The following is a 288358-nucleotide window of genomic DNA, read 5'->3' on the forward strand; positions in this document are numbered from 1 at the left end:
ATCTCAGCTCACTGCAGCCTCTGCTCCCCAGATTCAAGCGATTCTCCCACCTCAGCCTCTCAAGTAGCTGGGATTACAGGCACCTGCCACAATGCCTGTCTAATTTTTGTATTGTTAGTAGAGATGGGGTTTCACCATGTTGACCAGGCTGGTCTCGAACTCCTGACCTCAGGTGATCTGCCCACCTTGGCTTCCCAAAGTGCTGGGATTACAGGCATGAGCCACTGTGCCCTGCCCACCCTTGTTTTAAGGTTGGAATTAATACATAGATGAAAGAACAGTGGAAACCGGTGTAATAAAACTCTTCGGCCACACACTCATTTCATCCCCTCCATCTTCCTACAACTGCCTTGATTTTGTTGATGTCGATCTCAGAGGAATCTGGCCCCACTGACTGTTTTAATAATGATTCCATTCCCCTTCCTGGTGACTGTCAGTGAGTGGGTGTTGGAAAGTGACTGTATTTGGACAGGGCCTTTGAAGAGGTGATCAAGTTACAACAAGGCCACGAGGGTGCCTAATCCAGTCTAACGATGTCCTTCTACGAAGAGGAGATTTGGACACACAGAGATACTGGGGATTTGTGTGCCTAGAGGGACGACCGCGCGAGGACATAGCCAGCAGCCGCGTCTCAAGACAAAGAGGCGGCCCCTGAGAAACCACCCTGCCTGTACCTCGACCTTCGCCTTCCAACCCCGAGAAAGACAAGGACATAGATGTCTGTGGTTACTACCCGGGCTCTGGTGTTAGGGCAGCTGAACCGGCTGAGACTAGGGGCCCTGGACCTGGGACCCTGTCCCCATCCTCCCTCCCTTGTGGTGACATCTTCTGCATATGCAAAGCGCAGGACCTGGAATGAAGCTGCCGTTTGGGCCACAGGAGATAAGGAATTTCCTTTTGATTTCAGCGTGTTTGGGCCAATTTCTTTCTCCTCCTGCCACCTGAAGCTGAAGCGTCCTGTTAGTATCATCACTAACAGGATATGCCTGTAATCTCAGCACTTTAGGAGGCCAAGGTGGGCAGATCACATGAGGTCAGGAGTTTGAGACCAGCCTGGTCAACATAGCGAAACCCCATCTCTACAAACAATATAAAAATTAGCCGGGCGTGGTGGCAGGTGCCTGTAATCCCAGCTACTCGAGAGGCTGAGGTGGGAGAATCGGTTGAACCTGGAGGCAGAGATTGCAGTGAGCCGAGATGGCACCATTGCACTCCAGCTTGGGCAACAGAGGGCGACTCTGTCTCAAAAAACAAAGCAAAACGAAAGAAACAGGACGTCCTGTTTCTGTGTTTAGTATAGTATCTGTGTTAGTATCCACTCTTGCTGTGCCCCCGCTGGCCGGCCTGTCCTGGTCAAACCCTGGCCCTGGGCCTGATGCTCCTCTAAGAATCGCCGCTCTCCCCAGTCAGAGTCCTCATGGCAGCCCCACGGTCAGCAGAGCCACGGGCCACCCTCACCCCGAGTCCCGCTGGAAGCCACTCGCCAAGCAGCCTCTCAGGTACCGCCCTCTGTGATAAACAGGGCACCATGTCCAGGCCAGGAGCCTCCACGAGAGAAAGGTCAGGGGGACGGAGCGTGGGGGGGACCGCGTGCACGAGGCGGGGACAGAGGGTCGGGGGGACGCGTGCACGAGGCAGGGATGGAGCCTGGGGCGGGGGGACGCGTGCACGAGGCGGGGATGGAGCCTGGGGCGGGGGGACGCGTGCACGAGGCGGGGACGGAGCGTGGGGGGACCGCGAGCACGAGGCGGGGACGCAGCGCGGGGGGACCGCGTGCATGAGGCGGGGACAGAGGGTCGGGGGGACGCGTGCACGAGGCGGGGATGGAGCCTGGGGCGGGGGGACGCGTGCATGAGGCGGGGACGGAGCGCGGGGGGACGCGTGCACGAGGCGGGGACGGAGCGTGGGGGGACCGCGAGCACGAGGGCGTCGGCTGCTGGGATTTGAAGGAAGCTCTATAAAGCGAGGGAGCAGGGACCCCCGTTCCTGCCGGGGGTGCCGGGGTGGGGAAAGCACAGAATCTTCTTGAGGCCCTGGGCTGAGTGAGGGGCGCACAGGAGGCGGGAGCTGCACGGGTGACTGTGGGGTGGCGGCCGTGGCCAGAGCGCAGGGAGGGAGACGGGAGGCCACCCGGCTGCCGGGTTTCCTCCTGGAGGCTCCGTGGCCATTTTCCTGAGCTAGAAAACGGGCCCACGCCATCAAGGTGGGGACAGGCCCGGGCTCCCTTCTTGTTTTGAATAAAGACCATGTTTTCCACGTGGCGTAAGACATGGCGTGATGACACTTAACTTCGCACTACTAAAAATACCTTAAGAGATACTTATCTTGTTTAAATAATTTGGAATTATGGCTCCACATTAAAGAAAACAAACTCCAAGCAACAGCTTTTCTTTCTCTCCTTCCCTTGTGAGGTCCGCCGGCAAACCACCAATGTTTCCGTATTCAAGGCCAAAATACCCTAGGGAGGGACCGGACTCCTTTTATTCTTTACATAGCATTGTCAGTGTTTGGGGACATTGGAAGGAAGCTAAGGAAGCTATAGTGACAAACTCCTGCCACTCTCGCGTTCAGAGGTCTGCAGGACAGCAGGCTCGTGAGCCGGGGAGCGGGCTGCATCCCAAAGATGCCCAGGCTTCCAGGTGCCTGAAACCTGCAGGGATCAGTCTAATTGCCTTTCTCCACGATACCATTGCTCTTAAGAAGTGTTTTGGCAATGACTTTTAACAATAGGACGATGGCTGAGTTCCCAGATCTGCATTACGGAGGCATTTTAAAAGCCCACATCTTCCTCAGCTACACCGAGTCTCTCTCCTGATGTCAGTGCTGTGTGGCTGAAAATCAGCTTTTTTAGAAGGCCGTTTAATGTAGAGATTTATAGGGCCGCATGAACGCTGCATTTAAGAAGAATTTTTTTAAAACTATAAAGTATGACATATTTAATGGGGATGGGGCAATGTGATATGATGGCTAAGGCTTTGTAAAACTTTTAAATAAAATTAACACACATAACTTTTAATGCCCCCATGTCAAAGCATCTTAACATTATAAGAAGTAAACACATAAAATCCCATCCCCTTTCAAAGCCGCACTCAAGTTTGGATTCTTAGCTCAGTTTATCAAACGCTTTTTATAAGCCTGGAATGATCACAGAGATGATACTTTTTAATGATGCTAACGTTCTGGTTTGATGTTTTTAATCCAAAGAGGTTAGGAGGTGAAATCTGTACTAACCCTATTACTTCTGATACGAGCTCAGCCGCTCTGGCTCGGTTATAAGCATTGTTTGCATGGTCTGTCTTTTCATCCTTTTACTCTCAACTTGTTTGTGTCTTTCATCCTAAAGACATCCTGCCTCCTCCCGTTCCATGCTCACATGTGACCAAATGAAGCAGACAAAACCCGAGGCTGCTTATGAGGCTGATTGCAAAGCCACAGTGCAGCCAGGCTCCCTGCCCCGAGCGTCTCTGTGCTGGGACAGGCTCCAGGCCCCTCGAGTCTGCTAAGCCCTTCCCCAAGCTTTAGCCCTGTTTCTTGTATCACTTTAATTCCATTTCTTATCTCGACATCTTCAGCAGGGAAGGCTGATTTACCAGAGAGAGAGGGAGAGAGACAGGACATGAGAACACTGTTGCCTGGGGTTGAAAAAACAGTTTTTTTTTCCTGTGTATTTGTACTCCATTTTTTTGTTTTGACAGATTTTGGGGAGTCTAATTTACATAACATAAAATTCACCTTTTTTAAGTGTGCAATTCAATGATTTTCTTGTAAATGTACCGCATTGTAACCACTACCACAGTACAATTTTGGAACATTTCTACCACCCGAGATGATCTCTCGCACGCAGTTGCAGGCAATCCTCATTTCCACCTAAGGCCTGGCTAACCTCTCCTCTAGGTTTTACCTCCACAAATGTCTTTTCTGGAGATTTCCTATCAACAGGATGCTGTAAATTGTCTTCTATTTTTAGCTTCATTCACTGAGCACAGTGCTTTGAGGTTCAACCCCATTGTAGCACATAGTGCCTTCATCTTTGTTACTGAATGGCATTCCATCGCGTGGATATACCACAGTCATTTATGGAGTCACAGGGGATGAGCATTTGGGTTGCTTCCACTTCTTAGTTATGATGGCTAATGGCACTATGAACACTACTGTGCAAGTCTTTATGTGGACAGAAGGTTTTATTTATTTAATTTTATTTCATAGTGAACTATACTTGACATAACACACGTATACAATTATTATATATGTATATTTTATCAGTATTGATAAAATTAACACCCACACAGCCCATGTCAGCATCTCAAGGTTGAGAAATGAATCATTTTCAGTATACAAAACACCTCTGCATAAGCCATCCATGATTCTATCCTCTTCATTCCCAAACAGAAGTAGCCATTATCCTGCTTCTGGGATCATAATTTCCTTGCTTTTCTTTATGGTTTATTGTACGTGCATCCACAGAAGAATATCTGGTAAGTTTTACTTGTTTTTGTAGTCTGTAAGTAAAATGATATTGTATACATCTTTAGTGGTGTCTTTCTATCCCATCACTGTGCCATTTATCCAGATACATGCATGTAGATAGGATTTGTTCACTTTTACTGTTGTATAGTTTTCAAATATATAAATAAATCACAATTTTAGAACAAACCTGCCCTGTTGTTGATGGACTTAGGGTGGATTTCAGTTTCTGGCTGTGCTGCTGTGGACTTTCTTGTATTTATCTTCTGAATGTCATGTATTTATCATGTGCCTGTCAAAAGCTTCCTGGAGTGTATTCCTAGGAGAATTGCTAGTTCTTAGGATATTTTCATTTTCTACTTTGTAAGTAATGGCAAACATTCCCAAAGTGAAAATAATGATTCACACCCGCACCAACAATGTAAGCATTCCTGTGGTTTCACCTTAACCTTCACTCTGTATTGGTTGATTTTTTACTTTTTTCTATTTGGCCGGAAGGTAAAAATATCTAATTTTGGTTTTATTTACATTTCTTTGATTTCTAATAAGATTGAGCAATTTTTTGTTGTTGTTTTTGGACATTTTGTTTTGCTGTTTAGCAAAATGTCCAGTCAGGACTTCTGCCCATTTTTCTTTTGGAATTTCTCATTTTGCAGAATTGTTCAAGATTTTATTATGCTCAGGAAGCCACGTTGTATGGAGGAGAGTCAATACTAAGATTTGAGTTGGCTCCAAAGATGGGATTTCCTTTCAGCTTGGCGCAGGGGTTTTACTAACACATAATAGATGGACATATTTGGGGGGTACATGTGACAACCTAATGCGTTCGTATAATTTGTAAAGATCAAATCAGTGTACTTGGGATTTCTATCACCTTAAATATTTGTCTTTTTATGATTTTTAAAAATCAATTTTATTGAGGTATACTCACACAAAGAGTACATAATGTATGATTCTGGTTTTTTGAAATGCTAGGAAAGGCAAAACTCTAAGTGACCGAAAGCCCAGCAGTGTTTGCCCACTTGTAGGGATTGGAAGCATTGGCTGCCAAGGGGCATGAAGGAACTTTCAGGGATCATAAAATATCCTGTGTTGTGGACGTGGTTGTGGTTGCATATTTTTATTTCTTTTGGGTAGATAGCTTGGATAAAATTACTGGGTCTACTGGGTAACTTCATAAACTTTTTAAGAAACTCAACTATTTTCCAAAATGGCTAGGCCATTGCACACTCCAGTCAACACTGTGTGAGGGTTCCCACTTTCACCAACATTTGCCATCGTCTGCCTTAGTGTTACAGCTAGTTTCATGAGTGGGAAGTGGCATGCAGTGTTGTTTTAATTAACATTTCCTTAATCATAAATGATATACATCTTTCCATGTATATATTCTTCTCTGACTTCCCTTGATAAAATGTCTATTATATCTTTGTACATTTTTTAAAAAGATTGTCTATCTTAATTGGTTTGTAAGTTCTTTGTATATTATGAATACAATTCTTTGTAAGAAATAAGATTTGCAAGTATTTTTTGTAAATTTATGGCTTGACATTTTATTCTTTTTATGGTGTCTTTTGAAGCACAAAAATTTTAGATTTTGATAAAGTTCAATTTTTTTTATTTTATGGATTTTGCATTTGGTGTTATATCTAAGAATATTTGCATAACCATTTCAAAATTTTCTTCTGTTTTTTTAAATAGCTTTTTATAGCTTTAGCTCTTAAATTTAGACAATGATCCATCCCGAGATACTTTTTATGTGTAATGTAAGACACGGTCTGAATTCAATTTGTTTGAACATTAATAAATAGAAATTATTTAAAAAGAACCAAATAGAAATTCTGGAGTGAGTTGAGAAGTGCGATAGGTGAAATAAAACATCGCTAGAGGATCTTAACAACAGATTCGAGTCAGTAGAAGAAAAAACCGGAGAACTTGCAGGTAAGTCAACACATAGTATCTCATTTTAGGAGCAGAAAGAAAAAAAGAATGGAGAAAAATTAATAGAAAGTCAACTTGTTTGCCTACAGATATCCAATTGTCCCATACGATTTATTGCAAAGTATAGCACTTCATAATTGAATTTTCCTGGCATCTTTGTGGAAAAACAATCGACTGTAAGCCTTAGTGTTTATCTGTTTATCTGTGGGATTTTTCAATTATACTCCATTGATCTATATGTATACATCTATCTCAATATCACAATCTTTTGATTTAGTGGAGCTTCCGAATAAGTTTTAAAAATGGGAAGTGAAATTCCTCCATTTGTTTTTCAGATGTTTTGACTATGTTGGGTCTACGCATTTTCATGTAAATGTTAGGAACAGCTTGTCAGTTGCCACAAAAAGCTTGCTGGAATTTTTACAGGTGTTGAATTGAATATATGTATCAATTTCACATGAATTTTCATCTTTAAAATATTGACTTTTCCAACTCATACACATGGATTGTTTCTCTATTTAATATGATCATCATTCATTGCTTTCAGCATATTCTACAGCAAGCTCGTCCAACCCACGGCCTGAAAGTCACATGCGGCCCAGGACAGCATTGAATGCAGCCCAATGCAAATTTGCAAACTGTCTTAAAACATAGATTTTTTTTTTTTGCGATTTTTTTTTTTTAAAGCTCATCAGCTATTGGTAGTGTTAGTGTATTTTATGTGTAGCCCAAGACAATTCTTTTTCCAGTGTGGCACAGGGAAGTCAAAATATTAGACACCCTTGTTCTATAGGTTTCAATGTAAACATCTTACCTTCTTTCGAAAGTTTATTTCTAAGTATTTTATCCTTTTTAATGTGAATGGAATAGTTTTCTGAATTTCATTTTTGGACCATTCATTGATAGTATGTAGAAGTGAAATTGTCATTGTTATCGCCATCTTCTTTTTTATATTATTTTATTATTTTTTTGAGATGGACTTTCTCTCTTGTCACCCAGGCTGGAGTGCAATGGCTCGATCTCTGGTCACCACAACCCTGCCTGCCTGGTTCAAGTGATTCTCCAGCCTCAGCCTCCCAAGTAGTTGGGATTACAGGTGCGCGCCATCACGCCCAGCTAATTTTTGTATTTTTAGTAGAGACAGGGTTTCACTATGTTGGCCAGACTGGTCTGAAACTCCAGACCTCAAGTGATCCACCCACCATGGCCTCCCAAAGTGCTGGGATTACCGGCGTGAGCCACCGCGCCCATCACCGTCTTCTTCTTGATTGGCCTTGTATGTAAATGAAAGCCTGGGTATCCTCCTGCTCCTGATTTTAGGGGGAACATTCTGCTTTTCTCCGTTAAGCATGCTGTTAACCGTGGGTTTTTCACAGATACGTTTTATCACATTGGGGAAGTTGTCTCCTATTACTAGTTTGTTGAGAATTTATTCCCTGAGTGGATGTTGAATTTTGTCAAATGCTTTTTTTTTGTCATTCATTGAGATAATCATGTATTTTTGTCCTTTATTAAAATGCTGTATTACATTACTTGATATTTGGATGTTGTACCAACCTTGCAGTCCTGATTTAAATCCTACTAAGTTATGATATATCATATTTTTATATGTTGCCAAGTTCAGTTTTCTAGTATTTTGTTGAGAATTTTTTGCATATGGGTTCACAGGAAACATTGGTCTATGGTTTTCTTTTTTCATGATATTTTTCTCTGGCTTTGATATCAGAATAATACTGGCTTTATAGAATGAGTTGGGAAGTATTCTTTTCTCTTCTACATTCTAAAATAATTTTGTGAAGAATTAGTATTAGTTCTTTAAGTCTTTGGTAGAATTTGTCCTGAAGCCATCTGTGCCTCAGATTTCCTTTGTGGGTTGGAAGATTTTTCATTATTAATTCTTTTTATTTCCCATAGAAATATTCTGAGTTTTTTTGTTTTGAGTCATTTTCGGTAATTTGCATGGCCAGAAATTTGTTCATTTTTATCTAAATATCTATTTGTTGGCCTAAATGTGTTCTGTTTTTCCTCATTATTCTTTTGGCTTCTATAAGGTGGGTAGTCATGTTTACTTTTTTATTCCTGATTTTGGTAATTTTTTTCTTTTCTTTTTTTTCTTGATAGTCTAGCTAAAGCTTAGCCAATTTTTTTGATCTCTTTACAGAACCAACTTTTGGTTTCATTTATTTCTGTATTGATTTTATTTTCTATTTCATTGATTTATTATCTAATCTTTGTTATTTCCTTCATTTTGCTTCCCTTGGGCTTACTTGATACATCTTTTCTAGCTTCTGAAGGTGAAAACTCAGGTGATTTTATTGAGATCTTTCTTTTTTCCAATAGAGCCATTTCAAGCTATACTTCTCCAACAGCCACTACTTTTCCTGCATCTTATAAAAGCTATAATGTCTTTTTATTTTCATTGAATTCAAAATTCTACCTTTCATTGAGATTTCTTCCTTGAAATAATATTAGAGTATATTGTTTGTATTTGCGTATTTTCTGAATTTCTTCCTGCTGTTGATTTTTAATTTAATTTCTCTGTGGTTGAAGAACATTTTTTACATGACAATTAATTTTATATTGATTGAGGCTTGTTTTAGAACTTAATATGTGGTCTATTCTGGACCTAAAGATAGATAGTGTTTGAACAAAGGTCAGTTCACCAGGAACTTGTCATAATCCAAATACGTTATATCCTCTGATCTGTTCGGCTCAGAACTGTTTATCAACAAATGCACCGCGTCCCTGCCCTCGGGTCCTGTCTGTGCACAGTGCGCCCAGAGTTCCTTCTCTTTTTATCCGCCCATTACCTTCCCATTCAGTTGTTGTTATTCTTTACCATTTAGACGGCATGTGTGCATGTGTGTGTATCTTTTCTCCAAAGGTGAGATAGTTCACTGTTAATAGTTCATTTGGATAGTTACCTTAAGAATTTGGGACTCAAAGTTAATACTTTGATTTACAGGTCTGTGTATTTCAATAACTGTAAGACAGTGTATAAATAAACACAAAGACACACATACACACTAAGGGAAAGTACACTGGGACATTTATTCCAGGAAGACAACCTCACCAGAGTTCAGTCCACTGACATCTGGCAGCTCCTCTTTGGGGGTTCTGTTACTGAAAGAGGAAGGGGTTAGTTCTCAAGTAAACTCACCCCTAACCTGACTCAAAATCAGTACTCTGGAGGCTAGAAGTATAGCAAGGGGCCAGCCTAACAGGTCAGCAATTTCTACAGCAAGAAAGAGTAAAACATTGGCCACATTACGTAGTGATGTTAAAGCCAACGATATGAAATATATTATAGGAAAAGCAATATGTTATAATTTCTGAACCGAGGATGAAAATATTTCCTCGCATTTAAGCATATTCCCAGCATCCCTGGAGATATAAAAAGCACGATTTGCACAAAATGTGGTATGTGAAATATTTTAACAATTGTAAGTCCATAAACAGAAATAATTGTTCGCATTTTGAATAATAAAGTAATGAACGGCTTCCAGTTGAAGGGCTACGGCCGTCCGTGACATTCTGTTCCCTCCTGCCTCAAGGCCCCTGGCACTCACACTTGGTAACATCCTCCCTTTGAGTTGGGACAAAGTCCCCGCGGCTCACAGCCTTGGCCTCAGAGCCTGCACCTCCTGAGGCTCAAGCTGACAGGTAGTGGTTCAGGTGCCCTGCACATTCAGAGGCCAGTTGGAGAGGAAGAGAGCAGGAAAACCAGATGTAGGAACTGCATGGAGCAGCTCCTCTCCTCCTTCCCCTCCTCTCCCCCATCTTAGGGAAAGTGCTAACCGTGTCTGCTTCACCCTGCCCAGCTGCAGGAGTCCTGATGAGTGGGGCGCACGCCTACCCTCAGCTCTTGGCCCTGGTCCTGACGGTGGTGGAGTTTTAAACAAGCATTTTGGAATAGTTTGTTGTGCACAAATACATTTTTTTTTTTTAAAAAAACTGCCTTACACCTGCCTGTCCCAGGAATTCTGAGGACATCTGTATTTTTTTGTTTGTTTTACGATCCTTAAGAATTAGGAAATTTGTCCTACCCTCAGAAAGTTTTTTTTTCTTTTTCTTTTTCTTTTTTTTTGAAAGTTAATGATTACCTATACAACCACAAAGGATAAAACATGTTTTGAAATTGTTAAGTATAATTGGAAAACATTTAGTCTCTATTTTAGATTATTTTGAGTTTAAATATAGTGATAGTTGTGTGGGGTTTTTTTCAGTGTATGTGAAGCGTGTTTGTATCTGCAGGTTAGCACTTTGGTCTTTCTGGTGTTCCTGGCTTTCAGGTAGCTACAGAAGCATGTGGTGTGTCTCAGTGGGTTTGTATCTGGGAGCAGCGAAGGAATGTAAATATCAGTGATGTTACCACCAATAAAACTCTATGCCATAAAATACCTCCCTTGTTTTTCAGAGGAGATGCACAGACTCCAGCCTTGGGTAAACAACAGAGCACAAGCGTGGTGCCCGTTAGTCAGCTGGGCCAGAGAGTTCAAAGCCAACCCACATACACTAGCAAAGATAGTCCAGGGTGAAACTGGGGATAGAGAGGCTCAGAGAGTCCCAGGAGGGAGGTTGTATGTCTCGTTGTGTAGGAGTCCTCTTTGCAGTGGAGAAAACCTGCTCCTGTTAACCATTCCTTTTCCGCTCCTTTTATGAAAGCCATTGTGTTTATTTAGTTCAGCAATGCTTCACTTCACTGGGTTCTTCCAAGTTTTGCTGATCTGCCCACGCCACCTTCCTGGCACCTGAAAGCACAGTGTTTTATTCCCTTTGGTTAAGTTTTACAATTAAAATTATGAATTAGGAGACGAAATCCTAAGTTCACACCAACTAGTTTGGGATTGAAACCGAATTCAAAGATTGACCAGGTTTAAGAAGCTCCAACCCCTCTCTGAATTCTTTTTTGATGCATTTTTAATTGATCCATAATAATTGTGCATCTTTATGGGGTACAGGGTGACTTCTCATACGTGCGTACAGTGTGTAATGATCGGGTCAGGGCCATCTCAAACACCTCAAACACTTGTCATTTCCTGGTGTTGGTGACATTTCAGAGCTTATCTTCTACCTGTTTTGAAATATAAAGTAAATTATTGTTAGCTATAGTCACCCTACTCTGCTGTCAAATATTAGAGCTTATTCCTTCTATCTAACCGTCTGTCTGTGCCCATTAAGCAGCCTCTCTTCACCTCCCTCCCTCACATCCTTCTCAGCCACTGTAACCAGCATTTGATGCACCACCTCTGTGAGATCCACTTTGTAAACTCCCACGTACGAGTGAGAACACGCGCTGTTTGTCTTTCTCCACCTGGTTTATTTCACTTCACATCGTGACCTCTAGTTCCACTCATGTTGCTGCAAGTGACAGGATTTCATTCTTTTTAGGGCTGAGTAGTATTCCATTGTGTCTACATATACGGCACATTTTCTTTATCCGTCCAGCCTTTGATGGACACTAGCTTGATTCAGTATCTTGGCTACTGTGAGTTGTGCAGCAGTGACCATGGGGGTGCACATACCTCTTCCATGTAACCATTTCCTTTCCTTTGGGTATATGCCTAGCAGCGGGATTGCTGGATCATAGGGGAGTTCTATTTTTAGCTTTTCGAGAAGCCGTCATACTGTTCTCATTAGTGGCTGTGCTAACTTACATTCCCAGCAACAGTATATGAGAGTTCCCTGTTCTCCCCATCTTTGCCAGCATTTGTTATTTTTTTGTCTTTTGGATAACAGGCATTCGAACTGGGGTGAGACGATGTCGCACTGTGGTTTTGATGACATCGAGCATTTCTTTGTAGACTTTTTTGGCCATTTGTATGTCTTCTCTTGAGAAATGTTTATTCAGATACTTTGGTCATTTTTAGATCAATTTTGTGTTTTGTCGTTGTCGTTGTTGCTGCTGTTCAGTGGTTTGAGTTCCTTGTATATTCTGGATATTAGTCCCTCGTCAGAAGAATATTTTCTCTTATTCTAGAAGTTGTCTTTTCACTCTGTTGATAGTTTCCTTTGCTGTGCATATGATTTTAGTTCAATATAACTCCCATTTGTCTATTTTTTGTTTTGTTGCCTGTGCTTTTGAAGTTTTGGCAAATAAATGTTTGCCTCGACAGATATCCTGAAGAATTTCTCCTATGTTTTCTTCTATCAGTTTCCCGTTTTAGGTCTTACATTGAAGTATTTAATCTGCTTTGGCTGTATTTTTGTGGATGGTGAGAGACGGGGTCTAGTTTTGTTCTCTTGCACATGAATATCCAGTTTTCCCAGCACCATTTATTGGAGAGACGGCCCTTTCCCATTGTTCGTTCTTGGTGCCTCTGTTGAAGAAGAGTTGCTATAAACACAGAGATTTACTTTTGGGTTCTCTATTCTATTGGTCTATGTGTCTGTTTTTATATTGATACTATTTGCTGGTAGAATGCATTTTTTTTCTATTTAACTTCATAATAATGCTATAAAGTAGATGCTGTTATCTCTGTATTAAAGATAAGAAATATGAGTCCTGAGAGGTTGTGCCTCGGTCAGTCATGTGGGTTAGGGCCAGACTCTGGCTGGGGCTGTTTCACCCTAAAGCCATGCTTGTCTTTCCCACAATGTGAAGACTGAAGGTTCTGTTGAGAAAATATTGTGAGAATTTTAAACATGTGGAGACACTGATCTAAAAACAATAGGACCAGTAGGAACACTTTCCTCTAGTGGAAGAAGATAAACAACAAATTCAGAAACTCAAGGGTACCATGACGAAAATACGTAAAAGTGACATGAGAGTAACTCAGAGTGCAGTGTGGGGTGAGGGCAGGACCGAGTCATCAAGACTCTTAGAGAAGAGCTCTCTGAAAGGGTGCCTTTGGAATGGAAATCTGATTAATAGAGAAGCGGCTGTGAGAAGGTCTGAAGGCGGATCTTCCCAAGGGGGAGGAATAATTTATGCAACTGCTCTGAGGCAAGCTTGTGTACTGAAAGCCTTCATCAGCTTTCTCTAGTTATGCTCTTTGCAGCTGAAATAATCTGAAAGTATCCCCTGTCCAGAACACAGCCCTGTCTAGAGTCACTCAAGAAAGGGGCCTCAGAACCGTTGTGGCGCTTCAGCCTCCAGTCTCATGGATGCAGTTGATCACCACCATCACCACCAGCCCAGCGGAGGTCAGTCCTTCCCCAGGGCTTTTCAGGTGTTTCTGGCAGCACCTGTCATGTGCTCTGCACACCCTGATGCTGTATGTTTGTGTGTGCGTATCCACACCATGCAATCACGCAATGAACAGGAACACAGTTTACATTAAGATTTCCCTGGAGCTCAGCACTGTGAGGGTTGGGAGCGAGCACCGTGGCTCGATGCCTTATCAGGGTGGTTGCACATCTGCGCTAGAACAGAATTCTGCAGGCCTCAAAGTCTATTAAAAAATCAAAGGAATGGAAACTGTTTACCCAAACACGAAAGGGAGGCTTTTATTCACGTGCACCGGCGGAAGCGGCCGGTTTGTTAAACACCTGCCCCTCAGCTGTGGCTGGCCCTTCAGGCAAAGCTCTGCCACTCAAGGTGTTTGGAAAACACTGTCCAGACGAGGCCGTCATGAAACGGCTGCGCAGATGTTCAGCTGCCTTTTAGCAGAACAGATGGATTTTATGATTTACAAAAGTGAAACCTTTCGCTCTCTTGGTGTTTTTTTGTGTGTCCTCTCTTCATCTGGGTGCACACAGGCCCCGGTGACACAGGCAATCCCAGAGCCCGCCCACGGCACCCAGACCGAACACAGCCAGCGATGCCTCCACACAGCCCAGATTAGAATTCTGGTTTCCTGGAATAAAAATCACACATTTCCCCAGGAGCTTCACTCTTATCTCTTCTTTTTCTCCCAGCATCTTTCCAATTTACTCTAATATGGTTACAGAAATGCGTCCAGTTCAAAAATATTTTTAAAAACCAATCATGAACTCTCTTTAGTGTAAAGTGAAATAAAATTCTGGGTATTAGCTAAACCTTTATTTGACATCTCAAGACATATTAAAGTTGAATTCTTTTTCACTGCTCTAAAATATTGTTTCAATGCAAGCAATAGGGCCCCTACTGTCCTGTTTTAATAAAGTGATTATTCCAAAGGAATGATCTGCTCTTGGATGAGAACATTTACATATGGCACTCTTTCTTCCAGGCAGGTATTTCCAACTCTGCTGTTTCTAAAAGGTCTCGAGAACTAGAGTGTTGGACGTGACTGAGATGGACTGAGAACACATTCTTCCCCTTTAAGTTATTAGATTCTCGGTGGTCCCGGGCAAGGATTGGGAAACGTTTCATTCAACAGGGATTGAGCCTGTCGTGCTGTTGAGAGAAACATCAGGTGCATTTCAACATCTTCTCATGGAATTTCTGGCCATCAATCACTGCAGGACTGTAGGAGGGACCCTGGGGCCCGGGCAGTTCATGACACGGCCTGGAGGGAAGCATACCGGCCATGGCCTGAGTCCCAGAGCAGGACGGAGGCTGCGCCTGTCAGGGGGGCTTGCCAGCCTGCAGAGTGTAGACATCGTGTAAATGTCAAGGAGTGTCACAGGACAAGCGTGTTGCTGAGAGAAGGTGTCCTGTGCGAGGTGTGCAGGGGTGATAGGTGTTGAGGATGCTGAGTCCAGAGGGCAGAGGCCTGGGGCGGTGGGCACGTCACCAGCAGAGAGGCCGCTGGAGACCACAGAGGAAGTCGAACCCAGGGGACAGAGCTGTGTCCCAGAATGAGCTGACGGTCTCCATGGCTGCTTAGGTAGAGATGACAAGGGGGAAAGAGAAAGAGGCTTGGCAGTTTCTGTCCCAGGAAGAGGATGGTTCCACTAAAAGTAGAAGGCCCTGGCCCGCTGGGGCTTTCTCAGGGGCTGGAGGGGAATGCGAGGAGCTTGATGTTAGACACGGCGGCAAAGCTAATGTAGGTGGAGATGCACCTCTCTAGATGGACAGCTGGCAATTTGCTGGGGCGTGGACGTCACGTTGAGTCCATTGAGACGCAGGCCTGCAGGGAAGAGAAGTCGGGTCAGGGCGTTCTGCTCAGAGGCCTGAGGTGGGGAGGAAGGGGCGTGGAAGGAAATGCTGGAGGTTGGAGAGTGAGTCAGGAGGAGGTTGTCTTGGGGAGCAGTCACGGGGCCACAGGCATCTGAGATGGGGAGTGGAGAGCGGAGCACTCACAGGGCCACAGGCATCTGAGATGGGGAGTGGAGAGGGGAGCGGTCACGGGGCCACAGGCGTCTGAGATGGGGAGTGGAGAGGGGAGCGGTCACGGGGCCACAGGCGTCTGAGAGACGGGGGAGCACGAGGCCCAAGAAGGCCGATGGGTTTAGGGTGGGAGGAGCTCCCTCTGGAGATCAGTGTTTCCACAAGGTGGTAGGGGCAGAGGAAGCAGGATGGGTGCTGATGAGGACGCGGTGCTGATGAGGACGCGGTGCTGATGAGGACAGGGTGCTGATGAGGACAGGGTGCTGATGAGGACAGGGTGCTGATGCGGTGCTGATGAGGACAGGGTGCTGATGAGGACAGGGTGCTGATGAGGACGCGGTGCTGATGCGGTGCTGATGAGGACGCGGTGCTGATGAGGACGCGGTGCTGATGAGGACAGGGTGCTGATGACGCGGTGCTGATGAGGACAGGGTGCTGATGACGCGGTGCTGATGAGGACAGGGTGCTGATGAGGACGCGGTGCTGATGAGGACGCGGTGCTGATGAGGACAGGGTGCTGATGAGGACGCGGTGCCGATGAGGACGCGGTGCTGATGAGGACAGGGTGCTGATGAGGACGCGGTGCTGATGAGGACAGGGTGCTGATGAGGACGCGGTGCTGATGAGGACAGGGTGCTGATGAGGACAGGGTGCTGATGAGGACAGGGTGCTGATGACGCGGTGCTGATGAGGACAGGGTGCTGATGAGGACGCGGTGCTGATGAGGACGCGGTGCTGATGAGGACGCGGTGCTGATGAGGACGCGGTGCTGATGAGGACAGGGTGCTGATGAGGACGCGGTGCTGATGAGGACAGGGTGCTGATGAGGACAGGGTGCTGATGAGGACAGGGTGCTGATGAGGACGCGGTGCTGATGAGGACGCGGTGCTGATGAGGACAGGGTGCTGATGAGGACGCGGTGCTGATGAGGACAGGGTGCTGATGAGGACAGGGTGCTGATGAGGACGCGGTGCTGATGAGGACACGGTGCTGATGAGGACGCGGTGCTGATGAGGACAGGGTGCTGATGAGGACGCGGTGCTGATGAGGACAGGGTGCTGATGAGGACAGGGTGCTGATGAGGACAGGGTGCTGATGAGGACGCGGTGCTGATGAGGACGCGGTGCTGATGAGGACAGGGTGCTGATGAGGACGCGGTGCTGATGAGGACAGGGTGCTGATGAGGACAGGGTGCCGATGAGGACAGGGTGCCGATGAGGACGCGGTGCCGATGAGGACGCGGTGCCGATGAGGACGCGGTGCCGATGAGGACGCGGTGCCGATGAGGACGCGGTGCCGATGAGGACGCGGTGCTGATGCGGTGCTGATGAGGACGCGGTGCTGATGAGGACGCGGTGCTGATGCGGTGCTGATGAGGACGCGGTGCTGATGAGGACGCGGTGCTGATGAGGACGCGGTGCTGATGAGGACGGCGAAGGTCAGGAAGTGCTAGTTCCGAGCGAGGAGGGAACAGGAGGTGAGCGGGCTGGGCTTTAGGGTGAGGCGAGGCTCATGAAGACTAAAGAGCCAGGGAGGCGCAGGAACCAGGGAGTCGAGGATCCAGGGCTCTGCCGAGGGGGCCTCAGCGGGGAGGCGTGAAGCCGAACAGAACGACAGGCAGAGGTGGAGGCTGATGCTGACTGTGTGCTGAAGCCGGCCCTGTGAAGTAGGCAGCCCCATCACTTGGTTCACGGACACGCAGTTCTCAAGGGCGTGCAACCTGCCAGGCGCTGCAGAGCGTCCGGGATGAAAACACTAACATGGATCACTCGCAGGTCCCCCTGGAGTCAGGAGGGATAACCCGGAAAGAGGCCCCTGTGGTGTGTGCCGCAGCCCACAGGGCAGTTCAGTGCCCAGCAGCACCAGGTGGCAGGAGGTGCCTAGGGCAGGCGCCCCTGTGCAGGACGCTGGGGGACACAAGGGGTTTGGCTGCAAGACAGGAGGGAGGGATGGGATGGGGACAGGAGAGAGGCACGGGGACAGGAGGGATGCGATGAGGGACCAGAGGGATGAAATGGGATTGGGGACGGGAGGGAGGGATGGGGACAGAAGGGAGGGAAATGGGATGGGAGGGATGGGATGGAGACAGACAGGAGGGAGGGATGGGGTACAGGAGGATCTCAGCTGGGGGACAGGAGGGATGAGACAGGGTAGTTGGGCTTCCAGAAAGGCCAAGGAGAGCTTCTCTGGAGTCTGTACAGAAGCAGGAAGCTCAGTGAGGACACCCCTGGGATCCTGCTGATGAGGGAGAAGAGAGCTTTACACTCAGGCCCAGGCTGTCCCCGCTGGCTGCTGTGGCGCTCGGCTCTGGGAGAGGCCCGTGCTGCTTTTCCTGCGCGACACCAGCAGGAGTGATGTGGAGGAGAGGCTGACAGGCTCAGAAAGTGAGGGACGGGCTCCATCCAAATCGATGGGCAGTGAAGATTGGCATGGTGCTGAGAGCCCAGGACAGCTGCACAGGGACCACACTGACCACGGCACCCACTCAGCATTTTCCCTCGTGGGCCAGGATGCTTATCCTCCTCTGAAGGGAACCCTGTCAGTGCTGACCATCTTTTACCAGGTATTGGAGGATGCTTAGCAAAATCCTTTGACCAAAGGCTCGACATTCACAGATTCTAGACGTTCCTATGAAAATACCTACTTATTTCCACTGGACTGAACTCTGATTAAAATAAAAACAAGGACACCAGGAAAGACTACACAAAGCCTGTATGCCCCATAGTTGCCTCGGAGAACCCAGGAATCATGCAGGTGGGCCTGGGGAAGCCCAATGTGTGTGACACCATGTGGGGCTGGCGCATCCCTGCTCTGACATGTGTGTATCCCTGCCGTGATGTGTGGGGCTGGCACGTCCCTGCTGTGACATGTGTGACACCACGTGGGGCCGGCGTGTCCCTGCTGTGACAAGTGTGACACCACGTGGGGGCCGGCGTGTCCCTGCTGTGATGTGTGTGACACCATGTGGGGCCGGCACGTCCCTGCTGTGACATGTGTGACACCACGTGGGGCCGGCGTGTCCCTGCTGTGACATGTGTGACACCACGTGGGGCCGGCGTGTCCCTGCTGTGACATGTGTGACACCACGTGGGGGCCGGCGTGTCCCTGCTGTGATGTGTGTGACACCACGTGGGGCCGGCGTGTCCCTGCTGTGACATGTGTGTATCCCTGCCGTGATGTGTGACACCATGTGAGGCCGGCGTGTCCCTGCTGTGACGTGTGTATCTCAGCCATGGTGTGCGACCCCACACGGGGGCTGGTGTGTCACTGCTATGACGTGTGTGACACCACGCGGGGGCCAGTGTGTCCCTGCTGTGACCTGTGCGACACCATGCAGGTGCTGGCATGTCCCAGCCATGTGTCAGGCCACTGCTGTCTGTCAGTATCACCCCAGAAGCTCAGCATGAAGACAGCATGGCTGCCTGAATTTATAGATGAGAAAATGAGGCTCAGCGTGGTGATCACCTTATGAAATCATGGGATACGATTTAAATGAGGGTTGGAGGAGGCATTTGAACAGTGTCACTGAGAACGTGGCATGACGCTGTGTCTGACCAGCAAATGCGAAGGTTTTATGTGGCTTGTGGACCCGTTTCAGGCTCTCCTGAGAGACGGTACCTGGGAGCAGTGGCCTGAAGCACCTCCTGGGGCCTCTAAGTCCCGTATCGAGTGGCCGGCGCCATGTCCCATCACTCAGGGTCTCCTTTAAGTGCCGAACTTCACTGAGTCTGCAGCACTGTGGATTCAAAGACAGTCTGTTATTTTATGTTCCACTAAGAAAGAAAATACACTGCCAAGTACACTAAAGCAGAATGCTTCTTTCTGATTTGGAAGTTTTATTTTATATTTATTTAAAGGGTTCTTTCAATGTATTTTGTGGAATATCTACATGTATATCTACATACATCTATCTATTTATACATAGACTTGTATTATATATTATTGTTTTGAAATCACAGGAAGGACAGTGAAAGCGAACAGTCTTGGTGAATTCGGGTTTCTATAACAAGCTACCATTAACCGGGTGGTTTATAAAAATCAGAAATTCATTTCCCATAGTTCTAGGGGCTGGAAGTCCAAGCCCAGGACAGCAGAATTATGGGGTTCTTGTGAGGCCCCTCTGCGAGGTTGCAAATGGCGCCTTCTCACTGTGTCTTTATGTGGTGGAGGGGAGAAGATCTCTGAGGTCCCTTTTGTAAGGGCGCTAACCCCATTCACCAGGGCTTCACTCTCATGACCCCATCACCTCCCCAAGACCCCACCTCCTCGCCCATTGATATGGGGTGAGGATTTTAGTATTGGGATTTGGGGGAACACAAACATGCAGACCATACCGTTGAGTGAATCCATTAGGGTATTACGAACACACATTTACATTCAGAGTACAATAGTGTCATGAATGCCCATGGCTTTCCAGGTAACCATGGCTATGGGCCCTGAAAGAGCGTTTAAGATCCAGTGTTTCTCAGCGGAGGAGCCGCCACTGCAGCTCCAACATCCTCCCCGCCACCGACGCCGGCTCTGTGAGTTTCAATGCTTCGGATTTCTCGTGCTAGAAGCAGGCATCCCTTTCAGCAATAGCGAGGAATCTGATGCCTTCCTGGTTTGGGCCTTGGAAGCTTTGCTGACTGCAACATCTACGGGTTGCACCTGTTCAGCCAGGCCACCAGGAATAACCCCCAAGAGCTGCCTGTCCAGCGAGCTACAGCAGACCTGGCGGAACAGTCTCCATACGGGAAATAAGAGGCCTTGCCTGTGAAGTGCACCCTAACACGTGGGGGACGATAAGAGATGGAAAATTGTGTATCCCAGGACCGAAGACGTATGGTCACTCAGGACCCACTAAAGCTGATATTTTATCAGGAGCAAAAATAGAAAATGAGACATTATTCCAATTGTATTTTATATAATACAAACTGCTGGGAACATGTGGGAACTTGCACATTTGGGATGTCCTCTGCCAGGTCTTTGGCCTTTTGTTTTTGGGGTGTATGTAAAATCTAAGTCATCATCGTTAGGGAACTGGACACCTCAGCCTCTCTCTATCTGGTTCTGTTGTCAAGAAAGCCGTGGAAAAGGTAAAATCTTAGGGCGTGAGGGGCCTGAGGGTTCCGTGAGTGAGGTGTGAATGAGCTGGTGCCTACACACATTGCTGGTGGTGAAGCAACAGCAAACAGTCACCTCGGGGGCTGTTCATCCTCCAGCAGTGACACTGTGACCCGTGACCACTGCACAGGGTTCCATGTAAGAAAAAGCATCCAGGCAGAGGCCCTGGTGAGCCGTTGGATAGTCAACATTCGCTTGGAGAAGTTTGCTACACTCAGGCCAGACCAACTGCTAGAAGCAACTGCCTGGCTACATTTTTGTTTTTATGTTTGGAAAGACAAAGGTAAAGCCGTGGGGAGCGAGATCGGTCTGGATAAGGCCCAGATCCTCAAGAACAGACCCCAGGAGTGTCAGGGGAGAAGGATGTGTGAGTTAACGTCGCTGTGATGCAAGCTGCCGTCTCATTCTGCACAAGGTGAAAAGGGCGGAGTGAATCACTGAAGCCACTTAGGAGCCTTTTGTCTGGGAAAAAACAAAATCGGTCTGTTCAGTAGACTGACCCTTGACAGTCTAGAGAGAAAATGTGTCTGCAGCTGCAGTATTCTGCGTGAGTTCCTCACACAGGGCTTCCCAATTAATGTTGCTGATTGACTGATCAAAAAACCATCTGGCACAGATGCTCTTACTGCACACTCGATGAGCGGCTGCTTCTTCCTCGCCCTTCCTCAGCCTGAGGAACTGCACAGAGCTTTCTTCTAGATTTGTTCTTTCGGAAGACAAGAAACCACCCTGTGGAGAGATGTCTATCCGATCACTGCACATCGTATTAGTCCATTCTCATGCTGCTATAAGGATATATCTAAGACTGGGTAATTTATAAATAAAAGAGGTGTAATTGACTCACAGTGCAGCATGGCTGGGGAAGCCTCAGGAAACTTAACAATCACGGCAGAAGGAGAAGCAAACACATCCTTCTTCACATGGCAGCAGCAAGGAGAAGGGCCAAAGCACTGAGCAAAATGGGAGAAAGCCCCTTATAAAACCATCAGATCTTGTGAGAACTCACTCACTATCATGAGAACAGCATGAGGGTCACCATTCCCATGATTAAATTATCCCCCCCCCACCTTCTCCCTCCCACAACACATGGGGATTATGGGAACTACAATTCAAGATGAGATTCGGGTGGGGACACAGCAAAACCATATCACACATAATAGAAAATATGTCTTAATTTACACTGGGACGTCTGTAGTGATTAAGTGTAGACACTTAACACTCACATATCACAGCAGCCATGAAATCTCATTGCACTGCACTGGCATTCACGGCGCCCTCATCATGTGCACATTTACCTAGGAGATGGCATTCACCTAGGAGATTAAATTTAGACAATCATGTCCGCAAAGGGAATGCCAATCATTTGGATGTGAGAAGGTGGGTTTTGTGCTGGAGATGTCCCTCCAGCCTAATTTTTAAATACAATCTGACAGGAAATTCAATGTATAAGTCTACGTGTGAAGGTCTGGGGCAGATGAAGCATACTTTCCTTTTCTTCAGTTCTCTGTAGCTTCTCCTTCAGGCCCTGCTGGGAGGGTGCAGCAGAGTGAAAACTATTGGTGTCCTGTGAAGAGAGTGGGAAACTTTGTTTCAGGTCCTTTAAGAAAGCACCAAGGATCCCCAGCTCTAGTTTCCCTCCAACTCTAAAATTCTAAGTACGGACTTTTTCGGAAGACAAAGACCAGACATTGGAAAACAAAAGACGTTAGAGATGAGGTGGGTAAAGACGTAATTGTTGTTTCTTATACTTGTTTACTGACAAATACGAAGTAAACAGTTGGTAAGAGGTGATTTCTCTAGACCTCTGCAAATATGGGATTTCACATTTAACAATCTCCTGCGCTCTTCGTATTCATGCAGTCACCCGTCAGCACATCTGCGCTGCTGGAAGAGCCAAAGCTGAAACGCCGGGTCTGCTGATGGTGCCGGGGTCCGGCTGTTTCTCTTGTCTACTGATGGTGCCGGGGGTCCGGCTGTTTCTCTTGTCTACTGATGGTGCCGGGGGTCCGGCTGTTTCTCTTGTCTACTGATGGTGCCGGGGGTCCGGCTGTTTCTCTTGTCTACTGATGGTGCCGGGGGTCCGGCTGTTTCTGTTGTCTACTGATGGTGCCGGGGGTCCGGCTGTTTCTGTTGTCTACTGATGGTGCCGGGGGTCCGGCTGTTTCTCTTGTCTACTGATGGTGCCGGGGGTCCGGCTGTTTCTGTTGTCTACTGATGGTGCCGGGGGTCCGGCTGTTTCTCTTGTCTACTGATGGTGCCGGGGTCCGGCTGTTTCTGTTGTCTATTGATGGTGCCGGGGGTCCGGCTGTTTCTGTTGTCTACTGATGGTGCCGGGGGCCAGCTGTTTCTCTTGTCTACTGATGGTGCCGGGGGTCCGGCTGTTTCTCTTGTCTACTGATGGTGCCGGGGGTCCGGCTGTTTCTCTTGTCTACTGATGGTGCCGGGGGTCTGGCTGTTTCTGTTGTACTACTGATGGTGCCGGGGGTCCGGCTGTTTCTGTTGTCTACTGATGGTGCCGGGGGTCCGGCTGTTTCTCTTGTCTACTGATGGTGCCGGGGGTCCGGCTGTTTCTCTTGTCTACTGATGGTGCCGGGGGTCCGGCTGTTTCTGTTGTCTACTGATGGTGCCGGGGGTCCGGCTGTTTCTGTTGTCTATTGATGGTGCCGGGGGCCAGCTGTTTCTCTTGTCTACTGATGGTGCCGGGGGTCTGGCTCTTTCTGTTGTCTACTGATGGTGCCGGGGGTCCGGCTGTTTCTGTTGTCTACTGATGGTGCCGGGGGTCCGGCTGTTTCTGTTGTCTACTGATGGTGCTGGGGGTCCGGCTGTTTCTGTTGTCTACTGATGGTGCCGGGGGTCCGGCTGTTTCTGTTGTCTACTGATGGTGCCGGGGTCCGGCTGTTTCTGTTGTCTACTGATGGTGCCGGGGGTCCGGCTGTTTCTGTTGTCTACTGATGGTGCCGGGGGTCCGGCTGTTTCTCTTGTCTACTGATGGTGCCGGGGGTCCGGCTGTTTCTGTTGTCTACTGATGGTGCCAGAGGTCTGGCTGTTTCTGTTGACTTCCTGTTTCTTCCCTTTGCAGCTCACCGATTTTCCAAAGTACGGACACCTGGTGTAGTTGCCCTCAGCTGTATTCAGACCTATTCAGAAACAGCTGCCTCTGACATGCTGAAATTTACCTTTTTATCCTAACATTTCAACTGCCGTTTTTAATTTTCAAAATAAACTGTGAGGTTTGATATTGTTCAGAGTTCACACAACAAGTCTTTCATCCTCATTAGAAATATCTCTTCAAGGCCAGAGCCTCTGTGGTTTCTCCTCCCTAACACAGACACTGAATGCCATAACTGTGTGTTTGGGAAAGCATCCTTTATAAGGGTTCCCTGTCTGTCAATTAAGAAAGTGGTTCCATGAAAACACATCCTTTGTTTTATGAGCAGAATCAGAGATTCCGGGGAGAAACAGGACCCAGGGAGATGAGAGCTTTCAGAGATACCGGAGAGCTTGGCTGGTCTGGGTGTGAGGCCAGAGGAGGGGCCTCCCCTTCGGCATCTCAGTAGGACCACGCCAGTCCGGCCCGACCACAGTGACCTTCAGGGGACTGACCTTGGACGGGTGTTAAACCTCCCTATTCCACAGCCCTCCCAGAGGCTCTGACTTAGTATTTAGCAAGGGGCTGAGGGATTCTTCATTCATAGCAATGCTCCCAGGTAATAGTCGGACAGTTTCTGGAAGCACTAAATTATTGAATTGTAAGCACTCATTTGCATCAGATGCTGTATAGGCTGCCACCTCAAAGTGTATAGAATGGGATAAAAACTAAATGAAAGTGGATTAAAACACTCTAAAAAAGTGTTGAGTTTGGGGTTGAGGCCTCAAATCAGTGATTATAAGAACAAAATTTCACTAGGATCTTAGAATAAATCCATGTTTTGACAAAGAACTTGAGAAAAGGCTGATATAAAGTAAATGCTTTGCATTTCTTCAGGATAATAATTTTGAGCAGCAATGAGTTCTGTTGAAGCAGAAGGTCTGTGAGTTTTCCCAGTGAGCTGGGGAGCTGGGCCAGAGCCCAGAGGCAGCACCCGGCCCTAGGGGGGGCCTCTCCCTGGAGACCGGCCGCCCTGCCCAACGTGGGCAGCCCTATTCGGTCACTGTCATGAAGACGTTTGCATAGTTCCTCTTCCTTTGAAGGATTTCCCTCACATGCTCTATGGAGAAATGTTTAGATAAGAAAGAAGATGGGCCAGGTGCAGTGGTTCATGCCTGTAGTCCCAGCACTTTGGGAGGCTGAGGTGGGAGGATCACTTGCGCCTGGGAGGTCAAGGCTGCAGTGAGCTATGATTGCACCACTGCACTCCAGCCTGGGTGACAGAGCGAGACTGTGTCTCAAAAAAGAAAAAGAAAGAAGAAGAAGAAAAGAGGAAGAAGAAGAAGAAGAGGAGTGGAGGAAAGAAAAGATGACAAATGTGAGGATGTTGCTAGGGTTCCAGGACACATCTGAGGCTGCAGTGCCCCTCGATGGGCACTGGAACCCCACACCGGTGCCTGGGGCTGTATTTTAACCCCCATTCCCGTCCCCACTCACTTCCCCAGCTTCTCCTCATCCTGCCAAATGGAGAAGCACAGTGGCCCCACCCCAGTACAGACCCCAAGAGATTGTCAAGAACACAGAGTCTTCACAAAGCATTGCCTCAGGACCCTTGAGGGATGCGCGGCCCCTGAGCCCCTGACACACAGGGTGAGCTGGTAGGAAGCGAAGCCCGCAGGCGAGTCCTCCCCTGTCATTTCCAGGCAGGGCCTGCTCCGTTGGTCATTCCCACTGGTGGCTCAGGTGTAATACGCACTTCCAAAGAATCTCAGCCCATAGAAGAAGCTTGTCTCCCTGGAGGACAGGGTGGGTAACTGTCCAGAAACATGTGCACATGAGGTGTGGAGAGGAGGCTTTCCTGCCCAGCTTGGGATCTGCAGGGGTGGGCAGAGGTGGCACAGGCCTTGTGGGCAGAGGTGGCACGGGCCTTGTGGGCAGAGGTGGCATGGACCTTGTGGGAAGAGGTGGCATGGGCCTTGTGGGCAGAGGTGGCATGGGCCTTGTGGGCAGAGGTGGCACGGGCCTTGTGGGCAGAGGTGGCACGGGCCTTGTGGGAAGAGGTGGCATGGACCTTGTGGGAAGAGGTGGCACGGGCCTTGTGGGCAGAGGTGGCACGGGCCTTGTGCGCAGAGGTGGCACGGACCTTGTGGGCAGAGGTGGCACGGGCCTTGTGCGCAGAGGTGGCATGGGCCTTGTGGGAAGAGGTGGCATGGGCCTTGTGGGCAGAGGTGGCACGGGCCTTGTGGGCAGAGGTGGCACGGACCTTGTGGGAAGAGGTGGCACGGGCCTTGTGGGCAGAGGTGGCACGGACCTTGTGGGCAGAGGTGGCACGGGCCTTGTGGGCAGAGGTGGCACGGACCTTGTGGGAAGAGGTGGCACGGACCTTGTGGGAAGAGGTGGCATGGACCTTGTGGGAAGAGGTGGCACGGGCCTTGTGGGCAGAGGTGGCACGGACCTTGTGGGCAGAGGTGGCACGGGCCTTGTGGGCAGAGGTGGCACGGACCTTGTGGGCAGAGGTGGCATGGGCCTTGTGGGCAGAGGTGGCACGGACTTTGTGGGCAGAGGTGGCACGGGCCTTGTGGGCAGAGGTGGCACGGGCCTTGTGGGCAGAGGTGGCATGGGCCTGCCTTCAGGCCCTGGCAAGCCTCACCTGAAGTGCTCACGGCTCTCGCGCGCAGACATGGCTTCACCCCCACTGTGCACACTGGCGCTGGGCCCTGTAGGACAATGAGGCCACCGGCCTGAGCTTCCCCACTGTCCCCACCTTGGACACCTTGGACCCCCAACTCCACAGAGCAGGCTGCACCTGGAGCCCCAGCCCCACTCGGTGCTAACACGTCCTCAAGGGACTGCGTTTACTTTTGTTTTCCAGTTGAGTTTTTCCTTGTGTAAAACTGAAACATTTTGTTTTGTTTTGCTTTTTTAAAATTTAAGCCAATTTTCTCTTTTTCAAACATCTGTGGATAAAGAAAATTACTTCTTAACACTTCATGAAGAACATTCATACTGTCGAAAACAACAAGTGGATTCCCACCCTAATCTCCGTGTCTTCCTGCTTCCATCCCTTCACCTCTCTTGGTGGGTTAAGCTGATTTACTGAGTCTATTTCTAGCTTAATAATTAACCATAAACAGTGGCATTTTTCCTAAAGAAAGGAGAAGTCAGTGTCTCAAGTAGTTGTTGGGAGCAGGCCTTCATCTGGAGACCCTGAAGGGCACCTGACCTTCCCCACCACCACCTTGAGAGGGGGTGAGGACAATCAGCAGGCGTGGGGAACCCAAAAGCTTTTGCTTTGATTCACAGGTATTTCAGTTTGTTTTTAGAGAAAGCATGTAGATTTTCTTCTTAGAGTCTGCCTTTGTGTGTCAGATTCAATATCCCTAACACCATTGTTTTGGGGAGCAGAAGGAGGGAGCATCATGAACCTGCAGAATGAGGTTATGGTGGGATTATCCCGAGAGATACAGGAGGAGGAACATGCATTTCTGCATTGAAGCAGAGTACACAGGGCTTAGGTTTCCAGAGCCCTTTTTAGGGGTGCCGTGAGAACCATGAGGATGCAGCTGAAGCCCACCTGGCCACGGGTGGCCCCACACCTTGCTCGCGGCCCAGAGCTCTCCCCCACTTGGCTGCACCCAGTGCTAGCCGCTGACCCCTGGGGACGCAGCCAAGATAGGGCTAGTGGTCACCTTAGAATAGGGCAGGGGCTGGGGCTGGGGCTGGGGCTGGAATGGGGCACAGAATAACCATCCTCTTCACAGCTCAACAGGGCCTTTTGTTCTGTTTTTACATTTAATACTGTGATTCCAGTAGACATCTACCTGATCCAAAGTTACAATGTCCCAGAGTAGTCCACAGACTGTGAATCTGAGACCTTTCACATAACCTAGCCAAACGGTTCTGAGCTGTCATGATCCAGAAAAAATATCTTCTGAGAAAGAAAATGAAAGTGAAAGTAATCGGAGGAAAGGCCAGATAAATTTCATTTGCACAAAGCACAAGGATTCTTCCCAAAGGTTCCAGATGGGGGGACTTCTGTTTAGGGTCTGACAGATCACAGCTCACCTGTTTTATTATGAAGCATGACTGCTCACCAGGCTCTACTGCTGAACAGGACCTGTTCCGAATTCAGACTTGGCTAGTAAAAGCTCTATAATAAAAACAATTCTTTGATGTCAAATCCCAGCACATAAAATCCCAAAATATGCTTTTACTAAGGTGAACGAGTGAATGGTTTGGATTAACATGTGAACAGTTACAAATGTCAGAGGCTGGGAGGGATATTAACTCAACTGGAAATTTCACTCAAGCCAGGTGTCTGGTTTAAATTTGAAGAGTTGAATATATTAAATATGCTTTATTGAGCTGTCATGCATGAAATTGCATCCTTATGTATCGGACAAACATCGGATGGATTTCCCAGAAGTTTGTGGGAGACCGACAGTCTTTTGGAGACATGGAGGAGAAGACCTTGTCTCCACCCGCCTCGTGCATAGACCTAGAGCCCGGCCAAGCCTGGGGACACCAAGTCCTAGGCAGATGCTGCCCGTGGGGCTGCTGACACCCTGGGCCAGCGGGCTTTTCCACGGAGAATGGAAACGGCCTGGACTGAAACTGCACAGGGGCAGCAGAGTCAACAGGGCAGCTGCTCTCCCTGTGGGAAGCGAAAGAGCAACTCTTACTCTCTCTGCAGAGGACATTTGGAGGGTTCTCCAGCTGCAGCCATCACTCTTCTCTCTATTCCCGAAACAGGGAGCCCCACTGCTGGGAAGAGACAAACACAGGTGCTGTGTGGAGTGGCATGGCAGATAGAATTGAACCATACACATCGGGATTATGACACTTTTGCCTTTTAAGATTGATATTTTTAAATCAAAATTTAAGCTACAGAATAGACAACAAAATATTTTGAGAAACAGCATTATCGAAGATCTATTTGATGTATTAATTTATGAAATTCCATAGGAATCACCTTTTCTGCAAATACTCTCTCAATATATGGACACACATGCAAGTAAATGGTTGTGAATTCATTAATAGAACACTACCCAGCACACTTACTCATCAACTGGGCTCATTTGATCTTTCTAAGCTTCTGTTTCCATGTCTGCAAATAGGAATGATAATAGCTCTTACCTCACAGCACAGTAGTGATGATTAACTAATATCATCTTTAGAAAACTTAACATTGTTCTGGCCGGGCAGGGTGGATCACACCTGTCATCCCAGCACTTTGGGAGGCCGAGGCAGGTGGGTCATTTGAGGTCAGGAGTTTGAGACCAGCCTGGTCAACATGGTGAAACCCCATCTCTAGTAAAAATACAAACATTAGCCGGGCGTGGTGGCGCTTGCCTGTAGTCCCAACTACTAGGGAGGCCGAGTTAGGAAAATCACTTGAACCTGGGAGGCAGAGGTTGCAGTGAGCTGAGATTGTGCCACTGCACTCCAGCCTGGGTGACAGAGTGAGATTTTGTCTCAAAAAACAAACAAACAAAAACTTTATCATTGTTCTGGTACTGTGTGTGTTGGAAAAATGGCAGAAGGAAGATGGGATTCCAGGGAAGTGTCCTGCAGATGAAGGAGGAGATGCTGATGGTAATTGTATGTTGGGAGGGCACAGGGAGAATCCTTCGCATGTGTGTTTGTGTGTGAGGAATGTTTCTTGCAAGTGGAAGGTAACTGTTGCCATGTGTTTGTGTGCCGGGTAGTCCTTTTTCTCCTATGTCTCACCCAATGCATCCAATTTGACACTAGAGCAGAAAACAGATTCCCTTTTTTTTTTTTTTTTTTTTTTTTTTTTTTGAGATGCAGTCTCGCTCTGTCGCCAGGCTAGAGTGCAGTGGCACAATCTTGGCTCACTGCACCCTCTGCCTCCTAGGTTCGAGCGATTCTCCTGTCTCAGCCTCCTGAGTAGCTGGGACTATAGGCGCGCACCACCACGCCCAGCTAATTTTTGTATTTTTAGTAGAGACGGGGTTTCACCATGTTGGCCAGGATGGTCTCAATCTCCTGACTTCAGGTGATCCACCCGCCTCGGCCTCCCAAAGTGCTGGGATTATAGAAGTGAGCCACCACGCCCGGCCAGATTCACTTTTATGCAGGTATAGCCATGAAACTTTTAGAGGGCTAGCTAAATGGTAGTTCCCAAAGGAACAACCTCTTTCCGGTTAGTTGCACTTGGATGCCTAAGTGCTTCTAACTCCAGGAATGGCTCAAGCGAGACAAACGCCAGCCCTGGAATCCAGGTGCCCCCTTCCCCTCCAGGAGGTCTGCACCTCAGGCTGCCTCTTGGACAGCTAGGAGCAGTGAGAGGGAGGCGTGCACCACACCCAGGCGTGTGGCAGTCCAGAGGGCTGTCTGTGGCAGCTGCAAAGATGGCAACCTTACCGAGAGGCACATGTGCCACTTGAGCTCGAAGCTCGGGGGCACTGTGTGCCTGCTTCGGAGCTCCTGAACACTTAGGCTCTGTGACTCTCAACGGGACTCAAGCATTTCTCCTTCGTAGTGGAGTAGCAAACTCGTGTTAAACTAGGCAATGCCTGTTACTAGCTGAAATTTAGTGAAGAAAACCAATTATACACAAGTTTATATATTCCATTAAATATTGCATGAAATAAAATAATGCTTTTTTGGAAGGATAAAATTTCTATATAAATGAAAAACAGTGGGGATACTTGGGATAAAAAGTGGTCAAAGCCCTAAATATCCATCACCCAGTCCAGTTCAGTGCATGCCCTCTAGAATATTCCAGATTATGATTTATGTAACCTTTTATGTAAACAGTAAGATAGTGTTTCAGGCCTTGCAAGCCATATGGTCTCAGGTTTACCTACTGAATTTTGTCAACGTAAATCACAACAAATCATAGAATTCGTAAATAAATAAGCATAGCTATGCTCCAATCAAACTTTATTTTTATTTTTTTGAGACAAGGTCTCACTCTGTCTCCCAGGTTGGAGTGCAGTGGCCTGATCATGGCTCACAGTAGCTTCAAGCTCCTGGTCTCAAGCAATCCTCCCACCTCAGCTGGGACTACAGGCATGTGTCACCATACCTGGCTAATATTTTTTATTTTTTGTAGAGAAGTTTTCTCATTATCTCACTATGTTGGCCAGGCTAGTCTCAAATTCATGGGCTTAAGCAATCCTTCCACCTCAGCCTCTCAAAGTATTTGGGATTACAAGTGTGAGCTACTGTGCCCAGCTAAAACTTTATTTAAAAACATACAAAAATAAAAAAAATCCACAGGCAGCAGCCCATAGCCTTGCTTTGCTTAAACCTTTCCTAGTTAAGAACTTTTTGACTGAGAAGGCTGTAGCTTCAAAATCCAAAAATTTATTCTCAAAATCTAGATGATTGAGTTTGACCATATGTTTTCCTAAAGCAGATGAGTGGATTTAATAAAATAGCAATCAAGTAAATTGGAAACAATGCACAGAAAATGAAAAGACTAAGGAAAAAGATACAATCTCATGCCAGGTGCAGTGGCTCACACCTGTAATCCCAGTACTTTGGGAGGCCGAGGCAGGAGTACCACTTGAGGTTAGGAGTTCAAGACCAGCCTGGCCAACATGGTGAAACCCCATTTGTACTAAAAAATACAAAAATTAGCCAGGCATGGTGGCTGCATACCTGTAGTCCCAGCTACTCAGGTGGCTGAGGCAGGAGAATAGCTTGAACTCGGGAGGCGGAGGTTGCAGTGAGCCAAGATTGCACCATTGCACTCCAGCCTGTGTGACGAGAGTGAAACTCTTTTTTTATTTTTGAGACGAAGTCTCAGTAACCTGTGGAACAACACCAAGGTGTCACATAATTATACCTGGGATCCCAGAAGGAGTAAAGGAAATGAGAGAACAACATTTGAACAAATAGGGGCCAAAACATTTCTAAATTTGATGAAAACTCTAAGTGAATAGATCTAGGAAGCTCAAGTAATCTCAAGTAAAAAAGCATACACATACACACAGACACACAATAAATACTTACAAGGCCTACCACAATCAAATTGCTGAAAACGGGTGGTAAAGAAAACATTTTAAAAGTAGCTGGAGAGAAAAGACCCATTCCATGCTGAGGTGCAAAGGTGAGAATGACGACTGTGGGCTTCATGACAGATACTATGGAAGTCAGAAGACAGGGAAATGGCAGGCAGGCCACAACACACCCAACAGAATGGCTGTCGTCCCAAAGTCTGAGGTTACCAGGCGTTGAGGAAGAGACTGATGCCTTCCTAACAGAATGGCTGTCGTCTCAAAGTCTGAGGTTACCAGGCGTTGAAGAAGAGACCGATGCCTTCCTAACAGAATGGCTGTCGTCCCAAAGTCTGAGGTTACCAGGCGTTGAGGAAGAGACCGATGCCTTCCTAACAGAATGGCTGTCGTCCCAAAGTCTGAGTTTACCAGGCGTTGAGGAAGAGACCGATGCCTTCCTAACAGAATGGCTGTCGTCCCAAAGTCTGAGGTTACCAGGCGTTGAGGAAGAGACCGATGCCTTCCTAACAGAATGGCTGTCGTCCCAAAGTCTGAGGTTACCAGGCGTTGAGGAAGAGACCGATGCCTTCCTAACAGAATGGCTGTCGTCTCAAAGTCTGAGGTTACCAGGCATTGAAGAAGAGACCGATGCCTTCCTAACAGAATGGCTGTCGTCCCAAAGTCTGAGGTTACCAGGCGTTGAGGAAGAGACCGATGCCTTCCTAACAGAATGGCTGTCGTCTCAAAGTCTGAGTTTACCAGGCATTGAAGAAGAGACCGATGCCTTCCTAACAGAATGGCTGTCGTCCCAAAGTCTGAGGTTACCAGGCGTTGAAGAAGAGACCGGTGCTTTCCTACAGTGCTGGTGGGAATGTTCAATGGTACAAGCATTGGAAAACATTCACTGGAAAGAGATTGGCAGTTTATTAAAAAATATGCATCTACTTACTGTGTAAATCAGCAGTTCGGTCCTATAAATACACCCAAGATAAAGGAAAGCACATGTCCACACAAAGACTTGAATCTGAATGTTCATAGCACCATTACTCATAATAGCTCCAAATTAGAAACGACCTAAGTGTCCATAAGGAGACACGTGAATAAGCACATTGTGGTGACACTTTCATACTGTTGGGTATTATTTACCAATTAGGAAAAAGCAGCTACCCATGCATTCAAAACCCTGAATGAGTCATAAACACATCGTGTAGAATAGAGAGGGCAGACACAGAGGCATGTGTATTGAGTGTTTTACGTTCATGCAATTTCTAGAAAAATCTGTGGAGAAAGAAATCAGTATTCGGGGGGGCTAAGAGACTGGAGGTGAACTCGAGGCATGACGGAAATTTTGGGGGTCATGGGAATGTTTAAAACTGAATTATGGTGTTACATCATAACTCCATAAATTCAATGAAAATCATTCAATTATGCATTTACAATGGGTGAATATTATGACATATAAATTGTACCACAATAAAGCTGTGAAAAAAATGAAGATGACATAAAAATTTGTTTCAAACAAAAACCAGATGGGCAAAATAGAAACCTAAGAGCAAACGTGTGGCTTTAGCCTCAACCATGTTGATCATCATGTTAAATACGAATGGTCTCAAAGGACCACATACTCTATGGCCCATCAGTCTAGACGTCAGGAAAATGCAAGCTCATCTTCTGTGTCAGTGGTTGCCTGGGGATAGAGGGAGGACAAGGTAAAAATGAGAGATCACAAAGGGGCACAGATATATACCTACCGCAAGCCTTTCAAATTGCACACAAAAAAATGTGCAACTTATTAAATATTATACCACAGTAAAGATGCAAAAAATGAAATAAAACTTATCAAATTATATGCTTCCAACATATATAGCTTATTTTATGTTACAGCTAAATATACATACATAATAAAAACTAAAAATAAAATGTGATAAGATCCCTAAAGACTTGCTCTGTGAGCTTAAAAATTCCATTACATCCATATTTTTTTTTATTTTTATTTTTTGAGACAGAGTCTCACTCTGTCACCCAGGCTGGAGTGCAGTGGCACAATCTAGGCTCACTGCAACTTCTGCCTCCCAGGTTCACGCTATTCTCCTGTCACAGCCTCCCGAGTAGCTGGGATTACAGGCATGTGCCACCATGCCTGGCTAATTTTTGTATTTTTAGTAGAGATGGGGTTTTAACACATTGGCCAGGCTGGTCAGGCTGGTCTTGAACTCCTGACCTCAGGTGATCCTCCTGCCTTGGCCTCCCGAAGTGCTGGGATTACAGGCATGCGCCACCACGCCCGGCCTTCATTTATTTTTTGTATTCCCTCAGAATCCTGCATGCTGAATATGTATTTAAAAGATTTTAAAAATGTTATTGTTTTAAACAATCCATTTAAAAAAAAAGATTGTCAGACTGGATAAAATAACAGGACTGAAATATATGCTGCCTACAAGAAACAAACTATAAATATAGGTGAAACGTAAAATAAAAGAAAAAAGCTACTCAGGCAAACATCAGACATAAAATGCAGATGTGTTAACGTGAGACAAGTAGACCTGGGGTTTTCAGGGCTTTGAGGTGCGAGGACAGCGTTATGTTAGTGGTGGAGTTCCTGTCCTAACAGGAGTGCAGTAAGGCCTCCTTTAAGCAGAGACTGCAGAATGAAGGAAGGCTGAGCAATCTCGTGGCCCTGTGGCTCTTGTCCTGCACTGGTAGCTGCTCCAGAGGGCCCGTGAAGTTCCTGCCCCACCATGCATCTTCTGCACATTGGTGCACGATGCGGAAGGGTTTCAGTGCACTTGGAATGCCAAGGTGAAAGTCTCATTTATTACACAGCATGGACACATAAATCAGGAATTTTCAGTCAATACAAACATTTATTTTGATATAAAAAATAATTGTTTCTTGTGTGGCTGACAAAGAGTTAAAAAATCAGGAATGCAGGCAGACTTTGAGAATGATGTATCTTTGCTTACTCTTCTTGACAGGTTTCCTATTATTCATGGAAATCGGGGAATTCTGGCATCTTTTCAGGCCACCTGTAGAACATCTGGCATTCGTTTAGGAAAACGAGTTCATTAAAGAAACTATAATTTATTTGACTACTTTGGCACTCATGGGATACACTTGGTTGTCAATACTCTGGGCAAATTTGTGGGTGGGTAATTCTATGAGTGAGCAAACAACAGGGAAGAAACTCTTTTGGAAGAGCTTGTGCTTTGAATCCAGCCTGGATCAACACTGACAAGGCAGGGCTTGTCTCTTCTCCACAGTGACCACAGATATCCATTCTGAGTTTATAATGATTGTGATTTTTTTTGTTTACCACAGCATTACATTTTTACTAAGCAGGTCACATGTGCCAATGCCTAATCACCAGGCTACTAAAGAATAAAGCAAAACATGTAAAAGAGCCCTGGGGTCCTGAAGACCTGCCTCGAAAATCAATGGTGCTGTTTAACTTTCCATCCTTAGAGACTGACAAAATGATTTTTGAAAATACTATCAGGATCCGATATTTCTGTCCTGTGTAAAAATGGGGTAGGAAGGGAAATAGCCAACAAAATTCCTAATAAAGAAAGGTGAAAACAAGGTGACTTTCCCATTGCTCTTCTAAATTAGATCTTTACTTAGGAAAAATGCTTTTTTTTTTTTTTCTGCCATGGGGATTTAAAAAAAAAACTGCTAATTTCATGACAGGAAATTTCTGAGAGTAAAATGTAGACTACAAGATACATTCACTTTTTTTCAGTGTAGCTCAACAGCACATGGGTCAGGCCCCAAAAGAAACATATTTTACCCACAATGCTTTATGATTGACAAGGAATTATAGACTTCTCTTTTTCATTTCTGATTACATAGATAAAAACAAAATTTGACCGAGATCTTTGATGATAATATCCAACATGTGAGAAGATATTTTCTATAATTGCCATACATGAACTCGAGAATTTTGCCAGAATTTTGAATAATGTACCCAAGAATCTGTTAAAAGTTGCCTTCCTACAACTCTAAGGAAGAGAAGGTTTTCCATATCTGGGTTTCTAAGAACTAAATAATTACCTGGAAATTTTGGTTGAAGATAAGCGCCTTGTCTTACAAATGAGAAGGAAAAGAGATGTTACCTAAATATCTTAAATATAATATATTAAAAAATAGAAGCTGTGTATACAAAAGTTTTAAGTCAAGCAGATATTTGACACTTCTCTTGTGAATTTTTTGCTTTAGGCAACCTAACTGGAAAATTTCTGAAGGAAAACATGAATTTTGGTGAAAAATTATCTGATTATTCCACCCCTATTAATCCAATTAATCAAAACATTGAAGAAGAAAATTGTCCTCACGTTCCACTGGGTTGACAGCCTAGATGGTGGTATTCTGTGTGACGTCAAGTTTAGCCTAAAGCTGCCTCCTTACATATTTTAGGGTCAGCCTGAAGACCTCTCCACACTTAGTGACTGTCACCTAACTGGGCGTGCCAACAGACCTAACCCACCCTTGCCCCAAGCAGCCGCATCTCAGCGGATCACAGCAGCCAGGCGTCACCATGCACCGTGGCCCGGTTCAAACTGTGTTTAAATGAGGCCCACGCCAAGCGGTGCCCGTCTGGCTGTTTCTGTGCCTCCGTCCAGTTTTCTTGGCATCACTGTCCTTTCTCTGTCCACAAATCTAACCGGACCACGCGACAGCGACGGAGCCGCCCTGAGCCTATGCTGGGTCCAGGGCTGCCCCATTCACCAACAGTCATTTGCTCAATGAAGCTCTGTGACATTCAGTTTGTCTGAAGTTTGTCTTTTAACATTGGTGATAGAGTGAGAAGTCTGTGAGGAGAAGGGATATGAGATGTTCCAAAATATTATTACATCACAAGCAAACGGATTTCTGAGTAAGAGGATGGTTGGGGCAGGGTCAGGTGGGCCGCACTGGGTGAGTGTCTGGTGAGGATGGGGGAATAGGTGGGGCGGGGGCAGAGAGGAGGAGGCAGGATGGAGGAGAGGGAGAAAGAGGAAGGGGGAGCCAGCAGCAGGGAGAGGGGAGACAGGATTGTATACAGAAATGGAACAAAGCCACCAGCTTCTGCACTCTCCAGTGTGCCCAGGACCTGCCCGCTCCGAGTGGACCCGACAGCACGGGGGTGGCCTGACGCCGGCTGAGATGCAGAATCAGGCCTCTGAGCTACTGAGCTGGAATCTGCCTTTTGGCCGGACCCGGTTGATTGGAACCGCGTTCATTTGAGGAATGCTCCCTGCGACCAGAGCTCCACCAGGACACTCCTTCCCTCCGCCGGCCACGTTTGCAGGGAGCCCCTGAGAGGCAGCGGCAGCCCGGATGCTGAATCCCATTCGCCCCGGTCATTTCCGGAGCGTCTTCCAGCCCGTTCCCCGCCATGACAGCGACGTGTGCTTTGAGCTCAGTCCACAGCAAAGACCACCTTGGTTCTTGTCCCGCCGCAACCACATCCGAAGAAAGGGGTCAGGTATTCTAGGCGTACGGGGACTGATAAATTCCAAAAATATGTTGCCTAGAAAAGATTGTTAAAAATATAAAGGCAAGTTTTATTCATTAATGTTCCCTTGCGCTGTCTGTGAAGAAAGGTAGGTTAAAGAGGTACTTCGAAGCAAATCTGTACCAGGAAAATAGAATTTGTTTTCACATCTTTTGAAAGATAAGTGAAATTCCTTCAGAGTCCACACCCATGCTTTTATAAACCTCTGATACACTAACAAATCCAAAGAAAAATTGAAAACAAGCGAGAAAAAGGAGACAGAAAATGCACAAGATACACCGCCCTTTTTGTTTGTTTGTGATTCAGGGCTCAGGATTGACTGGGTCCTCGGGAGGGGACTCGAGGGCAGAAGGATCTATTAATCTTACAACTATGTGTTTCATTTTCCAAGTGGTCAGTTTTTTAGGTTACTTTATGAAAAACTGAAATGGAACACAGAATATGAACAATTTCTCAGGGTAAGAGCAGCTAGATGTAAAAATAACATAATGCAATTAAAGAAGAAATCTTCCAGCAAATAGAACCCCATTTCGGGGATTTTCACCGTGGGCGTGAGGGTCACACAAGACTGAAGCCCGCCCAGGAGCAGGCGAGGTCACTGCAGGTGGTCAGTTACAGAGCTCTGCGTCATAGCCCTCTGGCCCCAGACAAAATTCACTCATCTATACATTTGCTTGAAAATGCATTATTTGATATTCATTTTGTATACTTAAATACAAAATGAAATGTAACCTGATATTGAAAATAAAAACTCCAGGCAACGTCTACATTTCTATGTATTTAGTCTTTTCAAGGTCTACATTTTAAAAGCAAGAAATGAACAAAGTTAGGAATACATTATTACTCTGGCAGGAAAATTAGACGGATTGATGAAGTGGGTTCTGTCTATTGTTATTTATCCTACTAGAAATTAAACTAAAAAAACTTAAAATGTTTTTATTCTTTAATTAAAAGCACAATAGTAAATCCATTACATGCCAACATAAATAACGTGTAATGAAAAATAAATGTAATTTTTGAACCAAACCATCTTGACTGACAAGAGTGCTATACTTTCTATTGCAAATCCAGTGTCTGACTTCCCGGAAGGCAGCCAGAGTCTGAGGCCACTCCCGCACTCCATCTGTGTGGGTTTGAAGTGTGCAGTGAATACTCAGTGTCACTCCCAAATGTATTAGGAAAGAGGAGATTATTTTAATAACCTTTCCTAGGTAATTGTGGTGATTCTTTGATACCACCCCCAAGCCCCAAAGGTGGTAGCTTCTTAAAGGTGCGCTGTTGTGTGGGATCTGAGCCCTATTGCCTGGGCATGCACCTGCCCCTGTGTCGGCATCCATGGGCCCGTGGCACCGCAGATGGTCTTCGCTTGCTCGTCACTTTATACCATCCCGCAGTGGAAACAATCAGCTCACTGAGTTCTGCAGATCTTCCAAATGTTGACACTTCTCACTACACAATATAAAAAGCATTTCTGTTGACCTCCCCACAGATGTCCTCAAAACACCCTTTAAGCCAGTGACAGGCTCACAGAGGGAGACACAAGGTCTTTGGGATTGTCACTTTCATAGTGATGCTTGAATTTTTATCATAGGCAACAAAAACTGTCAGCCGTCATCCTTGAAATGACAGACTCCCTCATTTTTGAGAAATGTCTGCCAGTTCTAGTTCCCAAGTCTGAATGACCAGGGCTGGCAGGTCGGTCATGGTCTTAAGTAACCGTGGTGACCCATGGGAGGAACTGCCTGTGATCCCTGAGTTTCCATAGCCCTAAATTATTGTAATGACGATATCCATGGAAGACTTGTGAAATTATACAATTATAAAATGTGCAATAAAGTCAACAGGAGATTGCTCTTGGATAAGCCCAGCACAGGGAAACGTAATTTGACAGTTGATTGGCCCCCCGGTGCTTTTCTGAAAAGAAATCACCAAGGCCAGGAGGGACACGAAACGCTTCTTCGTGTGTCGGCCCGTGTGCAGAATATCTCCAAGATATAAATGACTAAGAAGACTTAATTTGCCACCACAATATGTTTGCTGCAATTAATTTGGGGTGACTTGTATTTTAGCTTGGATCAAAAATGGGATCTGAAATGTAAAGAACACTGTTAGATTTCCCCACAGGCCGCTCTCTCTTTGGGTGATTTGCTAACTTTTAATTTGCATTGATTCTCTGAAGGGATCTTAATTCAGATGTCTCTCCACCTCTTCGCTGTAGTTTTACTTGGCCTTAGTCACGTGATCTTTGGGAGGTTTTAGGGAACGTTATCTAGAAAAAGAAATCACTTTAGATATTAACAAATGCAGAAATGAATCAGTCCATTCATCATTAGGGAAAATGAATTGTTCCAGAACCCAGGATTCTATAAAGTAAAATAACACTTACTTTGGAATTGCTAAGGGGTTTAAAAACACCCACTCCATCAAGCCTGTGAGCTGAACCCCAGGCCTGCACGTATGGCGGAGTGTGTAATGCCTGTGTGTGTTTCAGAGACCACAATTCCCAGTCCCCACTCCAGGTCCTGTGCCTCCCTGGGCGCTGTGGTTGGTGAACCCCAGTGGGCTGTTTAGGTGTTGAACTTGTACATAACTTGTACATGTGCAATCTTTGTATTTGTAATCAGAATTGCTCAATACCTCCCCTTCCCTTAGACTATATTAGATAATTTGCACCATGAGTGACATTTGCAAAACTTTAAGAGGTTTTTCCTAAACCATGAGACTGCACATTTGCTAAGGCCCCTTGTAAGTGGCTGAGTAGGCTCCTAAGCGCCTCCACCCCGAGGCAGGGGCAAAATCACATCTTAAAACTTTAAGTCTCATAATACTTTATGAAATAATGCAGGGTGTGTAACCTGCATTCATTTATATGGTATTTAAAATTAATATTCTGAGTCAAATTTAATTTAACTTGAACCAGCTGTCAGCCCAAACAGCTTTCTTTCATTTTTTGAATTTCAGTACACCAACGATCATTGTAAACATTTCCACCCAAACTTCTTCACATAAGTGATGATTAATTCCCGTGTATCACTTTGTTCCTCGGTGATCACAAATTGCATTACACTCAAATTTCACTTAGTGAAAAAGGATGTTAATTTTTCCAGTTCCTATGATTCTAGAATGGAAACACTTTTGGGAGTATTATTTCAAGATCTTGGGACCAGCAGTGAGGGATTTTAGAGTTAAAGAATGGCTTGGCAGAGATACTTCCCATTGTTTTATCCACTGGAAGTTTGAATAGTGTGATGGGTAATGGGCAGAAGAGAATAAAGCCTATTTCTCTTCTCTCAGAATTTGTGTATTAAAGGGACAATGTACACAACCCCATTCCTCAGGATGCCAGCCCACTGGGTGTTATTCATTTGTCAGGGACGTCATCCAGTTAGAAAAGCTCAGCAACTGACCTTGTGCTGGCTGCTATCTATGGAGAGAGAGAGAGAGAGAGAGAGAGAGAGGGAGGGAAGGAGAGAGAGAGAAAGAGACAGAGAGAGATGGAGAAAGAGACAGAGAGAGGGAGAGAGAGAAAGAGAGAGAGACAGAAAGAGACGGAGAGAGAGGGAGAGAGAGAGAAGGAGAGAGAAAGAGACGGAGAGAGAGAGAGAGGGAGAGAGAGAGAGAGAAAAAGAAAGAGACAGAGAAAGACAGGGAGAGAGAGAGAGACAGAGAGACACACAGAGAGAGAGTGTGTGTGTGTGTGTGTATGTGTGTGCGTGTGATTTTTAAATTTTGGAAAGTCCTACCTAAAAATAAGTTGCATATGCATTGCCAGCTCTTTAAAGCCAATCTGTGGATCTAAAACCATCCATTCACTTATTCCTTCACTGAAGAAGCACTGATTTAGCGCCTGGAATGACCAGGCACTCAGAACATCAACATGCAGACGTGGTTTCTGAGCTCAACATCACAGCAGTGTCTTCTCACCAATATTCACAGAACAGCTAATCATTGAGAGGGGACCCAACTTATTCAGCGTTTTTACATTTTACATTGACATTACATTTTACATTAGATTCCTTTCCAAGGGGAGTACCATGTTGATAATGATGGAAAAATGTATCTGAGAAAAGTAAGTTGCAAATCTATGATTTGTTTCCAGAAGCTTGTTACCACAGCGGGCAAACTGATAACATTAAAGCATGTTGACCATGCTTCAGATAAAGAATCAAGATCCCAATGAAGCTACACACTAGTTACTATTTTTTCCCTCCATCAAGAAACACTGAGTTGTGCTGTGACGGGTCAGGTGTCATGCTTCATGTTTTACATGCTAATTATAACTTTTGTAATGTCATCATCATCACCATTGACTGCTGCTTCTGTATCAGGCAGTCTGTGTACCAAACAGCTAATCTTCCAATAGCATAGTAAGTGGTCTAGTTACCTGTCAGGGAGGCACCAAGCAACAATAGGTTCTTAATAAATACTCACCGAATGAACGATAGAATGGTCATGCATGGCATGATAAGCAGAAAATAGGAGACTGTAATAGAGTCAAAATTAACTAATAGGATATATTAGTCAGGGTTCTCTGGAGAAACAGAACCAACAGGAAGGAGAGAGGGAGAGAGAGGGGATCTGCTGTCAGGAATTGGCTCATGAGATTGCTGGAGTTAAGTCCAAAATCTGCAGAATAGGCTGCAGACTGGAGCCTGGGGAGAGCTGATGTTGCAGCTTGTACCCGCGGGGAGTCTGGAGGCAGAAGTCCTTCCTCAAGGAATCACCAACTTTTTTATCTTAAGTCTCCAACCACATGGATGAGGCCCACCCACGTTACGGAGGTCCCCTGCTTTGCTCAAAGTTTATTGATTTAAATGCTAATCTCATCTAAAAGATACCTTCATGCCAACGTCTAGACTGGGCTTTGACCCATAGCTGGGTACCTGGCCAAGCCCCTGGTTACCTGTGCAAGTAACCAACACAAATCGTGTACTAAGTACTGTGCACACCGCAAGCTTACAATCAGACCTGGCATCACAGCGGGTCTTTGTATGGTGACAGCACAGGCCTAAGGGAAAGGGGATTTACACCACATGGTTTATGTAGGGTGCAGGCCAAGCAAGTTCACAAGAGGCTGGTGCAGGCCCCTCGACTGAGCACTTAGCTTGGTGCAGGCCCCTCGGCTGAGTACTTAGCTTTGTGCAGGCCCATTGGGTGAGCACTGAGCTTAGTGCAGGCCCCTCGGCTGAGTACCTAGCTTGGTGCAGGCCCCTCAGCTGAGCACTGAGCTTGGTGCAGGCCCATTGGGTGAGCACTGAGCTTGGTGCAGGCCCTCGGCTGGGTACTTAGCTTGGTGCAGGCCCGTTGGGTGAGCACTGAGCTGGGTGCAGACCCCTCGGCTGAGCACTGAGCTTGTTGCAGGCCTCTCAGCTGAGCACTTAGCTTGGTGCAGGCCCCTTGGCTGAGTACTTAGCTTGGGGCAGGCCCATTGGGTGAGCAATGAGCTTGGTGCAGGGCTCTCAGCTGAGCACTTAGCTTGGTGCAGGCCCCTTGGCTGAACACTGAGCCTGGTGCAGACCCCTTGGCTGAGTACCTACCGACTGTCAGAGGCACACGAGTGCTCTCATGCAGCTTCTCACTTAATCTTCACAACCTCTCACAGCCAGGGGTGACATCAATGCCATTTTCAGATGGGAAACTGAGCCTCAGGGAACTCAATGAGCCACCCAGGGTTCCACTGTAAAGGGAGAAAGGGAAATGAAGGTTCCCCTGTGTCCTGGGAGGCATCCTCTATCATGTGAGTACCTGGAGGCCAGCGTTCGAGGCTGCTCAGGATCACGAGAATCATCAGCACCTCTCAGTTTTCCAGCCCCTGTTTCAGCACCTGATCTCTCCCCAAACATCAGGCTGGTTATATTCAAAGATACACGATAAGCTGCATTTTCCGTTCCAGATGCCAGGGCTCCCCAGGGGCTCTGTCTGTCCCCTTTCAAGTCCCATCAGGGGCCTGCCCTCAGACACCACAGGACCTGACAAGGTATCCACGGCCTCATGATCCTTCACCCCTGCCCCCGGCTGGGGAAAGGCTCAAGGCTGCACGGCTCTGGGGTTCCTAGGACAAGCTCTGGGTGGGGCAGTCTGCCAGCTCAGAGACAGCAGGAGCAGGAGAGGTGAGGACTGGATATCAGGTGTAGAAAAGAAACCGGCTCATCAGCTTTCATCCTCCATTAGCTCCAGCACGATGGGGGTGGACAGGTGGTCTCGGCTGCAGGGGTAGCATGGGGACGGAGGCGGCCGGCCCGAAGGACCATGGGTCAGAAGCTGAGTGGCAGGCCCTGCAGTGGCCACTGTGAGTGTGGGGTGTGGCTATGCTGTGACCACACGACCAGGCTGAGGGCTGCTTGGAGCCTGCATCCCAGGCTCACGCTGGCCAGGCTCATCACTATCTGTACTCAGAGCTGGGTTGACCGTCCTTCCGGGCCTCCGTGTGTGCCCTGGACTGACCTCCAGCCTGGGGTGTGGACAGCAGCATGCTCCCTCCAGCAGGCTGCCTTGCCCTCCTCTGCAGGCCTTTGGCTGCTGCGGCCCCAGCTCTGGGCCATGAGCCGGGCTGGGTCCTTTGGCAGGCCTCCGCTCGTTCATCCCCCAAGAGATCCACGATGCCAAGAAGGTGGCCGGACAGAGGTGAAAAGCCAGCTCTGGAGGTTTAGATGCTATGTTCCCGACTTCCTCACCATGCTTCTTCCTGACGTCCTTAACTCCTGCCTCTGAGCAAAGTTCCTGTGCATGTTTCAGAAATTAAGAATGATGAACAAGGGAACACTGAGAGGGAGGGAACTTTTGTGAATTGATGATGATATTTAGGAGCCGTTGCTGGAAAGCTGTAACTGCCTGAACTAGCGGTGGGTCAAAACTTGGTCCAGTTATCTCAAATACCCACTTGTATGTTTCTGGGTAGTCTTTTCAAGAATTAAAGGAAAGTGAAAAAAAAGAAAAAAAAGCATCGTTTCTCAGCCTTTCTCATTTACGCTTAGAGTCTCCTCACATCACAGACATGCCGGGCAGAGCACTTGGCAAATGTGCAGCCTTAAAACAAGCAAACGAAATCCATTGCCATAGGCCACTTTTTTTTTTTTTTTTTTTTTTTGAGACGGAGTCTCATTCTTGTCCTCAGGCTGGAGTGCAATAGTGCGATCTCTCTCGGCTCACCGCAACCTCTGCCTCCCGGGTTCAAGTGATTCTCCTGCCTCCGCCTCCCGAGTAGCTGGGATTAAGGCACCCACCACCATGCCCTGCTAATTTTTGTATTTTTTAGTAGAAACGGGGTTTCACCATGTTGGCCAGGCTGGTTTCGAACTCCCGGCCTCACGTGATCCACCCACCTCAGCCTCCCAAAGTGCTGGGATGACAGGCGTGAGCCACCACGCCAGGCCCATATCCTGCTTTTTAAAGAGCAATATACGTCTCCAGTTCTTCTCTCAAATCTTTTACATCAGTTTATCAGGAAGCCACTGAGTATCCCAGACTGGATGGGTAGATCTGTACAATGGCAAACATTCACGAGATGAAGAAAACACGAACACTTCTAAGTAGACAAAGCCGTAAGGAAGTGAGCTATTTACGTAATTATGTATGTACAAAAGTATACATGTAAATAAATGCCTATATCAATGTATGTCTATGTAAATTTGGGCAAATATACACATATGGGTGTAAATATAATGCTGGAGGCAGTGCCTCCTTATTTACATCCATGAAAGTGCTGTCATATAGTATGACGATGCCTCAAGGATACAGAACCAGAAATACCATTTGACCCGGCAATTCCATTACTGGGCATATACCCAAAGGAATCTAAAGCATTCTCCTATAAAGACACATGCACACGTATGCTTATTGCAGCACTGTTTACAATAGCAAAGACATAGAACCTACCCAAAGGCCCATCAATGATAGACTAGATAAAGAAAATGTGGTACATATACACCATGGGATACTATGCAGCCATAAAAAGGGTAAGTTCACGTCCTTTACAGGGACATGGATGGAGCTGGAAGTCATCATCCTCAGCAAACTAACACAGGAACAGAAAACCAAACACCGCATGTTCTCACTCATGAGTGGGAGCTGAACATTGAGAACACATGGACACAGGGAGGGGAACATCACACACCAGGGCCTGTTGGAAGGTGGGGTGAGGAGAGGGAACGGACGGGTCAGTAGGTGCAGCAAACCACCATGGCATACATGTACCTATGTAAGAAACCTGCACGTTCTGCACATGTATCCTGTTTTTTTTTTTTTTAGAAGAAATTTTTTAAAAAAAGAAAGGAAAATGCTGTCATCGATGAGAATAGAAGCCCCAGAGTCTCTGTTTTCCTAACAGAGGGACTGTTTGCACTGTGGGTGCGATAGAACAGCTCCTGCCCTGTAACTCAGTGCTTGGGACTCTTGGCATCATGAGATGCCCTGAATTACTGGGATCATCCAAGTCTCCCTAGAAACTGTGTGGAAACATAGGTCACAGGCGCTTCTGTGTGTCTTATAAAGACAAGGCTGCTCCAGCAGGTAAGCTGAAAGTCACGTCCTAAGCCCCCAACAGTCTGAATGGGCTCCTTGTCTCAGTGAAAGGCATTCTGAAGTTAACCTGAAAATCTAGCTTAGGCCACGATGGGAAGTGGGAGGTGTCAGACGGGCCTCCTTATACCCTCCTCCCTTTGGAGTTCAGACACAACTGACCAGCATTCACATTAAAACAGAGATCTTAAGACTTTTTGTAGGAATGACTGAATTCCGTCCTGAGTCTAGTATAGCATCCCATGACAGCAGGCCCTAAAGCAAATGGAAGTATTTTACCCTAAAATATATTTTGTTGACATATTTTGGAATGTCCCTGCAAAGCTGTCTGTTGTAGGAAAATCTACATTCTGTAGAGAATCCCTCTCCCTTTCCAGGCCTTTTCCCTGATCTAAGAGAGAATTAACTAAAAGTCTGGCACCTTATAAGTCTGATAAGAGACACTTGCTGTGGGTTCTTTCTGAGTCTGCGCCCTGGAGGCTGCGTCTGCATTATAAGAACTTGGTCTCCACAGCCCTTACCTTAACCAGGCTCTGCTTTCTATGGATTCCAGGCCTTTAGGTAAAAACTTAACTCTTTCAACCGACTGCCAATCAGAAAATCTTTGAATACACCTATGACCTGGAAGCCCCCACCACCACTTCCAGTTGTCCTGCCTTCCTGGACCAAACCCCTATGCACCTTACATGTCTTGATGGATGACTTATGTCTCCCCAAAATCTACAAAAAAGCAAGCTGTACCCTGACCACCTGGGACGCTTGTTGTCAGGTACCCCTGAGGCTGTCATGGGCATGTCCTCTATCTTGGCAAAATAAACATCTGAATCCATTGAGACTTGTCTCAGAGGCCTTCTGGTTTATGAACAGGTGGAATGGCACTGCTCTCTGCCTGGGCTACTGGGACCGAGACAGACGGCCGCACCCTTAGCCCCCTTGCAGAGAGCAGCAACATCACCGGGACAATCTTCTCCCAGGCTGTGTCCGTGCTGTTTGTCCTCATGCTCAGCTTTTCTGATTTCCGGAACATTCCTTCATCTGAGCCCCTTTGTTAAGGGCTGCTGGAGGTCGGCGTGTGGCCGGGTGCACTAAGCTGTGATTCTACCAATTCCGGGCTGAGGACTCATCCTGCAAGCCCCAGGCAGAGCTGCCTTGTCCATGAAACACCTGCTGCTCCTGACAAGTGCCCACCGTTTGTGGGTGGCCTCATCTCCCCAGGGGCCCGGCCACTTTGGATGCAGACCTTCATTCTCACAGCTTCTGACCCCACCATCAGCCTGCTGCATCCAGTCAAGCAAACACGGTGTACGGTCACCACCTGCCTGCCCCACGCAGATGCCGGCCAGCCACCCGCGCCAACCGCTCCTCCTGGAAGTGGAGCAAGAGGATGAGGGAGCCAAGCCTGGGCTCCAACTCACTGGGTGCAAATGGGATATTTGCTGCCTTACAGAAAATCTTGCATGTGGAACCAATTGTATAGTGTTATAAAGTAGTGAGACCTGGATTTAAAAAATGACGCATGAACTTTTACATTCCATACACTTCAGTGGGCTGTTCCTCACCTGCACTGTGCTAGCCAGAAGCAGTGATGAGAGTCAGCTTCCTCATGTCTTAACGCCTTTTAAAACTCCAGGTAGGGGCAATTCGAAAGATTAGATGCTTTGTTATCGAAATTGTCTTCCCAAACCTGGAAAGTGAAACCCAATGAGCATTGAGCAAATAGACCCTGGAAGCCGCACACCTGCTCAGGAAAGCGGAGGGGGAGAGAGAGAGAGAGAGAGACCGCTTCTGTGGAGCAGCCAACCCAGTTTTCTTATGGAGTCCCAGAGGATACACAGCCCCTCCCACGGCCATGCAGCCAGCCGGTGGGGAAGCAACAACCAGAACCCGGCTTTCTTGAGATCCGACCGGAGGCCCCCAGGAGAACACCCAGCCAGTTGCTCCGTGCTGACCAGGCTGTGTTCCCGCTGTGGTCAGAGCAGCTCCGCCCAGCACAGCTTTCCGCTTCCCTTTGCAGGGACAGAGCACCTGAGTTGCAGGTGCTTAAGCGAGCAGCCGATTACTTTTTCTTGTAAGAACAGGCGTGGATGCATTTCCACATGGCTGTCCTCCCCACGTCTCTGTGGACTTACAATGCACGGCTGTCATGTTTACTTTCAGCTCATGGGGCACGTTCCACACCGTCATCATACTTGGTTATTTCCATTTGATTATGGAATGTTGTACCAGAGCAATGTTGTACTAAAGTTTTTAAGTGAAGTACTGAGCGGGCAATTCTCCAATAGAAGGAAAATATCCACACTAAGAAGAGAGAGAAAATCTACAGGGACATTGAAGTGGTTGAGACCTCAAAATGGTTTTAACTTTCTTAAAAGCCCATCTGAGACAAGAAAACATTTCTAAGCACTTAAGATGTAATGAGCAGGGCGTTTGTAATTTGTTACACTTATTTTCTAAGTTTAACAAAGTGACTAAATATTGTCTATGTCTTTCTAATTTCCATAAAATAACTGTTATGAAATGGAAATATGTTCTTTTAAAAAAACATCCGAATGTTCGATCCATTTCCCTCACTAATGTGGGGTTGACAGCCGAGTGGTTGGGCGAGGTGTGCCCTGCAAACTAAGGTGGATGGAGACATTCAGCAACATTTAGGAATTTTGCCAGAATTTGACAATCGGTTGAATGTGGTACATTTAAAATAGGCTTCTATTTTGTAGTATTTTAATTTTTGTTACCTTTGATTTTTCTCATATTTTATTTTTATTGTATTTTACGGAAGTATTGCTGTGTCGGATTCTATGTTTACATCGATAGAGTGTAAAGTTATACATCTTAATGTATGTTAATGTATGTAGGCGCCTCTAGAGTTCCTCCGAGATGCAGCCGCAGAGACCTCATCAGTCCATGCCCTTAACTCCGTCCGCCTTCTCTGAACTCCTTGGGAATGCATCGGTCGTGAGATCAGCCTGGGCTCTGCTGAGAGAGGCCCACAGTATCGGGCCTCTCAGTGAATCTTCCACCACGATTCGATGGGACCCAGGGTTTTTCAACACCGCAACACAGAAGGCTACCTGGCTGGAGGGGTGAGTGGGCCCTTGGGCAGGTCTTTTAAACTATGTAGACCTCAGTTTCCTCATTTGAAAAATAAAGGAATGGGATTTAAAATGTTTCCCTCTCAGCTCTAAAACATCTATGATTCAAGTAAGATTCTGAGCAAGGTATTATTATCAGAGGGAAGTTGAGTTTCTTACCAACCTTGTGCTGAGCGGGAAGGACCTCCGTGTCCAGCGCCCCGTAGGTCCGACGCCTGTGCGTGGCTGATCGCTTCACGCCCCCATCCTTTGGTTCTTGTAGCAAATAAAGGGGCTTGAACTAGAAATCTGCTGCAATTACTTCTGAGTCTTGGGAGGTTTTGAAATTTTTAATGAGAAAAATGTGAGCAGAAGAGAAATGAAATCCCTCTCCCTGTGAGCTTGGCGTCCCCTGCCTCGCTGCTGGCCAGCGCTGCCCTGGTGACAGAACCCCGAGCTGGCGGCCGGCCGCTGGCATCAGGTTGCAGTGAGTCGCAGCCTACGTGAATGGGTTTGACATGAAAGGGCCTCGGGTATGGGGCATTGCCAACTCCTGATTGTGCCCACGGGGAGGACCCCATAGTCGTCGCCAAGAAGTGGTGGTCGCCACTCTTCCCAGGGGCGAGGAAAAATGAATGGCCCAGTGCAGGCCCACACGCAGGGATGGCACAGCCGGCTTGTGAGGGGCAGAGGCTGGAGCAATGGGGAGGGGCTGTTTCGAGGAATGGAGATAATGAGCGTCTTCGGAAACCCTTCTGTTTAATTCACTCTTGATTGATTGTTAAGAAAAAGAGAAAAGATTCCATTGCCTACAGCGAAGAGTCAATCTCACGGATACATCGGAGCCCCCGGTTAATCCGCTTCATCTTTCATCTGTGCTGCAGTCGTGGATTTTAATGAGTTGCAGGCGACCCATTCAGACGTAATGGTGTGGAGGTCAACGTGGGTCAAGTTTAAGAAGGGGGGGCTCAGGGGTAGAAGGAAGAAACGGGGACGCTTGTCATGATCACAGCCGGGAGGAGAAATGGATCCGCTGGGCTTGGAGAAAGAGGGAAGGAGAGACAGAGAGTGGGAGACAGAGGGGAGAGAGGGCACTATCTGCCCCACCTTGTCTGGATGGCGCCACCCAGGGCGGAGAGAGGTCGCACTTCTTTAACACTGAGACGGCCAGGATTTTGAGGGACAGCTCTGAACCGGCTGATTTGTAGGGAACTAGAATTGTTATTCTTGTGTTTTTTGCTACCACCAAGGAGTTCTCCACAGAGGCCCATCTCTCAGGTGGGTTCTACGAGGCTTCACACTCCCGCACTGCAGTTTTGTGGCTCCATGGCTGCTATGGGACCGTCATGCTGGGGAGGCTGCAGAAGGGGGTGCGGGGCCCTCTTTAGATGGAAGAGGGAAGAGCCAGCCTCATCCCCCTCAAGGACAAAGGCCTGCCTGCTGCATCCCCCTCCCGCTTCTGGGGGGTCTTTGTGAAGAAAAACTTACAGTGTGGTCTTGTGTGATTTTTACTTTATGTTAGGGCAAATGTATTCAAATTACGGCTCTAAAGGACGTGAGGGTTATTCCAGTCTGAGTTTTAGCTTTTAGCTTTGATTTCCTAAATACAGAGGTAATAAAATATTTTCTATTTCTTTGTATTACAGATTTGCTTTTTCACATTTAGATCTTTGAATCACAGATAACACAGATAATCACAGTAATGGAAGAAATCAAAGTAACTAAACACCACTCTGGAAAGGACAGAGACAACAGACCGAGTAGCTCAACTGCTACCGTGAGCATGTGTGTATACAGGTAAGTTGCTATGTACACACGTGTATATGTCCTAACATGAGCATACAGTATACAGGCTAGTCGTCATGTACACACAGTGCATGTCCTAACGTGAGCATGTGTGTATATAGGCGAGTTGCTATGTACCCATGTGATGTATGTACTAATACGAGCATGCATGTATACAGGCGAGTCACTAGGTACACACATGCATACGTATACTAACGTGAGCATGTGTGTATACAGGGACAGTTGCTATGTACACACATGCACATATGTACCTGTGCATAACCAAAGTCTGCAAATAATGGGATATTGTTAATATTTAAAATGATCCTTGAAAACCCTTTAAATTCATTTAAGGCTCAGTGGCTCTTCAATGAGCAGGGGTAGAGGATGGAGGGCCAGCAGCACAGCCATGGTCCCGAGAGTCACTCCTGAACTAGCCAGTGTGGGGGCCAGCCCTTCTGCTCATGCAGCCAGTGGTCAGCTACAGGCACAGTCAACAGTGGTGACAGCATGTTAGGAGGTGCTGGCGTGTATCAGGGGCAGCTCTGTGAACAATGGTGATGGAGCATGTTAGGAGGTGCTGGGGTGGACCAGGGGCAGCTCTGTGAACAGTGGTGACGGAGTGTGTTAGGAGGTGCTGGGGTGGGCCGGGGCAGCTCTGTGAACAATGGTGATGGAGCGTGTTAGGAGGTGCTGGGGTGTATCGGGCAGCTCTGTGAACAGTGGTGATGGAGCGTGTCAGGAGGTGCTGGGGTGTACCAGGGGCAGCTCTGTGAACAATGGTGATGGAGCGTGTTAGGAGGTGCTGGGGTGTATTGGGGCAGCTCTGTGAACAGTGGTGACGGAGCGTGTTAGGAGGTGCTGGGGTGTATCGGGGCAGCTCTGTGAACAGTGGTGACAGCATGTTAGGAGGTGCTGGGGTGTATCGGGCAGCTCTGTGAACAATGGTGACGGAGCGTGTTAGGAGGTGCTGGGGTGTACCAGGGGCAGCTCTGTGAACAATGGTGATGGAGCGTGTTAGGAGGTGCTGGGGTGTATTGGGGCAGCTCTGTGAACAGTGGTGACGGAGCGTGTTAGGAGGTGCTGGGGTGGGCCAGGGGCAGCTCTGTGAACAGTGGTGACGGAGCGTGTTAGGAGGTGCTGGGGTGGCCTGGGGCAGGCTCTGTGCTGTCGACACTGGATCTTCCATCTGGGCAGGGCTCATTGTCTCTTGAAGAAAGTGACAGCTACAGAGGCTTCAAGGAAGCAGGAGTGGGCCGTGCAGATTGTATGAAAGCGCCCTGGCCATTAACACCTTTCACCGAAGCCCGACGGTGCAGTGCCACAAACCTCACTTCCTCTGAGCAACCCCAGGAGTCACATCGCCTGGGCTTGGATTCCCGGCATCACACCTCCGAATGTCCTGGAATCACCTGTTCTGTCTGTGGTATTCAGGACCCTTCCCTGATGATTAAAGATGAACTCCCCTAGAAGAACACACATCTACTGTGCCTGTTAGACCTCCGTAGAAACCTGCAGCCTTTAGAGCTGTGTGATGTGTTCACACACGTGTGGTTGTGAGGGACATCTCTCTTCACACGTGTGGATTGTACCATGGTCCGTGTTGGAATTCTCACAGGGAACAAACGAACCGTCAATTACCGAGGAAAGGTTTGCTGCGTGGGTAACTCGCCTCTGTGCAGGAAGAACCCAGAAGCCCTGCTCCTGCTGAGGTTGTAACTGGACCTGTAGCTCCCCCGTGGTGCGGTGTGTGTGCGACAGTGTGGGGCGGTAAAGGCTACACGCGTGTGCTCGCGGAACTCGGGACACAAGCTCCATGAGGCTCGCCGTGGATGGGAGCACGGGGCCAGGGCCCAGAGGAAAAATGGGGAGTTAGACAAGGATGGGGTGAATCCTGCAGATGCCAGGAGCTGGTCCTTTAGTGAGACTCTGAGGAAAGCTAAATAGGGCAGAAGCCTAGAAGAGACTCTGCAGGCGTGCCTGGGAGAGGACAGTCATAGACTCTAAGTTACCAGAAGGGGATGCAGAGTTGAGGGAGTTGTGATTGTTGAAGTACCTCAGAGTACATTGAAAGGCAATTTTCATGACATGGTGTGCACTCAATACGGGATGGTTTTAAAGAGGGGAGAACCGTCTGCCAGGGGAGCTAAACGTCTGCTTTTTATAAGGAATCTGGCCGTGAGATGTTGGCCTGGGAACGACAGTGCAAGAGGACAGAGGGAGGCCTGGCGGGTGGAGGGCGCTGCCATCTTGGAGATAGAGGGCAGGTGTGATGAGCACAGCATGAGGCCTGTGGGCTCGAGTCGGGGCCTGAGACGGGGCCTCCTAGACACGGCATCACTGAGCGAGGGGAGTGGCTGGACAGGACAGTGACGAATTTCCTCTCAATGGTTCCGCAGCCTTTGCCTCGCCTCACCAGCGCCAGCCAATAACTGCTCCTCAAGGGGCAGACAGGCTTTGCCATGCTGAACAAGCAGAAACTTCCCCTCCGAGATGCCCAGAAGTTTTCACCTGCCCAGGGTGTTGCCTGGGGATAATGAGTTCACAAAATGCTCTCTTTACAAAAAGCACTGGGCTTGCCTGGAGGGGACAGCTACAGACTGACCCCTGTGGCTGGATAGCCCCTTAAGTGTGAAATAAGTAACTTAAGATAAGATTCTCCATAGTAAGGAAATAATCTACCAACTTTTCTTTCTGAGAAAATATACCTAACTGGGTGGGAACTCGACATCATGCCTTAACTGGAATTTTTTCCCCGTACATCCAAATGTATTCTTGAGAGCTTAGGAACTAAGTCATCTCCAAAGGGACTGACACGGAGCAAACCATGGTGATGATCGCTGCATTCGTTATCTCTGAACGTCTCCACGCACCTCATTCTGCTCAGCCTCTTGCTGGACGTGGAGGGGCTTGGCTTTGCTCTCCAGCACTGCGGGGGTCGTGGGCACTGGGAAGTCTCTGCCAGGCAGCCTGTGGACGTGCAGCTGGCAGAGTCAATTGGATCCGTGAGCTCACAGGAGACCGGCCCCTCCAGGTACATGCCATCTGAAAACAACCTTTTAAGGGCAGGCGGTGGCTGAGTCATTGGTACTCAGCCAAGGAGAATGTGTCCCCACAGCTGTGGCACAGCCTCGCTCTGGGCTCACTCTGTGATATGATGCTGGCTGTGTTCTGTGGAAAGCAACGGTCCCATAAACCATAACTGCTAAGGGCTCTGCCACAGGCCAGCATAAGACATGGGCTGAATGTGCAGTCTGAGAGTGGAGGGAGCAGATGGTGAACTGGGAGGAGCCCTGTCAGGCCGCACAGTGAGCGAAGCACTGCTGAGCTGTGAGTGCCCGACGTAGTAAACCGTAAGGCGAAGCCACCTTGGACTAAAGGAAATGTCCACACCCAGCTTGGGGTGGAGTTGCAAACCTCTCCACTAAGCTGCAAACTCAGCTGTGTGACAAATAAAACTGACACAGCACTTAGACAGTGTTTCTCTTTCAGGAAGGATTTTATTTCCAGTACAATCGAGAAGGAACACTGTATCTCTCAATGGTGAAACTCTCCAGGTGTTGTCCCGAGTAATGTTTCGGGGACAGAAAAGATGAGAGGGTACAGAGCTACCCGGGTCAGAACTGTCCCCTCAGGTCAGAGCTGCTCCCCCAGGTCAGAATGGCCCCCCCAGGTCAAAGCTGCCCCTGAGGACAGAACGGCCCCCCCAGGTCAGAACTGCCCCCGACCCAGGTCAGAACTCCCCAGGTCAGAGCTGCCTCCCCAGGTCAGAACTGCCCCCCGAGGTCAGAAAGGCCCCCCGAGGTGAGAACTGCCTCTCCAGGTCAGAAGTGCCCCCCACCCAAGTCAGAATTCCCCAAGTCAGAGCTGTCCCCCCACCCAGGTAACTGTCCCCCCAGGTCAGAACTGCCTCTTCGGGTCAGAACTGCCCCCCCACCCAGGTCAGAGCTGCCCCCGCCCCAGGTTAGAACTCCCCAGGTCAGAGCTTCCTCCCCAGGTCAAAACTGTACCCCCCACTGGTCAGAACTGCCCCCTGAGGTCAGAAAGGCCCCCCCCCAGGTCAGAACTGCCCCCCCTAGGTCAGAACTGCCCCCCACCCAAGTCAGAACTCCCCAAGTCAGAGCTGTCCCCCCACCCAGTTAACTCTCCCCCCAGGTCAGAACTGCCCCACCATGTCAGAACTGTCCCCCGACCCAGGTCAGAGCTACCCCTCCCCCAGGTCAGAACAGCCCCCCCCAGGTCAGAACGGCCCCCCACCCAGGTCAGAACTCCCCAGGTCAAAGCTGTCCCCCCACCCAGGTGAGAACTGCCTCCCCAGGTCAGAATTGCCCCCACTCCACCTCCAGGACATGGCCCAGCCACTTGTGGATAAGCATCATGGGGACGGAAGAGAGGATGGAAAGTGAGAAGACGGGTGGGAAAGTCAGACAGGCCAGCCTCAGGCCCCTCCCATGGCTTCGAGAACTTGGACCCTGCAGGTTCCCTACCAGGGCTGCTGTGCCTACTGGACACGTTTTGCTTGGCCAGGCCTGCGTGGAGTGGGGACTCCCTGCCCATCCTGCAGCAGGAACGCAGTCATAATTCATCCTGCAGTTACAATTTAGCAAGTAACTGTTTTTCTTTTCTTTTTTTCTTTTTGGAGATGGAGTCTTGCTCTGCTGCCCAGGCTGGAGTGCTATGGGGTGATCTTGGCTCACTGCAACCTCTGCCTCCCGGGTTCAAGTGATTCTCCCACCTCAGCCTCCCGAGTGGCTGGGATTACGGACACGTGCCACCACGCCCAGCTAATTTTTATATTTTTGATAGAGACAAAGTCTCAAACTCCTTACCTCAAGTGATCCACCCACCTCGGCCTCCCAAACTGCTGGGATTACAGGTGTAAGCCACCACACCCAGCCAGCAAGTACTATTTTTCTTAAGCTACTGCATGAAAGTTAAGACAAAGATTAAAATGAAAAATATGCATCTTCTTTAAAACATGCATTTTAATGAACTATAATAAAGAAACAAATGTATATTGGAGATTTTTTTAAGACGGCAATTGTTGCAAAATCTGACAAAGTTCCAAAAACAGTTTCAGAAATCCCTGAGCTGATCAGCACAGTTTTAATTGTTCAAACTACATCTAAATATAGTAAATTGTACCATGATAGCTTACCAATGTCACTTTCAATATTTATAAGCATGAAGTTCAATTTATAATAAATGGAAAATTTAAGAAATATTCTAAATTACTGCTGCATGTCAGTGTCTGTGAATTATTAACAGTTGGGGTAAACTGTGGCATTGAAACATTTTTTGGTAACCCACATATCCAGGAGTTAGAGATATATTTAGCTACGATGTAAACTTCTGGAGCAAATGCAAAAGACATTCATGCTGAATCCAATACTTGAAATTAAGTTTAACAGAAGGCTCCATCCCAGAATAGGTTCCATATCCAGAGCTGCAAATCGGCCTGAGCACCAGCATTCTGGAAGCTAAGCCAGGTGTGTCGCATCGTGCTCTGCAGAGTGGTCCTATAAAGATCTCCAGAAGTGGCCTCCGTGAGCGGACGTGCTGGAAATACTTCCTTGTTCGTGAGCTTACTGGAAGCAAGGTAGCCCAGGGCTTGGGAGAGTGCGCTCCAGGGTGGGGTGGTTGCTGTGAGACCAGATGATGTCACGGAGACGCTCGGGATGTTTTTGCCCTTCCACACTCTTCACGGCCTCCCGTTTTTGCTCCTTCCATTCATAACAGCCGCAGAGATCATCTCGATTGTATCTAAATTGCTACACACTACGTGGCTATCCAGTCCATCTCAGTTTTGTGCAGGTCTGTTGGGTCTCCGCTCCTCAGTGCAGTGTCCCCGAAGCCCCTTCCTTATCAACTGAAATTCTAGAGCCATCGCTAGTTGAACCTTACTGGTTTCTGCCTTGGCAGAGCTGGGTGACCTTAGGCAAGACAATTAATCATCGTATGCTTCAGTTTCTGCAATATTACCTATGTCATAGGTTTATTGTTTTGTCAAAGATTTAAATGAATACATTAAGGATGTATAAAGAAATTAGGATAGTGTCTAGCATTCAAAAGTGCTGGCTGTTGTCAAAGTTACTCTTTTCATTTTTAATATAAAAATGGCGTGCGTGTTATAGGAGACAGATGTGGGGGAGTGCAGGTGAGCAGGGAGCTGTTGTCTTGGGAATTCGTTTCTCATCTCTGCAGTCTTTGAGGAAGAGAAGCTGAGACGTGGAGCCTGGATTTTCCTCTGTGGTCTGCAAACATTCAGCGCTTCTCTAAGCTCCCATAGCTGTTGTATTTGCTATTAAATGACCTAAAATTTGCTGGTAGTTTGTTTTGACTGTTTCCTCGTTTGGGGGCTCATTTTTGCATTTCCAAGGGTATATATGAGCTTCCTTCCTCCCTGAGAGCAAACACTTATTCTTCCGTGAAACATCCACTGTTCATCGCAGCGGTGGGCATGCAGAGCGCAGCTCAGTCTCATTGAGGGGGTTGTTCCAACTGAGTTCAGTGACCACTGAGGGCTTAGCAAGATCTTAGGAACTAGACTCAAGGTCAAAGGGCTTCCCAGCTATCCAGGAGCTCCTTTAGAGAAGAACCTAAAATATTTGTATGCCATTAGTGTTTCCCTAGCTTAGTTTTTGGCTGATTGTCCTGAATAGTCTATAATTGAGCCTGACAATTACTATTGCACCCTAATGTATACACAGCCGTTTATTCATTTATATCTTTGACGATTTCTTAATGGAAGCCATGAACTAAGCTGGGCACTGTGCTCAGAATTAGCATAAAGAAGGCAGAGTCGAAGAACCTCACATTGTAATGAAAAAATTTGATATAAACATGTAATTAAAATAAGATTACTGCACTATATTAGAAAATATATGCAGTTAATGTTGCAAACAGAGAGGCAAGCAATGTAATCCAAGTTTCAAGAACATTTTAACTGAATAATCCTTGGTAGGGAGGCCATTCTAAGCTGAGCCGCAGAACCTTCAGAAGGCAAGGTGTGTCCGATGGCTGATGAAGGGTCTGTTGTAGCTTAAACCTGGAGCTCACAGAGGAAAGGGGGCACAAGATGACAGAGATGGGTGGATTCCATGTAGACTTATGAGCTACGGAGGAGTTCAGGCTCCAGCCTACAGACTTGACCAGATTTGAGTGTTTATAAAGAAAATCCTGGAGACAAGTAGAATGTGCTTTTGGGAACGGAGAGCTGAAATCTGAAACATCAGGTATGCCAGTCTTTGAATGGTCTGTGTGTGAGACCATGATATCCCGTGATGTGACACAGGGGTCAGGGTTGCAAGGTGTGTGAGAAGCAGAAGTCATTACTTGACGAGCCAGTCATTTCCACAGCTCCCAACAAGGAGACGGAAGCTCTGCGTTTCTTAGAGCCCAGTCCTGGGTCCCATGACACACACATTTTGCTTTGGTGTAGAACGCAGAACAGTGGCCTAAAGCAAATAAAATTATTTAATATGGAAATAGTAGAATATAGACAAATTGTAGAAAATGGGGTTGATGGTGTCTGCAGTGCTGACATATTGCGGGAATAGCGAAGATTTCCAGAAGAAGAATTCCAAGTTTCCAATAAGAAACTTATTAGCCCATCTATAACAATCAAATACTTCAGTTTTAATTGTAAAAATATTCACGATGTTGTAATAATGCTTTATTTCATGTAAACATGCAAGAAAAAATCTTTTGTAGGAGCCATGAGTTCTATGTAGCAAAATGTACTGTGAGTCTAATAGGTACAAGCCTAGGCTCCAATGAAAAGTATTTATCACGCTCCTAAAACAATTGATGTTTCCCAGAACATAAACCATAAACTCCACATTTTTATTTTATCATGGCACAGTGGAAAAGGGGGTGGCATATTCCAAATACAATCTATCAAAGTTTTCCTTATTTTGTCCCATACTTACTCTGTTTTCATGTTAAGCCTGTGGAACTGTTTCCCTAGCTTTAAGAACATGGCAACAAAAGACGCAGGAATCAGAGGATTCTGCCCCATAACTGAAGTATGCCCTTGGCTGTGCTGCCAGGTTAAATCCACCTCACAGCATCCGGCCTCCTGTTGGGTGGACATCCACGCTTCCCCTTTTCACTATCCCGACCCCACCCTAAATACTTGTTTTCGGAGTTGGCCGTGTCAAGCCTTGACTTACACTAGAAGGGTTACTCTTCCCTAAATACTTCATTTCGGGTTTGGCCGTGTCAAGACTTACGCTAGACGGGATGCTCTTCCCTAAATACTTGGTTTCGGAGTTGGCCATGTCAAGCCTTGACTTACACTAGAAGGGTTACTCTTCTATTGCACTCGTAGGGCAGAGAGCAGCCTATATAGACTTTGGGTTTTTTTAAAGGTTTTGCTGCAGCACCTAACTTCGAAACTTTGCTTAACTTTTGGAAGCACATGCAGTTCCTCAGAGAGATACTTAATGACTTCTAAAGTAGGTTGCCAATAAGGAAGAAAACCTTTAATCTATAAGGTGAAAAAGGGCCAACTGGGAGCTGGTGCTGTATCATGCCCCTGCTCTGAGATTCTGGGTCTGTTTTCTCATTTGTCAGATAGAGCCACAGGCCAGACAGTGTATGTAAAAGTTCCCTTCAATCTCAAATAACAGTGATTCTATGACTCTAGGTTCATTTATTCTAAATCATTTCAAACTTGTTAGGAGACGGATTTACAGTGCAGTCCATGAAGCTTGAATGTGAGCTCCCTCAGCTGCCGTCTCTTGCAGGGACTCAGGAGGGAAGCTGGACACATGTCTGTCTTCACGGAGTCTGGACAGCTCTCCATCCCCTCCCATGTCCTCTCTGCCGCCATTCCCTGGTGTCTGGTGGCATCGAAGGGATCATGAGGACTTTGAGATCCAATTTGAAAAGAGATGAACTGCAGTAATTTCACTCTGGCATGGTGGGATCCACTCATGGTTCACCATCACGTCTGTGGATAGTTGAATTACTGCTGATCTTCCCAGTGTGGAAGTGGCTTCCAGAACATTCACCCAACCACCGTGTGTCTCACCCGGCCTGTGACAAGAAGGAGCAGGGCCAGAGGTCAGTTCCGACGCAGAAGGGTCCTCCAGGGCCCAGGGGGATGGACAGCCAGGCAGACACAAGGCTCAAAGGCGCCGACCCCGAAGCTGCTCTGCAGGAAATTCTTCCAATCTGTACACCCTAAATTATATGCAGGTTCATCCCCACCTTATCCAAACAAAAGTCCTCGTCTGTCAAGCATCTCCTGTCGAGAATGCAGTACATGCAGCGATAAACACATCACACACAGGAAAAGGCATGTGGCACAAACACAATGGCAATTACTTGTGCAAGGTAGAACTTTTCAGAACCCCAGCGTCGGCAGTGCCGGGCGGGGCTGGCAGTCGGAAAAGCAAGTTCTGCGGCGGACCACGGGTTTAGGCTCACCGCGCAGTCCCAATACAACTCTATTTCCTGCGACTCTGGAAACTGAGTTTTCTTTCTGTTCTCTCTAAGGAAAACAATATTAAAATAGAGATAGCCATTGGCACATGAAAAGGTGGTTGAATAATATGCAGAAAAATTGGGGGAAATGTGTATGTGGGGCCGTTATTCAGTAGAAACATTGTATCACGTTCAGATGGGCCTTGTTGGAGAAGATTTGCTAGGTTTTCAGAACGCGTAGTGTTGTTGAGGTTTCTCTTCTCACTGCAGGCGAGGGCTTCCTGCTGTCCTTCCTGTTTGTAATTCGGTTTTACTTTTCTTACAGGGCTTCCGAAATCATTGAAGTGTCAAAACCTGAATCCACCAGAATGTGTCCATGGAACTGAAAACTATCAGATATTTAGACAGGGTGCGTTAAAGGGCTCACCGTGCGTCCGTTTTATGCCGTAATTATGTGCACAAATAATTGCATGGCCGGCGTCGCGTGAGACGCGGGAAGGACCGGGGAGCGGCAGAACCAGGGCTTCCAATTCCCGTCCGCGTTTAAAGCGCGCCAGCGCCCTCTGGTGCTCAGGCTGCGCAGCGCGCCGGCTCCGCGGGTGCCGCCAAGGGCCGGGGCTGCCTGGGGGCCTGCCCGGGGTTCCAGACCTGCTGGACCGTGCATGGCTCATCAGGCCGGGCCTGTCCAGGGGTTTGAGAACCGCAGACCTGCAGGACTGTGCATGGCTCATTAGGCCGGGTCTGTCCAGGGGGTCCAGACCTGCAGGACCGTGCATGGCTCATCAGGCCGGGCCTGTCCAGGGGTTCCAGACCCGCGGGGACCTTGGCTCCATCAGGCGGGAACCGCCCCGCGGGATTCTGAAAGGATGAATGCATTTTCCTCTTTCTAGCATGGAAGGATTGTTAATTATTTCTTCGTAGTTTTCTGTGCTTCCCTTTCTCCTTTTTGCCTCACCTGCTCTTTCCTCCTGAATCCTGAGTGATTTGGGTAAAGCCAATGGTCGGATTACCTGGGAAGAAGCTGGGAAGCCAAATGTATGAAGAGCGGGGCTTCAGATAGGGGCCACGGAGAGCCCAGGCCCAGGAGGCCTGCAGAGCCTGGGAGGAGGGAGGCTCACCCAGCCCGGGGCCTGGCCCCATGGGGGTCCTGCTGCAGAGGAGGAGGGAGGCTCACCCAGCGCTGGGCCTGGCCCCTGGTGGTCCTCCTGCAGATGTAGCCGTGAGGGCTGCTGACCCCCTCCAACTTCACCGCCTCTCCTGAATCCCAGGCCATCCCAGCCTCGTCTGGCGGTGTGAAGAGTGGATCTGAATTCCAAAGATCTGGGTCTTGCTCTGACTTTCCCCATTTGCTGCAGTTTGAGGAAGTAACGAATTATTTTGGAATCTTCATGTGTGTACATTTTAATTTTTAAAATAAGGGTAAAAAAATTCCACCATTGCAGGTGACTGAAAGTGAGGAGGGAGAGCTTGTGTGGAAGGACATGAAAAATTGCTCTCGGAGCCAACAACTGCTGCTCCCTTCTCCCTGCACCCTCTAGACAGGCGCTGTTCCTGACCCTGTGAAGAGGCAGCGTCATGCGGGGCGATGGGAACACAGAGACTGCAGCATGGACAGACGTTTGTGTTGCAAGCAGACACACACCTCCAGGGTAAATGTTTATTCCAGAGGCACCACCATTCCCACGCCCAGCGAGTGTGCATTCTTTCTGGATTCAGAGCCCCACAGTTGTGTTTGTGAGTCATCAATGGTGAACGGTGGGGCCTTCTGGGGACAGGGGTGTGATCCATGTCTCCGTTTTCAGGTGACAACACCAGTCCCCCACCCACCTCACCCCAAACAAAGAGGCCACTGATCCGGGCCGCACAGACACCGCAGCCAGCAGCCATGCGGCCCCGCCTTTTCATTTATTAAGCAGAGATTAATAATGGTATATTTACGGCCTGTCTGCGGCCGAGCGACACTGCGGCATTGATTCATTTCTGACCCTAGTATTGCGGGAACAACGACGCCGTTGAGTTCGCTGCTAGATTTATCACTTGAGGAGGTGGGAGGAGAAGGGGGTTACTGCAAATAGAAAACGCACCTCTGGAAGCCCTTATTTATGAGCTGCTCAGGAACCGACCCCAAGACATAGCCACGCAGTTTCCAGTAACTGGGCGCTGTCACTGGCGGGGCCTCCCCAGGTGGTGGCCGTCGGAGGCTGTGGCCGGGAGGTGGCCCCGGTGCCGGCCGGGCCACACGGACAGCGTCTGGGGCAGCCGCGCCCCTCCGTCCCCAGGCCGCAGGCTGGCCACCCTGGCCGGGCGCGCACAAGATTTACACACCATCGGCGCCCACAGAGTCGACGGGCCAGCTCAGCTTTTTCATTAGCGTCCCCACATGGCACAGCAGAGAGTTCCTACGTCACCTCCAGAATGTATTATGCAAGGGCTATTTCTGTATTTCTGTATCTACTGAGAGGTTATGTCAGGCAGCCCATCAACGGAAAAATGTGAAAGCAGGTTGTGACAGAACGAATATTCAGCCCAGCCCAGCACTGGACACAGATTAGGAGTTCATAAAATATTAATATTTGTGGGCCGATGGATTTTTGTCAGCTTCTGTGGTTTATTTCTCTTCTTTTTTCTCTTTCTTTTTTCCTTTTCCTCTTAAAAAAAAGAAGTTTAAAATGCATGACATACTATCAGTTGTTAATGAGAAAGTAAAAAGTGTAAGAAGTATTCTAAAAATAACAGATGTTCTTTCTGTATTCCTATTTGTGATTTTTTTTTCTTTATTAAAAAGAACCTTTGTGTTTGCACCCTGGCGGGTTTCACTGCTCTGAAAAAGGGACTGATGTAATTTAAAGTTAGTTAATATTTAAAAAGCGGTTCCTGCCCACACTCAGCATTTGTGGAGTCAAACGGAGGTTGTGCCGGTCCGTCGCTGAGACTTATCTCAGGAAGCGCACAGGCACGGTGCTCGCCCTGAGAGTGAGAATCGCTTGAACCCAGGGAATGAAAAGGTTATTATCCCTGACTTAGGGCCTATTCCCTTCCCCACTTACTGTTACCCTTCCCTCAGAAACATTCACAGTCGAAAATGAGGATTGAGTGTATCTCGTGAGAAGAACCACCTGGTTCTCCCGCAGAATCATAGCCCAGGATGAAAGCATTTCTCCCACTGAAAGTTGAATTTAAGGACCCAACATCTTTTCATCATATGGCACACCTCAGAAAACAAAAACAAAAAGTACAGAGAGAAAAGCAAACCCAGCGTCACCCACCTCGCCCGAGAGCCGTGCTCACTAGAGGCCAGGTGCCTCATTCCTTCGCTTGAACCCGGGAGGCGGAGGTTGCAGTGAGCTGAGATCGCGCCACTGCACTCCAGCCTGGGCAACAGAACAAGACTCCATCTCAAAAAAAAAAAAAAAAAGTTATAATCGTTTGTGAATACACAAGTGAAATTTTTGTAGGTGAATGAGTAAACCTTTATTAAAGTTTGCAGTAACTTTTCCTGTTTGGGAGCCAATAAAATTGTGTTCAGAAACATTTCCGTAGACTCTTGAAGAGCTTGTAGCAGCAAAAGAATCGTGTGTGTAGTGCCTGCACCACTGCCCGGGGCTGACCTCACCTGTGCCTCTGGGCCCCTCCGTAGGAGGATGGACGACGGCCCTTGAAGATCTGCGCGTCTCCACCCACCTAGGAACCTGCGCTTTTCCTTACCTGGCAAAATGGACTCTGCAGTGCAATTAAATTACTGTTTCAAGCTGGGAATCTGCTGGTGAGATGGGGAGGTGACCCTGGCCCATCTGGGGGTGGGGACGCTGACACAGGGTTCTCATAGCGGGGAGGCTGGGGATCCAAGTCAGGAAAAGGAGCTGTGACCCCAAAACCAGAGGCTGAGGTGTGACGATGGGGAAGGGGCCGGGAGCCCAGGATGCAGAGAGCCTCTCGCGCTGGGAAAGGCAGTAAGAGGGATTCTCCCTCAAAGCTCCGACACCTGGATTTTAGACGCCTGGATTTTAGACTTCCGGCCTGCAGAACTGTGAGGGGACCAATCTGTGTTGTTTTAAGCAGTGATTTGCAGTGATTTGTTACAGCAGCAATGGAAACAAATGAGCAGTCCTAGGATCTTCATCCCAGCTGCTCCTGGGGTCTCAGGATGAGACGCGGGGCCCGGTTCCCCTCACACAGGGTCTCTGCTGGCCTCTGAGGGCCCCTGTCCCAGACGAGGGGCTTGGCTCACCTGCCCCCCTAACTTGGCCTCTTTCAACATGATGGACATCGTTCTGCTCTCCAGCTGCTCAGAGGGCAAGGCCTGCACAGAGGCTGTGGTCCATGGATTGGAGTTTGTGGCCCAGCTGTGGGGAGTATGGAGAGAAAGAGCAGGAGATACGCTGGGGTGCTGGGGACAGGGAGATCCCAGGCCAGGCAGGTGCCAACCTGCAGGCTGTTGGGCACAGAGTGGGTTGTTCTCTAGGAGTGAGATGCCAAGGTTTCGAATGTGCCCAGCATTAAGGATTCAGAGATACCTAAATCAGGAAGATGGCCAGCCTAGGACAGATTAGGAATACCAGCAGATCCTTTTTTTAAAAAAGGTAGACTAAACTCGTGTTTCAGCTGTGCAAGATTAATACTGATTATAATCACCCATGCGACTTGCTAATTATTTTTATCAAAACTGACCACAAAGGGTATTTCCAGATGCCAGGGTAAAAACAGAGCCAGGCACTTTTATTCACTGATTATTCATCCTTTTATTCTTGGCTTGTCCAGGAGTCCGGAGCTATTTTAAACAGCATCATTAGAACTGTCTCTGCAAACCCCGTCCGCTGGTGTGCTGACTGTGGATAGGTCTCCGCCAAGCCGTGGCTCCTGTCGTCCTGACATAGACGCCGCCATTTTAACGCTGACCTCCAGGGGCTGGTGGCTGGACCTGCGCGGCCATCACTGCCCAGACCCAGCAGAACCCCATGGTTGCACACATCTCCCACTAACATTCGGCATCAAAAGTCAGGGAATCGACGTTTATTGCGAAGTTCAAGACGGCTCACTGGTCTGGATATTCTGTTTTATGTCTTACTTGACTACACACTTAAACTCTATGAAAATGGTTCTGTGTCTGTTCTCTAAGATTAGGAGCTCCCTTCTTTCACAAATAAGGGAAAAGTACACTGAAAAAAAATGTTTGTAAGTAATTTCTAGGCCAGGCGCAGTGGCTCACGCCTGTAATCCCAGCACTTTGAGAGGCCAAGACAGGTGGATTACCTGAAGTCAGAAGTGCAATACCAGCCTGGTCAATATGGTGAAACCCCGTCTCTACCAAAAATACAAAACGTTAGCCAGGCGTGGTGATGTGTGCCTGTGGTCCCAGCTACTCAGGAGGCTGAGGCAGGAGAATCGCTTGAACCTAGGAGGCAGAGGTTGTAGTGAGCCAAGATCGCGCCACTGCACTCCAGCCTCAGCGACAGAGCAAGACTCCATCTCAAAAAAAAAAAAAAGGAAATCTATTTCTATACTTTGAATGCTCACTTTTTAATAATTCTGTGTTTGTTAGTATCCCAGAAGCTGATTCTATTTATGAAAAATGCACCTGATATCCTGAGAACACTGCCAAGTGTGCACTCTGGATTGGCCTCTGCACACACAATTGTCCAGTTGCTGAGGGCTGCCCCGAGCTGAGCACTGCTTTGCGAATGTTGGATGAGCACTTACCTTAGGCTTAGCTGCACGAGAGCCCTGGAGCAGTGTGGGGTTTGTGAAAGAGCACAGGCTCCCCTGGTGCCCAGCGAACCTGGTGGAGTGAGATGAGTTTCCCCTTATGACAAGGGAAATAAAGATGGGATGAAGCATCCACTGGGACAGCCCAAGGGCCGGGGTCCTAAAGGCCAAGGGCATTCAGATGCTGACGCTGGAGGCCTCCTCAGTGAGGGAAGCCAGTGCCTGCCCTGGTGGGGAGGATGGGAGCACCTGGCCACACAGAGAAGAAGGGAAGAGGACGACTCGGCACGAAGCCGGCTTTGAAACTTGACTGGGAGGGAGTCCAGCAAGAACGGAGCCAGGCAGGTTTATTCACTGATTGTTCATCTTTTCATTCTCGGCTTGTGCAGGAGTCCAGAGCTATTTTAAACAGCACCGTTAGAACCGTCTCTGCAAACAACATCTACTGCTGTGCTGACCGTGGACAGGTCTCCGCCAAGCCGTGGCTCCTGTTGTCCTGACATAGACGCTGCCATTTTAACACAGACCTCAAGGGGCTGGTGGCTGGACCCACGCGGCCGTCACTGCCCCGACCCAGCAGAACCCCGTGGGCGTGGTTGCACACGTCTCCCACTAACGTTCAGCATCAAAAGTCGGGGGATCGACATTTATTGCAAAGTTCAAGACAGCTCACTGGTCTGACCTCGAGGGTGTCCCTTAGGCCCGTCTCTCAGAGTGTGCATTGGCTGTAATGGAGAAAGTGAGTTTTCCTTGGATTCTGCCCTGGTTTGACCTCATCACACTCCAGGACACAGAGAGCCCGGCTGGGTGATCAGAGATCGGTGTCCTCGGGGAGCCTGCAGTGCCCCTGCTGAGGGCTTCAGGGGCTCAGGAGGTGAAGTGGCTGACTCTAGGTAAAATGGGCTCCGGGAGAGGCACCTTTGTTTTAGGGTGGTTTTAGGATCATTAGGTGAATGCAGCGACCTCACCCAACTACGGCCTCAGGGCCTGGCTCCCCTCAGCCCCCCGGGGCTTTGATGGTGGCCTTGGGACCTGTCCCAGAAGTTGCTGGCTGAGTACAACAGACCTTTGCTGACCAAAGGAAGCAAGGAAAAGAGTTTAGCTGCTCAGGACAATGACTGCATTTAATGACCTCTCCTGCTAGAAACAAAAAAACAGTGGCTCAGGCCTGGGGATGAGAATCAAGTTTTACAGATGGTGGCAGGAGTTCATTACACTGAGCACAGCCAGCCAGCGTCCTGCAGCTGCAAGTGCTCCAGGAAAGGCACCTCCACTTCTGGTCTCATCTCGAGGTCGGTCTCAGTCAGCTGGGAGTGAAAGGGACACATTTACAAGTATTCTCTGGAGACAGTGCAAGGTGCTTCCTGCTGCCATCCAGGACAAGAGGCTCCTGTGCTGGGTGCCTGATACTCTGGCTGGGATGCTTGCATCCTCTCCTTTGCTTCTGCCTGGATCCCTCCCTCCCAAACTTGGTGTCAGAAGAGAAGAGGGACCTCTGGGGACGCAAACATCATTACCAAAACTTTAAGGCCACTTTTCAACAAAAAGGGCATCTTTGAAAGACTTTCAGATCAGAAACAACGCTGTCTCTACCCTCCCACCCCTCCAACCTCAGATTTGGGTGCACTACCATGCAGAATATATCAAATCAGACTTTTGCTATGATAATCTGACTTTTATCAAAGAGCACTGAGAGGGGACAGCCTGGCTGAAGACCACCCCAACAGCTGGTTTTTTTTTTTTTTTTTTCAATTTTTGAGACAAGATCTCACTCTGTCACCCAGGCTGGAGTGCAGTGATGCCATCACAGCTCACTGCAGCCTCAAACTCCTGGGCTAAAGCAATCCTCCCACCTCAGCCTCCTGAGTGGCTGGAACCACGTGCCTGCATGTGCCTGCACCACGCCTGGCTTAGTTGTTTTTTTTTTTTTTTTTTTGTAGAGATGGGGTCTTGCCATGTTGCCTAGGCTGGTCTTAAACTCCTGGGCTCAAGCAATCCTTCCTCGGCCTCCCACAGTGCTGGGATTTTAGGCATGAGCCCCCGCACAGCTCTGTGGGAATGCAAGGCCTTATCCCAGGAACACATGCTGCTGGGGGGATAACCAGGAACATTGGCCCCAGTTTTCCACCTGGATCTGGGAAAGAGACATCACACAGCTCAGTGTCCAGGAGTGGGGGCAGCCCAAGACTCAGGCTCAGGTTTTCCACCTGGATCTTGGAAAGAGACATCACACAGCTCAGCCTCTAGGAGGCGGGGCAGCCCGAGACTCAGGCTCAGGTTTTCCACCTGGACCTTGGAAAGAGACATCACACAGCTCAGCGTCCAGGAGGCGGGCAGCCCGAGACTCAGGCTCAGGTTTTCCACCTGGACCTTGGAAAGAGACATCACACAGCTCAATGTCCAGGAGGTGGGGCAGCCCAAGACTCAGGCTCAGGTTTTCCACCTGGATCTGGGAAAGAGACATCACACAGCTCAGCATCCAGGAGGCCGGGCAGCCTGAGACTCAGGCTCAGGTTTTCCACCTGGATCTCGGAAAGAGACATCACACAGCTCAGCATCCAGGAGGCGGGGCAGCCCAAGACTCAGGCTCAGGTTTTCCATCTGGATCTGGGAATGAAGACATCACACAGCTCAGCGTCCAGGAGGTGGGGCAGCCCGAGACTCAGGCTCAGGTTTTCCACCTGGATCTGGGAATGAAGACATCACACAGCTCAGCGTCCAGGAGGTGGGGCAGCCCGAGACTCAGGCTCAGGTTTTCCACCTGGTCCTTGGAAAGAGACATCACACAGCTCAGCGTTCAGGAGGCGGGGCAGCCCAAGACTCAGGCTCAGGTTTTCCACCTGGATCTCAGAAAGAGACATCACACAGCTCAGCTTCTAGGAGGCAGGGCAGCCCGAGACTCAGGCTCAGGTTTTCCACCTGGATCTGGGAATGAAGACATGACACAGCTCAGCGTCCAGGAGGCAGGGCAGCCCGGGACGTGGGCTCAGGTTTTCTGAGCTCATCTACTTGGTCTCTCCTCACTCACTGTATGACCTCAGGTAACTTCCTGAGTGTCTTCATGCCTCAGTTTCTCCGTGTGCAATAGGAGTTTTGTGAAGATTAATTGAATTAATAACTATGTCGGGACAAATGTATCAGCTCCTGGCACTTGGTAATATAAGCCATGACTCTTCACTGTTGTTATCATTTGATATTTGAGCTTAATGCCAAAAGTTTCTCCGGAGGAAGGTGCAGCTCTCTCGAAGGCGCTGAGCTCCAGCAGGGAATGTACATCCCAACTCATAATTTCCTTCAATGTTAAAACATGAGCCAGTTGCCTGTGACTTTATTCCTTTCGTGCATTCGTGAGTTTACTATCAAGGAAATACAGGTAAGCTCTTCACGTTTATGTTTTCACACTCTTAAAGGCAACTCTGATTCTGATGTTTTAGGCTTTAGTCCATGTTTATCCTGTCTTCTAATTGTTCTAATTTTATGCATGTCTATAATAGTTGTCTTATGTTTCTAAATTACTTTTTATCTTTTTATGTTTTATAGCTATACCCTTTTTCATGATTTTTAGTGCATTAATGCCTGGGAGTGACAGCTGTTTACAATTCAAATCCCACATTCTGCTGCGAACTCTCCTCCTCTGTGTCCGGAAGGTTCTATCCACTTTCCTTTTGTGCATTTAGTTATTGGCACTGCTCCTTCTCCCCTAAAAGAATTCTAAGCAATTACACTTGCTCCATTTCCCTTTAAGGACTCGAACTCACTTCTCCCAGCAAGTCACACTGGCTTACTTGGTCATTGATCTTATGTTTTAGTCTCATTTCCGAGAACCTGCTCATCTGCGGTTGCCTTGTGTGTGTTGGAGACCTTCTCAGAGATGGGGTCATTTTGACAAAGTCACAGAGCAAAAGCCATCACACATCAAAGCCAGGGCTCCTCTGATGCTGAGCCAGTGGTGGGGCCAGGGCTTCTCCGATGCTGAGCCGGTCCCTTTATCCCGTACCCCATCCTCCCTGTGTGAAGGGCATGTGAGACAAAGCCCTTCCAAGTGCAGGACCTGACTCATAGCTCTGACACCTCTGCTTCCTGGGCCGTGTGTGGACAGGCACTGTCTTCTTGAGTGTAGACTGTGTGTTTTTCATTCTTCCATCTGCGACCCGTGGACCTGGGCGTGGGCGATATGGCTGCATTGAGCCTCTAACTGGCTTTCTTATGATAATTATTTTTATTTTTATTTTTTTGAGACAGAGTCACGCTCAGTTGCCCAGGCTGGAGTGCAGTGGTGTAATCTCAGCTCACTGCAACCTCCGCCTCCCCAGCTCAAGCCATTCTCCTGCCTCAGCCTCCTGAGTAGCTGGGATTACAGGCACCTGCCACCATGCCCAGCTAATTTTTGTATTTTTAGTAGAGATGGGGTTTCACCATGTTGTCCAGGCTGGTCTTGAGCTCCTGACCTCAGGCGATTCGCCTGCCTCGGCCTCCCAAAGTGCTGGAATTACAGGTGTGAGCCACCGCGCACGGCCTACAATAATATTTTTAAAACGGCTTTCTCCTATTTTCTTTGGCCTGTCTAAACTTAAGTATCCATATTTCTGTTTTCTGTGTTTGGATATATATATATATATATAATATTTTCCCCATTTTCTCTCATTTTCCCTCAATTTCCTAAAATTTGCCTTTTTCCTTTTATTTTCTTATGACATTATTCTTGTCAAGTACAATTGCTTTTGAATACAAAGTATTTTGGTTTATGATGTTCATGATTTGTCCTGAGATCCTAAAATTTTTGAGGAGAAACCCTTGTCTTCACTTCTAAGACTATTTTATTTTAGTTCTTTTCTCTGCATCCCCCTTAACCAGCTAATAACATTTTGTCTTGATTTCATAATATGATAGGTTTTCATCTTTGTGACTACCATGTGGTCACTTTTACTCACTAGGCTTTTGAACTCAATTTAAACAGAATAACTTACCAGTGCAAAATATGAGGTTAGATGAGTAAGTTGGAATCAAAATTCTGCCATGTTGGGCAAATTATTCACCTACATATTGTGAAGTGTTGTGTTATTTCTCCTTATTTATTCTTATGGGGTCTTATTAAAATCTTAGCATTTGTTAAAGAAAATAATATTCATCATTTAAAGACCAGACGGTTCAATCTAATGAATTTTAATAACACAACAAATTAAACCACGTTTGCCCCATTCTGTAAACAGCGCTGCCTGCTTTTCTGTCCTGGCACAGTGTCCAGGCTTGGCCACGAGGGGGCACTTGAAACCTGCCTTTCGGTGCCTGGTCGTCGTCCCCTGAAGTGAAAAGTTGCCCTTCCGGTTATTTCCCTTCCTGTTTGTCTGCCTCCGGGGTGTGTGGCTTCATTATCAGATCTCAGCAGCTTATGAACTTTAAAAAGGGTAATAAGCCCTGTGAAAACCCCCTTTGTGCACGTTTTCAAAAATGTATTTAACATCCAAAAAGAATGTTATGACACTCACTGTCTCCACGAGTGAAAATGTGTGTGCACATTGTGTGTGTGTGCATGTATGTGTGCATCCATACGTGTGTATGTATGTATGCATCTGTGTATGTGTGCATGCATGTGTGTGCGTCTGTGTATGTATCCATATGTGTGTGTATGTGTGTGCATGCATGTGTGTGCATGTGTGTGCACGTGCATCGCTTGCATGTTTTCTTGTGTGTGCATATCTGTGTGTGTGTGTGTGTGTCCCGGATAAATAAGCCATCAACTAAGAAGGAAACAGGCTGGCCTTTGTCTAGGGCCTGCCTTACATCTGCCGGAGTCCAAAGTCCACAATTCTTCCCTTTCGATTTCTGCCTTTTCCATAACTGGCACTGACCAGCAGAAACAGAAATGTGTTGTGAGGTCACCACCATCACCTTTCTGCTCATCCACACGTGTGCTGGGGTCTGCTGCCGGCAGCGGTGTGGCAGGACTCGGCGGTCTCTTGTGCAGGTCTGCGTCTCAGATGAATGAGGATGAAGTTTTGATTAGATGCCCTCTCCGTTCCCTGAAACTCTGGAATTCTAGGCCTGTCTCTTTTTCCTGCTTCCTTCCCTCCCTTCCTGCTTTCTTCTCTTCCTTCTTTCTTTTCTCTCCCCATCCCACCCTCCCTTTTCCCTTTTTCTCCCCCATCCCTTTACTCCCTAAATGAGTGTCTGAGGGGCCGACCACAGTGCCGTGCTGTGTCCTCTGCGAGTGTGTATTCAGAACTACAAGAAATCACTTTGTTCCTTCTCCTGTGTACTCACGGAACTTGATTCTTGCCCTGAGAAGAAGGCAGGAACCGGACACCTCCATCACCCTCTCTTTTTACACTTTCCAACGTCAGGACAGCACCCTTCCCTCCACTCCCACCTTCAGACTCTCAGAGGAACAGGCCATCTTCAGCTTGCGTTAGAACCTCTCCTCTACAGCCAGGACCCAGGTGTTTTCACACATTCCCCAGGGTTTTCTCTCCAATCAGCTTTGCGCCCCATCCCTCATGTTCACATTCCATTTAGAGAGGAAGCTGCACTGGCCCTGAGCCCCGCATTGCCTGGTGTTTCCCATCACTGCTCCACTGACCTTCCTGTCTCCTGCCGGGACGGTGGCTGTGGCCCCCGAAGCTGGGCTCCTGCCTTCCCTTGCCCCCCACACCCTCCTCGAGGCTCCAAGAGTGACAGGCTGTGGGCAGCCTCAGTCCTCTCCCCTCTCCATCTGCTTTCAACCAGGAATTAATTCGAGCAGGAACACCGCAGTGAACCCTTCCTGGCAGAATAGGACTGTGGTGTTGAAGGCAAGGCTCAACCACCCTCCACCAGCCTGGCTGAAGTTTTTGCAGAACCATGCTGCCCTCCGGGTCCCTTCCCCCAGTCCTTCTCCCTCCCCAGGAGCCTGAAGCTCTCCCCAGCTTCTTGTGCTCTCCAACAAGTCCCTTGAAAAAACTGATCCCATATTTCAATTTGTTATGAATCTATGTTTCTTTATGTCTCAGAGCATACTATTAACACTTGCTTTAAAGGAATAGTGTACTAATTACAACATGGAGGTCGGTCTCCACTGACACTTTTCTTCTGGGATTGGGTCCTATTTTTCTGTTTCCTCGGTTGAAGATTGTAAAGGTTTTGCCACTGTCCTGGACACTGAAGGTCACGTGTTCAGATTCTGGGTTCTGTTGTATTCCTCCAAACAGTGCTCAGCTGTGTCATTGCTGTTGTTGGTAGAGCGGACACTCACTTGACTGGAAGCAAACTGCAGGCTCTGTCTTTGGACAGCAGGTCAAATCTCAATTCAGACCTTTCATCTCTAGCTGGGCTGCTGGAGGTGTGTCTTGCATATGCACAGTTCAGGGGTCATCAGGTATTAGGGTAGAATTTATATACAAGATGCGTGGATGCCCCTCTCTGTCTCTTTCTCCACAGATTTCTCCTTAATGTCTTTGTGTCTATGGTTACCCCCAATTTTACCCTGCGGTGTTCTTCAGATGAGAAAGACTGCAGGTTACCTACTGGAGTTTCACTGCCCCACATGGCCTGCTGGAGCCTGGCCTTGGGGTAGAAGCTGTGAAGCTGGTATATTCACTCTGTGCCAACTCCTCTCCTCCAAGTGCTAATTCCAGCCCAGAAACTGCCTGCTTTGGAGCATGATGTAAACTTGGCCTCCCTTCATGCTACATACAGACCACGGAAATGGGACAACCACCCCAGGGTGCTCTGGGACCAGCTTGCATTGATTTGCAAGAGTGATTGTTGAACATTCTGCAATTTCCAAGCTGGCTGTTCCATCATTTGTAGCTTGAAACCAGAAGTTGATTAAACATGGTGGGACCATTTATACCATGGTACTTGACAAACTACAAACCAGGTGTGTCTGTCTGTCTGTCTCTCTCTCTCTCTCTCTCTTTTGTGGGGAGGGCAACTAATGAGTACCCTACTACCCAAGACATTTACCACTTTATTTCCTCAAATGTTAACTCTCACTCAGGACTTGCCAGCTTATGGTTTTTCTCTGTTCCTCCAGATAACTGTTATATGTCTCTCTCTCTCTCTCTCTCTCTCTCTCTCTCTCTCTCTCTCTCTCTCTCTCTGTGTGTGTGTGTGTATGTGTGTTAGGAGTACGGTAGTAGTTCTACAAAAGAACAACTACAAAAGAAAACTCATAGCTGTTATCTCAAACAAGGTGAATAGGCTCTGATGGGAGCCTTTCAGCCATCATTATAAACAAAAACCCTTTCAATGTATCTTCAATAAAAAGATCCTCTCTCTTCTTTCTTAGACATCATGTGATCTCTGTTCGTATGACAGGCTCTTCTGATCCAATCATCTCTACTCATTCCTTAGGTTAATTTTTGGCTTGATCAGTATTAATGTTCATATTAAGGCTTTTCATAATCAATTTGTGACTTAACACAATTAATATATTTAAACATCTATTAAAACTGAAATACATTTGTGCCCATCTATAGAGAGGGAAGTTTCTCACATGTTCTCTACAAACACTGGCTACTTGGTTACAAGAAACACTTTCACATTTTCTAGTCCCACAGGCTATTCACCAACTCTTATGTTTTGTCATGAAGACTAAGCTTAGCTCATAGTGGCAAATGTACCACTTACTCAGTCATTCCTTCAAAATGATTTATTAACTGCTTGGATAATAACCATGTAAACAAGTATATTCATAATTACAAGAACTTGTACGTCATGAAGTAAAGAAACTGTGATACAATTGCCCTAATAATAGAGAAACTCATTAGAGAGTGTGTTTGTAGAATGTCTGGCTGTGCAAGTAATATTTAAGCTAATATTTAAAGGATGAGAAGAAATTGTTCACTAAGGAACTGAAGAATTAAGAAGTAAACATTCCAGAACATTCCAGGTATAAGGAACCTTGTGCCAAATTCCCTAGGATAAGAAAGAATTTTTCAGCATGTCAAAATAACTGAACGAAGCCAGTGTGGATGGATTTTAGTAATCAGGCGACAGTGATATGGAAGGGGTAGGAGTGAAAGCAGGAAAGGGTGCCATGTAGAGTACTGCAGACCAAGTTAAGCCACGAGCCTGGGTTTTATACATTGCAATGGGGAGACGTTGAAACAGCATAGTCAGGAGTGGCTGACATAATTCATAGGTAAAAAGATAACTGTGACCTGAATTACCAGCGGATTAAAGAGGGGAAGAGAGGGCAAAAGAAGAATCCAGGGGGCTCATTGGGAGAAGCTAAGGCTGTGTGGGCGGCAGGTTTTTGTGACTTGGACTCGGGTTAGGGCAGTGGAGATATGGAAGTTCCTGGCTGTTCAAGAACCCAGTCAGGCTCAGTGGGTTGTGTCATAAGAAATACGCTCTGGGGGCCAGGCGCGGTGGCTCACACCTGTAATCCCAGCACTTTGGGAGGCCGAGGCAGGCAGATCACAAGGTCAGGAGTTCAAGACCAGACTGACCAATATGGTGAAACCCTGTCTCTACTGAAAAAAAAAATTAGCTGGGCATGGTGTCACGCACCTGTAGTCCCAGCTACTTGGGAGACTGAGGCAGGAGAATCGCTTGAACCCGGGAGGTGGAGGTTGCAGTAAGCCAAGATCACGCCACTGCACTCCAGCCTGGTGACAGAGCGAGACTCCGTCTCAAAATAGCAAACAAACAAACAAACAAAACATGCTCTGGGAAGGCGTGCCTTGCTGAATCCTTAAAAACATCTGAATGTGAAGATCAGGTAGAAGGCAACACACTTCTGAGCCAGCATAGAAGGAACAGATAGAGAGGTTAGGGAGACAGGTGCTCGGCTTCAGAGTCATCTTCTGTTCCTCATTGCCAGCTGGGTGTCCTGGAGGAAACATTGGTGATCTGATGGTGGGTTGGAGGAGAGCAGAATGCAGAGGACGCCATGAGGATTTCCAGCTCATGTGACTTGCTGCAGGATGGTGAATTGAAATTAGAACTCTTAGAGAAAGTGGTTTCTGAAAAACAACCTGAAGATGTACACTTTTTGTGTATTGAGTTTCAAATGCTGGTAAGATATTTTAGTTGGAAATGACAAATAGGTGATTGAATATATATGATTTGGGAATTCTAATGTATGTTCTGGGCTGGAGGGAGAACTTTTGGAATCAGCACACAGATGAGATTTAAAGCCGTGGGAGTCCATAAAATTACCCTGGTAGTGATCTTCTCAATTTAATGCATATTTCTGGTGATTTCTTTTCCCTTACTTCAATCTGCAGTTCACCAGGTATAATTGGCTAAGTAGTGACCCCAGAGATAACGTGCAGGCCGGCATCCTTGGAACCTGGGAATGTGAGTTTGTTTGGAAAGATGGGATTAAGTTTAGGATCTTGAGATGAGGTCATCCTGGGTCCTTTTATAAGCAGTGTCCTTATAAAAGAGAGGCAGGGATTTAGACACCCAGAGAAGCGGAGGGAATATGAGGACAAAGGCCATGTGCTGAGAAAAACCAGTGCGAGAACGCTGGCTGCTGCAGGGGTGAGAAGAGGAGGGAAGCAGGGGCGAGAAGAGGAGGGAAGCAGGGGTGAGAAGAGGAGGGAAGTAGGGGTGAGAAGAGGGAAGCAGGAGTGAGAAGAGGAGGGAAGGGGCTCTCTCCTGACCCCAGGGGAGTGCGGCCCTGCTGGCAGCCGCAAGGGTGAGAAGAGGAGGGAAGCAGGGGTGAGAAGAGGAGGGAAGGGGCTCCCTCCTGACCCCAGGGGGAGTGCAGCCATGCTGGCAGCCGCAGGAGTGAGAAGAGGGAAGCAGGGGTGAGAAGAGGAAGGAATAGACTCTCTCCCCACCCTGGGGGGAGTGCGGCCCTGCTGGCTGGCACCTCCGTCCCTGGCTTTCCCCCTCCAGAACGGCGAGGCAATGGATTTGTGTTGTTTAAGCCAATAAAGTTGTGTAATTTGTTCTTGGCAATACTAGAAATTCATATACCAGCTACCAAGTAGGGCCTGGAAGTCCTTATTTTAAGCCGGAACCCCAGGTGATCCTGGTTAGTGGATCACCGTTAAGAAACGCTGACCTAGGGCGATACTACATGACTGAGTTTTGAAGGGTATCAGAATTAAACATTTAGTAGGAGAGAAAAAGCGGCTCCAGGACTTGGGAGGCCCGAGATGAGACACAGAGAGAAACAGTACTTGGCTCCTAGGTTGTTTTTGTCTGACTCCAGTCGCATAATTGCACATTGGAAAAACAGTCTGGAAATGACGGGATTTGCATCGTGTTTTCAGTTCGTCAAGCGTCTTGACTCTGTCTGGATTTGTAACTAAACAATACCAGCAGGTGAGAGTGGTCACACGGAATGAATCACAAACGATCTTCAAAGGACAAACGTGGTGAATCCTCGAACTGGCAAAGGAAGAAGTAAACTCTGCCCCCGCAAGCTCGCGCGACGCGACACCGCGGCCTCTCCTTGGCCCACTCACCACTTGGACGCTCTTCTTCAGGCTGGGAACATGCGCTTCCTCACAGCTGGAGCCATTCCTTCCTCTTCTTCAAAGGATTTTCTGAAATTCCAACCCCACTCTGAAATTGTTTAATAAACTATCACAGTTTCACCTTCTCACCCTTCCACATGAGTAGCCTCTCTCCAGTAAGACTTGGCCCTAAAGGTGGGTGCTTTGACCTGAGTGTCTACGCCAGGGCAGCGCCGGGGGCAGACAGAACCACCTGCCCTGAGCTCCCGGCTCACTGGTCTCCATGCCTCGTTGGGGGCGAGACTGCGGACTTTAATCTTCTATCTTTGAATTTTCCCTGGATCCAAGCTGGGCTGCACTGCAATGCTCCTTGCCCTCCTTCCTGAAACAGCTCATCTTTGTCCTGGAAAAATGTCATGCTTGAGGCACTTTGGCCCTTGGGAAGAACAAGAGGGAAGACGGGAACCTCCTTTTTCTGGAGCTCCTACTGCGACTGGACCTTGCTGGCCGGTCAGTTTCACTCTCTGTTAAGCGCTGATCTGCTCCGTCTGTGAACCCCTCGTGGATTTTATACATTGGAGAACAGTCTCCTGTTGCACTACTTCTCTTAATTTTCTTAACTCTGTCCTTCATTTAAAAGAAATCCTTAATTCTGATGTATCAATTATGTTAACTTTTGTTCTTTGGCATATTATTTAAAAAGTCTTTTTATCCCAAACTTACAGATATCCTTACACGTCTTCTTATACCATCTTTAACATTTTTACCTTTCACATTTAGGGCTTTCATGGATCTGGCATTCACCAGGTGTCATGTGGTGGAATCCAATTTATTTTTTACGTTCTAGGATTCAGCCACCTTCAATCTCCCTAACCGTTTCTAATAGTTTTGACATTTGTTCCTTACCAATCAACCTCCTTCTCAGCGATCTGACGTCTCCAGGACTGAACTTGGAGGAACTTCCCTGTAACCTGTGTTAGTTTGCTGTCTTGTTGGAGGCTAGACGCTAATAATACCTGGGCTCATGTTTTTTGAGGGTGTCATTCTTTCTTTTTCTCTTGATGTTTTAAGCCTTTTGTAGAACTCAGGATTCCCAGCACTAAACCTCACCTGTGATGATTGAAAGTGATAAGATCCTTCAGTACCTCTATCCAGTGGTATTCACTGCATTCCCACCCTGTGGTGAGCCTCATGCTTGGTGATGCAGGGTGAGGAGGCGGGGAGGGGACTACCCACGGAGAGCCTGGAGGCTCAGGTGTGCTCAGGGGGGCCTGGTGCACTTGGCCTTTTGGGAATGCAGAAGTCCAGGGAATTGGTTTATTCAGGGACCTGGCTCTGTGCCTACATGCTCTAAGTGAGGAGCCATAGGCCCTACCAGTCCCCATCTCCGAGGGCAGGAAGCCAGACGTGAGCATTGAGGAAATGGAGGCACTGGGGAGGTATCATCCAGGGTTCTTGCTCACCAGGCCTTTGCATAGCAGTGGGGAGAGAACGGGCCCAGGGAGGACTCACCAAAGACCCATGGGAGCTGCATGGAGCATCCCAGGGCCCCAGTGCTCCCTCCTTCCACAATGTGGATGGCAGGAGGGGTATTCTGAGGACCCTCTACGTGGGCCAGCCTTTCATTTTCCTTTGCATCTTTCAATGGAGTTAAAAGTAGAACCTTCCTACCCCCATTGAGGACAGGGGCACCTAACTTCCACACGCCACGGAAACCCCCAGGGCACTTGAGGGCTGATGTCCGGTAGGGGCCAGCACCTGCTCCTGGAATGAATTAATCAGCAAAATCATTGCAGCCCCCACATTATTTTCAACAAATATTAAGGTGTTCTCTAATCTTTCTCCCATTTTGGTTATTCATAGTGTATCACCACTATCTGAAATCACCTTGACTATTTGTCTAGGTGAATTATCTGTCTCCCCACGAGGATGTACACTTTATACTTACAAGGTCCTGTTCATCTCACTAGTCCCTGGTTCTTCCTGTCTAAAACAATACTACGCCTGTAGTAGGAGCTCAGCTGCTATTCAGGTCAATGAAAGGTATGAAGGGGTGACTGAATAATGATTTAATGCAACAAGGTAGGACTTCAGGTGCCCTTGGCGGTCCTGTCATTAGCGGAGTCATTGTGGAAAGAAATGCACCAGTGCTAAGTAGAATTAAGCACGTAAATAAAGCAGTCGATTTGTTAGGTTAATCCCTTGGCAATAGCTCTCAGTTTATTTTATGGGCACATTCTTATTTTATTTCATTATCATTTATTAGATTCAAAATATTATGAGAGCCTTGAGGACCCATTTAAAATAATCTCCACATCCACAGCCATCGCAGATTATGACAACAAATGTGCTTAATTGAATCATGAACTGTCACACTGACTCCGCTGCCCCACGCTGCGACACTGTTGCACCCCCATGCTGGGAGCTCAGTGACAATGCCAACATCGTGCATCTGTAGTGCAGGGAGTGGAGCCTGCCATGTCTTCACTGTCACGCAGATGGCAATGTCACAGGCACGGCCATTGCTGGGAAATGCTACACAGCTAAGAGACAAATCCCAGCAGTGACGTGGCACATCTCAGAAGTGTAGCTTTGAGTGAGAAAATAAAAAGTAGGATATACCTCATAGCAAAAAGTTGTTTACATAAATCAATAAACACACTCACAATAAACAGCACTGCATACCCCACCTGTAAATATGCATCTCCGAGCACACATCTGAAATGCGCCGGGGGGGATAAGTGAATGGGACGAGAAGTGGGGTGGGGGCAGGCACAGAGAGGAGACTAAAGACAGAACAGGAGCTAACCAGGGGCCGTGGTAAGGGAGCAGGGCCAGCGTCACCTCCTGCACCCGGGGCCTACAATGCCCTCACTCACTGGGAGGAACTGCATGTTGCAGGGAAAGTTGAGTTCCTCTGTGAAATAACTCGCTTCCATTAGAAGGTATTAAAGGTCCTCAGACTGGAACCTTCCTCAGCAAGCGGCAGTATACACAGGTAAGCACTTTTGTATTTTCTAAATAAACTAACAAAATGAACTCTAAATGGAGCCATTCCTCTCGGGGGAAAATGCCCCATTCTTAATAGCTTGACTTTTCGGCTGTTTCATTTTGATGGTTTATAATTCAGTTAAACACATGTCCTGTCATACTGGGTTATGGCCGGGGATGTGAAGGTAATTTTCACTGGGTCCTTGAGTTCCTCATGTTTTGAATCTAACAGATGATCATGGAATATGGTTGTGACCATAAAATGAATAGAGAGCTACAGTCAAAGAATTAGCCTGACCATGCCTTTTCTTAGCGGTTAACTGTTGTGCAACAGAAAATGACTATTATTCAGTTAACAAACAAGGCCTAAGTGGGGTGTGAGCTCTGCACATCAGGAAGCTCTGTATGAATTCTAAATGAGGACAAATGTGAATCTTTGTAAAAATTATCATAAACAATTTGGGCTCATAATACAACTACACATTATGAATGAACACTAAGTATTTAAACTTTTGTTAAGAAAATTTTTATTCGTTAAGAAATGAAGGTAATGGACAGTGATCAGTAATACCATCTGATAATGAGGTCAGCCTCATGCTAGCTTCTGTATTCTGGGCTAGCCTAAGGCAGACGTGTGATCACCTCACATTTCTTTCCGTTGCTTTACCCGGCCTCGCCTAGGTTCCCCTCCTTTCCTCCTGTGTGCCTCCCCTGCTGCCTACACCCAGCCTTGACTCTGCTGCTTCTCCCCTCCCAAGGCTGAGGGACCCTGACCACAATCATGCCTCAGACTCTGGGCTACCCTTTTTTCCTCTCTGTCTTGGATTTTATTTTCTGCTTTCTAAAGTGTCATCATCATGCACTTTTTCTGAGGTCATACTTTTCTGGTGTCTAATGGAGAAGATAAAGATACTGAAGAAAACAGTATCTACCAAATTGGGTACTGTAAGTCCATTGCTAAATTAAGAACTTTACATATATTATCTCATGATTACCTCTATGGGAGAAAATATTATTCCTGCTTTACAGGTGAGAAAACTGAGACTCAGAGAAGATAAGTCACTTGGCCAAAGACACACAGTCAGTTAATATAGGAGCCAGGACGAGTGCACACTCATGAGCATTCTGTTAGAACACCAGGCATTTAAAAACATGAATGCAGAAAACCACATCAGTACGTACTCAGTGTGTGTGTGTGTGTGTTTGTCCCTGTGTATATACTTATATACGTACATATTCATATATAGGGATTGGCTATAGGGACTTGGATTACACAACTGTGGGAACTCCTAAAGCAGCCTGTGTCAGGCTGCTGTTATCAGGCTGAACCTGACACCGGGTCCTGAAGTTTAGAAGCCAGGCATTCAGGAAGGAACAATCACAAGCCTGACTGGAATCCCATTGGGATGGGCTGAAACCCATGTCCATTCCTGTTGCCTCTGACTTTGGTGTGAGCTTCCTGCAGAAGCTGCCCTTTTGCTAGCGCATTACACACACATATCTAGCCTGAAGTCAGAAGAGCTGAGAGAGAATCCAGTTTAAAAAAAAAAAAAAAAAAAAAAAGCTGTTGCAGAACCAGCTGCTGCTTCACACCGATGCAGTGAGTCAGCGGATCAGCTGCAAGGGTGTGAGCTACTAAATGGCTGCTGCTTCCTCTCCATCTTCCAAGTCTCAAACAAACATTTTCTTGTGGTCTACCTTAAAAAGACACATACGAAAGGTGGCTTCAGAGGAATGTCATTCTGCCTGGCTATGTCAAGACGTTTCAAAGTCACTACAATCACATGAAACAGAACTATGTCAGAGTAGTGGGGACACTTCTACATCTGGGGACACTCTTGCTGCATCTCAGAATTTTGTCTCATATGAGTTCCCCCAACCGTGCTTGTGCCACATGCCTTTCAACTTAAAAATGATAAGGTCTATAAATTTTGAAAGCCAACTTTATTTCTTACAGAGGGTTACAGCCTACGAGGTGCTCCTTCTGACAGGCTGGGAAGTATAGCCTCTGGCAGGGACCTTTAGCAGGCATTTCAAAGGAGAAAAGGTGAGACAGGAACTTATGCTGAAGGGGTTGGCTCAACATACATATTCAACAGATTATAGGAGGAGCGATGAATATTCATGAAGGTGTCCTGACCCATTGAACAAACATGCATATTACATATGACCCATATTTACTCTGAGGTGGAGACTTAACATTCAAATGCATGACAATTAAGCCTTATATGTCACAGTGTGAAGTAGGGACACAGGCACTCGGTGCACAGCTGCTGTAAACCAGCCAGAACCAGTCCATGGTCGGTGACCTCAACAGGAGACAGGTATTGAAATCAGCCCCTTGTCAATCAAAGCTATAGTTATGGCTGGTGGAGCAGGCGGTCAGTCCACGTTTCATGATTGGTAAGCTGCAGTTCCTTCAACATTGCTTATCTCTTGGCCAGTGCTTGTTTAGCTGCTAGAGAAAAATAAAAGCCTTGTGTCGGTAAGAACATAGTTTACTCTTTTAGCATAGGCTGCATGACTTAACCCTTTCCTGGCATTGCCTTAGGTCCTATTGATAACTTGGCATTTTATTGCCACAAAGAGTCAGTCCTATCAGTCTTATGACCTCTATTTTAACATTAGTGCTGGTCAGCTGTTGTGTCTAAACCGCAAAAAGGAGTGGGTATAAGGAGGCGTGTCTAACCTCCCATCCCATCAGGGCTGAGAACTAACATGTAAAGTTTTCTCTGGGGTCCCCTTGGCCAAGAGGGGGTGGGTTAGTCGCAGGGGGCTGAGGATTTTATTTTTAGTTCTCATGCCATACTTGTTTACTCATTAGCATATTTCAAAATTTTTCTTATCTAAATGTACCTATATTTGAGAATATTTCTATGTCTTCATGTTTATCAGTTTTTTTTTCTTCTGTAACATGTGATCTTCCATAAATCCCACCCAGTACAGTTTTCATCTCAAATTATTGTTTTCACTTCTGGTAATCTGATTTGGGCCTTTTTGAAATCTTCCATCTCTCTTCTTAGCTTTTTGAACACATAGAGCATAGTTACAATAATGATTTTAATCATCTTATCTGCTATTTGTTCATTTTTATCAACTGTGGATGAGTTATGATCTCCTTTTCTCTGCATCATAAAACATGTTTTCTTGCTTCTCTTGATGTCTGGTAATTTTTGTCTCAGAGCTAGACATAGTTATTTTTCTTCTTATGGGACATGTTTGCCATCCTATTCTTGAGCTTTTCTGGGAGAGACAGTAAGTTACTTGAAAGCAGTTTGATTCTGAGCCATTTGAGTTTTGCTTTTTATATATTTTAGGAGAGACCAGAGCAGTGCTTTGTCCAGCCCTTGATATTTCCCCCAGCTGGGCAAACCCCTTGTGCAGCCTCTCCAATGGGCTGTGCTTCTGAGGCCTTTCTGACTAGTGGGAAAAGGCACCATTCCAGGCCTGGGTGAGCTGTGGGCAGTGTTTCTCTCAATCCTTCCAGATGGTTCTCTCCCTGGGAGTAACTACCTTGGCCTCAGATGGTTTTTTCCCGTAGGCACATGCTGATTAATATTCTGTTGAATGCTGCAGGATTACGCTGGGCAGATCAGTGGAGTTCTCATTCTGGCTCTCTCATCTCAGGGACTCACTCCAGTAGCCTGCGTAGCCCCTTCGGTCTTCCTGAGGCCTCAGCTCTGCCTCCTCTGCTCAGGGAGTCACCAGGGTTCTTCTCGGTTTCCTCCTGTCTGGGCTGTGGCCTGGAACCCCCTCAAAGCAGCACCTTTGGGCCATTGTGGGGCTCAGTGTTTTTTACTGCACTCTCTCATGGGTCACTGCCCTTTGTTGCTCCATGTCCAGTGTCTCAAAAGCCATTTTAAATAGATTCCATCCCTCTTTTGGTAGGAGATGGATTAAATCCCTTTCATACACTTGAAGCAGAAGTTATCCACTGGTATATATTTGCATATGTGTTCTTCCTACCGGTTTTATCGAATGTATCCGAATCATGAATGCCGTGTGAGTCACACATTGTGAATCATGAACTTAGTGATGGCCAAGTAATAGGTTCTCACACAGCCAACATGAGGTTGGTGGTAAAGTCAAGGCCTCAGAAGTCTAAAGTTAACACACCACTACTTTTATGACCAGCAGAGACTGCTCAAAACGTTCCTAACAATCACAACCACAACCACAACAACAAGACAAACCTACAAGTAGTCATCTAATTATTTTTCTGGAGTTTTAATACTACGACAACATTTAATGACTTTCTCTGTCTTAAGCAGAGGGTTGGGAAGTGATGCAGAATTTATCATTGGGATATGAGGTTTGTGCAAATCGTATGGAGTGTGATGGAGGTTGTGGAGGCAAGCAGGCCAGATTTGGGCCCGAACTCTGCATTCCATGAAGTGGGACTTTGGTGGAGTCATAAAACATCAATAAGCTTCCACTTCTTTTCTGCAAATATAGCAGTATTGCCTGCCATGCAAGGCTGTTGCAAACACTGAGAAAATATATAAATCTCCTATACAGTAAGATCTCTAACAATGTTAACTACTACTGAATAATATTGCTATTGATTTAATATTTAATACTATCGCTATTTTATTTGTAATATTGCCATTATTTATAATTTTATTACTAATAATCAAACACAACTCAAAATCAGAGAAAATATTTTTCCCAGAAACGTTTTCACTTTGCATACCTATGACCAGCAGAGGCTGCTCAAATCATGAACTTACTAATGCATCCAAAGTCCCACGTCATGGAAATATTCTCAGGATTTGTCATTGTTCATGGTTTTTCCCTCATAGGCCATAACTACTCCTCATTGTTGTCCAAGTGGGACTGAGAGTTCCTTTCCACTTTGTCTGCAGGGTCTTCAAAGGCGTCCTTAGAAAAAGATTAATTCCAGTGTTTCTTATGCATGATCATTTGATTTTATTCCCCTATGCCCAAGCGTTAAGATGTTTTTTATTTTTTTTTCCTATTGGATCAAGTAGGCTATGTCCCAGTGTATAAATCTCACTTATTACACATAAATAAACTTAAAATATGATTGAAATCTCTATATGTGCTTTCCACTGCGTCAGACGGAAGTTTGGAGACAGAAGTGGTTGAACACAGGTCAGACGAATCATACGCCCTTCGCCCTTCGCCCTCCCTACCTCAGAGGTCGGATGTGGTGATCGGGGCTTTCCACATGTCTGAAATGTCTGACATGGATGTGGTTTTTTTAAGCAAACTTCTTAGAACTCTGTTTTATTTTACATTTACAGAAAAACTGAGAAAGCAGTACTGGAATCCCACAAGCCCCACACCACTTTCTGATGCCGTGAACGTTTTTCCTGGTGTGGTGCATCTGCCTCAGTCATAGAAGCAGTGTTGGTAATCAGCATCGTGGAGGCGGCGTCGGTGGTCAGCGTCGTGGAGGCCAGGTCAGTGGTCAGCGTCGTGGAGGTGGCGTCGGTGGTCAGCGTCGTGGAGGCCAGGTCAGTGGTCAGCGTCGTGGAGGTGGCGTCGGTGGTCAGCGTCGTGGAGGCCAGGTCAGTGGTCAGCGTCGTGGAGGTGGCGTCGGTGGTCAGCGTCGTGGAGGCCAGGTCAGTGGTCAGCGTCGTGGAGGTGGCGTCGGTGGTCAGCGTCGTGGAGGCCAGGTCAGTGGTCAGCGTCGTGGAGGTGGCGTCGGTGGTCAGCATCGTGGAGGCCAGGTCAGTGGTCAGCGTCGTGGAGGTGGCATCGGTAGTCAGTGTGGTGGAGGCAGCGTTGGTAATCAGCGTTGTGGAGGCCACGTTGGTAGAGTCATGGAGGCAGTGTCGGTAATCAGCGTTGTGGAGGCAGCGTCGTTAGTCAGCGTCATGGAGGCGGCGTTGGTGGTCACTGTCGTGGAGGCCACGTTGATAGCATCATGGAGGCAGCGTCGGTAGTCAGCGTCGTGGGGGCGGCGTCGGTAGTCAGCGTCGTGGAGGCAGTGTCGGTAGCGTCGTGGAGGCCGCGTCGGTGTTCAGCGTCGTGGAGGCCACATTGGTGGCGTCATGGAGGCGGCATTGGTAGTCAGCGTCGTGGAGGCGGCGTCGGTAGTCAGCGTCGTGGAGGCGGCGTCGGTAGTCAGCGTCATGGAGGCAGTGTTGATAATCAACATCAGCTCAGGGCGTCCTTGATCCGCGTCCCCTCAGTCTTCCCTCCTGCGCAGGATCCCACGTGACACTTAGTCCTCATGTCTCCGCAGCTTCCTCTGCTCTGTGACAGTTTGATGTGCTCTTTTCAAAGAATGTGTTTCAGATTCTTCTTAATTATTCCAAAAGCCCATTATCTAAAGTGGAATTCTAAATTTCCCTTTAAGACATAAATAGCCAGGGCCAGGCGCAGTGGCTCACTCCTGTAGTCCCGGCACTTTGGGAGGCCGAGGTGGGCAGATCACGAGGTCAGGAGATCGAGACCATCCTGGGCTAACACGGTGAAACACTGTCTCTACTAAAAAATACAAAAAATTCGCCGGGCGTGGTGACAGGTACCTGTAGTCCCAGCTACTCGGGAGGCTGAGGCATGAGAATGGTGTGAACCCGGGAGGCAGAGCTTGCAGTGAGCCGAGATTGAGCCACTGCACTCCAGCCTGGATGACAAAGCGAGACTCCATCTCAAAAAAAAAAAAAAAGACAGAAAGAAAGAAATAGCCAGGCACAGTGGCTCATGCCTGTGATCCCAGCACCTTGGGAGGCTGAGGCAGGCTGGGTTCAGTTAAGCCCAGGAGTTCAAGACCAACCTAGGCAACATAGTGAGGCCTTATCTCTACAAAATACAAAGGAAAATTGGCCGAATATGGTGGTGCAGGCTGTCGAGGCTGTGGCCCCAGCTACTCAGGAGGGTGAGGTGGGAGGACGGTTTGAGCCCCAGGAGGTGGAGCCCGCAGTGAGCCAGGATCACACCACTGTACTCCAGCCTGGGTATTAGAGCAAGACCTTGTCTCAGAAATAAATAAATAATAAATAATAAATAAAAACTGAAGTCCCATCCGACTTTGTTTTGTAAAGTAGACATTTATCTAACCCTTGCTGTGGTTGTTTGAGTTACAGAGCAGCGATGATCCTCCCAGGTGAGGAGCCGTGTCCTCTGTCCTCCTAGGTGGGAGGCGGGGTCTTCTCTGTCCTCCCACGTGGGGAGCAGGGTCTTCTCTGTCTTCCCGGGTGGGGAGCAGGGTCTTCTCTGTCCTCCTGGGTGGGGAGCGGGATCCTCTGTCCTCCTGAGTGGGGAGCAGGATCCTCTGTCCTCCTAGGTGGGGACTGGGGTCCTCTCTGCCCTCCCAGGTGGGAAGCGGAATCCTCTCTGTCCTCCCGGGTGGGGAGCGGGGTCCTCTCTGCAGCTCTCCCTGTCTCTGTCTGCCCGCTCTCCACCTCTCCTGCTTTCTTGTGCTCTTCCTCTTCCCTGCTTCTCTCCTCTTCCTTCTTTTCTTCTCCCTGCTTCTCTCTTTGTCTGACTTGCCCCTTCTCAGGAGTGCATATCCTCACACAATCTCCACCACAAGCATGTTCTGGTATTTCAGAATTTTTTTTTTTAGCCAAATCTTCAAAATTCCGTAAACTTTGGTTTCCTTGAGTCAAAAATGTAGAACATTCTAATACTCGTTGTGATAGTACTGAGTGCCAACTTGACTGGATTGAAGGGCACAAAGTATTGTCCTGGCTGTGTCCATGAGGGTGTTGCCAAAGGAGATTACCATTTGAGTCAGTGGGCTGGGAGAGGCAGGCCCACCCTCAATGTGGGTGGCCACCATCTAATCAGCCGCCGGCTTGGCTAGGATAAAAGCAGGCAGAGGAACGTGGAAGGACTGGACTGGCTGAGTCTTCCTGCCTCCATCTTTCTCCCGTGCTGGATGCTTCCTGCCCTCGAACATCAGACTCCAAGTTCTTCAGCTTTTGGACTCTTGGACCTTGGACTTACACTAGTGGTTTGCCAGGGGCTCTCGTGCCTTCGGCCACAGACTGAAGGCTGCACTGTCGGTTTCCCTACTTTTGAGGTTTGGGACTTGGACTGGCTTCCTTGCTCCTCAGCTTGCAGATGGTCTATTGTGGGACTTCACCTTCTGATTGTGTGAGTTAATTCTCCTAATAAACTCCCTTTCATGTATACATCTATCCTACTAGTCCTCTAGAGAACCCTCACTAATACACTCACCTTGGCGAGTTATTGAGAGAATTAAGTCAAATAACAGAATCAAAAGACTGACTCATGTCAGGAGCTGAAAGATCCAGTTCCTTCTCTCATTCACGCTCAGATTCCCTCATCTCCTGCAGCACCAAAGGCATGGGCGGCTCCCCTGTAGCACACAGGTAAATTGCAATTACGTGATCTCACACTGCCCACTGAATCCGGCAAAGGCTTAAACTTAGAACCCACTTTTTCTGTCTTCATTGCCCGCTGCCATGTACGTCCCTCTAGGACACTTCATTTCAGCTTACATCCTGAAACTCTCAGCTAGCAATTCTCTTCCCTGCCTCAGTTCTCCATTGTGATCAGCATGCCCTGGGCCTCCCCCAGGTTCCCTTCCTTCCCATCATTGGGTGCGTTCCTGCTTAGCGCCTTATCCCAGCTGCTCCTCACACCCTCACCTTTTTCCAGATAGATCTTCCTCTTCTGCACAGGCTCCTCCCGGCTTCTCATCTGTTCTGAAAGCCAGCACGATTCCACGATCCTCAGATCACATTGCACACCGAAGACCCCAGTGATCACCTACTGCCTGGAATCTTCGCCTTGCACCCCCACCCTCCTGTTCCTGCCTATCCAACATGGATTTCCTTACAGCACTGGCCTAGAACAAAATCAACCTGCAACTTTCTTCCATTTCTTCTGACTCAATGAAAACATGGATGCAGCTCTGTCTTCATCCAGGACAGGCCCCTCCTGCACTTGAATGACTTTGTGTACTTCTCAATGTCCTGTCCTGTTGAGTTTGCTTCGATTTCTATTTGTCTAATGAAATCAGTTCAACATTTTTGGAAAGGATTCCTACATTCCACACATAGTGCTGAGGGTAGGATCTCTGCTGAAAGCCACACCTGCTCAGGCCTACCTGCTGAAAGCCACACCTGCTCAGGTCACCTGCTGAAAGCCGCACCTGCTCAGGTCACCTGCTGAAAGCCGCACCTGCTCAGGTCACCTGCTGACAGCCGCACCTGCTCAGGTCACCTGCTGACAGCTGCACCTGCTCAGGTCACCTGCTGAAAGCCGCACCTGTACAGGTCACCTGCTGAAAGCCCCACCTGCTCAGGTCACCTGCTGAAAGCCGCACCTGCTCAGGTCACCTGCTGAAAGCCGCACCTGTACAGGTCACCTGCTGAAAGCCCCACCTGCTCAGGTCACCTGCTTCCTGTGCTGCAGGAAGACAGAGGGGGCTTCTACTTTCATCCGCCTTCCACATGCCATGCAGTGCATCTCATTCATGGGTTCTTATTGCCATCCACAATCTGCCGGCAAGGAAATTTGGAAAGTCTCCCCAGGTTTACATCTGTGTGATCTAAGGGGAAGCACGAGTCCTGCCGGAGAACTGAGCCCCAGCTCCCTAAGCCACTTGTGTCTTTCCACTCCCTACCCCAGTTGGTGCAGGGTTGTGTTTGTCAGTTGTGGAATGGGTGTCCTGGGAGGCACAGTGTTGTTTTAGTGCTGAGGGGACTGCCCCCTCTTTCACTAGCAAATGTTTAGGCAACATCGTAAGCGTTTCTCATGCAACAGCCCATTAATGTTCACATGAACCTGATTATGTAATGACTTAGTGACAAGGATTTTCTATTACAAACAGGAAGAGGGGGCTTCAGAGGTGAAGGCCCTGCCTGAGAGCACAGGACTGCTAAGTCTGGGCAGATGGAAGCAGGATGAGCCCACGGGACCTTTGCATCTAACCACTGCACGAAGCCCGGCCCTCCAAGAGTGGTGACTTGGGGAGACACCCCAGTGTGGTAGACCCCATGACAGAACCAGAGGAGAGTGGGAAACACCATGTTTGCCAGCCATGAGGAGCCATCCAGAGAATAATGGCGGCTCCCCAGGACAGAGACGTGCACACTGGAGCCGCCGGGCACCGTGAGCTCTGCTTTCGAGAGTGCTTGACATCTGGTCGCAGGGTGATTGTATTTTCTGTTACTCTTTTTATTCAGTGTAAGGTTTTCTTCTCCTTTTTATAGTCCTCTACTGAGTCCCTGGTTATCCTTGACTTAGAGCAATTCCATATCACATAGATCTCCAAATTCCCCAGACTAGAAAATGTGCTTTTGAACAAATTGTGTGGCTTTACTAGAGCATGATAATTGGCAAAAAGAAAACTTGGAAGACTCAGGGCCCAAAAGCCTGACAATCACAAATCAATCTCCATAGTTTTTGTCCACCCATTGTGGCAAAGGGAGAATCTGAACTGCGGTCTTGAAACCAGTGGCTGATGTGAAGCCCCTTGGGACGCAGTGGTGAGGGGCTCCTGCGTCAGAGTCATCTGGCTGCACTTCCGGTGCTACATGACCTTAGGGGAGTCACCAGGACTCCCCAAATAACGCCAACACCTCCAGCACGGAAGAGGGGGTGTTGGTAGTGACTACAGCATGATGACTAGTGGCACCAAACACTTTGCCACGCGGAATGAGCAGGGCAGTCCGTGGACACCCACGTGGTGTGGTATGTTCTTGAATGAGCCCAGATCATTGGTCCCCCCCCATCCACAGAGCATTCACACATCAGATCTTCTTACACGATTCACCCACACTGGAACAGAGGAGGCTGCTGTATTATTTTTGCTTGAAAGTGATGATAGTGATGGAAGTTGTGAGACCTTGGGTCTGGTCTTAGTTTAAAAGGATTTAAGCAAGAGACACACAGCAAAGGAGACGCAGCGTGAAGTAATTTTTTGCAAAGGAAAAATAATATTTTTACAGTTAGGTGCAGAATAAGACAGGACAGCTTGGGAGAGAGAGGATTCAGGGTGGGTGCTCTCCAAGGTGAGACAGCAGAGAGCAGCAGGAGGGAGGCTCCCTCTGTGGGAGTCTTCCACGATTACCCATGAGGGGGTGGGAGGAGGCGCTGCTTGGGGCATGTTCTGGGTGCTCCTCTGGATGCACGCATGGTAGTTGTCCGTGCTTGCTCACACGTCACATGTCTCAGGGTCTTGTATCTCCACCCATGGTTTGCTTTTTATGATTATAAAGAGCAAAGGGTCAGTTTGAGGACGGTAAAATCAAAGTGCACATGCTCTCTGCAGGGGAAATTCCCTACTGAAGGTAGCTTTGCTTGAGGGAGCTCAGTGACAATGTCAATGCTGAGGCTTGCTGTGTTGATTTTACAGTCACCACGTACACCGTACACCACTGTCCACCAATGTCCACCACCACTGTGGACCACCCAAGGACACGGCGACTTCCTTGACTACCTATCCTGACTCAGTGATTGGTATTTAATTTAAATTTTGGAACATTTTGAATTTAGTTTTTATCAGGGTTCTGCTTCTATCCAGTGCTGACACTTGTGGCAAACCCCGGTGGCATAGAAGCCTTGGTTCTCACATGGATATGTCACTCCCTTCTGACATATTGGCACCTGAGCATGACTTCTGCCTACAGAGGTAGGAGCATTGCAGCAGGCAGAGGCCGGCTGCACTGGTGGCTTCAGCGGGGACAGGAGAGGACTCAGGAGTGGCCCCAGGGATCACCCACAAGCACATATAAAATGGCTTTCAGGACTTCCAGCAACAGTCCAGGGAGGGGATGCTTTATACTGGGAACTAGAACAAGAGAAGTTATCGCTATGTACTGTTTACATACAGCTTTACAACAGGCTCTACTGGCCTGGAGAAAAAGGATAGAAAAGCAAACATACTCATTCATTATTACTTAAGAACAATTCATTCATCGAATCCAAAATATTCACAGAGCAGCAGCTGTGACAAAGCTGATCTGGGTGTCCCTGTTAAACGGAAAATCACATATATAAGAAAGCTTAATTTATGGATATAGAAAAAGAGTGAGGGATTTTGTCAAATTTTAAAACATGACTAACAAGTGAAGAGTTTAAAAATACCATTATTCTTGAACAAAATACTACACACCTAAGTAACAAACACGGGCGGTCATTGCTTGATATATAAGCGTTTCTGTGTTAGCAGATGACTGCGTCATACTTTTTGTTTGATGGTCAGAAGTGTGTGAAACGGGCACGTGCTGATTCTCTATTTTGAGGAGGTTTGTGTAATTTGTGTTGTCATGTTGCTCTGAAGCCCTCTGAGATGAGCCTGGGAGGTGTTGCCTTGGTGCACAGAGACATGTCACAGTGTAGACTGTGGCCCTCCCACGTTGATTCAGGGGTGCTGCGGCAGGCGTGTGGAGGGGACCCCACGCAGGAGCACCTCCTCATCCCTGAGGAGCTGGGGGACTCCTGGCAGATGCAGCCCCACCAAGCTGCCCTGGGGCCCCACAGTGCCCGGTGTCCGGCTTCAGACAGACAAGCAGCTGTCCTATCGCTTCCTCTTATTTTTAAGCCACTGCTTGAATGCTTCGTACTCATATAAAGGATCTCTGACATTGCTTTTCAGAATCGAGGAATTTCTTCATATCCTATGGCTTAGATTTTGCCAGATCAGAGGAAAATTGTGGCCACCCTGGGCAGACCTATTCCTGGAAATGGCCTTTGCCAGTGGCGAGATCTCTAATCCACAGGCATTCCGGCTGCCAAATTCCTGGCCTTTGAAGGCTGCAGCTGGGGAAAAGCCACTCTGCATCAGTTCATGTTTCTTTTTCAAACTTTCCCCTTCTATTATTTCACAACCAAACTCTGCCAGGGCCTGGCTTTTAGTTATTAAAGGGCCAAGCATCATTTTTTTCCAATGCTTTTAAAAAGGAGGGGAAGGGTTTCCCAGAGATACGTGGTGCCTTCCCCGTGCACACAGATGCTCCAGAATCACAGCCGCCTTCTATGAACTCTCGTGCAGGGCCTCATCTTCCATGGTTAATTTAGCAATAGGGATTGTGTGCTTCAAAGCGATACCTCATTCCTAGGTAGAAATTTATTTAACTTCAAAAACCTTTATTGTTGAATATATTAAGAACTACGTCTTAGTGATGATGATATGAGAAATTCATCTATCAAAACATCACTAGAGGGCCGGGCGTGGTGGTTCACGCCTATAATCCCAGCACTTTGGGAGGCCGAGGCAGGTGGATCACTTGAGGTCAGGGGTTCAAGACCAGCCTGACCAACATGATGAAACCCTGCATCTACTAAAAATACAAAAATTAGCCGGGCATGGTGGTGGGCGCCTGTAATCCCAGCTACTTGGGAGGCTGAGCCAGGAGAATTGCTTGAATCTGGGAGGCAGAGGTTGCAGTGAGCCGAGATCACACCACTGCACTCCAGCCTGGGCATCAAGAGTAAAACTCAGTCTGGAAAAAAAAAATCACTAGGCACCCCCATGATTATGTACAATTCTTTCTTGTAAATTAATAAAATACTTTTTTAAAAATGAGGATTATAGTTAAGAGCATTACATTAAAAAAGAAATGTCTATTTAATTATGAAAACTGAGATAATGAGGTAGAGAGTGGTTTTTTTGTTTTGTTTTTTTGTTTTTTTGAGATGGATTCTTGCTCTGTTGCTCAGGCTGAAGTGCAGTGGTGTGGACTCGGCTCACTGCAACCTCTGTCTCCCAGGTTCAAGCATTTCTCCTGCCTCAGCCTCCCAAGTAGCTGGGATTACAGGCACCTGCCACCACACCTGGTTAATTTTTGTATTTTTAGTAGAGACAGGGTTTCACTATGTTGGCCAGGCTGGTCTCGAACTCCTGAAATGAGATAGATTTTAAATGTTGTATATTGCAAGAGAGCAGTGAGAGGCAGTGAGAGACTGGGGGTGGGCAGGAGACAAGTGTGAGTTTGCAGCCGAGCTCCCAGGCGCCACCACTGTAGAGATGCAGGCAGGTCGTGTGTCTCTCTGAACCTCAGTTTTATCATCAGTAAAAATGAGGATGATCCTGCTCCTCCCTGGACTCCTGGTGAGGGCTGTAATGATTATATAAAATGAAGAGGGAGTGTGTCCCTGTATGAGGCATCAGGAGCCAGTGTGGCCTCCCTGGCAGCTTCTCTCTGCCATGGGCCCTGCCTTGCTGTGGCTTCTCAGCCACCCTACGATGGATGGGACAGGGTGGGCCAGACCATCTAGTCATATTTCTCCCAAAAGCTTCTTAGTTGGAGTGGTATTTTGCAACTGTAGAAGAAGTGGAAAAGATAAGTTATGGATTAATTTAGAAACGGCCAGATATGGTCCCATTTTTTGTGTGTTTTGTCATGCATCGAATGAGACATAAGTAGTGATTTGAAGAATACGCTGTTTAAAACTGGCTTCGGGCAGGAGATGGGGGAGGGGGTGTCCTGACAGCCCAGCCTTAAGGGAACTGTTCACTGAAGCTAAATTATCAGTGAGATAACTCACCAGAGGCCCCCACTGTCTGCCCTGGGATGTCTGTTTTAGGATGGACAGACTTGGCCAACATGCAAACAAAACAGGGCACCTCATTAAACTCAAATATCACACAAGCAAGGGATATTCTTTTAGTGTCATTATATGCCATGAAATGTTTGGGACATACTTATGCTAAAAAAAAATTACAGTCTACCCTCAATTGAAATTCAGCTTGTGTCCTGTATTTTATGTGGCAATCCCTGAGCTGACCTGCTGGGTCCATAGAGGGCAGCCTGGCTCATCCTGAAGGCTTGAGGTGTCCCCGTAAGCTGTGCAGAGCTCTGATTTCCTGATAAAGTCACCATTTCTGGTACTGCAGGGGTGACAATGTGTTCTACAAGAAATTTTAAATTCATTTCAAAAATTATCTAACAAAATTAATCTAAGAAATCCCACAATACCTGCATGACCACAGATAACCAAGTAATCCCATTACAATGACATGGCGTCCTTGTTCAGCAGGCGTTTCTTTTTGTGTTTCTCATTAAATGATCAGCAAGTGAGGTGACTTTTAAAAAACAATTACAAAGCTTTTTCCCCCAATTTTCAAATCTAGCTAGATGAATTTAGTTTGTATTTTTAAATGTTAAAAAGCAAGTTCAGATCAGTTCATCCATTTCTTCAAACCATGACTGTAAAGAAAACCGGCAGAAATTAAGCCACAGAAATGTGTTAAAGTACATTGCAGATGGGACTTGAACCCACAGTCCAGGAAACTTGGGTTTGAGGTAAAACCTCGTCTTAGCATATCTTGTACCTTGCTCTCATGCTGTATCTACTTTCATTTGCGTGTTCAAATTACAGTGTTCTAGTACACTCTGAAAGTGTTAATTTTCATGCTACAGTGGTTGCTTTCCACACAGCGACCTGAGGTTTTGGTTGAGTACAGTTAACGTGGTTGTAAAAACGTCTGATTAAACTCTCCTGACAACCGACCTTGCAACAAAAGTCATACAAAGACAGTGTGTTTTCAGCTTTTACGCTGTGTAAACTTACAAGTGAGACCTTTTCTGAAACTATTTTTTTTGATTAACAAATGTTTTGAAAAAGAGTTTTTAGAAACTTCATAAAATTAATCTTCTAGAAACCATAAGGCATTTTTGTTTACTTGAGAAGACCAGAGGTTGATGGTGCAGGTCCCTCCAGTGGCCCGAGGATCTCAGTGTTCTGGGCTATTGACTCTGCACTTTCCCTCGCCTTACCCTGTTGGTGGCAAGACAGCTGCTGGAGCACCAGGCGTCAAGTCCTTCTGCCTGCACTCTGGCAGAAAAGACAAGTCAGAGGAAGACATATTTCCCACAGAATTAAAATGACATGGCAGAAGATCTTTCCCGTAAGCCCAGTAATGAGCCTGGCCTCCGCCCTTCACCCGGTGCTCCGTATTTTGAGTCTACTTGTAATCAGATTTGGAGCTTCCGAGGGCTGCAGATTCAGCCTCAACTCCCTGCTCTCAGATTCTCTTTGATCCCAGCTTCATGAGAATGTTTGTTTTATTTTTGAATGTACTATGATTTGAATAGCTCACTTTCTTTCTTAACATTTTTAATATCGTGAAATATAACATAAAAATAGGCACAAGGCAAAAACATGCTCCTCAATTGTTTATCAAGAAATGTGACCACACCCAGGTCAGTACACAGAACGGCCAGAACTCCCAAAGGCCTGCGCTTTGTATGCCCTTCCCTGCGTTGCAAAGTTCACTATGCTACGGGCTGCAGTGCAATCACAGCTTCGCCTTTCTGCAGAGGCTTAGCTCAACATCACTAAGTACAACGGTGTTGCCTTCCTTTTGAATGTTACAGACATGTAACATCATGCAGTCTACAGTCCTTTGCAGTCTCTCGGTTTTACTTGTGAGGTTCAGCTGCTGCTACCTGTAGCCATGGTTCCTTTGGTGTCACTGCTGTACACCGTCTTATTCTGCCGCATCAATGTACCGAAGTTCATGTATCTATTCTCTGGTTGAGAAAAAAGTAGGTTTGTACAGTTAATACTAATAACATGGCTCTGAATAATCGTATGTGTCTCTCCATGCCCATAAACATAAATTCCCATTCAGGAGTGGAACTGCTAGGACCCCGGTGTAGACACCTTCACCTTTAGTAGACATTGCAAACCATTTCCAAAGTGGTTTCACCAATTTATGTCCCCCCGGCAGTGTGTGAGGATAATTCTCATCCACATGCCCTCTTGCGAATGCCTGGGACCAACAGTCTTCAACTTCAACCATTCCAGGGGTTGTGGAATAGCACCTTCCTCTTGACTTATTTTTCATTCCTTGATAATTATTGAGATTGAGCATATTTTCATATATTAGTTGGCCATTGGATATCTGTATCTCACATAATTTTGTTTTGAACTGATTGTTTTTGTTGTGTTGATTTGCAGAAGTTCTTTATGTATTTTTAATAAGAGTCCTTTGTTAAATGAGTCTCAAATATTTCCTTTTTCTCGGTGGCTTACCTTTTTACTCTCTTAATGGGTCTTTTGTGAAAATAATTTCTTAATGTATATGTGACCCCATTATAATTTTTCCCCCTTCTTGGCTGGCGCTAACTCCAGGATAGGGCTAACTTACTGGCTTATACCTGCATTTTCCTTTCTTCTAGTATACACATTCAAGGCCATAAATGTCCCTTAAGCATGGCTATAGTTGTATTTTGTAAGTTTCCATGTGGAGTATTTTCCTTGTCATTTACTTCATATTAATTTTTAGTTTACATTTTTAATTTGGCACATGCTATTTGGAAGTACATTGTTTAATTTTAAAACATATGAGTATTTTCTAGTCATCTTTTTGTTATTAATTTCTGGTTTATTACACTGTGGTCAGAGAATGTGCTCGGTATGATGCCAATACTTTAAAATGTAGCGGGATTCAGAGTTGGGTCAAGCTTAGCAAATGTTTCAGAAGCGCTTGTGAGACAACAACAAAAACATCTTCACAAGCAGTGTCTTATTTCAGTCGTGCAGAAAGCTAAGGCATTAGCACTACCATTACTTACATTCAGAGGGAAAGACATTAAATGAGGTCATACTTGTTAAAACTTTTGAAGACAGAAATATATTTTCAGTAAATTATTATTACTTTAGATTTTTTATTTCATGCTCTGAGCTAATTATTGACTTCAGGTATTGTGTGGTTAGGGGAAGGTTTGGGTTTGGTAACTGTGGAAACCCAAATCCTCACTACCTGTGTGGGTGGCCAGGAGGCCTGTGTTGCTGTCTCGCCCTGGGAGGGTGGCTCCTCCAGTGTGGGATGTGTTGTAGGTGTAACATACACACCGATTTCAAAGACTCTGTAGGAAAGAAAGAATGTAAAGTATGGAATTAATATTGTTATATTGAGTACATGCTGGAACAGTAACCTTAGGGATAGACTGGGCTAGATCAAACGTATCGTTAAAGCGAATTTCATCCTTTTTTACGTGATTAAGGCCGCTCCGGGAAGATTGAGGTAGTGCTGGCCGTGGTGCTTTCTCTCAAGCAAAGTGCAGGCCTGGGAACGAGCACTAACTAACCACAGCTGCTCACTACGACCTACAGGTGCTCTGGATTTTAACCTGTTTTAACTGCCCAATGTCACGGCCATTTTCCACATCTTTTCTAAATCTACATTTATAAACATAAATACAAATGAATTGTATTTACATAGTTGTGTATTCAACTGTAGATAATCAGAAATTGACAATGGTTTAAGTAATATTTTTCCTGCTACCGTTTGTTAGAAGGAACTTGGAAAGAGGGAATGACGGGCTCTGCGCACTCGGGATGTCTGCCGGGAACATGAGTCTTCCGTTGTCCACCCTTCATTGTCTCTTAGGTTCAGAATGGCTGCCACACCCCCAGGCATCACGTCAGCATCCCAGCAGGAGGAAAAACCTGAGTCAAAAGCATTTGCTTTGTAGGACTCTGTCTTTTCCTTCAGGGAGGGATATCTGCCCCTGTCCACAGCTTACAGCTCACTGTGCAGAAATGAGTATTACTGTCTCCATAGGCCCCAGGGAGGCCAGGAGCTGAGCCCACACTGAAGGCAGGACAATGAAGGGTGGGAAGCTACAGGCCATGCCATCCTCCCGGGGGAAGAAGCCATAGCACCTTGGGTTACCAGGGTTTGACATAGCTCTTCCAACATTCCAAAAAAAAAAAATGAGGCGACAAAGCATAGTTTCTAAAAGTTTGAAAAAAGGGTTTTTATTAAAAGATCAACAATATAGTTTCACTAAAATATGCTTTTTAGAAAAGACTCGTTTATGTTTTTTATCTTTCTCAACCTGAAATCCAGCTCTGATGTTTTATTGTTGCGGGTCCGTGGAGATGAATCTCTGCTGGTCTTCCCTCATCGGCTTTCCTGACCTTGTGAGGGGAAGACCAGGGTGCTTGACACAAAAGACTTCTTTTCACAGGCCCCTCATCCGGAGTCGGGGCTGCTCTCCTTTCATGGTGGGCACAGGTGGTCTCGTGTTTACATCTGAGCCCTGCTGTTGGCGTTCATGCCCCCAGAGGAGTCCTGCCCCAGAATCAGACTCACTGCATCTTCCTTTTTGAAGACAAAGTTGTATTATGTGATTTCCTTTTGCTTTGCACAAAGCAAGATGCTCCCACCGAGGCTGGGAGCCAGTTCTGTATCTTTCAAGTCACAAGCGATCCTTGACCTCAGGGTCTAAATGACTCAGGGAGGCCCCGAGAGACCAAGGTCCTGTCCAAGCCCACAGAGATGTTGCTCAGGGAGCACTTTTCACTTGAAAAGGCAGCCACACCAGTCTCTCCCCATCTGAGGAGCCCCCGACCAGGCCGGGCCCCGTGCTCTTTTCCTGTCAATTAGATCACCTTTATTTGGCCCCTGCTGCACTGAATCATGTCTTCTGGAACATCTGCAATGGATACCTGTATCTTGTACTTAAGCACAGCCTCAAACATGTTCTCACTGGGTTTGCTGCCATTTCCTTCATCTCACTTTTTTTTTTTTTTTCTGAGACGGAGTGATAAGATTTATTTTTTTATTTTTATTTTTCTTGAGACAGAGTCTCGCTCTGTTACCCAGGCTGGAGTGCAGTGGTACGATCTCAGCTCACTGCAACCTCTGCCTCCCAGGTTCAAACGGTTTTGCTGCCTCAGCCTCCTGAGTAGCTGGGATTACAGACATGCACCGCCACACTCATCTAATTTTTGTATTTTTAGTAGAGACAGGGTTTTGCTGTGTTGGCCAGGCTCAGCCTTGAACTCCTGACCTTTAGTGATCTGCCTGCCTTGGCCTCCCAAAGTGCTGGGATTATAGGTGTGAGCCACCATGCCCGGCCAAGACAGGGTGATGAGTTTTAAAGAGTAAGATCTGTGTTTATAGTGAGTGCTGGTAAATAAATTTGATGTCTTTTTATTACATTCATTTTGCAGATACAAAATAACTTACTTGGGTACTAAGCCTCTTGATAAAAAATGACTGAGCCAAAAATCCACGTTTTCCTTCATGACTAAGACGGTATGGATATTTCTCTGCCCAAATTTCATGTTGAATATGGAATGTTGAATGGAATCCCTAATGTTGAAGGGAAGTGACTGGGTTATGGGAGTGGATTTCTCATGAATGGTTTAGCCCCATCCTCTTGACACTGTCCTGTTGAATGGAATCCCTAATGTTGAAGGGAAGTGACTGGGTTACGGGAGTGGATTTCTCATGAATGGTTTAGCCCCATCCTCTTGACACTGTCCTCATGATAGTGGGTGCTCACAAGATCTGGTTGTTAAAGTGTGTGGTGCCTCCCACTCTGCTCCTGCTCTCACCCCCTCAGATGTCCACCCTCTCTTCGCCTTTCATTATAATTAGAAGCTTCCTAAGGCCTCCCCAGAAGCTGAGCAGACATCATCACCACACTTTCTGTACAGCCTGCAGAACCATGAGCCAAATAAACCTCTTTTCTTTATAAATTACCCAGTCTCAGGTATTCCTTTATGGCAACCCAAGGACAAGCTATACAGTGAAGCCACATGAATCCCATTAATGCAGTGCGCACTGTAATCAGATTGCTTTCTAATTCTATCTAATTTTCTTCATTTAACATGGGTTGCAAGAATAGTTATATGTAACTGCAGTCAACCCATAAGATGGAACAGGGTAGTTGCTAAAATAAAGCAACATATCAAGAAGTAAGTTTTGAAATTTTTTTTATTAATTGAAATTGGATGATCACTTTTAACTTTATTCATAAATCTATCAAAACTTTAGACACGTTTTGCTAAGCAAAAAGGTATTTTAATACAATTTTTTTTATTATTATACTTTAAGTTTTAGGGTACATGTGCACAATGTGCAGGTTAGTTACATATGTATACATGTGCCATGCTGGTGTGCTGCACCCATTAACTCATCATTTAGCATTAGGTATATCTCCCAATGCTATCCCTCCTCCCTCCCCCCACCCCACAACAGTCCCCAGAGTGTGATGTTCCCCTTCCTGTGTCCATGTGTTCTCATTGTTCAATTCCCATCTATGAGTGAGAACATGTGGTGTTTGGTTTTTTGTCCTTGTGATAGTTTACTGAGAATGATGATTTCCAATTTCATCCATGTCCCTACAAAGGACATGAACTCATCATTTTTTATGGCTGCATAGTATTCCATGGTGTATATATGCCACATTTTCTTAATCCAGTCTATCATTGTTGGACATTTGGGCTTTTAATACAATTAAACAAATATATATGTACATGTTCACACATGGGTATGGTAAAAAAAAAAAAAAAACTGATCGCTGAATTGCTTTTGTTAAGAAGCCAAACGACTGTACCTCAGTCTCTGGCAGCAGGATCCTGAGCCTGTTCTTGCAGGAGCCTGAGCCTGTTCTTATGATAACAGACAGCTCTGAACACAAATGTGCTGGTCTTCTTCAGCTTCACCCTTTCCAGTTCTCTATCTTCAGTATCTGTCTCGGGACCCACCTGTAACCTCCCTCGTGTCTTCCATTTCCGAAGGCAAGTTCCTTAGGTAGGAACCATCTCTGTGAAAGGGGAGGCTGCAATGGTGCCATGAAGAAAGACTGGGAATGGTTTCCGTGAAAACACAGGCAGGCCGGGCGCCACTTCTGAGTCTGATGTGTTTGACAACATCCTTCCGGTCTCCTTCCATCTTCTGCTCCTTCCTCTTCCCTCTGCCGAATTTTGCTCTTCTGCAGTTCTTGAGGCACATTTTAGGCCCTGACCAATAAAGACGTAAACAAGCACAAGCGGAAAACAAAACTAGCTTAACGAGTTCACTGCTAATTATTGCCTGTTAGCATGAAAAGAATAGCACAATTCTTCACATTTTTGGTTAAGGAAACGTTACCCACACATTCATATGTAAATTGATTCTGACCAAATTGTTTGGAGTGGGAATTTTAGTTTATCTGTGAGCACTGTCTCTCAGGGGCTGAGAATGAGCCCAGCAATGGGAACCATCGCATGCAGGAACACACACCCGCAACACAGACACATGCATGCAAACACAGCAGCACGTACACATGCAACGCTACACACAATGTGCACAATGCACACACACATGCATACAAGCACAGCAACACGTACACATGCGACACCACACACACATACAGTGTGCACAGTGCACACACACGCACACAAGGACAGCAACACAGACACATGTGACACCACACACACATGCACACAAGCACAGCGACACATACACGAGATACAATGCACACACACACATGCGCACACACACATGCACACACACAGCAACACATACACATGTGACACCACACACGCACGCACAGTGTGCATGATGCACACACACGCACGCACAGCAACACGTACACATGTGACACCACGCACAGTGTGCACAGTGCACACACATGCACACACACCCCACACACACTCACATCACAACTAAAAGACTGAAGCATCGTCGAGAGGAAACCTTCCAAAGCCATTGTATCTGCAGTGATATTGCCTATAAATCTCAGTCCATGTATTTAGTATGCAATAACTATCGCTAGCCTTATTATTGAAAATGCTATTTCTTTGTATTTCTGAGCTCAAATTTCACTAAGATTGGGGTAAACCTAACTTTAATTATTCTTCAGATGTATGCCTCAGTTTAGGAGACTTGCACGGGGCCAATAGGTTATTTACCTAGTATTTATATAATGCTCACCCAGTGTCAGGCACTGCTTCAAATGCTTGGTAAATATTAACTCATTTAATCCTTACAATAAATTCAGAGGGATGCGTGGTTTTACAAATGAGGAAGCTTAAGAACAGAGACGTGAAGTAACTTGCCTAAGGCGACATAGCATTAGGAAGGGAGTTGGCATCTGAACTCCTTGCCTGGCTCCAAACCTCATCCTCTCGGTCAGACCTCCTGAGGCCACAACATCTCTCTGCTCGCTTGGCCTTCTAGTTACAACACCCACCAGGCTGGGCCCCAGAACTATTTTGTGAAGGTGTCTGTTGACCCGGTTTTCCTAAACACACCTTATATTCCTGTCTGATGCTTCTTTACTTCACGCCAAGAAGCAAAGGACTGTCTCCAACTGTCTCCAAATGCTTAGACCTCCCCTCCGCACACGGAGGAGGGGTCTCCGTCTGTCATGGTGCTGGCATGCACCGGGGTCCTTTTTCTATCCCAGCCACTTCCAAGATGCCCTTTCCAAGACTTACCTGGTTTACAAACACCGTTCTTTTTTGTCTGAAAACTTCCAAGTTCTCCTGAAAGCCTAGGCTTTGGGAAGACCAATTCTTGATATGCAGCTACTTCTGTGTGAAGAGTGAGAAGAGAAGGAGGCGGTGGCAGGGAGAGGAAAACCCCGTGTGTGTGCACATTCCAAAACACCCACAGCCACAAACGGCAGATCCGATGTTTTATGGTACCTTTTTACTAAATGGTTGTGTTTCTTTCCTTCGTTCTACTGGCCCAAGTCCTAGGTGCTTACCACCATCAGCTGATGAGGAGGGCTCATTGGATGCTGCCGAGATTTGAAACAAGAGTCTTCCAAACCAAGGTTTCAACTGTGAAGTCGTTTCTTGCTTAAAGGGCCAGTGGAATCTCCTTAAAAAGGAATGGAACATCTTAGCACTCTGTATCTTTTGGCTGAGACGTATGCTTCAAAATAAGTGTTTTCCTGTAAACGGGTCCTTACTAAGTGTTGGGGTGAGTGAATATGTGCTCTTGAAATGTGTTATGGTGGAACGAAAGCTTCAGTCACCTGCAGACATTTCCCCGGCGGAGATAAGCTTCTTCCAGTCTGGGCCTGGAGTTTCCCTTACTCCATCGGAAAGGAACCCAGACTGGTGATAATGACAAGTTGGCAGTGTGGCTTTCATGCACCAGGGCCAGTGATGGAAATACTCTCTTACCCGAGGCTCGCAGAATGCTATAAACTTGGGGATGGAGGGGCCACAATGCTGGAGGGAAAAGCATAAAGCAGCCCGGAGACAAGAAACAGACTCGCCAATCAAATGCTGTGCCTTTTCCCTCGGTCCCAGGATGGCTGCCCTCATGATTCTGGTGTAGTCCCTGTCATCCAGCGCCACTGTGCCGGGCTGGCAATGCCAGTGCTCCATATTAGACAGAAGGACAAAGAAAGCTTTTAATTTAGTATCAGAGTAATGAAAACGCCTTCTTCCGCGGATACTGTAACACTGGCAGGGTTTTAAGTAAATGGAATCAGATATTTAAAAAGGATTTGCCGAAAGGAATTAGGAAAGAATGCTTCAAAAACATTTTAAATGCTGCTTAGTAGAGGCTCAGTGTTCACCTAAATCAAAGATGTTTTCCCCATATATTTATTTTAATAATTTAAAATATGTCTACATGTACTAATTACCTATATTTATCTATCTGAATTTTTTCTTCAATGACCAATATACAATGAGTGGTATATACTGCATGTGTACTGTTTTAAAGACATACTGTATATTTAGGAAAAGGGGTTTCACATTTCTGCCACTTTGTGGATCCCTCTGCTTGGCTATCTTTTTAAATTTATAGGCCTTATTTCCCATTAAGACTGGAACACCTTCCAAAATATTTTCTTTTTTTAGACATCTATAATAAGATGAAATAACAGTAGTGGCAAATTCACTGCGCTCTTGAAGCATCTGTTGGAGCTCTCTCTTTGTGGGGGTAAACCAGCCGCCAAACAGATCACCTGCACGGAAAGTCCTTTGCTCATTTTGTGGATCTGAGTTGCTGCCAACTTTTCCGGGTGTTCATGTTCAGAAGGAGAAGCAAGATGGCCCTGTTAAAAAGTCCTACATGGCATTTGTCAAGGATGTTCTGCTCAGGAGAGAGACTGAGGCTTCCGGTGAGAAAACCCTGCAGGCTGGGGAAGTGCACCTCGAGCTGACCCCTTGTTCAGGGAGCTGATGAAGGCACATGCCATGGGAATGAGAAAGCCACTCCTTAAGCATCAGTAACAGAAGGTGCCATGTGGATAATACAGGGGCTGAAAAATCATAAGATTATTTGGGTGTCCCCACCCAAATCTCATCTCGAATTCCCACATGTTGTGGGAGGAATCTGGTGGGAGGTGATTGAATCATGGGGGCAGGTCTCTCCTGGGCTGTTCTTATGATCGTGAGTGGGTCTCATGAGATCTGATGGTTTTAAAAACAGGAGTTTCCCTGCACAAGCTCTCTTCTCTTGTCTGCCACCATGTGAGACATGCCTTTCACATTCCGCCATGATTTTGAGGCCTCCCCAGCCACACAGAACTGGGTCCATTGAACCTCTCTTTTGTAAATTGCCCAGTCTCAGGTATGTCTTTATCAGCAGCATGAAAACACACTAATACAGGTAGGTTCAGACAAAGAGTCATTGGCTCCACATGGTGGCAGCTCCTATGCCTCCTGCCTGAGCTGAGGGTCTGTGGCTGCAGGCCCAGCTCAGGAAAGGAGCTGCTGGAAACTGGAATGATATGAAATAGACCCATCTACAGTTTTTCTGGTCATCTGTTAAAAAAGAATTTAATGCTTACAAGATAACTATCATTGGTAGTAATAGTCTAGGCCCATGACATTCTTTAATATTTGGGAGTATCAGAACTTTAAAGATTAGACTTAGTTATAAATAGAATATTTATTTAGGAACTTAGAGACATCTGGGCATTTCATGTCATGAAAGTAACAAAACCCTCCCTCTTTGCACGGCTCCAGTACAAATCATGACTGCTGTTGGAGAGGCTCTGATACGCTGTGCGTGCAGATGGTGCCCGAGAGCCGGGGAACAGCAGCATCTCACCCGGGCTTTCTCCTTTCCATCTGGCAGGTGCCAGCTTCTAACCACCATCAGCTGCCATGTCCACTGCCATCTGTTTAGCTAATGGACAGGGAGCACCTACTGTGGGCCAAGCCCCCGACAGGCACCAGAGATTGGGTGGAGATAGACAAAACCAAGCACAGACAAATTCAATTAGTTGTTTTCTGGAGGAAAGAAACAAGAACCATGCATGAGAACATCTTGTTCTTGACATCTTCAACCAGACACTGAGGTCGGCTCTCGTCAGCAGCTGGGTCTCCTTGAGGTTCACTGGATGGGGAGGTTGTCTGCATTTCACGTTTTAATTAATTTTTAAAAGTTACTTAGATGAATTATTTCATTGGCTACGTATCATCCTGTGCCAAAAAACAAACTGTGAAGCCCAGCAGCATATATATTTTAAAATGCAGTTACAAAAAAGCATAAATATGAAAACAAAAACAAACAACTAACCATTATTGATTGTGTCATACTAAAACACTGTTTTAATTTTGTGGTATGTTTTGGGGACTTTTTCCAATTTATTCTCTGAAATAATGTTGTATTCAGAGCGTACACCAAGAATAGGAGCCCGTTTTTTATCCATTTAAGATTCTCTCCCGTTTCTATCTATTGCTCATTTGCTGAACCTCTTGTCTCTTTGACTAACAGTATTTAAAGGTCTAATGAAATATTTCAAAGCAGTTATGAATAATGAGGTAATAGATGAGTACAAGCCACTAGCAGAAGACATGAAATGTGGCAAATGCTGCAAAGCAAAGGCTTCACTTCCATCGCTGCCTTCTCCCATTCCTCAAGTTATCACTGACTGCATTGGTGTTTATTCTTCCCAAACATCTATTCGTATTTTACTACAAATGTATGGAGGCTTGTGCAATATTTGATATTGATCTATTTTTTTAATGTGTATAAGGGGAATCTTACATTATACATTTTTCATGACTGGCTTCATATGTTAAACATGTTCCTCATGAGATTAATTCAGGTTGAGGTGTGTAGACACTGTTTATTTATTACCACATCAATGAATGCATTACTATTCACACAGTCCAGTGTTTTCGTAGACGTTTACTTGTTTCCAATATTTCATCCCATTAGACCCTTGTGGAAGGACTTTTTCTACACTGGAAATCTAGGAGTGGAATAGCCGGGCCCCGGAGACACAGGAACACACTAGAAATCTAGGAGTGGAATATTTGGGCCCCGGAGCCACAGGAATGCGCTGGAAATCTAGGAGTGGAATAGCCGGGCCCCGGAGCCACAGGAACACACTGGAAATCTAGGAGTGGAATAGCTGGGCCCCGGAGCCACGGGAACGCACTGGAAATCTAGGAGTGGAATAGCTGGGCCCCGGAGCCACGGGAACGCACTGGAAATCTAGGAGTGGAATATTTGGGCCCCGGAGCCACGGGAACGCACTGGAAATCTAGGAGTGGAATATTTGGGCCCCGGAGCCACGGGAACGCACTGGAAATCTAGGAGTGGAATATTTGGGCCCCGGAGCCACGGGAACCCACTGGAAATCTAGGAGTGGAATAGCCAGGCCCTGGAGCCACGGGAATGCACTGGAAATCTAGGAGTGGAATATTTGGGCCCCGGAGCCACGGGAACCCACTGGAAATCTAGGAGTGGAATAGCCAGGCCCTGGAGCCACGGGAACACACTGGAAATCTAGGAGTGGAATAGCCGGGCCCCGGAGCCACGGGAACGCTCTGGAAATCTAGGAGTGGAATATTTGGGCCCCGGAGCCACGGGAACGCACTGGAAATCTAGGAGTGGAATATTTGGGCCCCGGAGCCACGGGAACGCACTGGAAATCTAGGAGTGGAATATTTGGGCCCCGGAGCCACGGGAACGCACTGGAAATCTAGGAGTGGAATAGCCGGGCCCCGGAGCCACGGGAACGCACTGGAAATCTAGGAGTGGAATAGCTGGGCCCCGGAGCCACGGGAACGCAATGGAAATCTAGGAGTGGAATAGCTGGGCCCCGGAGCCACGGGAACGCACTGGAAATCTAGGAGTGGAATAGCTGGGCCCCGGAGCCACGGGAACGCACTGGAAATCTAGGAGTGGAATAGCTGGGCCCCGGAGCCACGGGAACGCACTGGAAATCTAGGAGTGGAATAGCTGGGCCCCGGAGCCACGGGAACGCACTGGAAATCTAGGAGTGGAATAGCTGGGCCCCGGAGCCACGGGAATGCACTGGAAATCTAGGAGTGGAATATTTGGGCCCCGGAGCCATGGGAACACACTGGAAATCTAGGAGTGGAATAGCCGGGCCCTGGAGCCACGGGAATGCACTGGAAATCTAGGAGTGGAATAGCCGGGCCCCGGAGCCACAGGAACGCACTGGAAATCTAGGAGTGGAATATTTGGGCCCTGGAGCCACAGGAACGCACTGGAAATCTAGGAGTGGAATATTTGGGTCCCGGAGACACAGGAACACACTGGAAATCTAGGAGTGGAATAGCTGGGCCCCGGAGCCACGGGAACGCACTGGAAATCTAGGAGTGGAATATTTGGGCCCCGGAGCCACGGGAACGCACTGGAAATCTAGGAGTGGAATAGCCAGGCCCCGGAGCCACGGGAACGCACTTGAAATCTAGGAGTGGAATAGCTGGGCCCCGGAGCCACGGGAACCCACTGGAAATCTAGGAGTGGAATAGCTGGGCCCCGGAGCCACGGGAATGCACTTGAAATCTAGGAGTGGAATAGCCGGGCCCTGGAGCCACAGAAATGCACTTCTCCAACTTCAGACGCAGCCACGTTGTCTCCCAGTCGTTGCAGGAATCCCACTCCCATGAGTGTGGAACAGTTCCCTTAACCCTCTCCAGGTTTCTATTTTGTTCATAAACTTACTTATTAGTCCAAATTCTCCAGAAAAACAGAACCAATGGGAGGTAGAGAGATATAAGAGCAGATGGATTATGAACATTGGCTCCTGTAACTATAGAAGCTGAAGAGTCCCATGATCTGCTGTCTGCAAGCCGGAAAGATTCTGGTGTTGCTGAGTCTGAATCTGAGGCCTGAAGGCTGGTGAGCTGCTGGTGTTGACTGAGGAGTCCAAGACCAGAGAACCTAGAGCTCCAGTGTCCGAGGGCAGGAAAGGATGGATGTTCCAGCCCACGGAGAGAGAGGGAGGGAGGGAGGGAGAGAGAGAATGTGTATTTCTTTTCCCTGGTAAAGTTGAGTATCCTGTACTCAGTTTACTGATTCAAACATTAATTTCATCCAAAAGGATCCTCACAGAGACATCCATAATAACATCTGAGCATCCCTCAGCCTAGTCAAGTCAACACGTAAGATTAGCCATCATAATTATGTTGCTTTACAAGTACTGACATAACGAATTGTGATATCTTGTAGCATAATTTTCATCATCTTTTTTCTTCTTTCTTTTGTGCCTGTATTTTTGTGACTACTTTATGACCTTTGTTCTTTATTATAAGGCCTAGACAATCTTGCCATATTTTGTAAAAAAAATCCTGCTGAGATTATAATGTGAAGGGCATGAAATCTATAAATTATTTGCAGAGTTTTGAGATCTTCACAATATTGAATCTTTTTATCCATGAACATGGTAAATATTTCCATTTACTTATGTTTTTAATATGCCTCAAAAATTTGTAATTTTCTCTATTTGTATCTCATGAACATTTTGTTAGTTACTTTCTATTTTTGTGGGGTTTTTTTCTGTTACATGTAATGTTTCTAAGTCTTGAGTTATTCTTTTTGATGGTGCAAGGGAGTATAATGGAATTTTAACTGTGATTGATAACTATTTTAATTTTTCCTATTAACCTATTTAGAATAGTGCCTGCTCTATATTGAATACTACATAAATGTTTGTTAAAAAAGTAAGGAAAGCTGCTCGTTCTCTAAGTTAACTCTCGGGTAGCTCGGGAATGATTACAACATCCTCTCTTCCTATCCTGCACTTTGTGTTCCCCGCTCAGTGCTAACATGCACCTCCAGCATAACACTGAATAGAAGCTGGGGTCATGAGCTTCCTTGGTTTCATCTGAAGTCTTCTGGGGAATGTTGCTTCCGTGTCACTGTAAGTTCTGATATTTGACATGGTTACTTTAGTTAGCCATACCTTATTGGAATAAGAGTGTTCCTTTATATTTTTAGTTCGCTAATTTTTTTTAATCTCACCATGTAGGATTTTTTCTCCTTGATTTTGTTGCCATAGTAAATTTTGAAAAGCATTAATAGGTTTTCTAACGTTTTTGTCTTGTTGACTTAGAATGTACTCAACTACATCATGATGTAAATATTTTAGTATATTTTTTCTGGATTTTCTTTCTTAACATTTTGTTTATTACTTTTGCATCTATATTCATCAATAAGATCGACATGTTTTATTTTTATGCTATATTTTGCTGGGCTAAGATTTTGATATCGTATTCAGTGATTTGGGGAGTGTTCCTCATTTCCTGGTCTCTGGAAGAATATGTGTGGTTATACAGTTATTTGCTCATTTAATGATTACTAGAACACATCTCTAAAAAGACTTTGAGCCGGGGAGACATTTCTTTTCTGTGTATACACTTTTAACATTTATTTCCATTAATAGTCATAAAGAATATTTGGTGAGGACTGAAAGGTGCCGAGGATCTGTCTGAAAACTGAATGCAAAGGACAAAGCGACAGCAGACGGGGCAGGCGAGACGTGAGGCGAGACGTGAGGCGAGCCGTGAGGCAAGCCGGCTCATAAACGCTCCTAACGGGGAAAACAGACGAACGAGGAGTTGGTGATAATATCAGCCAGTAACACCTGTTAAGGCTTCCTGGCTCCCAGGCACTTGAGAACTATACTTCTCCAAATTAGGTTGGTTCTGTTATCTTCCTTCTACAGATAGGGAAACTGAGGCATGGCGCATTTAACTAAGAGGTCTTGGATCCCACAGTCCTTAGTGGTGGAGCCGGGATTTAAAACCAGGCAACCTGACACCCCAGCGGGTGCTGTCAACTCTGTCTCACGTTTTTTACTGAGGGTGTCTGTGCCCAGCATGCTTCAGGAGGTCACTCCCTGGTGCTGAAGGAAGGCACAGGCCTTCGGGGATCAGTAAGTGACGGGCAGTATGTACATGTCATAGCACACGCCTGTGTATAGTCTTGTGAATTTCAAAGCATCCAGGATGAAGTTAGGGAGCCAGAGGGAAGGAACAAAATTCCAACTGCTTTCAGAAAGAAAGGCGCTAACTCAAAAAGCAGCAAGCAGCGAGCAGCAGTGATCAGGTTGGCATGAAATTGTATTGGTTGTTGCATCCTGGAGGCAGTGGGGTTAGATGTGTAAAGATCGGAGGAACGGTGACAGGTACCCCTGGCTTGCCAAACTCTTTCACTGTCTGAACTCAAGAACCAAACAGATTTGGATTTCTTGGTATTGCCCAATAGCAAACTGGCTATCAGGTTCCAATTACACTCACATTCTTCATCCACAGACACCAGAAACTCTTGTGTCCAAAAAATTAAATTTATTTAACTTTCTGAGACAAGGAAGAGTGGAATTAAAATGAACCAGGAAACCCTTTCAATAAGGGGGAGTTAAGAGGGGCTTCTGATAGGATAGGGGCTTGTGCTAGGTGATCCCAAGGAGAGATTAAGGAGAGGGGAGCCAATGCTTGATGGGTGAAGATATCTTCATGCATTTCGTCCTGAGAGGGGAGATTCAAGAGGGGCGCGCGTGGCCACGGATGAAGTGTCAGGCGTCCCTGTTAGTCCAAGGGGGCTGCAGGGTGGTGTCTGATGTGTGGTGGGTTTGCCTCCCTCCTGCTCCAGGCCCTGCCGCGGTGTGGTCTCAGCTCAGCATCGCTGCTGCCCTCTGAGCCTGGCTGGTCCTCAATTAGGAACAGCAAGATCTGGCTGTCGGCAGAGCATTTCCTCTTTCTGAAAATCCAGGGTTTTCACAGACTCAGACACCACAGTTTCTGCCTCAAATTCAGGCAAATTGGTTTGGCAGAAAAAACATATAAAATGTAAATTTGCATTCTTTCTTTATAGTATTTTCTCTTTGTTTCAGATAGGAATAGAAGCCCTTTGTGATTTATTGATTTAGAGGGTTTTTTTTGTTTTTTGTTTGTTTTCAAGACAGAAAATAACTTGTGGTTTCAGCCTAAGACTAGGCCTGGTAAAGAGTTTATGCTCATGACTTAGAGGCAGAGGGAAGGGAAGAAGATGGTGCCAAGGAAGGAGAAAGGAAGAGGAAATCTTCCTGTAGATGAAAATGAAGAGAGGTCGGTGATCCTGTGAGTGGGCGACTGGAAATTTCTTGAGGGCAGGGATTATGTCTAATTCATTTTGCCCCCAAATAGCTAAAGAAATAACCAAACAGAGTAAGTGTCCAATGAATATGTATTAATGCAAACATTTATGAAATGAAGAAGGAAAGAAACAGGATATAGATGAACCCAGATTCATTAAAAAGTGTGTGATCCTGTAATGAGGCAGGTCCTGATAAAAACTGAATAACAAAGGAAAAAGTATTCCAACACCAAAGTAAAATCTGCAGTTAGAAGCTAGGAACAGAAACAGGGCCAATGCTTAGCTGCCTTCTTGGGCTTATCTTCTTTAGTGTAGATGGTTTGGAGGTCTTGGACAGGTTCCTGGGAACCACAGTAATCTTGCACCAGCTCTCACACGTGCGATTTGCGAGGGGGTCTGTGCCTGCACTGCTTTTTAATTTCAAGCTCATATTTTTCAAAAGTATCTACTATTATTTATCTGGCTCTGTGTCTCTCCACTTTTTTCAGAGCCTTTGCAGTGTTTATGTCTTAACATGTTTGAACAGTTTTTATCCATGTATTTGACACAGTGGCTGATGCACCCTTCGTTTGATGCAGCAAACGTCACAGTGTTCCAGACGTTTAAAAAGACGTAAGGAATTTCAATCAGGGCATTGCTTTAATAGAAATCATACATGTAGTGATGTTGAGGGATCAGAAGTTTGGGAAGAACGTGATTTCTCTCCGGAAAAGTCATCTCCGGAGTCCTAAGACCTGCAGTATAGCGTGGAGATAGGGTCCAGGCTCTCAGTGTCATTTTCGTTTCTCACCCCCTCAGCCCTTAGAGAGCTGAGCCTGAGCAAGTCGGGAGGGGCTCTTTGGAAGGATTGGGAAACTTCAGTTTAAATAATCCTGTAATTAAATCATGACTCACTGCATGCCTACTGCATGCCTGGCAGTACAGATGCATTCCACATCCAGTATCCGAGACACCCTCTCTGTGGGCACCTCACTCATTCCCCAGCAGTGGGGCCGGCCACCTGAGCAGCTGGCCTCCGGCAGGGCCAGGACTGAAGAGATGTCTGAAGTTAAATGCTGGAAGGTCCAATTTGCTCAAATCATTGAAAGAACTTAACACGGATGTCTACCAGATTGCAACAATGTTGGTTACTACAGTACAGTGACTTATTTAAGATAAAGTGGAGCTGGGCACGGTGGCTCACGCCTGTAATCTCAGCACTTTGGGAGGCCGAGGCAGGTGGATCACATGAGGTCAGGAGTTCTAGACCAGCCTGCCCAACATGGTGAAACCCCGTCTCTACTAAAAATACAAAAATTACCCAGGCGTGGAGGCCTGCGCCTGTAGTCTCAGCTATTGGGGAGGCTGAGGCAGAAGAATTGCTTCAAAATGGGAGGCAGAGGTTGCAGTGAGCCGACGTCGCGCCACTGTGCTCCAGCCTGGGCAACAGAGCAAGACTCTCTCAAAAACAGAAACAAAAAAGATAAAATGGTACCTCAACATCTTGATAATAAGGCCGAACACTTCTTTACAAGTTTATTTATTCTTTTTTTTTTTTTTTTTTTTTTTTTTTTTACTTTAAGATGACAGAGCCTGGCTTTGTCGCCCGGGCTAGAATGCAGTGGCGCAATCACAGCTCACTGTAGCCTCAACCTCCTGGACTCAAGCTATCCACCTGACTCCGCCTCCCAAAGTGCTGGGATTACAGGCGTGACCCACTGCGCCCGGCCCACTTACTCTGAAAATATTTTTTTGCTTACATTAATTTCCTCTTTAAAAACTCAGGTTAGCAAGGAAATTAAGGATTCTGCATTTTTACAAGTGCTCCAGGTAATTCTGATTCTCAGTTCCGAATTAAGATCTTCTGGATTGCAGTAAAAGGAAACATCTGTTCAGAACATAAGAAATGCTTCTCTAAGGTAGACTTTGTTACTTCCTTTTTGCACACAGGAAAATTGAAGCTCAGTAATAAACTAAGTTGTCTGATGCACAGTTAGTCAGTGGCAGGGCTGTGCTTTACACCAGGTCTGTCTGACTCAGGAGCTGATATTATTCCCAACATACACTAAATATTTTCTAAAAGAAAGCCCGTAACTTAAGATCCTTTGCATCCACTAAACAGAATATAAAGCCAAGCTTTATATTTTAAAAAGTCTGGATTTTAAAATAGATTATTTTATAAGCCAACTGGTTAAAAAGTTCTGATGTAACTGCATGAAAATTCTAACATATCTTGTCATCTTATGATTCGATAATATCTGGTTTGTTGGAGGAAAAGAGAAAATCCATAATTGGCTGTTGAGAAACTCGAGATGGGACTTGTACTCATGAAAGCTGAGGATCAGGAGGGCTTATGCCCACAGCCGCTGGGCCCCAGGATGCTGGACACGTTCACCCATGACGCGGGATGGGTTCACTTCTTTGTTAATAAATCCATCACACGAAAACAGCTGTCTCACCTCCGCTGTAAGAGAGGGTCAGCAAAGGCGCAGCTGTGGGAGAGTGTCACAAACTAGTGTTCAGATGCCAGGGGCCCAAGACACAGAGCCACATTTCACTCGGGTGTGATTTGCCCAGCGAAGAGTTAAACGTATGTTCCCTACTGAGAAACAGGAGGCTATTTCTCACTTGGTAAATGTCAACATGACCTGAGTGGACAGCATTATTCTCTCTCTCCTGTCCAGAGCTTGCAGAGAGTTTGACCGTCCTCCAGAAGAGTTAAGTGACCTGGCATTAAAATGACCTTTTATAGGTTCAAGGCAAAATCAATCAATCCTGAGAAGCCATTCTAACCTCTCATCCTGCTGGTAGTTTTCCTTTCATTCTGAATTCCCATGTAACTGACAGAGTTACAGCAAAGGAGGTGGAGACCCAGCCATCAGTGGGAGCCGTTCACTGCTGAGTGCCAGGGTCTTTGGCCAGCAGCTCTTCCTTGCCTGGTGCCCAGCTGCAGCTGGCAACATCTGTGACTGACCCTAGGGATCCTTGCCTGGTGCCTGGTACAGCTGGCAGCCTCTGCGAGTGACCCTGAGGATGAAGCACCCAGCGGTGGTGAAGGAAGGTCTGTTAATGAGCAGAATGTGGAGAGACCAGCAGGAAGAGAAGCAGAGGTGGCAACAACGCTTTCCACACTTTCTTGCCTCGTGGTCTCATTTTTCTCTCTGCCCTTTATCCCAGGAGAGTGTTCTCCACTATTTACAAATAAACTCGGGGCTCCTGTCCTTGTTTAGCTTTAACCAAAAGTCTTGGTGGATTCAGACTTTCACCCATTTCATTCAGGAGAAGCCCAAGATTTCATTAAAACTGGGGTTTTACAAACTTCCAGTGACAAAGCCTAAATCGTCATCAGTGCTGATGGGTTGGATCCTCTCATGGGGCGTCTGATCCATGTTTACCAGGTGCCTGCTATGTCCTCTCCACCAGGCGTGCAGCTCTGCAAAGAAGAAAAACCCGGCTCGTGCTGTCAGGGAGTGTGGGAAAGCCATGGAAAAGTTCTCCTGAAAAGTAAACGCACGCAGCATTCGGAGACGACTATTAATAAATAAAACGCGTGAACTGCTTTTCATGTGTGAGGTGACTGTTGTCACTCATGTTGGTCCTCTGCAGTGCAGTCCTAGCCTGTTTTGACCCCATTCCTATAAACACCGCAGGAAGGCACTACTTAGCTTGGTATTTGTGCCACTTAAACATGTTCCCGTTAAGCACATATTTGTGGTAATTGGGCATAATCCACTTAGTCTTGGTTTCTCATGAAAAATGTGTGGAAGGATTCTGTGCCCCAAGCCTTGATGGGTCATGCACAGTGGAATCGGAACTGTATCCAATGCACCCACACGCACAGTGGAATCGGAACTGTATCCAATGCACCCACGTGCACAGTGGAATCGGAACTGTATCCAATGCACCCACGTGCACAGTGGAATCGGAACTGTATCCAATGCACCCAGAGGCACAGTGGAATCAGAACTGTATCCAATGCACGCACCCTGCTTAATACCCACCTATGACATGTCCATCTCAATGGTGTCCAATGCACCCACCCTGTTTAATACCCACCTATGCTGTGCCCATCTCAATGACACATACCCGTGTCAGAAAGTAGCTGTAAAAGCATGTGTCTGGTATTTACGGTTTGGGCTGCTTTGCCTGCTGTTTCTCTTACCAGAAATGACAGAACATCCTTGGCGATGGCTCCTGCACACTTTCCAAGTGTGGTGTTGAAGGAGCAGCTTTTTAATCAGTTTCATGATGGGGAACCTTTTCTTCTCTGCAGTTTTCCCTGAAGAAGGTGGCTCTGTGCTGTTCTGGTTTTCTCTGTCTCGGTCTCTATCCCTTTTTGAGTTGCCTTTGCAGGTTTGTTATATATTTGTGGTTATAGAAATGCAACTTAAACCCCACTGGATGAGAAGACACACTTTGTATTTGGAGTTGAAGCTCTGGGCAGATCCTACTGGGCATAACAGGGATGCCCTGACACTTCCTGTGGCTGCCATTGGTGACACGTCCTGCCCTCCACTGGATAACATCATGCTGGGGTCATGGTTCTCATCCATGGTCAAGAGACCGTGTGCCTTACACACTGCTCCTCTGAGAGCCACTGAAGAGGGTGGAGGAAGGGACAGCAAGGAGAGAGGGAAGCAAAGTACTGGATCTGTTTTTATACATTGGGCTTCCATTTGTGTTTGAAGTAAGGATTCTATAACACACACACACACATACACACAATTATAAAATCACAGCATCAGGATAACCCAGGATGCCTCATTAACCTGTGAATAAAGAGACAGGGTCAGGCTAACAATAAAAGCCCAGATTGTACGGGAGTTGAAGACATCTTGGCCCTCTGCAAGATGACTCTCTCACACAGACTTGGAAACAGTTTGAGCCAACTAGCTATGGAGCCATAACTCCTATCTGCACTGGCACAATTCCCCAGATTCCAGAGCAGAAGGCTGCCTGGCTGGACGTGAGAGTGGAGACCTCCCTTGCCTCCCTCATCTCTCTGGGTCAGGCACTATCAGAGGAAACCAAGGCTGTACACTTGTGCCTGGATGGCCTCTCAAGTGTTGGTGCCATTGGAGAAGCAGAAGCACACATTTTACAGAGTTTGGAGGAACAGGGACTACAGAGCCCCCGTATTGAGCTTAGAACTAAATTGATATTTATCAAAAGGCTTCCCTTAGGGGCTGGAGTACATTTTAAAATCCCTTTTTTCTATGCAGTTTAAAATATAACGCAGTCCCTTAAATGCCCTCCGTTATTCCTCACTATGTATGCCACTGCGGGGCTGCCCGGTGCACAGGGTCTGCGGTGTGCAGTCAGCCCTCCTGTGATGGAAGGTGATGGGAACACCAGGTACACGGGGTCAGGTGTGCAGTCAGCCCTCCTGTGATGGAAGGTGGTGGGAACACCAGGTACACGGGGTCAGGTGTGCACTCAGCCCTCCTGTGATGGAAGGTGGTGGGAACACCAGGTACACGGGGTCTGGGGTGTGCAGTCAGCTCTCTTGTGATGGAGTGTGGTGGGAACACCAGGTGCACAGGGTCTGGGGTGTGCACTCAGCCCTCCTGTGATGGAAGGTGGTGGGAACACCAGGTACACGGGGTCAGGTGTCCCATCAGCCCTCCTGTGATGGAAGGTGGTGGGAACACCAGGTACACGGGGTCAGGTGTGCCGTCAGCCCTCCTGTGATGGAAGGTGGTGGGAACACCAGGTACACGGGGTCAGGTGTGCCGTCAGCCCTCCTGTGATGGAAGGTGGTGGGAACACCAGGTACACGGGGTCAGGTGTGCAGTCAGCCCTCCTGTGATGGAAGGTGGTGGGAACACCAGGTACACGGGGTCAGGTGTCCCATCAGCCCTCCTGTGATGGAAGGTGGTGGGAACACCAGGTACACGGGGTCAGGTGTGCAGTCAGCCCTCCTGTGATGGAAGGTGGTGGGAACACCAGGTACACGGGGTCAGGTGTGCAGTCAGCCCTCCTGTGATGGAAGGTGGTGGGAACACCAGGTACACGGGGTCAGGTGTGCAGTCAGCTCTCCTGTGATGGAAGGTGGTGGGAACACCAGGTACACGGGGTCTGGGGTGTGCAGTCAGCCCTCCTGTGATGGAAGGTGGTGGGAACACCAGGTGCACGGGGTCAGGTGTGCAGTCAGCCCTCCTGTGGTGGATGGGGGATGGTGGGAACACCCAAGGTGCAGACTGCCTCGTGTGGTTCCTGAAGTCATGTCTTTTCCTCCCAGTCCCCGATTCTTGGCTGTGTGTACTGTCAAGGAGGCAGTGCCTTCTGCTGGCCAAGGGGTCTGGAGTGCATGTTCCTCCTGCTCACTCAGTCGTCCCTCAGCTCTTGTAGCTCTGCACCCCACGGTCTCCATCTGACACCTTGTCCCTTAGAGAAACCCTGCACCATGCTGTGTGCCGGCTGGCCTCCCTGTGGGTCAGATTCATGGCCCTGGGGACCAGAGGAGTGGGCCTCCCGCCAGTAGCACTAAGGCCACGTGGACGCACAGAGGCTCCTAAGCGATGCCTGAGGCTCCTCCCGCTGGCTGAGACATGCCGCCCTGTGACCTAGGCCGGGAAGGCCAAGACACCCCAGCAGCCCAGGCACCGCCCACCAGTTCCTCGCTTTCCTTCGGCTCACAGGCATGTCCATCCTCTCCAGGAACACACCTGAGCTCTGTGCCTGGCGGTCTCACTCTTCCTCCTCCCATTCATTGTGACAAAAGTGTAAAGATCTGTATTCCAGGCGCAGTAGTACGTGCTGTGGCCATGGTTTCCCCCACGATTTTGAGAAAGTTACTGTTGTTTTCTTCATTATGCAGAAGAAGCTGAGATTCAGAGAAGTGAAGTGGGCTGCTTAAGACCTCAGACGTAGGGACTGATGGGACTGGACACAGCATGCTGTTCACCATGACTGTCCTGCACCCTTCAGACCTCAGGAGAACCCAAGGAGGCAGGTGCGGCTCTTAAGCACGTGCTGCTGACAGGGACACCGAGCCACAGAGGAACAAAGTCACCCACGGGACAGCAACAGACTGGGAGGCATCGGGTGAACCCAGCAGGGCAGCTCCTGAATCTGCCCCTAAACTAGGGGCTGGCGCCTGTGGTCATTGCCGCCCACCCCACAAATGTTTCGGTCAATAGTTTTACTGGCACACAGCCACAGGCATTCACTCCACATAGACATTGTCTGTAGCTGCTTGCAAAGCTGTAGCCGCTGAGTTGAATAATTGCAAGCAAGACCGCAAAGCCTAAAATACATATTTTGGTCCTTTAAAGGAAAAGTGTGCTGACCCCTGGTCCAAAGCACCAGACTGTACTGCTCCCGATATGCAGCAGGCCTTGACTGAGGACAGAGTATTTGTATCTACACTGTGGAAGGATATCTGAGGTCCTCTTGAAAAGCTCAATGTCCTACTGAGCATGGGCAGCAACACCTTCACTGAGGGGTGAGAGCTGGAGTGGTGACTGAACCTCTGGGGTGACGGCAGAGGCTGTCTGAGCTGTATATCCAGATGCACAGTTTTAACACCTGCAAGAATGCAATCTGCATCACAGCTGCCCAGGCCTGGGTCCTGCTGCACTTCCACTTCCACGAGAGACATGCAGGGGCCAGCTGGGGCTGGACAAGGGGAGATGGGTGGATGACAGACAGTGCTCTCCACTGACAGTCCTCTACCCCTGACCACCTAGACCCACTGACTGGCAGTTATCACTCCTGCTTTTATTTCCTTTGGGATAAGTTCTTTCCCAGGAGGCTCCTAGATTCTTTTTCAAACAAGATTTTAGCAGGCGCCTCCCATCAATCTTTCAGATACATTTGGATGTGTATGAGCCCAGCTGAGGCTTGAGTGAAGACGGCCACTACCCTGCACGTCCTAGCACCAGAGACTTATGTCAGAGCTCCTTGAAGATTCCTAGCACCCAGAGTGCTCCTAAACTAACGGTATTCCCTGGTTTCTAACAGAAGCAAATGCAAATCCTCTCTGAAGAAGAGCATTTCTTTGGCCCATTTTGTATGTCTGTGTAGCAGGGCGAACCACAAAGAAGCTAACGATTAAAAATTACCAGAAAAACCTGAAAGAGTGGCACCAGGAATGAGAGTCACAGAAAGCAAACCAAAAATGAGCCCAAGGAAAGAGAATATTAAAAATAACCAGACATAATTAGAATAGATAACTTTTAGAAATAAAAAAAATCAGTGAATTAAAAACTCAATAGTTGTTAAAATGAATGACGAGAGAAGTAAAATAGAAGATTTCTCTGAAGAAATTACACAGAGATACCCAGAAATATAATGAGATGGTAAATATAAAAGAGGTTAAGATATATAAAAAGTCAATTGAAAAACTCTAGCTTAAGTTTAAGCTGTGCCACAGATGAAAGAGTAAAGGGAATGGCATGAAAGCCATATTATGGAAGAACTAATACTAAGAAAATAAAAAAATCCACACTTATGCATATTCTAATAAAACTTCAGAACAGCAAAAACAAAGAGAAGATCTTAAATGCAGCTACAGAGACATGAGAAACATCTCTAATGAAATAATTCAACTGCCTGAAGATTAGTGAACAGAAACAATGAGAATTAGGAGACAGAAGAATAACCTTTTCCAAGCACTGTAAGAAAAGAAGTACCAACTGAAGATGGTGTACCTAGCAAAATTAGCTTCAAGAATTATAGCAATATAAAGACATTTTAGATAACAAAAAACTGAGTCACCTATAGGGAGAACATTATTATTAAATATAGTGCTAAATGATTATTTTGAAGGATTTCAGTAAGGAGAAAATAATCCTACAAACAAGTAAGAGAAAAGAGAGTGATAATTATGTGACTAAATGTAAACAACCATAATGATATAAATAATAATAAAATAATATATCTTGGGATTTTAAAAGATATGCAACTAAAATACAAGGAAACAATTGCAAATAAATTGGAAGAATGGTTAGTGAAATGAAAATTTCCTAATGCCAAAGTCTAGTCTTCCTCTTGAAAAGGTTTAAGTTATAGATTTCTTTTCTTGTATTTTCTTTGGTGGTTTTGGTATCAGGATAATTCTGAGCTTATAAAATAAGTTGAAAAGTTTTCCCCTCTTTATTTTCTGGAAGAGGTTGTATAAAATTGCTGTTAGCTCTTCTTTAAATGTCTGTTAGAATCCTCCAGTGAAATCATGTGGGCCTGAAAATCTCTTTTTGGGAGATTTTTAGTTAGGCTTCGATGTCTTTAATGTTTATAAAACTCTTCCAATTATCTATTTCATCTTGGTTGAGATTTTTCAGTTTGTGATTTTCAAGGAATTGGTTTATTTCTTCCAAGTGTCAAATTTATGAACATAAATTGGTTGTTGCAGTCCTTTATTTTATTTAGATCATGGTAGGATCTGTAGTGATATCACTTATTTCACTCCTGATATTTCTGGTTTGTATCTTCTCTTTTTTCTTTTGTCAGTATTGCTAGAGTCTATTAACTTTGTTGATTTTTTTTTTGAAGAAACAGCTTTAGGTTTTGTTAATTTTTTCTATTAAATTTCTATTTCAGTTTCACAGATTTTGCTCCCTATTATTTCCTTCTATCTACTTGATTTTAGTTTATTTTGTTCTACTTTTCTACTTTTTTGAGGCACTCACTTAGATAATTGATTTGAGACCGTTACTGTTTTGTAGTATAAGCAATTCATGTTATAGATTTCCCTCTTAGCACTGCTTTAGCTGCTGCACATATTTTGAAATGCTGTGTTTTCATTTTCATTCTATTCTATGTGTTTCTTAAACTTTTGGAGACTTTTTCTTGACACGTGGATTATTTAAAAGTCTGTTGCTTAATTTCCTTATGTTTAAATATTTTCCTGTTGATTTTTAGTGATTGATTTCTAGTTCGCTTTCATTATGTCAGATAATAGACTATATGACTACAATTTTTAAATGTATTGAAGTTTGTTTTATGTCTCAGGATGTGGTCTATCTTAGTGAATGTTCCGTGGACACCTGTAAACATGTATATCCTGCTGTTGTCATAGGCAATGTATTGCTTATGTCAATTAGATACTGTTAATTGACTGTGTTATTCAGATCCTATATATCCTGGCTGTTTTTCTGCTTATTTTTCAGTTGCTGAGAGAGAGGTATTAAAATCTACAACCATAATGTTTGATTGGTCTATTTCTCCTTTCAGTTGTTGATTCATGTATTTTAAGGTGCTGTTGTTTGGTGCATATACATTTAGAATTATTATAACTTCCTGGTAGATTTATCTTTTTATCATTTTTGTACTGTCCCTCTTTGTCTCTAGTAATTTCCTTTGCTCTGAAGTCGACTTTATTAGATATTAATAGAGTCACTTCTGATTTTTAGATTAATGCTGCATGGTCTGTCTTTGTTCATCCTCCTCCTTTCAAACGAGCCATATAATTGAATGTGAAGTGAGTTTCTAATAAGGTGCATATAGGTGAGTGGTATTTTCTTTATTTACTCTGCCAATCTGTGTATTTTGATTGATGTATTTAGGCCATTTTCATTTTATATAATTATTGATATATTAGGGCTTATCTCTGTTTCTGCGAGCAACAATTTTCTTTCTACTTTTCTTTCATCTGAGTATGTCTTTATTTGGAGTTGAAAGTTCTTTTCATTCAGCAGTTAAATGGTATGGGAAAAACAAGAAAAAAATATTGGGCTGCTTCTTTCTGGCTTTCATTATTTCAGGTGATAAATCCTTTATATTTTAACTGCTGTTCACCTATAGGTAATGGGTTTCTTTCTGGCCAATTTCAAGATGTTTTTTCTTTGTTTTCATTACCTACAGGTGTGTGTTGCGCTGTGGGATTCAGCTCGAATCGTCCTTCCCCCGTTAGTTGTGCACACATTAACTCAGCTAATCTGTGCAATGAGAAAAGCATGTCTAAATACGACTAAAGTTTTCAAAACCACCACGGCATGGAAAGTCAGTGATCCACAGATTAGAACAACATTCCATTGTAAAGCATCTCTAAGGAAAAGCATCCAAGATAAAAAGATAACAGCCTGAGAAAATGTTTGTAATAATGATGTTTATCACTTGCACATCTACCTGGGCTTGGTTCTGCCATTGGTTGAGGGTCTGGAAATGACGCCTCTGGGTCTCCTTCTTGTATGGGTAGGGGTATATCAGATGCCCTGCCACTGTGCTCATGTTTTCCTCTTTTTTAGTCCTTAGGTACCAAACCATTTTCACCTTTATCCAGCCACCATTCAGAGTTCTCCTTTGGTTGTTTCTTGCAGTATTTTCAGAGTTTCTAGTCATAGTTATTGGTGTGAGCAGGAAGAAACAGGTCTATATCAGCTTGAACAGGTCAGAAATTCTGCTAAAGCTATAGTCTCACAGAATGTCAGGGTTTATTTTAGCAAAACAAAAAATAGTGTATAAATCCTAATTGAGTGTACTGAAGGGAAAGAAGAAGAATTAAGAATAAAAATAATATCAAAGATTTATGTAGAGCTGACGTTGTGCTGGGCATACACACTTACACATATGCATATGTGCTCTGTGACTGTAGGAATCTAGGTTCTGTCTTGCTGAGTATTCCTAAATTAATATATTGAGACTTAACCTCTTTCTTGAACTTCAGGCTTGTATCAGCTTGCTTCATTAAAGTCTCTATTTTGCTACGTGAACACCTCAAACTCAACATGTCCAAACCACTTTCCATCTTCCCTGCACGCTAGTTCCTCCTGCAGATCCCTCACATTTGTTAGTGATGACTTCTCCCTTCCAGCCACTCCAGTCAGAGATCCTGGAGTCGCCTTTTGATGCCTCTCCTTATCTCATTACTCAGATCCAATCATTGGCAAGTCCAGTTGGTGCTACCGTCAGAGCATATCAAGAATCTAACCTCTCCTTTGCATTATTCCAGCTAGCCATCTTCTTAGGCTGTTGTCCCTCTCATTTGATGATGGTAGCAGCCTCCTAATATGATCCTGCTTCACCGGTTTCTCTCTTCTGCCCTTTTCAACACATCAGCCAGAAGGACCTTGTTAAGTCTGAGTCGGATGCAGTCCCTCTCCTGACTGTGTCTCCTACGGCTTCCCACTCCATCAGGGTGAAATCTCTTGCAGGGTTTTCAAGATCTCGTGTAATACATCCCACAACCTCTCCTTCTCTATCTAATGCTGGCCGTGTCCTGTCCGCCAGTCTCAGAGAGCTCTCCGTTCTTCCCCACTGCTACGTGCCAGGAGGCTGAACCTCATGACCTTTAGGTGCAGGCTCCTTGCTTTCCGTTTTCAGCTGGCTTTAGAACTGGAAACACCAGGAGGAAGTCAGGATGTGGGAGAAGGGTGAAGCTGGGGAAGTCTCTCTTTCTCCCTTCTCCTCGGCCAGGTGTTGGCAAGGGTTGCTCTTCTTTGTGTCCACAGATCCTGTCCAGTGGGCTCCCTACAGCCCAGGCAGGCTCTTGCGGGGCTCCATGGTTATACCTCGCCTTGCTTCAGGCCAAGGGTTTGGAATGGTTTGCTTAACTGATCACACCTCCATACTTCTCTTTTGAATGTGCCATCTGCTTCCTGCTAGGGCACTTATTTTCTTGCTATGCACCTGCCTGTTGTTGTTTTCGTGGCCTGGCCAGGTGGTCCTCCTTCCTATCACTTTAACAACAAGCATGAATTTGAAGTTGCCATCATTTCTACCTAGAATGTGCTTCCAGATATCCATGTGCATCACTCTCCAGGCTTCCTAAACAGAAGGATCGAGTGTTGTGGGTAGTGACTAACTGGGGGCAGTGGTGCATACAGTAAAGGGATTTACAAAGGCAGTTTACCTTTACCTACAAGGTAAAGGAAGGTGGATTTGTTAAAGAAAGTATGAAAATATGTTGCAAGGATGCAATGGGTAGATCAGCAAGAAAGGAGCTGAGTTCCAGGAGACAAAAGCTTGCTGGGTATTTTACAGGATGGTGCTTGTGCTGGAGAGGAATACGTGCAGTACTGGTAACACTAAGATTGCAGTGAGCGAACCTGCATTTTTCTGTCAGCTGAGGTGTCTGCTGGTAAGTCAGGCATAGGGAGATTGTGTGTTAGATGGGCTATTTGCGCAGGAGGGCTGTGTGTCCTGGACCATGAAGAAAGGCAGATTTGTAGTTTATCTGCTTTGTCTTTTTGCTTTCCCTGCTCCCCCTAGCCTGGCTCCTTTTCCTAATCAGGACCCCACACCAGATCACACCCTCACTCCCAAGTCTGGTCATTTTCTTTAAAGTTAGAATATATCCACTTCCCACCGCAATGCTCTGGGTTCCCTTTATCCTGGCTTACGTCACATAGAAAAGCGTAATTTATAACTTAACAAAAGTGAGTAGCTAACGAAGAAAGCAGATCATACATGACACCATAAACTGTAAACAATAAAAGCTGAATTGGTAAAGATCTTCTAACTGGAAAGCCCCATACCGAGATGGTGTTAAATGCATCGTTTCTATAAATGCTCATGGTATTTTTATAAGGTGGACACTATTATTTCATCTTAGAAATCAGCAAAGAGAGGCTTTGAGAAAGGAACTAAATTGCCCAAGATCAAACAGCCAGTAATGTCAGGGCAGGGATTAGAAAACTTTAACAATTATAAAATTTCATGAAACATGAAAATAAGGAATACATCCCTTCAAAGCAGCTATGAGATGTATGTATTAGAGCAAAGGAGCAGTGAAAGTTACTGCATATTTCTTGGCACTTAGTCCATGGATTGCTTTCAGTGTTATGATTCCTCTGAGTCACAGAACCTGACAATTGTGAGCACTGTTACTGCCCTAATTCCTGCAGCCTCAGCTGTGAAACTTTCAGTATTTTTCTTTTGTTTGTTGAGCCAGTTATTAAAAAAATGAACTACAACAGCTAATTCTTTCTGTTTATCTAAATGCTTGTCAAAATGCCTAAGCAGTGATTTGCCAGGTTTGGGAGTTATACGTGCTTATACATTTCAAATAAACTGTGGCAGCGGCCTTAGCTTTTGTGGCTCCAGCAGGCGTAAGTGAGTGTGTGTGCTTTCTCTCTCCGCATCTGCTGCTTGACATCTTTAATTTATTATTCCTGTTATATAACTTTGTTTTGGCGCTTGAACTTCCATTCCCATGACTTTATGTTGAAAAACAGTTTTAAATCTAGGATTTGCATTTCACCACAGTGATAGAGCCTGGTTATTTATTGTTATTTGCAATATGGCATATAATATGGCAATAATCTATGTCTAGTCAACAGTCAGGAATAACAAAAGATTCATGGCATATTAAAACAAGATTGATGTCCCTCTGCCGAGGGAGGTTATTGCTGGCCTAAGCACAAATGGCCAGAGTGAGTTGCACAGGCTGTGCAGCCCTGGAGGCCGTGGCTCTGGCCTCTCAGCCTTGCTCACACCCAGACCCCTGCACCCTTCTGTGAAGAACCCCTGTGATTTCAATCCTGCAGTGTGAAGTTGCCACGACGGAGCCAGCATCTCTATCCAAGTCTCCTGGGTGATAGAACGCATATGTAGGCCAAACTCTGCAGCACTGATGCAGCTGGTGATGACTAAACATGGCAGATTTACCTAGTCAGTGACTTTATGCAGGAAGAAACCGAATGCATGTGCGCATCTTGAGATGCGTGGGCCTTCTGTCCTGTGTGCAGCTGCGTGTGCTCCCCCACTGGCCCGGCCTGCGCGCTTTTCTGCCCCGGCACTCGCCAGCTGCCCAGTCCAGCTCAAGCCGGGATTTTCCACGGCTGCCTCTGAACGGTCTCCAAGCCGCAGCTTCCTCTCCTCCTTCTGAGCTCCAAGTACCATTGCTATAAGGGGACAGGAGCAGGGTGGGAGATTGTCCTGAGTCTTGACTCTGACTGTGCTGTGTGCAGGGTTATCACCTTTCCACATCCCACTTTCTTCGTCTTTACAGTGGGGAGAGCAACTTTTACCTTTCCCATCCCGAAGCAGGGCTGTGGTGGTAGGAAGATCAAAGAAATTGCTTTAGCTTTTAAAAATAGACAAGAAGCCAACAGTTCTTGGGTGGACGTGTCAGACCTGTTCCCGACAGGACAGATGGCAGCACAGCCAGACCCGCTCAGTGTCCCAAGAGCAGCCCCGGCAAAGCAAGGCGGGAGCCGCCCCTCACCAGCCCAGCTGTGCTCACACACCCCCTCTGCAATGTCGGATGGTTCACAACAGGATTTATCGTTTTCTTTAAAGTCGCCTTGTGGAAACTCTTGTATCCCTTACTCTCTTGTGCTGTTATTGAAGGTTTAATGGGTTCGTTTTGACTCCTCAGATAGACTGTGCTTGATATTTCTTGCAAGCTCAACACGATGGCTGGAACATGTAAGTGTGTGAGTTAAAAACAGTTTGGGCTGCTTTTTAATTAGAACTATTAAAAAAGAATTTTGGTTGCTTTTTAATTGGAGCAATGAAAAATCAAACGATCACCTGCTCAAATCAGAAAATTCTTAGTTTTCCAACTTAGTTTATAATTTCCTTCCTTATATCTTTGGGTTTAATTTGCAGTTCTTTTCCTAGTTTCGGGGGGCAGAAGCTCTGAGCCTTTACTCCAAAACTCTTCCTATTAAATATATGCAACTGAAGCTATACAATTTTCTCTAAGCACTGCTCTAGCTTCGTCCCTCATGTTTTGATACGACACTTTTTATTATTTTTCAATTCAAAACATTTTCAACATCCATCGTGCTCCTATGCGTAACAGCGTGGAAGTGTTTTGTGTGATTATTTCAGTCATCTTTCTGTTGTGTTACAGTGTGATTGTGTTGTGCAGGAAAACATAATTTGTGTGATTTTACTTATCTTTTTATTTTTAATTTGTTGAGATGTGTTTTATGGTCCAGTCTGTTTTGGTAAATGTTCCTTGTTCCCTTGATAAAGAGTTTACACTGCAGTTGTTGGGTGCAGTGTTCTGTATACACCAGTTAGGAACATTTAGTTGTGTCCCTAAAGGCTATTTTTATACTTTTTTTTTTTTTTGGTTTGTTTATTCTCTCAGCTTCTGAAACAGGTGTTAAAATCCTCAACTATGCTTTTGGATATTTCTCTTCTTCTGCTTAGTTAAGTCTTTTTTTTTTCTATACATGTGTAGCAATGTTATTAGGCACGTACACACAATTATGAGTTTTGTATCTTCCTGTTTTTATGAAATGTAGCTTTTATCTTTAGGAATATTTTTGCCTTAATTAAACTCAACTGTCTCGTAGTGCTATAGCTACCTCAGCTGCCTCTTAAACACAATGTGTCCATGACTCCCACTCTATAGACATTTATCTTCAGCCTGCCTGTATGATTTTATCTAAAATGTGCCTCCTGCAAATTTCATATTGTTGGGTTCTCGGTTTTTCATACAGACCATCTTTGTCTTCTGATTAGATTGTTCAGTTTTATACATTTAATTACTAAAATAATTGTGTTTAAGTAAGTCTACCATCCTACTATTCTATTTCTCTTGTCTGTTTTTATTTCTTTGTTCCATTTTTCTTAATTCCTTTCAGATAAATCAAGTATTTTCATGTGCTGATTTTTCTTTTTCATTATATTTTAGTACATTATTTTATTATTCTCTTAGCAGCTACCCTAAGCATCTTTGAGTAGCTAATGTTTAAAGTAGTAATTTTAATATTTCTCTGAAAATACAAGAAGCTTCCAATAGTTAACTCCATTTTGCACTAATATAATATAAAATTTTACTTATGCACACCTTATAAAACTTGCACTACATTTTTACAGTTGTTGTTTTAAACAGTTTTTCTTATTTTCACAGTTTCTGGAGTGTGCTTCATTCCTTCCTGATGATCTCTGCTTACCTGTAGGATCTTCTGGACTTTTCTTTCAGCTCAAGAAACTTCTTTTACTGTTTAATGTCATTCTGTGGCAGGAAATTGATCAACTCTTCTCTGACTTGAAATGTCTTTATTTCATCTTATGTTTAATGAGGTATGATTGCTGTAAAATAAGTTGCATATATTGATGAATACTGATACAGTGACATATTGATTTCCCATGAAAACATGTGTTTCTGTAAGCAAAAGGCTTCCTCATGTTCCTTGGTGTCCATTCCTCCCTCTGTTCCTGTCCTGAGGCAACTGTCAGTTTGATTTCTGCCACTGTAAAATGGTTTTCATTTTCCAGAATTTCATGTAAATGGAGTCTTGCAGTGCATGCTCTTTCTTACTTTTAACCTGGCTGCTTTAATTTCACCTGACAATTTTGGGTGCATCGTCCACTCATTGCGTCCCCCAGTAGTTTGTTCCTTTTTATGGCTGAGTCGTTGCCCGTTGCATGAGCACAGCACAATTTATCTACCCATTTACCTGCTAATAGACATTTATATTATTTTCTATATTATTTAATATATATATTTAATATATTATTTAATATATTATTTTTATATTAAAAATAAAAAATGATATGAGCATTTGTATCCAAAAATTTGGGTCTCAAATGTATTAATTCTAGGAGTAGAATATCTGAGTCATATGGTAGGTGAATGTTTAATGTTTTATAAATTGACCACACTGTTTTCCAAAACGGTTTACATTCTCAGCCGAAGTGTATAAGAGTTGAAATTGCTCTGCATCCTCACCAGCGTTTGCTATGGTCATACTTTTAAATATTAGATATTCTCACACGAGTGCAATGGTATTGCTCTTATGGTTTTAACCTCCTTTTCCCTAAAGACTAGTACTGTTGAGCATCTTTTCCGTTGCTGATTTGCCATTTGTGCATCTTTTCTTCTTGTTGTTGTTGTTGTTGAAATATCCATTAAAATATTTGTCCAACTCAGTCCACAAATGTACTGAGTTGTTTGTTTTCTTACCATTGTGTTATAAATTATTTATATATTCAGAACAAAAGCTCTTTTTCAGATATTTATTTTGCAAATACTTCCTTTCAGTCTATTAAATAATTTTAATGATGTCTTTTGAAGAATAAAAGATTATAATTTTCATTTTTTTAAATTTATAATGTATAATTTCTTGTGTCCTCTTTAAGAAAACTTTGCCAAACAGAAGATCACTAATCTTATGTCCTATTTTTATTCCATAAATGCTATTAACTAATTATTATTGGCATTTATAGAAAATTCCTCCAGACAGCAGCAAAGTATATCTTTAAATTGAAATATTTCCCAAGATAGCTGATAGTCTGTGCCATAGACTAAACCTTAAACATGAAAAAAGAGTAGAAAACAAGCAAAGTATGTTCTGAAACCATAATGAAATTAACTGAAAATAAACAAAAATATATCTGGAAAATCTCTGAATATATGGCAAATAAACAACACACTTCTAAATGAATGATGGGTCAAAACTGAAGTCTTACACTAAACTAAAAATATTTTGAATCAAAAATTAAAATACAATATATCAAAATTATCAGGATGCAGCTAAGCAGTGCTTTGAGGGAAATGTAGAGTACTAAGTGCTTGTAATAGAAATCAGGAAACACCTAAAATCAGTAATATTACAAACATCTCTATGCCCAAAAGGAAACAACTTACATGAAAATTAAAAATGTTTCTACCTGTAATAATGAACATTTGGAATTTGAATTTTAAAAAAAATGTCATTTGCACAACATGGCTGGGCCTGGAGGACATGATTCTATGTGAAATAACCCAGACACAGAAAGAAAACAATTGAATGATCTCACTTATATGTGAGATATTTTTTTAAAAACCCTCAAACACACAGAGACAGAGTGTGTAACAGTGTTTCCATGGGTGGGGGTTGCAAGAGGACATGGGGGGATGTAGGTCAAAGGGATCAAAATATCATAGAAGGTAGGTGGGACAACAGTTCCGGAGACTGGATGCACAACGTGAGGGCCAAACTTCATAAAATTATACCATGTTAAGGATTTTTGTTAAATAAGTAGATTTTAGCTGCCTTTGTCACAAAAAATATGTGAGATAATAGATATGTTAATCTGTTTCACCACTGTAACCATTTTACCATCTATATTTCATAGCATCATGTTGTAAACCTCAAATATACACAATACTATTTAAAAGGCACTAAATCGTACTAAAATAAATGAAGCATTAGGTATAAATATAACAAAATAGGTGCAGCGTCTGTATGCTGAAAACTACAAAACACTGATGAAAGAAGGAAGAAATATCTAAGTAAATGAAGAAATATGCAGTTTCATGGATTTGAGGCTTAATATTTCAAAGATGTCCATTCTCCCATTTTCCCTGATTTGAGCAATGCAATCTCAATAAAATTCCAGCAAGTCTACTTTGTAAATAACAACAAGCTGAATCAAAATTCATGTAGAAAGGCAAAGAAACTATAATAATCACAAAAATTCTGCAAGAAAAACAAAACAAAATTCTGGAAAATGAACAAAACAACAAAAGTAAAGTACTCACATAACTTGATTTTAAGACACTATAACGTGACAGTAAACAATAAAATGTGGCATTGGCACTGGGATAGGCAATCAATGGAACAAAAGTAAGAATAGAGAAATTGACTCAGACATATATTGACAAGTGACTTTTGGCATAGGTACAAGTCATGTTAGGAAAGAAAGAGAATCCTTTCAGTTAATTGTGTTGGAACATTTGATATGCAAATGTCCCAAATAGGACCAATATATACCTTTTCCATATACAAACATTAATTCATAGTGGATTATAGATTTGAATGTAAAATGCAAAACCATACAACTTCTAGAAAAAAAACATAACAGAAAAGCTGCATGGCTTTGGTTTTGGTGGTGAGTTTTAAGATACAGTACCAAAAGCATGCTCAATGAAAGAAGAATTTTTAAAATTTGACTTTAACAAAATTTAAAGTGTTTGCTTTGCAAACGACCTGTAAATATGGTAAAAAAGCAAGCCACAGACTTGGAGCTATTACTTGCAAATTTCATATTTGATAAAGTACTTATATCCAGAATTTTTTCTCTCTCTCCCTATTACCCTCAAGTACTACTAAAGTTAAAGCTTAAAATAAAATTGACAACACCAAATGTCGATAGGCATGTGAAACCACAAGAATTCCCATTGCTGGTGGGAATACAAAAGTAGTATTCTACTTGGACGTCCACACCCCCTGGATCACAGATTGCCCATTTCTTATAAAGATAAACATACAATCATCTCATGGCCCACAAAGTCCTGTCCTAGATGTTTATCTAAGTGAATGGAAAACTGTGTTCACACAAAAAACAATTTGCAGATGTCTATAACAGTTTTATTCATAACACCTCAAACTGGAAACAACCAAGTTGTCCTTCAACACGAGTGGAGAAACAGACTGTGGTGTGTTCACACGACGTAAGGCTACTCAACAGTGAAAGGAGTGAGTAACCGACTCACAGGATGTAGATGAATCTTAACTGCATTTTGGTAAGTGAAAAAGGCAGCACCCAAAGGCTGCATATTACATGTTCCACTTATATAACATCCTGGAGGAGGCAAAAATGTAGGAACGGAAAAGGGGGCAGGGCTTCTAAGGGTTTGGGGATGGGTTGATGAGTGATGGAACTGTTCTGTGTGGTAGTGGGTGGAAGATTTTTGACTGCATTTCTGTGTTGTGGAAAGACATGGAAAAGCTAAAAAGTCAAATTTATCGTATGCAAAGTAAATAAAAACTCAACTAGGATTTGAGGAAATCTCAAACTAGAAGGATGACTGTGACAAATGAATCTAACTGATTACAAATGATGACACAACTCAGAAATGTTGCTCCAGAATCAGAGAAGAGAAGTGTGAATCTGGTGGGGAACTCAGCCGGGCAGGCTGGGAGCTGTCAGGCCAGCCACTTGGTGGTGCCAGAGGACCTCCAATAGAAGCTTGCACATGATTTTACATAATTTACCCAGACAGCAAAGAAGGCTCAGCCACTGCACTCAATCAATACCAGTGAGGACACTGCCACACTTGCTGAACACAACCCTGGAGCACGTCTACAGGTCAACAGCATGACACCGATAAAACTGAAAAATGGAAAAAGCACAGGAGCCCGAGCCTCTACACACAGAACCTGGGCCCCTTTTTGAATTTCATATGACTACACTGTATAATGAGTTTTGACTGTGTCCTGGTCATTGTTTAATTTTTCTCAGAATTTACTTGGAGTTTTACTGGTTGGAGATTTATGGACTGTATGGTAGAGAAAGCAAACATATAAATAAGCATAATTATGCTGGCTCCCAATGTAAAGAATGAATTCATTGTTCTAGTTTTGCTGGAGTTGTCACTGAAGAGCTCTGAAAGAAGCCTTCTGCCTGCTCAGAACCTTGAGGCATCCAGTGGCACCACAGAGCTAAAGCCATCCAAAGCATCTGGCGTAGCTTCCCTGGTAAAGATGTCACACTAGTCTCATGAGTCCACACTCCCTGAGAGCCCTATAAACTCTCACCATGTGAAACTATCACAGGTTCGCCATTATGCAAAGTATTTACCCCAAAATTTCAACTTTATCTTACTTCAGGCAGACATAGAAGAGGTACTTCCAAAGGTTCATGCAGTGTACTTAGGCTCATGGTCAATCAGCGCAGGCTGCCTTTTCTCCATGGCTCCGAAGCAGCTTCCACTAGACCTAAGACCTGGAAATGTTGTCTTATAAGAAAAGATGAAAAGAAAAAACATGCCCTAGATTCACATGGAAGGAAGACCATACTTTGCTTTTGGCCACTAGTCCACAATTAACCTGAGAGTTATGTCACCCAGGTACAACACCTGGTCCCCTGTCCCGTCAGAAACATTTACAGCAAAGATAGTCAGGAATGTACCAGAGCAGATGATGTTCTGGAGAACCCAAATTACGCAGATGAAGACAACTTATTTCAAAAGAAAGAGAAAATTGTGAGAAGTGAAGTTTCCGCCAATACCCACTGCAAGTGTGCCAGATGACTGGCTCTAGAGTGTCATCCTCGAATCTGGGGGCTTTCCTTCCCTGTTTTCCTGGGCATTTTCTTGGCATGTTGCCTACGTATGGTTCTTTTCTGTTAACAGGCACCTGCTGCCTCTCAGCAATGGTGTCTATAATGTTCCTCCCCCTACTATTATGAGCCACTAGCTCATCCCTAGTGGCTTCTTGTCATGAGTCTAATTTCTGGTTTGATATTCTCACAATGGGGCTCATTCTGACAATCAGAATCACTCCTAGGCTTGGTCTCACTGTCTCTGTGCGATAGCCAGACTCTTGGTATCAGTGTCTTGTGACATATACGTTGGTTTTCTGTGTAATTTTACTCAAACATGAAGTGACATTTTGCATGAAACTCTAATATTTGTTTCAAGGCATTCCTATAACTCAGTTTATCAAGACAGTTTGTTTATCTGTGCAAACTTCTCTCTATCAGGACAACATGTTGCTAATCTGAGCAAAAAGTTCATTTACCAAGTAGCAATGTTCTTGTGAAGGCTCACTTCGAAACTCTTGTCTTCTGTCCACAAACCTTACAAGATCACACCACAGGCTTTACCCAATCCTAATCAATTTTCATCTTAAAAGAATCACCGAAACCTACCATTTATTCTAACAAACTTGATAATCCACACTTCATCCTGATAAAAACGTTAATTCAGGAAATTCTTCTGGCACAGACTGGGGTCTCCGTATCTTTCTCCCTCCAATCATGATCCCGGCTCTTCCGGGATCCCATCTCTGTTGGTGAGGAGTCACTGGGGCTCTGGGAGCCCTGGAAAGACTTGGGACTTTAAAAGCTGAAGATTCTTAAGAAGCTACAATGTATATTATTTGTTGTTTTATTTTATTGACTGGTTCTCATAGCATACATATGTATGAAAAACTAGTACTTATCTCTTTTTTATCTTTCTAAGAAGTCTTTGCAAAAAAGAATTATGTGCTGGTTGTGTGTGTCTGTGTGTGTGTGTACACCGGTGTATGTGTGTAATGGGGGAGGTGCTGGTTGTATTATTTGAGAATAAAGAATACAAGGCTTTGAAAAGTCACTTTGCCCAAGGCTACATAGTAAGTTTTTTGGATTTTGTTTGTTTTGTTTTCTTCAAACAGGGTTTCATTCCTGTTGCCCAGGCTGGAGTGCACTGGCGTGATCTCAGCTCACTACAGCCTCTACTTCCTGGGTTCAAGTGGTTCTCCTGCCTCAGCCTCCCAAGTAGCTGGGACTACAAGCACATGCCAGCACACCTAGCTAATTATTTTTTCGTATTTTTAGTGTAGATAGGGTTTTGCCATGTTGCTCAAGCTTGTCTCAAACTCCTGGCCTCAAGTGATCTGACCGCCTTGGCCTCCCAAAGTGCTGGTATTACAGGCGTGAGCCACTGCACCTGGCCTATAGTAAGTTTAACAGCTGGAATTCCAACCTTGTGAAGCATTGATAAGAACTGGAAAAAAAAAAATTCAGAAGAGTAACTTAAACACATATAAAATGCAAATCCCCATGGAAGTGTATTAACTAGACATTACTTACTAGATTTCATTAAATTCCGGTAGATCTAAACATATTGCAATTACATGCACTGATATATTTTTGGAAACTGAATATTTTAATAGCTTTGTTGAAATATAATTAATAAACCGTACATGCCAGTTAGTATAGTCTCAGTGCTGTGCAACCACAACCACAAGGTAATTTTAGAACATTTTTACTCTGAAAGGAACCCCATACCCGTCAGCAGCCATTCTCTTGCCTGCCACCTCCCTCCACCAGTCCCTGGCCACCACCAATCTACTCGATGTCTCCATGGGTTTGCCTGTTCTAAAACTTTCATATAAACAGAATTATAGAATATGTGGTCTTTTAAAAATTCCTTCAAACTCTGTATTTTCCCTAAGCATATATCTAACTGAATTTATGAAACTTTTGCAATAATTTTAAAGGAAAGTTTTGAGTTACTTATTTTCAGAAATGGTAATATTCAATTTTTTTTAATTCTACACAGAAATAAATATCTTTGAAAAGCTCAGCTGTTGGAAGTGAAGATGCTTTGTCCAAATGGAGAAATAAAATTAGGATGAAGAGACGCTAATTTAACTACATTTTGTGATGGGAAAAATGCAAGACATTTATTAGGGAATCCATTCCCGATCCTGCATAAAAGGGCACAAACTTTGGCCACAGAGTATTTTGAAGGGGATACATGATAATATTAATTAAGCATATATATGGGGCCAGATTTATATTTTTAATAGACAAGTTAAAATACCCAAATTCATGCAAGGCATAAGAATGACAGCTTTGTGAGGAGCAAGCAAGGCCTCCAGGAAAGGGACAGGGAGAGAAAGTGGGAAGCGGATGGAGGTTGGGCTGAGGCCCTGGTCTCTGCTCTTCCCTCCTCCCCACCAGCCCGTTTCTCTTTTCCATCTTTTTCTACCCTCTATGACAAATGAGAGTGTATCAAATTCACCTCCAAATGGGCTAATGTATTTTCCATGTCTCCTTTCACTCGGTTTAAATATAGAAACAGAGGAGTGTGGAAAGGCACTAGCCCCAGCAGAGCGGGTTGGCTTTGTCCCCGGGTTCACTCTTGTGTCCTGGACAGGTCACTTCAGGTCTCTGCTCCTCGGATTCCTCATTTGTGAAACACAGGCAAAAACTCAAGGATCTCCACCTTGCTGTGGTGGTGAATTAGTGGGGTAAATGCTTAGCCCAGGGCTGGCTTGCTGTACCCTCCACAATGACTACTTGAAGTGGATCCCAGAGGCTCTTTTCTTTGCAATAAAGACAGTTTAAGAAAACGAGATTTTTAAATAACTTGTCTGCAACTTCTGCAAGAGATGATAAGAGCATATGGTTTCTTTCTAAGCTACTTTCAGATGAACCGTAAATCTTAATGCGTTCTCCTGCACTGGAGGGAGAAGCTGCTAATGCAAGCTCAGCCCTCCTGTGCAGCTCGTAATGAGGCAGGCCCCTCAGTCCCCTCTGCTCCCCAAGACCAGCCCCACAGCTGGGCAGTTGTTGCAATGTGACACACTTGGACACGTAGCTGAGACGTTATTTTGAAAATGAAGAACCAATATTTTTCTTACTTATAAAAGCAGTCCTGCTTCTCAAAGGAGACACCAATCCTGGAAGACCTGGGACAAGGTAGAGAAGAGGTCTTCTCCCCTCATGCCTTCATGGAGAGGCTCATGCTGCTAGACATAGCAACCTCTGTCAGGAAATGTCGCGTCTTCAGCCCTTCACGTAGGCAGGTTTGATTCAGCGTCCTCGTGGCATTTCCTGTTCCTGCCCACTTGTGCTCGCGCACGCGCGATGGGGTCGGCCTTTCTGACATCAGCTGTCTAACCGGTAGGGAGCAGGGTTATTGACATCGGATGTATTTAATGTGTTTAATTTTCATCCATATATCTTCTTGGCTGATCTGTCTTTTTAACTATTTTGCCCATTTTAAATTGTCTCTTCTTTCCTATTATTGACTTTTGAGTCTTTTTAGATGTGAAGTACAAGCCATTTTTTTCAGATATATGGTTTGCAAATGTTTTCTCCAGATCTGTGGCTTATATTTTTTATTCTCTTAACAGTAGTGTCTTCTGACTAGCATATGTGCTTCACTTTGAGTATGTCCAATTTATCAGTTTCTTTTCTTTTATGGATTGTACTTTTGCTGTCAAATTTAAAATATCTTTGCCTAACTAAGGTCGCACAGATTTTTTTCCTATGATTTTTACCATAATTTCTTTTATATTCTACATTATGTTTATAATCTATTTTGGTTCCATTTTTACATAACATGAGATACAGATAAAAGTTAATTTTTTGCGTGAGATATCCAATCGTTCTAACACCATTTGTTGATAGGCTATTGTTTTTCCTCCATGGAATTTTCTCTGCACCTTTGTTGAAATGAACACACCACAGATGTGTGAGTCTATCTCTGGGTGTGGATGCGGCTCTGGTGATCTACCTCTACGTCCTTATGGTAACTCCTTATTCTCAGGCCACCACAGTTGCTGCCGTGCAGAAGAGCCAAGGCCACCAGCGGCCCTGGCATTCACTCCCCTACCAGGCCTATTCCCCAGGTCTGGGTGGAATTCAGAGCCCAGGCTGCCTCTGGCCCCTTCCACCAACCCTGTGCAGATGAGCTGGGGACCAGCCCCAGCACCGGGTGGCCGGTGGCCACAGAGATGGACTCAGCACAAAACTGCTTGGTCCTGCGCTGTGTGGAAGCCAACACCTGCAGCTGGAGGCTGGGCTCACTGTGGACTGAGATGTCTTAGGTTGCTTTAGGCTTTGGAATTAACCCATTTATACCGAAGGTTGCAAATTTTTTTGTGTGAAAAATCAGACCTTGGCAATGGTTTTGAGCAGTAGGATATAAATAACTCCCACAAGCTTAGCGTTCCAATAATGGAACACTAGGCATAAATGGGTTAAGGGCATCTTTATTTCATAGTAGGCTTGTTAGGATTTTTCTCAGTTCATAAATTAAGGGTAGAGAAAGCACTCCTCCCCCAAGGGGAGGGTGAATTCCCACTCTTCCTCCGGGATCTTCCCTGGGAGAGGGCCCTTTTTTAGCTAGCGTGGTGGTGAGCCGGGTTAGAGGTTGTCTCTGAAGAAGTTAAGCGGTTGGTATTTCCTCCCATGTGCAGTTCTTCTGAAGCTTGGTCCTCGGGCAGGGAGGAGGCAGGTCCTCGGGCAGGGGGCAGGGAATCGAAGACCTGCGTGGTCACAGGGGAAGAGAAGAGAAAGGTCCCGGCAAGACAGTGTACATCTAGGGTCGGCTTCCAAAGGACCGGCAAGTGACAACACGGAAAATGTGAAGACAAGCCCAGGGTCATCTTCCGACTCTCCATGTGTTCGTGATGAACCGGAAGTGACGTCACCCTCTGGCATTGTCTTTCGACTCTCAGTGTTCGTGATGATCCAAAAGTGACTTCACCCTCTGGCAACTCATCATTCCAACCCAGAGGGCCAGGCCATGAGGGGCCACGACTAAGCAGCTACATGTGTAAAGCACTCCAGATAGTGCCTGGGACGATCAAATTACTCTAAAGTATATGTGTTGCCCATATAAACTTGTCATACTGTGGGAAATGGTACTGTGGGTTCCGACTTAGAGCCTAATTTTAAGCCTTCTGCTTCAGAATGCAAAGGAAATTCATAATAAATTCCTAACCAGTTTATAGCTGATGTCTGCTTTCAGGGAGCCTGTTTTCAATGGAGAGTCTCCCTTTGTTTCTGACCCACAGTGAGTCGAGCTCTCTCTGATTTTACACAGCAAATTGGTTCCTATGCTGTTCTTCACTTCTTAGAATCCCATCAAAAAGAACACAGAGTAACTGCCTATAGAATCAGGTTCATTGGAGACTGGGAAAACTGGTGAAAGTCAACCAAACATAGAGGCATGGAAGAGTTATAGAAGAAGTTATACAGGAAGATATTCAGTTGGTCTCCACTTCTGAGATGGCTCATTTTTTAATACCTGAGTCTAAACCACATCATGTTTCTATTTTAGTTCCTTTTAGAATTAACATACCTTTATTCACGTCTGATACACTTCAGAACTTTGGCGCAAACCATCTGTTTGGGTCTTAGACTCTTTTCCTTGGACTTCCACCGGGGCTTGCCCGACGCCAGTGGACATAGAGCATGAAAAGGCTTCCTTTATTTGTCACATCCTAGTTTCCTTCTGTTTGAATTGTTGTCAGTTGATACATTAAGGGTAGAGGAAGCACTCTTCCTCCAAGGGGAGGAGAATTCCCGCTCTCCCTCTGGGTTCTTCCCTGGAGAGGGCCCTTTTTAGCGAGGAGTGGTGATGAGCAGGGTTAGAGGTCTCTCAGAGGAGGTTAAATTGGCCCTGTACTTTCTCCTCAGTAATTCCTGAGTTGCACCTCTGCATAAACACACGCAGTCTGACATGGAAGCCTGACTCGGCTGGAATCTGATCTCACCTCTCCTCCCTGTGCACTTGCAGGGACCTCAGCCTCTGCGGGCAGCCCTTTGGGCACCAGAGCCTTTCCTGACCCGGCTCCTGGCCACTCTCCCTAGAGGCTTTACCTAGGGGAGCTCCCTACCGTTTCCCCAGCGAGGAGGAAGCCAGGCCCCTCTTGGGAGAGGTCGGTGATCCAATCCAGGTGACGGGGTCGGTGGAGAAGTTCTCTCAAAGAATGTATCAGACGTAAAGGTCAGGAAGTGTCTAGCATTCCGGAACACTGGGAATTGTGATGACAGCATGACTGTGTGTCCCGGGAGAAGATCTGCTCCGTGGTCTAATGGAATCTATGGTAGATGAAAGTGTCTCATAAAAGGGTTTTTTACTGAATTTGGAAAATTCATGTTTCAGCCAAATGAATCAGAAAAGACTTTCTTTTCTTTTTTTAGCCAGAAGTGTCCATATGTTTTCAGATGCACTAGCAAAGCAAAAGCACAGAAACATCAATTTTCTAAAAGAAGGGCAAAACCACATTTTCTCCCTGGAAAAACTCAAGAGTTGAGAAAGGGAAATTGGACATGTCATTTGGGATTATACTGAGGCAAAGTTGCCATCTGAACAGAAACTATCATTGGCAAATGCAACGTTGCCACCCTCACATCTTCCAGAAACGGCTCCTGACAAGGCTCTGACCCTCACTCACGGATGGTTTCTTGATTCCTTGGTTGGTTTATAATGGCACAGGAGAATGCTCAATAAACGTGATCTCTCACAAATAAAGTGAGCATTCCAACAGGCGGTTCAAGCCTCAAGCATTTTTAGACAGAGCTGGGTGACTTTGTACTTTTAGGATATAGCTGAGTGAATCACTTTGAAGGTGGAGAACAAAGAGAGGGCCCATCATTGCGGAACACAGAGCTCTGGGGGTGAGGATGCTTGGGAGAGAGGCACTGCCCGCTCCAGTTGCATCGTGGACAGCACGCGTAACACAGCCTAGCCAGGCACTGGAGCAAGGTGATGAGCCTTCTCCTCGCTTCACAATCATAATCCTTCTGTTTTCCATTCATAAATGTGTTTCTAGATTTATCCACTCATCTGTATTCAAGCCAAATCTTCATGGTGAAATCCTAAGCAATCTGGCAGTTGGTGGAAAATCGGTATTTTTCAAGTCACTTGAATTGTTCAATGGTCACAAGAAACTACTAGTTGCTTATTTTAGTGAATTATGCTGCATTCAGTAAGTACCCAACATATGTATAACTGGCAAGTTTTACAAACCTTTGTTACTGAATCAGATCAAGGATAATGATAAGCTCAGCTGGCACCTTTCCCACTGCCAGGGAAAGGACTATGTTTATATGTTAAATATTTACCAAGTGGAAAGCACATAATCATTCATTTAATCCAGGCAAATTGAATGACTACTATGTGATGGTTACAACAATGAAACCACAATAGCCCTTCTCTCCAGTAGTCACATCTGCTGTTTCCTGAGAATGACAATATGATTCTTTTACAAGTGTTCTGTAATCAAAACACTTTACACGGGGACTTTAGAAATTCTCATATTGCAGACTTTACTTATTGCAGATGAAGAAACAGACCCAAAGAGGTGAACTCACTCATGAAAATTTCTGGAAGTTAGTAAAAAATAGTTATTGTTATTATTAGAGTGCTTTATTATTGTAACTACAAGATAGTTGTTGAGAACCTAGACAAAGCAAGCTCTGAGACACACCTCTTATGGGTGTAAATTGATACCATTACATAGCAAAGTCACTTGCATTATCTAACCAAATTAGTTTATTTAACTAAATTGGCATTACTGAAAGCTAGAAATCCCACTCCAAAGTATATAAATTCAACTCACAGCTTTCAACCTTTTTTTAATGATAAAAAACAGAAAACATTTAATATCATAAGACAAAACACAGTTATATAAAAGTTTCACAAAACATTAATTTTGCTTACTTTGTGCAATGCAATCTGATTTTTATTGTTTTCTTTTTCCTCCCCTCTCCTCTTTTCTCTGCTGTCTTCCCTTCCCTTCTCTTCCACTGAATTTTATTTATTGAATTAAATAATATTTTCACCACCTATTAAATGTATTTAATGATCCACTAATGGATCAAACTCTTAATTTGAAAAATGCTGCCTGAGAAGAATTATTGTTCTTGTTGCCAGAAACACAAAAATGTGCAAAGCAATGTCAGCAAGAGCAGAAATGTGGAACTATCACAAATGACATGGTTAAAAGGGGCAGTCATAAAATGGAACATTAAATGTGAAGGAAAGTTAGTGAACTATAGGTGTACTTATCTCAGATGTTTCTCAAAAACCAAATGAGTAAAAAACAAGTTCCAGAAGAATGTGTATAGTATATCTACATTTATTTGTTAGTCAAAAACCAACTGAATAATGAATTACCCAGAAATCATATATACAGCAAAGTTATTTAAAAAGCAGGAATGATTTATGCAACATTTAGAATAACTTTTACCCAGGTGGAGGAGAAAGTGGAGGAAAGATAGTGTATTCACAGTTTATGATGTGCATAGGTGTGGATTTTTTTGCATCTATCCCCTTGGGGCTTCAGTGTCTTGTACCTGTCCGTTGCTTTTCATCAGATTTGTGACATTTCCACTTTTCTTTCTTCAGATGGTTTTCTCTTCCCTACTCTCTCCTGACGACCTGATTACATGCCTGTTGGGCCTCTTGACACTGGCACACAGCTCAGTTTTTATTCATCTTTATTTTCTAAGCTTTAATTTACATAGTTTCTACAGATAGACTTTCAAATTTAATCATCTTTCTTCAGCATTCTCCATTCTGTGGTCCGGCCTATCCAATGTATTTTTTGGAGTTCAGATGTTATAACTTTGTGATCTAGAATTTCCATTTGGTTCCTTTTTCTAACTTGCTTTTCTCTGTTCTCATTCTTCATCTGTTCACTTGTTCTTTCCTTTTCCCCCTAAAAATACTTGAATATCTTTATAATAATTATCTTCAAAGTTCTGTTTGCTAGCTCGAATTCTGGAACCAGAAGAACATTCTGTTAGTGTCCTTTTTTTTTCCTCTTGTTCATGAGCCCCATGTCACTTTGCACACCTCTGAATTTTTAATGGTGTATAAAACATTGTATATAGAAGGGAATTGGAATACTCTAATGTTTTGTTTTGTGTTTATCTGATTTCCAGAGAATGTGAGCTCTTTTCTGTGTCTGTGGAGTAAAATGAGGAAGTTATCATCAGGTTTTACCAAAAGTCATGTTGAACCAGTGCTATGCTGTTACTTTTATAAGAATGAGCTCGCTTGCACTGAGGACAGCCTCAAGCCTTCCACTTCCCCACTGTGGCCCCAGTGGAAGGACCGGTCTATTATATTTTCATCATAGAGTGTTTGATCCAGAAAGAGGCCAGGTTCAGCTGTATCAGGCCCTCAATTCCACACACCATGAGAATAAGCAAGACTGTGCAAATTCTGTTTTTCAGTTTCTATTTCACTGACTTTTTCTTTTTTCCTTTTTCCATAAAGTTGATTTTGTGCCATGGATAATATTCAGCATAAACAAATTATTGTTTCATTTGGTAATCTTCCAGATTCTAATCCATCCCACCATGTCCACCATTGCTAATAGCCTGGCTGAACTTACCTTGACCTTGGAGAGTCTAATATTCTTTAAAAGGCCTCTTCTGCTGCTTCCATGATTGAGAGACCCGTGTTTTGTCCCCTGGAACTTCCAAGGCTCTCTAATAATCTACAAAGTGTTTCTCTTGTCTAAATCAGTTCAACAATGCCTTTCTCTTTTCACCATTCATGAATATTCTCATAGATAAGGATAGTTATTGTATATTCATTCTTCTTTTAATGTTTTTTATTATTTCCACAATCAAACATTACAAGTATGTATTGTTTTCAAATATCAATGCACAACGTAAGAGCATATACTAACATTAAAAATTGTATATAATAAAACTGACTATGAATATAGGCGATGGTTCTATTCATCTTGTTTTATGTTTACTACTCAGAATACTGAGCAAAATTTAATACGTTTTGAATTGTCTGTACAATGTTAGTAGCTTTAGACTCTGTGAGGTTGGCAGGTAATAACAGAGAGTGTTGCTTTCTATTAAAATAGACTCTAAATAACTATCGATGAGCATGAGTGTGTCAGTATTTACCAAAGCAGCTGTGGCTGTAACTCCGTTTGTTAGGTCACCATGGTGATAAAGCTGAGGTTGCGGTTTCATCACGTGGGACCAATTAGTTTCACCCTGTTCTCCAGTCACACGTGACATTCCCCTTTCTACTCACTTGGCTGACTTCACTGAGGAGACACTGGGTGACAGAATGCAGATAGATCAGCACACATGTGTTGGTGACTCAGGCATCGGCACACGCGTGTTGGTGACTCATGCATCGGCACATGCGTGTCTGTGAATCATGCCTGGTCATGTATGTATCTTCATACAAATGATTAAAAGTTTATGTAAATACTGATATTATGTAGATATTATTACTACATAAATTAAGTTGAAGTTTGATGGTTGGCGAGGAAACTACTCAGTGACACAAAATATAGTCCTTTAGTCCAGAGCAATATGTTTTTGTATTGTCAAATCATTTTTGTATTAAAAATGCCTGGGGCTTCATTCATAGTAGGCTTTCCTCACATATTGTGGAATTGAGGTTGTTTCTCTAAATATGGACGCTTACGATGGGGTAATTATCTCTATTTGAAAAGTTATTTTTAAATACTTACTGACCTTTTTACTTGATTAGAACTAAAATGACGAAAGTTACTATAACTTACAAGCTAGCATAACTAATGTGCTACCAAATGCTTAAAGAATGACAACATACAGGTATTCCCACTGAATGTTGCCTTAAAGAATGATGGCAGAAGTTTAGAATACCTATTATGCTTAGAATGGAATGGACATAGGGGTGGATTTTCTACCTCATCTTTGGCATTTTTGAAGAAGCTAAGTGCTGCACAAGACTGATAGAAGCTCACAGACTGCTGTGTAGTTTTTAAAACATCTTAATGGTATCTCTTTCTCTCTTCACACACATGGACACACTTCTATACACACAACTTTAAATTAAATAGAAATAATCCTTTTTGGTTAGTTTATTGTAATTATCATTAAAATTAAAAACAAATATTCTATGCAGACATACTCAGAAATATTCCCAAACTTCAACCCTGAAAAAATGACTATATGCTTTACATATAAAATATTTGCAAAAGTTCATTGAGAACTGATTATCCTTAGACTAGACCATAGTTTTAATGGCTCTGCAAGTGGCTCAAGTGGCAAAGAGAGAAATCAAACCCACCTCCCAAAGTTTCTTCCAAAAATGAGAATAAAAGATGAGACTGTTATCTTCTATTGAGTATCTTCCACTGAGTCCTGTTTTGTTTTTGTTTCTTCCTTGGGCCCCTTTGGCTTTCTTTCTGTTTTTAAATGTTTTGTTTTTTGATGTCATTTAATTTTTTTGTTTTATTTTTGTAAAATGTATGATCTATGAACACATCCAGTTTTCATGTCAAGGTTACCATTTCTGAAGTAATACTGCACACTTTTTAATTCGCTGGTTTGATAAGGCCTTTCTTACACGAATCTTTGAAATAAGAATTATGTGATCAGTTAGCTTTATCTGTAATCGTCACTAGGTAGTTTAGTAAATTCTATCATCCTGGGAGATAAAATAGTATATTTTCCCATGTCTTAAAAAAAAAGGGAAGTGACTTGTGAATATATCTAAGAAAATAACTGATATTTTAAAAATCATTCTATCACTGATGCATTTTGTTATGACTATGAGGCTTCCTAAGTATCATTTGGAACCTGTATTAGATTAAGAGATAGTTAAAATGCACTGCGTAAGAGAAAAATAGAAATTTTAAAGATAGAGGGAAAGGATATTGGAGGAAGCTAAAAGGCAAAGAATCCCTGTACCTGATTATCATATATATTCCAAGTTGAAAAGGGAAATATGAAAAGTTTACTTCTAGGAGCAAAGAGGTCTGCTGTTCACTGTTTAAATATGCGGCTTTAATGACCTGCTCAGGTGGGCTATAATACACCTCCACCCATGAGTCTGTAATGAGCATGCGTTATAGAAAAATAGAGTGTGATAGGAAGTTATCATGGGCTGTAATATACCTTCACTGATGAGTCTGTAATGAGCATGCGTTATAGGAAAATAGAGTGTGACAGGAAGTTATCAAGGTTTTGAAAGAGGTGATATATTACAGACAGTGGAGACAGAGTGATGAAAGCACCGAGCATCGGATGTTAAGGTCAACAGCAGATTGGATCAGTGGAGCCCAGCACGGCAATAAGTGGTGCAGCTGGCATTCAAGGGTTTGGGAGGAACCAGGTCATGAAGAGCCTTTAGTGCCATTAACTGGGTCAGCCCTTGTGATTTCGACAGATCATGGAGATGTATCTATATAAACACAAATTGAGAGAGACTAGATTGGGTTAGGGAGACATACCCAACACACACACACACACACACACACACACACACACACACACACGCATGCACAATCTTTGCCAGTTTGGGCTGCTATAACAAAAACATGAATTTATTTTCCACAATTCTAGAGGCCAGAAATCCAAGATTAGGGCACCAGTATGGTCAGGTTCTGTCGAGGGCCTTCTTTCTGGCTTGCAAAGGGGTGCCTTTTTCTGTAACCTTACACAGTAGAGAGAAAGAGAGAGAGCTCTGATCTCTTCATTGCCTTCCAAATGCACTGATCCCATCATGGGGGCTTGGCTCCAGTCTTATGCCCTCATCTAAACCTAATTACCTCCTAAAGGCTGCATTTCCAAATGCCAGTACATTGGGGATTAGAGCTTCAACATCTGTATTCTAGGGCGACACAGTCCTTCAGTTTATAGCATTTCTCCCTGTCCCTCCAAATTTTACATCTTCTCACATGCAAAATATATTCATTTCATCTCAACTGCTTTAAAAATCTGAACTTGTTGTATCAGAAACTCTAAATTCCAAAGTCCAAAGCTTCAACTACATAACCTCTAAGTCAGATTTAGGTGAGACATGAGGTAGAATTTATCCTAGGCGAAATTTCTTTCCAACTATGAACATGTGAAACCAAATAAGCTACGTGCTTACAAAACACAATGGTGGAACAGACATAGCATGGATACTGCCCTTCCAAAAGGGACAAACAGGAGACAAAAATGGAGTGATGGGTACCAAGCAGGACCTGGTGAAGTAGAGGCCCAACTTTTGGTCCACTGGGGCAGCACACTTGTCTGCACAGCTCTGCTGGGCAGGGGCCATGCCCCCAGGACTCCGATGTGTGGTGGCCCTGACCCTAGGCTGCAGGTGACCTAATCTCCACAGCATTGGGTGTAGGCTATTTTGTTTCTTAAGACCCAGGTAATATCCCCCCTCTTTTAAAACTGAAGAGGCAGCCCTGGTCATCTCTGAATTACTATTTGGGTCATTCTTTCCTTTGCTTGACGTACAGTGCACATTGGCAGCTAAACCGCTCTATAGCCCTATTCTGTGATTGCAAGTTCAGCAGTCTTCCTGCATTCTGTTCCATTTCTGTCCCCTTCAGCTAAAAACTGGCAATTGTCCTGGTAGTGTGGTTGACTAGGTCCAGGGCTCATATCCACACTAATCTCGTGTCAAATACTCAGCTTGCCCCACCTCGAGTGCTCTCTTCCTGACATGCTTTTTTATTTTTGTAATATGTACAGGTTTAGAATTTCCAAATCTTCAAAATCTGGTTCCTTTTGGTTAACAATTCAATCTTTATTTCTGTCTTCTTGCATTTTACTGTAATCAGTCAGGAGGAACTAAGCCACTCCTTCAATCCTTTTCTTAGAAATCCACTCAGCTAAATATCCAATTCCAACACTCAGAAGTTCTACCTTCCACAAAACATTAGAACATGAACACAACCCAGCAAATTTCTTTGCCACTTTGTAACAAAGATCCCCTTTATAACGTGTTCTTCATTTTCTTCCTGAGAACTCATCAGAAGATTGTTTATTAACAATATTTCTATCAACATCCTACACATGATTACATTTTATCTCTAAGAAGAGGGACGTTTTATCTGCAGCCTTCTTTTCTTCCTTAGCTCTCACCAGAATTGCCTTTAGCAATCCCTTCAGAGCCGCATCAGCTTTTTCTAGCATGGGCCTTAAAACTTTTCCAGCCTCCACCCATTACCCAGTTCCAAAGCTGCTTCCACATTTTTAGATATTTGTTACAGCAGAACTCTCATCTGATACCAATTTCTGTTTTAATCAATTTGGGCTGCAGTAACAAAAAATGCCATAGACTGTTGGCTTATACAATAGAAATTTATTTCTCACACTTCTGAAGGCTGGAGGTCTGAGATCAGGGCACCAACATGATACGGTTCTGGTGAGTGCCCTCTTTCAGGTTTGCAGACAGCTGCCTTTTGCTCTAGCCTCACATAGCAGACAGAGAGAGAGAGAGAGAGGAGCTCTGATCTCTTTATCCCCTCGTAAAGGTACTAATCCCATGAGGGAGGCTCCACTTTCATGATCCCATCTAACCCTAATCACCTCCCAAAGGCCCTACCTCCAAATATTATCACACTGGGGTACTGAGGATTTGGACCTCAACCAACATATGGATTTTGAAGGGGACATAGACACAAACATTTCCTCCCTTTCTCTCTCTTTCTCCATATGCACGCACACACACATACATATATACAACACATATAAGTACACACACACACATATACAAACACAAACATTTCCTCCCTTTCTCTCTCCATACACACACACAAACACATACGCATATATACACAAACACATACACATATATACACACACATATGTATATACAAACACAAACATTTCCTCCCTTTTTTCTCCATACACACACACACAAACACACACACACATATATGTACAAATACAAACATTTCCTCCCTTTTTCTCTCTCCATACACACACACACACACACTTATATGTATATGTATATGTATATGGTTCCATTTTGCTTAACAATTTTATCTTCAATTCACTCCCATAAATAAATTTTGTTTTCTTTTTGCTTAACCAGAAAATGAGTATTATAATTTTTTCCACTCCTAAAGGAACGTCAAAGCCTATCTAGTGTTGTAATATGTTAGAATATTCAAGAGCCTTTTCAGGACACAGTCTAGTGAAACATTTTACAGGAATTTAGATCATTGCACTGAGCATTTAGGAAAATGACCAGATTTTTCTTGAGGTGTCACTAAGTCTCTGGAACAAATGGCATTCCTTAAACATTCCTAATTGGCATTCAATTTATAAGAACAGGACCTAAATTTGAACAAGGCTGCCATGGACATTGGCCCTACCCTGCTCATCTCTCAGCCTCTTCTGAATATTTTCCCTGCCCATGATTAATTAAAGATAATTGATAAAGTACAACTTTTTCATGGGCAACTTTCATTATCTGTTTTGTTCATAAGACAAGAACTGGCCATGTAATACATACTCTGTAATATTGGCTGCCATAATCAAATGGTGAAAGTTGGAGAATGGAGGTATAAAGACTAGTGATGGAAGGGATATAGAGATACCACTCATCCCCTTTAGGAATATCCAAGCCTGATCAGATGAAACTATCTATTTTTTTCTAATTTTAAGAAAATGGAAATTAGTACTATGCCTACTGAATTGAATCAAGAAATGTGTTCAATGCAGAATATATGGCATAATTTATTTTGCATGTTTTGGATGAAAGTAAGATAAATGGCATTATTTTCTTAAATGATAAATACAAATCATTGGTGAACCTCAAAATGATAGTATGATGTTCCTAACTTTGTCCTTTATAAAAATTCCTCTTTTCTGACTCAAGTCACACATGTTTGATAGAGGTGGAGACTCTTGTTTCTTTAATATTTTTTTTAATCCCAATCCTAGGCCTTTCACTGCAAGAGGTCTATAGAAATTTCATGTTTAATGTAGGCACATCTGAGGATTCCAAACCTAACACATTTTCTCACTCTGCAATCTCTACACAACTTGATTTCCTGCATTCCCATGATCTCAGTTATAACCTGTAATTGAATCTCCCAAATCTATATCCCCCAAAGCATACACACACACACACACACACACACACACATATATATATATATATTCTCTACATGTTTAAACAACCCATATGAAGATTCATGGTTTGTTATATTTGTTTTTAATAGCCAAATCGACTTTTAAACAACTAGATTGTTGAAGGGTTGTTGGAGAGCAAATGTCATAAATCTCACTGAAATTTCCTCTAAATATTCAATTAGCTGATTTAGAGATAATAATCTTCTATACAATGAGCTAATAAGAGTTTACAACTCAAGGACATTTTAGTATTAAATAAGAAAATGCATGAAAAGCACTTAGCAAAGCAAACAGCATGAAAGAAATACATACAATGTTTTATTCTTCCATTAGATAGAAATACCTCATTAGATTTGGTGCAGTCATTTGACTATTTAAATTCTATTTCATCCTTTTTAGGAAATGCATCCTCAAATATTTCATCACTTTTACTCCCAATTTAGCATAAACTTAACTATTTCAATAACGAGACTTTTGTGAAAATAGAATGAAGCATACAAAACAGCTAGCAAGGAATTGTTCATAACTGGACAATGGGCTAATAATACATTTTTATCATGACAGGTCATAAAACAGAGCTCCAACATACTGCATAAAAGAAGTCAAAGATTTAAAATGTAACTTTTTCCTTAAAAAGAAAAAGAAAAATATAACATGTCAGCCCCAACATGTAAAGAATCTGGACACTGTCACTCATATTTTTACAGAAAAAAAAAACTTTCTAAAAACCAGCTCCTGGATTCATTAATTTTTTGAAGGGTTTTTTGTGTCTCTATTTCCTTCAGTTCTGCTCTGATTTTAGTTATTTCTTGCCTTCTGCTAGCTTTTGAATGTGTTTGCTCTTGCTTTTCTAGTTCTTTTAATTGTGATGTTAGGGTGTCAATTTTGGATCTTTCCTGCTTTCTCTTGTGGGCATTTAGTGCTGTAAATTTCCCTCTACACACTGCTTTGAATGCATCCCAGAGATTCTGGTATGTTGTGTCTTTGTTCTCGTTGGTTTCAAAGAACATCTTTATTTCTGCTTCATTTCGTTATGTACCGAGTAGTCATTCAGGAGCAGGTTGTTCAGTTTCCATGTAGTTGAGCAGTTTTGAGTGAGATACTTAATCCTGAGTTCTAGTTCGATTGCACTGTGGTCTGAGAGATAGTTTGTTATAATTTCTGTTCTTTTACATTTGCTGAGGAGAGCTTTACTTCCAAGTATGTGGTCAATTTTGGAATAGGTGTGGTGTGGTGCTGAAAAAAATGTATATTCTGTTGATTTGGGGTGGAGAGTTCTGTAGATGTCTATTAGGTCCGCTTGGTGCAGAGCTGAGTTCAATTCCTGGGTATCCTTGTTGACTTTCTGTCTCGTTGATCTGTCTAATGTTGACAGTGGGGTGTTAAAGTCTCCCATTATTAATGTGTGGGAGGCTAAGTCTCTTTGTAGGTCACTTAGGACTTGCTTTATGAATCTGGGTGCTCCTGTATTGCCATTATGTAATGGCCTTCTTTGTCTCTTTTGATCTTTGTTGGTTTAAAGTCTGTTTTATCAGAGACTAGGATTGCAAGCCCTGCCTTTTTTGTTTTCCATTTGCTTGGTAGATCTTCCTCCATCCTTTTATTTTGAGCCTATGTGTGTCTCTGCACGTGAGATGGGTTTCCTGAATACAGCACACTGATGGATCTTGACTCTTTATCCAATTTTCCAGTCTGGGTCTTTTAATTGGAGCATTTAGTCCATTTACATTTAAAGTTAATATTGTTATGTGTGAATTTGATCCTGTCATTATGATGTTAGCTGGTTATTTTGCTTGTTAGTTGATGCAGTTTCTTCCTAGTCCCGATGGTCTTTACATTTTGGCATGATTTTGCAGCGGCTAGTACCGGTTGTTCCTTTCCATGTTTAACAAAATTGATAGACCGCTAGCAAGACTAATAAAGAAAAAAAGTGAGAAGAATCAAATAGATGCAATAAAAAATGATAAAGGGGATATCACCACCAATCCCACAGAAATACAAACTACCATCAGAGAATACTACAAACACCTCTACGCAAATAAACTAGAAAATCTAGAAGAAATGGATAAATTCCTCAACACATACACCCTCCCAAGACTAAACCAGGAAGAAGTTGAATCTCTGAATAGACCAATAACAGGATCTGAAATTATGGCAATAATCAATACCTTACCAACCAAAAAGAGTCCAGGACCAGATGGATTCACAGCCGAATTCTACCAGAGGTACAAGGAGGAACTGGTACCATTCCTTCTGAAACTATTCCAATCAATAGAAAAAGAGGGAATCCTCCCTAACTCATTTTATGAGGCCAGCATCATCCTGATCCCAAAGCCTGGCAGAGACACAACCAAAAAAGAGAATTTTAGACCAATATCCTTGATGAACATTGATGCAAAAATCCTCAATAAAATACTGGCAAACTGAATCCAGCAGCACATCAAAAAGCTTATCCACCATGATTAAGTGGGCTTCATCCCTGGGATGCAAGGCTGGTTCAATATATGCAAATCAATAAATGTAATCCAGCATATAAACAGAACCAAAGACAAAAACCACATGATTATCTCAATAGATGCAGAAAAGGCCTTTGACAAAATTCAACAACGCTTCATGCTAAAAACTCTCAATAAATTAGGTATTGATGGGACGTATTTCAAAATAATAAGAGCTATCTATGACAAACCCACAGCCAATATCATACTGAATGGGCAAAAACTGGAAGCATTCCCTTTGAAAACTGGCACAAGACAGGGATGCCCTCTCTCACCACTCCTATTCAACATAGTGTTGGAAGTTCTGGCCAGGGCAATTAGGCAGGAGAAGGAAATAAAGGGTATTCAATTAGGAAAAGAGGAAGTCAAATTGTCCCTGTTTGCAGATGACATGATTGTATATCTAGAAAACCCCATCGTCTCAGCACAAAATCTCCTTAAGCTGATAAGCAACTTCAGCAAAGTCTCAGGATATAAAATCAATGTACAAAAATCACAAGCATTCTTATACAACAACAACAGACAAACAGAGAGCCAAATCATGAGTGAACTCCCATTGACAATTGCTTCAAAGAGAATAAAATACCTAGGAATCCAACTTACAAGGGATGTGAAGGACCTCTTCAAGGAGAACTACAAACCACTGCTCAAGGAAAATAAAAGAGGATACAAACAAATGGAAGAACATTCCATGCTCATGGGTAGGAAGAATCAATATCATGAAAATGGCCATACTGCCCAAGGTAATTTACAGATTCAATGCCATCCCCATCAAACTACCAATGACTTTCTTCACAGAATTGGAAAAAACTACTTTAAAGTTCATATGGAACCAAAAAAGAGCCCGCATCGCCAAGTCAATCCTAAGCCAAAAGAACAAAGCTGGAGGCATCACACTATCTGACTTCAAACTATGCTACAAGGCTACAGTAACCAAAACAGCATGGTACTGGTACCAAAACAGAGATATAGATCAATGGAACAGAACAGAGCCCTCAGAAATAACGCCGCATATCTACAACTATCTGATCTTTGACAAACCTGAGAAAAACAAGCAATGGGGAAAGGATTCCCTATTTAATAAATGGTGCTGGGAAAACTGGCTAGCCATATGTAGAAAGCTGAAACTGGATACCTTCCTTACACCTTATACAAAAATCAATTCAAGATGGAATAAAGACTCAAACGTTAGACCTAAAACCATAAAAACCCTAGAAGAAAACCTAGGCATTACCATTCAGGACATAGGCATGGGCAAGGACTTCATGTCTAAAACAGCAAAAGCAATGGCAACAAAAGCCAAAATTGACAAATGGGATCTAATTAAACTAAAGAGCTTCTGCACAGCAAAAGAAACTACCATCAGAGTGAACAGGCAACCTACAAAATGGGAGAAAATTTTCGCAACCTACTCATCTGACAAGGGGCTAATATCCAGAATCTACAATGAACTCAAACAAATTTACAAGAAAAAAAAAAACAACCCCATCAAAAAGTGGGTGAAGGACATGAACAGACACTTCTCAAAAGAAGACATTTATGCAGCCAAAAAACACATGAAAAAATGCTCACCATCACTGGCCATCAGAGAAATGCAAATCAAAACCACAATGAGATACCATCTCACACCAATTAGAATGGCAATCATTAAAAAGTCAGGAAACAACAGGTGCTGGAGAGGATGTGGAGAAATAGGAACACTTTTACACTGTTGGTGGGACTGTAAACTAGTTCAACCATTGTGGAAGTCAGTGTGGCGATTCCTCAGGGATCTAGAACTAGAAATACCATTTGACCCAGCCATCCCATTACTGGGTATATACCCAAAGGACTATAAATCATGCTGCTATAAAGACACATGCACACGTCTGTTTATTGCGGCATTATTCACAATAGCAAAGACTTGGAACCAACCCAAATGTCCTACAATGATAGACTGGATTAAGAAAATGTGGCACAAATACACCATGGAATACTCTGCAGCCATAAAAAATGATGAGTTCATGTCCTTTGTAGGGACATGGATGAAATTGGAAATCATCATTCTCAGTAAACTATCACAAGAACAAAAAACCAAACACTGTGTATTCTCACTCATAGGTGGGAATTGAACAATGAGAACACATGGACACAGGAAGGGGAACATCACACTCGGGACTGTTGTGGGGTGGGGGGAGGGGGGAGGGATGGCATTGGGAGATATACCTAATGAGAGATGACGAGTTAGTGGGTCCAGCGCACCAGCATGGCACATGTATACATATGTAACTAACCTGCACATTGTGCACATGTACCCTAAAACTTAAAGTATAATAATAATAAATTAAAAAAAAAAAAGAAGAAGAAATGGGAACAAAAGAAAAAAAACTAAAAATCACTGACTTCCCTTGGATGAATCAGAGAATTAAGTTTGCAGAGCAAATTGCTATCTTCAAATCTCTCTCGAGAGATGAATACAGAGCATCACAGCTGAGATAAACTTACCTACAGCAGAAGCTGCAGGTGCTATCAATGGTAGCAACACTTAAATGGCATTTTGGTGAATTATCAGAGGCTGAGTTTGGACAAACGTGAGACTGAGAGACTCCAGGAAACGTATTCTTATGGAGACCTCAAAATTTTCCTGGGCTTTACAGCCAGGAAGAAAACCAGTTTCTGCTGGTGAAGATCTGAAAAAAAATCTTCTCAGGAAAGACCTCCTGTTGGCTCAGACAGGCGGATGGAAAGAGTAACAATTATAAACACAACTAGAGCCTTCTACATAACAAAAGGGTAAGGCCTTTGCAAGAGCCTTTCCAGAGCTAAAGGAAGGACAGTTATTCAACTTCAGCTCATTTTAGTTTTTATGTTTCACTTAAGGAAGAAAGGAAGCAAATAAACACTTGGAAAGTCACAGTCCAGGAACAGAGGACTTCTGAAACAGTTACTTTAGAAAAAATAGTTTATTCTAGATTATTTTAGAGTATCTGCCCATACTCTACCACCACATTAACAGGGATTCGATATAATAACAGTGGGTTACAGCAGAAAGAGTGTCAAGGAACAGACTCTCTCTGTGAAGGAGCACTTACAGAAGCTTATAGTATATGCTGCAGACCAAAACATGAAAACTAGAAACAATTAGACACCTACAATTAGATAAGATATTTAATGTATTCTGACTTCTAGCCAGATAAAATTAAAAGGCAGAGATGGTCAGAGTATATGAAAATAGCAAGATCCAACTATATGTTGTCTACAAGAAACCCAATTTTAAATACAGCCACTTACATAGAGCACAAGTAAAGTGATAGAGAAAGATCCATTATGCTAACACTAGTCAAAAGGAAGTTGGAGTAGCTACATTAAATTGAGACAAAACAGACTTTAGAACAAGGACAATTATCAAAGAAAAGAAGTGCATTGTCCAGCCCAGTGACCCAGCAGAAGACATGCCTCTCTGTACTCTGGAAGACAGGCTCATCAAACTTAGTCCCACTGTGGATCTTAGAGTAACTGTCACCCAATTTCAGTCCTACTCAGCTATAGTCCAGGGCAAGACCTTCCCACCCAGAGATCTGCCCAGTAACCCAGTGGGAACTACATCTACCTGTGCACTTGGTGGCAGGTAATCTACAGACCTAACTGTGGACCTTGAAATGAACTTTTGTCCACCAGCCCTATGGACCAAGGTTCCAGAAGCAGTCCAATTCATCCATAAACCAAGCAGGATCCATGCTTGCCAGCATCCCTGATAACAGGTCTGCCAACTGCAGAACCCACTTCAGACCCAGCAGTGGTCACCAAACTTGCCTCAAACTCCACTTTACTACAGTCCTAGAAGTAATTCCATCAGCCCAGGAAACTGGCAGAGAAAGGTCTTTACTTGCCATAACCAATCTTTAAAGACTGGTAGAGGTGTTTATTCTTTCAAAAGCACAGTAACCAATACAGGCTCTACGAATCTCAAAAAATCAGGCAAACAAAACACCATGAAAGGAATCTAATAAAGCTCCAGTAACCTATCCCAAAGAAATAGAGACCTAGAAATTACTTGACAATAAATTCAAAATAATCACCTTAATGAAGCTTAATGAGGTATAAAAAACACATATATACAACTAAACAAAAATCAGAAAAACAATGCATGGATAAAATGAGAATAAATAAACCAAAACCATAAAAAGAACAAATTCGAAATCCTGGAACTGAAGAATTCAATGACAGACTGAAAATTTAATGGAGAACTTCAACAGCAGACTCAGTCATATAGAGGAAAGACTCAGTATACTTGAAGACAGGTTCTTTGACATTAGCCAGTTAGAGGAAACAATAGAAAAACATTGGAGAAAGCATATAAAGCCTATGGGACACCATCAAACCAACAAATATAAACATTATGGAGGTTCCAGAAGGAAATAAGAGAGAGAAAGGGACAGGAAACTTATTTAAAGAAATTATTGGTAAAACTTCCCAAATTTTGGAAGAGATATGGACATCCAAATTCATGAGTCTCAATTATTGCCAATAAAAAAATCCAAAGAAAATTACTCTGAGACACTTTATATATAAACTGTCAAAACTCAAAGACAAAAATAACTTAGAAAGAAGCAAGAGAAAAGCTACTCATCACGTACAAGACAACTGTCACAAGGTTATCAGCAAATTTTTCAGACAAAATTTTGCAGGTGAGGGGGAAAGGGATAACACATAATCGTTTTAATGTGTTGGACTTAAAGAAAAAACTTCCTACCAAAAATACTTTACCTGAAAAAAACTGACCTTCAGAAATGAAGGAGACATAAAAACATTCCCAGACAAACTAAAGGTGAGGGAGATAATCACTACTAAACATGCCTTACAGGAAATGCTAAAAAAGGTTCTTCAAGTTTATTTGAAAGGATGCCAGGTAACAACGTGAAAACATATGGAAGTATAAAACTCACTTTAATGGAAAGAATATAGTCAAATCAGAATTCTCTGTTAGTGTAATGGGGGTGTATAATTACTTTTACTGTAATAAAAATGTTTAAGATAAAAGTATTAAAATAACTATAACTATAATAATTTGTTAATGAACATACAATATATAAAACATGTAAATTGTGATATCAACACCATTAAATGTGAGTGGAGAGGTTAAAATGTAGAGTTTTTATATGTAGACTATTTATAAGTTGTTTTATTTACCTCCTGGTAATCACACAATTAAAAAAAAGCACAGTAGATACACAAAAGAAAAAGAGAAGAGATGCAAACATATCACTACAAAAAATCATCAAATCATAAAGAAAAACAGCAAGAGGGGAGAAATGAAACAAAGATCTTTAGGATAAACAGAAAACAATTAACAAAGTGGCAGTAGTAAGTCCTTACATGTCAATAACTACTTTAAATGTACATGGATTGAATTCTCCAATCAAAAACATAAGTGGCTAAATGAGTACTTTTTAAAAAATTCAACTATATGGTACCTCCAAGAGACTTACTTTAACTTTGATGACACATATTGGTTGAAAGTGAAAAAATGCAAAAAGATATTCCATGCATGTGGTAACCAAAAGAGAGAAGGAGTGGCTATACTTGTACAAAACAGAATAGACCTTAAGTAAAAAGTATCACAAGACACAAAGTAGTCATCATGTAATAATAAAGAGGTCAATTCATTAATAGATTATAACAACTACAAGTACATATGCACTCAACGTTGGAACACTTAAGTATATAAATATATAGCCAAGACACTCTGGGGAATGAAGAACAAAGCCCGAGGCATTAGGGTTCCTGATAGCGAACTGCATTTTAAAGCCTTAATATGATACAGCATTACAAAGCAATATGATACTGTCATAAAAACAGACACACAGACTAATGGAACAGAATAGAGAGAACTGAAATAAACCCACACACATATTCTACTAAGTAATTTTTGGTCAGGGTGCCAAGCATACACAGTGTGGAAAGGATAGTCTCTTCAAATAAATGGTGTTTGGAAAAGTGAATATCCACAAGCAAAACAAAAGCAAAAACAAATTAAGCCCTTGTCTTACACCACACACACAAAAAATAACTCAAAAGGAAATGAATTTCAGACTTAAATGTAAGATCTGGAATAATAAAACTGTTAGGCAAAAACATAGGGAAAAATCTTCTTGACACTGATTGTGGCAATGAATTTAGTTATGTCACGAAGAACGCAAGCATTGCAAACAAAATACACAAGCAAGGCTGCACCCAAATCTTCTGCACATGAAACGTTTTCATCAGCACGTAGAACATTCCCAGAATAGACTATATCTTTGATCACAAAACAAGTCTGAACACATTTTAAAAGGAGAAATAATATTAAAAATCATTTCCAACCACAACAGAATAAAACTGGCAATCAATAACAAGAGGAGCTTGTTGGAAACTTTGCAAACGCGTGGAAATTAAACAATGTCCTCCTGAATGACCAATGAGTCAATGAAGAACATAAGAAGAAAATTTTAAAATTTCTTGAAGCAAATGAAAATGGACATACAACATACCAAAGCCTCCGGGATACAGCAAAAGCAGTACTAACAAGGAAGTTTATAGCAATAAAAGCTTATATCAAAAACTAGCAATACTTCAAATAAACAACCTAATAATGCACCTCAAGGAGATAGAGAAGCTAGAACAGACCAAATCCAAAATTAATAGAGGGAAAGACATAATAAAAATCAGCGCAGAGATAAATGAAGTTGAGACTAAAGTAAAATACAAAAGTTCAACATAATAGAAAGTTGGTTTTTTGAAAAGATAAACAAAATTGACAAATCTTTGGCTGGACTTAAATAAAACAGAGAAGATTCAAATAACATTAGAAACAAGAAAGAAGCCATTTCTGAGACCACAGAAATACAGTCATTAGAGACTATTTTGAACAACTATATGCCAACAAAATGGAAAAATCTTGAAGAAATGAATAAATTCCTAGAAATACACAACCTACCAAAATTGAACCATAAAGAAATAGAAAACCTCAACAAACAAATAAGAAGTAACAAAATCGAAGCTGTAATAAAAGTCTCTCATCAAAGAAAAGCCCAGGACCTAATGGTGACGTGCACCTGTGGTTCCAGCTACTTAGGAGGCTGAAGCAGGAGGATGACTTGAGCCTGAGAGGTCAAAGCTGCAGTGAGCCATGTTTGTACCACTGTACTCCAGCCAGCCTGGCCGTGCTCACAACCAAAGAAAAAGAAAACACCAAACAAACCCGATTTATATAATGAAATATTATTTAGCCTCAAAATAAAATAAAATATTGCCATTTGCAATAACATGACTAGATCCAGAAGACAATTTGCTAAGTGAAATAAGCCAGATACAGAAAGACAAATACTGTAGCATCTCATTTATGTGTGGAATGTAAAAATGTCAGACTCGTAGAAATGAAGAGTATAATGCTGGTTGTCGGGGGCTGCTTACTGGGAGGATGTTGGTAAAAGGTACAAACTGTCAGTTATAAGATAGATTCATTTTGGGGATCTAATGTATAGCATGGTGACTATAGTTAATAACAGTGTATTATATTTGAGGTTTGCTTAGACAGAAGATTTTAGGTGTTCTCGCCACACACACACACACACACAATGGCAACTATGTGATGTGATGGGTGTGTTAATTAGCTTGATTGTGGTAATCATTTCACAATGTATACATGTATTATCACCTTGTATGTATTAAGTATATATACATGTTGTCAATTACGCCTCAATAAAGCTAAAACAAGAGTGACATTATATAATGATCAATTCTTTGCAAAGAAAACAAGTATGCACCTAATAAAAGATCTTCGAGTTATGTGAGGCAGAAACTAATGTAACAACGAAGAGAAATCAACAAATGCACTGCTACACTGGCGATTTTAAGCACCTCTGTTTAGTAGCAGCAGAGTATTAACCAGGTGGGATTAAAATACAATTAATTATAGAAAGATAGCTGAAATGCTTCAAAATATTTGAAAATTAAGCAATGTGCTACTAAATTACATATCTGTTAAACATGAAGTCCCAAGAGAAATTAAGACAAACGTTCAACAATGAAAATGAAAATAGAAATTACAAAATTTTGTGGGAAGAAAAAAAAACAGTGCTTAGAAAAATTTGTAGCATTGACTCTATATCTTAGAAAAAAAGGACAACTCTGAAATCAATAATCTAACCTTCCTCAGTGGGAGACTAGAGAAATATGGGCGATTTAAACATGAAGCAACTGGAGAAAATAAAATTTTAAAAGTCAAAGCAGAAATCAGTGAAATTCATATCAGGAATACAATAGAGAAAAACAATGAAACAAAAGCTGTTTCTTTGAACAGACCAATAAAATTGATATAATTATAGCCAGCTGACCAAGAAAAAAAAGGAGCGAAGACACAAGTTACCCACATGAGAAATGAAGGAGTAGAGTCCACTACAAATCTCACGAACAGTAACAGGATAGTAAAAGAATCCTATAAACAACTATACCCAGTGAATCTATCACTTTGATGAAATGGGCTGCTATGTTGAAATACACAAACTACAAAAACTTATTCAAAGATAAATGATCTCAATGCGCATATATCCATTAAAAAATTGAATCAATAATTAATAACTATTCAACAAAGAAAACAAAGTCAAGATGGTTTTATAGGTGAGTCCCACCAACCCTTTAAGTAAGAAGTGATGCCAATTCTCTGTCATGTCTTTCAGAAAATAGAAACAGAGATCTCACTTCCTACCTCTCATAATTCTATGTGATCAGGATTACACTAAGGGCAAAGCCAGATGAAAACATTATCAGAAGGGAAACCAGAGGCCATTATCTCTCAGCACCCCACTGAGGGACTTGTTAAAGGGGGACAGGAGCCAACTGAAAGGGGTCCCAGTGGCTAAGCTAGAAGTATTTGAAACAAAACAAAAGTAGTAATGGATTATAACCAAAAGTATAACATATATATCCATGATTCCATAAAAATATAAACAAATGATTAAATAAGTAAATAAATATGAAGGAAGGCAAATTTCCCTGCAGAAGCATTCCCAATAACAGGTAGATAACCCACCCTCAATGGGGGGAAGCACCAACCCTCATTGCTTAAGTATGGATGGCACATAGTGACTTCCTTCGAAAGAATGTGCACAGGGAGGAAGTACAGTGACATCACAGTGGAGAAGCCCAGGAAATCCCTCCTCCGCCAGGTGATCAAGGTGAACGTCAACAGTGATGAATCATGTTGTTTGTACATAACCAGAGTATAATGGGATGGAAATGTCTCTTCACTTCTGTGGTCTTCCTCATACACACAGACAAAATCCGAAAGCCCTGTCCAACCATCAGAAAACACTAGACAAATTTCAATAGAGAGGCATTCGACAAAGCACCCAGCCAGTGCTCCTCAGAGCTGTCAAGGTCATCGAGACAAGGAATGCTCGAGAAACTTTCACAGCTGAGAGGAAGCCGGGAGACCTGAGGACTCGGTAGCATGTGGGATCCTGGGCAGGGTGGGGAAACAGAAGAAGACCTCAAGTAAAAACCAAGGACATCTGAATGAAGTACAACTTGAGTTGTTAAGAATATATCAGTATTGGTCCATTAATTGCCACATGCACCATACTAAAGTAAGATGGAAGAAAAAAGAAATGAAAATGAAATCACTAACACACATTTACCATTTAAAGCCTTTGTTCTTGTTATAAATTTCATAATATAATGAGGTGATTAATACCTTTATTCTTGTATATTAGAAAAAATAGGCTCACAGAGGGTTATTGATGTGCTTAGTGTAGGGTTTGTGAGTAGGACTTAGGTCTAGCTAACACCAGGGTCATTGCCCTTAATTTCTCCTATTTTGTAAACTCTATTTTTTAAATATTCAAGTTTTGCCAGGCCAAAATACAATATTGCTGATCCGTACTGAGTCCTTATTCTGAGCACTGTTCTGACACTCGCTCATTTGATCGCTGCAAACCCTAGGAGATGGCATGGTTATTTTTTCAATATTTCAACTGATGCCATTAAACACAGTTTGGTTAACTTTCCAAAAGGTCACAATGGCTGTAAATAGCATAAAGATTACAAAGTGCCAGACGTTTGAGACCAGCCTGGCCAACATGGTGAAACCCCATCTCTACTAAAAATACAAAAATTATCCGGGCTTGGTGGTGCATGCCTGTAAACCCAGCTACTCAGGAGGCTGAGGCAAGAGAATTGCTTGAACCTGGGAGGCAGAGGTTGCCATGAGCCGAGATTGTGCCACTGCACTCCAGCCTGGGTGACAAGAGCGAAACTCTGGCTCAACAGAGGGAGACTCCACCTCAAAAAATAAATAAATAATACAGTGCCGGGATTCAGACCTGGGCTGCCTGGCTCCAAAGTCATGACTCTCCCTTACTCCAGAAGAGCAACATTTCTAGGATGAGAAATGGCCCATTTAGAAAGCTCGTGGAGAGAAGGTGTGTTGCTTTCTGTGTGCTTTTTCCCTCTGATTCATTTCTCTTCCATCTATGTTTGTCTGATCAGTGTTATTGTGCATGCGTGTGTATGCACGTAACTCTGTGCACATACTTGTATGTGTATGCATGCATCACGTGTGCATCTGTACATGCATTTTAGTGGTACATTGCATTTGTGTCAAGTTTTAGTGAACACATTTATTAAGGACATGTGAGAATTTATTTGAGGATGATTATACTGAGAATTTTGCTTCAGAATTTTGACTGTGCTGCAAGGTCCCACTGTATTCCTTAGCTTTCTATTCTATTCCACTGATCTAGCTGCACCTGTATCATAAAATTCACATTTAAAAATAATGGTTTTATAATGTTTTAAGTGGCATCATTCAGACAGTTGAGGGAGAAAACAGTTGTTTGGCATGAACAGAGCACTTACTCTGTTACAAGATACATGTTTGGTCCTGGCTGTTTTGTGGCCTTTGTGGCATTGCATAAATACAAGTTTTAATATTCTTATCTTTAAAATATAGAAAATAATACCTATTTCATGGTATGCTTTACAAATTAAATAAATCAAAGAATTTGAATGTGGTAAAGAGCATGGTGAATTCTACATTCATATGATAAATTATTATGAAGGGATAATACATAGCTATAATTTATGTCAACTGTCAATGTTTATTGTATTATTAAATTTTCTGACATGGCTGAGGAGGAGCAAAGGAAAATCAAAACCCAGGTGTTTGGTAATAGCACCATGAGCGCTGGCTCTCTGGACCCCTCGGGTGGTAGCATAAATTTGTGTTACCAGTGGCTGCAGGAGAGGAAACTTGGTGGGAAGCCATTTTATTTGAGGGTGGCTCTGAGATGGAGATTCCGAGGTTCAAAGTTGTAAATAGACTTGGGGAAGTGACTTTTGTTAAACTGATAAACAATTGTATTGCTAAAGAGCAAGAGAAGTACTCAGTCACAATTTTATCCCTAGATCCACGTTAATGTGGGTAATTGATCAATTCAAAGGAACTAGTGACAATCAGGGCCACCTGGCCTGAGAGTGACCCCTTCACTCTGGGCTGATGGCGTCTGGTGGGACAGGCCTCTTTTTTTATTTCAGGAGCCTTGCAGGGAGTCACATAAGGTGGTTCCTTTTGGACGAATGCAATCCCCAGGTCACAAATTTTGAATACTCAGAACTTGAGGTCTCAGGCTCCAAGAAACATTGGTTTCAAAACTGTTCGACACGGTTCACTTCAATGGACATTCCTCTTAAGTCGGCAGTACTAAGAATAGTGTCGTGTCCTCCGAGCAGAGTCTGAACATGTTTGCCAGCACACTTCCATCCTTCCCTAGCTTTGGAGATGGGGCAAGAGACTTGGGCTATAAAGCAGAAAATTTTACTTACTCATAAATTTTTGAAAATGGTTTCCAGAGAGGAAAATGACCATTCTCATGACTAAAATGTAAGCCAAATCAAGCCTTAGTCTAGCAAGATGTCAGTAGTAATGGTCCAGTCTTTTCATCAGTGTGTTTTATTTTTTCTTCTCTTTTCATTAGCACAATTGTCTACAAACATCTTCCCATAGGTTCGATTCAACTCAGCACATCCTTAAATGCTGCTGTCTCCCTCCTCACTGTATCCACAAATTCACTCTCAGTCTTTTGCACTCTCTTACTTTCTCTCTCTTCCACTACTGCTTTGAAAAGTCTGTTTAAAGACGTTAAAATCTTTGTAAAAATACTGATAATACTTCTCATTTCCATGTGCTGTAATACCCATTGAATACACTGACTATCTTGTGATGAGTTGGCTGCCTGCAATTGGCTAAAGTCCAACTGCTTGCAATTGGCTAAAACCTGGCTGTTACAAAACAATATACTACCAAGTTCAATGTCTGTGTGCTTAAGTACTAAATTAGGTTGCAGTTTGTTACCCAGGAACTCAAAATACATATACGGCACAGGTTAAAGGCCTTCTGCTAGTGTAACCTCACAAGAGTAAAATACAGAAGGGAGGGTGACAATGACATTTCAAACCCACGCAACATACTTGAAATTATGTTTTTCCCAGAAATAGGAGCTCTCATTCTTTCATTAATGACATTGGTGAGAGATTTATTTCCAAAGGTAATTTCAGTTGGTTGTATTCTTTTCATATCTGTGCACAGAAAATCCTTTCTGTCCAACTCTAGTTCATCCAAGATTGAACTAAGGATAAACACATACTTGAACTGCTTTTAAAGTTTAGCTCGATGTACAAGGTGCCACTGAAGCTTCTGAAAGAACAGAATAGAGACAAGTTGATCTTTAGCTGCAACAATGAAGGACCTTAGCCCTGCTGTTATCACCTTTCCATCAAAGCGATTCTTCCATGACAACCTTTATTCGGCAAGCTCAGTGAGAAATGATATTTTCATGTTCCTCTTCCCATAGCCTGCTTTAAAAAGGAACATCTCACTTAAGAACTTGCCTCATACCCATGTTTCAGACAAAATAATCTCACAATTATACGGGGTTCCCTGGTGAGGTCATTACCACAGAATTACATAGGGTTGGGTTTTGATTCAAAATGTTTTGAACAGCAGTTTTCTGCTGTAAGTTTTATACGCTTTTAAAAGAACCTGACTATTTTAGGGGAATTGCTTGAACCAGGGAGTCGGAGGTTGCAGTGAGATGGCGCCACTGTACTCCAGCCTGGTGACAGAGCAAGAGTCTGTCTCAAAAAAAAAAAAAAAAAACAACAAAAAAAAGAACTTGCCTATTTTATTTTCCCATCCATTTCCATTTCTTTTCTATCTTCTTTTAAAATTCATTAGTACTATGTGCCTGTTTCTCTATGTATCTCGTCACACATTTATCACCAGCAGTGGCCTTCTCCAACCACTCGCAGTTATTTTAATGCAATTTTTATAAAGGCATATAATAATGTGTTCCAAGGCCCTGCTCCAAGCCTTTTACAACTATTAAGTAATTCTGTCTTTCGTGGCTGAATTCATTTCCACAGTACATACGCTGCCACTTCTGCTCAGAAACTGAGCTGGAGTCAGGAAATTCTTTTCATTATGGGATAAGCTGGCTTGTTCTACCCCCAAGTTTAAATCTGAGGATGAATCTAGTTTTTTCTTTTTCCAGCTGGGATACAGCAAACATACAGCAAAGTCTACACAAATCTCTAGCTGATAAAGAACAGTACAAGCAGCACCTGTGCCAAGACCCCCAGAAGGTATCGTCTCTCCTCCTCCCAGATGGAGCCTCCCCTCTGAGGCCTGCCGCCATCAACACGCAGGTCGTAGGTTCCTAGAAACCAGTCCCTGAACTCAGACCCTACCACGCACCAGCCTGAGTTCGCAAACAGACAAGCCTTTGGAGCCAGTCGCTCCACACTGGGGACGCTGTGGGCCTGGAGCCCGTTACTCAGGCGCTCCACACAGGGGCGTTGTGGGCCTGGAGCCCGTTACTCAGGCGCTCCACACAGGGGCGCTGTGGGCCTGGAGCCCGTTACTCAGGTGCTCCACACAGGGGCGCTCCACACAGGGGCGCTCCACACAGGGGCGCTGTGGGCCTGGGGCCCGTTACTCAGGTGCTCCACACAGGGGCGCTCCACACAGGGGCGCTGTGGGCCTGGGGCCCGTTACTCAGGTCTCCACACAGGGACGCTGTGGGCCTGGAGCCCGTTACTCAGGCGCTCCACACAGGGGCGCTGTGGGCCTGGGGCCCGTTACTCAGGTCTCCACACAGGGACGCTGTGGGCCTGGAGCCCGTTACTCAGGCGCTCCACACAGGGGCGCTGTGGGCCTGGGGCCCGTTACTCAGGTCTCCACACAGGGACGCTGTGGGCCTGGAGCCCGTTACTCAGGCGCTCCACACAGGGGCGCTCCACACAGGGGCGCTGTGGGCCTGGGGCCCGTTACTCAGGTCTCCACACAGGGGCGTTCCACACGGGCGCTGTGGGCCTGGAGCCCGTTACTCAGGTGCTCCACACAGGGGCACTCCACACAGGGGCGCTGTGGGCCTGGAGCCCTTTACTCAGGTGCTCCACACAGGGGCGCTCCACACAGGGGCGCTGTGGGCCTGGGGCCCGTTACTCAGGTCTCCACACAGGGGCGTTCCACACGGGCGCTGTGGGCCTGGAGCCCGTTACTCAGGTGCTCCACACAGGGGCGCTCCACACAGGGGCGCTGTGGGCCTGGAGCCAGTTACTCAGGTGCTCCACACAGGGGCGCTCCACACAGGGGCGCTGTGGGCCTGGGGCCCGTTACTCAGGTGCTCCACACAGGGGCGCTCCACACAGGGGCACTGTGGGCCTGGGGCCCGTTACTCAGGTCTCCACACAGGGACGCTGTGGGCCTGGGGCCCGTTACTCAGGTGCTCCACACAGGGGCGCTCCACACAGGGGCGCTGTGGGCCTGGGGCCCGTTACTCAGGTCTCCACACAGGGACGCTGTGGGCCTGTGGCCCGTTACTCAGGTGCTCCACACAGGGGCGCTCCACACAGGGGCGCTGTGGGCCTGGAGCCCGTTACTCAGGTGCTCCACACAGGGGCGCTCCACACAGGGGCGCTGTGGGCCTGGAGCCAGTTACTCAGGTGCTCCACACAGGGGCGCTCCACACAGGGGCACTGTGGGCCTGGGGCCCGTTACTCAGGTCTCCACACAGGGGCGCTCCACACAGGGGCGCTGTGGGCCTGGAGCCCGTTACTCAGGCGCTGCACACGGGGCCGCTGTGGGCCTGGGGCCTGTGACTCAGTTCCCCTGAACTCAGGCTCTCGCAGCTGTAGAGCAAGGGGATGGCTCCCAGTGCTGGGACCTTTGTGTGAATCGCCCTTTCCTGTGTCTGATGCAACTGTCGTCCGTTCTCTTTGCCCATGCTCACTGCATGACCCCGAGGAACGTTACTTTTGGGAGAGGGGGCCTCATCCTCAGAGGGGCAGGCACCGGCATCTCAGCGGGTTCAGGTCCACAGGCAGCTGTACATGTCCCTGCCCCCCAACGTGCCCCTGCCCCCCGGGTGCCCCTGACCCCCACGTGCCCCTGCCCCCCCGTGTGCCCCTGCCCCCCCGTGTGCCCCTGCCCCCCCGTGTGCCTCTGCACCCCATGTGCCCCTGCCCCCCATGTGTCCCTGCCCCCCATGTGTCCCTGCCCCCCATGTGTCCCTGCACCCCGAGCAGCCCCCAACCCCCTGAGCTGCTCTTCCTGCATCGCTGGGACCGCACCTCTCGCCCAGCAGCTCCCAGTCATCTACTAAGCAGAAAATGAGGCGACCTCCCTGGCAATGGACCACTGAGTTCTTGTAACCCACCATCTAACTTGAGCTTTCACGTCTCCTGCCCTTACCCCGCCAGAGCACGTCAACCTCAGTAGGAGTTTAGTCACTGTCTTAGAAAGAGGGCTCCCCGAATTGACCTTTGAAGACAAGACCCATTCACAGACGCAGAAGGGCTGAGCTGCCCTTAGCTGCCGTCTACCACACTCTAGTGGAGAAGATGGATGGCCAATATAATAAATAAGCACACTTTATGGTGCATTATAAAGTGAAGAGGGCTCCAGAGATAAAACAAAGCAGAAGGGTGACTGCGAGTGTTCCTAGCATCTGATATTGTCCTTGACTTAAATGTTACAAAACAAAACTATGTTTAACTAAGTGGGAATATAATCTTTTGAATCTATGTGTCCCATGGAAGATAACATTTAAACAATTTAATGCTCTCATAAAAACGCTTGGTTAACTGCAACATAAGAAATAATGAAAGAGTTATTGATAGGGTCCCCAGGGACACACAGTGAAGTCGTATTTCCAGGATGTAAAAGGCATTCCACTGAGAGATCACTATTGGGACACTCAGAGCCTTGTTTCTTAAGGAATAAATCCTCTGTATGATATCGCTTGCTATGTTCCAATTCTGGAATAGTGCTTAGCACCTAATAGGACTTTAATAAATATTTTTAACCCATAAGTGAATGAGAGGAGAGTATGAAGATGGACGAGAATATCTCATTTTAAACAAGTGCTCTTTAACAGTGAGAATCAGGGGTTATGACTGAGGACAAGGGAACTTCAAATCTGCTTCTTTGTTGAAAGCATGATTTCTGAATTATCTGCAAAGGATTTACATTCTGTCTTCTTTTCATTCTGTTTTTCCTTTTCTTCTTCTTCTTTTTTTTTTTTTTTTTTTTTTTTTTGAGACAGAGTCTTGCTCTGTTGCCCGGGCCGGAGTGTAGCAGCACGATCTTGGCTCCCTGCAGCCTCTGCCTGTTGGGTTGAAGCGGTTCTCCTGCCTCAGCCTCCTGAGTAACTGAAATTATAGGCGCACACCACCACGTCCAGCTAATTGTTGTATTTTTGGAGAGATGGGTTTTTGCCATGTTGGCCAGGCTGTTCTCGAACTCCTGGCCTCAAGTGATTTGCTCACCTCAGCCTCCCAAAGTGCTGGGATTACAAGATGTGAGCCACTGCGCCTGGCCTACATTCTCTCTCTTCTTGGCTAATTTTCAGTTGTGAGTAGACCATTAGCATCATTTGGGTGAGGATTTGTTTATCCTAATGTTTTATTTCATTTTTCTGAGATGGAATCTCGCTCTGTTAAGCAGGCTGGAGTACAGTGGTGCAATCTCAGCTCACTGTAACCTCTGCCTCCCAGGTTGAAGTGATTCTCCTGCCTCAGCCTCCTGAGTAGCTGGGATTACAGGCACTCACCACCATGCCTGGCTAGTTTTTGTATTTTTAGTAGAGACGGGGTTTTGCCATGTTGGCCAGGCTGGTCTTGAACTCCTGACCTCAGGTGATCCACTTGCCTTGGCCTCCCAAAGTGCTGGGATGACAGGTGTGAACCACTGCGTCCGGCCTATCCTAATGTTTTAAAATACCCTAATGATTCGAACCACCTAAGGTGATCAACCTATGTTCAAATGTTTCCATATTTGGGTATGTCTAGAAACCCTATCTGGAGACAGAGATGTCTGTGTGAAGTTACACACTCGTGCTCACACACACCTTGGTGATAATTGTAGCTCAGTATGTTTTGCTGCTTCTGTGGGAAATGAGAGTTTCTTTGCGTGGAGTCACATCTCTTGCACCCATGGCCAGGGCCCAGGGCGTTGCACGCACTCCCAACCCGCACACAGGGCAGGTCCTGGCTGAGGCCTTGGACCGCAGGCTCCACCCCTCCACAACAGCCAGCCCGGGAGAAGCCCTTCTTTCAATTTCCCCTCTAACTCTCTGGGGATGTCTCCCACTAACACTTCTCCCAACTCTAAGGAGATGCTTCCTGGGCTTCTAGCTGCTGTGTGCCCCGCTGCGGTCAGGGGCACTGGTGCACCGAGCTGACACGGGAAACCCAACAAGCACTAACAAAATACAGAGCAGGGGAGTGGGGGGCGCAGGGGGGCGAGGGAGCTGAGAGTGGTGCAGTGAGAGCCCCTGACACATTCATTGTCTACCGAGGTCCTCTTCCCATAAATCTTACTTCTTGTTATTCCATTTGGATTTCAGTTACAACAGAAAACAGGGATTGTGACAAAAATTTGACCCATCACTGCAGTGCCATAGCAAAAGGCCCTGAATATAGCTGAATTGAGGCATGGCCTGCAGCCCTGGTGAGCCTCAGCTCTACCTGGTGAGCCTCTACCCTGGGCCTGTGATGCAGGACAGATGAGCCCCGAAACTGGGGTTTGGCCCGGCAGGGTTCTTGGCTTTACCCAGGAAAGAATTCAAGAGTGAGCCAGTGGTGTTAGACAGCAACCATTCCTGCACGGTGCTGCATCTGGCTGAGCAGGGCTGACCGTGGGCAGGCAGTGTGTGGCTCCGGCACCTGTATTTTTACTCACTTATACCCACTTTTAATTACATGCAAGTTAGGGGCGGGCCAATGCCAATGGAGGGGCAGGTTGTTCAGAACTTTCCAGGAAAGGGGCAGTAACTTCCAGATCATGGCTGTGGAAAGCAGGGGTGACGTCCAGGTCATTGCCATGGCATTTGTAAACTGTCATGCCACTGGTGGGAGTGTCTTATGCCAATGAGTAATGACGGCAGCCAGGGATCTCTTTCCTTACCACCTCCTGGTTCCTGTGGTTTCTTCACATCTGGACCAGGTCCTATTTGGGCCAGCAGGGTTGTGACCAGAAAATAAGCCCTGCCACTGTCCCATCTCAGGTGTCCCATCTCACCTCTCCTGGTCACCAGGTGTGCTATCTCATCTCACCTCTCCTGGTCACCAGGCGTCCCATCTCACCTCACCTCTCCTGGTCATCAGGCGTCCCATCTCACCTCACCTCTCCTGGTCACCAGGCGTCCCATCTCACCTCTCCTCGTCACCAGATGTCCCATCTCACCTCTCCTGAACCAGGCTTCCCATCTCACCTCTCCTGGTCACCAGGAGCCTGGAGGGCATCATGCCACCTACCAGCCGCTCTTCTACACTGGGTGTGCAGCCACACTGAGTGGCCAACAAATGGGAAGGCAGGTGACATCACCCATTTTACTCATGGAACCTCGGCTACACAGGCCAAGAAAATGCCTGCAGGAACGCTGACGTCAAGATGCTAAGGAAGATCCCTGTGTTTCCAGAGCTGGGTGCTTCCCACTACACCGGTCCCTCGTGCGGAGGAACAGGAAGTACGCTCATGAGTGAGTACTGCGGATCCACCACACGGGACCTGCCTATGGCACGGGCTGTTCAAGATCACAGGCCTCACAGAAAGCAAGCTGAGGCCCGGCAGGACTTGAAGATGCATTCACTAGGTCCCGAGAGCCCCGCTCCGGAGGCCATACCGCACTCGGCACTCCACATGTCATAAAGTGCAGTTGTGTTTAATAGATAAAAGTACTATATGTGTATCTATTTCGTGGATGAGGTTTACACCAGGGTGTCCAGTCTTGGCTTCCCTGGGCCACAATGGAGGAGGAAGAATCGTCTTGGGCCACACATGAAATATACTAACACTAACAACAACTGATGAGTTAAAACAAAACAAAACAAAATCTCAGCATGTTTTAAGGACGTTTATGAATTTGTGTTGGGCCACATTCAAAGCCGTGCTGGGATGCATGCGGAGCACGGGCCATGGGCTGGACGAGCTCGGTGGAGACGAATGTGGAGGATGTGACTCTGGAGATGACCAAGCAAGAGGAGGGAAGGTCTTCCTGGACCCGCCCCGAGGCATTCGCAGGGTTGGAACCCCTCAGCCCCGTGCAGCTGAGGGCCTGGAGCCGAGAAGTTTCCATTCGACGGTAACCACAACGGGGAGTGTTCGTCTCCCGGACGTTATGAAGCACTTTTATGTGAGCCTCCAAGTCTGCCTCCAGTGTCAGACCCTTTCTGGCGTGGGGGCTCTCCTACTTCCACTAACATCTGTTGATAGGCTGGGTGAAACCAGCAGCCTTTCATTTTCAACAAAATGCACCTCAGCCTATTTTTGAAAGGTTCTGGCAAGTATTTTCTGCATAAAATTTCTTTTTCCTTCACCACTGCATTTGCTGAGAATATCAAGCCATGTGTATTTGATTAAGTTACGATTAACATTTTGAAGAAGCTCTTTATAAGAAATGATTAATGAGGAGAAATCCTTGGAAATTTTTTTCTTTGAACCAAATCTTCCCATTTGGTCAAATGAAATGAAACTTGAAATCAGTTTCTTAAATTGATTATACAATTAGCACTGTATATTTGACTAAATGCAAAAAGATTTAAAATTCAATAAGCAACATAAATTATACATAGTAAATTATTCTACATTTTCAAATTTTTTATTTTAAAATAACAAACTCCACTATTATGACTTATGAAATGAAATTTATTTAAGTCAGTAACTGTGACTGTACATCTCACAAAAATTAAATTACTTCTAAATTCAGCAATAAATTTTAAGTACACAATTATAGTCTCAGACTATAAATTGAAATCTCTCAAAGTACAAAGTATGAATAGAATAACCAAAAATTGATGATTTGAAGGAGTCAAATTTGAGTTCTCCTGAATGCTGAGGGTAGAGCAGCAATTTTGATTATGCCGGAATATTAGGGCTGGGAGCGGTGGCTCTCGCCTGTAATCCCAGTACTTTGGGATGCCAAGGTGGGCAGATCACCTGAGGTCAGGAGTTCGAGACCAGCCTGACCAACATAGTGAAACCCTGTCTCTACTAAAAATACCAACAAAAAATATTAACCAGGTGTGTTGACAGGCACCTGTAATCCCAGCTATTTGGAAGGCTGAGTCAGGAGAATTGCTTGAACCCAGGAGGCGGAGGTTGCAGTGATTTGAGATTGCGCCACTGCACTCCAGCCTGGGTTACAGAGCGAGACTCTGTGTCAAAAAAAAAAAAAAAAGAAAAAGAAAAAAGAAAAAAAAAAGATTATACCTGAATAGATCTGGGATAAGACTTGGTGGGCCCGGGAGTGCCTGCACACTCTTCATGCCTGGATGTCTTTTCTGGGCCCTGAACAAGCATTTCTATCCCTCAATTACATCCCTCAATTTCCACTTTCTCCTCAATTTCCTGTCATAACCTCAAAATTAACATGTTTAGTTTGTACAATATCTCCCTTTTTTTATTTTTATTTTTATTTTTTTTGAGACTGGGTCTCTCTCTATCCCCCAGGCTGGAGTGAGGTGGCACAATCTCAACTCACTGCAACCTCTGCCTCCTGGGCTCAAGGAATCCCCCTTCCTCAGCCTCCCAAGTATCTGGGACTATAGGTGAGTGCTACCACGCCTGGCTAATTTTTTTTATTCTTATTGTAGAGGCAAGGTCTTGCTATATTTCCCAGGCTGGTGTTGAACTCCTGGACTCAAAGGATCTGCCTGCCTTGGCCTCCCAAAGTGCCAGGATTACAGGTGTGAGGCACTGCACCCAGCCCAATATTTCCCTCATTCTTAAACAAAATTCTTGCCTTATTTCTCTGCTGATAAACTGTAAATTCACTTAAACAAGATTGTTCTCTTAATCTTAAACAAGATTCTCCCCTTGATTTCTCTGTTGATAAACTGTAAATTCGCTGCTAGCTATTTGTATTGCCACACATTCATCCAGTTGAAGTGCACAGCTTAGCGCATGTTTTCTTTTTGTCTTTACTCACATGTCCTCATCTCGGTGATTTCTCTATGACCAGTTATTTAAATCTTCAGTATCTTTTCTCGATGGTTTGTATGTCCTATCTCTTCTTTACCATTTCCCTTGATGCTTGTCGTTAACAAATCTGCCCCTGTTCTCCGGTTTTTAATCCAGCATCCCTCAATGAGATCAACGTTTTTGTCTGTGTTGCTCACTGCACCCTCAGAACACAGAACAGTGGCTGGCACATAATAAACACTCAACAAACATTGATTAACTGGAAACCTGGGAGTGATTATAGCAATGGGTCCTGCACAGGACCGACTGGATTTGGGGGTTGGAAAGTAAGTGCTGAACCTGTCAGGAGTAGTCTCAGTGAAATAGTGTGGTTAAGACGAAAGGAAGGAGGGGGAGGAGAGAATCAGTGGATGCTGAAAACCTACGCAAACTTCCTATGGTATGGAGGAGAGTGGTGTGTTGAGTGGTAACTAAGAAGAGAGGTAAGATCAGGGGAGGTGTTCTTATGGATGGATGCGCTTGAACACGCTTAGTGTCTGTATTAGTCAGGGTTCTCTAGAGGGACAGAACTAATAGGGTAGATGTATACATAAAGGGGTGATTATTAAGAGAACTGACACATACAATCACAAGGTGAGGCCCCACAGTAGGCCATCTGCAAGCTGAGGAGCAAGGGAGCCAGTTTGGGCCCCAAAGCTGAAGAACTTGGAGTCCGATGTTTGAGGGCAGGAAGCATCCAGCGCGGGAGAAAGACGCAGGGTCAGAGGCTCAGCCAGTCTAGTTTGTTCACGTTCTTCTGCCTGCTTTAATTCTGACCATGCTGGCAGCTGATCAGATGGTGCCCACCCAGATTGAGGGTGGGTCTGCCTCTCTCAGCCCACTGCTCAAATGTGAATCTCCTTTGGCGACACGCTCAAAGACACACCCGGGAACAGTACTTTGCATCCTTCAATCCAATCCAGTTGACACTCAGTGTTAACCATCACAGTGCTGACGAGAAGTTGTTAGAAATGAAGAGGTTGAGAGGAGAAAGACAGATCACAACTGAATGAACCAAAGGTCTGAGGCGAAAGGAAGGGAGCTCGGGAGGCACAGGGTGGGATCAACCTAAAGGAAGGAGGGAAGACCAAAAAAAAAAAATCTAAGTAACTTTTTAGGCTTTAATATAAAATGTAAAAGAAATTTGCATGTGGCTTCTGTGTTTTTTCTGTTTCCCGAGGCAGGGAACCCTGTGGTGGTGTGAGGATGCTGGAGGATATTTGAAATAACTATTACGTAAAATGGCAGGGAGGAAAGCGATGACTCAGGCGGTTTCATAGCACAGTGGGCACGGCGGAGCGTCCGGGCGAGGCTGCTGACTCTCGATGGCAATACCAATCTCAAATTGGCACTGAGATGTAAAGCTGCTGCCGCGTTCACTTTTAGTTCTCTTATTCATTATGTTTGCCCGGTTTTGTGGGTGTGGTGTCATTGCTGTGCTGCTCCTATCTGCACTGACTGCTCCTAGAACTGGGGAGACACAAAGAATGTTGGGGTGCTGTGGTTGAAAAACCCCGGCTCAGGGGGTGTTGATGTGGTTGCATCAGCTCCCATGAATGACTCCATGGGCTAAAATTGAAGATTAAGCAAATCAGGCTTGAAAAAAGGGCCATTTCAGCTCCTGGCTTGGGAGGATAAGCAGAGTAAGTGGGAAAAGGACCATGGTTTGGGATTTTTTTCAGGGGAACGAAAGAAGGGAAGATATGTTGTTTCAGTGCCGTTTTGACTCATCTGTAGGAATAAGTAACTTCAGTGGAAGGAGCCACCCCCTGCATTTTACAGGGTGGTTGTAAACCTCAGGCGTATATGAAAGCGGCCCTGGGTTTTTGAGTTACCCTCGGGCTGTGTTTCCAGTGCTGCCCCGGTGCCTCTGCGGTGGAGGAGCTAGATGCGATTTCACACGGCGAAGGGAGCAGAGGGGTTCCCTGGCTGTGGAGCTCCTGCAGCGGAAGCCAGAGTGTCCATCACCGTCTTCTCTTCACCCACAGCGAGAAAGGAGCATGGCGAATGGGCCGGTATCTGCCCCGATGTCTCACCTTTCCTAGGAATTCAGGCTCCTCACGTATTCCTTGCATATGTAAAGCAGAATGGTGGGTCTCTCCCACCCTCTTCCTTCAGAATTTATAGGAATGCATTCTGGGCAGGCCTGCCCTCCGAAACCCCAATTTCCTCGCTGTTTGTCTTCATGCCCCCTCTTTCCTCCCATGCAGGGCCCAGCCATGTGGACAACGGGGAGGAGCTGGGGCTTTGGGCACAGCCCTGCTGCAGAGCCTGGGCCTGAGCAGCTCTTTGTGAGCCAGGGTCCTGTCACATCCGTCTTCTGTGCCGTCAAATGGATGCCTGCTGACAGTAAGATATGGGCATCAAAGGGAAATATATAGGAATGATCCCTAGTGCCTGATTTGATCTGGAAATGCTCAGACCGTCCTAGAGCAGAAAACAAAGTGGTGTCCTCTGCATGGCCCGGCAAGTCACGAAACACGGGGTCTGAGGCTACTGTGATCTCTTACCCAGCCCATCCAAAGTAAAGCAGAGTTTTGCTTGATTTTCCCTCTGGGTTTGTTCCAACTCCTTCTGAGACCCCATGGGGAAAACAGGAGGCTCGGTTAAATGAGGATTCGGAAACTCAAGGGTCTGCTGGAACGCTGAATTGTAACATCATCTTCACGCTACCCCAATCCGCATGGCTAACATTTTTATAGGAAATGTGTCCCCAAAGTGAACCCTACAGCTTTCAAAGACAGCATTGTAAAAGCATTTATAAAAGCTTCAGGGCTGGAAATGGGGGGGAAATAGAGTAATAACAAATATAGAAAAACCCAATCATAAAGGTAAAGGCAGGATTTGACTGACACTCCCCTGAAGGGGGGGCAGGGGTTGCCCTGGCTGTCCATCTTTCTAACTCCAAGTACATTCAGCAAACAGGACACAGGGCCACCTCTGCCTTCTGGACGAACCTCTGCTTTCCTGGCTATGACACCACTGTGCACCTGCTGATGTGTGCACACAAATGAGGCAGGCTTGGGGTGAGAGATGCCCAGGCAGGAGATCAAGCTGAAGGGACTCTGCTCCCAGATCACCTTGAACCTGAGATGTACTGCAGGTGCGATCTGTTCATACTAACAGCAACAGCTAACATGTCAGCACCTCACGTCCCATGCCAGACACTCTCAGGATGGTGCGAACAGCTCACCCTTGAGCAAGGCAGGGTTAGGGGTGCCAACCCCTCTTATAGTCAAAACTCATGCATAACCTTGACTCCCCCAAAACTTACTACTCATGGCCTGCTGTTGACCCGAAATCTCAACAATAGCATAGTCAATTAACACATATTTTATCTGTGTTTATATGTTTATATTTTGTATGTGTGTTATATGCTGTATTCTTAAAGTAACTAGAGAAAAGAAAATGTGATTAAGAAAACTGTAAGGAAGAGAAGATGTATTTGCTATTCATTAAGTGGGGATGGATCATCATACAGGTCTCCATCCTCATGGTCTTCACATGGGGCATGCAGAGGAGGAGGGGGGCTGGATTTGCTGTCTCAGAGGTGGCAGCAATTAGACTTTAGTCTAACCCCAAGGAAAACGCCAGGCAAATCCCAGTAGAGGGAAGTCCTACAAATACCTGACAAGTGCTCTTCAGAACTGCCAGGGTCACCAGGATCAAGCAAAGTCTGAGAAACTCACAGGCAAGAGTGAGCCAAGGAGGCACTACCCACCAGAGAGGCTCCAGATGAAACCCTGAAAGAGAAAGGGATGTCGGGTGAAAATGAAGGAGGTCAGAGTGTGGACTTTAGTTGGTCAGACTGCACCAACAGTGTCCATCCATTGTGACAAATGGGCTACACTGACATAAGCTGTTACCCCTGGAGTGTGCTAAGTTGGTCATGTGGCTGGATGTGATTTAAGATGATAAATGGATTAGAATAAACAGATGGGGGCCTGGTGCAGGGCTCACGCCTGTAATCCCAGCAATTTGGGAGGCTGAGGCAGGTAGATCACCTGAGGTCAGGAGTTCAAGACCAGCCTGACCAATATGGTGAAAGCTGTCTGTACTAAAAATACAAAAATTAGCCGGGTGTGGTGGTGTGCACCTGTAGTCCCAGCTACTTGGGAGGCTGAGACAGGACAATTGCTTGAAACCAGGAGGCAGAGGTTGCAGTGAGCCAAGATCTTGCCACTGGACCCCAGCCTGGGTGACAGAGTGAGACTTTGTCTCAGAAAAGAAAAAAAAAAGAATGGACAGATGGGTTATAAAAACTCTGAATTACCTTTGCAGTTTTTCTGAAAATCTAAAACTGCAAGCATAAAACTATTTATGAAGTTTAAAGTTTATTAAAAATTCTGGAGGCAAGCAGATAGAAAGACATTTCATAGTGTAGAACAATTATGAATTTGTTTCATTAGAAACAACAGAAGGCACAAAAAATGGAATGATGTCTTTTAAGTGATAGAAACAAAATATGCTAATCTTGATGTCCACATATGATGAAAATATTCTTTAAAAATAAAGGCAGAATAAAGATATTTTCAGATGATCAAAAGCTGAAAGAATGTGTTGGCAAATTTACCACACTAGAATTGCTAAAGAAGGTTTTTCAGTCTGAAGGGAAATGGAAATTTTGATTTATAAAACTGTTGGAAATTGTAAAAATCCGGATCAGTATAAGTGACTTTTTTTTAACTAAATATCTTTAAAAGCTAACTAATTCTTTAAAGTAATATAATGCATAGTAGGACCTATAACGTATGTTGATTTAAGAGATATAATCTACAGTAACACAAAGGTTGAAAGGAGATAAATGGCATTTTACCATTGGAAGGATTTTACATTATACACAAAGCGATAGATTAGTTCAAGTAAATTTTATTAAATTAGCGATGCATATTTATAAACCCTATAGTAATACTAAAATATAATGTAAAGATTTATAGTTATACAAACACGATAGAGGTGTAAATTAAAAAATCCTAAGGCCCCACCAACGATCTGAATGGACTTCCTTCTCGGCCAGGGCACTCTTTTTTTTGAGACAGAGTCTTGCTTTCCCCACCCTGGCTGGAGTCCAGTGGCACAATCTCGGCTCACTGCAACCTCCACCTCCTGGGTTCAAGTGATTATCCTGCCTCAGTTTCCCAAGTAGCTGGAACTACAGGCACCTGCCACCATTCCCGGCTATTTTTTGTATTTTTAGTAGAGATGGGGTTTCACCATGTTGGCCAGGCTGGTCTCGAACTCCTGACCTCAGGTGATCTGCCCGCCTCGGCCCCCCAAAGTGCTGGGATTACAGGCATGAGCCACTGTGCTCTCAGCCAGGGCATTCTTAAAATTTAACCTGAAAGGCTGATTCAGGGAAGTGGGGGTCAGACAGCCCTCACTGTACTTCTCTGGCGTTAATGCTGCCTTCTTGCCAATGCACCACAACGTTTCAGTCTTGTTGTCTGAGGTAGTACCCAGAGTTCTTTGTCTCCTGACCAAGAAAATTAAGGAGCGTGGACACAAGGGTGATGTTGGAGAGAAATTTCAATAAGTGAATGAAGAAAGTTCTCCACAGCAGAGAGGGGGCCTGAAAGAGGATTGCTCTTTTTACAGATTAATCCAAAAGCATTTGTAAGAAAAAGCTTCCCTCATCTCTGTAGCTGTTTGTGTAACTTCCCTTGTCCGTGCAGTGGTTGTCCATGTAACTCTCTTTATCCGTGCAGCTGCGGGTGTGTCTTAGGTAAGCACAAAGTGCAGCTTCTCTTGTTTGTGGAACTGCAGGTATGTTTTAGGTAAGCCCTCCTCCCTGTGCAAGTTCCCATGGACCCCACCATGCACATGCCTGAAAAGGGGAGGAAACTTTCCCAGGAGCCTGTGTATTACCCAAACAACAAAGGCTTCTATGCTGGGCCTTGCTCCATTATCTGTGCAGCTGCAGCCCAAGTTCTCCCCATGCTGCTCTCTCTGTGCCTGTAGCCGTGCTTTTTCAGCCTGCCTTTCTGTTTGAAAGAATTTTACCAAAGACCAGATTTAGCTGTCTGCTCAATTAATTTTTCCTTTTCTCCTCCCTCATTAACATCAACACAGATAAAACACATTTTACAACCTATTCTCTCTGAAGCCTCCCACCCGAAGTCTTCCTTTGCAAATAAGAACTTTGGTTTCCACAATCCTTTATCTTCACCCAGACATTCCTTTCTATTGAACCTAGGTCTTTAGATAAACTCAACCAATTGTTAACCAGAACATTTTCAAATCTACCTATAAGCTAGAAGCCCCCCTTTAAGTTGTCCCACCTTTCTGGACCAAACCAACGTATTTGAAATCTTGTGTCTCCCTAAAATGTATAAAACCAAGCTGTACCCCAACCACCTTGGGCACATGTTCTCAGGACCTCCTGAGGGTCATGGGTCATGGTCACTCATATTTGGCCCAGAATAAATCTCTTCAAATATTTCACAGAGTTTGACTCTTCCTTGACAGAGGAGTTAAAATGAAATCTTAAAAAAAAAAAAATCTTAATCCAAAGTAAGACAAAAAAAAGGAAGCAAGAATAAAAGAACAGAAGATATGGTAGCAGATGTTACCAAGACAGTAGACAGAGGAGAGGAATGTGAGGATGGTGAAGGAAGAACGGTGCAGCAGGAGAAAGGTGGCTGCCAAGGAGAAGAGTTTGTAGTAAGAACCATGGACACACAAAAAACATCAAAGTTTGCATTTTTCTTTGTTAGCAAGATAGAGAGGTGCAAAAACCATCCCTGATGCCCACCATCCTTCCTAGACATCCCCCAAGTGGTGCAGCATTCTCAGTTATTAACCCACCAGTTATTTGAAGAAATTGCTCAGATCTCAATGGAAGAATTTCCAGTTAAGGAACAAGAGGAGCGAGACGTTATTTTTAGTAATCATTGGTTTTCAGTTGGCTCAACTGCACCAAGTTCCTATGAGATGTAATCTCTTAGGTCATGAATTGAAACACTGTTTGCAAGCAAGTGAAGCGCATGGTCTCAGTTCCCTCATTGAATATAAAAATTCTCAGGCAAGCCATTTGACGTAAAAATAATGACTATTCCAAAAGGCTATTCTTATAAGCTCTAAGACATTTATGACTAAGCTATGTGTGAAAAGATTTCAACTTAAGCACAGAGTAAGTGGAATGTGCTATTTCTATCAAGGTATTTTAAGCTGTAGTCATGTTTGACTTATTTATTTTTACATGTTCCATGGCTTTCCAGGGACGCTGCGAGTTCCCCGGGCTGTCTCCTGCGTCAATACGCTCAGGATAAAAGTGATTGTGTAGCTTTCCTCAAACAAGCAGAAATAAAAATAAAAGTTGTCAAAGGCTTAAAGATAACATGCTACCTTTGGAGGTAACTGCTTCTACACAGCCTGAAGTTCTTTTGGTTCTAAGGAATTCCTTCCAAACGAGATAAACGAACCCAAAGTTCATGGTGACCCATGTGATTCCCCACTAACTACCTTCACCACGATTGGAACCACTCACACATGTTGAGTCAAAGTTCGATCCCAGAAAGCGTGAGCATGAGGAGCCCCAAGCAGACAATCTTGCTGTATGTCCTCTCACTGGCAACTTGGCGCCATGGAAACAGCAAGGATTTGGGAATCAGAGATGTGGGTTTCAACCCAGGTCACCTCATGTGTGAAGTTGGGATAATAATGGCCTTAGCAGAAGAATGTGGAGATTAAATGACAGCAACCTTCTAGCACAGGCCTGCTCTGGCAGATAGCAGTGAATATTGGTTTTGTTGATAAGAGTCAAACTCTGTAAAATATTGGAAGAGATTTATTCTGAGCCAAAGATGAGTGACTGTGGCCTGTGACACAGCCCCTAGGAGGTCCTGAGAACATGTCCCCAAGGTGGTGGGGCACAGCCTAGTTTTATACATTTTAGAAAGACATGAGACTTCAACCAAATACATTTTAAAAATGCATTGGTTCAGTTCAGAAGCATGGGATAGGTTATAGGTAGGTTTTAAAATTTTCTGGTTAACAATTGGTTGAGTTTACTTAAAGACCTGAGATCAATAGAAAGGAAATGTCTGGATTGCCATAAGAGGTGGGGGAGACCAAAGCGTTTTCCTGCAGACAGGCGTCCAGGTAGCAGGTGTCCTGGAGAATGGATTCTAAGTGTTTCTCATTAGACTTTAAGGTCTGTGTTGATGTTAATGCTGGAGGGTGTAAGGAGGCCTGCCTGGCCCCACTTCCCTTCATGGGCTGAACCAGTCTTCCAGGTTACATTTTAGAGCACCCTGGCTCAGGAGGAAGTCCACTGAGAAGATTGAGGGACCTTCAAGTTTTATTTTTGGTTTACAGTTTCTTTCTTCTTTCTTCAGCGACTTTGACCATATTTGGACTTACTGAAACTATTCTGAAACATGGATTCTCTCTTGAACCCCAGAGATGTTTTATTAATTTTCTGCTGTGAAAACCAGTTTTCTTAGTGGCTGAGTTCCCAATTCCTAACCACCACAATACCCATGATCCATATTCTGTAACCAGAACTAGACTTCCCAAACGCCCAATGACCACGTAGTTATTCAAAGCTTTATTCTTACCTGCAAGCAGAAATTTGAAGATAAAAAAAAAAACTTTCAGGTTATCACCCTTTTTTCAGTCATGTAGGATTTTAGGGTTTGGGTAGAGGTCGTCCTCAAAATGTTATTAAAGACAATAAACACACCTTGTGTTTTCCTTCCTTTTTTTTTCAGTTCTCTGGAATTCAATTTGTTGTTTTGTAAAAATATCTGCTGGAGGCAATTCAAGATGCCTTTTAACTGATAAAGAGGGGACTTTCAAATGCAGATCTTAAAGTCCTGAGTAAATATACAAGACAATAAACTATTATTTGATATTTTTCTCTTCCTTGTTTAGCATAGTTATTTAGGCTTTTCTGGTAAAAATAAATGGATATTTTTGGTAACTAATATGTACTTTCCATGCTGGATATAGTATAGCCCTTAAATGAATGTTTTAGCCAGCTTTCATTTTGGGTGTAGATGGTAATCAGTCTTTCTGATAGCAAAACAGAAAGAAAACAATAAAATCAGATTCAAGTGACACATTTCCAAAACAATAAATTTCCCTGGTTATTGCTACAGAATCTGATAAATTTGGTGAGTTAAAACAGTAATTGGAACAAAAGTTCTGTATCTAAGTTTCACTTCATTTGATATTTATCAAGTTTATAAAGTTAATTAGTATATATACTCTTCAGCCTATAGCTTCTCTTGGATGAGGTGTAGTTATAATGCCTTCTTCAGTGAGTATTTTATTATAATTAAATGATATGTTGCCATTTTTGTGGAATAAATCTTTTGAAGGAAATAGATATTAAATCACCTTAAGAAGACTGAGGGGTGAAAATATCACTGTGTAACAATTTTCATGTCTTTAAGTGATAATACGGGTAAAATGCCACTTATTTTACCCAATCAAAGTATTACTGTTTAATTTACTATAGATCACATTATAAGTAGAAAAAGCAAAGCTAATTAGCCTTGGATAATGTCACCTCCATACGTAGAGTGGCATGGAACAAGGATGGCTGGACCGGCATGGGGAGCTGCCGCTATGTCCACGTAATTCCGGCTGGTGGAAGAAGTTAGAGAGAAGGAGAAAACCCTTACTGTTGGGAACCCTGAAAATCTGAGACAGGTCTCAGTTAATTTAGAAAGTTTATTTTACCCAGGTTGAGGATGCACACCCATGACACAACCTCAGGAGGTCCCAACAGCATGTGCCCAAGGTGGTCAGGTTGCTTTTACGCATTTTAGGGAGACATGAAACGTCAATCAACATATGTAAGATGAATACTGCTTCGGTCCAGAAAAGTGGGACAACTCAAAGCAGAGGCAGAACGAAGCAGGGAGGGGGCTTCCAGTCACGGTGGAAAAGAGACAAATGGTTGCATTGTTTTGAGTTTCTGAGTAGCCTCTCCAAAGGAGACAATCAGATATGCATTTATCTCAGTGAGCAGAGGGGTAACTTTGAATAGAATGGGAGGCAGGTTGGCCCTAAGCAGTTCCCAGCTTAACTTTTCTCTTTAGCTTAGTGATGTGGGGGCCCCAAGATGTATTTTCCTTTAACCCTGTGGATACCACAGGACCCCAGTGTCACCAACAGTTTTGCTTCCTCATGGTACCTTGTTGTACCTACCATCATCTTCCCCCTAAGCCAGGTGTGTTTCTATTTTTTAAAGTAACTATTGAAGTCTAATTCACGAATAAGAAAATATACTTCGTTTATACTTCAGCGAATTCTGGCCAATATAAACTGGTACAGTTGTGACCAGATGGAGGGTCCTGATGATGAGTCGTCTAGGTTCTTGGCACATTGAACAAAGACTTGAACAGCACACATGAACAACGAAAGCATAGATTTACTAAAGCAAAAGACAACAGAAGCATAGACTTAAAAAGGCCAACGTACACTCCACAGGATCGGGGGTGCTCAAGCAAGGGCACAAGAGCTCTGGTTACAAAATTCTCTGGGGTTTAAGTGCCCTCTAGAGGTTTTCCATTGGGTAAACTTTATGTAAATGAGGGATTGAAGTGAAGGTTTGGCTCATGGCCAATCAGAGGCTGAAATAGATTGGAGCCTTATGCAAATGAAGGATTAGCCCACTCTTGGCCTGTGGCCAATCAGAGGTCAAAGTGAATTGGTACATTATGCAAATGAAGGATTGACCCATGCTTGACCTGTGGCCAATCAGAGGCACTTTCCATTTTTCAGCAGAAGGGGTTGATATAGAGGGAGTAGCCTCTGATCCTTTGTCATTTGGGCATGAAGAGGTGGGGTTTTCCTTTTGATCCAGTTCTAAGAAGTCAGTGCAAATCGGCCTCAGGTTCCCAGCCTCCAGACCCTATTCTTCTGCCTCATAGTCACTACACCAACACACAGCAGAGTCCCATCCTCCCAGTGGCCTCTTCCCAGTCACCCCCTCTACCAAGCCTGGCCCAAGGCAACCACTTTCTATTACTATAGATTTGGTAAGTCTTTCCTAGATTTCATATAAATTGAAATATACATTATTGCAATTTTTTTGTCTGGCTTCTTTTGCTCAGCACAATGTTTTTGAGCTAACCCACCCTTTTGTTGATATCAATTATTTCTGAATTTTAATTGCTGCCCCATATTGCATCGTATGGCCACACAGCATCTTGTGCGTTCATTCACAGTTGGTGGGCATAGGGATCATTTCCAGCTGTTGGCCGTTACCAATAAAACCTCCATGATCATCCACATTCACGTCTTTTGTGAGCAGACATTCTCACTTATTTTTTGTAAATACCTAGTTGCGGAATTTCTGGGTCATAAGGAAAGTGCATGTTTAACCCTAAAATCCTGCTCAATTGCTTTTCAAAGTGGTTGTATCATTTCACATCCCCAACAGCAAAGTGTAGGCCTTTCAGCTGCCTAGGATCATATTCAGTGTTGAAAGACTGTTAGCAGCCGCTTAAATTTAGGCCATTTTAATATGCATATTTTGGTCATTATGACTCCAACTTTTATTCGTTGATGACTTCAGATGTTCAACATCTTTTCATGTGCTTATGACAGTTTGTCCTGCTGGAAAGTATGTTTTTGAAAATTTTCCTCATTTTTCATGCTTTGTTTATCTCATTGAATTACAAGTGTTCTCTACATGTCTGGACACAGGCTATTGATTTATGTGGCTTGCCTTTTCTTCCTTTTCGTTTTTTCAAGAGCAGAATTTTTTAGTTCTGATAAAGTCCAATTTATCAAATTTTTCTTCTATGATACATTTATATTGTTTTCTATCTAAGAGATAACCCCAAAGTCTCAAATATTGTTTTCCACAATTCCCTCAAAAGTTCTTAGTTTTAGCTTTTATGCTTAGGTCTAAAATACATTTTTTTTTTTTTTGAGACAGCCTTGATCTGTCACCCAGGCTGGAGTACAGTGGCATGATCTCAGCTCACTGCAATCTCTGCTCCTGGGTTCAAGTGATTCTTGTGCCTCAGTCTCTCGAGTAGCTGGGATTATAGGCAGGTGCCACCATGCCCGGCTATTTTTTTCCATGTTTAGTAGAGACTGGGTTTCACTGTGTTGGCCAGGTTTGTCTTGAACTCCTGGCCTCAAGTGATCCACTCACTTCAGCCTCCCAAAGTGCTGGGATTACAGGCGTGAGCCATAGCACCCAGCCAACAATGTATTTTTAATTAATATTTGTCACTGGTGTGATGTAAGTGTCCAGGTGTTTTTTCCTTGCATTTTAATTCAGTTGTTCCAATATCATTTGTTAGAAACACTGTCATTTCTCACATTGATTTGTATTGCCAAACTCATCAAAAACTCAATGGCCATATGCGTGTAAGTCCGCTTCTGAATGCTCTGTTGTGTGCTATTGATCAATATGTCTATCTTGCCGTATTCCACTCTCTTCATTTTGGTGTCTTTATGCAATTTTTGAAATCAGATTGTGAGACACAATTTTTTAAAGTTGCATTTAACACTTTAGATCCTTTATATTCCCATGTAATTTTACAATCAGCTTGTCGATTTGAAAAAAAAAAGACTCTTGGGAATGTTGAATAAAATTGTTTCGAGTTTGTCAATATCAAATTGGGCAAAGCTGGCACTATAATAACATTGAGTCTTTTGATTTATGAACAACATCTATCTCTCCATTTATTCAGGTCTTCGTTAATTTAATTCTGTCAGCAGTATTTTTGGATGTCAATTTATACATCTTGTTCATATTTTAGGCTTAACTTTAAGTATGTCATATTTTGATGCTGTTGTAAATGGGACTTCAACTATAAACTTCCATTTTTTGATAGTATGTAGGAATAAGTGATATTTACTTTTTGTTTTTATTTTGAAATGGAGTCTAGCTCTGTTGCCCAGGCTGGAGTGCAGTGGCGCCATCTTGGCTCACTGCAACTGCCCCTCCTGGGTTCAAGCGCTTCTCCTGCCTCAGCCTCCTGAGTAGCTGGGACTACAGGCATGTGCCACTGCGCGCAGCCGATATTTACATTTTTATCTGATGCTCAGAAACCTTGCAGAGTACACTAGTTAGTTCTAGTCTCTATTTCATAGATTCTTTAGGATTTTCCATGTTCATGATCATGCCATTTGTGAATAAAGACAGTTTCACTACTTCTTTTCCAACATATATGCCCTTTATCCTTTGTTTTTGCCTTATTACATGGGCTACAAGCTGGAATTTTTGGTTAAAAAGTTTCCATTTTTTTCTAATATATAAAAGATTTATTAGGTCTTCTATTTTTTCTTAAGACAGCTCTGGCAATTTGTGTCTTTTGAGGAATTTATCCATTTTATTTAACATCAAATTTGTTAGTGTGAAATTTCACATAAAATTTCTTAATTATTCTCTGAAATCTGTAGAATCTTAAGAAAGTGTACCTTTCACTTACCATCTTAGTAGAGTGATTCTTCCCTCATTTACTATTATTCCGTCTGGCTGGAGTTTTAGAGATTTTATTGATCTTTTCAAAGGACCAATTTTGGTTCTATTGATTTTTTTCTCTTTCTTTGTCTATTTTCATTTTAATGATTTGTATTGTCTTCCTTTTTTCTTTAATTTTATTTACTTCATTTACTTTGATCATCCTTTTCAGGTTCTTGAAGACATTTGCATCATTGACTTCCACATGAGCACTTCAAGCATGATAGTATCCTCTAAGCATTTGTTTAATTATATTGCAAATTGTTTGAATTTGTTTTATTTTTATTAGTTTTTAAGATGTGTTCTAGTTTCCCCTGTGGTTTATTTATTTATTTATTTTTGTCCCATGGGTTACTTTGAAAATTTATAAGATTATTTCCAAATATTTAATGATTTTTCAGATATTTCTGTGATTGATTTCTAATTAATAGCATTATGGTGAATAAATGTACTCTGTACAATTTTAAGCATTTACAACATGTTTTGAGATTTGTTTTGTGGCTAAAATGTATGGCCTTTCCTTTTTTTAAAAAAAATGGTGGTATAATATATTATTTTATTTTATTCTTCTTTTTTAAACTTTTATTTCAGGTTCAGGGGTACCTGTGCAGATTTGTTATAAGGGAAATTGCTAGTCACAAGGGTTTGGTGTGCAGACTATTTTGTCAGACAGGTAATGAGCATGGTACCCAACAGGGAGTGTTTTGATCCTCGTATTCCTCTCGGCCTCCACCCTCAAGTAGGCCCCAGTGCCTGTGAGCCCTTCTTTGTGTCTGCATGTACTCAAAGTTTAGTTCCCATTTATGAGTGAGAACATGTGATATTTGGTTTTCTGTTTCTGCATTAATTGGCTTAGAATAATGGCCTCCAGCTTCATCCATGTTGCTGCAAAAACTGTGATCTCATTCTTTTCATGGCTGCATAGTATTCCATGGTGTATATGTATCACATTTTTAAAAATCCAGTCTACCATTGATGGGCATTTGGGTTGATTCCATGTCTGCTATTATGAATAGTGCTGCAATGAACATATGGGTGCATGTGTCTTTGCGGTAGAACGATTTGTATTCCTTTGAGTATATGCTCAATAATGGGATTGCTAGGTGAAATGGTAGTTCTGTTTTAAGTTCTTTGAGAAATCCCCAAACTGCTTTCCACAATGGCTAAACTAATTTACATTTCCAACAGCAGTGTATAAGTATTCTCTTTTCTCCACAACCTCAGCAGGATCTGTTATTTTTTGGCTTTTTAATAATAGCCATTCTGGCTGGTGTGAGATGGAGTCTCACTGTGGCTTGATTTGCATTGCGGTAATGATTAGTGATATTGAGCATTTTTTCGTACACTTATTGGCCCCATATATATGTTCTTTTGAAAAGTGTCTGTTCATGTTATTTGACCACTTTTTCACAAGCAAAAAACAACCCCATGAAAAAGTTTAATAATAGTCATTCTGGCTGGTGTGATTTTGAATATTAGACTTTTGTCAGATACACAGCTTACAAATATTTTCTCCCATTCTATAGGTTGTCTGTTTACTCTATTTATAGTTTATTTTGCTGTATGGAAGTTCTTTAATTAGATCCCATTTGTCAATTTTTGTTTTTGTTGCAATTGCCTTTGGCATCTTCATCGTAAACTCTTTGCAAGTCCTATGTCCAGAATGGTATTTCATAGGTTATCTTCCAGGGTTTTTATAGTTTTAGGTTCCATCTTTAAGTCTTTAATCCATCTTGAGTTTATTTTTGTATATGGTGTAAGGAAGGGGTCCAGTTTCAATCTTCTGCATATGGTTAGCCAGTTATTCCAGCACTGTCTATTGAATAGGGAGTTCTTTCCCCATTGCTTCTTTTTGTTTATTTTGTCAGAGGTCAGATGGTTGTAGGTATGTAGCATTATTTCTGGGCTCTCTATTCCGTTCCATTGGTCTCTGTGTCTGTTTTTATACCAGTACCCTGTTGCTTTGATCACTATAGGCTTGTAGTATAATTTGAAGTTGGGTAATGTGAAGCCTTCAGTTTTGTTCTTTTTGCTAAGAATTGTCTTGGCTATTCAGGTTCCTATTTGGTTCCATATAAATTTTAAACTAGTTTTTTTTTCTAATTCCATGAAGAATGCCATTGAAAGTTTGATAGGAATAACATTGACTCTGTAAATTGATTTGGGTGGTATGCCCATTTTATTGATATTGATTCTCCCTATCCTTGAGCTTGGGATGTTTTTCCATTTGTTTGTGTCCTTTCTGATTTCTTTGAGTAGTGTTTTGTAGTTCCCCTTGTAGAGCTCTTTGACCTCCTTGCTTAGCTATATTTCTAGGTATTTTAATATTTTTGTGTCTATTTTGAATGGGATTGTGTTCTTGATTTGGCTCTCAGCTTGGATGTTGTTGGTGTACAGGAATGCTACTGATTTTTTGTACATTGAATTTTTATCCTGAAACTTTGATCAAGTTATCAGATCCAGGAACTTTTAGGAAGAGATTACGAGGTTTTCTAGGTATAAAATCATGTCATCTGAAAACAGGAACAGTTTGACTTCCCCTCTTCCTATTTGGATGCTTTTTGTTTCTTTCTTTCTCTTGCTTGATTGCTCTAGCTAGGACTTCCAGTACTATGTTGAATAGATGTGGTTTTCCTTGTCTTGTTTCAATTTTCAAGAGGAATGCCTCCAGCTTTTGCCTATTCAGTATGATGTTGGCTGTGGGTTTTTGATAGATGGTGACATGATTTGGCTGTGTCCCTGCCCAAATCTCATCTTGAATTGTAGTTCCCATAATCCCCATGTGTCATGGGAGGGACCCGGTGGGAAGTAATTGAATCATGTGGGCAGTTACCCCCACGCTGTTCTCATGATAGTGAGTGAGTTCTCACAAGATCTGATGGTTTTATAAGGGGCTTTTCCCCCTTTGCTTGGCACTTCTCTCTTCTGCTGCCATGTGAAGAAGGATGTGTTTGCTTCCCCTTCTGCTATGATTGTACGTCTCCTGAGGCCTCCGCAGTCATGCAGAACTGTGAGTGAATTAAACCTCTTTCCTTTATAAATAACCCTGTCTCAGTATGACTTTATTAGCAATGTAAGAATGGACTAATACAGATGGCTTTTATTTTTTTGAGGCATGTTTCTTTAATGCCTAGTTTGTTGAAGGTTTTTTTACATGAAGGGATGTTGAATTTTTCCCAAGGCTTTTTATGCATCCATTGAGATGATAATGTGGTTTTTGTTCTTAGTTCTTTGTATGTGGTGAATCACATGTATTGATTTGTGTATGTTGAAGCAGCCTTTCTTTTGCATCCCCAGGATAAAGCCTACTTGATTGTGGTGGATTAGCTTTTTGATGTGCTGCTGTATTTGGTTTGCTAGTATTTTGTTTTGCATCTATGTTCATCAAGGATGTTGGCTGAAGTTTTCTTTTTTGGTTGTGTCTCTGCCAGGTTTTGGTATCTGATGCTGGCTTCATAGAATGAGTTAGGGAGGAGTCCCTCCTCCTTGATTTTAAAAAATAATTTGAGTTGGAATCGTATTAGCTCTTCCTTATACATCTGGTAAAATTTGGCTGTGAATCCACCTGGTCCTGGGATTTTTCTGGTTGGTAGGCTTTTTATTACTGATTCAATTTTAGAACTCATTATTAGTCTCTTTAGGGATTCAACTTTTCTTTGGTTCAATCGTGGGAGGTTGCATGTTTCATGGAATTTATCCATTTCTTCTAGGTTTTCAGCTTGTGGGCATAGAGGTGTTCATAATAGTTTCTGAGGTTTTTTTCTATTTCTGTGGGGTCAATGATAATGTCCCTTTTGTCATTTTTGATTGTGTTTATTTGCATTTCCTCTCTGTTTTTCTTCATTAGTTTAGCTAGTGGTCGATCTTATTAATTCTAAGAAGCAGCACTTGGATTCAATGATCTTTCGTATTTTTTTTTTTGCATCTCTATTTTCTTCAGTTCAGCTTTTATTTATTTCTTGTCTTCTTCTATCTTTGGAGTTGGCTTGCTCCTGTTTCTCTAGTTCCAGCATTTATGATGTCAGGTTATTAATTTGAGATCTTTCTAATTTTTGATGTGGGTGTTTAGTGCTATAAACTTTCTTCTTAACACTGCTTTGGCTGCGTCCCAGAAATTCTGGTATGCTGTATCCTTTTTTCTCATTAGTTTCAAAGAATTCCTTGGTTTCTGCCTTAATTTCATTATCTATGCAGAAGTCATTCAGGAGCAGGTTGTTTAATTTCCATGTAATTGTATAGTTTTAAGTGATTTTCTTGCATTGATTTTTATTTTTATTGCACTGTGGCCTGAAAGTGTGGTTGGTATGAGTTTAATTTTTTTTAATTTGCTGAGGATTGTTTTATGCCTGGTTGTATGGTTGATTTTAGAATATGTTTTATGTGCAGATGAGAAAAAGGTATATTGTGTTGTTTTTGGGTGGAGAGTTCTGTAGATGTCTATCAGGTCTATTTGGTCAAGTGTTGAGCTCAGATCCCAAATATCTTTGTTAGTTTTCTGCCTTGATTATCTGTTTAATACTGTCAGTGGGGTGTTGAAGTCTCCCACTATTATTGTGTGCATATCTAAGTCTCTTTGTAGGTCTCTAAGAACTTGTTTTATAAAGCTGGGTGCTCTTGTGTTGGGTGCATATATATTTAGGATAGTTAGGTCCTCTTTTTGAATTGGGCCCTTTACCATTATGTAATGCTCCTCTTTGTCTTTTTTGATTTTTGTTGGTTTAAAGTCTGTTTTTGTCTGAAATTAGAATAGCAATCCTTGCCTCTTTATGTTTTCTGTTTGCTTCATAGATTTTTCTCCATCCCTTTGCTTTAAGACTATGAGTGTCATTGCATGTGAGATAGGTCTCTGAAAGACCGCATATAGTAGGGTTTTACTTCTTTATCCAACTGCTACTCTGTCTTTTGATTTGGGCATTAAGCTGGTTCACATTCAAGGTTAGTATTGATATATGCAGATTTGATCCTGTCATCATGTTGTTAGCTGATTATTATACAGACTTGTATGTGTGGCTGCTTTATAGTGCCATGGTCTATATACTTAAGTGTGGTTTTGTAGTGACCTTTAATGGTCTTTCATTTCCATATTTAGCACTCCCTTCAGGACCTCTTGTAAGGCAGGTCTGGTGGCATTTAATTCCCTTAACATTTTCTTGTCTGAAAAGAATCTTATTTCTCCTTCACTTATTCAGCTTAGTCTGGCTGGATATAAAATTCTTGGTTGAAAATTCTTTTCTTTAAGAATACTAAATTTAGGCCCCCAATCTCTTCTGGCTTGTATGGTTTCTGCTGACAGGTCTACTATTAGCCTTATGGGGTTCCCTCTGTAGGTGACCTGACCCTTCTCTCTAGCTGCTTTCCACATTTTTTCTTTCATTTCAACCTTGGAGATTCTGATGACTGTGTGTCTTGGGGATGGCCTTCTTGTGTCATATTTTTCAGGGGTTCTTTGCATTTCTTGAATTTGAATGTTGGCCTCCCTTGTGAGGTTGGGGAAATTTTCATGGATGATATTCTGAAATATGTTTGCAAGCTGTTTAGTTTCTCTCTCTGTCTTTCAGAGATGCCAACATGTCATAGGTTTGGGCTCTTTACATAATCTCACAATTCTAAGAGGTTTCGCTCATGAGTATTTATTGTTTTGTCTTCATTTTTGTCTGAATGAGTCATTTTGGAGAGCCAGCCTTCAAGGTCTGAGATTCTTTCCTCAGCTTGGTCGATTCTTCTGTTAATATTTGCAATTGCATTATAAAATTCTTGTCATGTGTTTTTCAGCTCTATCAGATCAGTTTTGTTCTTTCTTACAGTGGCCATTTTGTCTATTAGCTCCTGTATTGTTTTATTATAATCCTTAAATTTCTTGGATTGGGTTTTTACTCTCTCCCATATGTTGATGATCTTCATTTTTATCCACATTCTGAATGATATTTCTGACATTTCAGCCATTTCAGCCTGGTAAAGAACCATTGCTGGGTAATTAGTGTGGTGGTTTGAAGGTAAGAAGACTCTCAGGGTTGTTAAATTGCCAGAGTTCTTGCAGTGGTTCTTTCTTATCTTTGTAGGATGATGTTCTTTCAATCTTTGAAGTTGCTGTCCTTTGGGTGGTTTTTTTTTTCTTCTTTTATGCCCTTGGGAGTTTGATTATGGTATAAGGTGGGTTCAGTTAACTGGCTTTGATTCTAGTTCACTCCTGGGTCTTGGAGGAGCCTCTTCTGATTACCATCTCTATGCTTGTATCTCTTTTGCTGGGTGTTCTTGTCCCCAGGGCTCCCTCAGGCAGGGGCTGCAGTTGGCAGACAGGCTGTATCCCTGCCAGGTCAACCCTAATCTACTGTTCATGTGCTTCCTGGGGAAGCACAGGATTGCACCTGCCCACAGACTTCAGGTGGAAGCCAAATCACTGTGTTGGAAGCTGTAGCAGGTGTCACCCATCTGGCTATGGGAGGTATGGATGAATGGAGTTGCCTGCACTGCCATCTGAATGTTTCCAGGGCAATAGGAGGCTGTGTCCCTTGGAAAATTCAGACAGAAGTGGGACCACTGGTCCAGAAGCTCTAGCAGGCATTGCCTGCCTGGCTATTAGCAGCAAGCATGAGTGAGGAAGCCTGCCCTGCCATCCAGATGCTTCCTCAGACAACAGGAAGCTGTGTCCACCAGCTGAGTTCCCACAGAAGCAGGATCATGGGGTCAGAAGCTCTAGCAGGCATTGCACACCTGGCTAAAATGGTGGGGGCAGGTTGGGGGGGTTGCACTTCCTGCCATCTGGGTGATTCCTGGGACAACAGGAGGCTGTTTCCTCCAGCTGAGTTCTCACAAAAGAGGGGCCACTGGGCTGGAAGCTCTAGCAAGTGTTGCCTGCTGGGCTACCAGTGGCAGGGGTGGGTGGAACGGCCAGCTGACTTAGGGCCCAAGTGGGATTGCTGGGCTTGAAGCTGGTGCTGAGCCCTGTCTGGCAAGGGGACATGGAGAAATCCCTCTGCTCCCAACCACTGTCACTGCAGCCGCTACTGGGGCCATGGCACCGGTACTGGCCTGCTTTGGGGCCCAAGGCTTGTAGACTCGAGAATTGCCCCTGCAAAATGTCCAGGTGGCTCTCTGCCTCAGTGTAGAAGCATGGAGGGGGGTACACGGGGGCCAGGGGAATTCTCCTGTTCCCAGTCTTGCACAGGTCCTTGTGGAGAGCATGAATCCCCCAGGGGCTCTCACTCTCTCACCCTTTCTTGCATTAGAGAGGTTCTCCTGGCTCCACAGTGAGCCCAGACAGGCTGGTATCCAGCTTCACTCCTCTCTGCTATCTGTGTCCCCTGCTTCCTTGATGGATCCCATTGTGGTTTCTCAGATGATCAGCTTGCAGGGTCAGTGTTTACCAGCCCTTTTGTTTCCTGTGACAGCACATGAGCTGCTTCTAGTTCGCCACCTGGGCCCCATCCCCAGTCTTTCTTGATAAATGTATTCTGTGTATTTGAAAACAGTATCTACCCTTCAGTTGTTGACTGAAATATTCTATAAACATAAATTAGTTCTAGGTAATTAGTAATATTGTTTTAGTCTTCTATAATCTCCCAAAGACACACTTTTAATATTTACTTTAATCTGAAAATACTTTTAAAATTAAAATGCCTGGTGGATTGGTCATAGGGGACACGGAGCTCTGCTTGCTTTCCTGATGAGCCTTGGACCTGAGTGGCCCCAGAGAAGAATTCTGCTGCTTCAACGCAACCATCAGTGGCAGCAGATTTTTGTCATCACCAGCTTAATCTTCAAGCATTTGTTAAGAATCCCATTGGGCTGTATTACCCAAAGACCTAGATTCCATTCTACTATATTAGAAGTCACTGAAAAAAATTAAAGCTTTAGTATTTTTTAAATGGAGCTATGTTGAGTTTTGCCCCTGGACCTTTTTGCAGTGATTTCTGCTAAATCTTCAACATGTTTTCTTTTTATTTTTGGGGAATCTGTGAGCCCCATCTCTAGTTTATGTGTTTGGAGTTTAACTCAAGCTTAGTGCTACAGTTTGAATGTGCTACCCAAAATTCATGTGCTGGGAACTTAATCCTCAATGCAACAGTGTTGAGAAGTGTGAGCTAATAAGAGATGTTGACGTCGTGAGGGCTCTGCCCTCGGGAAAGGATTAATATTGTTAGTGCAGTAGTGTTATAACAGAGAGTTTGGCCTCCTCTTGCCCTCTCTCACTCTTGTCCTCTCTTGCCCTCCTGTCTTCTGCCATGAGATGACACAGCCTGAAGGCCCTAGTCAGATTCTGGCACCATGCTCTTGAACTTTCCTGCCTCCAGAATTGTGAGCCAAATAACCTTCTATACTTTATAATAAACTACTCTGTCTGTATTCTGTTATAGCAGCAGCCAACGGACCAAGGCACTTAGCTCATAAGAGATGAGTATGACCCTGTCCGAATCACCTGGGGACGTCCCATGAAGCTGTTAGGAGAGAGAAGTATTTGCTTTTTGCCCCTGGACTTGAATCTGGGAGGATCCAGGGTGTAGCTGCCAATAGGCAAAGTGCAACACAAGGGGTCAGCACTGACTGAACCAGAGGCAAAGCCTGGAGACACTGGATCCTAGTGAGTCAGGGGACTGTATCCACCTGCAGCTACCAACGTGCCACGTGGGCTTGTAGATGGGCAGCAGCCAATGAAGTTATTCCGTTCTTCCCTACACCAATTTTGAGGTGCTTTTTGCTGTTGTTGTTGTCTTCCCCAGTTGCTTGCAGCTATTAGGGCCCAAAATGATCTAGGTGTTATCAAAAATCCTAGCTTGTATATGAAAGTGTCAACACGTGTTTTCTGGTGTGTATCTGTCTGGGTGTGCGTTCCCATAAGACAGTGAGTGTACTTTGTTCTGATCATATTTGCATCTTTGCTGTTCCAGAGATAGTACCTAATAAATGGCTAATGAGGAAGTGAATTACTGAAATGTCTTTAATGTAGAGTAAGGAAAAGTATGAAATACTTGCCTGAGTCCTATAATTTTCAATAATTTAGGACTGCCAGTTAAATTCTTTTTGTAGAAATTTCTGGTTGAATACAGCAGAAACCGCAACTTAACTATTATCAGTTTTTGTATCCCCCTCACACACATCAGATGATGCCCTTCTTCTGAGACACTTGTGTTGGCTGCACCTTGCAGGACAAGTTTAAACCATAAGCTGCGTGAAAGTAGGGACTCTAGTATCCTCAGTGCCTGGCATGTGATGGCAAGGCATGGTGGCAGATGCGTCCCGACCATTGTACAGGCTCTGCCTTCTGGAAACGCCCCTTCTGGAACTTGCCTATGGTGGAGCACTGTTGCAACATCTGCCTTCCTGGAGGGTACAAAGGGGCAAATGCTGTGTCTTCCACGGAACTTATTCCAGCTTCACGGTGGGGTGAGTTCCTGGGACAGGCAGATGCTGGCCCTTCTCACTGCACCCCCACTCCCCAGGTTACTTCTCGCCCTTGTTTCTCATAGGTCCCTACGCTTAGAAAACTATTCTACCTTAAAATTCGAACAAGTTGCATTTTGCAATGTGTTCCTGACCACAGAATTTGTCGTTCTTGGCTAAATTCAAGCCCTGTTCCACTGTTTTACAAATCTTGCTTGAAAAGGAAAGAGAGGCAGGGGCCTGCCTTTTGTGTCGGCTGCCAGCTGTTGGCTTCACGGTCAGTCAGCAGTGAAGACCGCTCCCCTTCCACTCCCCAAAACTATACAAACCACTGCAAAGCTCTATAGTTCATATAAGTTTAGAGATTATTATTTCTCTTGTGTTTTTTCTTTTCTTTGTAAGTGGAAACAAAAAGCAAAACAAGGATAACTACAATATGCATCAAAAAAAGTAGGAAAAGCAGCAAAGTAGCAAACCCAGGCAGGGAACAGTGCAGAATCATTTCAGCATTCTGAAGTGCACCAGCAGCCACAGAGCAAGAGCTTGTTTACGGCTCACGTTTTGCTGGAAAAATCTATGTAAGATCCCAAAGCATCATTTAACACATTTTTCAATGGCAATGGAAGGTTTACATATTTCTATATAGTTGCCTAAGTCAAAATGTGGAGAAAATATATTGGAAGAGCGCTTGCTTCTAATCATGAATAACATGTTATCACTTTTTATGGTCTATACTGATGATGCTTAGATAACAGATATAGCAGGGAAAATATGAAATGATAGCCATTTAAATGAAAAGCTGCTTACATCTGAGCCAAGGGAATTAAAATAAAATCCAAGAAGACATCCGCATATATTTTCCACCCTCACCCCTACTCAATTACTTGCATATTTGTTATGTTGGAACTCAACAATGTCACATACCAATATCAAATGTAAAATATCTATACATATATAGGTCTATCTCTTTACAAATTTCAGTGAGGACAACAGCTTTATTATCATTTCTTTACTTTTGCCAAAAACAAGGATAACGATAAAACAAAAACCTGATGCATGATGCCATTTGGGACTCGGTTGTCACTTGGTAGAGAGGACAGGGTCCTGTGAACACTGAAGCAACAGACACCAGCCGTTCCAGTGGGCAGGGGGCAGTGTGGCCCTACGTTCAGGTGGCGAGTGAGGAAGCAGGAGCCTCTCTCTAGTTGAGGCCGGGTCTCTCAGAAGCCCCTCATCTCCTGGCGAGTAAAACTGCACCATCCACGCGACCGACGTCCCACTGTGCTGGTTATATGTTTCCTCACGATTTATTGGCTGACTGCTTAGCTACCATTTTTATTTTTACAAATAGAATTTATCTTCAGGGTACAATATTTCATTCTACTTTCAATGCTTCCTCACTCACCATACTTTCCAATTTTTATTTGATGATTTAGACGTCTCCACGCTGTGGGGACCCCAGGCTTGTGCAGACATCTGTGGGAATCCAAAGATGGCGTGATACGGAGAAGTCAGAATGTGGCCAAGCATCCTAAATCCATCGTCTGCGTCCCCTCTAGTGTGTTTTGTATCAGTGTCAGGAAGAATTAGCACTAACGTTTGGATGTTGATTTTATCCACACCAGGAAGAAAAAGTAGCCAACGAGTAGGTGGAGTCACTTTATCCAAAATATTGTATAACTTGGTCTTTAAATAGCATGATGAAAACTCGTTCTTATTAGGCACACATGTAGCAGCCCGCAACTCCTGCTTTCAATAATACGTGAATCTTTAGCTTGAATAAATTTTTACAATGCCAGAGGTAAAAAAGACATCCAAGGCTTACTGAAAAAAAGGTTTCAAAAACAATCATGTACCTAGGGCTGGTGAAAGAAAAAGCTCAGAAAATGCAACTTTTTTCAAAGCATCCTTCTTTGAACACGTGCTACCTTCACTGGAGTGTGCCTCCATTTTTGCATTTTTGGGTTGACTGAAAACCTTAATTTTCATTCAGGCATAGAAGGTTAGTGGTGAGTGAGCTTTGGGACAGGCCTGCGGGACTCAGCATCCGAGGGGTCCTGCGCTCCACTGGTGTGGCTGGGAAGTCGGTCTAGACATGTGGCTGGCTTTTCAGTGTTGTTTCGTTTCTTGCCCAAATCTCTACCAAATATTCACCATCTCTCCAACACCCACGTCGCCAGACCATGCACTTCTGAACTTCACGTGGCCTGGGCTCAGGACTTCCATTTAGATGTCATTTTCCATGAGTCTCTGGTCCAGATGGATAAAGGCACCCAGGAGAAAAAGCACCGCGGGAAGCCGAGGCAGCGGGTGTCCAGGTCCTTTCAGCAGAGGCCACGTGGAAGGGACTGTTAAGGGGCTGGTGGGGGAAGTTGGGAGGAATGGGGAAAATGGAAGTGAATTATTTTGAGCCTGTTCAGACAATATGCTAGGAATGTTCTGGTTTTTATTTTGTTTTGTTTTGTTTTTTCTCAGCGTTGTGAAGGAGATACTATCATATCCTTTAACAGCCCTGGTGATGTTCGCTGCTCTGCACAGCACACGGTGACTACATCCCAGATCCAGAGCTGCGGAACTCTGGGGCCACGTCTCCAGCGCCGCATTCGGCGGCACACGGAGGCCTGAGAAGGCGGGAGGGGTCAGTCTCTGGCTTCGAGTAGCAGCAATACCAGGACAACCATAGCTGAGTCATGTCAAGATGAACCATATGGCATTACCATTTTTTCACAGGTCAGGGCAAAGAATACTGGTGAATTCATGGGTTTCAGCCTAATTTAAAATGTGTGTATTCTTCAAAGTCTTTTAGGAGCTGTGGGGATTAAAAGGGCCGGCAGGGGCTCAGAGCTCCGTTGGCTGGGTCTGGGGTCCCAGCTCTCATCAGTGACATCGCCCCGCAGCCCCAGGGCGGCCGCAGCACCCGAGCTTCCTCGGCTTCACAGGAGGGAAGTGCTCCCTCGGAGACAAAATATTTTTCCCAAAAGGAGCAATTCATCTACTTGGCTATAAATCAGCAGCAGAAGCAGAGGGGCAGCGGGGAGGGGCGGGGTGGCCGCGGGGAGCTCAGTGCCCGGGGAGGGGTGGCCGCCGGGTGGACAGTGCACGGAGGAGCAGGGGGGCCATGGGCTGAGTCTGGGCCTGGACCCTGTCCAGCAGTCAGCGTGGCCATGAGGTGGGTGAGGACGGGCGGGAGTGGGAGACGCGCCTGCCAGGACAGCTCGGGGCTGCCGCGGGGGTGCCCCGGCCGCGCAGCGGAGCAGGATGGGCTGGAGTGCAGCCGGGGAGCGGGTACCCGGCGTCTCGGGGCTGCCCGGGCACCTGGCAAGCGTTTTTCGAGGCCTCCGTCCATCTGCGCCCCCGCCGCACCTTCCCCCACTCGGCGGCGGGTCCCCGGGGAGCGATGAGCCGCCCGTGCCTGGTGCGCTCGGATGCCCGGAGGTTTCTAGGACACCGAGGCTACCGGTGGGTATCGAATGCCCTCGAGTTGTTCACGGTCCGGCGTGGGTTCCAAAAACCGCCTTTGGTGAAACAAGGCGCCCTCAGAGCCGCCCCGCATCGGGGTGTGCCTGGGCCTGGTCCCCGCAGGTGGCTCTCGGGGCCGGTTCTCGGTGCCGCCGGTTCTCGGTGCCACCAGTTCTCGGTGCCGCCGGTTCTCGGTGCCGACGGTTCTCGGTGCCGACGGTTCTCGGTGCCGGTTCTCAGTGCCGGTTCTCGGTGCTGCCGGTTCTTGGTGCCGGTTCTCGGTGCTGCCGGTTCTCGGTGCTGCCGATTCTCGGTGCTGACGGTTCTCGGTGCTGCCGGTTCTCGGTGCCGGTTCTCGGTGCTGCCGGTTCTCGGTGCTGCCGGTTCTTGGTGCCGGTTCTCGGTGCTGCCGGTTCTCGGTGCCGGTTCTCGGTGCTGCCGGTTCTCGGTGCTGCCGATTCTCGGTGCCGCCGGTTCTCGGTGCCGCCGGTTCTTGGTGCCGGTTCTCGGTGCCGGTTCTCGGTGCTGCCGGTTCTCGGTGCTGGTTCTCGGTGCTGCCGGTTCTCGGTGCTGCCGGTTCTCGGTGCCGCCGGTTCTCGGTGCTGCCGGTTTTCCGTGCTGACGGTTCTCGGTGCCGGTTCTCGGTGCCGGTTCTCGGTGCTGCCGGTTCTCGGTGCTGGTTCTCGGTGCTGCCGGTTCTCGGTGCCGCCGGTTCTCGGTGCCGCCGGTTCTCGGTGCTGCCGGTTTTCCGTGCTGACGGTTCTCGGTGCTGCCAGTTCTCGGTGCTGCCCCCGCCCCCCAGGCAGGACCCACCACCCCCTCTGCTCTGCCCGCAGCGACCCTGTCCCTGCAGGCCCCGCGCCCCAAAGACCAGGGACCTCGCCCATCCAGGTTCCTAAATATGAAGGAAATGGCGGTCAAGGACAGGAAAGAGTAGGTTTTCGTTATCTTAGTGAAATGAATGGGGGCTCAGTAGATGATTCTGGTTTCGAGAACTCTCGCTGCCCCCATCTCCTGGCACTGACTCCTCAGCCACCAGCGGGGAGCTGTGCAGAGCCCGGGGACTCACTGGGGTGGGTGGAGAACGTGTCCTGTCACCCAGAGCCACCAACAAATGCCACTTTCTACGTGTGCTGAGACCTTCGAAATATCAGGGATGTCTGATGGGAGCTTTAATCATTACTTTCTGAAAAAAAAATCTCTATCTCTATCTGTATCCATATATACACTGAGCTAGTTTACGTGGTGTATAAGAGGGGTTTCTCTCTTGCTTATTGGGGTATGTTTCTATGGTGTTTATTTCTTCCCTTCACTTATGTTTATTTTATTTAAATATTGACTATAGTATTTTATGGTAACACCAATAAATCATGGGTCTTTTCCCTAAATTCTCCCTGCATGGCTCTAAAAGATAAAGGCCTATTCTCAGGGAGCCACGAAGTCATTACTGAACTCAGTACAATTTTTAAAAGACTTAAAACTATCCAACCCCTACTTCATTTTCAAATGTTCACCTAATGATCCCAGTGAAAGTGAAAGCAGAAGACATTGATTAGGCTTTGCCTCTGATAGAGAGTCTCCCACTTTGGGAGGAAAATTCTGGAAGCTGTTCTAAGCCATAGGGAAGCCTCAGGTCACTGCCTGCTGGGAAAAAACAATGGAAGCAGGAGGACGATTTGTAGGACTTTACAGTGCTGGTCTTGCAGAGGCATCACTTCCAAGGTCAAGGAAGGCAGCTTTGAAAAGGGAGCCTCCCACTTGGAGTCTGGGTGGTGAAAACAAGCGAGAAACACTAAAGATAATGAAATCAATGAACTCACACAACCGAAGCGGGGACAGAAAGAGAATGATTTATTTTTAAGAACAGCCCTTCACTATAGCAACAGAAGCATTTGAACTACGAAAGCAAGCAAGCCATCCAAACCCTTTCAAATTACCCAATTTAGTGACTGTTGTGGCAAATAAACAAAGGAACTCAACATACAAAGGAACTTTCAAAAATGAAAACAGAAAATGAGTATCTAAGTGTTTGAGAAGATTGTTTCTTCTTCATGAATTCAATATAATTGGATAAGAAATTTCAAAGTTAAATGTCATACTGAATAAAAATTTAAAAAACTCTGACTAGACATGGGCAAATTGTAGAAAGATGTGACACGGAAAGTAATTTAAGTCCTGAAAGACACCATTAAGAGAGACAAAAATCTTAGGATAAATACTTAATTTCTAGGTATCTAAGAGAAAATGGATAAAACTGAAACTATTGTAAGGATCCCAGATGGTAAAAACAGTCCAAAGTTGAGTCAAAAATAAAGAAGAAAAATGGGTGGATATTAAATACTAAATTATGTGGCCCTGAAGAAGAAAAACTAAGCAATGGAACAAAACAAATATGATACATAATTTTATATACTCACGGAGCCCTTTGCATAATTTAAAAAATTGATCCAGAAGAGTGTTTAACTTTAAAAACAGGGGAAAAATGTCTTCAACCTCCAGAAAAATGGTGAAATCTCTTAAATAAAAAATAAAGTCAGTATTGGTCTTTTCAAAAGCACTATACAATGTAAGAGAACAGAAATCTCCAGTAACAAAAGTGAGTCAAGTTTTGTTTTGTTTTGTTTTGTTTTGTTTTGAGATGGACTTTCACTCTGTCACCCAGACTGGAGTGCAGTGGAGCGATCTCAGCTCACTGCAACCTCTGCCTCCCAGGTTCAAGCGATTCTTCTGGCCCAGCCTCCTGAGTAGCTGGGATTACAGGTGTGCACCACCACTCCCAGCTAATTTTTGTATTTTCAGTAGAGACGGGTTTTCACCATGTTGGCCAGGCTGGTCTCAAACTCCTGACCTCAAGTGATCCGCCTGCCTTGGCCTCCCAAAGTGCTGGGATTACAGGCATGAGCCACCGCACCAGGTCAATTTATAATTCACCCAAGTTTCTTGCAGGTATCAAATCTTAGGAAACCACAGGTGCTTAGAGCATGTGACTGCTTAGGGCTGCTTCAAGGTACAGCTGCCTCACCCACCTGCTAGGAGAGAAGCACCGAAACCCAGAAAGCACAGAGAAAGGGAAGTAAAAACACTTATGGTGTGCATGGAATGCATTTTATGGTATATCTTAGATTAAAATACAGGTGGAAATAAGTGAAAAGTAATTAATAGAAGTAATAAAACAGAAGGAGGAAGAGAAGGCGGGGAGAGAAAATTGAGAAAATAGATTTTGGATTTTTAAACACCGTTTTCTACAAAAAATCTAGAGCTATTTTAATATGTGGCTAATCCTATTTCTAGTGCATAGAAAGGAGGAAGACACAAAAAACGAAAAGGAAAACATTAAAACTAATAGGGACGACTGAACGTTCACAGACAAGGCTCCTACTGGCAAGAATAATTATGACATAAGCATGCAAATTATTATAATTAATTGCTACATACTGATTTTTTTTAAAAAGACTCCATTATTAAATTCAAGAACAAAACAAAAAAGAAATGACTTCTGATTTTGCTACTGTTATAGTGACTATAACTCTTCATTGGGCAACTGGGTAGCTCAAAGGGAAGATTTACATTTTTCTCTTGCCTTTAAAAGAGAGACTCTAGTACTTTCCAAGTTGGTAAAAGGAAGTTTCTTCTTTATAGAATAACAGCTAATAAAATATGGAAAAATGAAGAATTAGAAAATCATAACTTTGCAATCCCTAAAGAGATAATTGATTAGATAAGGTTCACCAATGGATGCTAAAATTATTAAGTCAAAGTTAATAAAAAATAAATACTCACATGAGTTTAGGTATTAACCCACAGATTATTTGCTAATTGCACAAGGGAGAAAAAGGACCATGTCACTGGAAAGATGTGATGGCCAGTGCCTTAACCAAATGCTCAACGGTGAGTATCAGGAGCAGTTGAACATGATGTTCTGAGCCTCCTGGGAGGTGCAGCTGCAAGTGCAAAGTGTCACCTGGGACTTTAGCCTGAATCTAGCCAAGCCAGTTCACACAGGACACAGGGCTCATGAGAACACGCTGTATGACACTAACAGGAGGCGGTTTCTTCTTCTTCAGTTCTTTTGCCTTTCTTCCATTATGCAATAATTATTAGTCAATCTTACTTAACAAGAGTAACATTTGAGGCTGTGAATGTTTTTGGAGGAAAATTTGACTAAATTCAACAGTTTTTGACCTATGACATCTTCATTGTTGAATTTGATTTTTAATAGTTTTCACTTAAATTTGTTTTAGTGAGCTGAAATTATTTTTGAGATTTTTTTTTAAATTCTAAATAGTTAGGTTTTTCATACCTTTTTGAAGTTTTAAACCTGACATTGAAAATTAAGGGCAAACCTCTTAAGTCTACAACTTTATGAGTTTTTATGTTAAACATACTCGTCTATGCCTTTATGATTTTTGCATGTAAATATACTTATGTATATTTAATTATGTAAATATACTTATGTATATTTACCCAAATCGAGACAGAGAACACTCTTGGCACTCCCACTGGCGCCCTTAAGGTAGCTCCCCTTCAATAGCTCCCCAAAGTAAGCATTAGCTTGAATTCCAAAACTGCAGACTTGTATTGCCTGTTCTTTATATCACATAAGTGGACCATAACCTCTGTATTTTGACTGCCTTGTTTCGCTCAGTAATGTGAGTGAACTCATTCTTCCTGCCCCTTATACAGGCGTGTAGAAGTCCTTATATGAACATCTCGCTTGATGGCTGTGCTCTATCCGTTTAACACATTGCTTGATGTGAATAGAAAATAATCTGTTTTTAAAGCATTGCATTTTTATTTATAAAAGAGCTAATACACTGCTAGGTTGGTGGACATTTTTTTTTGCATCAACTTTACTGTTTTCAGCTGCCGACATTTCTGAGTATTTGGCCGTCAGTTTTCCAGCATCTCCTCTGAGGGTGCCGCGACCTCCCCTCTGGCTACGTTCCAAGCTTCTCCTTGTCTTTGGGTTTTAGCTTCTGACTGGGGCATGCCTATGCCTGGCTCTATTTGCATTTATCCTGCTGAGATTTCTAACAGTTCTTGAGTCTTTGCCTTTGATTATTATTTGTTTTTATCTGGGGGAAATTCTCCGCCATCATCTCTTTGAGCAATGCACCCCTCTCATCTATGTGGTCTTTATGTCATGTGCCAGTATCTCGTGCTCTTTTCTGTCATTTTCCAGCCTTGTTGCTCTCTCTGCCTTTGCCTCTCCTCTGCTATCCAATCTGTTAATCTATTTATTAATTAAGGTCAGTGTTGGCTTTCTAATATCCATTTGACATTTTAACATAGGTTCTGTTTCTGCAAAAAAAATGCCCCATCTTGTCTTCTATTTTAGTGAATATATGAGTCAGTTGCTTTTCAGTCTGTCTGCTGCAGCTGATAGCCAGGCCTCTGTCCCTCTGTTTCTGGGCTCTAGTTTTTGCTGTTGTCCCAGATCTCATTAGGGCTGGTAATTTTTCATATAACAATGTTTGACATGTTATGTGATAAGCTTCACTGACTCTGGAAGGTTCCCTCGGAGGGGGCTGGTCCTCTCGTACATGGCCAGGCAGCACTGGGGAAGACCACGTCTGCAAAGCCTCAGAGCAGCCAATGGAGGCAGTCGGCCTCTCTTGAGTCTGATCCCCTGAAGTAACTCTTGGGGTCCCAGATCAGACCCTGAGGGTTTATAAGAGTATTTACTGTTCTAAACGATTTTTAGACTATAATGTTTGTCTTCTCATTATTCATTAAATCTTACTTCTTAAGAAAAACTTTTAAAAGTTCAAGTTGGATTTATATCATCTTTTTTGCTGAACTTCTGAGCCTCTTAGTCTGTACCAGCTGTGGATTCATGAGCACTTCGACGGAGAAGAGAGCAGGACCTCCTGTTTTAACCCTCCTGAGTTATCTGGTTCCTAATCCTGGCTTTCCACACGAATAACATTTGTGTCCACAGCACCCTGAGGTCCGCAGAAGCTTTGCTTGTCTGCCACCTCCCACTGGGGCTCCCCGCCTTCCGCTCGGATGCTGTCCCATGCCAGGATGCCTAGGGGTGCACCCTGAAAAGAATCATCTGGCCTCTCTGGGGTCCCCCACATCAGGGGTCTGCCCCTTCAGGACTGGCTGCCTGAGCCACCTCACAAATGATTTTAATCCTTTTTAAAATTAGATGTCCCTGTTTTCCTCACTCTCCAGAATGCTGATCTTCCTCAAGCTATGGCACACCATGGGCCCCAGTTTCTTTAATAAATATTATCCACCCGAGCCAGTGAACGCTTGGTGCCCAGCATCGGTGCTCTGTGCACTCACTCTTGCAGCTTCGAAAAGCGCCAGACTTACTCTTGGAAAAAGTGCAGTTGAAATGTGACGCCTTGATATTTTATTAGCAATCGTGCACCTCAAACCTTCAACTGCCACAATAAAAGTAAATGAGCATAACTTACCCAGGGTTTCTTGACGTAATTATAGCTTTTCAAAAGAGGAAAATTTTGCCTGGAAACTAGCTTTCAAGCAGAAAGGAAGGCAGAAAAAGTCCTGGGACATACACCTGACTGCAAAGACAATCATTAAATTGGCTGGAGAAATCTGCAAATACAGCAAATGCTATTTTTGTCCCAAGCTCGAATAGATCATGGCTTTTCCTAATTTAAACATCTCTGGTAAAATAGCTGAGTTTGAAGTCCAAATGTGGCAGATGTCTAAATAAGTTCTGTGCCTGTGTAAAGAATAAGCTGCCATGCAGGGGAAAATGCCTCTTCTGTCGGCAAGAAGTGGTTTCTGCTTTGGTGCTGTTCCCTGTGTCTGCATGTGCAGGAGTGACTTTGTGCACCTCCCTGGGTTTCTTCACCCTCCTGCCCTGTGGCTGAAGGGAAGTATGCCTGAGCGAATTCATGTTGCCCTCCCCGTTTTGTCTCATGGATCATGAGTTCAGACCTAGCACACTGTGCAGCACCCAGAAGCACAGTCCTGCTCAAAATGCTCCTTTCCACCGACACTTATCTCCCCTGCCTCTGACTTCCTCAGCATCACCGCTCCCTGCAACAGAGCCAGAGCTGATTGAAAAACACTTAGGTAAATATTGAGTTCCCCAGTCTGGGGCGATTAGAATTGTCATCTTCCCAATTCTGTGAAGAAAGGCATTGGTAGCTTGATGGGGATGGCACTGAATCTGTAAATTACCTTGGGCAGTATGGCCATTTTCACGATATTGATTCTTCCTACCCATGAGCATGGAATGTTCTTCCATTTGTTTGTATCCTCTTTTATTTCCTTGAGCAGTGGTTTATAGTTCTCCTTGAAGAGGTCCTTCGCATCCCTTGTAAGTTGGATTCCTAGGTATGTTATTCTCTTTGAAGCAATTGTGAATGGGAGTTCACTCATGATTTGGCTCTCTGTTTGTCTGTTGTTGGTGTATAAGAATGCTTGTGATTTTTGTACATTGATTTTGTATCCTGAGACTTTGCTGAAGTTGCTTATCAGCTTAAGGAGATTTTGGGCTGAGACAGTGGGGTTTTCTAGATATACAATCATGTCATCTGCAAACAGGGACAATTTGACTTCCTCTTTTCCTAATTGAATACCCTTTATTTCCTTCTCTTGCCTAATTGCCCTGGCCAGAACTTCCAACGCTATGTTGAATAGGAGTGGTGAGAGAGGGCATCCCTATCTTGTGCCAGTTTTCAAAGGGAATGCTTCCGGTTTTTGCCCATTCAGTATGATATTGGCTGTGGGTTTGTCATAGATAGCTCTTATTATTTTGAGATACGTCCCATCAACACCTAATTTATTGAGAATTTTTAGCATGAAGGGTTGTTGAATTTTGTCAAAGGCTTTTTCTGCATCTATTGGAAACTACCATCAGAGTGAACAGGCAACCCACAAAATGGGAGAAAATTTTCACAACCTACTCATCTGACAAAGGGCTAATATCCAGAATCTACAATGAACTCAAACAAATTTACAAGAAAAAAAAAAACAACCCCATCAAAAAGTCGGCGAAGGACATGAACAGACACTTCTCAAAAGAAGACATTTATGCAGCCAAAAAACACATGAAAAAATGCTCATCATCACTGGCCATCAGAGAAATGCAAATCAAAACCACAATGAGATGTGTGGCCATCTCACACCAATTAGAATGGCAATCATTAAAAAGTCAGGAAACAACAGGTGCTGGAGAGGATGTGGAGAAATAGGAACACTTTTGCACTGTTGGTGAGACGGTAAACTAGTTCAACCATTGTGGAAGTCAGTGTGGCGATTCCTCAGGGATCTAGAACTAGAAATACCATTTGACCCAGCCATCCCATTACTGGGTATATACCCAAAGGACTATAAATCATGCTGCTATAAAGACACATGCACACGTATGTTTATTGTGGCATTATTCACAATAGCAAAGACTTGGAACCAACCCAAATGTCCAACAATGACAGACTGGATTAAGAAAATGTGGCACATATACACCATGGAATACTCTGCAGCCATAAAAAATGATGAGTTCATGTCCTTTGTAGGGACATGGATGAAATTGGAAATCATCATTCTCAGTAAACTATCACAAGAACAAAAAACCAAACACCGCATATTCTCACTCATAGGTGGGAATTGAACAATGAGATCACATGGACACAGGAAGGGGAATATCACACTCTGGGGACTGTTGTGGGGTGGGGGGAGGGGGGAGGGATAGCATTGGGAGATATACCTAATGCTAGATGACGAGTTAGTGGGTGCAGCACACCAGCATGGCACATGTATACATATGTAACTAACCTGCACAATGTGCACATGTACCCTAAAACTTAAAGTATAATAATAAATTAATTAATTTAAAAAAAGAAGTTACTGAAAAATAAAATAAAATAAAATAAAATACTCTAAAAAAAAAAAAAAGAATTGTCATCTTCCAAACCTTAGACATGGCCAGACATCCCCAGTGGGCTGCCAAATCCTGTCACCGTGTGCCTTCCTTAATCCAACCAGGAACTGTGTTTTACCTTTCTACCCCACACTCCTCCCAAGATGCTCAACCTTGGTTTCATCATTGTACAGATGGCTGCAGACTCAGTTGTCCAACATTCCCCTGGGGTGAGCTGATGACCTGAACCCTAAGAACGCTCGATTTGAGAACAATGTGATTTAGTGTTGTTTTTAAAGACACTAAGTTTTGCGGTGCTTTATGAAAAGCAATGGCCAGCTTGGAGAGTGAAGTGGCAATGGGGGTCATTGAAGCTCAACTGCTGTGGTCTTCCCATCCTTCAAGGTCAAGGGCACTCATCTGATGTGTAGCCTGGGGGCAGCAACAGAGACTAAAAATCCAGGGAATCAAATGAGGCAGTTCACAGCCAGGGAAGAGACTTCCATAGGGATGAGGACTAAGGCAGATAACTCCAGGATAAAATAAAAGTGACTGCACTTTCTTGCACTGCTTGGAGTCGGCTACCAAGTATGCTCAAGCATTGCTAAGAGTATCCTGATGGACGGATGCAAAAAAACAGATGTCTGCTTAGTATGCTGTGGTCAATAAATAATTAACTTGCTTTGTAAGAAGCTGTCTCAGATTGCAAATAGACCGTACCCTAGTAGGAAAGGATCAATAAAGCACAATCACTCTATTGGCCAATTAGCTGCATATTATTTAATCAAATGTGGAAATCCATCTTCTTGATGATCCATGCATTAGCCTGTTATTGCAATGCTGTAAAGAAATACCTGAGGCTGCATAATTTATAAGGAAAAGAGGTTAAATTGGCTCACAGTTCTGCAGGCTGTACAGGAAGTATGGTGCTGGCGTCTGCTTCTGGTGAGGCCTCAGGAAGCTTCCAATTGTGGTGGTGGGTGAAGGGGGCCAAAGCATCACATGGCAAGAGTGGGAGCAGGAGAGGAGGGGGTTCCCAGACGTTTAAACACCCAGAGCTCAGGTGAACTGACTGAGTGAGAACTAACTCATATCAAGGGGTTGGTGCTGAACTGTTCATGACATGACTGATTCACTTCTGTGATCTAGTACCTCCCACCAGGCCTCCCCTCTAACACTGGGGATCACATTTCACATACGTTTTGGAGGGACACACATCCAAACCACATCAGCACACATGGTCTCCAAATGTCATTTAGCCCCTCCTCATGCGATGTCAGAAGGCTGACGCCTGGGGGTGTGCAGCTTTCCAGGACATCCTTCCTGAAGGGTTGCAGCAATACTTTAAGTGTTACATACCCATGTGCTATGCCAGTGTCAGCTTTAAGGATGTGTAATAGCCAAGGGTTGAGCCATCTGGGACCAAATATCCGCTTTGCATAGACAGTGTCCATGGTGTGGATTAACCTGCTCCTGTCTGCTGCTGGGACTGGGTGCCGGCTGCTGCCGTTTTCATTTCCCGGGAGCCCTTGCTGGCCTCATAGGGTAGCATCACATGAAGGCTGCCTCCCGATGCCCAGCGCTGAGGTGTGAAGACTGCACTGTGTTCGAGACACGAGTTCCACGTGGTTGCTGCCTCCTTCACACGTCCTGTGATGGATTTCTTTTTATCAGGTGGTCTCTTGTCTGTGGTTAGCATATACACATAGGACATGAAAGACACAGGGCATGACTACAAGCCATGCATTTTCCCAGGGATCAGGACACACAGAGAGAGTTCTCCCTGCTGCCCTCCGCCCACATCATAACGAACACTCAGCTGGAGAGCTAAGAGAGGGGTCAGGGTTGAGAGGTCAAGAGTTCTGGGGTCCCTGATTATCTTCCGTCGTCGGGAGAAAGAGGAATCTGTAAGGCCTAAGCGGATGGCATGGATGCATGTAATGAAGACCGGGAAGCAGATCCTGGGTGGGAGAGCTGCTCTAAGCAGAAAAACAGCCAACTCAAATCTACCTCTGGCTGAGCCTGAGCGTCAGAGCAAGGCAGGGAAGAGTGCCCGGAATGCTGAGCCAGCCCAGGCTGCTGCAGGCTGCACTGCATGGACCTTAGCACCAGCAATGTGTGCACAGAAAAGCCGGTCCTTTCCGTTGTCACCGATTGCTTACCAAAGTGAATCTGGGTAGCGTCGACTCTGCTGTTGAAAGTATCTGATTTTCTGCTGCATGGATTCCTTCCCTAGGGCCAACTGTGATTGCAGACTTAATCACCGAGAAAACTTGTACCCTATAGGATAATTTTCTTGGTTTCATGCCCATACCAACTGAAACACCAGACAGACTTTTGTAAGTACCACAGGCATGTCTGGTTTTTAAGCTTCAGCAGAGATTTTTTTTTCCATTAACAATATGAAACAGACTTAAAAGAAATACAACAAAGTAATGTTCTCCTGATTTTTTTTGTGCTGATTTTGCATTTCCCTAAACTGACATTAATTTTTAAGCATACTTAATTTTAAGCTTTTTAATAAATAATATATTCAGTAGAAATCCACTCACATGCTATTCATAATTTGGAGAATTTTTGCTTATGTTGCTTTTGTTGCAATGGGGAGTCACAGTACTTTGACTATAGAAACACACACCAAAATTATGATTAGAATGTAAGTAAAAAAACAATGTGGTATGTAGCTGTCTAACAGCACTGGATGTAAAAGAATTAAACAGCACAATACATAACAATACAAAAGACAACTCCCAAGTATGTGCCAGGTTTCTTCTGATGAATTGCAAAGAAGGGATAACAATATATATTATTATTATTTGCTACTATCCCATTAAAGAAGTCTGGTTCTGGCCTCCAGTGGACAGAGGCACAGACAGGTGGAGCTGTACCTGTGGATGTACACGTATGCACACATACAAGTCCGTATGTCTAGACCGGCAGCCTTGAGCACTCAGGCCAGTTAATATCATCCCATTTTTTATGTTTCAGCTGATACTATTTTTGAACTATAAAATAAAATGTCTAAACATCAGAAAACAAGCATTCTATGTCTCTCTTGGAGGCAGGAATATCTTTTCATTGGTTGACAAAGTGCACTTCATATCTGAAGTTAGATTTTTATTCTTCCATGATGAGGATTGTGACTCAATACGTCAGTTGGTCCTGGCTCTCTTGATCTAAGGACACACAATATTTCAAGAGTATTTGGAATGCTTAGCTTAACTAAGATGGTTTCAGTATGAATGGGAAATCGGGACATACATATTCAAAATGCATGTTGTTTTATGAATAAATTAATCCATTAAGAATAACTAAAATGATATGACAAAATGCAAAGACATACTTGTCTCTAAGTTTTAAATAATGCAGTGAATAAATCTATCTTTCTTGATATAAACACACAGAGAGATAAAATTATCTGGAAAGATATATACCAAGGTGTTGTTGGTTTTATTGTGGGTAATTTTTTAAATATTTATTTTCCTAAAATTTTGAATTTTCTAAGTGTCCTGTAAGAGATATCTATTTCTTTATTCTTTAAGATCACATTTTTTTAGTACACAGAATTATAGGTGTAGAAAAACATTGATGCAAACATCCCCATTGAAAAATAACATTTATATAGTTTAGTTTAGAACTTTTGAATGCAAAAGAAATAAACGTAGGCTGGGCACAGTGGCTCACACCTATAATCCCAGCACTTTGGGAGGCTGAGGCGGGTGGATCACGAGGTCAGGAGATTGAGACCATACTGGCTAACATGGTGAAACCCCGTCTCTACTAAAAAATACAAAAAATTAGCCGGGCGTGGTGGCAGGCACCTGTAGTCCCAGCTGCTCAGGAGGTTGAGGCAGGAGAATGGCATGAACCCGGGAGGCGGAGCTTGCAGTGAGCCGAGATAGCGCCACAGCACTCCAGCCTGGGCGACAGAGCAAGACTCCGTCTCAAAAAAAAAAAAAAAGAAAGAAATGTAACACATCCATGAACAGAATTAACAACAAAAACCATCTCAATAGATACAGAAAATGCATTTGATAAAATCCAGCATTGCTCCATGATGAAAACCCTCAACAAACTAGTCAAAGAAGGAACATACCTCAAAATAATAAAGCCCATATACAACAAACCCACAGCCAACATCATACTGAACAGGGAAAAGTTGAAAGCAATCCCTCTAACAACTGGAACAAGACAAGTGTGGCCGCTTTTACCACCTCTATTCAACATAGTACTAGAAATCCTAGCCAGTGCAATCAGGCATGAGAAAGAAATAAAAGGCATTCAAATTGGAAAGGAGGAAGTCAAATTATCACTGTTTGCTGATGATATGATCTCATACCTAGAAAACCCTAAAGACTCCTCCAAAAAGCTCTTAGATTTGATAAATGAATTCAGTAAAGTTTCAGGATACAAAATCAATGTACAAAAATCGGTAGCATTTCCATACACCAATAATAATCAAACTGAGAACTGAATCAAGAAGGCAATTCCATTTACAATAGCTACACAAAATAAAATACCTAGAAATATATTTATCCAGGGAGGTGAAAGATTTCTACAAGGAAAACTACAAAACAGTGATGAAAGAAATTGTAGTTAACACAAATAAATGGAAACACATCTCATGCTCATGAATTAGAAGAATTAATATTGTTAAAATGGCCATACTACAAAAAGCAATCTGTAGATTTAATGTAATTCCTATGAAAATATCAATGCCACTTTTACAGAATTAGAAAAAAAACAATTCTAAAATTTATATGGAAACAAAAAAGATCCCAAATAGCCAAAGCAATCCTAAGTAAAAAGAACGATGCTGGGGGCATCACATTACCTGACCTCAAATTATACTGCAAGACTATAGTGACCAAAACAGCATGGCACCATAGTATGAAACAGCAGTATGAAAATAGAGACATATATCAATAAGCAGAATAGAAAAACCAGAAATAAAGCCACATACTTATAGCCAACTTGTGACAATGTCAACAAAAGCATACACTGGTGAAAGAACACTCTTTTCAATAAATGGTGCTGGGAAAATTGGATTGCCATATGCAGAAGAATAAAACTGGATTGCTATCACTCACCATATATGAAAATCAACTCAAGATGGATTAAGACTCAAATATAAGATCCAAAACTAAAAACAACACTGCAAGAAAACCTAGGGAAACTCTTCTGGACATTGGTCTAGGCAAAGACCAATAAAAACAAAAAGCAGTAAAAACAAAAATGGAAAAATGGGACTTAATTAAATAAAAAAGCTTCTGCACAGCAGAAGAAACAATCAACAGAGTAAACAGACAACCTGCAGGAGGGGAGAAAATATTTGCAAACTATGCAAACGACAGGGAACTAATATCAGAATTTACAGAGAACTCAAACAACTCAACCACAACAAAAACAAATAACCCCAGTAAAAGCAGCCAAGGGACATGAATAGACATTTTTCAAAATAAGACATACAAATGGCCAGCAAGCATATGAAAAAAATGCTCAAATCACTACTAATCAGAGAAATGCAAATTAAAACCACAATGAGATACCATCTTACACCAGTCAGAATGGTTATGATTAAAAAGTCAAAAGTAACATATCTTGGTGAGGATGTAAGAGAAAAGGGAACTCTTAGACACCATTGGTGGGAATGTAAATCAGTACAACCTGTATGGAAAACAGTATGGAGATCTCTCAAATAACTAAAAATAGAACTGCTATGGGATCCAGCAATCTCATTAATGGGCATCTACCAAAAGGGAAAAAAAATCTTTATATAAAAAAGATACCTGCCCTTGTATGTTTATCACAGCACTATTCACAACAGCAAAGTCATGGAATCAACCTAAGTATTTATCAACAGATGATTCAATAAGGAAAATGTGTTATTGTTCCAAAATGGAATACTACTCAGCCATTAAAGAGAATTACATTATTTCTTATACAGCAACATGGATGGAACTGGAGGCCACTGTCTTAAGTGAAACCACTTAGAAACAGAAAGTCAAATACCACATGTTCCCACTTATAAATGGGGCTAAATAATGTGCACACATGGACATGGTGAGTGGAATAAAAGACACTGGAGACTTGGAGGGTGGAAGGGTGGGAGGGAGGTGAGGAATGAGAAATTACTTAAGGGGTACAATGTATATTATTCAGCTGACGGCTACACTAGAGCCCTGACTTCACCACTACACAATATATCCATGTAACAAAAGTGCACTTGTATCCCTTCCATTTATACCAATAAAAAATACTTAATTTCTTAGCATTATTCCTCAGTAACTTGTAGGCATCCAATCTTCAAATTTAAATGGAATCTTGCTTATTTGAAGCCCCTACTATTTGCAAAGGGAGTTCCATCCTCACGCAGACCCTAACACTCAAGAATACAGCAAAACCATTTAGCATTAAGGAGACCCAGACTTTCTGGATGTTACTGTTACTGAGTGTTGTGCTGAGTGCTTTATATATATGATTCTTTCATTGCTTACAGTTACAAGTCTATGAAACAGATATGACTGTTGCATTTCACAAGTGAGAAAGTTCAAGCACAGACAAATTACTTAGGACCCATGAACTGGGTCATAGCTGGGGTTTGGACTCCACAGTCCATCCCTGAGCCCTGGACTCAGCCTCTGTTCTTTCAGCCACCGCCATTTGGTGCCACAGCAAAGGCTGTCTTCCACCAGAAAGGAAATATTTGCAAGTCAAGTATGAGCTTCAAGTAAGAAGGAGTTGCATTAAAATGAAATAAAACAGAATGATAGTGCATTGCTGCAAACTAGTGTAGATAGAAAGTGGGCTGATGTATAAAGCATCCATGGAAGAGCTGCCCCACCCTGGACTCCCATGAGGAGCAGCCCCGTGCATGCACTGGGTAGGAAGGGATGGGTGCCCTGCGAGGCCCGGGCCTGAGTCGCCCCAGACACACACAGCAGACTTTGTTTCTCTCTCTGCTGACTGTGCTCTTTCTATGCCCAGAGTAACATTTTAATGCCACTGAGGATAATTTAAATCCTAGGATTGTTAGAAAATCTTCATAGACTCAGAGAGAACCGTTCTGAGAAACCGTATGTTTTCTACCTTTCTCATTTATTTATGTTCTTCTCATATATTTCTCAACTTTGTAGAAGAAACTACAAATTATGAGAGAGAGGGAGAGAAAGTGGAAGAGACAGAGAGGGGAGAAGAGAGAGGGAAAAGTGGATGCCAGTGAGGACCCTCATTCAACCCTAATCTGGATTTTCAAGCTCCTGGGGCGCTCATGAGGACCAAAGATGGTAAATGAACTGAAGCAAAGGGAAAAAGGTGAAAATGAAAACTCTTAGTAACAATCGGCAGATGTGTGGCGTTGGGAGACCCACCTGTGGGCTTGGACTGCGTTGCCACACCCTGTGTTAATAACTGGATTGGAAAGAAAGAGGATTACAGCCAATTTAGACGGATGCACCCTGCCCACCCTGCGATGGAGACAGGATGTGTTTTCTGAGTTAGACGAGTGATGGGCGAGGGAACTGTCCGCCAATTCCTTAAACTTTAACTTCAGCCACACCCCTGGTAGCTGTTGGTAGGCACTGCCTCTGATTTCAGGGGCCTAGGCGGCCGAATCTCAGAAGGAACCTGTGCAATAAATCCCAGTTGAAAGACCTGGCCCAGCCTCTGTTCTCCGGAGTTATCTGGGGGGCTCCCAAACATCATTCCATGAGATTATAAGGGATTAAGGAAGAAACGAGCTCCCAGATCAACCAGCAAATGGAACAGGGAGCAAAGACGCTGAGAGGCAAATGTGGAGAGAATGTGGAGGAGGTGAAGAAGGGGCAGGAAAGCAGGCCTGGGGCTCGGGGCTAGTGGTGTGTGTGTTTCCCCGGGCTGCTGGGAGTGGCAGAGATGGACCCTCTCACCCTCTCACAGCTCTGGGGCTGAAGCCTGACACTGGATGTCTGCAGGGCCGGGCTCCCTCTCAGCTTCTGGGGACACCAGCCGTCCCCGACATTCCCTGGCTCAGACGCACCCTCCCAGCTCAGCCTCCATCATCACAGGGCCATCCCCTGGCTCTGCCCTTCACAAGGCCTCGTCGTGGGCTCAGTCCTAAACCCTTCCTACAAGGGCGCTTGCAACACGGGATCAGGCCCACCCTAGTGAGCTCCTCTGAAATTAATGGCAAAGACCCTGTTTCCAAATAGGGTCCCATTTACAGGCATCAGGACTGAAGACTTCACCATTCCATTTTTGGGAAATAGTGCAAACCACAGTGGGAGGGGAGGGGGAACATTTTATCAAATCACAGTGATGTGAGCACAGGCCTGGCTGCTGAGAGGACAGCACCGTGCAGGGAAGAGACCGACCCTGGAGAGCAGGGATGGTCGCCTGGACACGGATTCCGCATGAGGGACGATGATGAGCAGAGATGATCTCACGAGGGAGAACGAGGATCCAGGAGACGCTGACAGCCACCAGCAAAGGCTGACCTGCCATTTGCAGGGCTTGGCCCTGCAGAGGACATGGGGCATGTGGTCACCCCCTCTCCTGTGTTTCCTTTTTCCCCAGGATCAATTGGAGAATTTTCTGTGGCTTCTTCTAAGTTTAGAGTTAACTGCTGTTTTGTGAAAATGGCCCCGAGGGAAGCTCAGAATTCTCCCCACCATGGCTGGTTGAGGGGCTTCCTGGGGAAGCGTTTCTGAAACTCTGCTGTCAGAAAAGCTAACAGCAGGCTGTCCTTGGTAGGACTTGAATAGTTTAATATGAATTTCTTTTTACAAAAAATTATGGTTATAAAGTATTTGCTATACCTTGCTAAGTATGCAATGTTGTGCAAACAGAGTGATTCATGGTGTTTCAGAACTTGAAATCAACAGATTGTAATAAAAATGCCCCCACTTAGGAAGAAAGAGGATGTTGCAGGCAGGTGGTGGAGATGGGCTTGCTGAATCTATGACACTGATTTGCTTTTCTTACATACATAACCCGCTCATATTTAAGGACCCCTGGACTCAATATTTCACTTCGAACTCCTGAACTTTCAGCACGCACAACACCGTGTCCAGTGCTACACACAGGAAGAGATCCTCTCAGCTGCTGGCAGTGAAGGGAGAAGGATCCACTTGGGCTTAAACTGAGGGCACTCCCAGCATTTAACTAGCTCATTAGAATGAGTATTTATGAAGTCGATTTCCTCCTATACACAGAATGGAATTCAACTTGCTGTATTCCACACGTGAGACCCAACGTGTTAAACAACATGCCTCCAAAATAGGAATTTTAACCAAATCTTTGTTCGGCTTTCTTTAACTCAGAATTAATTAAAGTGCTGATTACTTTAGGGGGCACAGGGGGAGGATGTGGTGGACAGGCAGAGAAATAACTAGAATTCTACCAGAAAGCTCAAACTGGTGTAAAACGGAAGCTTGAACATCATAATCATAATACAGCTATGCCAACTCCAAAGAAGTACCAAACTCTACCAAAGAGTGGCCACTCCTGGATGCTGAAGAAGAGCATTGTTTGGGCAGCGGATAAAGGGAGAAGAGCCTGGGGCAGAAGCCTTGTCCCGGGAACCCAGCACCCTCATGCCTTAGGGTAGCAGCCCTGGCTGTTCCTTCCTGTGCCACGGGTGTCCCTGGAAGGAGAAGGAGTGGAACCTGCCCAGCTGCAGCTCTGCTTTGTTCTGTGATGAAACAATACCCCCTTTGAAAGCCTATTGATTTCTCTAATGGTTCTTCAGTCTATGGAAGACGTGACCCATGCTGGTCAGGACAGGTTTCAGCGCCCGTGCCTTCTGTGTCCACCACGTAGGCAGGGGCTCCTGCTGAGAGCCAGGGGAGCCAGTTTCACACTGGCTTTGCCTAAGTAGCTGCGGGCCTTCCCATGCATATATTGAGGTGTTTTTACTGCCACATCCCTGGTTACTCCAAGCTCTGAAATAGAGGAAGCCCTCAGTGCTGCCTCTTCCCCAGCGCCTCTGTGCCAGGCTCAGTGCTGGGCTCTGGGTACCCGTCCACGTCCGTGTTGTGACTCAGCGCTGCCCCCCAACCACCCAGGGCCAGTTGATGAGGAGAGTAGGGTTCATCTTGGAAAGACCAAGCCCTGAAGACAGAACAGAACTTGGACTTGCTGCACGTGGAGGCCCTGGGGAAGCTCCCCAAGCACAACCCTCTCCAGAGGCTCCTCTTTCTAGTGGATGATTCTCAAAACAGCGCTTCTTCCAAGTTTCACTTGGTGCATACTTTATAAGGAAGCCATGGATTTGGAGTGATACCTTGAAGGTCATGGATATGGGATGTCTGTCGTGACACTGATGATAAACAGCCAAGTGAAATTTGGTTTCAATGACTGTGCAGCTGTCTCGGCTTTGGCCGGGTTTTGTGAGGCACCCTCCAGAACCCCAATGCCAGGAGCGCTAAACTTTCCCTTGTCACGGGGCTTTCGTTCCCACAGGACAAAACAAAAGAACACGTTTAGGTGCTCAAAGGATGCAGCATTCATCATTCAAACTGTGCTTCTCGTTTCTTATTTGTAAAATGGGTCTAATCTAAATAATTCCTCAGAGCATTCCTGTGAGAGATAAATTAGCTAATGCAGCAAAATTTTTGAAACAGTGTGTAGAATGGAAAGGAGTAGCCTCTGGAGAAGTATTTACATTTTACAGCGTCATTCACGCCATTGCTCATACTCACGTGGGGGCACCTCTGCTGTCTGAAGATGCGCTTCTGAATTGTATTTCGTATGAGTAGCCTTCTTCCCAAAGCAATGAAAAGGTATTCTGGAGAAATCAGATTATTGAGCTAGTATAAGCAAAGGATTTTCGCGCCAGTCAGGAGAGGTAGACACAAAAGCTTACAGGCTGGTTCTGAGTCTCACTGGCCATGGGCTTGTGCCGTGTGATGGGGAGGACGCCCATCCGTGTTTCTGAGAGCGAGTGAGATCCATTGTTAAGTACATAAGAACAATAAAACTGAGGAAACTGTGTTACAGAAATGCTGTATTAGAAGAAAAAGAAAGGTTTCTGAAATCTTCAGGCCTCCAAGGCTGAGCTACTGCAAACCTCCATACCCGTCTGCCTGTCCACCAACCTTCCAGCCTGAGTTTCCTCACTAAGCAGTGGTGTGGTCTCCTAAGGGCCTGAAGAATGAGGCTTGCTCAGTCAGCAAAGTGGAGTCCCAGAGCTGCCTGCAAACACTTTTTCCAGAGTGAGATAGAAAATGCCAAGGTTTTCTGACTCAAGAATGCTAGCAGGATTTCTGGAGCTCTTTTCAGAAGCGCTGGTTCAGGGAATTTTCCACAAAGAGAAAAATAAAAGACTACAAAATAAAAACAGCCCAGAAGCTGCAGAAGAGAGAGGGACATGTAGGAGACAGGCTGCGCTGCTTCTGCCCACATCCAGCTAAGTCTGAAGGGGCTTCACGTGGCCAGGGACCCAGCCGCGCTGGCAAAGGTGGTCAGCACATCTGTGCAGCACCTGGGCACAGCTGTTGACGTTCTTGTCCTCATAATGTCAGCCTCCTATTTAGGCTGTAGAAAAAAGCCACACTGCTTGTGAGAGCGCCCCATGAAACTGTTTGAATTAAACTTAAAAGGATCTTTGTCGACTTTGGTCAAGCACAAGACCTAACTCTCAACGGTGGTTTTACGTTTCTCCTGCGTCAAACACGTTTGCAGCCAAAGGTTTGTTAAATAAACTTCCAGCACCAGCTGCACCACAGAAAGGGTGAAGCTTCTCCTATAAAGTGTTAAAAGGCATTGTTTTTGTGTCCTTTTGGAATGACGGCCACAAGTTGCATGCCTGCACTTTTCTTTCCTTGCTCTTTTTGTTTTTGTTTTTGAGATGGAGTCTGGCTCTGTTGCCCAGGCTGGAGTGCAGTGGCATGATCTCAGCTCACTGCTGCAACCTCAGCCTCCCAGGTTCAAGCAATTCTCCTGCCTCAGCCTCCTGAGTAGCTGGGATTATAGGCATGTGCCACCACCCCTGGCTAATTTTTGTATTTTTAGTAGAGATGGGGTTTCACTATGTTGGCCAGGCTGGTCTCGAACTCCTGACCTCAGGTGATCCACCCACCTCAGCCTCCCAAAGTGCTGGGATTACAGACGTTAGCCACCTCACCCGGCCTCTTGCTCTTTTTGGTGTCCTGTTGCCAGCACTGGCTCATAGCACCCGGCCTCTTGCTTTTTTTGGTGTCTTGTTGCCAGCACTGGCTCATAGTACCCGGCCTCTTGCTTTTTTTGGTGTCTTGTTGCCAGCACTGGCTCACAGCACCTGGCCTCTTTCCTCTTGTTGGTGTCTTGTTGCCAGCACTGGCTCACAGCATGCTGTGCACAGCATTGGCTCAGGTTGTTGGGTTTCTCTTGCCTTTCCGGTCTCACCATGCAGCCCTGAGTGTGCACCTGCCAAATAAAGCTCAGTAGTTTAACCTCCACCACAGGCTCTGCTTTGCAGACAATTTGGGTTCAAACAATCACCTTCTAAAATTGTTACAGGACCATGTCCAAAGTGAGAACACCAGTTCAGAGATACAAACACACATTAGATTTCTATGTTAGTTATGAGTCAATTGATTTTCTTAAATATAACTTTCTTCAAGATTATAATATATCTTACACTACCTTTTATTGAAAAAGTATTATTTCTAGGATACAGAAATGCTTAGAAATAATATTTCATAATGAAACCAGAAGAAACAACTTTATTTTTGTAATCTGTATTTTATTAGGCTTGGCATTTCTTTGCATGTGAAGAAATGAGTATTTGGAATATATAAGTTGAATGCCAAGTGACTATTTCCTGCATTGAAGTAAGTGAATTATCCATTGTAACTCAACTGCTGTCTGTGGTTTATATTAAATACTAGGATATGTTTACCCAGCTGATTTTTATAACTACATAATTTTGAAATATCCACAGAAATACATCTAGCAACCAAAACATAGACCTGAATACCTTTTGTTATAACCAAGCCTGAGACTGTCATTCCAGATGTGATTACAGTTCCTAGTCAGTTGACTTTAAGGACAGGGGATCACCTGGTGGGTCTGACTTCGTTAGTTTGAAGGTCTTGAAGCAGACTGGGACTTCCCAGAGGAGGAGAAGAAATGCTGCTGGAGGACGACCCTTTGGCTAATGCCCATGGTATTCCCAGTGGATCAGGTTCTTCCCTCCTGCCATCTTGTTCTACATGATTCCAACTTGCTTCACCAGCCCCAGCACTGTGTGAGTCAATTTCTTATAATAAATCTTGGCCTGTACCTCTGTGGCTGAAGTGTGACCAAGATGCCATTCATTTTGATCCAGTTCCACAAAGATGCATGAAGCATTGACTGTGTGCCAGAGACTGAGGCTGGAGAGCCGAGTGAGTCATGGTCTTTGCCCTCAATGCACAAGGGACCAGCAGGAGAGACAAAATGAGACACGAGGCTGCACAGTGTGCTGAGAGCAGCATCTGAAGCAACTCACGGGTACAGGGGCACTGATTTTTTTGGGAGGGCCACAAGGGCCTGCTGAGGACAAGGACCAAAGAACATGGGGTGCTCATCCCACAGAACAGAAGCAAGGAAGGGTTGCAAGCAGGGCAGGAACAGCATTCCTGCCACTGACTGAGATCTCTAGTGTATGCAGCAGCTAAGAAAAGGCTAGAGCCATGCAGACAAGAGTGAAATGGCGAGCGCCAGGGCAGGGGAGTGGCGGAATGAGGGGTCGAGGTTTAAGGGCATGGATCGCAGTTATGTGGGATCAATTAGTCTAGAGGACCAGTGTGCAGTGTGGGAACTGTAGCTTATAATACCGCCTCATAGATGGGATATTTGCTGAGAGAGTAGATTTTAGGTGCTCTTATCACACAAAAAACTAGCCATGGGAGGGGATGGCTGCATTATTTGGCTGGCTGTAGTGATCGCTGGGCTGTGAACATGTATCTCAAAGTGTCATGTTGTGCACCGCAATTAAACAGAATAAAAATAAAATTTCAGAATGAGAAAATAACAACCAATTACTCAATAATGTTGGAGGTGAAATAGGAGGAGGGATGACAAGGACAGTGTTCTCTGGGGGCTCAGGGTGTGATGGGCACTGATTTGGGCAACCATGGGATGTGCCTCCTGTTAGGTCCCATGCGTCTGCACCCTGCAGAGCATGGGCCTGGGCAGGGCTGTTTGCCATTGTGGAAGGGCAGATCCCACGGGGAGAGGAAGGTTCTTATCTCCCTGCCCTGCAGACCCCAAGACAAGGCAGTTTGGAGGGAGCAGTTGCGGGGGACGAGATAAATGGCACTAAAGGAGTTGTAGAGGAGAAATGTGTCGTTTCCAAGGTGCTCCGATCAGAAAAAAAGGTTGTTATTTAAAGAAGAGAAATGTTGCTGGGTGCAGTGGCTCACGTCTGTAATCTCAGCACTCTGGGAGGCTGAGGGGGGAGGATCACTTGAGGTCAGGAGTTCAAGACCAGCCTGTCCAACATGGTGAAACCTCTCCTCTACTAAAAGTACAAAAAATTAGCCAGGCATGGTGGCGGGTGCCTGTAATCCCAGCTACTCGAGAGGCAGACGTTGCTGTGAGCCAAGATCACGCCACTGCACTCCATCCTAGTGACAGAACTAGAATCCATCACACACACACACACATGCACACACACACACACACAGAGACAGAGAAGAGAAATGTTGATGAGTGAATGTGTGTTTTCTCACTGTGTGATGGGCAGCCTCTTCTTCTGCCCCTTGCTTTCCCATGAAGTATATTTTAGATATATATATATATATATATCTTATATGAGAGACTTTTAAAAAATGTAATCTGTAAAGTAGGCAGAAAGGATGGAGGAAGTAGTGCTATTGGTTCATGATTGGATTCATTTGAAAAGACAAAAGCCTGAAAACACAGAACAAACAAAGGACACAGCACAAAGACACAGAAGCCCCCAGAGGCAGAGGTCACTGAGAGGTGATTATCCTCCCCACGCGGAGCCACCCAGATAAACTGCGAGGGCTGTAGGGCCCGGCACAGCGGGCGTTGGGAGCCACCTCACCTCAAGTCGCCTATGCACCTGAACAGGTGCGCTCTTTTCTTCTGTGAGCATAGAGGCCTCGCTTCCAAGGGAGGAGCCTCAGGACAATTATTCCTCAGGTGTGGCTGGAGGGCAAAAAAGTGTGTTATTTTTCTTGATTAAACAGAACAACATGAATTCTATTTTTTTAAATGTGTATTTTGGTCAGTCTTCCTGTCCAATCCAAGCTGTGAAATTTAAATATTAAAAACAGCAACAACAAGAACAGTCAAAGCCTTCCCATCTCACTGCACGACTTGATCATACAGTGGGCTGAGTCTAACTGGAAAGGCAAGAACCCCGGCGCGAATTCGCCGGGACCCGAAGCGAAGTTCCTCCCTCATTCTGCTGAGCAGAGACCAAGGCTGCCTTCACGTTTTTAACTAAATTCACATAATTTTGAATTCAAACTCAGTATGTTAAGAAGAAAGCTACTTATCATTACATATGATTTTGTGATTTTACACGGATGTCATAAGGTTTCCATTTACAGTTTTGAAACTTGCTTCCTCTCTTAATCCCCGCCCAGCCCTAGGGTTCCTGAGATCACGGTGTGGCAGCGGCCCCGCCACCCCAGGACAGCTCCTCCCTTGTGCAACCCCAACACAGCAGCAGCCACACCTCCCGTTGTCAACCAGCGTCTTCCATCACTCAGAGTCTCAAATGCTGATAATCGCAGTTTTCCAAGGAATTATTAGCTAACGTTTTGGACACATTAATTTCTCTGAAACTTTCTTCAGGAGGTTTCGTATACACGGCAATTTTAATCCATTAGAGAAATAAATGATGGCATAACAAAATATTCAGTATGGGATCTCAGTAATTATAAAGTCTATTTAAAGTGTTCCACGAGCTTTTATTTAAGTCATTTTGGGCTTTTTTTCCCCCATTCTTTGGGAAACACATGTGCACTCTCTGAATATACAGGATAATGGTATTTATTTACCACTCCACTCCCACTTTTCATTTTTTGTATAAAGCTTACACACCTAGAACTTTAAATTTTTTTCATCTAATTATACAACAAATATATTTATTTAAAAATTTGATAACTTATACATTTTGCAATGCCCCATAATCAGAACACACAGTGATAACCAGTGTTAGCATGTTAATACATGCACTTGTATATGGATTTCTCAATTCCTGCAAATATTGTTTAAATGAATCATGTGGTGGATTTTTAACTTATTTGTTTTGAAAATACAGATACTTACTAAAGCCTAAAACATAATCGCAGAACTTACAATTTTTATATGTAACAAAACCCCACGTGAAGCCTCTTGTGGTTCCCTTACCCACATCAGGTTACTTCTTTTTTTTTTTTTTTTTCTCTGAGATGGAGTCTCGCTCTGTCACCCAGGCTGGAGTGCAGTGGCGCGATCTCGGCTCACTGCAAACTACGCCTCCTGGGTTCACTCCATTCTCCTGCCTCAGCCTCCCGAGTAGCTGGGACTACAGGTACCCGCCACCACGCCTGACTAATTTTTTTTTTTTTTTTTTTTTTTTTGTATTTTTGGTAGAGACGGGGTTTCACTGTGTTAGCCAGGATGGTCTTGATCTCCTGACCTCATGATCCGCCCGCCTCGGCCTCCCAAAGTGCTGAGATTACAGGCGTGAGCCACCACGCCTGGCCCCACATCAGGTTACTTCTAGCCTTATTTTAATGTTAATAATAAGTTTCTTGCCTTTCTCTGCAATTTTACCCCAAGGATATGAGTCTTTTACCACTGATTCAGTTTTTGTTTTGCTTTGTTTTTGCAGTCTACACAAACAAAGTTTTAACATATGTCAAAATTTACACATTTGCTGCTTTTAAATATCTTTAATGTTATCAATAGAACAAATTAATTAATTTTATCTTCTTAGAGCTGGCAAAAAAGTACATAAATTTTAAAAATTGTCTTTATAGTCAGCAAGATTACTTTTCTTCTTTTTAATATACACTTTTTAGGTATCAATATATTAGAAATACTTTCTGTGTCACAAAATATTAGTCTAAGACCTCATAATTCAAACATAACTTATGTAACCAACAACCTACTGGAGAAATGCTAGCTTCTTTCTAATAATTATGCAATTTCAGAGGATAATTTCATTGAATTATAATTGTTGTGTTATTAGCTTTTGTTATGTATCCATCTCAAAAGTTATACTTCCAGCAGTTGTGTATCCAAGAATCAATTTTCCATTATTCTCTAAATATATAATAATATTGTTTCTAGTTTTTATGTTGATGTATTGATTTGTGAGTAATAGTAGGTCACTATTTTAATGAGTGTTTTTATTTTAAATTTATATTAATTTTTGGACAGTTATATTTTATATTTGATGAATTGTTCTCAAATTTATTTAACATTCAACTTTTTAATTTTTTTATTTTCAGAAGGTTTGGATATTTATGCAATTAAACCTATTTTACCATAACCACTATTATTTATGCCATGTCTTGCCTTAATAAATGATTATATAAATATCAACTTATCTTTCCTTCTTGTAGCTTTATATGATTTAATTTTTATAATAGGCTCTTAGATCATTTGAAATGCAGTCATGTTTAGTGTCACTTTAAATTTTGCCCAGAATTTGATTGTTTTTCAAGAATAATTCAGTCTTTCTCCATCCTTTTTTAACTTTTTTTCTTTTTTGTTAAATATCTTTAGTGAGATATCACTGACACGTAAAAATGTGCATGTATTTGAGGTGTACATCTTGATGTCTTGTTATGCATATACATTGTGAAATTATCAGCAAGATTAAACTAATTGGCATAACTATTACCTCTATGTAGTTATTATGTCTGTGTCTGTGTGTGTTCGTGTGTGGTGAGAAGATTTTCTTTAAGAGCTATCCTCTTAGCAAATTTTGAGTATGCAACAAAGTATTGTTGAATATTATCACCTTGTTGTACATTAGATCTCCAGAATTTATTCCTCCTGTCTAACTGAAACTTTGAAAAATTTGGCCATAATCTCCCCGTTTCCTCCTACCCCAGCCCCTGGCAACTACCATCCTACTCTCTGCTTCCTTGAGTTTGACTACTGTAGATTCCACATATCAGTAGGATTATGCAGTATTTCTCTTACTGTGTCTTGTTTATTTTGCTTGGCACAATGTCCTCCAGCCCCATCATTGCCTTTATCCATTTATCCATCATAATGGCCATTCTAATTTGCATTCCCACCAATAGTGTGCAAGAGTTTCCTCTTCTCCACATCCTGTCCAACACTTATCTTTTGGATAATAGCCATTCTAGCAGGTGTTCACTGACACCTTATTGTGGTTTTCATTTGCATTTCCCTGATGATTGGTAATTTTGATCATTTTTCGTATTCCTGCCAGCTATTTGTATGTCTTCTTTTGACAAATGCCTATTGAGGTCTTTTGCTCACTTTGTAATTTAGTTATTTGCTTTCTTGCTATTGAGTTGTTTGAGTTCCTTAGGGTATCAACTCCTTATCAGATACATGGTTTATAAATACTTCCTCCCAGTTTGTAGGTTGCCTCTTCCTTTGTTGATTGTTTACTTTACTGTACGGAAGCTTTTCATTTTGATGCAAGTTCATTTGTCTATTTTTACTTTTGTTACCTGTGCCTTTGGGATCATATCAAAAAAATCAGTGTCTAGACCAATGTCATGGAGATTTTCCCCTATGTTTCTTCTAGTAGTTTTACAGGTTCAGGTCTTACACTTAAGTCTTTATTTTGTTTGGAGTTAATTTTGACTATGGCATAAAATAGAGATTTTGATTTTCTTGTTTCGTGAAGTGTGACATAATGTTGTTGATTTAAGATAGTTCCCCTGTTTAGATGTAGGTGCTTATCACTGTGAACTTGCCTCTTAGAACTGCTTTGCTGCATCCAGTAAGTTTTGTTATATTGTGCTTCTATTTTCATTTGTCTAAACGTATTTTTAAATTTTCCATTTTATTTTTTTAACCAGTTGGTTATTTACCAACATGTTGTTTAATATTCACATTTGTAAATTTTTAAAAATTCTATTACTGATTGCTAGTTCTGTGCCATTGTGGTGAGAAAAGATACTTAATATGATCTCAGTCTTTTAAAATATGTTAAGACTTGTTTGTCAAATAATATATCCTGGAGAATGTTTTATGTGTGCCTGAGAAGAAAGTATATTCTGCTGCTGCTGGGTAGAAGTTTTTGTATATGTCTGTCTGGCTCATTTGGTCTAAAGTGTAGTTTACATCAATCAATAAGTAAATGTTTTCTTATTGATTTTCTGTCTACATAATGTAACCTTTGTTGAAAAAGTGTTATTGAAGTTCCCTCCTATAATTTTGTTTTAGTCTCTCTCTCTCTTTTCTGATACATTAAGATTTGCTTTCTATATTTGGGTGCTCTGATATTGGGTACATACATATTTATAATTATTATACTTCCTTACTATACAGACATACCTTAAAGATATTGCGGGTTTGATTTCAGACCACCACAATGAAGCAAATATTGCAATAAAGTGAGTTGCAGAATTTTTTTTTACTTCCCAGTACATATAAAACTTATTTTACATTATACTGTAGTATATTAGGTTTACAATGATTTATGTCCAAAAATATATAAATATCTTAATTAAAAATACTTTATTGGTTATAAATACTAACAATCATCTGAGCCTTCAGTGAGTCATAATGTTTTTGCTGGTAGAGAGTCTTGCCTCACTGTTGATGGCTGCTGACTGATTAGGGTGGTGGTTCCTGAAGGTTGAGGAGGCTGTGGCCATTTCATAAAATAAGATGACAATAAAGTTATTCACACGGAATGACTTCTCACAAAAGATTTATCTGTAATGTGTGACACCATTTAATAGCATTTTATCCATAGTACAACTTCTTCCAAATTGGAGTCAATCCTCTCTAACCTTTTTACTGCTTTATCAACTAAGTTTGTGTAATATTCCACATTTTCGCTGTTATTTCAGCAATGTTCACAGCATCTCCTAGATTCCATCTCAATAACGCATATTTTTGTTGCTCATTCATAAGAAACAACTCCTTTTCTGTTAAAATTTTATCATGAGATGACAGCAACTTAGTTAGTCACGACTTCAGGTTCGATGTCTAATTCTAGCTATTTCCACCACATCTGCAGCCAGTTCCTCCCTCAAGGTCTTCCGGGAGGGTTGGAATCCACTTCTTCCAAACTCCTGATCTTGTTGATATTTTGATCTCCTCTCCTTGAGCGTGAATATTCTTAATGGCGTCAAGAGTGTTAAATTATTTCCAGGTTTTCAATATACTTTGCCCAAGGCCCCCAGAGAAATCACTCTCTATGGCAGCTATAAGCTTATGAAATGTATTTTTTTTAATAATAAGGCTTGAAGGTCAAATTTATTTCTTGACCTATGGGCTGCACAATGGATGTTGCGTTAGTAAGCATGAAAATAACATTCATCTCCTTATACATCTCCAGCAGAGCTCTTGGGTGACCAGGTGCACTGACAAAGAGCAGTAATATTTTGAAAGGGATTTTTTTTCTGAGCAGTAGGTCTGAATAGTGGGCTTAAAACATTCAGTAAACCATGCTGTAAACAGATGTGCTGTCATTAAGGCTTTGTCGTTTCATTTATAAGGGACAGGCAGAGTCTGTTTGGCATAATTAAGTGTCCCATGATTTTCAGAATGAAAAATGAGCATTGTCTTGACGTTAAAGTCACCTGCTGCATTAACCCCTAACAAGAGAATTAGACTGCCCTTTGGTGATTTGAAGCCAGGCGTTGACTTCTTTTCTCTAGCTATGAAAGTCCTAGATGGCATCCTCTTGCAGTATAAGGCTGTTTTGTCTACATTGAACACCTGTTGTTTGGCGTAGCTACTTTTACCAATTAGATCTTCTGGATAACTTACCGCAGCTTGTACATGAGCACTTTCTGCTTCACCTTGCACTTTTATGTTATGAAGATGACATCTTTTCTTAAATCCCATGAACCAGTCTCTGCTGGCTTCTAATTTTCTTCTGCAGCTTCCTCACCTCTCTCAGCCTTCACTGATTTGGAGAATTGAGGGCCTGGATCTGTATGTGGCTTTGGCTCAAGGGAATGTTGTAGCTGTTTTGTTCTTCTATCCAGATCACTAAAACTTTCTCCATACCAGCAGCAAGGCTGCCTCACCTTCTTACCATTCACGTGTTCCAGAAGCAGCACTTTTTAATATTCTTTGAATTCACAACTTGGCTGTTTGGTAGGAGAGGCCTAGCTTTCTGCCTAGCTCAGTTTTTGACATACCTTCCTCACTAAGCTGAGTCATTTCTAGCTTTTGATTTAAACTGACAAATGTACGACTCTTCCTTTTACTTGAAAACTTAGAGGCCATTATAGGGTTATTAACTGGCCTAATGTCAATGTTATTGTTTCTTAGAGAATAGGGACCTGAGGAGATGGAAAGAGATACAGGAATGTCCATTTGATCAAAACACACATATGTTGTCATATGGGCATGATTTGTGATGCCCCAAAACAATTACAACATTAACACTGAAAATCATTGATTATAGATCATAATAACAGATACAATAATAATGACAAAATTTAAAATATTTCTAGAAATAACAAAATGTGACACAGAGACATGAATTAAGCATGTGCTTTCTGGAAAAATGGCACTGATAAACTTGCTTAATGCAGGGTTACCACAAACTTTCAATTTGTAAAACAATGCAATATCTGTGGAGTGCAGGAAAGTGAAGTGCAAGAAAATGAATTATGCCAGTTTACCCCCTTTCTTTGCCTCTTTTTTTACAATTTTGCATTTAATGTCTACTTTATCTGATGTAAGTATTGCTACCCCTGCTCTCCTTCAGTTTCCAATTGTATGAAATACCTTTTTCCATTTCTTCACTTTCTATTTGTGTTATTACCAGGGAAGTGAGTCTCTTGTAGGAAGCCTTTAGTTGGGTCTTTAAAAAAAATTCCATTCATCTATCCTATATATTTTTATTGTATAATTTAATCTATTTATATTCAAAGTAATTATTGATAGGTGAGGACTGGCTAATGCCATTTGTAATTTATTTTCTGGTTGTTTTTTCTGTAGATTCTTTGTTCCTTCCTCTCTTGCTGTGTTATTTTCTGATGAGATCATTTTTTTCTAGTGGTATGCATTAATTGCTTGCTTTTTAGCTTCTCTGTATGTACATGGATTTTTGCTTTGTGTTTACCAAGAAGCTTATATAAAACATCTGATAGTTATAACAGACAATTATAAGCCATAACTTAACTTTGATCGCATTTTTAAAATTTAACTTCTATTCATTCCCTTCCACATTGTATGTCTTTGATGTCACCATTTCTATCTTTTTATATTGTGTGTATCTTAAAAAATAATTATAGCTGTGATTATTTTAATTGTCTTTTAATCTGTATACTAAAAATTGAAATGGCTTACACACCACCATTACATTATTAGAATATTCTGAATTTGACAGTGCACTTACTTTTGTCACTGAGTGTTTGTCTCTCATATGTCTTCACTTGATCTTAGCCAAAAGGCTGAGAAGTGATTTCTCAAATGTTTCCATTTTATCAATTAGTATCTTTTTCTTTCAGCTTGAAGAACTTCCTTTAGCCTTTCTTAGAAGGCAGATCTATTGATAATAAGATTTCTCAACTCTTTTTTGCTGTTTTTCTGGGAAAGTCTTTCTCCTTTATTTCTGCAGTGTAGCTTTGCCAGCCAAAGTATTCTTGGTTGGCAGATTTTTTTCCTTGAGCACGTTGAATATATTATCTCAGTTTCTCCTGGCCTCTAAAGTTTCTGTTGAGAAAGTCATAGCAAACCTTATTGAAACTTCCTTATATGTGATATATTTCTTTCTCTTGCTGCTTTTAGAATCTTTTCTTTGTCATTTATTTTTGACAGTTTGATTTTATGTCCTAGTGTAGTCCTGCTTGGATTGTATCTGAAGACCTTTGATCTTCCTATACCTGAATATTTATGTTTCCCAGATGTGGGAAGTTTTAAGCTATTCTTTCTTTAACTAAAGTTTCTGTCCCTTTCCCTCTTTTCTTTTTTAATTCATATAATTCAGATATTTTCTGTCTTGATTCTATTCTATAATTTCTGCAATCTTTCTTAATTCCTATTCATTCTTTTTTCCTTCTGACTGCATATTTTCAAATAACTTGTCTTCAAGTTCACAAAATTTTTCTTCTCCTTGATCACTTCTACTGTTGATGTTCATTGCATTTTTTCATTGCATTCATTGTATTATTCAGCTCCAAAATTTTTACATTTTTTATGATTCAAATATCTCTGTTAAATATCTTGCTTTGTAAAAATTAAAAAGTGGGACCTAATTAAGCTTAAGAACATCTGTTCAGCCTAGGAAACTCTCAATAGAGTAAATAGTGGCTGACCCATAGAATGGGAGGAAATATTTGCAAACTATGAATTCAACAAAGGTCTAATATCCAGAATCTATAAGAAACTTAAACAGATCAAAAAGCATAAAACAAGTAACTCCATTTAAAAATTCACAAAGGACATGACCAGACACTTCTCAAATGAAGACATACCAGCAGCCAACAAACATGAAAAAAATTATCATTATTACTAATGATCAGAAAAATGCAAATAAAAACCACAATGAGATATCATCTCACACCAGTCAGAATTGTTATTATTAAAAAGTCAAAAAAACAGATGCTGGCAAGGCTGTGGGGAACAGGTAACAGTTATACACTATTGTTGGGAATGTAAATTAGCTCAGCCACTGTGGAAAGCAGTTTGGAGATTTCTCAAGGAACTGAAAGCTACCATCAGACCCAGCAATTCCATAATGGGCATATACCCAAAGGAAACTAGATGATTATAACAAAAAGACACATGCACTTACATGTTTATCACCACACTCTTCTCAGTAGCAGAGACATGGAATCAACCTAGGTGCCTATCAAGGTGGACTGGCTAAAGAAAATGTGGTCCATATATACCATAGGATACTATGCAGCCATACAGAGAATGAAATCATGTCCTTTGCAGCAACATGGGTGGAGCTGGAGGCCATAATCCTAAACAAATCAACACAGGAACAAAAATCCCAAAACTGCATTCTCTCAGAAGAGGGAGTTAAACAATAAGCACCCATGGATATGAACATGGCAAAAACAGACACTGCAAACTACTGGATGGGGGGGAGAGGGAGGTGGAAGAGGTTAAAAAACTACCTGTTAGGTACCATGCTCACTACCTAGGTGTAATACACCCATGTAACAAACCTGCACATGCACCCCCTGTATCTAAAATAAAAGTTGAAAAAATTATTGTTTTGTTAATGTACTGTTTTTATGATTTTGTTGAATTGCTTCTCTGTATTTTCTTGAAGTTTACTGAGCTTCCTTAAAACAATTATCTTTAGTTTTTTAGTGTTTTCTTTTTTCGGTCAGGCACTTTGTATAGCTCAATTTTTTAAGGATGCATTACGGGGAAGTTACTGTGGTTATTATCTCAATGCTGATATGCCTCCTGTTTTTCATGTTTCTTCTCCCCTTCTGTTGACGTGTGAACATTTGGTAGAGGAGTCCCCCACTGCAGACTTCACAGGCTACATTTGGTGTGAAAAACCTTCTCCTACTTGGGGAGTGGGTGTGAGAGCACTGGTTGGGTGGAGCGAGCAGTTATGGTGCCAGCACAATGCAACCGTGTGTTCTTTATTCGGTTTTCTCTGTTTAGGTTGGTGTTGTCAAAGATTGCAGGGACACTCAGCGGCCAACACCGTGGATGTCTCCTATGGCAACAAGGGTTGTTGGGATTTTGGTGGTGATGGCTGCTGTGGTTCTTCTGATCTTTCTTCTCCCACTGGAGAAGTTGTGCCTGAGAAGGTCCCTAAGCACGGGGTCTGGCTTATAGGCCTACTTGTGTTGGCAATGGCACCAGTCTGACAAGTGTGACAAGTCAGACAAATGTCTGACAAGTGGCACCCATGGAGCAGCAACAAAGCAGAGGCCTAAATCCGGGACGTGGATGGAGAACTATGGCTCGGTGGTCCTGGATGGTAACATAACTTGTGCCTAGAGCATAGGCACGCTTGCTGCCTTGTTGGTGACAGTACATGAGGTGTAGATGCTTGTGAAACAGCCTAATTGATGAGAACAGGAGCACAGGCATGCATAGAGCAACAGTGATTCCGGGGTTTGGACAGGGCCAGGCTTTTTATGGAGTCTAGCCCGTTGCCCAGAGCGTGGGAACATGCCAAGAGACCTTGGCTCTGCTGCTTAGTATGGAAATTCGCTCATCGTTGTGGTGGCTTGATGTTTAACATGTGGGTACGCACCATGCAGCCTCATCAGGGTCTGGAAGGTGGACACTTGCAGGGTGGCCGTAGCTCAAGCATCCGGGCGAATGCAGGACTGGGAGAGGCGGCAGCCGTGGTCCCGAAGTAGCATAACAGAGGCTGCTTCTTGACAAGAGCTGTGCAGCCACATCCCCCTCTCTGCAGTTCCCCAGTAGAAGTGGCTGTTGGTTACCTCAGTAGCAAAAGATGCTGGTGTTCTCCGTGGAGCACCACTGGGGACCATGATGGGTCCTGCCACGTGTCTAATCCTCCACCTTTCTTCTTTGTTCTATGTTGTCTCCTGACATTCCAGGTTTGCCAGTCTTACCAGCAATCCTTTCTGTGTGGATATTCTCTGCTATTTTGTTTCACTGTGTTGTTGCTAAAGATTGTTTAATGGGCCCTTGAGCTTTCCCAGAACTATTTTGGTTTGTGAACAGGTGTTCATATTTGTTTTTTTGCGGAGGGATGAAGGTTGGTATCTCCTGTTCCTGGTGACATCCCAGACTCTCTTAATCAGACTTCCTACCTAGATCCACATGCATTTCTGTTAAATGGAAGAGAAAACATACAATAAATTACTGTGGTTAAGTAGGTTGTGATTGTTCAAAGAAAGGAAGTGGGATTTTGCTCCACTCTCAATTTCTACCATCTTGGTCCAGCTCTCATAATTTATCTGAAATATTGTCATGATTTCTTCTCTACTATTGCTTTTTATTGTAATTCAAAGTCAGGAAATGTGATCAGTTCAGCTTTATGCTTCTTAATCAAGATTGCTTTGATTATTTGGGGTACTTAGTATTTCTATACAAATTTTAGAATTGTTTTGCTATTTCTTTAAAAAATGACAATGGAATTTTAATACAGATTGCATTGAATCTGCTTATTATGTTGATATTTTAACAAAATCATTCATCCCAATTCATAAACATAGAATGTATTTACATTTATTAGTATATTTAAAAATTTTTTCAACAAAGTTTTGTAATTTTTAGAAGTGTTTTACCTCTTTAGTTAAATTCATTTTTAAGTATTTTATTATTTTTGTTGCTAATGTAAATCGGAATTTTTTTAAAAAATTATTTTAGTCCTATGTAAGGGAAGTTCACTTTACATTTAAAGTGAGTCTCTTATAGAGCTCATATCTCTTGATTTAGTCAACAGTCTATTTAGTCACTCTCTGTCTTTTGATTGGGGCTCTAATCCACTTACATTTAAAGTGAGCGCTAATAGGTAAGGACTTACTAGTGCCATTTGGTTTTTGTGTGTGTGTTTTAAAATTCTTTTGATCTCTTTCTCTTGCTGTTTTATTTTGTTGTTTTATTATTCTTGTAGTAGTTTGATTTGACTTTTTCTCTTTATTTTTTGTGTATCTGCTATATATTTTATCTTTCTTTTTTTGTGTTTTTTTGTTTTTTTGTTTGAGATGGAGTCTTGCTCTGTTGCCCAGGCTGGAGTACAGTGGCACAATCTCATCTCACTGCAAACTCTGCCTCCCGGGTTCAAGCAATTCTCCCGCCTCAGTCTCCTGAGTAGCTGGGATTACAGGCACTTGCCATCATGCCTGGCTAATTTTTGTATTTTTGTAGATATGAAGTTTCACTATGTTGGCCAGGCTGGTCTTGAACTCCTGACCTCAAGTGATCCACCCACCTCAGCCTCCCAATATGCTGGGATTACAGGCATAAGCCACTGTGCCCAGCCTCTACTATATATTTTCTTTTTGGTAATCATGAGGCCTGTTTAAATCTTGTATTTATTATCCTCTAATTTAATTTGGTAACAACTTAAGTTCAATTATACACATAAACTTTATACTTTTATACCCACTCCCCCAATTTGCTTTCTTGATGTCAGAGTTTACTTATTTTTACATTGTAAATGTATTATCAAATTTTGGTGGTTATTATTCTTAATAATTTTGTATTTTAATTTTTACTTTAGGATTATGTGCGTGTCGCACACACCACTGCAGTGTTATATTATTCTGTACTTTACTATGTATTTACCTCTGTAGTGAGCTTTATAGTTTCATATGCTCGCATGCTGCAGGCTAGCGCATTCTCAGCTCCATTTAAGGACTCCCTTAAGCATTTCCTGTAAGGCAAGTGTAATGGGAAACAAATAAAAACAAACAAACAAAAAACCTCTTTTTCATTCTTTCTTTGTCTGGGAAAGACTTTTTATCTCCTTCATTTTTAAAGAGTATCTTTGCAGCATATGTATTCTTAGTTGTCCTTTTTTTTTCTTTCAGTACTTGGAATACATCACCTCACTCTCTCTGGGCCTGTAAAGTTTCTGTTGAGGAACTCATTAATAAACTTACTGAGGTTCCCTAGTATGTGACAAGCAGGTCACTTTTTTTTTTTCTGCTTTTAAAATTCTTTCTGACTTTGACCTCTGGCAGTTTAGCTATAATGTGTTTTAGTGTAGTCCACTTTATATTCTACCCTCTGGGGTCCTGTAGGCTTCTTGAGCCTGGATGTCTATTTCCTCACTGGATTTGCAGTATGTAATATTATTATTATTATTATTATTATTATTATTTTATTTTATTTTATTTTATTTTATTTTTTGAGACGGTGTCTAGCTCTGTCACCCAGGCTGGAGTGCAGTGGCGCGATCTCAGCTTACTGGCTCACTGCAAGCTCCGCCTTCCGGGTTCATGCCATTCTCCTGCCTCAGCCTCCTGAGTAGTTGGGACTACAGGCGCCGGCCGCCACCACGCCCGGCTAATTTTTTTTGCATTTTTAGTAGAGATGGGGTTTCACCATGTTAGCCAGGATGGTCTCGATCTCCTGACCTCGTGATCCTCCCGCCTCGGCCTCCCAAAGTGCTGGGATTACAGGCGTGAACCACCACGCCCGGCTATTATTTTTTAAATAAGTTTTATGCTCCTTTCTCTTTCTCTTCTCCTCCTAAGACTCTCAAAATGTGTGCATTAGTTTACTGATGATGTCCTGTAAGTCCTTAGGCTTTCTGAGTTTTTTAAACAGTTTTTACTTCCTTTCCCATCTGAGTGATTTCAAATAGCCTGTCTTTGAGTTAGCTGTTCTTTTATTCTGCTTGATTTAGTTAATATCTGCTGTTGAAGATCCTATTGAATTTTTTGTTCAGTCATTTTATGCTTCAGTGCCACTTTTTGTGTTTGGTCCTTTTTTATGTTTTCTATTTGTTTGTTAACTTCTGACTTTGTTCTTGTATTGTTTTTCTAATTTTTGTTAAATCATTTATCTGTGTTCTCTTGCATTTTTCTAAGCTTCTTTGTAACAATTACTTTAATTTTTTATAAATTGTAGATCTCCATTTTTTAAAATAACTTCTGGAAGTGTATCGTGTCCCTTTGCCAGTGTTATGCATCTGTATTTTTTGTGTTGTTTATATTCTTGCACTGGTGTCTGCACATGTGAATAAGCAGTCACCTCTTCTAGACCTTATGGGCTACTTCAGTAAGGAAAGGCTTTCACCTGAGGGGAGAGGCGTGGGCATGTCTACTGAGAAGGGCGTGCAGAAGCACGTTATGGCACTGGGTCTGGTGGTGTGCAGGGCACCGGGTGGCTCTGCGTCACGCAGTGGCTCTAGCTCCAGAGGGTCAGGTGGCAGCTCAGCGACTCAGGCAGCTGGGATCTATGACACTGGCCATTGCGTGGCCCTCAGTGCCAAAAGCTGTTGGGGAAATCCACGGTGGCTGTGGGGGCTTCAGCATCACGTCTAGGTCTAGTTGTCTAGTTGTGATTGCCTCCAGGAAAGCAAGCCCAAGGGCTGGCGGTGGGAGCTGTATGAGCGTGAGCATGCATGTGATAGTGGTGCAGGGGCTGCTGGTGGGAGGGACATTTGTGGGCATGGACAGTGGCTGTCCTGGGTTTGAAGCCACAGCACCAACCGTCACACTGGCTAGGGCAGCACCAACCGTCACACTGGCTAGGGCAGCTCCAACCGTCACACTGGCTAGGGCAGCACCAACCGTCACACTGGCTAGGGCAGCTCCAACCGTCACACTGGCTAGGGCAGCTCCAACCGTCACACTGGCTAGGGCAGCTCCAACCGTCACACTGGCTAGGGCAGCACCAACCGTCACACTGGCTAGGGCAGCTCCAGCAGTAGGGGAAGGGGAGTGGTGGCTTAGGCATCTGGGGTCTGTAAAGGCAAAAATGTGAGGGCCCTTGGTGGTGAGATCTGTGGGGAGTCTTTGTCAGCTGCAATGGCTGTTGGCTTTCCCAGGGAGAAATTTGCTGGAGTTCCTATGGAGCAGTCCACTGGGGTCCACAGCAGTGAACACTATGGGGTCTTCGGCAGTGAACATGATGGGAGGTCCATGGTGCTTGCGAGGGCTGTTGCAATTCTAGTGGCAAAGGCTACTGGGTCCCCTGCAGAGCGGGCCATGAGGCACTGCCCTGGTACCCACTGCATTGCTGATACTAACAGGCACTTTTCTTCTTTATTCCTAGCTATATTCAGATGTGTCAATGATGAGGATTTCCCCAGTTATCTAGGTGGGTTGAAACAGAAGCAGGTGCTTCAGGCAGTGCCTCAGGAAGCTGGTCACTCACGCTGCTGCCTTTTTGCCTCATGAGGAAACTCACAGGCCAAGGAACTTCCTCCCGGTACTGAGCTGTGCCAGCCTGGGGATGGGGTGATGCAGGCAAAATTACACTGGTCCCCCTACCCTTTCTGTGAAGTTATTCTCTCTCTCCTCTCTCTCTGTCTCTGTCTCTCTGTCTCTCTCTCTCTCTCTCTCTCTCGTTCCACTGTGGTGCTGCAACTTCTTGACTTCTGAACGTTCCCAGGGTTATGTTAGCTTGTGAATAGCTAATTGTTGTTTTCTGTTTGGAGGTGCAAATGATAGGGTCTTCTACTCTGCCATCTTTCTGATGTCAGCTTCTGCTCTTTTTATTGTTAACCTTAATAAAATCAGTTTCTAGTAAATGCTTGTGTTCATTTCTGGAATGATGCATCTGCCTGTTTATGCCACTACACCATACCTGTAAAATTATTCTCTTTAAAACATATTATAATATCAAAAACAGATAAGCCAAAACTTTATTATAATTTTTTGACGTTGTTTTCCATAGCTACCACCTGTCTATTAACTTTTGGTCAAATTAATGGAGCACTCTAGGCTTCAGTTTGTATATTTGTGTAATAAAAGGACTAAACTACAGCACCTCCAAGTCTCATTTCAAGTTTATTCTTCTGCAGTTCTTTGAATCTACTCTTTCTACCCTGGAAAAAAATTATTACTTTTTAAAAATTGATATACAAAAGGGAGTATATTCATAAAGCCTGTACCTTGGGGCCTGGGACACTATGTGAGTCTCCATTTTGCCTTTTAACAACTCAAGGCTTTGCTTGCTGGGCAAGTTTCCACTTCAAGAAGAAAAGAAAATGATAAATGATGGAAAAAATCTAATTTAATTTTCTTTAAATAAATGATTTGCCTGTTGATTCTGTATTCAAGGTATAAAGTTGGGGATAAAGTTTACAATGTTTTATTTTCCTCTAAAATACAACCAAATTTTGAAACTATTTCCTGTTGAAACACATGTGTACTTTTAAAAATAATCGTCACGGCTGGACACCAAAGATTGATAGCGGTGTTCTTAAAGACTCGTTTGAAAGAAAGTGAATGAAGTCAGTCTCCCAGCCCATGGGATTTCCCTAAATGTAGAGCAACCTGGCTAAAGAATATCCTCACCAGATTGTATTGTTTTGCTTCCTGGAAGTTGAAGCACAAGCTACTGTATTGCACGGAGATGTGAGTTTTAGAGTTTTTAGTGTCTGGAAAGGTGGACGGATTTAAATCAGCGGTAAGAATGTCTTGGAGCTCAGGCATTTATCAGGATTAAAGTAATCCAAATGGGTTTGATTTGTGCTTAATAGGCTGGATCCTGGTTTAAACTGCAGATGTTCAAAGGGGAAAAAAAGACTCATTTTTCTTATAGTTTATGTTTCGTTAAATTTATTGAAGAACCAACTGTAAAATAATTCCACCTTCAGTGGAATTCAAGTTCTGGAGCAGTCAATGGACAAAATGTGGTAATCTTGGGGTTTGTTAATTTATACAAAACGGTTGGAAAAAGCTTCCCGATAACACAGCTGGTCTGAGCCTCAGACCTCACTTGTGAGCCCCAGAGCCCCTGTTCATCTCCATTATAGCGGTTCAACATTTTATCTATCATTTTTGCTAGCTCCTCTTTGAAGTTAGGGCCATAATTTACAACAGAAATGGAAAGCTCACAGACACAGAGTGAATAACGTCTCTGAATTTGATTTGGGGCGCTGGCGACACACGCCTTGATGACGGGAACGTTTTGGTAGAATGTGAAGAAGGCAGCGCATTGCGCGTTTCCCAGCTGGGCTGTGCCTCTGATTTGCGGGTGTCGCCTGTGGACCCACAGGCCTCCAGCCTGGCGCTCCCTAGAACTCGTCCTCAGAGCAGCCGCCCGAGGCCGTTTCCACCCAGTCCCCTCTACTCCAGGCCTTCTCACGAGCATCAGACCTGCTCCCGTTCTGTTCCTCCCCCGCCTGCTCCCACCCTTTCTTCCCTTCATTTTTCAGGTATTACGTTCAAATCCGTCTCCGCGGTTTCTAACTCCAGCTTGACATCTGTTTCCCAGAGGATGCTGACAAACAGGATATGAATTCAATAATGTCCATTTTTCTAAGCTAAATTCTCTGTTTTGATGATTATTCCCCTGAATTTTATATAAGGTGATAAACAGTAAAAAACTGTTTACTTTCCAGACACTGTGATTAGATACATTGTATGTCATTAAGGTTTAGCAATTTTTCCATTTCAAACGCTTACATATGATATTACTATAAAATCTTTGGTTACCTTAATTCTTGAAGAAATATTCAGTAGCCTGGAATCACGTATTTACCAATTTGAAGAGCTGTTGAGTAACGTTAACCATAGAAAAGTCGATGTGGGGCCAACATGCACAGAACCTCGGGGTCTCACCAAAGAATTGGAGTGGAGTGAAGACAGTTAGTGAAGAAAGAAAGAAAGAAAGAGAGAAAGAGAGAAAGAGAGAAAGAGAGAAAGAGAGAAAGAGAGAAAGAGAGAGAGAGAGAGAGAGAGAGAAAGAAAGAAAAGAAAGAAAGAAAGAAAGAAAGAGAAAAGAAAGAAAAAGAGAGCCCAAGGTTTAGCGTGAACTTAACTTGGGTTTCATTGTTCAACGTCTGGTAGAAAAATGTTCCAAACATGTATTCCTTTACTGTTTAAAAAGGGGTGCAACTCATTTTAACAAATATAATTTCTATGGCAACGTCTTGATTACCCACCCTAACATTTAAACTCTAAAATTGCCTTATTGTTTAAGACGAAGAATATGAAATGACTCACCTTATTTAATAATATTATTGATTCTGCATGTTGACTTCAAAGAATATTTGATCATGTTTTTGGAAAAGAGAACTCAAGATACTTTGGGACAGAATTTTTATTTCTTTTTTATGCATCTTTATTCTTGGCTGAACTCAGAACCTTAAAAATAATACTTATATGCCTGTGGTTACCCTTTATGCAGTATTTTTTTTAATATAAATCAACTTTAGCCCACTCGTTACCCCCCTCCAAAATTCGTTTCCACTTGACTTTTCCAAGTCATCCTTTCCAAAGTGGCCACTTTCCCCGCTCACACCTTTCTAAATTGTGGTTCCATTATTTAAACTGGGTAATGTTTTCTTAGCTAAAGACTCATTTGTGCAAAATACATTTACCAAAAATAAGTTCTTAAGAAAGCAAAAAGGCTTCAACTCACACTTTTTCCAGGATGTCTATAATTTTTTTAGGGTCTATCAATTTTACAACTAATATATTTTACTCCATAATCTCTTCCAGATATTTTTCATTAAACTTTTACTCACAGTGATTCCATGTCAATTTCTGTTTTCAAAACTTCATGTGAAATTCATAATTCTCTCGCATACAACCCAACACAATGCAGGGTGAATTGCAAAAGCAAATTTCCTTTTGACTTGTTTTGGTTAGTGTTATAGCTTCTCAAATGCTGAAATAACAGTTGAAGTATCTCTCCATTCTGGTATTTTCAGTAAAATGAGCATTTATTAGTCAGGAAGTCTCCTAGATAGTCACATCTTCTGATGCCGATGTAGTAAGAAAATTTTATGTTTGCATTATCTGGATCTAAGATGTGTAATGGAAGAAAAAAATTCGTATTTAAAGCAGTGCTTATTTTATCAGTATTTCCATCATCTCAAAGTTTTGGTTTAATACTAGGCACCTAGAAAACGCTTTAAGATGACCTTTCACATTTTTGTATCTTCCCTGATCACATGGCGTAAAAGGCATAACTGGCACAGGAAGAGAGCAGACGTGGGGCCTGGTCAGTGCTGATTATCAGCAAGTGCAATGTTATTAGGACATGGCCAGTCTAAGACGAAGAAACTGGTTGATATTTATTCAATAACTTTTATTTGGGTATGTGCTGTGTGCGTGGCTCCCTTGCAAGTCCTTGTCTCCTAATATGGAGTTTAAGGCAGTAACATTTCATTTTAAAATGTAGAATGAATTTCTAGTATAAAATTTAACCATGGAATGCCATCAAATATATGCACCCCCCCCCCCCCCCCCACACACACACACACAGGAGTGGTTACGGATCGAATCTCTGCACTGTTCCGGTGTCAGGACAAAGTGGGACACAGCATGAAGCCTGTGCGCTTAATTGCCATCTGCTTCATAAATGAACGAACAAAGGAATCTATGAGCGTGTTAGCAAAAGTATTTTTCCAAGTGATGTTAATGTGGCATCTGTTGCCAACAAATATTTTGCATATGATACAATCTATGCAATCACAATGGGAGGGATCAAGAGGAGCCAATCACAATGGGAGGGATCAAGAGGAGCCAATCACAATGGGAGGGATCAAGAGGAGCCAATCACAATGGGAGGGATCAAGAGGAGCCAATCACAATGGGAGGGATCAAGAGGAGCCAATCACAATGGGTGGGATCAAGAGGAGCCAATCACAATGAGAGGGATAAAGAGGAGCCAATCACAATGGGCGGGATAAAGAGAAGCAGACATGGAGCCCTGCAAACTTGGCCTAAACATTGCTCTCGGTGTTCTAGCATCATAATGTGACTTTTCTTTTTAACCACAGTTTGTTGTTAATTTATAAAGTTACACTAACTTCCACCTCCGATACAGAGCTTCTAAAAGAATCAAAGTATAAAATATATGTGGTTGTAAAAAAGTGCCTTGTAAATTCTAAAGCACTAGAGAGTAAGTCATATTCTCTCTCTCTCTTTTTTTTTTATGACTGCTAGAGGTCTTCGTTGGTACCGAGTTGCTATTGCTCTGAAATCTTTCAATGGAGTATGTTAAAACATACATTAGAATATAGAAATATAAAAACATACATTAGAATATAGAAATACAGAAACAGATTCCTTTGCTCAATTTGGTTCACATATGAGATTTCTGTTCTTTCATTAAAAGCTCATTTCCTACACAAAATTAACATAATTACTTATATTTTTATCCTACAATGATATTCTGAATTGATTTTGCAAAATACTTAAGACCTGTCTTCTACCTTGGTAAGTAAAAAAAAAAAAAGTTTGTATTGTTTCAGCATAATCTGTAGGTATCTACGCAAAACCTACTCACGAGGCTAACTTCAGAAGGCTCATTTTCACCTCCCTATAAATCTGATTTCCTTTGTCCACTGACTCAGGCAGTTCCAACCCCCATTTTATAAGACACTTTCACCAAAGAACCAAAATGTCAGACCAAGTAAACAGCACCACGGATCACTTGCTTGTCATAAACGCAGCCAAAATGGCATTGCTGCTACAATGGCTATTTAAATCTGCTGTTTTTCTTCCCTAGATAAATCTAGAAAAATCACCATGTTCTTTGAGGGAAGCTGAGAGGGAAAACCAAAAAAGTACAAAACCAGATTCAGAAGAGAAAGGAAAGATTATCTTGAGTGAGGTTGTCCTCCAAAGACAACTCTTGGCAGAGGCTGGTGGTACGGGGAGACGTCAAAGCCTCCATGTTCAGGCGTCCAGGGTCCCAGCCTCTAAAACGGCTTCTGCCATCCATGGCCGCCAGACATTATTTTTGACTAAATTCCATACTTTTTTATCTGAATTGGCTTTTGCACATGAGACAGGCAAAGGGTTTAAAAATAGTTACACCATAGTCCATTGACTTCTCATTTTTATCACTTACACGGATAAGTCATTTTTAAAAATCAAGGGTATCTTTTTGATGTGCACCTAGCATTTGCGTGAGGGTGGTGTGTTAACACTGGAAAATAGGGCTAATTCAGACTTCCTTGTTACCGGGCCCCAGTTTTTAAGTGATCTGGAAGTCCTGAGTGGATTGTGTATCCACTGAGCTACTGCCCATTGTCTGGTAGTTCTCAGAGGACCGTGCAGAAACTGATAGGAAGTGAAATACTATTTGTGTTCGCTTGTGTAGGTGAATACATCTCCAGGATGAGGCCACCCATTTTGGCTTCCACTAACCCGGAGGAACCTGGAGCAAGGAAACCAAAGGAAGTATTCAGGAAGCTTCAGATTTGACTGCTGGCATTATAGGCAAGAATTACACACACATGACTTACTGTTCACTATTGGTGAGAACTCGTGTTCTCATTTCGGGCAATGTTTAGAATGAAGCTCCATTAAACATGCTTGCTCCGAGGAATATCCTTAGAACGGCCATGCTTCTTATTGTGATTGTTATGTTATTTTAAGGTAATTCTTGCCTTTTGGCTGGTTGATTGCATTCTTTAGTTTGAGGCTATGCTTCTGACCTCATTACTCCAATGTCCATCTGCGTCAGCGTCACCTTGACAACAAGAGCAGGGGATGCGTCTTGCATGAGTGGGTGGCCAAAGAGACAAACCTCTGGCTTTCTGGGAGCTCCTAGCGTTCTCCTTGAAACCCTTAACACATATGTGTTTTCTCTGCTCTACATTAGATCTCTAGACTTATCCTACAAAGCTGAAACTGTACTGTTTGACCTACAACCTCCCATTTCCCAGGTGTTCATTCCTGCTCCTTACACTGGTAATTTGCCAAGAGAGTAAATTTTAGGTTACCTTACTGTGATGGTTAATACTGAGTGTCAACTTGATTGGATTGAAGGATACAAAGTATTGATCCTGGGTTTGTCTGTGAGGGTGTTGCCAAGGGAGATCCACATTTGAGTCAGTTGTCTGGGAAAGGCAGACCCACCCTTAATCTGAGTGGGCACCATCTAATCAGCTGCCAGTGAATATAAAGCAGGCAGAAAAACTTGAAACGAGAGGCTGGCCTAGCCTCCCAGCCTACATCTTTCTCCTGTGCTGGATGCTTCTTGCCCTTGAACATCAGAATCCAAATTCTTCATTTTTGGAACTTGGCCTGGCTCTCCTTGCTCCTCAGCCTGCAGACCGCCTATTGTGGGACCCTGTGATTGGGTGAGTTAATACTTAATAAACTCCTCTTTTACATATACATCTATTGCATTAGCTCTGTACCTCTAGAGAACCCTGACTGATACACTTACCATGCCCGCACACACACAGCAACTGTGTGAAATGATGTCCGCATTAATTGGCTTGACTGTAGTCCTTGCTTCCCTATGAGTGTGCATGACCAGATCACTGGATCCAAACAGCGTGTCACACACCTTAAATACATGCAATACAGTAAATTAAAACTATGACGTTCCCATGTGTTCTTAGCATGATGAAAAAGAAATGCCAGATTCACAGTGTGTTTTCTGGGGAGAGCAAAGAGGGGAAATTTATGTGCCAAACTGGAGTCCCTTAAAAGAAAATGAATTTCAGATATTTCAGCCTGCTCTCACCAGGAGGGGTTCTCTGCTAATAATTGTGAAGGAACGCGATAGTCAGAGGCACAGAGGGCCTGAGTGCAGCTTTAATAACTTTGGACAGGACCTGGGTCCTGAGCGTGAGTCACGCTGAGGTCGCTGTGAACGGCTGAGCCCTGGGCTGTGAGTCAGCCCCTCGAGGCGCATGATACAGCTTCAGGCTCCACCAACAGTAGGTGCTTAGAGACTCATGGGCTGCTGGGTTATGACCGAATGAATCAGCCTGAGGGAGAAGATGGTTTTACGACAGAAAGTGGGACTGTGGTGCCAATTTTCTGTTTGAGTTTTGTGTGTCTACACAGTTTGACAAAAATGGCATTTTATTTAAGCATTGTGCACATTTCTTAGAGAATCCGAGGTGACCTATCTTGAGAAAAGGAATTCAAGCTGGACCGACCACAGACCTCGTGCTAAGCATTGGAATCATTGCCCTGCCAGATAGCATTTCAACATCTATTTCCATCCTTCTTCACAATATTACTTTTAACTGATGTCAAAATAAACAAGCCTAGGAATATCCAAGCAATTTGTTCTCAGAGCGCCTGGTGTCCAGTTCAGTGCCTGGACTGAGTCAATAGCACTGTGAGTGATAACATTCTTTATACTGTTAACCAAAAAAAAAGATAGGTTCCATGATTTTTTGTGCCCCACGTATTAATACATGGTTGTAGCAATTATTTTCATGCACAAGGACTGTGCACCTACCTGTGTTTTTGATTCTGCATTAAGGAACCATTCATATCAAATGTTATAAACCAGGGAGCTGGGTTTATAGTTAACATACACACATGCACACAAAATAACTGTCAACATTTAAGCAAGTTGCTTACAGATTAAAACTATGTTGACAATAATCGCAAATAGAGTACTATTGACACCTCAGAAGGACTTCTGTTGCCCTCCTCACCCTCCCTCCCTTCCTTCCAGAAGGTGACCCCTAATCTGAGGGCCAACGCTGCAAAGCGGCTCTGTCTGTTTCAAAGCTGAGCACACGTGGTGTCACGTGACACATGGTCTTTTGCGTCTGACCCCTTCTAGTCTGCATGATGTTTGTGGCATTCATCCATGTCCTATGCAGTAGAGAAGATGCCATTCCTGTAAAGTAACTCATTGTAAAAAGAGACACCGTTACTTATTGATACATGCTACTGCTGATAGACATTTGATGTGTTCTCAGTTTGAGGTCATAATGAATAAGACTTCTGTGAACATACTTGATATGGCTTGGCTCTGTGTCCCCACCCAAATCTCATCTCAAATTGTGATCCCCATGTATCGAGGGTGGGACCTGGTAGGAGGTGATTGGATCGTGGGTGCGGTTTCCCCCAGGCTGTTGTGATAGTGAGGAAGTCTCATGAGAGCTGATGGTTTAAAGGTGGCGCTCCTCACTTGGTTCTTGGTTCTCTCTCTCTCCTGCTGCCTTGTGACGAAGGTATTTGCTTCTCCTTCACCTTCCTCCATGATTGTAAGTTTCCTGAGGCCTCCCCAGCCATGCTGAACTGTGAGTCAATTAAACCTCTTTCCTCTATAAATGACCCAGTTTCAGGCAGTTCCTTACAGCAGTGTGAAAATGGATGAATACAACACCGTGTGCTTCCTTGGTGCTCATATGCACGTTTATGATGTCTGATGTCGCGGCAATGAATATGTCTTCACAGGACGCCAGCTGCAACCATCTGCAATCCACTGCTGCCTTAGTGTGAAGGCTGCACTGCCTGGGAGCTGTTCCTCAGCAACATTCACGTGGATAGGAAGGCTTAGCGGAGCCCGTCCTTGGGGAGGCGCTGGGCTTCTCTGACCGCTGGCTTTGGCCTTGGGGCTCTGCAGCAGCAGTGGCAGTCTCTCAGTCTACAAAGAGGTCCAAGATGCATCCTCCCAGCCTCCTTTCTCTCTGTCCTCCTCTGGGGTAGAACTCGAGTCCCAGCCTGGCCACTCTCCCACATTGTTTCCCTTGCACAGGCATTCCTCCTTGTAAAATCCTCACCCAGTTAATGTCAGTGTGGCCTCTGCTCCCCGGAGCCCCGGACCACCCAGGGTCCTGCCCAGATCCTCTTAGATTCCATGCACAGCGTGCGTCTGTGGGTTTGCTGCTTGGGGTCCACACCACAGACCTCATGAGAGTATCCAGAGGCTGTGGAACAGGGTGTCCCATCGGGAGGGAGGAGTGCTTAGGAATCCAAAGCCCCAGATGAGTCTGTGGCCTGGGAGTGACCGGGCAAAAGCCCCTTGCACTCGCCTCAAGGCAGGACATATCCCGAGACGCAGTTTCTACTTCAGTGCCCTTTGACAGATCCGGCTGAGGCTGGGACTTCACCTGAAATCCAAGGTTTGAAGAGAATGGCAGGAGTTTGAAGTTGTTCCTGAGAATTAGGGAGCGAATTTTGACCAGGGAATCACAGCTAGGGAGAGGCCAGAGCTAAGGACCCACTTGGCGCTGTAACTGGGGGCATCCCGAGAGCCGCACTCACCCGAATTGAACCAAACGCATCAGGACCACAGTGTGTCTACATTTCAAAAGTACCTTATTCTTATTGACACAGCAGATTTGTACACAAGAATAAACAATATGAACCAACACTTTATGGTTTTTATTTAAAAGTGTGCCTTTGAGAAGTGATGAAAAAGCAGAATTTTCTGGAGAAAAACTTGGGAATCAGATGATGAAATCACTTTCCAAAATATGACTTTACATTAGAATGTCTGCTAGAGAAGCCTGGAATCTGGATAAGACCAACAACAGGAGGCTGCAGCTCCTACACCAGCCCCACCCTGATGTTCTGGGTGGCCTGGAGCAAGGAATGGGATTCCTGGGTTTCCTGACTCCACATCCTGAGAGGCTGCACCAGCCCCAGAGCAGCCCAGTTGAACGGACGGAGCAGCAGGGCTGGGGTCAAGTGGAATGCTCCCAACCCCTGCTAGGAATGCTGACCATCACCATGGGTCTTCATAAATACCCTGTGGCTATAGAAGTATTTGGGAATTCACCAAGATATCCCAGCTGCCTCTCCTACAGAATTCTTCATCTTGACCCTAGATAATTACTGCATTGCAAATTCAGAAAACTATGTGACCAGCTTCATGCCAGAGAGCCACTCGGGGCTGTGAAAGAGTTTAGCCATGACACACAGTGCATTGCAGGAGAACGGCCTTCTCTGTGTAATGAGACCCCTACGGCTGCAAACCTCGGTGCTTTCATTACAGTTCCATCTTAGCAAAATTATTTCACTCCTTGAAGCCTCAGTTCCCATATGTGTAAAATGGGGAAATAGCTCAACCTCCCAGGAGCACAGGCAGGTATTCCAAAGACATGGACAATTACTAGTGTAAACTGGGATCCATTTCTTGAAAGTAAGCATTTTGATAAGAGAGAAAAATAAAGTATATTTTTAAAGGCCAAAATAGTTTGTTTTGTTTTGTTTTGTTTCTTTGAGATGGAGTCTCACTCTGTCACCCAGGCTGGATGGAGTGCAGTGGCACGATCTCGGCTCACTGCAACCTCCACCTCCCGGGTTCAAGCAATTCTCCTGTCTCAACCTCTCGAGTAGCTGGGACTACAGGTGCACACCACCACCCCCAGCTAATTTTCATATTTTCAGTAGAGACAAGGTTTCACCTTATTGGTCAGGCTGGTATCGAACTCCTGACCTTAGGTGATCCCCCCCGCCTCTGCCTCCCAAGGTGCTGGGATTACAGGTGTGAGCCACTGTGCCCGGCCAAGATTTTTAAAAGTCTATGTGATGATATTGGCAGATCACATAACATACCATTAAGTATAGTTTGCTGAAAAAAAAAAATGCTTTGGAATCTGATACACGTTAGTTGCAATTCCTGTCTGTCACTCATGGACATATACATCTTCATCAAATAAATGTTTATTGCTTTCCTACCAAGCTTTTGCCCCAAATTCTTAATACATACAATTGAATTCCTTTCCTAAAATGGATATCATGATTCCCACTCTGAGGACTAACTGTGATTAGAAATGAATGGCCCTGACCGGAGCGTCTTACAGAATGTTGGCCTCACAGGGACCCCCTGGCTTCTTTTTATCATATCCCTCTAGTCCCCTGGAACTGCTGTAAATAAGCCATGTGGATTTATCATTTCTGCTTGAGGGAAAGTTTGTCTTGGCATATTTGGAAAAAATAAACAAACTAAAGATATTGGGCAGCTTGAGAATAAGCCAGGGGCTGCCCTATGCTACAAGTCTTCAGAAATGAGTCGGGATGATACTTCAACCCCACTTGGATCAAAGACTTGGAAATGAGGAAAGGAAAATCATACCTAAGGTCACTTCCGAAGGTCAGAGGATATCTGAAGGCATGTGAGGATGTGAGGAAGGCTCTGGATTTACTGTTTCCGGCTAACGCTATTCAGAAGTGTTAATGAAATAGTCACTAAAGCTTCTCATGTGCTTCCCATGTGTTTACTTGTGTGTAAGGACCATACAGTTTGATAAGACAGTATTTGTGCACAAAGAAACAATCTAAGAACATACATTTAGCTGCTAAGATGTATGACATAAACTTTGTCTACTTTGACAGCCAGAAAAAAAATGGAAACTCAGTGAGGGCTGAGGCATTCTTGCACAGCGGGAATGAGCGTTGTTTTGGAGGAGCCATGGACACACTGCTTAGTTTTCGTTTTCAGCATGTGGCCAACAGCTCAGGCAAGGAGAAGAGAAGTTGCAGGCTCCCTTCTTGGCTGTGGCAGCTAACGCGGGAGGAGTTGCATTGGGTCGTGGACACGTGGCCTGCTTCTCTTCCACTGAAAAACTGCACAGATGCAGAGAAATTCTGCAAAGCTCATTCGGAAAACATTTCACAACAACGGAATGACACGACCAAGCTGCACACGATCTTTAGTTCTTAATACAAAGATCGGAAAGAAAATAAATCAGAAAGGATATTACATCACATTACATTTTCTGGTGAAGCAGTTTAGCCATGTCTCTTACTGAGGTCTGAACCACCACAGGACATGAACGCAGGGGAGCGACTGAGGAGCGTGGAGGTCAGTTCCTCTGGGGTGTGGAGGACGTGACGGCGTTTACTTGAGGTAAACCTCGCAAGGGGGAGAAGTTTGCTCAAAAAGTCTTTAAATAACAAATGAGGGAGATTCTATTTTATTCCATAAGCAATGGATAGGCAGCCAAGTTTTCTTGAGAAAAAATAGACACAATTTGAGCAATTCTAGCATATGGTTAGAAATTTATGTCTGGCACAAAATTACGTTTGCAAGTTTATAGCCCCTAGCATTAGTTTTTAAGCAACATTACAGCAACTAGCCTGGTAAAAACGAGAACACAGGTAATAAGCCCAAGGTCAGCTCAGGGTGAAGTGGGTCCATCTGCAAGAGACCTTTACCCTTCAATGGAGCAGAAAGTGGGAGGGAGCCGGGGCCTTGGGTGAATTCCCTGAACAGCTGCAATCACCCTGGACTGTTTGCTTCTGAACTTTCTATTCCCCGAAAACACATCTTTTTTGGTGAGGCTGCTGTAATTTGGTTTGGTTAGATGCTGCTGAAGTCATCATTATTGACACAATGTATGCAGTCAATACTTGTGAGAAGTCTGGCTGCAGAAGTAGGAGACAGAGCAACAACTGGAATGTGTCCAGAACCTCCCGGGAAGCACAGGTTATGTGGTCATATTCACTCACAGGCCTGAATCTGCACCAGAAGAAATGATAGGCACCTACTAAGGCCCAAGTCTCAGGGGAGGCCCAGCTGGGCCCGCTTGGACGGATGGAGTCCCGTGAGTCCCAACGTCTTTACAGAACTACACACCAAGCATCCCTGCCCATCAGGACCAGTGTCCTTTCATCATCCACGAGCTCCACAGGAAGCCTTCAGTTCACTGATGTCTATGAAGAACTGTGCTTTCCAGCAGGCTCTGAGGATTCCCAGCTGGGGCTCAGGACTATTGCAGCTCTCAGTTTGTGGTCCATGTGCACTTGGTCTGCATGCTTTCTGGGGAAGCCTGAGCCTCGGCACTCTGAGGAGCTGGTGAGGAATAGTGAGTTCTAGTATGCTTGTCTGAGAAGGACTGTGTCCTACTTGGAGTAGAGCTAGAAATGGATTCCCTATTTATAGTGCCTCAGCCCCTTCCTGCAGGACACCATCAATATGTCCCACGCAGGAGTAGCATTTGGAGAACGAAACACAGGTGACAGGAAAGGATGCACGAGCTGCAGCAGGAATGCAAAGACAGCACGGGGCTCTGGGAGACCCATCGAGGGGGCAGCACTCAGATTCTTTATTAAACGTTGAGTAGAAATTTCCCAAGAGAGGATGAGGAGGAGATTTCAGTGTGTCTGGCGTGCTTAGAATACAGTGAAGGTCAGGTTCATTGAACTGACCAGTTGCACCTGGGAGAGCGGGGATTGCTCAGGGAAGAAAGGGATTGAAGCAATTGAGTCGTGACCCACATACCACACCAGGCCGCTCCAGCTTGTTGCTGGACACGAAGACCCATCATAGAAGGAGTTTAAAAACAGTGCCAGACTTGAGGTGTATTTTAGGACGTTGGAGCAAAGACGGGCAGGGACAGTTGGGCCCATCATTGCTGACGGGACTGACTTCACCTCGATAATACGCACATTCACACTGTCATTCCCTGCACGGGCAGATTATGTTCTACGCTGCATCTGGCTCACAAATGCTGGCAAGGAAGAAGATGGTTTTTATACTTATTAATTTTAAAGCTGACCTGGATGTATGACCTTCAACTGTGTTTTTTTCTAACTTAAAAGGATACACATGTTACATTCATGTCATTTTAGAAATCATTCTTTCATTTACAACTACACCTATATTCAAATTAACAGCTGATTCCAATTTTAAAAATGTTCTCTTGAGGAACCTCTTCACCTTCCTTCCACCCCCCAAAAATCTATGAGTAAATTTGAACATCTTGATACATACAAAATTATACATTGTCTGGATTTTGGGAGAATATTTTAGGATATTGATTTTGTTGCGTTATTCGAGTTTAGACAATAGTTAACATAAGTATTCATATGTAGAGGTCTTTGTGCTTCATTAGAAATATATCCAACTAAACATAACAACAAAAAGCCTTGCGAAACTACATATCTCTTATACTTTTGTGCTGTTTTTCTGTGTGTAACTAAACGTGGGATACAGCAAAAATATTTTCACATTGTTTAAAATTAAGAGTATGTACAATTCCATTTCTTCCATTTAAAGACCCACTAAGTCACTCAGTGTATTTGGAACCCACACCATACGAGGGAAAGCACATCACTTTTAGTGGTTTCTAAAGGCGAATAGAAAAGTGATTCATACAACCAAAGCAAGAAGATTTTGAATGTAGAAGCAAAGAGAAGCAGAAGCAGAAGCAGATGTCTAAGCCAGGGGACACCCACCGCGCTGTGGCCCCAGGGCCCTGCTAGAAGGTGTTTCTCACCCAGAATGGCTCACGGCTGCCTTGGCATCTCCAGTGCTGAGGCTTTTCGTAGGTGACTGCCTCAGAAACAGAAAATGAATGTCTAGTCGTGCCTATTTTTCATAAAAAAAGACCAGCAAAATTACGTTAAATTAACATTTATGAAAATAGCAGCACTGAAGACTCTTCAGTCTCTAATCAGTTAATTGTGGAGTCATGGAGTTGAGCCTTAGCAGCATCTAATTAAATCAAGAGTTGCCAAAATCCTTCAAGTGTCCAGTCCTGTGGGCATGTCCTGAGTTTCTCCAGGAGGACCAGGAGGACCATCCCATCACGACCTAACACTGACTAAGGGAAATTACAAAGTAAATTCATTTTGTCCTGAGCCCATGGTGGGCTCAGGGAGGTGCTTCCTGTCCTCCCAACCCTGGAGAGAGCTGTTACACTGTTCATGATGGGCTCTGAGATGTGAACACTCAACAAGCCCAGCTTCTGGGGCCTGCCACCATCCCACGGGGCCACTTGGTCTGTGGCCTGCTATGGGTCACAAATCACCAATATTCCAGTACCCTCCGCCACACACCCTTTGCAGGCGGGCATGCACCCTCCCACTGTGGGACAACACAACTAGGAGGGAGATACAGGTTGGCTTTCTGGTGAGTTCTACTCCATCCCCTCTACCACACCACACATGCACACTTCCTTCACCTGTGAGTGGGGAGGGGACACTGCATTCTCCCCTAACCTAGAAGCTGGAGGAGTGGGCTTTGTGTGTGGGGAGGGTGCCCCAGGATGGCTAGTGAAGGATGGTGAAGGTTTAGGTCTCAATCTCTGGTTGGGTGCCAACATCATCAGCATTCTGCTGAATGGACCATTCTAGCAGAGAAAGAGCCCTGCTGTGGCATTGCCAGGCAGAGAGGAAGATGGACCTGTCACTCAAATCTGGCTCTGGGCAGGTGCACAAGGCAAATTCCACACACACCACTGGCATCAGCATGGGAGCTGGGAGCGGTAAGTGAGGCTGTGATTGCAATGCTGTTGTGAATCACTAGAACGGGGAATGGACAACTACAATGCGAGGCAGTATCAACGAAGATTCATTGAGCATATGTATTACAAACCCTTGGAAAATAATTTTATATGTTTATAAATAATACGTTAATGAAGGAGATTAAACAGAATCATTTTTTTTAAAATCTCGCTTTACCCAAAGGACGGCAGAAAACAAAAGAAAATCAAATACGGATAAATAGAACAAATAGAAAACAGTAAACAAAATGTTGGATTTTCATTCAATTCCATCAACTATAACCTCGAAGGTGAATACTCTAAACATGTCTGTTAAAAGACAAAGACTTCCAGATTGGATCAAACAGCAAAAGACTCAACTGCAGTCTTTCTGTAAGAAATTCACTTTAAGTATAAAGGCATAAATAAGTTAAAGTGAAAAGCTGCAGAAAGATACACCACACAAACACTAACTAAAAGAGAGTTGGAGCAGCTATATTAATATCAAGGTAGACTTCAGAAAAAGGAACCTACCTGGGACAAAGAGGAATGTTGCATAATAATGAAGCAACCAATTTTTCAAGAAGATAAAACTACCCTAAATATGCAGGCACCTAGCGATACCCCTTTAAAATATGTGAGACTTAAAAACTAATAGAACTTCACAGGTCGGTTTTGCAATTGCAGTTACACAAGCCAGTACTTGTCTCTGAGTTATTGATGGAACAGAAAGACAAAACATCAGCATGGATAGAGACGATATAAATGACCCTATTATACAATCTGACCAACTAACATTCATAGGACACTTTAGAAAAGACTGACCAGAGCTGCTTCAAAATTTCAAGTTCATGGGAGACAAAGAAGGCTGAGGCATCATCACAGCTGGAGACTGATGACGCATAGCTTCCCTCAATATGAGATTCTGTATTGGATCCTGGGGCAGAAAAGGGGCAGTTGTGGAAAACTGAGAAATTAAGAGTTGAGCTTGTGCTTTAGTTAATAGTATGGTACCAATGTTAATTTTTTAGTTTGATGTTTGTACCATGATTATTTGTGATTTTAGCATTAGGGGAAGCAGGATAAACAGTACACAGGAACTCTCTGGGCTACCTTCACAACACTTCTAACACTTCTATGAGTCTAAACTTACTTCAGAATAAGAAGTCTCTAGATAAAGACAATGTATATGCATATACTCATATATGTATGCAATCATATAAATATGTACATATATACATACCTACGTATGAATATATTTGTGAAATGTAAAAGGTAGTGATATACTACAATGTTTTAAAATGGACTGAATAACGGGGATATGACTGTTTTTCCAGTCGAAAGTATTTCCCAATTACCGACTGGTGACTAAAATGTTCTTATTTTAGTTATCAGAAGATAGAGACTCAACAGAGCCTTGTTACTAGCTCTATTAATAAGAACAAAGCCAAATTAAGGCATTCCCATCTTATAGAACATCAGAATGAATATAAATTCCTTCTCTGAAGCCATAGAATCATGTGATATATTGCAACCTCTCTAGAAGCCAAATAAACACACAATAAAATAATAATAAGACTCTATAGACGACCATTGGATGATACACATCAAATCACCCAAATCCAACACTAAATGGGGCTGGAAGTGAACATTAACAGATCCTTCTTGAAAGGCTATTTACATACCATGAACCTTTATGTAGTCATGTAATTTGGCCTAATATTCCTACTTTTAAAAATCTATAATAAGGAAATAATTTAAAAATTCATCAAAAATTTATGTAAATGGTGTTTATTACAATGCTATGTGTAACACTAAAGATATTTTAATTGCCCTATGTCAACGGTTGAATTGTGTTCCCCAGAAATTCATATGTTAAAGTGCTAATCCCCACTGCCTTAGGACGTATATTACAGTTAGGGTTTTTATAGAGGTAATCAAATCAACACAAAGTCATTAGAGGGGCTCTAATCTAGCATGACTAATGTCCTTATGAAAAAGGGAAATTTGGACACAGAGATGGTTGGGGAGAATGCCACATGCAATTGAAGGAGAGATGGGGGTGATGTTTCTAACAGCCATGGACACCAAAGATTACCGGCAAACCCTGAGACTCAAGCAGGGGCCTGGGGCAGATCCCCTCGTGGTCCTCAGAAAGAGCCCTGCTGACACCTTGATCTTGAACTGCAAGCTCTAGACCTGTGAGACAATACATTTTAATTTTAAGCCACAAAGTTTGTGGTACTTTGTTTTGGTAGCCTTAGCAAACTGAAACAACATAATCATCAAAAAAAGAATGATTGACACATTCTAACACACGCAGACACTAACACACACGCAATATAACAACATAATTATCAAAAGAATGATTGACACATTCCAACCCACACAGAAACTCTCCACACACATGCAATAAAACAACATAATCATCAAAAGAATGATTGACACATTCCAACACACACAGAAACTCACACACATGCAATATAACAACATAATCATCAAAAAAAGAATGATTGACACATTCTAACACACACAGACACTAACACACATGCAATATAACATAATTATCAAAAGAATGATTGACACATTCCAACCCACACAGAAACTCACACGCACATGTAATAAAACAACATAATCATCAAAAGAACGATTGACACATTCCAACACACATAGAAACTGACACACGCGTTCAATAAAACAATATAATTATTAAAAGAATGACTGACACATTCCAACACACACAGAAACTGACACACACGTGCAATAACGTCTTGCTACAGTTAAAAATCACAAATTCGAAGAATATTTAATGCCATCATAAAATTCTCACCTTGTAGTGATGAGTAAAATCAGGAGGAAGTTGATCAAACATTCATGTTTTTGTAGTGGCATTAATGCCTTTTAAAGTTAATTTAAAAACTAAGTCATGTATCTGGAAAATGTGGGTAATGCAAGTCAACAAACTCTTTAAATACTGAAGGAAAAAAATACCTTAAATTATATTGGGAAATTGGTATAATTTGAGTGTCATTTTTCATAATCCTTACATATATTAAAAATTCCCACCTAGCCAAGATCCACCAACCAAACCAACCAACCAAAAATAAGACACAAAATCCCTGAAGCCAGACTTTATTTTCTTCACTCAGTTTAAAGGTTTCTCCATCTCATCCCTTCTGGGAGCCCAGAGACAGAGCACAACTTGGCGCCCACTCATCCATTCGTTTAGTCACTCATTCGTTTATTTTAAAAGTCAAAGTATTTCTCATGAAATAATCTGAATTTTGAGTCTCTCTTGGAAAACAAGAAGCAGCAGCCCTGAACCGGGCTCCCTACAGGGCACTGACCGCTGTGTCATCAAGATCCCAACAGCCTTGCTGGGCAGCTGCAGCTCTTACTGCAAACCTGGCAGTGGAAGGTACTTGAGTTTCTTCCTCCTGACCAGTGGGTCCAATCCTGCCCCTGAGTGTTTGTGAAGATTCTTTAATCTATGTGAACACGAAGCAAATCTGTGCAGTGAATACATAAAAGTACAATCATCATCACGTGGAATCCGGAAGCTTGTGTAACATCGGGAGAACACAGCCCTCACATTTATGAAAGCCTGGAACCATGGAACCAATGATTATCTGCTAACTTTATCAATGCAGAAGCAAAACAAAATCTGTAACCCTGTCCCCCACTCCACACCTACATTTCAAGACAGGGGAGACTGTGCCTGGTGACAGCAGGTGCCCTTGCCTCTGCCTTCACAGCCTCTGCTCCTGTCTCCCTCACGCTCAGTTTCTGGGGGCCTCTGCTCAGCACCTCTGAGGACACAGGGCTCAGACCTTGGCTGTTCTGTGCTGGAGTCCACAATGCACCCCAGGTCAATGCTGCTCATCACCACCCAGCTGCCTGATGCGGTCCTGGTGTCCACCCAAGCTGAAGGAAGCTGGTAACTCCTATCCTACCTGTGCCTGGAAGGCCAAGACCCAGGAACACTTGGAGAAACATCAGCCATGACCATGGCCCAGCATCTCTGAGGGAGGCAGCAGCTAAGGACAGTATGTGCCAGTCCCTCAATCTGATGCCAACAGAGTCTGTGAGCCGGACACAGGGGCCAGAGCCTCTCTGCAGCCCCACACAGTGGTGGAACAGAGAGACAGGAAGACCCAAGAGGTACAGTAGGCAGTGTTCCGTGGGAACCCTCATAGCCTGAGGCACACGATTCTTGATAAGGCCCTGGCCCTCCTCCCTAGGAAGCCCTTTCCTGCCAGGGTGGGCTCTTGCTGTCCCTGGGCTGCCCGGCAGGGCCTTCTTCCCCATCCTCCATGGTCACCTCTGAAGTGTGACCTGGGATGAGCCTCCCCTGGGCCCACACAGCCCACGGTGAGCTCCTTCCCTAGAAAAGTCTGGCAGTGCAAGGACACGTTCAGATAAAATAAGTCAGAGATTAAAATCCAGGCACATGTTTTTATCTTGCTGTGTTGTTTTGGGGTGTGTATTTCTCTTAAAAACTTCGTAAATCTCTCATTTATTTGATTCTAGACAGATCCATGTACCAACTGCCACATCCACACTCCTTTTGCAGACACACCTCTTAGATTTGGTATATTTCTGTGTGTTCTTCTCCAGCAACTCTTTCTCTGTGTTAGGCCTCAGGCTTCAGTGGGAGAGCCACACCCCCGTCTCCCTTTTCAAAGACCATTTTTGTGCAACATACAGGCCTCACTGGAACTGAAACCTGGGCTGTGCCTTAGCTCTGAAGCTTCATAATTCATTCAGAAGTTTTCACACCAGGAGTGGCGACTGGGTCTGGATTTGTTCTTTGCATCAGGGTTGGTTTTAATTAGGCTCTCTCTCTCCAAGGCCCTCTTGTTTGTTGTCTTTTTCCTGCTTTTTTTCTTTATTTAACTGTTATAATTTGAGCATGAGAAGCAGTTGACTCTTCCAACCCTGCAAGTCCCAGGGTCTGCACACTCCTGAGATCTCTGGATTTCCCCGCGCAAACTGATCACTTGTCTCATTTTACCTTTTTGTTTGTTTTGTTGGACCGTGTCAAATACAGCTAATAGGTAACCAAAGCATGCTACAGACAGCCTGTCTCCTGCAGCCTCTCCTAGAGTGACTATTACAAGGTACATCATCTTCCTTTCATTTCGTCACTGGTGCTGGTGTTGCCAAATGCCTCACCACCATGTAACGGGGCTGCTACCTCCGCATTTCCAATACCAGCTTTTGTGGGAAAGAGTTTCTGGGATGCCAGATGAGTTGGTCGCCCCTGTGTGAGACACCCATGGGGAGCCATGGGCGGCCTCTGAGGAGAAAAGTCTCCTTGTTGCCTTCATGTCTTTATGCCCGAGGGCGGAACAGCTCAGCAGCATGCCACAGGTTGCTCGGGGACATAACCCTCCCTTGAAGCTGTGGAGTATAATCAAACATCTTGGCTTCTCCTGAAACCCGCTCCCCGCCATTTCAGTCCCGATAGGTTAAAGATCTTAAGTAGTTTAGACACACGCCTTTGCTCAAGGAAATTCACAGAAACCGCCACTGCTGTACATCTTATTGAAGGACTCACGAGTTCTTCTTCACCGATTAATCCTTTTCCTCATCCCTTCCTACCCCTCCCATCTGCCCTAAGAACAAAGAGCTTGTAAACCAATAAATTGGGTGGAGGCCGAGAGCTCGGGGCCGTCAGCAAGCCTCCAGCTCCGGTCCCCTGGACCCGCCTTTTAGACTCTTATTCTGTCTCTTTCTAACTCCTTTGTCTCCGCTGGACTCGGGGTACCCGCCGGGTGATGTGGGGCTGGTTTCCCCAACAGCTTTCTCACTGCTCACTGCCTGTATCCTAATCTAGTGCCTGATACTTTCAGGCAGCAGCCCACATCTAGGAACCGATTTTTGTATTGGCAGCATGGACTAAGGTTACTATGTGTTAAGTAACAATTCCCACAAAACATACTACGTTCAAACTATGAAAGGTTATTTTTCACTCAGTCTACACAGTGTATTTCAGGTCAGCAGGGGGCTGTGCTCATCAGGGAAGCAAAAATACCTGGTCAACAGGGAAGCCATCGTTTTGAATTTTGCTACCCACCATGTTGGCAGAAAGAGAGTTCTTGACAATTTCACTCCTGCGATTAAATGCTCCGACTAGAAATGATACACATCGCTGGCCAGACCTAGGCACATGGCTCCACCCAACCACAGGTGGTCAGCTGATGCAATGTTCCTGGGAGACAGACATTTAAAGATATTTAGAGAAGAGCCTTGATATATACTCTCCTTCCCAAACACCAACACCCCTGACTCCAAAATGACAGCACTGTTAGCTTTTTCACTGAATTCATACCCTGAACTGGGTTTCACAAATGATGACTTTTATAACCAGTAGAAATAGTTAAATAAAAAATTCACTTAAGCTCCCAGCAAACAAAACGTGCAAATGTATTTTACACTCAGCAATATACTAATGAATCTCCCTGTCTGCACTTGACTTAGGATAGCACAGGGCACACGATTCAGGAAACGTTTTTCAGCTAACAATCAATATTGGAATCCAGCACCATTTCATACGCACAGGAAGACATTACTCTACAAACAGGAAATGAACACAAAGACTTGAGCTCCGGAGTGCCAGACTCCATCTTGCCAATTATGTATTTCCCCAAATTCTCAAGTCCTTTAGTACAAGAAGTCCACTTAATTTCTTTCTCTAAATATGCTTTACAGTGGCCTGCAGTAATGTGTGAGCCATATGCCTCTCCTAAGCACCTTCTCTTGTGAGACTGCCTCTCCTCAAAGCTGTGCCGGGAGCCAGGGACCGTAGTGAGAGCCACACAACATTTGCTCATGAGCAGGTTTTTTGACCATTTTCATAGATATCTCTGAATGTTTCAATTTGAATGATGTCCCTAATCATTTTTAAACGTTGTTAACATTTGCAAATCTACAGCTATAGCTACGGAATGACTATGTTCTAGTATTTGTCAGTTCTATAAGAAAGGCTGAAAATTATGAGCTCTATAACGATAACTACATCAGACAATTTACAAATGTGTTTAAATACACACTTCGTACTGAAATCATGGTGTGTATGAAAACGACTACTTTATTAGAAGGTACTATCAACATAATTTCGGAGTTTTCCAGATAGCTCAGGGTACACTAGTGTCAGAGCTGTTTGAACCAGAGCAACTCCATCTTGAATACGCCTGAGTGAAACAAGGCTGAGACCTGCTGGGCTGCATTCCCAGACGGTTAAGGCGTTCTGAGTCACAGGATAAGATACGAAGTTGGTACAAGACACAGGTCATAAAGACCTTGCTGGTAAAACAGGTTGCAGTAAAGAAGCTGGCTAAAACCCACCAAAACCAAGATGGTGACGTGAGTGACTCTGGTCGTCCTCACGGCTACACTCCCACCAGCACCATGACAGTTTACAAGTACCATGGCAACACCAGGAAGTTACCCTATATGTCTGAAAAGAGGAGGCATGAATAATTCACCCCTTGTTTAGCATATAATCAAGAAATAACCATAAAAATGGGTAACCAGCCGCCCTCAGGGCTGCTCTGTGTATGGAGTAGCTACTCTTTTATTCCTTTCCTTTCCTCATAAACTTGCTTTCACTTTGCTGTATGGACTCACCTCAAATTCTTTCTTGCACGAGATCCAAGAACCCTCTCTTGGAGTATGGATTGGGACCCCTTTCCAGTAACACTAGTACCTGCTTACCATAATGAAACACTACCAGTTGAGATGAGAAATGCATTTTTTTTTTTCGAGACAAAGTCTTACTCTGTCACCTGGGCCAGAGTGCAGTGGTGCCATCTCAGGTCACTGCAACGTCCGCCTCCTGGATTCAAGCAATTCTCCTGACTCAGCCTCCGAGTAGCTGGGACTATAGGTGCATGCTGCCATGCCTGGCTAATTTTTTTTTTTTTTTTTTTTTTGTATTTTAGTAGATACAGGGTTTCACTGTGTTGCCCAGGCTGGTCTCGAACTCCTGAACTCAGGCAATCCTCCTGCCTCGGCCTCCCAAAGTGCTAGGATTATAGGTGTGAGCCACCGTGCCCGGCCGCATATCTTAAAACCTAAAGAATTAGAAACAGAGAACCCATTTTAAAATGAGTCACTAAAGTCTGCTTATGTGTCAACAATATGTAAGTTACTTTTTTTTTTTTTTGAGACAGAGTCTTGCTCTGTCACTCAGGCTGGAGTGCAGTGGCGCGATCTCGGCTCACTGCAACCTCCGCCTCCCAGGTTCAAGCAATGCTCCTGCCCCAGCCTCCCAAGTAGCTGGAATTATAGGTGCCTGCCATCATGCCCGGCTAGCTTTTTGTATTTTTAGTAGAGGTGGGGTTTCACTGTGTCGGCCAGGCTGGTCTCGAACTCCTGACCTCAAGTGATCCATCTGCCTCGGCCTCCCAAAGTGCTGAGATTACAGGCGTGAGCCACCACACCTGGCCTGTAAGTTACTTTTAAACACACTGAAACAAAGTGTGTAGCTCCAAGAAACTACAAAGAGGGAAAACAGTTTCCATTCAGTGCCTTGCAGGATTTGTAAGAGGCTTTCCATGTTGGCTTGTGAGCAGCAGGAGTGAAAGAAGCTGGGATGGAGGAATGCACACTGGGCAGGGAGAGATGGAAAGGAAAAATACCAGCTGTCTCTGATTGCTGACAGCAAAGAAAAGACAGGGAACAACTGCAAAACCAATGCTTGTTGGTAGGTTTTCAAATCACTCCCAAACTCCCCTCTTTCACTCCTCTACCCGCTCCCACCCCCCGCAATACCTCAGAAAAAGTAACCTTTCCTTAAGTACAAAAACAAACAAAGGAAAGAAAGCTTATGGGAGTTGGGAAAACATAAAGAATGTAAATGAGCCTCCACATCTTTCCCAATGAATGTGGAGCAGGAATTCCCACTGGAATGTTGGCATTCCATATTTTTCCAACCCAGTATTTTTGGTGGAATTGCTGTTCAGACATAAACATTTACTCTCCTTCTCCGATTCCACAAGTCAGGGGCTCATTTCTATATAAAAGAGTGACAACAGAGAGGACATTCATTTAAATCTACTGTAAATTCCAGGCCCTCAAATAATTTGTTAAAAATCCGTTTAAAAAGATAAATAGTAATTTTGCTCCTGAAAGTGTTATGGGAAATTTTTATATTTTGTCTTTAATGAATCAACAGAAAGAAATGAGTTTTTTTTTTTTCAAGAATAGCTGTTCTTTGACATTTAATTTTCTCAGCATTGCAGCCTTCTGAAAATTGTGTATAGCAAATAAGATACGAAATGTGCATACCCTCAGCATTAAAATTATTTCCTAGAGTAATTTTAAGTCTTGCAACAAAAATAAATTCTTGACATTGCTCATTTAAGGAGTGGAACTGTTAGGAGTTATAACACTATACACAAATCTAATCTGCCTATCATAAAACTAATTATCATTTAAATAAAACAATAAATTTGAAGATGAGTCAATGGCAGGAGACCAGGCATGTCCTCAGACTTAGCCTTGACCAAGGTAAAACAAATCTCTTTTGCCCTGAATCCAAGTGATGAGATGTAGGCTGTGCAGTGTCAAGACACAAACATGCAAAACGGGTCTAGAATAGGATAACCCTTAGAATTAGGTTATGTCAGATAATGAGCAAATGATGATAATTTGGCAGAGTATCAGGCAAAGATACATACACAGGAATAATTTATAACAGTTTTAAGAATGTTTATACCACTACACTTTTTTCCAAATAATCCACTATCAATTGCAAAGATATTTAAGATAAGCAAGAATCAGGTCCCTGAATAATTCTTAAAAAATAATCTAGTCCAGTTGACCAAGCACACACTTCATCCTTTTGGTCAGTTGCTGTTGAGATTTTGCGGTATCCATGGTGGGGTAGGAGCTCCTGGCCTCCTCCCCTGTGACCTGTGACCTGTGAGGGTGATAGGCCAGCAGTCAACCTCACTGAGCTGAACGTTGCTTTTCTTAAGCTTCCAAATGCCAGGACAGGCCAGCCCCTCTGAAACAACCCAGAATGAAACACCCTCTCTCCCATGTTCCATGCTTTTCATATCTGGGTGTCCATCACACTGACCCCTTCAATCCTTCCTCTTGGAAGCTTCACATCCCTATTTCCACCAAATCTGCTTAGAGGACTAATTCAAGAGTCTTCATCATATATGGATGAGCTTTCTTAAAACGTGCTTCAGTTTGTCAATACATTTTATAAGTCATCGATTACTTAATACAATAATGAAGACATGAAAAATAGTGGAGCACAGCAACTTACCTTTAGGTCTCTAGTGTCTAACTCAGTGCTCAGCTCACAGAATGTGGTCAGATAAGGCACAGAATGAAGCCAGTTTGTCTCCTCAGAGTAGCATTTAATTTAGGGGTGGCCACAGAACTCCTTTGAATTACACTGAGCTGGCAAACAACTCAAGGCCTTATTCTTTTCCCATTTTGCCTATTATATGGGAAAGCTCTCCTTGACCCCGTGTGTATATTTGCTTTTACAGGGTAGAAGTGCAGTTATTTGTAGTTTATTTTCCGTATATTTCCACATTTTTCATTTTCAACAAGAAGCATTTAAGATATGTATAATGAAATATTAAACACTATATTTTCATTATCATTAATTGATATGGTTTGGTTCTGTGTCCCTACCCAACTCCCACCTTGAATTGTAATAATCCTAACTTGTCAAGGGCAGGACCAGGTGGAGATAACTGAAGCATGGGGGCAGTTTCCCCCATGCTGGTCTCTTGATAATGAGTGAGTCTCATGAGATCTGATGGTTTTATAAGCATCTGGCATTTCTCCTGCTTATGCTCATTCTCTCTCCTGCTGCCCTGTGGAGAGGTGACTTCTGCCATGATTGTAAGTTTCCTGAGGCCTCCTCAGCCATGCAGAACTATGAGTCAATTAAACCTCTTTTCTTCATAAATTACCCAGTATAGGGTATTTCTTCATAGCAGGGTGAGAATGGACTAATGCAGTAAATTGGTAGTGCAGAGAGTGGGGTGCTGCTATAAAGATATCCAAAAATGTGGAAGCAACTTTGGAACTGGGTAACAGGCAGAGGTTGGAACAGTGTGGAGGGCTCAGAAGAAGACAGAAAGATGTGGGGAAATTTGAAATTTCATAGAGACTTGTTAAATGGCTTTGACCAAAATGCTGATAGTGATATGGACAATGAAATGCAGGCTGAGGTGGTCTCAGATGGAGATGAGGAACTTGTTGGGAACTGGAATAAAGGTGACTGCTACTATGCTTTAGCAAAGAGATTGGTGGCATTTTGACTTTGCCCTAGAGATCTGTGGAACTTTGAACTTGAGAGAGATAATTTAGGGTATCTGGTGGAAGAAGTTTCTAAGCAGCAAAGTGTTCAAGAGGTCATTTGGGTGCTCTTAAAAGCATTCAGTTTTATGCATTCACAAAGATATGGTTTGGATTGGGATTTATGTTTAAAAGGGAAGCAGAGCATAAACGTTCAGAAAATGTGTAGCCTAACAATGTTATAGAAAAATAAAACCCATTTTCTGAGGAGAAATCCAAGCCAGCTGCAGAAATTTACATAAGTAATGAGAAGCCAAATGTTAATCACCAAGACAATGGGGAAAATGTCTCCAGGGCATGTCAGAGACTTTCACAGCAGCTCTTCCCATCACAGGCCCAGAGGCCTAGGAGGAAAAAATGGTGTCATATGCCAGGCCCAGGGCCTTGCTGCTTTGTGCAGTCTCAGGACTTGGTGCACTGCATTCCAGCCATGGCTCAAAGGGGCTGAGGTACACCTCAAGCCATTGCTTCAGAGGGTACAAGCTCCAAGCCTTGGCAGCCTCCACGTGGTGTTGAGTCTGTGGGTACACACAAGTCAAGAATTAAGGTTTGGGGACCTCCACCTAGATTTCAGAGGAAGTATGGAAATGCCTGGATGTCCAGGCATAAGTTTGGTGCAGGGTTGGAGCCCTAATGAAAAACCTCTGCCAGGGCAAAGTGGAAAGGAAGTGTGGGGTTGGAGCCCCACACAGAGTCCCCACTGGGGCACTGCTTAGTAGAGCTGTGAGAAGAGGGCCACCATCCTCCAGACCCACGAATGGTAGATCCACAAACAGCTTGTACCATGTGCCTGGAAAACCACAGGCACTCAATGCCAACCCGTTAAGGAGTGGCCCAAGGCCATGGGAGCCCACCTCTTGCATCAGCATGCCCCAGATGTAAGACATGGAGTCAAAGGAGATCATTTTGTAGCTTTAAGATTTAATGACTCCCCCACTGGATTTCAGACTTGCATGGGGCCTGTAGCCCCTTGGTTTGGGCCAATTCCTTCCATTTGGAATGAGTGTATTTACCCAATGCCTGTACCCCCATTCTATCTAGAAAATAACTACCTTGCTTTTGATTTTACTGGCTCAAAAGTGGAAGGAACTTGCCTTGTCTCAGATGAGACTTTGGACTGTGGACTTTTGAGTTAATGTTGAAATGAGTTAAGACTTTGGAGGACTGTTGGGAAGGCATGACTGGTTTTGAAATGTGAAAAGACATGTGATTTGGGAGGAGCCATCGGTGGAAGAATATGGTTTGGCTGTGTCCCCACCCAAAACTCACCTTGAATTATAATACTTGTTAATAATAATATTGTCAATAATATACTTGTCAATGATAACTCACTTGTCAAGGGTGGGACCAGATGGAGGTAATTGAATCATAGGGGCAGTTTCCCCCATGCTGATCTCTTGATAATGAGTGAGTCTCACCAGATATGATGGTTTTATAAGCATCTGGCATTTCCCCTGCCTGCACTCATTCTCTCTCCTAAAGCCCTGTGAAAAGGTCCCTTCTGCCATGATTGTAAGTTTCTTGAGACCTCTCCAGCCATGCAGAACTGAGTCAATTAAACCTCTTTTCACTATAAATTACCCAGTCTCAGGTATTTCTTCATAGCAGCATGAAACTGGACTAATCCATTCATACAAGAGATGTAGCATAAATTTGTCTTCTCTGTTCACTCTCCTCCCACATCACCCACAACTCCATGCCACCCTATACCCCCCAGAGCTGGAAACAGGACATCCCTGTGGCATGAATTCAAAATTGAAGAAGGTTTTGGTTTAGAGAAATAAATGGAAATAAACAAATCAATGAGGTTATAATCATGGTATACAGGAGAGATATTTATGAGTCGTAAGACTGACACAGGTTTTAAAATAAACTCGGGAACTCAGTGAGGATGCAGGGAAGGTGAGAGGGGAAAGATTAGCAGGAGGAGGAGGAGCTGGAAAGATGAGCAGTCAGAGGGAAAGGCCTTCATGTGCTACCCTGAGCATTCCATGCTGTATGTTAAGAGATACAGGGAGCACTGGAAGTTTTCAAGCTGTGGGGTCAAGATCAGATGTGAGCTGCTGACAGACATCCTTGGTAGGGAGGGGAGGTCGGATCTTCTGGTTCACTCTGGTAGGAACTGGACTTTGTTTTAGTAGGCACTTGTGGCTATGCTATCAATGCAAATATTGGCTTGTTTGTGTGTAGAGTTTGGAAGTCTTCCAACTGTGTGTCTCATATGGTTTCATCCCGGTTCCACACACCACAGTTCACTAGTTTTAGAGATGGGACTCCTCCCACACTCAGCTCAGGGTACTCATCTCATCTTAGGCTGGATTGGCGCTGATTGATTTCACTCCCAGTATCCACTTCCCTTTTCACACAGCTCACAAGGCCTGAGGCTCCCACTCTCAGTTATTAATTGATATTTCTAAGCTTCAGTTTCACCTTCATAAAACAGAGGAGATCCTAATGATGCCTACGTGAGATGTGATGGTAAATAAATAAAACAGACTAGAAAACTTGCCTTAAATAAGGACACACTCTTCCTTGGGGCCTGTCTCCTCTACTGCTATTTTTCTGAAAGAACTCAGGGTAAAATTTGCTTCTACAATTTACGGAAGCACACGCAGGAATTCCTAGAGAATATAAGCATAATTCATTATAGAAAAAGCTTGGACTCATCAAATTAACAATAGATTTGAAGCCTCAGGATGATATTTCTGATAAAATTCCAAGAGAGTTGAAAGTTTAAATATTTCCAACATATTAAAAAAAAATCCTGCTCCCTTTTATATTTTCCAAAGTCTTTTTCTTTCAACTCTTCCAAAATACTAGCTGAAGGGCAAAATCAAACAAAGAAAATGTGTTTCTATTCAAGAAATGTTAAAATAAATATGTAATGATTTCTTGGTCAAAGTTTTCCTTTCCCAAGATAAAAATAATTTGAAGTCACATATGATAACTATTACCATGCCCTTCCAGATTGTGAAGCACAAGATTCCTGCAACAGTTTACAAGCTGACAAGTGAGGTCGTGGAGTGCTCAGAGTCCAGAAGACCGGGAAGGCAACCAGGAGTTGCTGTGGAAGACCTGAGCTTCACTGTGGATGGGGAAGCTTGCACTCGCCTCAGAACTGCCCACCTGCCATATTTCTCAGTGTAAAGTGTCAATGGCACTGCCCACCTGCCGTATTTCTCAGTGTGAAACGTCAGTGGCTCACCTCCACCGAGCTTTCCTTTCAGCCGAGCTTCTTCCCGCTTCACCTCTGAGCCCCCGTGATGGGGCTTCCGCTGTGACTGCAGATTCCAGTGATGACTGTGGTTCCATGTTCTAATAGGCCTGGGTTTTACTGTGCTGTTTATGCACTCGTTCTCCATCTGCCCTTCACAACAACACATAGACTCCATATTTCTCCCCAGGTGAATACCCTTTGCTGTTGAAGATACCTGGACATCATAATTTGTGTTCACGCATGAAGTCTGTGTTGTTACATGCCTACTGTGCTGCAGGAATTTTGTGTATAACATGGACAAGGTCGATGAAGTCATTGCTTTCTAACAGAGGAGACCATGCAAGAAACACAAAAGTGCGTTGTGGAGAAGCACAGAACACACCCCCTAAGCACCCGCCCAGTTGAGGGGGTGGGAAGTGCTCCCCAGGGAGGGGCTGCTGGCTCCAGTCCCGCAGGGTAAAGTACCGGGAAGGGCGAAAGAGGCAGCGTTTATTCAGGTCTGGAGGTGGAAGAGGATTCTTGTCGGAAGGACACAGTGTAAACCAGTGTATATTTGATTGAGGTCTCTAGGTAGTTCCTGAGATCATACAGATAAAACATGAGTGGTTCTAAGAATGATCTATAAAAGTTATCTATATGCATAAAGTGAATGATAAAATCTTGCCCTCTTATGAGCAGCATAATGAGTTTACCCCCCAAAAAAACTATGAAGTACACGTTTCACAGTTCTTAATTCCCCACACTGCCCAAGGTCTCTCTCCCCTCTCCCCGGTCAGCAGGCTGTCCGTCCTGCTCTGCAGGCGTGAGGGTGCGTGCCCCTGCAGGCCTCTTCCCGGCCTCCATCTGGGCTATGGTGGCTCCTCCAGTCCCTGCCTGCCTTGCAATGCCCAGGCTCCTCATCTTTCCCACGCCTCCATCCCTCTGGGTCTGCCTTGGAAGCACTTACTGGCTCTACCTGGCAGTAGCAGCCACTCCACTAGAGTTGCTGGTGACCTTTTCTGGGCCTATTCCAGTACTGTTTTTTACTTTCTTCATGGAACTTTTCACCATCTGAGATTATTCACAATAATTCCCAGAGAACACAGCACATGTCTGTCTTGCTCAGCCCTGGATCCCCACCCACTCCGGCTCTTGAGACTTGGTAAGAGAATCCGCACCTGAAGAGACTGGGAATGAATGGAAATTTTCCTCCCAAGAGAAGGGCTTTGCATCCTCCAGGGCCAACTGGATAGCCGTGGAAATTGGCTGTGCAGTGGGCTTCTTCTCGCAGCTCTGCAGTCTTCTGGGGCTGTCAGCCACGATCACCTGCGTATGCCTGATGATTGCCACTCACAGGGAGAGTTAAAGCAAACCACGTTAGGTGGCCAAATATGTGCTGTAAAATGGTGCAAATGATAGCTTTTTGGCCTTGGAATATGTACAGTGGAAACATAAAACAAAACTAAAACCTCTGCTCAACACATTTTTAAAATTTTGTTTGGAAAAAAAAATGCTTTTTCCTGTAATCTTTCTTAACCATCAGTAGAGCTGTCATCCTCAGACAACACGCTTCACAAACAGCAGCCAAGATGTGGGTTGTGAACGACCATCAAGGTGCAGGAGAGGAAGAAGAAAATCATCATTCAGAAGACTTGGTGGTTGTCTGGATGCAGCGTTCCCAGCTCCCATCCACCAGAAGTTGCTCCTGGTCAAGTTGAGTCAGCGGAAGACAAAACAGCCTCCTTCTGAGGAGCGGCGTGGTTAAGGACAGACAGCAGGCTCTGCAGGCGTGGGAGGTGGCCAGATACAGATGCAGTGCCGAGCCAGACAGAGAGCTCAGCGAGGAAGCCAGGAGAAATCAAAAGACCAAGGAGAGAAGGGCACAGGCCTTGCCGTCACTGACGGCATCTTCACGTGGACAAGAGTGGAGCTCTGCTGAGGGTGGCCCTTCACTCTGCCAGGCATGAAGACCCTCAGCGCCCCCTTTAACATCCGTGTCCACTTCCACACACATAGTCACCACTCTGCATTAGTTTGTTCTTGCATTGCTGTAAAGACATGCCTGAGACTGGGTAATTTATAAAGAAAAATGTTTAATCAGTTCACGGTTCTGCAGGCTGTACAGGAAGCATGGCGGCTTCTGCTTCTGGGGAGGCCTCAGGAAATGTCCAGTCATGGTGGAAGGCGAAGCCAGAGTGAGCATCTTGCATGGCAGGAGCAGGAGCAGAAGCAAGCGAGCAAGCAAGCAAGAGAGAGAGAGAGGAGGAACTGCACACTCTTAACCACCAGATCTCAAGAGAACTCACTGTTGTGGGACGAGCACCAAGAGGATGGCACAAAACCATTCATGAGACACCACCCCCACGATCCAACCAGCTTCCACCAGGCCCCACCTCCTGCACTGGGGATTACAGCTCAACAGGAGATTTGGGTGGGGACACAGAGCCGAACTATATAACACCCGGATAACACTCACCCTGTCATGTTTGTAACAGATGTATTGAGGTACAATTTTATAGATTTTAAGCATACAATTGGATGTTTTAACAATCGCCGGCATCAAGGTAATGAACGGACTGCCTCCCCTCAACACTCATTTCTGCCCCTTGGCCCTCCACCATCCCTCCTCCCTCCTCACCCCCCAGGGGAGCATGAATTTGTTTCTGTCCCTGTGGAGTAGTTCACATTTTGTGTAAACAGAATCTCACAGAAGGTACTCTTTTTAGTCTGGCTTCCTTTACTCTGAATAACTATGTTACGGTTCATCTGTGTTGTACCATGTATCAAGAGGCCATTTCTTTTAACTACTGATCAACGTTCCGCCACAGGGTCATATAGCACGTGTCCATCCATCTGATGATGGAGATGAGGGTTGCTTCTGGTTTTTGACAGTCAGATGCAAATGCTCCAAAGAGTTGTGTGCAAGTCTCTGCACAGCTGCCTGCCGGCACTCCTCCTGGGTGAGGATCCAGGGTGGGCTGGATGGACGCAGGACAGGTTGCATGATTTAGTATTTAAGAAACTTCCAAACTTGTTTCCAAAGTGAAGCTATTTTACGTTTCCACTGCAGAGTATGTAATCCAGTTCTTCCACGCCCTTTCCCAGCTGTGGAGGGGCCAGGCTGTTGGTTTTAGCCATTCCACAGGGGAGTGGTGGAGCCCCACAGTGGTGTTCAGTTGCATTGTCTTGGTAACTGATGATACTGGATGTCACGCAGGTGCTTATTTGACATTGATATACCTTATTTAGTGAAGTGTCTACTAAAATATTTTGCCCACTTTTTTATTGTTTTTTTCTGATTAGTGAGTTTTTAGTGTTCTATATATTCCAGATACAAACCTTGTCAAGTACATGGCTTTTAAATATTTTATCTTAACATTCATTCTCTTGATAATTTATTTCAAAAACAGACGTTTTAATTTTGATAAAGTTGATTTTTTTGTGACATCTAAAATAATTTTAATCCAAAATAATAAAGTTTTTCTCCCATGTTTTCTCAAGGATATTTATTGTTGTAGTTTTAACATTTAGTTCTGACCCAAAATAACTATATTTCCCCCAATTAATAATTGTTTGAAGCATTTTTAGCTATAATGTTTGCTATTTTAAAAATTACAAGCATAAAAAATTAAAATAATTTGAGATTTGAAATTAGCTTTATGGAAATATAAAATACTGCTGTGCTCACAATAAGCCTATCTCTTATAACCTTTCTGTTTCTGGGATTTTAATTGTAGGGTAATCCACTTACATTCCCAGAACTCAATCCTGACATTCTTCTTCCTTCCTGGGGAAGCCTCTTATTTTCACCCATTCTTCCCCTTGTCTGCGTCAGTATTATTAGTGCACATTTGTTCAATCTGTCTTCTCTGCCTCCAGGGCCCTGTGTTATTCTCTCTTACAGCATTCACAATCCGGAACAATGTGAGGGTACTGACTCAACTAATAGAGCACGAATAACAACCACTCAGCATGTGAGCTGACCGTAGCTGACCCCTGTGGTCACGCTGCTGACTACCAGCTCGATTCCGGGGCTTCTTATGAATCTGTATATTAAGAATCTGTATACTGAGATAAAGGGATTACGGTGCTGGATTGCTCTTGGGGATTTCTGCTGAAGAGTCACAGTCCAGAGAGAGAGGGTCCGTGTGATCCCTCTCTGCTCACCATTTAGCTTCTAGAAGCTTCCTACCTCCAAAAAATGATCTGAGGGAGGGGCCTCCAGGGACAGAAGTGAGAGTAGTGGCCCAGATTTCCTAACTCACCAAGAGTGGAAGCACACAGAAGCACCATGGGAAAGAGGAAAGACTCAGTGAGGACGGCCAAAAATGTTCAGAGTGATGGGGAAAATCGACACCCTGTCCTCCTAACACAGAGCATCCTGAGTCCCCGCTGACTCACAGGCATGAACTAGAACCAAGCAGGGAAGTGGAGGCAGGAGGCTTTCCAGGAGGGGAAACAGGTGTGAGCGAGGCACAAGAGGGGTGCTGGGTGTGGCCTCCCTGGACATGTGCTCACCTCTGATCACTGGGCTCTGGACCTGTTTTGGCAACTAAAATGGTATCCACCTCAGCCTGCACCATTCCATAGCCAGCCTTCCAGAGTTTGCATGCTCTTCCAAAGGAATGAATTTTCTACAAAAAAAATAACCAGCTCCCATGGAGAGGTGTTGGTTAAAAGTGTTGTTGGGGGAAGACCAAAAAAATTCACACAGGGAAATAGCTGGAAGGTTTTTATGGAAAGCTAAGTTGGACTCAGATAGTGGAACATTGGTCACCTGTGATGTTTAAGAATTAAGCTGAGCTGTCCGAGTAGACATTTCAGAAATGCAGCTGGAGCTACCCAGTAAAAATCTTAAAGAAGCTTTGGATTCCTACACTGTCTCTACAAATCTATAGCAAATTCTTTAGGTGCTTTCCATGCATGTGTTGTAAGCTTTAAGGAATTTTATGGACTTCAAACATCTTTTATTCATTTTTTAATATCTTGGTGTTAAATACTAATTATATTTTCTCTGGCAAGATCTTACACCGTGTAGAGCAATATTAATTCACACAGAGAAGCCTTGTGATGGTTAATATTAAGTGACAACTTGATTGGATTGAAGGACGCAAAGTATTGTTCCTGGGTGTGTCTGTGAGGGTGTTGCCAAAGGACATTAACATTTGAGTCAGTGGACTGGGAGAGGCAGACCCACCCTCACTCTGGGTGGGCACCATCCCCTCAGCTGCCAGTGCTGCTGAACAATGCAGGCAAAAGAAGGTGGAGGAGCAGACTTGCTGAGTGTTCCAACCCTCATCTTTCTCCTGTGCTGGATGCTTCCTGCCCTCCAATACTGGACTCCAGGTCCTTCAGGTTTTCGACTCAGACTTACACGAGTGGTTTGCCAGGGGCTCTCAGGCCTTTGGCCATAGACTGAAGGCTGCACTGTTGGCTTCCCTACTTTTGAGGTTTTGGGAATCAGACTGGCTTCCTCTCTCCTCAGCTTGCAGATGACCTATTGTGGGACTTCACCTTGTGATTGTGTGAGTCAATACTTCTTCCTAAGCCCCCCTTTATGTAAACATCTATCCTATTAGTTCTGTCTTTCTAGAGAACCCTGATAATACAGATTTTTGTACCAGGAGTGGTTCTAGAGGAACTGAATTTTAAGAATGAATTTATTTAGTTGGTTTGGGGGTTTCTGAAGTTGGCTGCTTAATCTGATTAGACCCAAAAATGCTAAGGACTTTACTTCTAATAAAATGGAGAACACTGATAGTCCTTGGCATGAACTGTTTAGAAAGTTATACAAAATAAATGCGTCTGATACTCCTGATTCACTGCTCTTGAGAGGCAAGGAGTTTGGTGACTCTATACATAATACCTTCAAACATATGTGGAGAACCAAGGAAGATAATGAAGTTGGTTAATTGCTTCTAAGTTCACTGGTCAAAGTGATGGAAAAAAAAAAAAAAAAAAACAGATGATATCAGGGATTCTAACTCCAGGCTCCAAAAGCACATACCGAGCCTCAGATCTTCTAAGATTGTCCTGAGTGGAGAGTCTTATCTCCTGTAGACAAGGGGCAGAAATTGTGGAAACTCAGACACAAGCTCTTACCATACCAATGGCTGACCTGCAATGAAAGGTAAACGCTCAGCCTCGCCGGGTGTCTGTTGTTAAAGTGAGGGCAGTGATTGGAAAAGAATGGGACCCTGCAACTTGAAACTGGGATGTGTGGGAGGACCCTGATGAGCTGGAGACACTGAGCTTCTAAATTCTGATGACCCTTTTTTTGACAGAGGAAACAGCCTCTCCACCCCCAGTGGTGGCAACATCCCCTCCCCCACACATGCTGCCATCAGCCTTTCCACCTTTGTTTGGGGAGATTAACCCTGTGTTGCCTGAGGCAACAGTGAGGGCCTCCCTTGAGGCAGTTGCCAGGCAAGACAACGCTTATTCTTCTCAGGACCAACACCCAACACCCCTGTTTGCTTCTATAACTATAGACTAAAGTCAACCTATGACTCAGCTAAAGTCCTGTGAGGCTCTAGAGGTGAGATTCAGAGTGTCACCCACAAGGAGGTGCAGTACACTCTGAAAGAACTGCTTGAGTTTTCTGATTTATATAAGCAGGAATCTGGAAAACAGACATGGGAATGGATATTAAGGGTGTGGAATGATGGGAGAAGGAACATAAAGTTGGATCAAACTGAATTTATTGATATGAGCCCACTAAGCAGGGATTCTGCATTTAATGTTGCAGTTCAGGGAATTAAAAAAAGGTTCTAATAGTTTATTTGCTTGGTTAGCTGAAATATGGATCAAAAAATGGCCCACTGTGAGCAAGATGGAAATGCCTGATCTCCCTTGGTTTAATGTAGAGAAAGAGATTCAAAGGCTTAGCGAGATTGGGATGGTGGAGTGGATTAGTCACTTTAGACCTACCTTATCTCAACTGGGAGCATCCAGAAGACATACCCTTCACCAATACGTTGCAAAACAGATTTGTGAGGATCACCTGCATCCTTGAAGATCTGTGATTGCTCTTCTGTCTATGCTGGATCTTACAGTGGGAACCACAGTCACTCAATTAGAAAACTTAAACACAGTGTGAATAATTGGATCCCAAGATGGCAGGGGCCAAGTGGTGGCACTCAACCATCAAAGGCAAGGTGGGTGTAGCTACTATAATGGACAGCAGAGACAAAGCAGCAATCAGAATAGTCTAATTCATGTAGAACTCTGGCATTGACTAATTAATCACAGTATTCTTAGAAGTAAAATTGATAGGAAGCCTTAATTCCTACTTAATTTGTATAAGCAGAAAACTTCCAGGTTGAGTAAACAAAAGACTAATTTGAATTATAAAAATAGAGAATCATGGCCCCTCAATCTATTTCCAGACTTGAACCAGTTTTCAGACCCAGAACCTTTTGAATGAAGGAGAGGCCAGGTCCCCTTGAGGAAGGACCCTGCTACACTACTGACAATTTATACTGTTAATTTTTCTCCCATCGTACCTTGGTCTTTTATCAGGGTAACTATGCACTGGGGAAAGAGAAATGATCAGACCTCTCAGGGACTACTGGACCCTGGCTCTGAGCTGATGTTGATTCCAGGGGATCCAAAATGTCATTGTGGTTTGCCAGTTAAAAGTACAGGCTTATGGAGGTCAGGTAATTAATGGAGTTTTAGCTCAGCTCTGACTTACAGTGGGTCCAGTGAGTTCCCAGACTCATCCTGTGGTCATTTCCCGAGTGCCAGAATGCATAATTGGCATAGATATACTTAGCAGCTGACAGAATCCCCACATTGGCTCCCTGACTGGTAGAGTGAGGGCTATTATGGTGAGAAAGGCCAAACGAAGCCATTAGAGTCATTAGAGCTGCCTCTACCTAGAAAAATAGTAAATCAAAAACAATATCATATCCCTGGAGGGATTGCAAAGATTAGCGCCACCATCAAGGACTTGAAAGACACAGAGGTGGTGATTCCCACCATGTCCCCGTTGAACTCTCCCATTTGGCCTGTGCAGAAGACAGACAGATCTTGGAGAATGATAGTGGATGATCGCAAGCTTATCCAAGTGGTGACTCCAAGTGCAGCTGCTGTACCACATGTAGTTTCATTGCTGGAACAAATTAACACATCTCCTGTACCTGGTATTTAGTCATTACTTTGGCAAATGCTTATTTCTCCATTCCTGTCCATAAGGCCCACCAGAAGCCATTTGCCTTCAGCAGGTAAGGCCAGCAATATACCTTCACTGTCCTACCTCATGGGTATATCAACTCTCCAACTTTGTGTCATAATCTTGTTTGCAGGGCTCGTGATCACTTTTCTCTTCCACAGGATATCACACTGGTCCGTTACATTGATGACATTATGCTGACTGGACCCAGTGAGCAAGAAGTAGCAAACACACTGGACTTATGTACTGATCCATGGACTATAGCCAATGGTTTGGCTGGATGGTCAGGGACTTGGAAGAAGCATGATTGAAAAATTGGTGACAAAGAAATTTAGGGAAAAGGTATTTGGATGGATCTCTCTGAGTGATCAAAAACTGGGAAGATATTTGGATCCCATGTGAGTGCTCATCAATGGGTGACCTCAGCAGAGGAGGATTTTAATAATGAAATGGATAGGATGACTAATACAAATGTCATGTAAAATTAAAATTAGCATTAAGTGCAAAGAGGGCAGCAAAACACATCCAGACTGTTCCTCTTCCATCAGCTGACACAAACTTCAGAAATACCAGCTGTGGCTGGGTGTGGTGGCTCACATCTGTAATCCCAACCTTTTGGGAGGCTGAGGCAGGCAGATCACTTAAGGTCAGGAGTTTGAGACCAGCCTGGCCAACATGATGAAATGCTGTCTCTACTAAAAATACAAAAATTAGCCAGGTGTGGTGGCGGGCACCTGTAATCCTAGCTACTCAGAAGGCTGATGCAGGAGAATCATTTGCACCCAAAGGGCAGAGGTTGCACTGAGCCAAGATCATGCCACTGCACTATAGCCTGAGTGACAGAGCAAGACTCCATCTCAAAAAAAAAAAAAGAAATACCAGCTGTGAATAAACATGTATTTACATATTGGTTTTTTTGTTTGTTTATAATACTTAAAATATATAAACACCTTTCCCTTCTGAGAAGAAAAGATGAAAGCCTATATTTTTCACATTATACACATGTACATACAAATACAAATATATATGTGTTTTTTAGAATTTTGGAGGCACATCATGGGATTTGGTGTAGTCTAGTTTGGTCAATTGTGATAAGATAAGCATCTTGGGCTGGATAACACCAGACACCTTTCCTGTGTCCCTTTTATTATCTGAGTTGGCATAATAAGGTAAAGATATTAGGATTTTAAGGAGACTGTGAAAGACTATTTTATAAAATCATGGTAGAAGTTTCTCTCACTGGAGTAAACTTGGGAACTGTGACAATTTGACAATGAGCCCCTGGAACATGAAGGGAGATTTGTCCTTCAAATCTTATAAGAACAGTGATGGTGCATAAAGGCGATGATCCCAGACTTTTAACAAGAGGACAAGAAAAACGTGCCCCTAGTCACCATGGAGTGTGAGGAAAGTCTCAGAGAGGAGATATCTGGAGAAGGCTCCCCTTAATCTATGTGCAAGTTCTGGGCTCACTGCAAAGCTATGCATGCCTGGGTCTGACCCAAAGCAGCCCAGCGAAGGCTGTTAGAACCAAATGACAGGATTGAATGCTCCAGGGCCCAGCTGGCCCAGCATGGTGCACACTTCAGGAGGACCTGAATAGAATAGCTAAGGCTTTGAAAATGTAACTCACTTTGGAAACACAAGCAACAGAAGGTGGATTGGGTGTATAATCTGAACCTAATTCATAGATTGCCTGCAAAAGTTAGAAAACAAATGTACTTAAAATTTTCCAGAAACTTTTAATAGTCACCACAGTTTCTTACCAAATATTGTAAATCCCCAAAATATAATCAGAGTTTCTTATCATAAAAATGACCAGGATAATTTCAATAATTTAACAGAAAAGACAATGAGCAGACACTAGCTCAGAGATAACCTGGATGGAATTGTCCAAAAAAGACTTGTAAAGCAGCTATTTTTACCATGTTTTATTAAGTAAGAGTGAACACTATTGAAATCAATATAATGTAGACATGCTTGCCAGAGGTAGAAATTATTAAAAAGAACCAAAATAATTAGAATAAAAAATACAATAAGTATAGTAATTTATTAAATGGGCTTTTTTGCAGAATGAAGATAGCAAAGAAAAAAGTTTGTGAAAGTTAAGATAGGCAATAGAAAATATCCAACTTAAATAGCAAACAGAAAGAAAATACTAGACAAGTGCATAAATGGCATTTCATGGACCCATGAAATAATATCAAATATCTAATGTTCATGTTATTGAAGTCTGACAAGGAAATAAAAAAAGAAATTTTTCCAGAAAAAAACTTGAAGAAGTAATGGCTGAAAAGTTTCAAATTTGACAGATAACATAAATTTAAAGATTCAAGAGATCAGTGAACTCAGATAATGGGAGAAAATCTGCCTGGTAATGGGAGTATATAGAGAATATATAAAGAACTCTTTAATAATAAAAAGACAAATAATAATTAAAATAGGCAAGTGATCTGAATAGACCAAGAAAGATATACATGTGAACAATAAGCATATGAAAAGGTGCTCAATGTCATTAGCCATCAAGGAAATGCAAATCAAAATCACAAAAAGATACTAATTCACCCCTATCCCCATTAAATAAGAACAGATATTGATGAGAATTTGGAGATAATGGAACTCTCACGCATCGCTGGCAGGAATGTAAAACAGTGAATCAACTTTGAAAAGAAATAAGAAGTTCATCAAAAGGTTAAGCGTAAAATTGCCTATGACCCATACATTTCACATCTAAGTTTGTGCCTAAAAAAATACACAAAAAAAATGTATACAAATGTTCTTAGCGTCATTATTCACAACAGCCAAATGAGGTGGAAATAACCACAAGTGACCATCACTGGAAAATCAGAATGAGATATATCCATAAATTGCAGTATTATTTGCCAAATAAAAGTAATAAAATACTGATAAATGCTATAGCACGGATGAACACATTATGCTATAAAGAACTGCCAGAAACTGGGTAATTTATGAAGGAAAGAGGTTTAATTGACTCAAAGTTCGGCATGGCTGGGGAGGCCTCAGGAAACTTATAATCATGGTGGAGGGAAAAGGGAAGCAAGGCACCTTCTTCACAGGCAGCAGGAAGGAGAATGACTGAAGGAGGAACTTGCCAAATGCTTATAAAACCATGAGATCTGGTGAGAACTCATTCACTATCATGAGAATGGTATGGGGAAAATCGCCCATGATCCAATTACCTCCACCTGGTCTCTCACCTGGTCTCTCCTTCACACATGAGGATTATGGGGATTACAGTTCAAGATGAGATTTTGGGTGAGGACACAGGCAAACTATATCACTAAGTGAAATAAATGAGTCACAAAAGGACACAGATTATATGATTCCATTTATATACAATGTTCAGTGCAGGCACATTTATAGATACAGAAAATAGATTAGTGGTTACCTAGGGCTAGGGGTTTGGGGGAAAGAAGTGATTTTAATGGGTATGGAATTTCATTTTGAAGTTATGAAAATGGCCTACAATTGACTGGGCAATATTCTGTGAATATACTAAGAACCATTGCATTGCATACTTTTAATGAGTGAACTGTAAAGCATGTCAATTACATAATAATAAAGCTGATATACACACATACACACAATCACTGATAGAACATCAATGAGCTATATACAGGAGAGGTGCTGGGAATATGACTTTATGCATGTCAAAATGCACAGAACTGTGTGCCAAAAACTTAATTTTGCCTCATACAAAAAATAAATTCCAAAAAACTAAATAGTGCACAGAAGAATATTTTAGGTAAGTGGACAATTGATAATTCACATAAGCAGAAGGCAACATAAAGTACAAATTTACCAATGTATGAAGTTGTACCTGATAAATCACTGTCAGTACATGTTTCAGAATAGTTTTACAATTTCATTACCTACTTTACTGAGACATTTCTGAAACATTCAAATCTATTTTATTGAGTATTCTTAGAGTGATGAAGAGATTTTTCTTAGAACCATCCTTTTCAGCTCATGCATTTCTCTACTGCATCTTGAGTTACAGTGTCTGCCAACAGAAAGGGCTAACTTTTCTGTGTTTTACCCAATGAAAAACAACAAAAATAAGAAATCAGTGAGACTCAGTTACCCAAAACCCATGAGCCAAAATTCAACTGGATTATTTGGTGCATATTTTGTATCACACCACTGATATGTAAACCTCTGCCCCATCCTTGGCATTTCAAAAGAAATTAAGAGGGAAATTTCCTGACTTTCCTTTAACTAAGACTTTTAAACGTTAGTGTCCTGTGTTTGTTTTTATTGTGTTTTGCTTTGCTTTTGTTTTCACTTTACATAAATATTGTCTTTGTTTTAGTTTTTAAATCAAGACTACCTGATTAACAGGAAGGCGTTTAAAAACTGTTCTTAATGCCAGCTTCATGCTATCTTATCTCTATATTATACAAAACTATGACCAAGCTAGACTAAGAAAAAGCTAATTATGTATAGGTAATTTTTGATCCTGCCTTTTCTGATAAGTTCTGGAAACTTCTTAGTATAGATTAAGAGTATTTTTTTACTTAGACAATAAATAAGCCACCACAATTCACAGTACCAGCTTGAAGATGTGATTTGTTATTTAGCGTAAATTGAATTAAGATCAAATAAGCCTCTGCCCTGCGGATGCCTCTGATGTGACTAATTTAGGAATGCAGATAAGTGCACCCAGTCTCAGATTCTGGGAGGGCTCAGTAAGTTGATTGTTCAATATGATTCTTTGTATTTTTGAGTCTGAATGCCAAATTACTGACAAATTCTTTACATTTAAGATTCATTTTATTCTCACCTGTCCAAACTCTCCTGAAAGTTGCTTGACTTCTCTTCAATCCAAACACTTAAACCAACAATTGAAAGATAGGCGTTGGCATGAAGACACTTTCATCTTTATGCTGGGCACTTAGTGGACCCTTCCAATCTGGCAAATTATGATTCAATTCTGGAAATTCTTCTTAGGGTATCTGGCAGAAGAAATTTTTCTTAAATGACTGATTTCATGATTTTCTCTACCCTCCCCTCTTTTCTTTCTTCTGTCCTTTTGGAAGGTCTGGTATTCAGATATTAAAACACCCTCACCCTGGTTCTTGAATACGCCCTTGGTTTCATCCTATTTTTCATGTCCCTGTCTTTATACATTAATTTCCACGTGCTCTTCTGTTTTTCTGCACATACTCGTTTTCGCAGTAACCGGTTCCTGTGCTGTATATATACACACACATACATACATACATACACATACATATATAGTCTTTCCTTATCACTTATTTGAAGTAGGATTTTATAATGAAAATGCTTTCTTCTCCCTGGATGCTCTCTGCCTCCTCCAAGCTGTGTGTGTTTACTTTGCTGTGTGTTCCTAGCAAGAGCTGCTGCTCATAGATACCAGGCTCTCTGCTCCTCCTGTCTAAGTCAGGGGCAAAAACTGGGGTGTGAAAGCAGATCCAGGAGAGGGGAAGGGGGCTGCAGGCCTAGCTAGGTCTCAGCTCTGTGAACTTCCCATCCTCAGGGTTTGACATTCTGCCTTCAGAGTGGGTTGGAACAAATTAGGAACCCAGGATCTGTTTTTGATGGATCCATTTCTCAAGTCTAGAACCAGATGGTTTAGGCACTTAATTGGGAAGAAAAAGAGAAGGAAGGAGGGAAGAAAGAAGGGGGAGAAAAAAAGGAAGGAAGGAAGGAAGGAAGGAAGGAAGGAAGGAAGGAAGGAAGGAAGGAAGGAAAGAAGGGAGGAAGGAAAGAAGGAAGGGCAAGGATTCAAAAGTCCACTGGGGTCTCTGAGCCATGGTTATAGTCATTGACTTGACTTCTGGAGGGTGTTCTGCTGGGCTGTCTTATCTGTCACTTAAGCAACTTCATGCCTTTGCTTTTGGCTTGAGGGAAAGGTGATCAGATGCCCAAAGAAAACTCTTCCAACCCTTTGCCTGGGTGTTGACACTTGTTTTTTATTGATTCAGCAACAAAATGAATGACGAAAGGTGTTTTAACACTAAGTGTTTAAACTTTTATTTAATCCTTTTCTTTTTTTCAATTTGGCACCACATCCTGAACAACACCTGCTATGTCAGTGCAGAGTTGCTCTATTTTGCCTTTCAGAGAAGAATTGCCTTTCTTTATGCTGGTGGTGAGGAGGCTGATGATCGATCCTGGGCCCGTCTTCTCAACAAGCCTTTGAATTTTCACATTTCCCACAGCACACTTTTCTCACACACTCCAGTGTCTCCTCCTAAAGAGCCATGGGTCCTGGGAATTAGGCTACTCCATGGAACTAGGTCCCTCTATGGAATTAGGCTTCTTCGGGGAACTAGGCTCCTTCAGGGAACTAGGCCCCTCCATGGAATTAGGTCCATGGCATTAGGCCCTTCCATGAAACTAGGTCCTCCATGGAATAGGATCTCCATGGAATTAAGTTCCTCCATGGAATTAGGCCCCTCCACAGAACTAGGTCATCCATGGAACTAGGCCCCTCTATGGAACTAGGCCTTGATACGGTTTGGCTGTGTCCCCACCCAAATCTCATCTTGAATTCCCACATGTTGTGGGAGGCACACATTGGGATGTAATTGAATCATGGGGGTGGGTCTTTCCTGTGCTGTTCTTGTGATAGTGAATAAGTCTCAGGAGATCTGATGATTATATAAGGGGGAGTTTCCCTGCACAAGCTCTCTTCTTTTGTCTGCCGCCATGTGAGACATGCCTTTCACCTTCTGCCATGATTGTGAGCCTCCCCAGTGACGTGGAACTGTAAGTCCGTTAAAACTCTTTCTTTTGTAAATTGGCCAGTCTTTGGTGTGTCTTTATAATCAGTGTGAAAACGGACTAATACAGTAAATTGGTACCAGTATTGTGGGGCATTACTGAAAAGATACCCAAAAACCTGGAAGTGACTGTGGAACTGGGTAACAGGCAGAGGCTGGAACAGTTAGGAGAGCTCAGAAGAAGATAGAAAAATGTGGGAAAGTTTGGAAATTTCTAGAGACTTGTTGAATGACTTTGACCAAAATGCTGATAATGATATGGACAATGAAATGCAGGCTGAGGTGGACTCAGATGCCGATGAGCAACTTGTTAGGAAATGGAGCAAAGGTGACTCTTGTTATGTTTTACCAAAGAGACTGGCAGCATTTTGCCCCCACCCTCCATGGAATGAGGCCCCTCTATGGAACTGGGCCCACCCATGGAACTAGGCCCCTCTATGGAATTGGGCCCCTCCATGGAATTAGGTCCCTCTGGGGAACTAGGCCCCTCTATGGAACTAAGCTCCTCTATGGAACTAGGCCCCTCCGGGGAACTAGACTCCTTTACGGAATTAGTCCCCTTCATGCCTTCCCCCACTGCCAGCTCAGGATCGCATCTTCTCAGACCCGCTGAGTTGGTTATAATTCACAAATCTGCTTTTCAGCTTGCATAACACATTGTTGCTGCTATTTCTTCTCCATTCTTGCTGTCCTTGTTGGTTTCTGTCTCTTCACATGCTCTCCGAGGGGATCAGAGAAACACACATTGTGTTCAGCATGAGGCCCATAACCAGATGTCTCCTGCCTCCCCTACTTCAGGATGAGACCCTTCTCCCATGCTCATCCAGGCAGATAGGGGTCTTCCTGGTTCTCTTCTTTGTTCTCATCCCCACAGCTAATCTCACCCCAGGTCTCACCTTCCTGTTGGGACCCTCATGTCCCTCACCTCCACTCAGCTCTAGGGCCAGGCCCTGCCACTACTTATTAGACCATTGCTCTGTTTTCCTTTCTTCATTCTGGTCCTCTCGGATCCATCTTCCTAAAATACCAGTGGAATCACATCACACTCTTGTTTAACCCCCAATGACTCCATGTGGCCCTAAGGATGGAGAGCATGTGCGTGGTTTAGTCCCAAGGACATATGAGGCTTAGCAAAGACAAATCTTGTTTCAGTTAATACAAAGCCAAGTGGGAATTCAACCTTGAAACATGCTGTGTTTTGTCAACTGTTCTACAGAGTCAGTGGGGAGCAAATAAATTACAGAAAGAGCACAGAAAGGGAAGAAAGATGCAGAAGAATCTTCCTGGCCTGCTGACAAACCTAAATCTGACCCTGACCCCTGGCAGATCATCTGGGTGAAGATACAGTATCTCCGTCTGTTTCCAACCCAAGTAGGACAGTGCAGTGATCCTGTCATTTACATAATCTTCTCTGTCCCCAAAGCAACCCCTCTGCCTGTGGAATTCATTTACAGCCTGCTCTCTATGCAATAAAGTTTCAGGAACTTACAGACTTCAATAGCTGTATTTCAGTTTAGACAAGTAAGGCGTGTGAAAGGAAGAGGAGCTGGAAGGAAGGATAGAAAAGCAAACCTTTGTGAATCATTTATAATAAGACCTGAGAGCCCTTGTTTGCTTTCACAGTTGAGTGGTCCTTTCTGGAATACCAAGGACACTGCGATGGAGCATCTCCTTGGTGGAAGGGGAGGTATCTCCCACATCAGGGAGTGTGCTCCTCCTTCTTCCTCCCCACCTCACCTGGGCTAGGAATGGGAGAGAAGCGAGTCAGCCTCCATGCAGTTTCAAGCACAGCATTCTCCAGAAAATGCTCTCAACGATGATCCCGTCACCCATGCCTCAGTGCATGAGTCCTGGTGCAGTCCTAGCTGAGCTCCCTGGTCCGTTTGTGAAGCTTTTCAAGACCTCTGTAGTCCAGAGTCACCACTTCTTAAAACCACAGCATTACTGCTGCTGTGTGTGGGTAAAAAGTTTAACATCTTCCTGGGAAAGAATGGCACAGAGGTGGTGGAGCTTTTACCAATTCCCATGATGGAAAAACTCCCAGGCTGACTTTGTGCTGCCGATGGTATAATAACCATGTCAGAAAACTAAGGACAAATTTGTCTATCAGCCCTCTTCACTGCAGATCGAGATTGTTTATGTATATATGGATGTATATATGGAGACATGTATTTTAAGGAATTTGGTTTGTTGTCAGTGGAAGGTATCTGAGTTACCAGCAGTAAATCCATACAGGTTTGCAGCAACCTCAATTCTTGCCTCCTCAGAAGAAAGAATTCAACTGAGGGGCATAAGGCAGACAAAGAGACTGAGGCAAGTTTCAGAGCAGGAGTGGAAGTTTGTTTAAAACAGCTTTAGAACAGGAAATAAAGGAATATATAGTTGGAAGAGTCTCAAGTGGGCACTGAGGTCAAGTGCTATGTTTAACTTTGATCCTGGAACTTTCTAGGCTGGCCCCTTCCCATGATTCTTCCCTTAGGGTGGGCTGCTCACATGCACACTGCCCCCCTTACCCTTGGGAGGTGAGCACATGCAGTGTGTTTAGTAAGTTGTACTTGTGCCCATCTTTCTTCCCTTCTCCAGTGCCCCTGGAAGGTCACACTCCATCATTTTGTCTCTTAATGTGTCTCCCTGGCATCTGCATTCAATTACCACGTTAGTGTAACAGGTGTGGACCATCAGGAGATGGCCTCTCCCTGCCAGCTGACTGCAAATTCATCACTTTAGAGAGGCAATGTGGTAATTGTCGAGCCATCACCTGACATTACTATTGGGTTGGGGAAGAGCCCTCCCCTGCCCCGCTTATGCCTGTCTCACTACCTGCAATAGCTCAGGTGATTGTTGGGTCATGGAAACTGGCAAGTCTGAAATCCAGAGTTGGCCAAGAAGCTGGACATTCTGCTACGAGTTGATGTTGCGGTCCTGAGTAAATCATCTGCAGGTTGGGCCAGCAGGCAGCCTTTCTCTGCCACAGTCTGGAGGCAGAATCTCTTCTTCCCCGGGGGGACCCTGGCCTTTTCTCTCTAGGTCCTTGCTGCATAAGGTCCACCCATGCTGTGGAGAGTCATCTGCTTTCCTTAAAGTCAACTGATTTCATTGTTAATCTCACCTAAAAAACATCTTCACAGAAATATCTAGCTAGTGTTTGACCAAACAGCTGGGCCCGAGTGACACAGAAAAATCACTCAACCATCAAAATCACTAAAATGTCAACAAATGCCTGGAGGCTTATAGCAACAAGAGGAGTAGGCATCTGTGTAAGCCAAAAATAAAATTCTAAGAACACCCAACCAGCTGAATGGACTTCTTCTCTTGGCCAAGGGCATTTGAAAATAAACTGAAACACTAATTCAGGCCATGATGGGAATGAGTGGACAGAAATGCCTCACTATACTCTCCTTCCTTTGGAACTTGGGCACGGCCGACCAGCATTAACATTAAAACAGAGATCTTAAGACTGACAAAACAGATTCTTTGTAGCAATAAGACACCAACATGATAGTAGGACCTGAAATACATAAAATTATTTTTCCCAAAAATATATTGCTTTGACATATTTTAAAATGGCCCTGAAAAGCTGTCTCTTTAAGTCTAAGAAACATTTACAATCTACTTTCTCTGAAGCCCGCTACCTGGAGGCTTCATCTGCATAATAAGAACCTTGGTCTCCACAATTCCTTATCTTAACCAGACACTCCCTTCCATTGATTCCAGGGCTTTAGATAGACTCTTAGCCAATTGCCAATCAGAAAATCTTTGAATCTGGAAGCCCCAAGTTCTAGTTGTCCCCTAAAATGTATAAAATGAAGCTGTAGCCCAACCATGTTCTCAGGATCTCCTGAGGGCTGTGTCATGGGCCATGGTCACTCATATTTGGCTCAGAATAAATCTCTTCACATATTTTACAGTTTGACTCTTTTCATTGGCAATAATTAGTGCCCAACATGGGGCCTCAGAGAAGACTCAGGACCCTTGAAGGAGTTGCCTGAAACCAGAGCTATGGTGCATGTTGAAAGCTCCTGCCAACCTCCCCAGTTTCAGCTTCTCCCTGGCTGCAACTG

At 43.9% G+C, this 288358-nt stretch overlaps 6 long non-coding RNA genes across 9 annotated transcripts, besides 14 other annotated features; 4 read left to right on the top strand and 2 right to left on the bottom strand.

Moving 5' to 3' along the window:
- Positions 15609 to 16187: an enhancer, noted in NCBI's record as "OCT4-H3K27ac-H3K4me1 hESC enhancer chr6:169239888-169240466 (GRCh37/hg19 assembly coordinates)". NCBI's record gives its function as "activates a minimal SCP1, AML or CMV promoter by ChIP-STARR-seq in primed H9 embryonic stem cells {active_cell/tissue: H9 hESC(primed)}" and the evidence as "EXISTENCE:reporter gene assay evidence [ECO:0000049][PMID:30033119]".
- Positions 16188 to 16767: an enhancer, noted in NCBI's record as "OCT4-H3K27ac-H3K4me1 hESC enhancer chr6:169240467-169241046 (GRCh37/hg19 assembly coordinates)". NCBI's record gives its function as "activates a minimal SCP1, AML or CMV promoter by ChIP-STARR-seq in primed H9 embryonic stem cells {active_cell/tissue: H9 hESC(primed)}" and the evidence as "EXISTENCE:reporter gene assay evidence [ECO:0000049][PMID:30033119]".
- Positions 16768 to 17345: an enhancer, noted in NCBI's record as "H3K27ac-H3K4me1 hESC enhancer chr6:169241047-169241624 (GRCh37/hg19 assembly coordinates)". NCBI's record gives its function as "activates a minimal SCP1, AML or CMV promoter by ChIP-STARR-seq in primed H9 embryonic stem cells {active_cell/tissue: H9 hESC(primed)}" and the evidence as "EXISTENCE:reporter gene assay evidence [ECO:0000049][PMID:30033119]".
- Positions 17308 to 17451: a silencer, noted in NCBI's record as "fragment chr6:169241587-169241730 (GRCh37/hg19 assembly coordinates)". NCBI's record gives its function as "represses an EF-1alpha promoter that drives an FKBP-Casp9 reporter gene in an ReSE screen in K562 erythroleukemia cells {active_cell/tissue: K562}" and the evidence as "EXISTENCE:reporter gene assay evidence [ECO:0000049][PMID:32094911]".
- On the top strand, positions 36638 to 38282 carry LOC105378144 (uncharacterized). Its single transcript, XR_943297.2, has 2 exons — positions 36638 to 36676; positions 36840 to 38282. It is a non-coding gene; the product is annotated as an uncharacterized LOC105378144 (long non-coding RNA).
- Positions 42989 to 43592: an enhancer, noted in NCBI's record as "H3K4me1 hESC enhancer chr6:169267268-169267871 (GRCh37/hg19 assembly coordinates)". NCBI's record gives its function as "activates a minimal SCP1, AML or CMV promoter by ChIP-STARR-seq in naive H9 embryonic stem cells {active_cell/tissue: H9 hESC(naive)}" and the evidence as "EXISTENCE:reporter gene assay evidence [ECO:0000049][PMID:30033119]".
- Positions 43593 to 44195: an enhancer, noted in NCBI's record as "H3K4me1 hESC enhancer chr6:169267872-169268474 (GRCh37/hg19 assembly coordinates)". NCBI's record gives its function as "activates a minimal SCP1, AML or CMV promoter by ChIP-STARR-seq in naive H9 embryonic stem cells {active_cell/tissue: H9 hESC(naive)}" and the evidence as "EXISTENCE:reporter gene assay evidence [ECO:0000049][PMID:30033119]".
- On the bottom strand, positions 103557 to 140198 carry LOC105378146 (uncharacterized). Of its 3 annotated transcripts, NR_136250.1 has the most exons (4): positions 140074 to 140198; positions 133556 to 133675; positions 128917 to 129055; positions 103557 to 103660 (listed from the first exon to the last, which is right to left on the bottom strand). It is a non-coding gene; the product is annotated as an uncharacterized LOC105378146 (long non-coding RNA). The 3 variants fall into 3 exon arrangements; NR_136249.1 differs by lacking the exons at positions 103557 to 103660; positions 128917 to 129055; positions 133556 to 133675 and adding exons at positions 136101 to 138717; positions 139536 to 139688; NR_136248.1 differs by lacking the exons at positions 103557 to 103660; positions 128917 to 129055; positions 133556 to 133675 and adding an exon at positions 136101 to 138717 and having other exon boundaries at positions 139536 to 140198.
- Positions 126287 to 126791: an enhancer, noted in NCBI's record as "H3K4me1 hESC enhancer chr6:169350566-169351070 (GRCh37/hg19 assembly coordinates)". NCBI's record gives its function as "activates a minimal SCP1, AML or CMV promoter by ChIP-STARR-seq in primed H9 embryonic stem cells {active_cell/tissue: H9 hESC(primed)}" and the evidence as "EXISTENCE:reporter gene assay evidence [ECO:0000049][PMID:30033119]".
- Positions 138381 to 139580: an enhancer, noted in NCBI's record as "BRD4-independent group 4 enhancer chr6:169362660-169363859 (GRCh37/hg19 assembly coordinates)". NCBI's record gives its function as "activates an origin of replication core promoter dependent on BRD2, P300/CBP, MED14 and CDK7 cofactors, and independent of BRD4, by STARR-seq in HCT116 cells {active_cell/tissue: HCT116}" and the evidence as "EXISTENCE:reporter gene assay evidence [ECO:0000049][PMID:35650434]".
- LOC105378145 (uncharacterized) lies at positions 140192 to 199927 on the top strand. Of its 2 annotated transcripts, XR_943299.3 has the most exons (5): positions 140192 to 140283; positions 141013 to 141168; positions 166140 to 166230; positions 176320 to 176458; positions 182821 to 182917. It is a non-coding gene; the product is annotated as an uncharacterized LOC105378145 (long non-coding RNA). The 2 variants fall into 2 exon arrangements; XR_943300.3 differs by lacking the exons at positions 176320 to 176458; positions 182821 to 182917 and adding an exon at positions 199398 to 199927.
- Positions 154970 to 155612: an enhancer, noted in NCBI's record as "OCT4-NANOG hESC enhancer chr6:169379249-169379891 (GRCh37/hg19 assembly coordinates)". NCBI's record gives its function as "activates a minimal SCP1, AML or CMV promoter by ChIP-STARR-seq in primed H9 embryonic stem cells {active_cell/tissue: H9 hESC(primed)}" and the evidence as "EXISTENCE:reporter gene assay evidence [ECO:0000049][PMID:30033119]".
- Positions 176168 to 176667: an enhancer, noted in NCBI's record as "H3K4me1 hESC enhancer chr6:169400447-169400946 (GRCh37/hg19 assembly coordinates)". NCBI's record gives its function as "activates a minimal SCP1, AML or CMV promoter by ChIP-STARR-seq in primed H9 embryonic stem cells {active_cell/tissue: H9 hESC(primed)}" and the evidence as "EXISTENCE:reporter gene assay evidence [ECO:0000049][PMID:30033119]".
- Positions 182611 to 183137: an enhancer, noted in NCBI's record as "NANOG hESC enhancer chr6:169406890-169407416 (GRCh37/hg19 assembly coordinates)". NCBI's record gives its function as "activates a minimal SCP1, AML or CMV promoter by ChIP-STARR-seq in primed H9 embryonic stem cells {active_cell/tissue: H9 hESC(primed)}" and the evidence as "EXISTENCE:reporter gene assay evidence [ECO:0000049][PMID:30033119]".
- Positions 193825 to 194441: an enhancer, noted in NCBI's record as "H3K27ac-H3K4me1 hESC enhancer chr6:169418104-169418720 (GRCh37/hg19 assembly coordinates)". NCBI's record gives its function as "activates a minimal SCP1, AML or CMV promoter by ChIP-STARR-seq in primed H9 embryonic stem cells {active_cell/tissue: H9 hESC(primed)}" and the evidence as "EXISTENCE:reporter gene assay evidence [ECO:0000049][PMID:30033119]".
- Positions 194442 to 195057: an enhancer, noted in NCBI's record as "H3K27ac-H3K4me1 hESC enhancer chr6:169418721-169419336 (GRCh37/hg19 assembly coordinates)". NCBI's record gives its function as "activates a minimal SCP1, AML or CMV promoter by ChIP-STARR-seq in primed H9 embryonic stem cells {active_cell/tissue: H9 hESC(primed)}" and the evidence as "EXISTENCE:reporter gene assay evidence [ECO:0000049][PMID:30033119]".
- A 10059-nt stretch (positions 199928 to 209986) lies between the features above and the next one.
- LOC101929460 (uncharacterized) lies at positions 209987 to 211459 on the bottom strand. The gene is made up of 2 exons (NR_134622.1): positions 211389 to 211459; positions 209987 to 210876 (listed from the first exon to the last, which is right to left on the bottom strand). It is a non-coding gene; the product is annotated as an uncharacterized LOC101929460 (long non-coding RNA).
- A 32142-nt stretch (positions 211460 to 243601) lies between these two features.
- On the top strand, positions 243602 to 245240 carry LOC102724357 (uncharacterized). Its single transcript, NR_134619.1, has 2 exons — positions 243602 to 243798; positions 245005 to 245240. It is a non-coding gene; the product is annotated as an uncharacterized LOC102724357 (long non-coding RNA).
- Positions 245630 to 246829: an enhancer, noted in NCBI's record as "CDK7 strongly-dependent group 2 enhancer chr6:169469909-169471108 (GRCh37/hg19 assembly coordinates)". NCBI's record gives its function as "activates an origin of replication core promoter dependent on BRD2, BRD4, P300/CBP, MED14 and CDK7 cofactors, with strong dependence on CDK7, by STARR-seq in HCT116 cells {active_cell/tissue: HCT116}" and the evidence as "EXISTENCE:reporter gene assay evidence [ECO:0000049][PMID:35650434]".
- On the top strand, positions 251236 to 272840 carry LOC124901469 (uncharacterized). The gene is made up of 2 exons (XR_007059888.1): positions 251236 to 251463; positions 269123 to 272840. It is a non-coding gene; the product is annotated as an uncharacterized LOC124901469 (long non-coding RNA).
- The last annotated feature ends 15518 nt before the right edge of the window (positions 272841 to 288358 follow it).

This window comes from Homo sapiens, chromosome 6 (genome assembly GCF_000001405.40).
Source record: "Homo sapiens chromosome 6, GRCh38.p14 Primary Assembly".
NCBI classification, from domain to species: Eukaryota; Metazoa; Chordata; class Mammalia; order Primates; family Hominidae; genus Homo; species Homo sapiens.